Source organism: Meriones unguiculatus (genome assembly GCF_030254825.1).
Source record: "Meriones unguiculatus strain TT.TT164.6M chromosome 13 unlocalized genomic scaffold, Bangor_MerUng_6.1 Chr13_unordered_Scaffold_28, whole genome shotgun sequence".
Lineage (NCBI taxonomy): Eukaryota > Metazoa > Chordata > Mammalia > Rodentia > Muridae > Meriones > Meriones unguiculatus.
In genome coordinates, this window is record NW_026843644.1 from 9,012,719 (window position 1) to 9,301,076 (window position 288,358).

A 288,358-nucleotide genomic window follows, 5' to 3' on the forward strand; every position below is an offset into this window, starting at 1 on the left:
GACCCACTGATCCAACTATTGGTCACTTTGCAGTCTCTGCTACCCAGGTTATCATACACAGTGTGCAATCAGCCCAGCCATCTGGGATCTATTTTTAGTTTTTACTGAATTTTGATTGTATTCATGAATATGCACCTCTTGTGTGCCTAATCCTCACAGTAGTCTGAAGATGTCTTCAGAACTGATGAACATATAGCAATTGAAAGTAGCGGGTCCCAGGTAAACACTAACAATTGAGCCCAATTATTTGCAAGAGCAGTAAGAGCTCCTCACTGCTGAGCCATCTCTCCTATCTTATGTTGCTTTATGATCAGCATTTACACTGCTAATATTTTTGTCTTCTATTTTTATCTGTTTAGACATGCATTCCCTTTTAGTAAGATATCATTGAAGTTACAGTTTAAGCTGGGGCAGTGCAGATTTCTGGAAAATAAATAAACAACAGGAGTGAATGTATAATTCCTTGTAGAAGCTTCAGTAAAGACCTCTGAGTTCTTTCAATATTTTGTGTTTGTTTGATTGACTTTTAGGGGAGGCTCTGTCTTAATATATATGTCTAGCTGTCCTAGAACTCTTTGAATAGATAATGCTGACATCCAGTTCAATAAGATACACCTGCGTCTGCCTCCTGAGTGATGGAATTGAAGGCATGACAGAATACACCCAGCTTGTCCACCATTTTTTGTAGTTAGTAACTGTTAATAAATTTCTCTGATCTGTACTTAGTATTGTTCATCTGTTAATTTCTCTCTCTCTGTGTCTCTGTCTCTATGTCTCTGTCTCTCTATTTCACACTCTTCTCTCTGTTTGTCTTTGTCCACATTAATTGCCATGTCTATTCCAAAGCTATATCCTCTTCAAAAAGTTCAGATATGATAGTTAAAACTTGTTATTCCGTTTTCTTCTAAAATGACTTAGTGATAACATTAACACTTCTTTTTTAATAGAAAAGTTTTAATCTTTATTTTTAATCTATAGGCTACATTATTTAGTAAGGAGGATATACAAAACAATGATCAAAGAATAATCATGTGTTCTATTCCTTTTCCTTTGTTTGGTCACTCAGAAATATGATGTTATTGGCTATGATTGTTGTTGCTTGCCACTCACATTATTTTTATCCATCTATTCACAGTAGTCCACTTTCCCTTCCACAAATATATGAGCCCTCCTCTTCACATACTGAGATGCCACATCCCTGAGCCCTGTTCAAAACATATTCAGTACCATGTTGTCTTTTGATTGATGTTACCCATCTGTTCAGTGTCCCCTGATCAACACATCTCATTTGTTGCTATATAAAATATCATGACTGTGTTTTGTCCTTCCACCTGTCTCATGACAGGGTCCTGACCTACTCACCCAAGTAACTGAAGATGATTCATAGATTGCTCAAGAACCCCACTAAAGGCTACTTTATATTCATGTCTTACAAACTGATGAAACACAGGTTTTTGAAGCATGCCTTTGTTGTTTTTTTTCAATCTAACCTTTAGGCTTTTTCATCTCCCCTACTTCACTTCACGCACAGCACCCAACTGTATAACATTCACACTTCTGTGTCAGAAGATAAATTGAAGAAGCAGTAGAATTATATGATTATATTGACAGTGAAGTATAAATTTATATTGTTGCCACTGTTTCTGTTGTACAAATGTATGGCATATTATAGAATTCAGTGACCTTTGATGATGTGTATGTGAAATTCAGCCAAGAAGAGTGGGCCTTGCTGGAACCTTCCCAGAAGCAACTCTACAAAGATGTGATGCTAGAGACCTGTGAAAACCTCACTGCTATAGGTAAGACTGCAATTTTTCTTTCACTTTTAAAATAAAGAGACAACTCTTACTTTGTTATTGATCCTCTTCTGTAATTCCAATTGAGAATGAGGATGAATGAGGTAAATAAATCAGGCATGGTTCTAAGGGTCACAGAAGATAGTGATTTAAGTTTTGCCTTAATAATAACGTGATATTTCCAGTAATATATATTTTCTGGAACTATATTTTAGGCTACAATTGGGATGACCATAATATTGAAGAACAGTTTCAAAGTTCTACAAGTAATAAAAGGTAACTTTATGTGCATGTTGATACAGATATAAATCTTAAATTTTAATGTGTCCTGGAAGTCTGGTGTTTTGTTTGTTTGTTTGTTTGTTTATTGGCGGCTTTTTATTTTCTGTTTTTGAAATAGATGTTTTTTCTGGGTATCTGTGACTTTCTTAGACTTGCTTGTTAGACTAGCCTGACCTCAAAATCACACAGATCTGCCTGCTTCTCACTCCACAAGTGCTGGAATTGAAGGCATGTACCAGCACACATGGCTGTGTCCTGGAAGTTTTAAAGAAAAGCAACAGTGTAAAAACAGCACTGCTTTAAGTGTACTGATGATCATTAAAATCTCATAATTCCATGTACTTCAATGTCAGGTATCTGATGTGTGTTTACAAGGCACTCCCTTAAGATAGAAGAAAATAAAATAATATTGTAACAAAAATACCATTTGAATCATATGGACATTACAGCTACTGACTTGAACTGCCAATCTGTTTAGTCTCATTCTATCTACTCAGATATTGTAAGAGGTATACACACTGAATTGGTGATCAGTATGTGTCCAAAACCTTCTAATAAGCAAAAATTACATAGTAGAACCATGGTTACTAATTTTCGTGCAGTAACATTGTAAAGTTTAGTGAAAGGAGCAGCTTATGAGAGGCAAGAATATTGTGGAGAAACCTTAATCCCTGAATGACATGTCTATGATGAACAAAAACAAACTGTGTTAATTCAATGTGGGAATCTTTATTATTTTTGTAAATTAAACTGGTATATCATATGTCAAAATGATTCTAAGACACATGAGCATAGGAATATTGAAAGAAGCAGTGTACCTGTCTTTCTGCAAGAACAGTTGATTTTGTAGAAGTCCCCACTTTGAGTAGATTTCCTATATGTGATAAATGGTTACTGTTAATTGGTTTTTCAACTTCACTGAGACTTCTTCAGCAAACACATACTGATGAAAATACCTATGAATACAAGGATTTTGGAACTTCTTCTGCTTGTACTAGCTCACTTTGTAAATGAAGTGTCATTCATACAGTACAAAACTTTATTGAATGGGATTGCTGGGGTAAAACTCTGAATCCTTGCAATACACTTTATATATAGGAGAAAACTTCTTATAGAAAATGATGCTATAAAAGTGAATCACATAACAAATGCTCTTATCATCACAGGGATCTTCAAAAATACCCATAATGAAGGGGAATATCATGAATATAAATAAAGTGATAAAAGTTAAAAATTTGATTCTTTTTTACCATTAGGCCAAATTATAAAATTAATTCATATAGAAAAACATATTTATTAGTGTAATGAAATGACTGTGGTAAATCTTTCACATGTGCTAATTATCTTTACAGGCATGAAAGCAGTCATACTGGAGAGAAACCCTTTAAATGCACTCTATGTGGTAAAGCCTTCCCCTATACCACTGATCTCATAGGGCATACAGGAACACACGCAGGAGAGAAGCCTTACAAATGTAATCAATGTGGTAAAGCCTTTGCAAAAAACAGTCACCTCAGAAGCCATAGAAGAACACATACTGGAGAGAAACCTTATGAATGTCACCAGTGTGGTAAAACCTTTGCAGAAAACAGTCATCTCATAAGCCATAAAAGAACACACACTGGAGAGAAATCTTATGAATGTAACCAGTGTGGTAAAGCCTTTGCACAAAACAGTAATCTCTTAAGCCATAAAAGAACACACACTGGAGAGAAACCTTATGAATGTAACCAGTGTGGTAAAGCCTTTGCACAAAACAGTGCTCTCATAAGCCATAAAAGAATACATACTGGAGAGAAACCTTATGAATGTAACCAGTGTGGTAAAGCCTTTGCACAAAACAGTCATCTCATAAGCCATAAAAGAACACACACTGGAGAGAAACCTTATGAATGTAACCAGTGTGGTAAAGCCTTTGCACAAAACAGTGCTCTCATAAGCCATAAAAGAATACATACTGGAGAAAAACCTTATGAATGTAACCAGTGTGGTAAAGCCTTTGCACAAAACAGTCATCTCATAAGCCATAAAAGAACACACACTGGAGAGAAACCTTATGAATGTAACCAGTGTGGTAAAGCCTTTGCACAAAACAGTGCTTTCATAAGACATAAAAGAACACATACTGGAAAGAAACCTTATGAATGTACCCAATATGATAAAGCCTTTTCACAGCAGAGTAGTCTCCGAAAACAGGAAAAGACACACAGTGGAGAGAAGCCTGGTGAGGGTAATTAGTATGATAAAGCCTTTGCATGTAACAATCATCTCCTAAGACAACAACACATTCTGGAGGGAAACCATATGAATATAACTATGTGGCAAAGCCTTTGCACATAACATCTCACAATACATAAAATAACACATACTGGAAAGATGTCTGACTGTAACCAATGTGAAAAAACTTTTGGACTTCAGAATCATCTTCACACTCATGAAAGAAATCCTAGTGGATAGAAAGCCTGTGAGTGTTTTTACCATGGTGAAACCATTCCACATTTGTATAATCTTCATCATCTTGAAAGGATTCATAATGGAGGAAAAACTCATGAATGTGTTAAAATGGTGAGGCCTTGCACAAATATAGAGTCATCGTCATCATAAAAGTATCCTTACTGGAGAGGGATTCTGTGAGTATAAGCAATGTGGAAAGGTCTTTGTGTTCTTTGGTCCACTGAGATCTAACAGAACTGGAAAACTAACTCAATTGAAATGACCTCCCTTTTCTGAAGGGGAAAGGGAATAGGGGCAATAGGAATGGAGGGTAGTACAGGGGGAAGAGAAGGGAGGGGGACTAAAATTGGAATGTAAAGTAAATAAACTTATTTTTATATACAATGAATGGTAAATATCAATTACATGCAAAATTATTATATAATAAAGTCTTTTGGAAAGGCTTACTGATAATACTGGTTCTCAACATTTACTGTTTTCAGTTACTTCACTTTACACAAGAAACTTTTAGTCTAGTCGATGAATATATAGGGAATGGTGAACTAACACCAGCCAGGAAGTTCTCTGAGAGTATCACAACAGTGGTAGCCTGTAGAAGTTTCTTTGTTTACACATACCTTTTGTTCCAAGGGGTTCTACTGAAAACCATCACAACCCAGACTGAATTTTGAGATGTGAGAGAGGAGGCTTTTTCTTCCATGTATGACCATGCTGTTGGCCTAGCTGTATAATCATGGCAAGGGTGAGTTTTCCCTGCCTGACTTAATCTGGAGAATGCCTTTAGACATAGATGCCACCAACCAAATTTGATAGATGGCCTTTGACACAGATCCCTAATAACTCTTCCCTCCCTTCAAATATAGGATAATTAAGTTCCATGTTCTTGTTCATATGATAGGAATGTACTGTTTACTGCAAATCAAGCATCCTTGAAGTGCTCAGTTTTAAACAATTATCTACACCTATCCTTACAGCATCCCAGTCACTCCCTAAGGGGTATATACCCTCGGTTTTCTGGAATTAAATTTAAACTTACTTCCTGAGGTGGTTCCCAGAGTGTTCTGATCACTGTTATTCTTGTGGGTGTCTTCCAAGCTTTATACCTCATCTTCTGGCCCTCCTTCCTTCCTCGGCTTGTGGGAAACGGCCTCCAGGCAGCAAGAGAACCCCGTTCTCTGAAATGCTTGTGAAAAAATGTTTCACACTTCATAGCATTTAAAATGTCACATGTTTCTGGATGTGAGATGGTAAATCAAACACTGTCTTGGGAGTGGGACTCTTTAAAATGAGTTATACTTAGTGTTTATTTCACAGTAAGCTTGCAGGCAAGCTTCATAGTATGAAATCTTCTGAGTTGAGCACAGTGGCCTATGCAGAAGTAATAAGAGCAGAAATTTTATTTCCCTGTTTTTAATAGCTGAGTAGTCTTCTGATAATATGTGGATGGATGGCAGAGGAGGAGAACTCCTCTTTTGAGTGGACTATGGAAAAGGGTTTGGGGGAAGAGGGAAGGAGGGTGGGACCAGTAGGAGTTGAGAGAGTGGCCTTATATAGGGGTATACAATGAATAAATTGTGAAAAAATAAAAATAATTAATAAAATAAAAATGAATTAGAAAAACAAAACTTGACAGCAAAAATTTGAGTCCAGTCTGGGTACCCGCCCTCCTTCAAAGAAAAGAAAGAAGATATAAAGAAAGGAAAGAAAATTAGAATCTTTGTCTTTGCCATCTTTCTTCCTGGTGAGCTCATTTTTTAATCATTACCTAATGGAGACCATCCTGCTCTCTCTGAAGTTTATATTTCCATAGATGTAGGATTCATACCTGGAACAAATGGCAGAGGTTCGTATTTAATGTATCAAAACAGACCTAGCTGCCAATTTTCTCCCAACAATCCTTCAGTTCTTCCATGTTATATGGTCCTCAAGGCTTGCATAGCCCACCGAATACCATGAATTCTCCTTCCCAGGGCCTGAGGTAACCTCATTCCTTCTTCCCCCATATATAGGCAAAGTATTTTGGCTACCTGGTCCTGTTGAGAGCCATTCAGGAGCAATAGCAAAACATCTGTAGCACTCATTGAATTTGGCTCCCCTGTTAGCATGGTCATGATGATGAGTTTGTCTTGGAAAAGCATAACCCGAAGAGCTGTTTATACTGAGGACTTTGTGCTGTTTTGGAACATAACTCTGTTTGATGCCATTATGATGTCCATATTCCTCATAACACGAGTTGTATGAAAACTCTAAGAATGCTCCTAGCCCCCTCACTGGGCAGTATCCCTGGCATTTAAAGTTTTAACAATGCTTGATCTCTTTTCTCTTGATCTCTTTTCCCAGATCAAGCTGGAGCAGATTAATGAATTAACCACTGCCCTTGAAAGAAACCATAGATGTAGGTTGTATCAATGACCATTATACTTAGAAAGAATTTTTTTTAAAAGATTGTTTAACAATGTTGGAGAAGATGTTTTTGCTAATGTCTGTGATGTACAAAATCTTGGAGAATAATTTAAGGTTAAGAAAAGTACACTCTTAATAGTAAAGCCAGGGATGTTAAGGTTGATAAGCAGAAACAATAGCCAAGGTAGCATTGGCTGACTGCATACTTTCAAGCTGGGCCTGAAACTGAGACCACATTTGATTCCACTATATTTATTTTGTCCTCAACTTCTTAATATGATTTAATAAAAATTACTAATTGTCCTGACCCGCAGAAGTTCATCGGGGTCCTAAGGGGGGGGGTGAAAAGAATGGTGAGACAGAGAGACCTGAAGGAGGCCAAGTCTTCTTGTCTGATCAAAGCCTCATTTATTAGAAATTTTTACCCAACTTATATAGGGAGAAGGCAGGAAAGGGGGAAGGCTTAATTACTGTTGCAGGAGACAGCAAGAGTGTTTCCATGGCTTGAATATTGCACCTGCAAGATACCGTAAGGATGTTTTCTTAAGATTTCTCATGGATGCTCTAAAACTGACAGACGGATGTCCTCACAAATCTATCACCCATGACTTAGGATCCTAAATAACTCTTTCACTAAATAGCTTTAGGTTGCCACTAAATGACCTTTGCTCATTATTTGGCTTAGGCTTCAGTAAATAGCTTTGGCTCCAGCAACTAATAAGTAAATGCACATCCCTTAAAGATTTAAAGTACTGGTGCCATTACCATGCTGTTTTTATTACTATTGCTCTAAAGTACAGCTTTGAGATCTGGGATGAGGATAACCTCTAGAAAATCTTTTCCTGTACAGGCTTGTTTTATCAATTCTGCATTTATTGTTTTCCCATATGATATTGAGAATTGCCAAGTTTGCAGAGCCATCTCCCTCCGGGCTCCTTATAACATTTTCCCAATTATCTGTTAACTGATTAAACTTGCTGTTAACTTAATGGTGATGCCTAAATTGTAAACTAGACCACAAACGACTCACTTTTCACCAGACCAGGGACCCAATTCTTCATGCCTTTATCACCTTGAGCTCTGGACCAAATGTCTAGGGATATAAATTAAGGACCTTCGATTCCAGACCGAATATCTTGGAAAATTATTTAAGGCCTTGAGGTGAAATATGCTGGATTAGACCAAGCCTCCAACAGAAACTCCCGTGCTAAGCCAAAAATATTAAATATCAAAAATAGCTTACCCTTGGGAGAACTAGATGATCCTGAACTATATGATTCCCTGAGCTCAGAAAATAAGGCTTTGATTTTTAATCTTCTATTCCTGAAGTGAGATTTATCGGTTTCCATCCAGAACCCAATACAGTGAAAATATTCAAATGTCCCTGCTATGGTCATGGCTAGGACAAGTGATCCCTCCTCTGACTTCATGTAGGTTCCTAACCAGACTCTGGAAATACCCAATAAAGCAGGTCCTGCTCTTCAGCCTCCTGTTCCATAGGTTGGGGTCAGTATCCACAAACTCACCACAATGTGACTTTGGAACTCGCCTGAAATATCCTCACAGCACACAGAAGCCTCAAATGGACCACAGGACACCAGCTTTTAAAAGCTGCTCACCTACAGAGCATATGTGCAATATGGCACCAGGAAGAATCCACCTCTTCCTCTGAAGGGATGACCTCACAGTCCTGATTGGCCAGTCAGTATTGAGTGACATGAGCACCTTCTTTAAGGTTAGAGTGTACCCAAGAGACAAGGCTTTGTGATTCCTGGCCCATGCTTCCATTTTAGGATCAGACCTTTTCCAGATCTCAGAGATTTTTATTTCAGTATCATTTGTACCTGTCCTCTCTTACCTTCTCTCTACCTTCTGTCTTCTAGCACTCAGTAGGCACATTCCCTCTTCTACTGGAATCAAGGTGGATGGATGCACAGCACATTATTCAACCTCCAGGGGAGTGAGCAATCTGTTCCTCAAGTGGATGGGTCCCAAGTATATTACGAATTAAACAGAGATTTCAGAAAATGCAATGAGATTTTTGTTCTGTGATTTAACGCTACTGTCAAATATACTGCAGCTACTTTCCCCCTGGAAGGTCTGAGGCAACCAAGGGGAAAAAAGCAGGAAACACATGATATTTTTGAGCACCACGTTAGCAAGCACTTGTATCTCAATGGAAAAGTGGGGAAAAAACAAAGCTATATTAGAAAAGGCTCTCTACATGAAAAAATCTGATAGAATGTATTTCTCTGTGTATGTAGAAAGTTAATTTATAAGAATTGCTCAAAGACTATGCAGAGTTAAAGAATTCAGTAGCTGTTGAGACCGTTTGACTGGATAACTAAGCTTCATGATCATCAAAATACACCAGAATTCCAAAGACGTAAACTCTAATGGAAGTGAAAAAATGAACTTGCTAGCCAGAGCTAAGGCACATTGAACAAGAGAAAGATTAACCATCTTCAGTTTCCATTATATATTTAGGCTACCATGAGATATGTGGCTTAAGTTAAGGAGGGAGCTCATCACCTCAATAGGTCCAGATCAAAGAAAAGATAAATTAAATATCTTTAGTTTATCTTACTAAATATTTTTAATTTATCTTACTCCAAAAGATAAATTAAAAAGTTCCCTTATAATACCCAACTATTTGGGTTTTATTTACTTGAAATACAGTTATTTTATTTCATTTTTAAATCATTTTTGTTTTATTTTTGTTTTATTTTTTTTTTTTTTTTGTTATTCTAGACAGAGTTTCCCTGTGTAGCCTTAGCTGTACTGGACTGTTTTTTTTTTTGAGCAGGCTGGCCTTGAACTCACTGAGATCCACCTACCTCTGCCTCCCTGAGTGCTGGAATTACCTGTGTGAACCATCTCAGCACAGGGAATAATGACATTACCCCACTCTTCCAAAGTTGACCTCTATTATTATTCTACCGTTGTCTTCTATTATTGACTCTAAAGCCAGAACTACTTGGCTGAATCAGCTGAGTTCTGCTGCTTGCTGGGGCTGGAACTTGGGACCAATGTTCAATGAAATCTACATAAGCTTCCCTTATTCCAATGTTTTTCTTCACTGATTAAGCTTGGATCTGCAGGAACTTGCTCCATATATGACTTTGGGCTCAGAAACCTATATTCTGCTCTCTCCTGAGTGCTGATGTTGAGGGTATATACCACCATGCATGGCCTCTAAGCTTTACTTTTATATGATGGAAGCTTTGCCACTGGGAGTATTCCCCTGAGGTCACTACTCCCTTTATTCCACTTCAACTATTTTCCTAATCCAAACTTACAAAAATCCACATTCTTCCAAAGAAAAGCATGGAAAGGACTATTACAGCTATACCCCAGCTCCTGCTAGCAACTTCATTCATAGTTAGTTTCCATTGCTTTGAAGAGACACCATGACCACGGCATCTTTTATAAAATAAAACATTAATTTTGGCTGTCTTTTTTCTGAGGTTTACTGCTTTATTGTCATGGTGGGAAACCTGACAGAGTAAAGGCAGGTATAGTTCTGGAGAAGCTACGAGGTTTACATCTTGATCTGAAGCAGAAAAGACTGTGAAATGGACTTATTTGAGCATAGAAGACTTCAAAGTCTGCCTCCACAGTGACACACTGCTTCAAGTTAAAATTCCACAGATCCAGAGTGTTAGGTAAACAAGATGGTAGAAATTGGAGCTCTCTGGGAAGGAGAGAAAGAATAGATGCTGTGGGTATGCTGGAGCAGAAAACATCAGATAATGGAGGGAGAGAAAAGCTACAGGAAGACACAGCTGGAATCAGGAGAATTTTGCTGCTTAGAGTGGAAAAAAAAGTTTTGTGGCAACTTCATGGAGTCTATGATTGCATCCCTAGTAAAAAGTCCTAGTAACAAAGGATACAGAGTCTGAACTGACCATCTTTTATGGTCAGACAGGGTTTTCAGTGCTGGAATTGTGTTACAATCAATTGATGTCTTGGTTCATTGGCCCTGTAGATATCCCTAAACAAATCAAGCTGATGGTAGTAAAAAACTGAGAAAGGCCCCCATTGCTGAGGGCCATTTCCACAGAGCTTTGCTGAATATACAGAAGATGAGCATGTACAGGCTTGGAGTCTTCAACCCTATATTCCAGCCTCTTGGGGGAAAGAAAATTCTCTACACAATATGGGAAGAGAAACCTCACCACCAACTGAGCCAGAAAAGTTGTCCTGCGACTTGATGGTACAGAATATTTGGGAGTGCCAAGAGAATATCTGCTTTAAATTGAAGCTAAGGGGATGGGGGGAACCCATGTATTATACTGCCTAGATTTTCAGGAATATCACAGAGACATAATTATCAAACATGGGGTGAAGGAGTCTGGTAATTGGAATTCTGCCTCCTGGCCTTAGCAGATGCAGATCTTAACTAAGTTCCATTTTTCAGAGACAGTCTTGGCAGTCTCTGCAAGCAGGGTGTTCAGAGCCTGAGAAGTAGATAGCAAGCTCCCTACAACCCTGAGAACCAGACAGCAAACTCTGTGTAACCTTGAGTGAATTTCTTGGATGCCTTGCCAGGTGGTGCAGATGTGTGGCTACTGTGAAAAAAAAAAAATTTTCTTGTACCCTTGGCTTTATAAGTGTTGTTTGCACATTCAGTAAACTAAGACCTTGTTCAAAAAGCCTGTTTTGGTCACCATTCGCCTCTCTGTCCCCCCATTTCTACTCCCTCTTTCAGGTAGACCCTGTTTGACTAGACCGTCAAATGGGATGGGTCAATGGGGCTTTTCTAAGTCTGTGCCATGTCTTCTGTGGCTGTGTTATGAATATAACTGCGATGAGCATGAGAACTGTGACACTTCACAATACCAATTTCATGTGCATGGAAAAATCTAATGAATCCACAGCAATTCTGTCCTTTTATGAGAACTCTACGTAATGTAGTTGCTATGTGACCATGTTAATGTATGCTGTGTCACTGAACTCAACAGTAAAGTCGCTTTGTATTACTTTGTACCTTATATCAAATAATCTTCAGTGGCATGTATTTATGGTTTATGTCAAATTAATGATTATATAATGATATATTTTACCCTTTCAAACAAGTATAAACACCACCATTAAACATATTTTTTTCAAAAGAAAAAGATTTAAAAAATTAACTTTCAATTTGAAGATTGAATTAAAAGCAATCCAAAGAAAATTCCTAATGATTTATTACAGGAAAACTGATTCCAAAACCATGTACTATGTGAAAAACTCAGAATTCTCAATTCCTAGTCTTCCTCTGTGGCCTGGTAAGGCTGCCCCACCTCATTGGGAGGTGATCAAAGAGCCAGCCACTGAGTTCATGTTAAAGACAGCCCCTGTTCCCCTTACTATGAGGCCCATTTGGAGACTGAGCTGCCATGGGTTCCATCTGTACAGGGTTTCTAGGATCCATGCATGGATCTTGGTTGGAGAATCAGTTTCAGAAAAGTCCCCTGAGTGCAGATATTTTTGCTTCTGTTGTTCTCTTTGTAGAGCTCCAGACCTCTCTATGTCTTTCAATCTCCCCTTCTTTCACCAGATTCCCTGCAATCTGCCCAAAGTGGCTATGAGCCTCAGCATCTGCGTTAATATTCTTCTGGGTAGAGTCTTTTAGAGGCCCTCTGTGGTAGGCTCCTGTCTTGTTCCTTGTTTTCACCTTCTTCCGTTGTCTATCCCATTTGCCTTTCTGAATCAGGATTGACCATCTTTCCCTGGGTCCTTTTCCTTGCCTAGCTTCTTTAGGTGTACAGATTTTAGTATGTTTATCCTATATTACATGTCTAATAACCACTTAAAAGTGAGTATATACCATGTGTATCTTTCTGCTTCTGGGATACCTCATAATTTCCTTGTTTTTAATTGCTGAGTAGTATTCCTTGTGTAAAAGTAACACTTTAACATTCAAAGCTCCCTCCTTAATAATTCCTCCACTTTCCACAGGTCTTTATAAACACCTGATTTTTCCAGCCTTATAGTTTGACCCTCAGGTTCCTCTGACCACAACCTCTACAACTTATAGAGTCTCCATCTTGGGCTCCTAACTGAATGTTTTGCAGGCATCAGGGAAGCAGAATGCAATCTGTTTCAGAAAAGTTAGTCTTCATGTCTTCAAGTTTATTTTCTTTCTTTACAGTAGTCACAATCTCAAGCAGGGGTATGTGTCTTGACATGCGTTCTTGTGGGCTCCCATTGCTGCCTATTTAACACATGCAAGATAAACTCAGTCTTGTGGCTTTGGTCAAGTGGTCAGGCACTTTTTAATCATTTGGTATTATCAGTTCTGTCCTGATCATTTTTGGATACTTCCATATTTTTATGGAGATTTTGGCTTAGAAACTTCTTTAAAAACCAATCCTAAATTCCTTAAGCTATCAATCTTCTTCTTCTGGGTCATCTGGGCTGAGTTAAAGATGAACTGAAGATCAACTTTTCCTACCTTACTGCTATTAATGACATGTTTATGGAGCTAAATAGATGGCTCAGTCCCTAGGTACACTGGCTGCTCTTCCACATGACCTAGATTTGATGTCAGGCATCCAAGCCACAGCTCACAATTGCCAGTAACTCTAATCACATGGAGGAGACACGATCTTCTGCCTCAGCTCATACATTGCATGCACTTGGGATACACAGCAATAAAATTTATGTACCTAAATTACATGAATTTTAATAAAAATAACATATACATTAAGAAAACCTCTTTTACAATGTGGAGTCAAATATGCATGTGTGTTTTCACCATTTTCATAGCTGGTGCCCTAGGTGGCCAGAGGAATTCATCAGATACCCTAGACCTGGAAATATACATTATTCTCAGCCATCTGATGTGGGTTCTAGGAACCAAATTTGGGCATGCAAGAGGAGCAGAACTACTAACATTCTATCTCCCAAACATGTCATTACAATAGAGAGGATGAAGATGTTCCATTAATACTTTGGTCTCCTATCACTTGAAGGTTATGTATCCCTGCTAGATGGCTGCTGAAGGGCTCAATGGATTTCTTTCCCTCTGTGACTGGACTTAGGACAGTTTCCTATTTTCATTATTAACACAGGTCTCTTAATGTGAGTAAATGTAACAAGAATATTTATTAAAATCAATGTTCAGGAAGATTATATCAGAAACATTTCCATGCTTTGAGATATACTCTTTCATTTTAGGATCTTTTTGAGAGAGGATATCTCTACATAGCCATGGCTGTCTGAAATTCACTATGTAGACCACACTGGTATAAAACTCAGATTGGGTTGCCAATGTCTCTCAGGTGCTGGGATTACAGGCATGCACCAGTAAGCTAAATTGAGACATATTTTTTAAATGACCTGTCTTTGAACTGCAAAATGAATGAAAAAAAATCCACTCATTTTCCAAATCAAAACCAGGACATTAATTAAAAAAGGAACCATCATTGTTTCAATGAACAGAAATACATCTTGAAATCCAATAGCAATAATTTAGTCTGTCAAATCTTTTCATATGTTCTCTTGTGTTATTTTTCTTAGCTTTGTGAATTTCATCCTTTAAAATGTTTGCACTCTGTTAGCATGTAAGTACCTGTGTATGTGGCAGTGAGAGGACAGTGTATTGCAGACTATCATCTACATCTCCAATGTGGGTCCTAGAGATGAAACTCAGGCAATTATTTGGTTCAGGTGACCTCAATGGTCCTGACTTAGATTTACAAAGAATTTCTGTATACGCTGATGTGAGAGTGTGCATATGCCATAGCTTAAATGTAGAAATAAGTGAAAAATTTGGAATAATATGAATCTCCCAGAGATTGATGTCATGTTATCAGGCTTAGCAGCAACCAACTTTACCCACTGAGACAATTCTTTGACACTCACTTGTAGTTCTCATATATGTTATGAACAAGTGTTTACTCCTAGGAATAAATCAATACATTCCAAAATATAGAGCTCCAGATCATTTTCATTTACAAATAAAATTAATTCAAATCACCCTGATTTCCTCAATTATTACATGAAAATGTTTACAATGTGAAAAGACATTTTATTTATGTAATATCTCAACTAATCCTATTTGAGCATCATGAAAACAGTTCTGTAGGGAACATTTGTGGTGTCCAAACCTGGCAACTTGACCTCAGTCATCATATAAAGATAGACAAAGGAGACTGCACAAAGTTGTCTCCCAATTTCTACATATCTGTCATGACATAAAAACCCATAATTATGTTCCACACACACATCAGAAGTGGTTTTGAAATTAATATTCTTGCTGTAACATTATCTAGAATCTTCATATATTTCCTATAGAATGCAGTACTTTAGATGAAATCATAAATGGATAATTAAGAGGAACATGCAGAATCATGGAACATAAAATTATATATTCATATCACAGCAAGCTATGTAGTGAGATATACAATTGATTGCTGATTATATCACTTCATTACATCTCTATGGTAGATGAAAATGCAAAACTTTCATTTACCATATTAAATACATTCATAGGGTGTCTCTTCAATATGATTCATTCACAATAATAAAACCTATAGAAATGTACAAAGGTTTCATCATACTAAATATATTCATAAGGTTTTCTCTCAAGTATGATTTATTTATGGTTTGAGGGTCAATGCACCATGCAAAGGCTTTAATACACTGTTTATAGTCTTAGGGTTTCTCTCCAATATGAAAACTTACATGCCTTCGGAGATCACAGCAACATGCAAAGGCTTTATCACATGGATTACATTATAGGCTTTCTCTCCAGTGTGTTCTTTTATGCTTTTGGAGACTATTGGGATGTGAAAAGGCTTTATCACATTGATTACATTTGTAGGGTTTTTCTCCAGTATGAATTATTTCATGCCTTTGGAGGTTACTGCAATGTGCAAATGCTTTGCCACATTGATTACATTCATAGGGTTTCTCTGCACTATGAATTCTTTTATGCCGCTGGAGATCACAACATCGTGCAAAGGCTTTACCACATTGATTACATATGTAGGCTTTCTCTCCAGTATGAATTCTTTCATGCCTTCGAAGGTCACTGGAATGTGCAATGACTTTACCACATTGACTACATTCATAGGATTTCTTAGCAGCATGAATTCTTTCATGCCTCTTGAGATCACAGCAACGTGCAAAGGCTTTATCACATTGATTACATTCATAGGGCTGCTTTCCAGTATGTGTGCTTTTATGCCTTTGGAGACTACTGGGATGTGAAAAGGCTTTGCCACATTGATTACATTCATAGGGCTTCTCTCCAGTATGAATTCTTTCATGTCTCTGGAGATCACAGCAACGAGAAAATGCTTTATCACACTGATTACATCCATAGGGTTTCTCTCCAGTATGTGTTCTTTTATGCTTTTGGAGACTACTGAGTTGTGAAAAGGCTTTACCACATTGATGACATTCATAGGGTTTCTCTCCACTATGAATTCTTTTATGGCTCTGGCAGTTACTGCGATCTGCAAAGGCTTTACCACATTGATTACATTCAAAGGGTTTCTCTCCAGTATGTGTCCTTTTATGATTTTGGAGACTACTATGTCTTGAAAAGGCTTTTTCACATTGATTACATTTGTAGAGTTTCTTTCCATTCTGAATTCTTTCCTGTCTTTGAAGAGATCTATGACATGCAAAGGCTTTACCACACTGATTACATTCATAGGGGATCTCACTAGTATGTGGTTTTTCATGGCTGCAAAGATAATTGGTATATGTGTAAGCTTTTTCACATTCATTACAGTGATTCATTACAGTGAATTAAGTTTACAATTTGATCTAAATGTAAAAAGGACTTACATCTTACTGTTTTATCACTTTGTTTACATTTATAATTTCCCCCTTGATTGTGGAAATTTTGCATTTTGAAGATACCTTTGAGGTAAGAAACATATTACATGGATTGCTTATAGCATCCTTTTTCTTTCTTTCCTCTTTTAAAGAGCATATTTTTATTAATTACAGTTTATTCACCTTGTATCCCAACTGTAGCTCCCTAATAATCTCATCCCCCCTCCCTCTTCTCCAACCATGCTCCTCCACCAGTCCACTGGTAGGGGGGTACTTTTTCTATAAGTGTTTTTTCACATATTTGAAAAGAACTAGAACTCATCTATACAATAGTGACTGCATTCATAAATTTTCCTATAGTGGGAGTCACACTACATTTGGAAACTGAACTAGGGTAAACACAACAATTTCCACAGGGCTAGTAATCTCTAATGTGATTTCTGTGGCTATATTCCCAATTAGTTTCAAAAACTAATTAAGCATAGTAATTTAATTTATTAATTGTCCCCTGCTTTCATTAGAGTTTCTGTCATTAATAATGAATTAATACATGAATAATTATAAATTTAGTGTTGTCACTTTCATGGTTTCTGTTGTACATATGTATAGAATAGTTTAGAATGCAATAACCTATGATGGTGTGCATGTTAACTTCACTCAGGAAAAGTGGGCTTCGTTGGATCCATCCCAAAAGAATCTCTTCAAAGAAGTGATGCTGGAGACCTAAAGGAATCTCACTGCTATTGGGTAGATGGGGAATTTTCTTTAACTGTTTAAATAATAATCTGATTATTATTTATGATTATTATTTAATTATTATTAGTGATTATTAATAAATTAAATGTAAACTTGCATCACATTCACGAAGTCTATTCCAACTAAGGAATACTACATATTTTCTCCTTGTTCTGAGAGGTAAGTATGATTTTTCTTTTCATATCCTTATGGTCAAATGACTTGAGTAACAAATGGAAGATCCTCATATTCACAGTTTGTATTTTGTCTTCAAAGACATGTGCTATGGGAATCATTTTTCCTCCACAACAATTTTCTTGACTTTCATCCTTTCCATCTAACTAAACTTAGCAAGTTTACTTCAAGTATTTGAGTCACATCAGCTTTTCTATGGAATATTTGCTCTTGAGTAGGTTTTGTACATAAAATTATCACCTATTTAATGAGCTTGCTTTTTCCAATATCTGAATTGTATAAGACTTAAGAGATTAGAATTTCTATGGAGCATCTGTAATGTGGATATGAGTAATGATTTTTATAGAGGAATTTGATTTAGAGACTTGTTGCTCTGGCAAAAGATCACATCCGAAGACCCTCTATGTCTATGTGATCTGGCTGGAATATAACAATACATTAATCCAGTAGACAGAGGCAAGAAGATCTGCCTTCAGTGCCAGCCTGGTATAGAGCAATGTCCAGTAAAGAAAAGCTTAGTTTCAGGCATGGTGATACATGTGTTTAATCTCAAACAATGGGTGTAAAAATAGTTGGGAGAAGGAAGCACACATGTTTGAAAGCAATATCTAAGTGAGTGGCAGAAAAGGGGACAAATTCAGAAAAATATTTGACAGAATAGGATACATTCATCTCTCATGAAATAGAGAGGAAATGAAGCTCCTTAAGGGACACAGCATGGAGAGAGGAGGCAGTTTTTCTGGGACAGTAAAAGAAAGACAGGTTGGAGAGAACTAAGGTGAAGATCAAATGATCAGGAAAATAAGAGCCTGAAGATTAGAAAAGACTGCTGGAGTTAGTTTGAGGCCAAACAAAGCAATTCAGAGGATGGGAGAAAAGCCAGATTTAATAAGTTAGCTAGGAAAGGAGTTTGAGCCAGAACAGCTGAACTGAATCAGCCATCTATGTGCTCAGAAAGAAAGGGTGTGCATATTAAGCAGTAATTCACAGAGGCTGAAAATCTTCTATGCTTAAGACAGATTGTATGGAACCTAGAAGCTGCCCTGCCCAGGTCTAGGGCAGCAGACAGGGGCAGTAGTCTTCAGATACAGCAATGACTACATGTGAATTAAAGTCCTTTTCACAGCAATATCTGTTAAGCAAGTGTTTCATCATCTTCTTTCTTAGAGAAATGCCTTGAAAACATAAATCAGACACCTGACTGTGAGGAAAATGGGTTTGGGAGAATTTAATATTCCTTAATATACTTAAACTAGTGCTTTTTCTCTATTGTTTTTATTTAAAACTTCTGGGACACATTAAATTTTTTTTCACAGGAATATTTATACCAGTTTCCACAAGAAAATTACCTTCCATGTCTTCTAAAATGTTGACAATGTTCTTCAGTATGGTCTTCCCAATTGTAGCCTAAAATATATACCAGAAAGTGTATGGCATATTATTCAAAATTAGGCAAAATTTAAGTTACTATTTTCAGTGAATCTTAGAAACATGTGTGATTTATTCTTCCTCATTCCAATTGAAATTTCATAAGAGCATCAATAAGAAAAAACAAAAACAATAACAACAGATGTCCTCTTTTTCTTAATAGTGAAAGAAAATTCACTGTCTTACCTATAGCTGTAAGGTGTTTGTAGGTCTCCAGCATGACATCTTTGTAGAGACTCTTCTGGGAAGGATCTAGCAAAGCCCACTCTTCTGGAGTGAAATTAACATCCACTTCTTCATAGGTTATTGATTTCTAAAATATCCCATATGTGAGTATCACAGAAAGCATGGCAATGCATGTTGTATATGTATACTTAACAGACAATGTATTCCTATAATTCCAGTGCTTCTCTTACTTATCTCCTCACATAGACGTTGATGTAATGAATTAATGTAATTACCAAGTCATTTTAGAAGGAAACTAAATGATGAGGTTCACCTTGTCATCTCTGGACCCTTTGACTAAAATATAGCTTTTCAAAGGAAATGCCAATTAAAAGACATAAAGAGAGACAAGCAAATAGATGAACAGTACAGATGGCACATCACAGAAATGCTATGCTCAATTACTAACTACAAAAAATATGGGCAAGCAGGATGTATTGGCTCATGCCTTTAACGCTAGCACTCAGGCGGAGGTCTGTGTATCTCATTAAGATAGATGCCGGCCTTCCTTTCAAACAAGTTTCATGACTTCCAGAGGTACATTTAAGATCTGAATCCACTGCAAAAATCATTCAAAAAGAAAGATACAAAGAACTCAATGGTTTATATATTCACTACAGTTTTATATCTAACTTCCAGAAACCTGAAGTGTCCCAGGTTAAACTGTAACATTAATGAGAACTTATTAAAAGGGAATGCGTGTTCAAACAGGTACAAATGGACAGATGGAATAAGCAACATAAGGCAGTTGAAGTGGCTCAGCAATGAAAAGCTCTTGTTGGTCCTGTAAATAATTGGGCTCAATTGCCAGTGTTTAAATGGAAGCTCACATCTATCCATTACTCCAAATTCAGGAGTTCTGAGACCATCTGCTGACTATTGGGAAGACCTAGGACAAAAGAGGTGCATATTCATACATACAGGCAAAATACTACCCTTATTCGCCCGTTAAAACAAAACAAAACAAAACAAACACAGGAGGCAAGAAGAATGTCACACACCTACAATCCAATGACTCAGAAATACAGGCAGTGTTAATGTGATGAATACATGACAACCTGAGAAACAGAATATACACTCCGACAAATATCAAAATTCAAGTGTGGATGTGAAGACCAGCAAAATAGAATATGCTTGACATGTACTAGACCCTACATACCAGGCCCATCAGCCTATATATCAAAAATGTGCATATTGGACTACATTTGATCCCAGCCCTCTGCAGCCAGAGGGAGGTAGACCTCTAAGTGTGAAGCCTGGCTGAATTTCATACCTACATTCAGGACAGCCAACGCTACACAAAGAAACTTGGTCTCCAAAAACAACAAAATTAAACATGTAAAAACCTCAGGATACCAAAATAGCCTAGCACTGAATAGCAATTGCTTTGAGTCTTTCCTATATAATTTTGGGATAGAGTTGATAAAGGTGAAAGCATGAGAACATAACAAGGGGTCAGAATGATCAATTTCAATCACAACACAGTAGACACAAACACCAGGAACTGGGTTGAGATCATAGACACTCAAATCCAATCCCCAATCTAGACAGGTTCCTCCTCCAAAAGCTTTCCTAAGTTCCCCCAAAGAAACACACAAAGAAGAAACAAATGTTCAGTGATATTCTCCTACTTGTTTCTGTGGAGCTTTTCCCACTCTCTGTTACAGAAGACCCAATTCTCATGGTTGCCCCTAGCACTACAAAGAACACCAGTGGCAGCTTCCCCTTTCTTGTGTCCTGTAGATTACACACTCCCAATCTCTGTTCTGCTTCTGTAATCTCACCCCCAACTCCTCTGCTCAACCATAGGCCATACTTGCATGGAGACCAAGGTGGAATACCAGAAATCTTCCTCACTATCTTTGTTACCACAAACCCAATTCCAGGATCTTCCCTACTGTTCCAACTGAACACATGTTGCACCTCTCCCCCCATACCATCCCAGCAAACATAACACCGTGAATACATGCCAAGCAGGTCATTACAATATCAACACTCAGCCAACACACTTTCTGGAACTTCAGAGTGCTAGCAGAACCTCAAGCACAAAACTCCCACCCAAAAAACCAGCACTTAGACCTATAATCACCCCAAATCCAGATCTTTAGACACCAGCATAGGAATAGATTCAAGAACAGTCAGGCAATATGTCACCACCTTAGCTCAGCTATATTACCACAGCAGGACCTAAATCTATCTGAGAATTACAAAACATTCTACAGAAACACAAAAGAATATACCTTCTCGTCATTTCATGACACATCCTCTAAAACTGACTACATATTCACACACAATGTAAATCTTAATAGAAAATTAAAATAACATCTTATATCCTGTCAGACCACCATGGTTTAAAGCTGGATAAAAATAGCATCAGAAAGAATCATAAAAACATTACAAACTCATGGTAAGTGAATAATCTTCTACTGAATGAAAAATGGGTTAAAACAAATGAAAAAAATAAAGACTATAGAATCCAATAAAAATAAATACATACTGTATGCAAACTCATGGAATACAATGAGGAATGAAAGTGGTGCTAAGAGAAAACTTCATAGCACAAAGTGCCTACATAAAGATATTGGAGAGATCTCATACTATCAACTTAACACACCTGAAAAGTCTAGAACAAAAATATGTAAGCACACAAAAAAGGAGTAGACATCAAGAAACTATCAAATTGAGGGCAGAAATCAATAAAATAGAAAGAGAAGATAAAGAACCAATGAAACAAAAAGTTGGTTCTTTGAGAAAAATCAACAAGACAGACAAACCCTTATCTAAATTAAATAAGTACTTATCTAATCTAAGTAAAAGACAGAGAGAAAATAACCAAAGTAATAGAATCAGAAATTGTGTTACAAATGTATGTTCCTTTAAAATCCCACTCATGTTATGTGAATGTGTTTTTCTTTTAACCCCAGGTGTGGAGCACGAGGCTGCTTCAGTTTGTCCACAGCTGTTAATTCTGATTGTCTCGTGCTCTAGCAGGCATGTGTTTTTGCCAACTGCACATAGTTTAATTCTGAGTCTTCTGGAGAGGGTACACATGCGAGAGCCATAAGAGGGCCTGGGGTATTTGAAGAAGAAAGAATGCTGCTCTTCATGATGCTTTTCACCCACACTGCTACTGTGTTTGTCATTGCTGGTTTGTTGGACTGCTGAATATCCTCATGATTAAGAGGTATTGCCCCAAAGAACTTGACCACAATAAACCATAGGAGGCAGCTTTATTAAAGAGACCTATATCTCTTTTCCCTCTAGCCTTCTTTCTCTTTTACCTAGTGTTGGGGTGTTTGAAGGAATAATGGTTGTAAGGGAAGTAGAGGCATAATAACCCAAATAAAATATATTATAAAAAATCGTGCCAAGCTGTTTGCTGTTTGAGTAGACTTCTGGAATCCAGATGGCTGAGACTGGTATTGCCCTAAAGAAGCCAACAACCCTAACCAGCATTAAGTAGCTGGAGAGGTCTGAGTTCCTTGTCTGTACAAACCAGTTTTCTCTCCTAACTAGGGGTAGTGGGTGGAAGGGGGATAGAGGTATTTAAGAATCCTAAATTTATTAGGTTTTTCAAAAAGCAAAGCCTATAATTTTGCTCTCAGCAATGTGAAATATATATCCTCGAGGAAACATATTTAGGTCATCTTTTGTCTTATCTTTCACTTGCTTGGATTGTGGCATTACAGAGGTTCATGCTCATTTCTTTCCAAAACAATACTTTTGCTTTGCAAAAAAAAAAAGAGAGAAGAAAATAAACAAAAAGCTAAAATGGTACTCATGCCCTTTACCATTCAAAGAAATCCTTTCCAGTGCCTCACCCTTCAGGGCACTGTGCTTGTGCCCTTCCTTCAAAATACATATTCCTGCTTGGCTCCATCTGAAAATCCAGCACCCACTCGTGTTTCCCTGGACATCTCTTGTCATAAGGAAGAGTACTCAGACTCCAGAGATGAACTTCTGGAAGTATCTACATACCTGACTTCAAGATATATTACATACCCAAACTTATGGGACACAATAGCAGCAGTGCTAAGAGGAAAGTCCACAGCACTAAGTGCCTTCAAGAAGAAATTTAAAACATCTCATAAAAGCAACTTAACAGTTCACCTGAAATCCTGTAAAAGTAAAAGTAGACACTTCCAAGAGGAATAGAAGGCTAGAAATAATCAAAATCAGGGCTAAAATTAATAAATTAGAAACAAAACAATTGAAAGAATCAATTAAATCAAGAGCTGTGTTTTTTTTTTTTTTTTTGAGAAAATCAACAAGATAGACAAACCCTTCACCAGGCTAAGTAAAAGAGAGAGTCACTACCCAAATCAACAAAATAGGAAATGAAAAGGGGGACATAACTGACTTTGAGGAAATCCAAACAATTAGTAGGTCTTACTTCAAAACCTATATGCCACAAAATTTGAAAATAGAAATAAAATGTACAATTTTCTTTATCAATTCCACTTACCAAAGCTGAATCAAGACCAGGTAAATAAATTAAGTAGTCCTATGTCACCTAAGCTGTCATCAAAAGTCTCTCACCCAAAAAATTCCCAGGAACAAATGGTTTCAGTACAGAATTCTACCAGACCTTCAAAGAAGAGCTAACTCTAATTCTCTTCAAACTATTCCACACAATAGAAACAGAGGGAACATTTACAAACTCATTCTATGAAGCCACAGTCACCTTGATAACTAAAACACACGAAGACCCCACAAAGAAAGAGAATTTCTGGCCACTATTAGGAACATTGATGCAAAAATACTCAACAAAATGCTTGCATACCAAATCCAAGAGCACATCAAAGATATCATCCACTATGACCAAGTAGGTTTCATCCCAGGAATGCAGAGGTGGTTCAAGATACAGGACTCTATCAATGTAATCCACCATATAAACAAACTGAAAGAAAAAAAAAACAACACATGATACTCTCCTTAGATCCTGAAAAAGTATTTGAGGAAATTCAACATACATTTATGTTTAAGGTCCTGGAGTGATCAGGGATACAATGCACATATCTAAACATATAAAGTCAATGTACAGCAAGGCTATAGGCAACATTAAACTAAACACAGAGAAACCTAAATCAACCTCACTGAAATCAGGGACAAGACAAGGCTGCCCACTCTATCCATATCTCATCAACATACTTTTTGAAGTCCATGCTAGAGCAATATGACAATTAAAGGAGATCAAGGGGATTTGGTTTGGAAAGGAAGAAGTCAAAGCATCACTATTTGCAGATGTTATGATAGTGTAGATGAGTGACCACAAAAATTCTACAAGGGAAATCGTACAACTAATAAACACATTCAGCAAAGTGGCTGTATACAAAATAACTCAAATAAAAAATCAGTAGCTGTCTGTACACAAAAGACAAATGGGCTGAGAAAGAAATTAGGGAAACAACACCCTTCACAACAGCCACAAAGGACATAAAGTACCTTTGGTGTAACTCTAACTAAGCAAGTCAAAGACTTGTATGAAAAAAAAAACTTAAAGTCTCTAAAGAAAGAAATAGATGAAGATATCAGAAGATGGAAAGATCTCCCATGTTTATGGCTTGACAGAATTAGCATAGTAAAAATGGCCATCTGACCAAAAGCAATCTACAGATTCAATGCAATTCCCAACAGAAACCTTGAAAGAAACATTCTCAATTTCATATTGAATAACAAGAAACCCATAATCAGTAAAACAATCCCCTACAATAAAAGATATTCTATGGGTATCTCCATCCCTGATATCAAGCTGTATTATAGAGCAACAGTAATAAAAACTGCACAGTGGCATAGAAATAGAATTGTAGATCAATGGAATCAAATAGAAGACCCAGAAATAAACCCACACAATTATGGATACCTGATTTCTGACAAAGGAGCCAAAACCATACAATGGAAAAAAAAAGACAGCATCTTTAACCTATGGTGCTGATATAACTGTATATCTACATGTAAAAAAATGCAAATAAATCCATACTTATCACCTTACACAAAATTAAAGTCCAAGTAGATCAAAGACCTCAATATAAAACCAAACACACTAAATTTACCAGAAGAAAAAGTGGGGAAGAGCCTTGAACTCATTGGCACATGAAACAATTTCCTGAACAGAAAAACAGCACAGCCTCTAAGATCAACAATCAATAAATGGGACTTCATGAAACTGAAAAACTTCTGTAAAGCAAAGGCCAATATCATCAGAACAAAATACAGCTTATAGAATGGGAAAGTATCTTCACCAACCCTATATCTGATAGATAGCTAATATCCAGTATATATAAAGAACTCAAGAAGTTAAACAGCAATAAGCCAAGTAATCCAATTATAAAATGGGGTACAGAGACAAAGAGAGAATTCTCAATAGAGAATAAAACAAGAAATAAAATAAATATAAGATCAAAAAATCAAGTGACAACACATGCTGGAGAGGATGTGGAGAAAAAGGAACCCTCTTCTATTGCTGGTGGGAATATAAACTTCTACAACCACTTTGGAAATCAATCCAGCTCTTTCTCAGACAATTAGGAATATTGCTACATCAAGATTCAGCTATTCCAATAATAGGCATATATCCAAAATACCCTCAAGTACACAACAAGGACATTTGTTCAACCATGTTTTTAGCAGATTTATCCATAATATCCACAATCTGAAAACAACCCAGATGTCCCTCAGTTGAGGAATGGATACAGAAATTGTGGTGCATTTACACAATGAGCTAGTACTCAGCAATTAAAAACAAGGAATCATGAAATTTGTAGGCAAATGGTAGAAACTAGAAAGATGATCCTGAGTGAGGAATCCTAGAAGCAGAAAGAAACAAATAGTATATACTCACTTAAAACTGTATAATAGTCATATAATATAGAATAATCATACTAAAATATGTACACCTAAAGAAGCTAAGCAGGAAGGAGGACCTTTGGTAACATGCTCAATCCTCATTCAGACAAGCAAATGGGATGGACATTGGAAGAGGGTGAACACAAGGAACAAGATAGGAGCCTACCACAGAGGGCCTCTGAAAAACTCTACCCAGCAGGGTATTAAAGCAGACACTGACAATCATAGCCAAACTTTGGGTAGAGGGCAGTGAATCTTATGAAAGAAGGGGGAGATAGAAAGACCTAGAGGGGAGCTCCAGAAGAAGAGCAACAGAACCAAAAAGTCGGGGCACAAGGGTCTTTTCTGAAATTAAAACTCCAACCAAGGTCCATGTATGGAGATAACCTAGAACTCCTCCACAGAGGGAGCTCAGTCTCCAAGTGGGATCACTAGTAAGGGGAACAGGGACTGTCTCTGTCATGAACTCAGTGGCTGACTCTTTGATCATCTCCCCCGGAGGGCGAAGCAGCTTTGCCAGTCCACAGAGGAAGACAATGCAGACAGTCCAAATGAGAACTGATAGGCTAGGGTCAGATGGAAGGAAAGGAGGACAGGCCCCATCAGTGTACTGGGGAATAGGCATGGGAGGAGAAGAAGGAGGGAGGGCATATTGGGTGTGAATGAGGAAGGGGTTACCACTGGGATACAAAGTGAATAAATTGCAATAAATACAAAAAGAAGGAAAGATATATTATAGATAAATATTAATAAAATCTGGCATAGAAATAGGGTTATTGATCAATGGAATAAAATCAGAGACCCAGAAATAAACCCACATTCCTACACAATTGCTTTTTAACAAAGGAGCCAAAACCATACAATGGAAAATTATAGCAACTTAAACAAATGTTGCTATGTGAAATGGATGTCCACATGTAGAAAAATGCAAATAGATCCATATTTACTACCCTGCATAAAACTAAAGTCCAAGTGGGTCAAAGACCTCAACATAAACGCAGACACACTAAATCTCTTAGACAAAAAATTATGGAAGAGCCTTGAACTCATTGGCACAGGAAAGAACTGCCTGGAAAGGACACCAACAGCACAGGCTCTAAGAGCAACAATCAATAAATGGGACCTCATAAAACTGAAACGCTTCTGTAAAGCAAAGGACAGTGTCATCAGAACAAAATGACAGCCTACAGATTGGGAAAGGATCTTCACCAAACGTACACCTGACCGATGGATAACATCCAGAGTATATAAAGAACTCAAGAAGTTAAACACCCCAAAACCACATAATCAATTTTAACAATTGGGTACAGAGCTAAACAGAAAATAGTCAACAAAGGAATACTGAATGGCAGAGAAGCACTTAAAAAAATGCTCAACATCCTTAGTCATCAGGGAAATACAAATCAAAATTGACCTGAGTTTTTACCTTACACCCATCAGAATGGCTAAGTTCAAAAACTCTAGTGACAACACATGCTAGAGAGGTTGTTGAGAAAGGGGAACTCTACTCCATTGTTGGAGGGATGTCAACTTGTAAACCACTTTGAAAATCATTCTGGTGCTTTCCCAGAAAATTAGCAATAGTGCTACCTCAACATCCAGCTAGACCACTCCTGGGAATATATCTGAAAGGATGCTCAACCATACAACAAGGACATTTGCTCACCTATGATCATAGCCGCTTTATTCCAGAACCTGGAAAAAACCTAGTTGTCTGTCATCTGAGGAATGGATATGGAAACTGTGTTACATTTACACAATGGAATACTACTGAGCCATTAAAAACAAGGAAATCATAAAATTTGCAGGCAACTGGATGGCACTAGATAAGATGATCCTGAGTGAGGTAACCCAGAAGCAGAAAGCCTCACATGGTATATAATCATTTATAAGTGGATATTAGCCATATAATATAGTATAAACATACTAAAAGTCATAGTCCTAAAAAAGGTAAACAACAAGGAGAACCCTAGGGAAGAGGCTTAATCCTCATTCAGAAGGGCAAACAGGATAGATATCAGAAGTGGGAGAGGACAGTAGCCTTACTTACCTGTGCATACATTTCTTGCCTTCTATCCAAATATGCTATTACCCCAAGGATCAAATAACCTCTTTTTTTCACTGTTCCAACCCTTAAACTCCACTATCTTGCAACTATGAGAAATACTGTTTTTCTTTACCAATGAGTGTATTCTTTTTAATTTTATTTTTATTTAATTCATTTATTCACCTTTTATCCCAGCTGTAGCCCCCTCCTCCATCCATTCCCAATCCCACTCTCCCTCCCTTTTCTCATATGCCCTTCCTCAAGTCCACTGATAGGGGAGATCCTCCTCTCCTTCTGTCTGAAACTAGGTATTGGGTCTTGTCAGGACTGGTTGCATTGTCTTCCTCTGTAGCCTGGCAAGGTGATCAAAGAGCCAGCCACCAAGTTCATGTCAGAGACAGTCCCTGCTCCCTTACTAGGGAATCTGCTTGGAGACTGAGTTGCCATCAGCTACATCTGAGCAGAGGTTCTAGGTTATCTCCATGTATGGTCCTTGGTTGGCCTACCAGTCTCAGAAAAGACCCCTGTGACCAGATGTTTTTGGTACTGATGCTCTTCTTCTGGATCTCCTGTCCCCTCCAGGTCTTACTATCTCCCCCTTCCTTCATAAGATTCTCTGCACTCTGTCCAAAGTATGGTTATGAGTCTCAGCATCTGCTTTGATACCCTGCTGGGCAGAGACTTTCAGAGGCCCTCTGTGTCTCTCTTTCAGAGGCTCCTGTCCAGTTCACTGTTTTCTCCTTCTTCCAAGGTCGGTCTCCCATTTGCCTTTGTGAGTGAGGACTAATCATCTTACCCAGGGTGAAAATGTTACTTTTGCAGAAAGGTTCTATGCACAATACTGGATGAGAAAAGTAATATTCAGTCTTACCGAGATGTGAACTATGTAAGCTACAATAATGACCAGGCTGAAAGTTATGCCCACTGGTGAAATTGTGGCACAAATATTATGGAAGTATCCAACCACTTTTTAAATTGAATTTTATGTCCTTTCCATAAGATGGAACCCACGCCTGATACTGTCATTAAGGCCAAGAACCAGAGAGCAGATAAATCATGAGCCCTAGAAGAAAACCTACTAATATTAACCTATTAAATTGATATAGAGATAAAATGATTCCTAATGACACACAGTTGTATCAACTGTATCAACCCTCATCTGAGCAGCTTCTTCCCACAGTAGATAGTAATTAACAAGGAAATCTATGACTTGTCCAGGAAGAGTATCAGATACTTTGGAATTCTCAGCTCTCACTTTGGATGTCTATGTCACTAACTGAGGTGGCATCCTCAGAGGCCTGTTCCTGCACAGGTGTTAATTTCAAGTCAAAGGGCCCTTTATAACAACCCCTTGCAGTTTCGATTAGAAGCTGCTTTTTACATTTTCAGTCAGAGAAAAACATGTGTTTAGTTTTAGTTTTCCTCCTTAGCAGTAGTATATATAGCCAGTCCCTAATCCTGGAGAAAAAAACCTGGGCTCCCTCCCTATTTCTTTTCCTTTCAACCATCCTTCCTGGTCACTTGCCTGGCAACCCAAGAGATAAAGAAAACAGGGATTCTGCATCTGTCCCAGATCCAACATTGCACACAGGAACCCTGCCATAGCAGAAAGAGAGAGAGAGAGATTGACATGTGGATTTTAATAATGTATTATAGCTAAACCATTAGAAACAGAAAATTTTAAAAAATGGTATTAAAATTTGCATTGAGAAAGATCAAGTTACTAGCAAATGTGGCAAGCCCAATAGAATAATACAAAACTGTTTGACATAAACTTTAACCTCAGAAGCAAATCAGAAATATACTCTAACTCCTGAAACATTGTAATTTTTAGCCCAGATGATACAGTCAGCAAAGGAATGTATTAAAACTGCAGGAGGAATAAGCTTTTCTAGTAAAAAAAAAAAATTAAAAGAGCTTATATGTAGAAAAATAGCACTACAGAGAAAATTAAGAGAAATGCATCAGTCTGAAGAGAATAAACACATGCAAGATTTCACAATATGTTAAAAAACATTGCCCTTACAATGTTTATTTATCAAATAGATGCAAGAAAACAGCATGAAATCAAGAAAATGAGAAGAATCAATACACATCTTTAAAAAATAACTACGTTACTGGGCTCAATTTCTCAATAAAAACAGTCTATCAGACTGAATAAGAAACAGAATTCATCTGGTTGCTGCCTCTAAAATCCTCCCATCAACACTAAATGTAGACACTTATTTGTGGTAATAGGTTCAATAGGATTCTGAGGAAATGGAGCCAGAAAACTACCATGTATTCAGATATTCCATTGCCTGAGAAAACATACTAAAAGCCAAATGTAGTCAATATATTTAAGGGAGGAACACTTCATACTCATTAAAGAAAAACTGAGCAAAAGATATTACAATAAGCTGGAGGGTGGTTGCAGTGCATGCCTTTACATAATCCCAGCACACATGGAGTCAGAGGGAGGTTGATTGCTGTGAGTTCAAGACAATCCTGGTCTAAAAAGCAAGTCCAGGAAAGGATATATATATATGAAACAAGTGCACTCAATTTCATAAAAGAAACAAAATTAGATGTGAAACAACAGACAACAGATTTACCCCAAAAGGGTAATAATCAAAAATTCTTTCTGCCAATAAACTGGTTATCTGGAAATAAACTAATCTAAGGAACTGTGGAATTAAAAGACAACATAAGTCAAATGCAACTAACAAATACAAGTCAAACATTAAGTCACTAGAAAAGAAACCAGAAGATGGAAAGACTGCACACGCTTAGGGTTTTATAGGAATAACCTTGTGAAAATGTCCACTGTACCAAAAGCTATTTATATAGTCAATGCAATCTTGACACCAGTTTCAAACACAATGTAAATTTTTTCAGAAAAAAAATTGAATTTAGAAAGCAGTGTTAAAAACTACTAGAAATTTGACCTTCTACTAGAAATTAGACAGATTTTTTTCTACTAGAAAACTACTAGAAATTAGACAGATTTTTCCAATCTGTCTTCCCCATGCACACAAAAATTGAGCTCATTACCTGACTCAAATGATTAATTTTTAAAAGTCTGTGGTGGAACAGCCTTTAACTTAAGAATTTAGGAATTTTATCAAGGAGAAAAGCAAGGTCATTGTTCTGGGGAGCAACAGACTGGGATCAATATGAACTGATCCAACATAAATTCTCTCAGAAATATTTTCCCAAAAGGCTGAAGATACAGCTGTTCTAGAACTAATATGCATCCCCAGGGAGAATGTACTCCAAACACAATTAAATGGTTAAGTTAGGAAAAAAAATCTCTTTAAGAGTAGCATGTATCCAGCTCTAGATCATGCTAAAAGAGAAGACAGCTTAGAACAGATTTTTATTTCCCTACATGTAGTCATCCTTATGTCTCTTTTCAATTTAAGGCCCAGGTATATATTAAACAATTTCAATATGGACTAGAGATTTCAAGTCTAGCCACTAAGGCAGATGGAAGATTTGCACAGCAAAGATATTCCTAGAACTATATATGTCCTCTGCTACTATAATACAGCTGGTTATTTTTCAGTGCCAGGGCCATAAGTGGAAGGTCTCTGAGGTTTCAAATGAACGGAAAAGTATAAGGTATAAAAGTTGGAGTGGGAAGGTCTTGTACATGCTGTCTTATCATAACTAAGCTTTTTAAGAAAACTAGCATCTTGTACATTACTTCCAGGGAAGAAATGGAAGGAAACAGGAGACATCTATGAATTAATCTCTCATAGAAAGGGATAAAATCATGAGGAGTCTATTAAAAACAATATTGCACAATGGGAACATATTTACCAAGGCCATATTGACCTTTGAACTAAGAAATTCTGCTCCATATTTAGGAAGAGTTGAGTTCTCAGAATCTGAAGCAAATCCTCCTCAAATGCCCTGCCCCACATCTAACCCAGATATATATCTGCCTTTAGGAAAGGAGGGCAATTTTATTATACCTGACAATCATGGAGAAATCACCCAAGGCCTAGTCCCTAGGTCATACTGACACTGCCAATCATATCTGAGGAGTGTGAGAAGCTGTTATGCCATTTTCTATACATAAGGACCTCAGGGAAAGCCCTGTTTGGTCAGGCCAGCCCTCAAACAATAGTGATTACCCTGTTCAAATTGGTGTCAGTAGATATCTTGCCCAAGTGGCAGAACTGATTTTTCTCAAGAAGAAAACTGCAATGTAAAGGCACACCAGGCTTTAATGTTGGCTGACATTCTGCAATACCCCTACTGAGAAGGTTGTTAGATGCCTCTTCTTGAACATGGAGATGGTCCAGTAGTTGCTATGAATCAGGGCTGTCCCCTTGATTATGGTTAAAGAAAAAAATTGTATACAAACCTCGGGAACAAACGTATTCCCTAGCATCCTAATCTCTAACAGGCTTGGCTGGCATGCTACTTATCTCAGGGATATTTTAAAACAAACTCTTACCTGATTTATATTTGTAGTGACTTCCTATCTCCTAAACCTTGGTAAATCCTTCACATCAAGAATTCTACTCCTTTATATCACAGCTTTATGATGAAGTGCTACTCAACAAATATGTTATTTCCAAACTACACAAAATTAACTCCAAATGAATTTTATACCTAAATGTTAAATGCCAAGATCAGAACTTGGAGAAGGCACTAGAGGCCTCTCTGAGTTTGCATCCTACCAAGGACATTTCTACGTTCAAGCCCCTGCTGCAAATACTTTGCGAACATGCATCCCCATAATAGGTAAGGAGGTGGCCTCCAGAGTCCAGTCTTCTCCAAGCAACTTTTAAGTTTTGCTCTTACATTTTCTTAGCAAAGTTTAAATAACTTCACGTTCCCAAGCTTGCAGCACTATCTCCCACCAGACCCCCAGAAATATTTTCCTAATTATCTGTTAACTGCTTAAATTTACTGGTACCGGAAAAGAGGTGCCTAAATTGTAAAAATATATCACCTACAAAGCCCTCACTATGAACAGAAGTCTCATTTCTTTGGTCCCTTATCACATTGAACTCCGGACCAAACCTCTAGCGGGATAAATTCAGACCTTGGATTCCAGATCTAATGTTTTGGAAAATAGTTAAAGGCCTTGAGCCCGGTTGTCCTGGATCAGCACATCCTCCGACAAACTCCCTTGCTTAACTCACAATTTTAAATTTTGATTGGATGACCCCCACACTCACCAAGGGAGCCTAGCTTTGTGGATATTACCTTTTAAAAATACAATAAAGCTCACCCCCTTGGGGACCTTTCAGATCCAGAACTGGCCGCCTCCTTGAGCTCATAAAATAAAGCTTTCCTTTTAACTTTCTGTTCCTGAAGTGAGATTTCTCGGCTTCCACCCCTAACCCAATATAGTGAAGATGTTCAGATGCCCTCAGTGCATTCAAGATTAGGACAAGGGATCACTCCCCTGGCTTCTTAGGGATGTAGGTTCCCACCCAGCCCCAGAAAGGACCCTACATGCAGGTCCTGGTTTAGACCCTGCTCCACCATGTTGTGGGCAGCGGACACACACTCACCATGTTGCGACTTTGGAACTCGCCTGAAATCCCCTCACAGCACACAGCAACCACGCTCAGACCACAGCACAAAAACTATTCAACTCTGCTCAGCAACACTGCAAACAAGGAACATGGCGCCAGGAAGAACCTGTCTCTTCCGCTGACTAGAGGGATGTCCTCAGGGTCCTGATTGGCCAGTGAGTCTTGAGTGACATGAGCACCTCCCTTAGGGTTACAGTTTCCCGGAGCAAAAATGAAAAATGTACAGTGATTCCTGGCGCAGCTTCCCTTTCAGGAGCAGACTTTTTCCAGACCTGCAGATATTTGTATTTTATCATCATTTGTGCCTGTCCTCCCCTAGCCTGCCATATGTCTTACAGCACTCAGTAGGCAATTTCCCTCTTCCTCCTGGAATCAAGGTGGATATATGCCACACAATCCATTATTCAACCTGCCGCAGAGTGAACAGTCTGTCCTTCAGGTGGCAGGGTGACAAGAATATTAAGAATTAGAGAGAAGTTTTATAAAATGCAATGAGATTTTTGTTCTGTGATTTCACGCTAGAGTCAGGTAAACCGCAGCTACTTTTCTTTGGGAAGGTATGAGACAATCCAGGGGCAAAAAGCAGGGAACACGTGACACTTTGGAGTACTAGTGTCAGCTAGCACTTCTTCCTCAATGGGAAGGTCTGGAAAAAACAAATCTGTATTAGTAAAGGCTCTGTAGACGAACAGAACTGATAGAAAGAATTTCTCTGTGTATGTAGAAAACTATTTTATAAGAATGGCTCAAAGGCTGTGGAGAGTTGAATCCAGTAGCTCTTCAGAATGTTTGGCTGGATAACTAAGCTTCCTGATTATCAGAATATTCCAGAATTCCAAAGAAGTAGACCCTAATGTCAGTGAAAACAAAAAGTTACTAGCCAGAGCTTAGGCATGCAGGACAAGAGACAGATTGACCATCTTCAATGTCCATTATATATGCAGGCTGCCACCAGATATGTGGGTTAGCCTAAAGAGGGAATTTATCACCTCAAATAGTCCAGATTAAAGAAAGGTTTACTTATGTCAAAAGATATAAATAAAATAAATCTTTCACAGTACCTAACTATTTGGGTTTTTACTTACTTGAACTACACTATTGTGCTTTCATGGTAAGTTTGGGGTTTTTATTTGTTTGTTTCTTTTCTTTTGTTTTTTGTTTTGTTTTGTTTGTTTTTGTTTTTCTACAAAGGGTTTCTCTGTGTAGCCTTAGCTGTCGGGACTTGCTTTTGTAGACCAGGCTAGCCTTGAACTCACAGAGATCCACCTGCCTCTGCCTCCCTGAGTGCTGGAATTTCCTGGAATTTCCTGTGTGAGCCATCTTACATTGTGGAATATAATATAACCACATCTTCTATTCTCCAATCTAAAGCAAGAACCACTTGGCTGAGGCTTCTGAGTTCTGCTGCTTGCTGGGGCTGGAACATGGAATCATTGTTCAATGAATTCTGAACAAACTTCCTTTTTTCAATGCTTTTCTTCAATGATTAAGGTTGGCTCTGCTGGTACTTGCTCCGTAGACTGACACTGAACTCAGAGATGAACATGTTTCTATCTCATGAATACTAGTGTTGAAGGTGCATAGCACCATGCATGGCCTAAGTAGTACTTTCACAAAATGGAAGCTTGGCTGCATGGGGTCTTACACTGAGGTCACTATTCCCTTATTTCCATTTCTCTAGCTCTTTTCCTAGTCCACAGTTACCAAACTCACATTCCTCCAAGGAAAGCATGATAAGGTCTATTACAGCAATACTCCAGCTCCTGGTAACAACTTTAGTCTTAGTTACAGTTTCCATTGCTGTGAAGAGACACCAGGACCATGGCATCTCAACAAAAGAAAACATTTAATTTGGGATAGCCTATACTATACTTTCAGAGGTTTATGTCATGGTGTGGGACATGACAAAGGAAAGGCAGGCATAATTCTGGAGAAGGAGCTACAAGTGTTCCATCTTTTTTAATTAATTAATTTTTAAAAATAATTACAATTCATTCATTTTGTATCACAGCTGTAGCAAGTCATGATCAGCTTATGCTTTCAAACCACAGCAGCAGGATTAATTTGTTGTGTACATAGCAGAATGAATGGACAAAGCAATAAAGGAGAAAGAAGAGCAAAATAGTAATGACAGGAAAACCTTGGTTTTGACAAACAGAATTCTTGTTCTTTTTGTGTAGTGGCTGAACATCATATGGGAATTCATGACAAGTTCTGTCTCAGGCATATCTACATCTGTGAATTGAGAAGCATTGCTCTCAGTCAAGTGAAACAAAGAAAAAAATTGAGGGGCTGGAGTGATGGCTCAGAGGTTAAGAATACTTGCTGTTATTACAAAGTTTCTGAGTTCAATTCCCAGCAACCACATGGTGGCTCATAACCATGTATGGTAAGATCTGGTGTACAGGCAGTATGTTGTATAAATAATAAATAACTACTTAAAAAAAGAAAAGAAAACAAACTCAGGTCATTTTTTGGTGTTGGCTTTCACTAGTTTTTATTTAGGAATTACAGCAGTTCCTGCACATTTCATTCCAGAAGAATACTCTTCTTTCCTTCTAAAAAAAAAATAAGTGTTTGAATTCAAATAGAAATAAATATGAAATACAATCCAGTACAGCTATTTTTATTATATAATATGTTAAAAATAAAGAAAAGTGTGTATAAAAATGTTAAATGTTTAAACACATTATCGAAAGCAAAAGTGAAAATCTTTCCATCTATAGTGATTATTTAATCAGAAAAAAAGCGTCATTTTTCTGAGAAATCATATTTTTGTTCAACTGTAATTTATTGTCATTGTTTACATTCAACCATGTCAGTCTATTTCTTAAACTCATTTGTAGTTTTGCATGCAGTGTTATTTATTGGCAGAAATCTCTCATACCATCCAAGTTAAGCAACTTTCTGGATTTTTTTTTATAATCTACTGTAACAGCACATTTGCTTCTCCTTTTTATAACAACTCTTGCTACAAAAATCTTGATATTTAATTTTTCTTATCCACATACCATCTAAAAGAACATTAGAAAAACCTTTTGAAGGTGATTGTGTGAACTAGACTCTGTGCTTTTAGCCTGTCATTTACTATTGGCATCTGAAGTGTAGACAAAATTGATGGATCTCTCCTATCCATCTGAAAAAAAAAAACAAAAAACATGTGCACTAATAATTAAAATCAGGAGGGAGAAAAAGTGGGTTGATACTGCCTTTGCTGCTATTACATGGTGTCTCATGACTAATACAGCACTGACTGTGAGAGTCAGTTATAAGTGTATAATCCTTTAATGGTTGCTATTGTCTTCACTCTTTTATTATGATGTCCTCTTGAGGTACAAGATTATCCTGGGTAAACAAGCATAGGAGGAATTTTAATATGTAGGCAATGATGAGTATAACTGCAATGAAAATTAGAACTGTGATACTTGTCAATACCAGTTACATGTGACTAGAAAATCTAATGAGAAGATTGCTTTAACCCATAGCAATTATATCTTTTTATAAGAACTCTGCTCATTGTGGTTGTTATGTGACCATACTATATGAATATATTAGGTGTCACTGAACTTTGTCCAAAAGGACACTTTCTATAGCTTGAACATCATTTGACAAAAGTTTAAATGTCACACACTTACTGTTTTTTGCCAAATTAATGAATATAATAAAATTCACCCATTTCAAACACTTTACCTATGTTTTCAAAAGAAAAAGATAAAAGACTGAACTTTCAATTTGCAGCATGAATTAAAAACAATCCAAAGAGAATTCCTAACAATTTATTACAGAAAAGCTGATTCAAAAGCCATGTGCCATGTAAAAAACTCAGAATTCTCATTATGACTATGAAGACATTGTACACACACTGGTACAACATGACTTCTGTACTTCCTTAAAACTAAAATAATCAAAAGTTTATACAGTATAAGTGAAAGAATAAGTAGATGAAGACAAAAATACAGAAAACATAAGTCCCAAATTATATTCAAGTTTTCATTAAACAACCTAAGGAAACAGGAAGAATGTGAACCTGAACAATGTTACAATTGTATGTGCACAGAAATCAAGCAAACACAAATTTCACAACTCACACAAAATAATTTCTGACTCTCCAGCTACTACTTATTTCTCTTCCAGAGAGGTCCCATGTTCTATACATATCTCTGTATAGGGAAATGATCAGAAAGGTCAGTTATGGATCTGCAGCTCCTCAAGCCTATTTGTAAGTTCAGCAAACCCAGCCACAGTGATGCCCACGCAAAAATAATTTTGAACTATAATTTCATGTCAGCTTCCTGGACATATGGATAATGGCACAAGATGTGAAATCTGCTGTATCTACCTGCATAACACATGCACACTTGAGAAACCTCTTCAGCTCAGAAATTTCTTTTGTACCTGGAGTTGAATTTTCCTTAATCACACCACTGTGGCTGCTGGTAGTGGAATGGTAAGGAAATTCCAATTAAATGTTGCCTAACTGACACTGAAAAAGATCAGGCGGTTCCTTTGCAAAGGGAACTAGATTAATAAAATACTGTGTGAACTTAATCCTGAGTGCAATGTTACTTGTTTAGATCTGTGACCTGACACACACAGCTATAGTGAATGGCCTGTGTCTCAAGCCTCAGAGCTGACTTAAATGTGTCTGTGGACTGGACATATCTGCAAAGGACAGTTCCATGGTTGAATATTCAATATTCAATGGATCATGCTATAAGGGGAGTGTCAACATGAAACTATTGGAGGCCCAAAATGGAATGGCAAGTGATGTCAGTGACTCCTATGGATCCTCAAAAGATCCATGTATCCACTGCATACAGTGTTCATCTCCTAGGGACTCATAGCTCACTATTAAACTCTCAAAATAGATCTGAAACTAGGGTTGGGACGGCTTCCACCTTTTTTACAGAAGTTTCCTAAGGTGACCTTGCCACCACACACTTTTCCTTATAGTTGCACCAAACTTTGTTGGTGCTTGAGACCATAGGGTGGTCTCATTGGCTTTTCAGTCATTCAAAGACTTTTGCACTGGACAATAAAGTTAGACCTGCACCTTCAGTCTGATTTCCCAGGATTCTGGGTGGGATCTTTCACCACTCCCACACCTCCTTCACCTGAATCTTGATCCCCACAATGCTGTCCTCCCCAATTGTACACCCACCAATCTGGTCTGTCTTCATTCATCTGACATTAATTATTACTTTTTGGGAAATTACAAAAGCACTCACCCTGCCACAACAAGTTCATTTTCACAATAGTGAAATCAGCAGCTCTTTGAGTACCCTATTTTTCTTTGGGATCTACAAAAGTAACTAGTCCTTTTACTGTAGTCTAAAAGCAGATGCTGAGCATGACATGCAAGTCTTTTTCCTCTTACTGTAATTGAGAGTTGACTGTATGATTCAAGTGGGTAAATAAAACTGAGTGATGGTGCCACCCTTTAATTGAAGAAGTTATTTAAATTAATAAAAAGATGACAAGCTCATTTCCCTGGAGAGCAATAGAATGGTATCCTGGTGATAAAATTCAACATGGGAGCAACTCTTACTTCAGAGTAAGGCAGCTTTTGCCTCTGAGAAGGCAGGCTCAGAGAAAGAGATACAGCTGCTTCTATGCAGGACCAGAAGTTTATTTCAACCACCCTGGCTGCAGTCTATCTCAGGGCTATGACATCATCACAGGAAATTTTATTTCATAAGATTTATTTATATTTTATGTATGTATATATGGAAGTTTTTTTTCCATGTATCTGTGTACAGTACAGGTAGAGGCCAGAAGCAGGCATCAGATTCATTGGGAATGAAGTTAAGGAGCTGTTTAGCTAAGAACTTCTTTCTGAATTGGAACCTATGTCTTTTGTGACACCACACAGTGATCTTCACTGCTATGGTATCTTTTTAGGCACTTTTCATTTCAAATTTATTTTTGTACATGTTAATTAAAATACATACATCATTTCCTCCTTTACATGGCCTTTCTCCATCCCTTCCCATATTCTTCATTTCAATTTTTCCTATTAAATATGTAAGTGTTTTATAAATATATATACAATACTTGCTGAGTTTTTCTGTTGGGTGTATTTATTGTTGTACATTAATTAAAATATATTACATCAATTTCCCCTTTCCATATCCTTTCTTCATCCCTTCCCAAATTCATCCATTCCAAATTTTCCTTATAAGTATGTGAGCAATTATGTTTAAATATATCAATTAAACCTGAATCCATTTCTGTTGGTTCTGTTTATATGGTTTCAGGCCTGAAGACTTTCCATTGGATATGTAATGAGGGAGTTAATCCCTGTCTGAGGCTGATTTCTCCACCTGCAGGAGAATTCCATTCATTAATGACTAACAGGAGTCTGATCCTGAAGTGACCTAAGCTGCCTTGAAAAAGAAACATTAGAATAGAAAAGAGAAAGCAGTAAATATCTCAACAAACAATTGCTAGTGCCATGGCTCTGAATATCTGCAGCTGCAGGAAAGACTATGGACTTTGGCCTGGGCTACTAACTGCCTCTCTTTATTCTGACGGTCTCCCACTATACCACCGATCATTCACTCCTTGGGTGACCTTGAAACCCTGAAATTCCTGCCTATTCTTTCTAAGTACCTTATGTCACCATACCTGGCTGAGGTGGCTTCAACTTTATTTAGTGACATAATAGAATGATGTAATGAGTAAGATTAGCAGTTACACTTAACTATATTACAAAACCACATATTTCTTTGAGCCTCAGTTTGACTCTCTGTAGAATGAAAATAGAACTCTGTCCTACTCTTAGATGAGTTATAATACACTCGATGATAAAGGAAAGCAATATTGTTCAGAAATGGACTTTAACCAGGAGTGCTGCGTTAGATGGGAGCTTTCTTCTGTTACTGGAGTTAGGAACATAGCCCATGTTCTAATTATCATATAGTCAGGTTCAGCCACTCATCCTCAATAAGCCAATTAAAAAAAACCTGATTTGCCAAGCTGTGACATGTCTCCTATAATGCAGGCACTCTGGAGGGAAAGTGGGTATATCTAGGATATAGTGAGTTCCGGGGTAACCAGTGATACATACTGGGATTATCTTTTTAAATAAAAAAAGAGAGAAAACAATGACAGAAGGAAATTATTAATAAAAACTGAAAACATATTAACATATTTATTCAGTAGTTTTGACCAGAGATGAGGTTATAAGGAAACTATTACATCCTCTAGGTCCTAACAGTTTTAGATGGAAGGCAAAATACACACAACCAAGTATCTAACCAAGCCATATAATTATTTTTTTCTATCCTTAAATCTGTCTATCATTCTCAGCTCCTTTATCTCTCACAAAGTATTCAGACATTGAGTTAATGATTGTGTAGGAGAGAATTTCTCATGTGGAGGAATCAGCCTTTTCACAAAAAGAGATTCGAGGGGTAAATTAGAATTTCATGGAGCCCATGGTTTTACTAGATGTTCACCTTAGGGAGAGATATAAATGTCTTTAGAATATCCTCATTCCTATGAGACAGACAGGTCAAAGGGATGAAATAGTGGGGAATGAGGAGCTTTAAGATCCAATAAGATTTTTTTTTTTCATACAGGTCTTTCACTTATTTGTTTAGAGTACACCAAGTTACTTTTTGTTATTTGTGGTTATTGTAAAGGGTGTTGTTTCTTTCTCAGCCCTTTTGTATTTTGTATAGAAGTGGACTACTGATGTTTTTGAGTAACTTTTTTATCCAGCCACTTTGCTGAAGGTGTTTGTCAGCTGAAGGAGATTTCTAACAGGCAAATCATGGAAACTAGAAAAGATCATCTTGAGTGAGGTAACCCAGAAGCACAAAGACACACGTGGTATATCCTCACTCAGATGTGGTTATTAGACATAGAGGATAAACATACTGAGATCTATACTGCTGCAGTAGCTGGACAACAGGGAAGACCCTAGGGAAGATGATCAATACTCATTCAGAAGGGAAAATGCGGTAGATATCCAAAGCAATAGAAGACAGGGAATAGGACAGGAGCTTACCACAGGTGGACTCTGAAAGAATCCACTGATTGAGGTATCAAAGCAGAGGCTGAGACCCATAGTCAAACTTTAGGCAGACTACATGAAATTTTATGAAAGAAGGGGGAGATAGAAAGACCTGGAGGGGAAAGGAGATGTAAAAAGGGACCAATAGAACCCCAAAATAGTGGGCCTTGGGGCCCTTGTAGAGACAGATACCTCAACCAAGGACAATGCATCGAGAAGACCTGAAAAGCCTGCTCAGATGTAGCCAATAGGTTCTCTCTCTCTCTCTCTCTCTCTCTCTCTCACACACACACACACACACATGCACGCCACACTTATTCTTGAAGGTTAAGTAAGACAGACTCCAGCAGGTAGGTTCCAAAAAGCTTCTTTTTATTTAAGCCTCTCTTCATTTAGCTTCTCTTACAGGCTATTTTTTTTCTTTACACAATCACATACATACATATATACATACATACATACGTACATTCATGCCTGCATACATACATACATACATATATACACATTCACATACTGGGTAGATAGAGCAAACTCCAGAGAGCGAGTTTCAATCCATCTTACATATATACAACTTGGTGGATGGAATAAACTCCAAAGAGCCAGTATCAAACCACCTTACCTACATATACATACATCATGATGGATAGAACAAGCACAAAAGAGCAAGTTCCATCCCAACCTTACATACATACATATACATACATATTTGTGGATGAAACAAACTCCAAAATGTAAGGTTCAAACCACTCTATACAAATACACATCGGTGGATGGAAAAAGACCCAGAATGCTAGTTCATATCACACTTTCCTCTTTTTCCACAGCTTATCTATCCCAGCAAGATCTTTCAAGCAGTACTAAACACAGAATGTGGTTACACCCTATTTTCTTTAAGTGAATGATTACAAAGAATATACCTCCAAAAAAAAAAAAAAAAAAAAAAACCACACCACATATTCCGTAATACCTTCACATGACCAACTGTTTTATGTATTATGGGTAAAAAACAAATATGAAAAACAAGTTATTGCCAAGACCCCATATACACTTGTAATTAATGAACTTGTGATCAATTAACAAGATGAGCAAGCAACATAACTTCTCAGCCACCTTTTTTTTTACTGGTAAGCTGAAATTTGTGGTAATTAAGAAACCATTATATTAAAAAGTAATCTTACAACATTCTTAAAAGGATTTCAAATCTAAACTTTTATACATATAAGACAATCAGCCGCCTCTACATTAAATCTTAAAGGGATGTATATCTGCTCATTAACTTGTATTAAGTCATATCAAGAAGCTGAGGGCAAAACAAGTATAAGGAATCCAATTGCTGTCTCAGTTACAGGCACAGCTGGAGAGTGTCCAGTCAGCTAGTGCTACCTTGGGTTTTTGTTTCTGCTCACGAAACTTAAAGAGTCCCCAGCTTTACTGTTAAGAGTGTACTTTTCTTAACTCCACATGGTTCTCTAAGATTTTTTTTACATCAGACTCATTAGCAAAAACATCTTACCTAACCTTGTTAAACAATCTGCAAGTTGATATGGAGAAGGGAGGTTAGCCCAGAAAATGGGTTGATATGGGCAGGAAAAATCAGGGTAGGGAGTGCAGTTTTCCAGCCAAGAGAACCATACTAAGCTTTGGAAGGACTGAAAGATTTCTGAAAAAAAAATTGGCAGCTAGGTCTGTTTTAATATTTTTAAATAGATACCTCTGCCATTTATCCCAGGCTTAAAACCTACATCTATGGAAATATAAACTTTAGAGAGCACCATGATCTGCACAAGATAATGATTGTCAAATGAGCCCACATGGAAGAAAGGTAACAAAGAATATTATACTTTTTTTCTTTCTTAATATCTTCTTTCTTTTTAATGAAGGTTAGTTACCCAGGCTGGACTAAAATTTCTGCTCTTAATTTCTTCTCTGTCAGCCACTGTGCTTGGCTCAGAAGATTCCATACTCTGAATCTTGCCAGCAACATTCCTGTGAAATAAACATTAGGTATAACTCCTTTTACAGAGCCCCACCCCCAAGGCACTGGTTGATTGGGTATCTCACATCCAGAAACATCTAAAATATAAAATGCTATGATACCTGAAACTTTTGATCTGAAGCATTCCAGAGATAAGGTGGTTCTCTTCCTGCCTTGGGGGCTTTTTCTCACCAACCCAGGAAAGCAGGAGCAGGAGAAGATTGGGTGTAAAGCTTGGAAGACCAGCAAGCATGACAGAGATTTGCCATTCTGGGAAGCCCCACAAAGAGCAAGTTAAACTTTAATTTATAAAACAATGCTATATACTCCTTGGGATACTTCAAGGATAGGTGTGCATAATTGTTTAAAATTAGGCACATCTAAGATGCTTGATTTGCATTAAACAGCACACTCCTATCATATGAACAAGAACACAGTACCTAATTATCCTATAGGTGAAGGGAGGGGAGAGTTAGCTAGGAGTTGTGTCCAAGGCTATCCATCAAATGTGGTTGGTGGCATCTATATCTAAAGACATTCCTTATGAAGTCAGGCAGAGATCAGTAGGCTCTGGTGGGGAGAGGGACTCCTGCACCTTAATGTCCAGCTCAGAATGGCTATCCAGAATGGGAGGGCTGCAACCAGAAACAGCAGGGTACTTCCAACCAGAGAAGAGACATTCAGCCTTCAATTAGGGTGTAATTGAACAACTAAAAGTGGACATCTTTTGTTGGCAGAGCTCTTAGGCTTTTCATATTCAAACTCAGGGCCTCAAGAGCAACAAGTGTTCTGAACCAATCAATAAGCCTTTGGTCTAAAGTAAACAAGTTCATTTCCTACTATGCACATCAGTCAGGTCACAATCTCCTTTTACTTCACCTTCAGGGAGTCTGAAAATATCTTCTGGTCCCCAGAGACACCTGCACTCATGTGCACATACTCGCACACATACCCCTACAAACATACTTAATTAAAAATAAAATAAGCCTAAAAATAAATCTTTAAATATCAACATTCAGCCCTACAGAAGATACTACAAGGAAAACTGCAGCCCAAGGAGGAGAACTACACCCAGGAAAACACAGGAAATATATAACCCCACATTAGCAAAACCAAAGGAAAGGAAACACACGCAAAAAAAACACACACATAACCACCACCAACATCAAAATAACAGGAAGTAACAAAAACTGGAAATTAGTATCTCTCAACATCAATGGCAGCAACTCCCTTGTGAAAAGACACAGGTTAAAAGGATGGACATAAAAAAAAATTCCTCTCTTTCTGCTTCATAAAAGAAACACACCTCAGCACTAAAAATAGATATTACTTTTATTAATGATATGTTCCTAGCACTGAATAGAGGGCTTAGCACCTATGAGCGATGGATTGCTCAGCAACATGGCCTACCCAGGAGATAGCTTACAACTGTCTGTAACTCCAATCATGGGAGAACAGACATTCTCTTCTGGCCTCCACTGATATCGTGCATGTACTTAGTATACACACTGTCAAAACTTATGCACCTAAATTACAATCAATTTTAACTTTTCAAGAAATGAGTACATATCTGGGAAGAACATGTGTTTTACATTAGGGAATCACATGTGCATGCGTCTTTTCACCATTTTCATTGTCTTGTCCTCTTTGAGGCCAGAAGAATACACCCGATACCCTTGGCTTAGAAACACAGGTAGTTCTGGCCATTTGATGAGAGTGCTAGGAATTAAACTGCGTTTACAAAGGGCTCCATAGTTTACAACTATATACCGTTTGTAGTTCCCACTATCTGCTTCAGACTTCAGGTTGAGGATGTGAGCTCCAAGCTTCCTAATTCAGCTACCATGTGTGACACTTGTGATGACCATTTCACAATGATCCCAAAGCCCTCTACAACCATAAAGCAAATTAAACACATTTGGAAGTGCCTTAAGAGATTGTGTTTTGTCACTGAAAAGGAAGTAATACACACCCATAAATTTTACAACTGGATTATTTATTTATTGCTGAGACTCATAGACAAAATTTGGGCAGAGTGCAGGGAATCTTATGAACATACCTATCCAAGGGGAAGGGACAGAACTGCGGACCTCTGGACCTGCAGCCTATACTCTTATCCTCTGAACAAATCCTATACTCATATCCTCTGCAACAAATCCTCTTAACCTCTGTGCCACCCCTGCCTTAGGATTTTCTCTTTGCTGTTGCTCTTCTTTTAGGGCACATTCTCCTGTGTCTCCGCGCCCTCTAGTGGTGACGGGAGGCAACTTCTTCACTGCTTCTCTCCAGGACTGTCCCAGGTTTTATTGGCAGCATTTCCTGGCGCCATGGCAGGAGCACCCTCTTCTCCGGCAGAGTACCGCTGCGAGAGAGAAGCCAGAGGCTCGGCTACTGCCGGGCCAAGGGGCACAGGGCCTCAGGCACCCCATGGGGGAAAGAGAAGGGGCTAGAGAATTGCATGGCTGTTTTTTTGTTGTTGTTGTTGTTGTTGTTTGCTTGTTTTGTTTTTTGTTTTTAATTTTTATTTTCGGAAATGTGGCCATAGACCTTTGCCTTTAGCTCACGAAAAGGGATCTGACCCCAGGCAGTTAAGCAAACCTTCTGCCGTCCTCTCTCCATCACAGTGATGAAACTCCACCAGCAAAGCGACTCGGAGAGCAGAGGGTCTCTTTCCCCTATGTTTATGCCCTGTCCGGTGGTGTCCAGGGAACCATGAAGGAGCGGGGCAGACAGGGATGGTGGCCCTCAGGGAGAGCAGAGAGCCGGTGAGGGGGAGGCGTGGGCTGGGTAACTCCAGGAAGTGACCTCACTTCCTCAGATAGAACTTGGAACCCTGGTTACCAGGTAACCAGAGGCAAGCAGCAGCAGAGGCCTGGAGAGACCAAACCATCCGGAGGACATTGAGAGTTAAGCCCTTTCTCCTGCGTCCAGACCTCCAGAGGCTCAGGCCTCTGAGAAGACAGCCACGGTGGTCGCCTGGGCCGCTGCTGGACACCTCAGGAGCACTCCCTGACAAGCTCCTGGCCTGTTCCTTGCTGTAAGAGCAAGGTGAATGGCGCCTGCCTGCTGCAGGGGAGCTTTCTGCCTGCCCCCCCTCCCCCAGACCATATGATCAACAGTAATACCGGCTTGGGTGAGTGTTTCCCTGAAGACACCCAGGAACACTCTTCATGTCCCCTTCCAGCTTCGGTGTATGGAAAGGGGTCCTTGATGCCTCTCGGGGTTTGCACACTTCAAGCCTCCCTTCAGGCCTGATCCTTCCTCACAGTGAGAGGGAGCCCCTCCATGCCCTTCTCCCCCGCACTGCAAAAGGGAGAGAGAAGGCAGAAGGAAAGACCCCGCTCCAGGAAAATAAAGAATAGGGGAGGGGGGCGTTGAGGCAGAGGCCCGGCCTCTAAGAGCTCGGCCTCCGTGGTGAGGCTGTGCCTGGCAGCCCATTTCCCGAGCCGTGGGTCCGACCGGCCTGGGAGGAACGCGAAGGCCAAGCCCTCTGTGGGTGGGGCGGGGGAGGGGCAGGCGCAGAGCGCTCCTCCATTGTCAAGCGCCATCGCTATGGATACAGACGCTGAAGGGAAAACGCTGAGCTCGCCTGGTCCTGGTGGGCGGTGGCGGTGAGGGCGGTGATGGGAATCTGCTTCCTGGGCGCGGTGGCGGCGGTTGTGGCTCGGCTAGCGGACTACTTCATCGTGGTACGCTGAGACCGGAAGAAGCCAGGTAAGGGTGTGGGCGCCCCCTGAGCTCCGCTTCTGCCCCTGGGCTCCCCCTCCGCCCCCTCGGGCTCTGCCTCTACCCCAGAACTCTGCCTCCTTCGCCCCGAGCTCGGGCTCCGCCTCCGCCTCAGGCTCCGCCTCCGCCCCAAGCTCCGCCTCCTACACCGGGCTCCGCCTCCCTCCTTTCCCGGGCTCCACCCCCCGACCCGGGATCCTCCTTCCATCCCAGGGCTCCATCCACGCCCCGTCCCGGGCTCTGCCTCTGCCGCAGGCTCCGCCCCCAGGTTCAGCCTCTGCCTCCCGAGGCGCCGCCTCCATCCCCCGGGCTCCGCCTCTGCCCTACCAGGCTCTGCTTCTGCCCACCGGGCTCCGCGTACACACCGGTCTCCTCTCTCCGCACCGGGCTCCTCTCCCCGCCCAGCTCCAGTTTCTGCCTCCATCTCCCGGGCTCCGCCTCCGCCCCCACTAGGCTCCGCCTATGCTTCCTCGGGCTCCTCTCCCGTCCCCGCCCCGGGCTCCTCCTTCATCCCCGGGCTCCGCCTCTCTACGCCCCGGGCTATGTCTCCCACCGCCCTCGGGCTCCGCCTCCGTTCCCTGGGCTCCTCTGCCGCCGCCTCCTCTGAGCTTCGCCTCAGCCCCCAGCAGCCATCCAGTGGGCTAGGTGGTGCTAGGCCTAGCATCGCAGCTGGGAGGCGGGAAGGAGAGAGGGTTGGGTCCCGAGGTATAGGAGCGGCGGGTCCACAAGTATCAGCCATCCCAATGCAGCCAAGCTTGGCTGGCTGTGGGCTTGTGTGAGGCACCCGCTGGATGGCGGTCGCAGGGCAAGGTCTGGGCGGTGCAGCTGGGGGCTGGCGGGCTGGGCGGGTCGGGAGAGCCTGCCTGAGTTCTGCCAAGAGCTTCTGTGGAGGCTGCTGGTACCCGGGACCGTGCCCTCGGGCCGCTGGGGTTGGGAGGGCTGGAGCACAGTGTGTGGACTTCCTAGGATTACGCTTGTGCCCGGCATCCTGAGGAAGAGAGATGCTGGGGCCAGTCCTCCCGGAAAGAAAGTACAGAGTCGGGTGCTGCCTCCCGCCTGCCCTTGGGAGGGAGGGGTGGGGGAGTTTGGACATCCCAGTTGAACAAAAGCCAGGTACTTGGAAAGGCCACAGGATCCGTGCACATTTCTAGGAACATTGTTTCAGGATGTATGTGCCAGCATTCCAGAATAAAATGGCTCTTCTTAAGACAGCCATCCAACCACTGCAGGTGGTCTCTCTCACTTAGCTTTCAAGTGATTTGATTGTTCTCTTTATTCATCAGATACTTCTTCATAAGGAACAGTTTGGGAGATACACTGCTGTTTATACTTTGATGGACTTGCATAACCAAGAGTATACAGGGTTCACACAGACTTATTTTCTTATTTTTATATCTTTGTGTTGTTATATATAGATAAACGAGATGTAATAACAAGGTTACTGTAGAGCTGGGGAAACCTCATTCATTTCAGGTTAATTCTACCAGCCCTGCAGCCCCTTGTCTCCAGAGGTGCTTGGGCTGTGTTTTGCTGATTGTTAGTCATTTGTAGCACTAGGGTACTAATGTTCTTCTCATCACTTATTATTATTTATTCATCCCTAAGAATTTGTTTAAGAGAAGGGATCCTTCACATTTTTTCTCCCTACTACCTATTTGAGGTCACTTAAGAGAACTGCCTGCAGGTTGGTGAGATGGCTCAGCAGAAAAACACTCTTGCTGGCAATCCTGGAGACCTGAGTTTGATCCCTGAATTCATGAAAAGGTGGAAGGCAAGAATTGTCTTCTGACCTTCCTATGTGTTCCCTAGTATGCATGTTTCACCTTCATCATGAACACACAAACATACACACACACGGACTAAAAAGAAGACATTGAGCTGTATTTAGAGAATCTTCATGCTGCTCCATAATACCACGTCATTTCACTTTTTAGTTTCTTACAGACATAGTCTTACCCAGACTGCCAGTGTAGAGAATCAGTTTTGTTTTTAATCTTGTTTAGTTTTCAGTTACATTGTTTTTTTTCCCCTAAAACAACATTATTTAGGTTATTTTTTTTGACAGATTATCTCAACAAAGCCATGGCTATCCTGGGCTTCCCTAAGTAGATCAGATCAGGCTGGCCTTGAACCTACAGAGATCTGACTTCCTCTGCCCCCCAAGTACTGGTGTTAAAGAACATGCCCAGCTTCCCCCACAACAATTTTGAAACACTAACAAACTTGAAGATAGTTCCAAGTATGTACAGTTAATTGCTCTTTTACTTTGGACATTTTGAGAGGAAGCTGCTGACCTTATGCCCTGTCACTCGGAATGGTTTAGTGTTGATTTTATACAAACAGGAACTTTGTCTTACATAATGACAGTGCAGTTATCAAAACTGGTAATTCACACTGACACATTATTGCATTTAATTTGAGCTATGTTGACTATGTTATTACTCACATAATTGTTGAGGAAGTTGGTACATTTAAGTGTTGCATTGTTTCTTTATCTCTTTAATTTCTTTTAATATGGAACACTTCCCTCATCTTTTTCATGATCTTGTCACTTTTGATGACTACAGATCAGTTACATTTTTCTTCATTAAATTATTTGTTCATTTTACTCCGATTCACAACCTCACTCCTTCCTATCGTCCCAGTTCCACCCTACCAACCACTTTCCCTATAACCCCCACAACCCACCCACCCTGGGATATCAAGTTACATCAGTATTAAGTACCTCTTCTTTCACTGACGCAAGACAAGGCAGCCCTGCTAGGAAAATGTGATCCAGAGGGAGGCAACAGAGATAGGAGCCGAAATCAGAGACAGCCCCTGCTCTACTTGTTAGGGGACCTACTTCCAGACAAACAGCCCATCAGTTTCATATGTGGAGGGGTCCTAGGACTATTCCAGGCATGTACTTTTGTTGGTGGATCAGGCTCTATGAGGCCCCATGTTACCAAGTGAGCTGCCTATGTTGGTCTTCTTGTAGTGTCCTACCCCTCTAGATCCATTAATCCTTCCTCAAACTCTTCCACAAGAATCCCTGAGTTCTGCCTAATTGTTTGGCTGTGGGTCTCTGCATCTGCTTTCATTATCTGCCAGATGAAGCCTCTCAGATGGCAGTTATGTTAGTCTTCTGTCTACAAGCATACCAGAGTATTATAGTGCCAGAATTTGGGTCTCTCCCATGGGTTGGGTCTCAAGTTGTGCCAGTCTTTGGTTGGCCATTTCCTCAATCTCTCTTCTGTCTTTTATTCCTGCATATCTTGTAGTTGACAAATTTGTGTCAAGGGTTTTGCCAGTTGGTTGGTGTCTCCCTCCCTCCACTGGCTACAAGATGTGTCCACTTCAGTCTCAATATCCCTGCTGCTAGGCATCTCAGCCAGGCTCACACCCCCATATTTTCCTAGGTACCTCCAGAATTCCAGGTCTTCATTTTATTTCAGAGATGCTGCAACACCAATTTCCCTTCTCTCCTAGCCCTCTCACCCCATCCACACTTTTCCAACATATGATCCCCCATCATGTTCCTCTTTTCACCCCCTCTCCCACCCACTTCCTCTCTCCCTCCACTTCCCATGTCAGTCCCCTTCTTAGGGGGATTCAAGTATCCTCTCTTCTACCCTCCATGTTATTTAGTTTATTTAGGATTATACCGTGGTTATCCTGTAAGATATGGCTAATATCCCAGGTTTGTTATTTTTGTTGACTCTCTCTAAGCTCTCTGTGTTCTCATGGATCAATGCATAAACTGGGACCAAGGTATCACAAAAGTGTAACACACTGTGTCCTGTCAGGTGGTACATACTTTCACTTTCATTACTTGTAATCAGTGTTTTCCAGGCTTTTCTACTACAGTGTTAATACCTGTACCCCCATGAGTACCTTAACACTCTGTGTCTTGGTCCTCATCAGAATGTTAATGCATTTGACATACACTTACATCAATATGGATTCATGATTTATGTGCCTTCTGCAGCTGACTAGACTGTTATTGTTTGTTTTAGACTGCTGGGGCTAAGTGACAAATGATTAATAACAAAGGCTTTAGTTTTCACAATTGTAAACTCTGGAAAGTCTAAAGTTAAATTATAAGGTGTACTTGGGGGCATGCTTGTCTACAGTCATGTTCTCACTTTAAACTCAGTGTTCTAAAGGGCCACATGATTTCATAGGATCTCTTCAATAAGGTTCTGAACCTATTTATAAGGGCTTCACCACCCATACCTGAGTACCTCCCAAATATCTCCTGCAGTTCTGTTACTTTGAGTTTCAAGACTTCTACATAGGAATTTTGGGAGGACATAGATATGCAGATCATTTTGATGTTCAAATTGTTTTGTCATTTGACCAATGAGAGCTTATATATCCAGCTTCTGTGTCTTTTTTTTCTTTCCATTTTTTATATTATTTTTTATTAATTACACTTTATTAACTTTGAATCCCTCTGTGCCCCCTCCTTCCTCCTCTCCCAATCCCATCCTCCCTCATTCTTCTCCACACATGCACCTCCCCAAGTCCACTGATAGGGGAGGTCCTCCTCTCCCTCCCTCTGATCATTGTCTACAGGGCTCATCACGAATAGCTTCATTGTCTTCCTCTGTGGTCTGGTAAAGTTGCTTTCCCCTCAGGGGGAGGTGATCAAAGAGCAGGCCAATCAGCACATGTCAGAGACAGTCCCTGTTCCCATTACGATGGAACCCACTTGGACACTGAACTGCCATGGGCAACATCTGTGCTGGGTTCTAGTTTATCTCCATCAATGGTCCTTGGTTGGAGTATTAGTCTGAGAAAAGTCCCCTGTGCCCAGATTTTTTGGTTCTCTTGCTCTCCTTGTGGAGCAGCTGTCCTCTCCAGGTTTTATTATTTCCTACTTCTTTCATGAAGTGCTCTGCACTCAGCCCAAAATTTGGCTACAAGTCTCAGCATCTTCTCTGATACCCTGCAGGGTAGAGCCTTTCAGATTCCCTCTGTGGTAGGTTCCTGTCCTGTTCCCTGTTTTATCCCTCTTCTGATGTCCATCCTCTTTGCCTTTCTGAATGAGGATTCAGCATCTTAGCCAGAGTCCTCCTCCTTCGTAAGTTTCTCTGGTTGTACAGATTTTAGTATGTTTATCCTATATTATATATTTAATATCCACTTATGATTGAGTATATTCCCTGTGTGTCTTTCTGCTTCTGGGATACCTCACTCAGGATGATCTTTTCCAGTCCCCACCATTTGCCTGCAATTGTCATGATTTCCTTATTTTTTTATTGCTGAATAATATTCCATTATGTAGATTTACCAAAAATTTTGTATCCATTTTTCAGTTGAGGGGCATCTGGGTTGTTTGCAACTTCTGACTATTACAAATAAAGCTGTTACAAACATGGTTGGACAAATAAATGTCTTTGTTGTATTCCTGAGCAACTTTTGGATATATGCTTAAGAGTGGTATAGCTGAATCTTGAGAAAGCACTATTCCTAATTGTCTGAGAAAGTGACAGATTGATTTCCATAGTGATTGTACAAGTTTACATTCCCAACAGGAGTGGAGCAGGGTTCCTCTTTCTCAACATCCTCTTCAGCATGTATTGTTATTTGAGCTTTAGATCTTAGCTATTCTGATGGCTGTAAGGTGAAATCTCGTGATTGTTTTCATTTGCATTTCCCTGATGACTAAGGGCATTGAGCATTTTTTTAAGTGTTTCTCTGTCATTCGTCTATTGAGAATTCTCTGTTTAGCTCTGTGTCCCTTTTTTATTGGATTACTTGATTTGTTGCTGTTTAACTTCTTGATATATTCTAGATATTAGCCTTTTTGTCAGATATAAGGTTAGTGAACTTTATATTCTTTCCCATTCTGTAGACAGTGTCCTTTGCTTTACAGAAGCTTTTCAGCTTCGTGGGGTCCCATTTATTGATTGTTGCTTAGAGCCTGTGTTGTTGGTGTTTTGTTACACCAGCCAAGACACAAGACCTGAGAAAGATATTTTCCTGGCAAGAAGAACATAAGAGTCCTTTCCAAAGCAATGATTTTCTTCAACATAGCAAGCACTGGGATTTAACTTAGGGCATATGGATATGTTCATATATGGGTTCTCTATTCAGAACCATGCTAAATTAAGTCCTATTCTGAATGTGATCAAAATGTAAAATCTGAGCTCAAAAGGCACTCTTTGCTCAAAGCCAGGTGGAAATATGTGTAAAATTTTTAAAATGGACAGAAATTCCCCTGAGATTATGACCACAAGTTCTTAACTGAAAATGAAGTAAATGAGGCCATGAAACTAGATTGCTCAGGAGGCAATGCCATCTGGTAATCATGATGTCTGATCAATGAGGGGATAATTCAATGCTATATTTCTCACTTACACAAATGACAGAGAACACAAATTCAGAAAATTTCTAGCATCCCTGTGTACACTATACCTCAGGAAAAAAAACATCTATAACTTGAAATATAGTTTACATTTTGAAATCATTTTGATACATGACATTTCTACATAACCATGGCTGTTTTAGAACTGTCTGTGGAGCTGGGCATGGTGGCACACACTTGTAATCCCAGCATTCAACCAGGAAGAGGCAGACAGATTTATGTGATTATGAGGATGGCTGGGTCTACAAAGTGAGTCCAGAACAGCCAAAGCAACACAAGAAAATTGTGTCTCAAAAACAAACAAACACAGAACACACTCTGTGTAACAGTCTGGCCTCAGTCTCAGAGAGATCACCCTGCCATTGAAACCTAGGTTTAGGATGACAGACATGCACTTATGAGCCAACCTATGATTTTTAAGTGGTCTATACTTGAATCAAGGAATTAAAGGATAAAATAAGATGTACAAAGGAACCATTTTCCTTTTAATGAACAGTAATAAGACTTCAAATTCTACAAATAATTTCAGTCATCTATTAGTGGCTGCATTCCTTTGTTAATTTCATCATTTTTAACTGGATATTAGGCATATAATATAGAATAATCATCCTAAAATCTGCACAGCTAAAGAAGCAAATCAAGGAGGACCCTGGGTAAGATGTTCAATCTTCATTCAGAAAGGCAAAGGGGATGTATATCAGAAGATGTAGAAAACAGGGAACTGGACAGGAACCTACCACATAGGGCCTCTGAAAGACTCTATACAGCAGAATATCAAAACATATGCTGAGACTCATAACCAACCTTTGGGCAGAGTACAGGTAATCTAATGAAACAAGGGGGAAGATAGAAAGACCTGGAGGGGACAGGAGCTCCACAAGGAGAGAAATAGAATGAAAAAATCTGGGCACAGAGATTTTTGGAGACTCATAATCCAAATAAGGACCACAAATGGAGATAATGTAGTACCCGACAGATATAACCCATTGCAGCTTAGTGTCCAAGAGGGTACCCTAGTAATGGGAACAAGGACTGTCTCTGACATGAACTCAGTGCCTGGCTCTTTGATCACCTCTGCCTGCAGGGGGAACAGCCTTACCAGTCCACAGAGGAAGACAATGACAGTCCCCATGAAACCTGATAGACTAGGTTCAGATGGAAGGAGAGAAGTACCTCCTCTATCAGTGGACTGGGGGAGAAGCATAAGAGAAGAGGGAGATTTGGAGGGGAGAAAAAGGGGTCTATAGCATGGATACAAAGTGAATAAACTGTAATCAATAAAAATGAAATAAAAAAATTAAAAAATGCTGGAGTGTGTTTGTGTGCACATACATATGTTATGGTGTATACGTGCTAGTGAGAGTACAACTTATTGCTATTATGTACATCTTATATGTAAGTTCTTGACATGGAACACAAAGAATCTTTTGGCCAGTGACCATACTTGCATTTATTTAGTCTGAAAATATATTTACGTATCTGCTAGTGTGTGAATCTGCATATACAGCAAGACAACTATAGAAACATTAGAAAAATCTGTAGCAGTGATATGGACTACTCAGGGATTGATCTCAAATCATCAGGCTAAACTAAATTTACCCACTGAGACAATTCTCTGACATTCACTTGCAGTTTTGAGAAAGTCTTAAGAACAAGTCTTTACTCCTAAGAAATAACTAACATTCCAAAACAAAACAGGAGTGTATAATTTTCATTTGCAAGTAGCATTTATTATTCAAATAATTTCATTTTCTTCCATCCTCAGATGACAATATATTCATAATCAGAATAGAAGACAATATTGTACTGATGTAATTTTTCAAGTACGTTTTATGAGTCTCAATGAGCTTAGTGGGGAGTGCTTGTGGTATGCAAGAGACAACATAAACTTGAAAAATATATAACCATGACCAAAAGAGATCCCATAGAGTATCACACATTCTTCATATAGCTGTCATAGCCTAAGAATGAATAGTCCATTACACACACAAGATGCCCTTTTGAAATAAATCTTGTTGCTGTTACATTAACTATCACTTCTAGATAAATCTCTAAGAAGGCAAAACTTCAAGATGAAGTACCATATAGTAAATATGGGAAACATGCAGAAGCATGAAACTTCAAACAATATATACATACATATGTACACACATACTATTAAGCATCAATTAATTATTTATATTCAAGCAAGGCTTAAAAACCAACATCTTAAATGAACTTGTGAAAACATTTTAAAAAATTACAAGTTCTCATAGACACTTCCTTGAAAACTATGATCTCACACTGCCTGATATAAATAAGCAATGGACCACATAGAGGATGGGGATTCCATTCTATGCATTGCAGCAGTAAAATTCCTATAACCAAGTGGAAATGCATTAGAACATGAACAGCCACCACAGAATGAATATCAGAACCTAATAAAACTTCTGTGAATGGATTTGCTATACACATAGCAAATTCAATACCTACTCCAATGTTTCAAAATTTAGACCACAACCACAATTGGTGATCTCCTCCATTACAATGAAGTGAACATGGTAAATAATTATTTTCTTGGAAATAAATACATTTATTATGTCCAAAGTAATAAACGCTTTTGCATAAATAAGATTGCTCTCTTCTATGAATTATTTTCTACTTCCTGACATCAAGATGATATACTAAGATTTAAGATATTTACAGTACTATATACATGGCTTTGCAGTTAAGACAAATTCATTCCCAGGACCTACATCAGCTTTTTTACAACTTTCTATAATTCCTGGTATGAGAAAAATTAGTGTGTCTAGTCTACATGGAAACTAGAATGGACAGGCACATGTATAGACAAAGACACATTATTTCTTAGGAATAAAGACTTGTTCTTAAGACTTTCCCAAACCTGCAAGTGAATGTCAGAGAATTGTCTCAGTGGGTAAATTTAGTTTAGCCTGATGATTTGAGATCAATCCCTGAGTAGTCCATATCACTGCTACAGATTTTTCTAATGTTTCTATAGTTGTACTGCTGTATATACAGATTCACACACTAGCAGATACGTAAATATATTTTCAGGCTAAATAAGGGCCAGTATGAGATTCTTTGTGTTCCATGTTAAGAACTTACATATGAGATGTTGTACATAATAGCAATAAGTTGTACTCTCACTAGCACGTATACACCATAACATATCACATAAGGGAAATTAAAACAAATTCTTGAATATATGTTTACTCATGAATGTTTTACTTATATAAGCATTCATTACTGAACTCAGGTGTTGCGGCAACTACAGGCTTATCTACAAATGTTTTCTTCATCATGAATTCTTTCATGTAACAGAAATCAAACACGTAGGTTTGAAGTCAGAGAAATGAATCCTTCTCAGTTGGTGGTATCATTTGGGAATGTTTAAGAAATGTATCCCTGCTGGAGAAAGTATGTTATTTGGGGTGGGCTTGATAGTTTTCAGCTGCATACCTTCTGTAGTTCCCACTCTCTGCTTCATGCTGTAGGTGGAGGTTGTGAGCTCCAAGCTTCCTACTTTAGCTGCCATGTATGACACTTGTTGCCCAATTTAAAGTGATCACATATCCTCTACCATATCATAAGGCAAAGTCAACACATTTGGAAGTTGCCTTAGACATTGTGTTTGGTCACAGAAAATGCACTAATACGCACACATAAATGTTACAACTGGATGATTTATTTCATGTAATTGAAGTGAATTGTGAAATAAAAACATATTATCTTATTTTTTCAATTCATATGCCTTTGGTCCATGAGATTTCAATTGGAAACAAAATAAGGATGGATGTCATAAATGCATGCATACACTGTTGACACTTGTTAAAATTTTTCTCGAAAATAATCTAGTGTAATTGAATGCAACCTGGTGGGTCAAAGATCTTAACAAAATTTTTATTCTAATAGATGTTCATCCGAATGAGTTCTTTTAGGTTCTCAAAGACTACTGCGATATGCAAAGGCTTTAAGATGTAGCCCACACAGTAAGGCTTTTACTCTTATATAATGGTAGCATGAAGCAGAAAACCTTACCATACTGACTACATTCAGGGGGTTTCTCTGCAGCATGTCTTTTTCTAATGATTTCAAAGAAAACCCTATGAAAAGGATGTACCACATTGCTTATTGAGAGGGTTTCACTGCAGTGTGTGTTCTTTTATGTATTTGGGGATAACTGTATTAAGAAAAGGCTTTATCACATGAAGGCATGTGAAAGGTTTCTCTCTACTATCTGACCATTTGTATACTTGAACATGACTTTGATATGTACTACATGTAAAAGCAAATTGTATGTGGGAACATGAAAAAGCAATCTGTCCTAAGTATTTCCTTTTAGTTACCAGCCTTCATTGATTTATAAGGTGAAAATAAGTTTAAGTTCATAGTCCCTAAGAAACCTGTAGACTTCCCAATAGCTGACCGACTTTAATTCCTAAACTTTTGTTGCCCAAAACATGACTGTTCCATACCATGATTTTTGGTCCCCTAACTAAAATGACTGACCCAAACCACAGATTCTCTATCCTAAAACATAATAACTTTTTCTAACCACAAAAGAACAAATGGATATGAATGTTTTGACTGTTAAACCTACATTTTGCATCAGGTGACTTCCTCAAAGACATAAACAAATCCCATAGGCCTAAACCATGACTGATGGAAATAATTAAGTTGTAAAACGCTAAAGATGTTTATGATTTTCAAGCTCAGAACCTCTGTAACTTTCTGGCTCATTGGATGGGTAGGCATCACAGTTCAACATTATGTGTCCTTCATCAAACTGGATGACAATATTTTTTTTATCTGTATTGACCTGTTTGAGTTGTATTGGATTCAGTGAACAGAAGAACACAAAAGCCTTACCATATTGATTATATTCTCAGATTTTTCTCTCCATTTTGAAACTTTTATGAGGATGTAGAATATAGATATGTGTAAAGGTCTCCCATTTTAACACATTCATAAATTTTCTCTCTGTATGAATTCTTTCATGATGACAAAGATTATACAAATGTGGAGTAGCTTCACCATGTAAATACACTCATAGTCTTTCGTTCCAGTATGAATCCTTTCATGATGTTGAAGATGATTGAAAACAGCACGTTTTCATTAGATGACATTTATGTGAAAAGGCTTTACCACATAGGTTACATTAATAAGGTTTCTCTCAAGTGTGAGCTCCTTTATGTATTAGGAGATGACTGTTACATACAAAGGCTTTCACACATTGATTACATCCATAAGAGTTCTCTCCAGTGTTAGTTCTTTTTTGTATTAGGAGACTACTGTTACACACAATGGCTTCACCACCTTAGTTACATTCATAAGGTTTCTCTCTAGTATGTGTTCTTTATGTCATAGGAGATTACTATTACATCAAAATGCTTTATCACATTGATTTCATTCAAAAAGTTTCTATCCAGTGTGCTTCTTATATGTACATGGAGATTATTATGGCATGCAAACTTTTTCACACATTGGTCATATTCATAGGGTTTCACTTCAATAAGTGTTCTTGTTCAAGATAAGTCTTACATGAAAAGACTTCATGACATTAGTTATATTCATAAGGATTTCTGGAACATGGATTTTTATGTCTTCGGAGAACACTGTTATCTATGAAGGTTTTACCACATTGGTTATATTCATAAGGTTTCTCTCCAGTGTGAGTTCTTTTATGTATTAGGAATTGACTGTTCTGTGAAAAGGTTTTACCACATTGGTTACATTCATGAGGTTTTTCTCCAGTGTGAGTTCTTTTATGTACCAGGAGATTACTGTTCTGTGCAAAGGCTTTACCACATTGGTTACATTCATAAGGTTTCTCTCCGGTGTGAATTCTTTTATGTTTTTGGAGATCACTGTTCCATGCAAAGGCTTTCCCACATTGATTACATTCATAAGGTTTTTCTCCAGTGTGAGTTCGTTTATGTACTAAAAGCTTACTGTTATATGCAAAGTCTTTACCACATTGATTACATTCATAAGGTTTTTCTCCAGTGTGAGTTCCTTTATGTCTTAGGAGATCACTGTTAGATGCATAGGCTTTACCACATCGGTTACATTCATGACGTTTTTCTCCAGTGTGTGTTCTTTTATGTACTAGGAGATTACTGTTCTGTGCAAAGGCTTTACCACATTGGTTACATTCATAAGGTTTCTTTCCAGTGTGAATTATTTTATGTACTCGTAGATTACTGTTAGATGCAAAGGCTTTACCACATTGGTTACATTCATAAGGTTTCTCTCCAGTGTGAGTTCTTTTATGTCTTTGGAGACTACTGTTATCTGCAAAGGCTTTAGCACATTGGTTACATTCATAAGGTTTCTCTCCAGTGTGAGTTCTTTTATGTTTTTGGAGATCACTGTTCCATGAAAAGGATTTACCACATTGATTACATTCATAAGGTTTTTCTCCAGTGTGAGTTCCTTTATGTCTTAGGAGATCACTGTTAGATGCATAGGCTTTACGACATCGGTTACATTCATGAGGTTTTTCTCCAGTGTGAGTTCTTTTATGTACTAGGAGATGACTGTTACGTACAAAGGCTTTACCACATTGGTTACATTCATAAGGTTTCTCTCCGGTGTGAATTCTTTTATGTACTTGTAGATTACTGTTAGATGCAAAGGCTTTACCACATTGGTTACATTCATGAGGTTTTTCTCCAGTGTGAGTTCTTTTATGTCTTTGGAGACTACTGTTATCAGCAAAGGCTTTACCACATTGGTTACATTCATAAGGTTTCTCTCCAGTGTGAGTTCTTTTATGTTTTTGGAGATCACTGTTCCATGCAAAGGCTTTCCCACATTGATTACATTCATAAGGTTTTTCTCCAGTGTGAGTTCGTTTATGTACTAAAAGTCTACTGTTATATGCAAAGGCTTTACCACATTGGATACATTCATAAGGTTTCTCTCCAGTGTGAGTTCTTTTATGTATTAGATGTCTGTTACGTACAAAGGCTTTACCACATTGATTACATTCATAAGGTTTTTCTCCAGTGTGAGTTCCTTTATGTCTTAGGAGATCACTGTTAGATGCATAGGCTTTACCACATCGGTTACATTCATGAGGTTTCTCTCCTATATGTATCCTTTTATGTCTTAGGATATGACTTTTATTTGCAAAGGCATTACTATATAGGCTACATTCATAGTGGTCCGCACCAGTATGCATACTTTTACATGTGTGGGGACTACTGTGATGTGCAAAGACTTCATATTGAGTATCTTCAGGGAGTTTATCTGCACATTGATTGTTTTCATACCTGCAAAGTTAATTGGCACATATGACAGCTTTTCCACATTCATTACACTAATGGACGTTTTTGCCACATGACTTAATTTTGCAGTTTGAATTAAAAGTAAAGAATAATTACATTTTGAGTTTTCATCATTATTTTTACATTCACAGTGTTCTCCTCTACTGGTTGTTTTGCTGAGCCAGCAATCAGCTAAGTACTGATGAAATCATAGTGTTGTTAGTTCTATGGCTGATCACCTGTCATATATTTTGTAAACCTTTGCCCTTCCTTACTTATCTATTGGAAATAATAACGAGCTAACAAGTGATAGCAGGGCGCAAAATGCAGGACAGAACTTCTGAGTGAGAAAGTGTTGCTGGGAAGAAGAAAGCAAATGACACATCATTCACCAGCATGACAGTGAGGTTAACAGATGGACATGACCATGAACAAAGAAGTAGAGCTGGCCATACATTTGGACACTGTGCTAGGTTTGTGTTAGGGAAAAAAAGGTTCAGAATCTGCCCAGTAAATTGCCTAAGCTTTAAAATATTAAAAAGCCTCTGCATCATTATTTGTACTGCAGGAAGCTCTAAATAGCCCATATAAAGCATAATAGGTATCAATTTTTAAACATCTACTCAAAATGGGGACTTCTATACCTTTTAGTTGTTCTGGTTGGTACATGGTTTCTTTCAATATACACATATTAAAATGACTTGTACTCATTGTGATATATGATATAATTATTAAAAGAATAATAATAAATGACATGATTCCATGATGCATTCACACATTTGATTTTTGTTCATCACAGACATGTGATATAGTGATTATGGTTTTTCCACAACAACATTCCTGACTCTAAAAAAACTGCCCTTCTCACAAAACTTAGCAACATTACTACAAGTATATGAGTAACCCCATTTTACTATGGATGAGTTGATTAGTATAATCTTTTGGATATACTTTCATCACCTATTTACTGTGAATACATTTAGCAATATCTGAGTTGTAGGATACTAAACAAATTGCAGTTTTACCTCAGCGCTAATGAGTAAACAATTTAATCATTGATCTTGTGTGAGTATTATTCCTTGCATTCTTTCTTAGAGGAGTGCCTTGCAAACACACATCAAATACCTAACGTGGACGTACATAGTTTAGTAACAAGTTAGTCATCATCAATAAATACACTTAAAACTGATCATTTACACTGTCCCTTCTCTTTCAAACTTCCAGAAAATAATAAAATTTTTTTCAGAACCATATTCATATCAGCTTACAATGAAAATTACCTTGTATGTCTTCTAGAATTTTGACAGTGCTCTTCTATATTATGACTTTCCCAATTGTAGCCTAAAATACAGTAACAGAAAATGTATGCTTTATTATTGGAAATAATACAAAGTTTAAGTCGTGATCTATTTGTCAATCAAAGATCGATTCATCTAATTCTTCCTCATCCTCAAGAGAAATTACAGAAGCACATCAATAATGAATAGTGTTTCCCCATATTTTAAGAAGTAAAGAAAATTCATTGCCCTACCTATTGCAGTGAGGTTCCTGTAGGTCTCTAGCATCACATCTTTGTAGAGATTCCTTTGGGAAGGATCCAGCAAAGCCCACTCTTCTTGAGTGAAGTTCACATGCACATCATTGTAGGTCAATGCAGTCTAAAATATCCACACACATGTACAACAGAAAGTATGATACTTAGAATACTGGAAATGTATCCTTCTTTTACAATATTTTCAATGTATTCTGGTGGCTCTTCTACTTAGTTTCTGACACACAAGTTGTAATGTGATCACCAACTCTTTTTCGGAGTAAACTCAACAGTGAGGTTCACCTCTCTAATTTCTGCATCCTTTTAGTAGGATATAGGCTTACAAGAGAAATGTCAATTAACAGATAAAGAGAGAGAGAGAGTAAAGAGAAAAACAGTACAGAGCCCACATGAGAAAAATAGTATAAATGATTCCTGACTCTTATAAGAATGGGCAGGCTGGGCGTATTATCTGATGACTTTAATTCCAAAATCACTCAGGAAACAGAGGCTGGTGTATTTCACAGAGGTGGATGGTAGACGGCTCTTTGCAATAAATTCCAGGACACTAAGGGGTACATAATAAGATCCTGAACAATATGCAAAAATTAATCAAACAAACAAGATAAAAAACCTTAAAGATCTTTCTCAACTTTTTATAAAGAGTTACACATTCACTCCAGTTCTGCATACATGTCTAGAAACCTGAAGTACCTCATTTTAAACTGTAATATTAATATGATCTTCTTAAAAATGAAATGTATGTTTGAACAATTACAAAAGGAGAGATGAAAATATTAGCAATGTAAATGTTGATCATAAATAAGCAACATGGGGATGGAGGTATGGCTCAGTAGTTAAGAACACTGTCTGTTCTTCCAGAGGACATGGGTTAAATTCCCAGCACACATATGACAGCTAATAGCTGTCTGTAACACAAATATATTCAATAAAATACTCGTAAAACATATGCAAGAACACATCAAAGATATACATGATGAAAAAATTGGCTTAATCTCAGAAATATAGGGATAGTTCAGTATATGAAAATCCATCCGTAATCCACCATATAAACTGACTGAAAGACCAAGATCACATGATCATCTCATTAGATGAAAAAAAAAAGGCTTTGACAAAATTCAACAACCCTTCATGTTAAAAGACTTGGAGAAATCAAGCATACAAGGATTCAGGCACACACTTAACATAATAAAGGTAGTAAAAAGCGAACTGAGGGCCAACATCAAATTATTTGGAGAGAAACTTAAAGAAATTCCACTCATATGAGGTACATATCTCCATATCTCTTCAATATACTCCTTAAGTCCTAGCCAAAACAATAAGACAACTGAAGGTTATAAAGGAGATACAAATTGGAAAGGAAGAATTCAAAGTATCACTATTCGTAGATGATTTCTTAGTATACCTAGGTGACCCAAGAAATCCTACCAGGGAATTCCTACAGTTGAAATACACTTGTGTATTTGAAATACACAAAAGTGGCTGGGAGCACAACTAAAATTTTCATTATTCCTTCTGTATACAAATAAAAAATGGGCTGAGAATAAAATTTGGAAAACAACACCCTGAACAGTAGCCACAAACAAGATGAAGTGAAAGACCTCTATGACTAGAATTTGAAGTCTTTAAAGAAAGAAACTGAAGAAAATATCAAAAGATGGAAAGATCTCCCAAACTCATGGATATATAGGATTAACATAGAAAAACAGCATTCTTTTTTAAATATTTTATTAATTACAGTTTATTCACTTTGCATCCGTCCTCCTTCTCCCCTCCCAAATGCTCCCTTTATTCCCTTTCTCTAAAGCAGCATTCTTAAAAATGGAGTCTATAGATTCAATCCATTTCCCAACAACATTCCAACACAGTTCTTTACAGACCTTGAAAGAGCAAACATTAAATTTAAGTGGAAAAATAAAATACCCTTGATAACAGTACAATCCTATAAAATTGGAATAATGACACAGAAATAAACCCACACCCCTACTGGAACTTTACTTTCAACAAAGAAGCCAAAATTATACAATGGAAAAAAGACAGCATCTTAAACAAATTGTGGTAGATGTCTGCACATAGAAAAATGAAAATAGACCCTTTGTATGACCCTGCAGAAACTGAAGTCCAAGGGAATCAAAGACCGTCACATAAACCCAGAGACTCTAAATCATATAGAAGACAAGGTGGAGAAAATTCTGGAACTAATTAACACAGGAGAACAACATCAGCACAGGCTCTGAGATCAACAATAAATGGCATCTCAAACTGAAAAGCTTCTGTAAGTCAAAGGACACTATCAATAGAACAAAACAGCAGTCAACAGATTGGGAAAATATCTACACCAACCCTACATCAGACAGAAAAGTAATATCCAAAATATACAAAGAACTTAAGAAATTAAACACCAACAAATCAAAAAAACCAATTTAAAAATGGGGTTCAGAGCTAAACTGAGAAGTCATAAGAGAGAAAAGTGAAATGGCTGAGAAACACTTAAAGAAAAGATCAAAGTCCTTAGCCATTAGACAAATGGAAATCAAAATGACTCTAAGATTCCATCGTACACCAATAAAGTTGCTAAGATAAAAAAACTCAAGTGACAACACATTCTGGTGAGGATGTAGAGAAAAGGGAACTTTCCTCCAGGTCTGATGGGAGTGCAAACTTGTACTACTTCTCTGGTAATCAAACTAGTGCATTCTCAGAAAATTGGGCATATTTCTACCTCAATACCCATCTATACCACTCCAGGGAATATATCCCAAAGATGTTTCATTATAGAACAAGGACATTTGTTCTACTATGTTCATAGCTGTTTTATTCATAACATCCAGAAAGTGAAGAATGGATAAAGAACTACTAATACATTTACACAATGGAATACACCTCAGTTATTAAAAATAAATCATGGAAATTGCAGGCAAATGGATCAAACTAGAAAAGATCATCCTGAGAGAGGTAACCCAGACACAGAAAGAAACACATTGCTTATAAGCAGATATTAGACCTATAGTACAGCATACACATTCTACAATCCACACACCCAAAGAAGCTAAGTAAGAAGGGTCCATGGGAGGTTGGCAGAATATCACTCAGAATAAAAAAAAAAAGAGAACAGACAGCAGAAGTAGATGAATAGTGGGAACTGTGCAGAAGTTAGAATGGGGAGGGAAACAAATGTGGGTAGCAGATGTGGGGAGAATTGTAGTAGGACGTGAGAGGCATGAGAACAAGAAGGGTAACTGAGGGGGCTTCTCCTTGGAGTCATTTGACAGGGAAGTTTCATGAGAGGACCTGGGTGTGACTGGGCGTGACTCTAGCTGAGAATCCTAATGGAGGGGCAGGAGAAGAGAGACATGGAAAATTAAGTATGAAGTGACCACCTCTTAGCCAGTCAGGACTAGTGGAGAGAGGGAACAACAACTGGACAACAAAACCCACTATCCAAAAATTACCCTGACTGCAATAAGTTTAGGGATAATGATGGAACAAAGATTGAGGGAATGTCCAACCAATAATTGGGCCAACCTGAGACCCACACTACACTAGAGAGCCAGCCAATGAAACTGTAAATGTTGCATTGCTGAGCTTGTAGAAAAGAGCCTAATTATGCCTGTTACCTCAGAGGCTCCACCCAATAGCCAATGGAGAGAGATGCTGGAACTTGCAACTAAGCATGGGGAGGATCTCTGGGCGTCTTATGGAAGTACTGGGGGAAACATGGAAGAACCCGAAAGGGATAGAAAGCCACAAGAAGACCAACAGAGAAAAGTAACCCAGACCTGGGGGGGGGGGTTAAGAAAATGAGACATCAGCTAAGGAGCATGCATGTTCTAGACCTAGGCTTCTTGAACTTATCTGTACTAAGGGTGGTTGGGTCCATGTGGGTTGAGTGGTAAGTTGAGGGGACTGTTTCTAAAAGGAACTCTACTGCCCGCTTTTAGAAAATCTCCCCCTGTCAAGTGTGCCTTGAATGGCCTTAGTAGATGAGAATATGCTCAGTCCTGATGTGACTTGATGTGCTGCAATGGGGTGATACAGGAAGACTAAGGCTCTATTTTTGTGAGAGGGGAGGAAAAGGGTGAGGGTGGACTGAGAGTAGAGGAAGGAAGGATCACTCTTTGGATGTAAAGTCAAAAAACAAACTAATCTCTCTAAAAATTTTAATACACTCAGAGAGAGAGACAATGGAATTGAAAGGTGATAACGGAGGGGGCTGTAGGTGGGACATGAAATAAACATAATAAATAAAAATGAAAAAGAATAATATTAATACATTCTCTGAAATATCCAGAGGGAAAACTGGCAACATGACCTTGCCCATCAAATTAGAATTCGTCCAAATAAACCTCCAAAACTGTCATCAAATCTTCATATATCTGTCATAGTCTAAGAACACAGTCATATTATACATCTATAACATGCTTTTTTGAAATTAATTTAATTATTGTGTCATTATATAGAATCTGTAGGAAATTCTCTTACAAGGCAGAACTTCAGCACGATGTGACATAAAGAAGTATGTAACTTCAAACAATACATATATACATACATACATACATTTTATTAAACATTTTAATGTTAATGTCCAGGAGAAAAGTCACTTTTAGCATACTTTTTTTTCTTCTAACCTGCTACTGTGCTGCTGTAATTGAATCCCCTAACCACCAACATCTCAGGTCATGAATGGGTTTACTTTTTTGGCCCATCATTTTGAAAACCTAGGATAGAAACTCAAATTTCAAGAAAACTAAGGAAAAAAATCAGGGCAAATATTGTTTCCTGTCTTGCTCTCATTTCTTCATTGTCTCAGGCTCAGCTAGCTTTTTTATGCAGCCCAGGGCCACTTAATTAGGGATACTGCCATCCTCAATTGAAGAACCTTCTATAGAAATCATCAGTCAATGCAATCTCTCGTTTACATAGAAACCAGCCATTTTCTCATTAGTTTACTTACTTTTTCACCTTATAGCCTGCTCAAAGCTCTGTACCTCCTCTCCTGCTGTTATCATCCCCACCGTCATCCTTCACTCCTCCTCCCCTTCTTCTCAGGAAAGGGGAGACTCCCCATAACAAATCTCAGCACATCAAGTTGCATACAGACTAAGTGCATCTTCTTCCACTGAGGCCAGAGAAGGCTTCCAAGCTAGGGCAAAATGATTCATAAGCAGTCAACTGTGTCCATGTCACAGACAGCCCCCATTTCAGATTCTAGGTGACCAACATGAAGACAAAGCTGACCATCAACTAGACATGTGTAAGTGCCTAGGTCCATTCCATGCATGTTCTTTGAATGGTGGCAACCAGCAATTTTAGGCTGGCATGCTGTGAACTGAATTTATCATGTAAAAAACCCACAGTATTATGAAACGCAGGATTATGAAGATATATTACGGACACAAAAATATGACTTCTGTACTTACTGTTCAGCAAAAGTAATGACGATTGTATACAATATGTGTGAAGGAATATAGCAAAAATTCCAAAACATAAGCCCAACAATATACTCAAGTTTTCATCAAGACACCTAAGGAAACTCAACCAAGAAAAAAAGGTAGACCAATGTTTCCTATGATTATATACATATAGAAATTAAATAAACACAAACATCACAACTCCCACAAAAATAACTCAAAGTAACTCCTACACTGTTCAAATTATGCTCTAGGTACTACTGACCTTATTTTCAAACAGAGTCCCCATGACCTGTCTCTCTAAATGGAGGTCACCAAAATGACAGACTATGGCACTGTAGCCCTGCATGGCCCCCTAGTGACTGCAGGCAAATCCAGTCCCACTGATGCCCCTAAACAAAACAATGTTAAATAATAATTTTATAACTGTTTCCTGCCACGTCTATTATGTCACAAGCTGTGAAATCTGCCCTAGTTAACTATATAACACAATGTGCATCTGTGACACCACTGCAGCTCAGAAACTCCTTTTAACCCTGGAATTGAGTTCCTTAAGTCCCAGAAATTTGACCTTCATTTTTTTCAAGTTGTCTTCCCACTTCGCACACATAAATAGGCAGCTCATTACATGACTCAAATGAGTAATTTTTAGAACTCAGCTGTGGTACAGGCTTTACCTTAAAATTTTGGGAATTTTAACCAAGAGGAAAGCAAAGTCATGCTGCTGGGAAGCAATAGACTGGGATCTAAGAGACCTGTACCAATAAAGCTTGCCTTAGAAATATTTTTCCAAAAGGCTGAAGATGCAGCTGTTCTAGAATTAATATCCACCCCCACAGTGAAAGTACACCATACATAATTAAATGGTTAACTAAAAAATAATCTCTTTAATAGTAGCACGTATCTAGCTCTACTTAATGCTATAAGTGAAGTCATCCTAAAACTGATTTTGTATTCCATACACACAGTCTTTCTTAAGTCTCTTAATTTTAGGCTTCAGTTTATACATTAAACAATTTTAATATGGACCAGAGATTTCAAGTCTAGCCACTGAAACAAATGGGAGATTTACACAGCAAAGATATTCCTTGAATGATTTAAGTACTCCACTTCCATAATACAGCAGGTCATTATTCAGTGTCAAGGTAGAAGAGAGAGGACTCAGTGGTTTCAAATGTTAAGAAAAGTAGAAGGTAGAAAAAGTGCCAAAACCATACAATGAAAAAAAAAAAGACATCTTATCAAATGGTGTTGGACTAACTGGATGTGTACACGTACAAAAATGCAAACAGACAAATACTTATCATCCTGCACAAAACTAAAATACATATGGATCAAAGACCTCAATATAAAAACGGACACACTAAACCTGTTAGAAGAAAAAGTGGGGAAGAGCCTAGAACACATTGGCACAGGAGACAACTTCCTGAACAGAACACCAACAGCACAGGCTCTAAAATCAACAATCAATAAATGGGACCTCATGAAACTGAAAGGCTTCTGTAAAACAAAGGACACTGTCATCAGAACAAAACAGTTTACAGACGATCTACAGGTTGGGAAAGGATCTTCACCAACTCTATATCTGACAGAGGGCTGATATCTAGAATATATAAAGAAATTAAGAAGCAACAAATCAAGTAATCCAATTTAAAAAATGGGATACAGAGCTAAACAGAATTCTCAATAAAGGAACATCAAATCACAAAGAAACACGTAAAGAAAGGTCCAACATCTTTAGTCTCATGGAAATGCAAACCAACACGACCCTGAGATTTCACCTTACACCCATAAGAATGGCTAACATCAAAAACTCAAGTGACAACACATGCTGGAGATTATGTGAAGCGGAACCCTTCTCCATTGCTGGTGGAAAAGTAAACTTGTGCAACCACCTTGGAAATCAATCTGGTCCTTTCTCAGACACTTAGGAATAGTGCTAACTCAAGATCCAGCTATACCACTCCTAGGCATATATCCAAAAGTTACTCAAGTATACAACAAGGACATTTGCTCAACCATGTTCATAGAAGCTATATTTGTAATAGTCAGAAGCTGGAAACAACCCAGATGTCCCTCATCGGAGAAATGGATACAGAAATTATGGTACATTTACACAATGGAATACTACTCAGCAAAGAAAGCATGAAATCAGCAAGCAAAAGGTGGGATCTAGAAATGATCATCCTGAGTGAGGTATCCCAGAAGCAGAAAGAGGCACATGGTATATACTCACTTATAAGTGGATATTAGACATATAATATAGGATAATCATACTAAAATCTGTACACCTAAGGAAGCTGATCAAGAGGGAGGACCCTGGTACGATACTCAATCTTCATTGAGAAAGGCAAACAAGACAGACATCGGAAGAGGGAGAAAACAGAAAACAGGACAGGAGCCTATCACAGAGGGCTTCTGAAAGACTTTACTCAGCAGGATATCAAAAAAATATGCTGAGACTCATAGCCCACCTTTTTGCAGAGTGCAGGGAATTTGGGGGAGGAAGGGGGAGATAGAGGGACCTGGAAGGAAAAAAAGCCCCACAAGAGCAACAGAACCAAGAACTCTGGGCACAGGGGTCATTTCTGAGACTGATACTCCAAGGAAGGATCATGCATGGAGATAACTTGGAACTCCTGCATAGAAGTGCCCCATGGCAGTTCAGTGTCCAAGGGGGTTCCCTGGTAGAGGGAACAGGGACTGTCTCTGACATGAACTCAATGACTGGCTCTTTGATCACCTCCACCTGAGGGGGGAACAGCCTTGTCAGTCCACAGAGGAAGACAGAGAAGCTGGTCCTGATGAAACCTGATGGACTAGGATTAGATGGAAGTGGGAAGGACCTACCCTGTTATTGGAATGGGGGAGGGGCATGGGAGAGAAGGAGAAAGGGAATTTGGGATTAGGAGAGGAAACGGGAAGGGGATGCAGCTGGGATGGAAAGTGAATAAACTAATAAAATAAAAATTAATAAAAATAAAATTAAAAAATACAACAACAGCAAAAAGCTAGGGTGGGAAGGTCTTGCACAAGCTACATCTTATCCTAACTAAGCTTCTTGAGAAGAATAGCATCTTGTACACTACTTCCTTGAAAGAAATGGAAGGAAACAGGAAAAGTCTATGAATTGATCAGAAATTCTCATACAATGGGATAAAATCATGAGGAGTCTAAAAAAACAATACTGCATGAGGGAAACACAAGATCTCAATAACATTATTTACCAACACCACAGTGACTTTGGAACTGATGAGGGTATCTCCATGTGTTTGAAAGAGGTGGGTTCTCAAAATGAGAAGCAAGCACTCCTCAAATGTCCTTACCCTGCTGCTCACCCTATTTCTGGTTTTAGAAAAGGAACAGTGCTTTATTTTAAATAACTCAGAATCTTGGGGAAATCTCCCAAGGCCTAGGCCACAGGATATACTGGCTCTGCAAAGCATATTTGAGGAGTGTGAGAAGTTAGATTATTCTCCATCATGAGGACCTCAAGGAAGGTTTTGTTTGGTCAGGGCAGCCCTCAACACAACAGTGTTTTCTCTGTTCAACTGTTTTCATCAGATGTCTTGCCCGTGTGGCTGAACTATGCTTTTCTTAAGAAGAAAACTGCAACTTTATGGCACATCAGGCTTTAATGTTGGCTCTGATTCTGTAATGGCCCACTAAGCAGCTTGTTAGATGTCTCTTTTTTGACATGGAGATGGGCCAATGGTTGGTATGAATCAGGGGCTTTCTCCTTGGTTATGGCTGGAGACAAATTTGTTGACTATCCTCTTGAGAAAATGGGTTTCCTAGCATCCCAATGTCTAACAGGCTGGGTTGGCATGCTACTTATCTGTTTTAAAACAGCTCTTAGCTATTCTACTTGGTGTGATGTCCTGTCACCTAAGCACTGAAAATTTCTGTACATCAACTGTTCTATGAATTTACATCACAGCTTTACACTGAAGTGCTACTCAATACATGTTACCTACAACTTCCATTAAACATGCATACACATAGTGTGTAAGAGGTGGCCTCCGGAGCCCAACCTTCCTCAAACAGCTCTTCCATTTTACTAGCAAGATAAATCTAACTTTAAAGTCCCAATGTTGCAGCGCCATTTTCCACTGAACACATTGAAACATTTTCCTAATTATCAGTTAACTGGTTAAACTTGCTGTTACTTTAACCAGGTGCCTTAAATTGTATAAGTAAGCCCTCACTTACTAACAGTCAGAGGACACACTTCTCTGTTGCCTTATCACCTTGAGCTCTGGAACAAATGTCAAGTGATAAAAATTAGAGGCCTTAGGTTCCAGGCCGAATGTCTTAGAAAACATTTAAAAGTGTTGAGCCCAGGTGTACTGGATCAGCATAGCCTCCAACATAAACTCCCTTGCTTAACCCACATTTGATTGGATGACCCCGACTCTCTCCAAGGGGCCCTCACCTTGTGAATTTAAACCTTTAAATATACAATAAAGCATACCCTGGGGCACCATTCAGATCTGAACTGGCCACTTCCCTGAGCTCAGAAAATAAAGCATTCATTCTAACCTCCTGTTCCAGAAGTGAGTTCTCTCTGTTCGGGACCAAAAGTCAATATACTCAAGATATTCAGATGCCCGGCTATGTTCAGGGCTAGGAAAGGGGGCCTCTCTGGTGGCTGTTTCTGGTTGCCAGCTCCCACCCAGCCTCAGGAAGGACCCTAAACAGCTTCTACTGCTGTTCAGTCTCCTGCTCCACCAGGCTGGGGGCAGTGGACACACACCATGTTGCAACTTCGGAACTTGGCTGAAATCCCCTCACAGTACACAGCAGCAGCGCTTATACCAGAGCAGACCAACCATTCAACCCTGCTCAGCTAAAGAGCGAACTTGCAGCAAGGCGCCAGGAAGAACCTGCCTCTCCCTCTGACTGCAGGAATGAAAGCATCTGATTGGCCAATGAGTCTTAAGTGACATGAGCACCTCCCTTAGGATTACAGTGTACTGAAAGGACAAGGCTTAGTGATTCCTGGTCCAGGCTTCTCTTTTAGGACCAAACTTTCTTCAGATCTGCACATGTTTGCATTTCATCATCATTTGTGCCTGTTCTCCCATAGCCTACCCTGTGTCTTTCAGCACTCAGGATACAATTACCCTCTTCCTCCTCGAATCAGCTTGCATAGCTGCACAAACATTATTCAACCTGTAGCAGAGTGAACACTCTGTCCAACAGGTGGAAGAAGGCCAAGAATTTTAAGAATTAAAGAGAGATTTAAGAAAATGCAAAGAGTTTTTTGTTCTGTGACTTCAGGTAAACTGGAGCCACTTTTCTCCTGGAAGAGACCCAGGAGAAAAAAAAGCAGGGAAAACATGACACTTTGGAGTACTATCATCAGGTAAAACTTCTTCCTCAATAGGAAGATGAAGAACACAGAAACCTGCACTAGTGAAGGCTTTCTGCATGAAATGACCTGACAGAATAAATTTTTCTGTGTATGTATACAGCTAATACATATATATTTATGTATACACACACACACACACACACACACACACACACACACACACACACGATTTGGTATTTTGAGACAGGGCCTCTTCTTTTAGCCCTGGTTGTCTTGAACTAGATCTGTAGACCAGGCTGACCTTGGACTCGCTGAGACTGGCCTGCTTCTTCCTGCCAGAAGGCTGGGATTCAAGCCCTGTGCCACTAAATCCATCTTAGATTTTCTGTTTTATTTTATTTTATTTTTTTAAGACCGGGTTTCATCATGTAGGCCCGTTTGTGCTGGACTCTTTGTCAACGAGGCCAACACTGAACTCACAGAGCACAGCCTGTGTCTGCCTTTCAGGTGCCTGGATTAAAGGCTTGTGCAAGCATGGCTGGCAAGACCTTAGACTTTTAAGAATATGTTTAAAGGAGGGTTTCTTATCTAACTAATTTTTTTTAAGATTTTTGGGTAGGTGGATGAGGAGACCTCTGACTATTATTATCTGTATGTGTCTGTGTGTGCATTAAATCAGACATTGTTAGATGTCTGATTTAATGCTCACAGACCTTCTTAGATCAGAGCTTTTACTCTTATGCCTAAGAAATTTTTATTTTATTTTATTTTATTTTATTTTATTAGAAAAACATCTCCCCAGGCAGTGAGTTCTGTGCTAAGCATCACTTGCACTGTGGTTCTGATCCTCTGAGGGCAAGGAATCATATGAAAGAAGAGAGACTTAGTATCATCTGGAGAGGACAGGAGCTCTACAAGGACCAAATATATCTGGGCACAGGGGTCTTTTATGAGACTGTATCTCCAATCAAGGACCATGCATGGATATAACCTAGAACCCCTGCTCGGATGGAACCCATGGTAGCTTAGTAGCCAAGTGTGTTCTATAGTAATGGGAACAGGGACTGTTTATGACATGAATTCAATGACTGGCTCTTTGATCTACCCCCCACCTCCAGGGAGGAGCAGCCTTCCTAGAACACAAAGGTGGATATTGCAGTCAGTCCTGAAGATACCTGATAAGCTAAGGTGAGGTGGACCTCTCTTATCAGTGGCCTTGGAAAGGGGCATGGAGGAAATGAGGGAGAGAGGGTGGGATTGGAAGGGAGTGAGGGAGTGGGCTACAGCGGGAATAAAAAGTTAATAAACTGTAACTAATATTAAAAAAATAAAATAAATAAAATAAAAAACAGAGAACAGATCTCAATGTAGAATTCTCAACAGGAGAATCTCAGATGGCTGAGAAACACTGTTCAGGTTCAGCATCCTTAGCCTTTAAGGTAATGCAAATGGAAACTACTTTGAGTTTTAATTTTACACATGTTAGATGGTGAAGTTTAACAGGACAAGTGACAGCTCACTCACACTGACAAAGGTGTTGGGGAAGGGGGACACTCCTCCATTGCTGGTTGGAGGTCAAACAAATACAGCCAACATTGTATTTTCTCACACAACTGAGTTGTTGTCCCAGGAGGTTGTATGAGGATGCCCAAAAGCCCAGGCTGATGTTACGAGAGAGCATTGCTCTCTGAAAAACAACAGCAGGGCCACACTCTGGAGGAAAGCTTATACACAGTGCACTGAAAGTGGAGAGGTGGACGAAGTGCAGGTTAAAAGATTTCACCCCTATGTTCTAGTCTCTTTGGGGTAAGACAGTACTGTACAGGCTATCAAAAGAGAAACCCGGACATAAACCCAGAATAAAAACCACTCCACCTAAAATCTGTACTGCTTACAAGATGTAAAGGGGGCATGATTATACCAAACTTGCTTGAGTGGTGAGCTAATGTTTGGTTTACCTTGCAGCACAATCCATTAGATGGAACCCACTCCCTTGATGGCCAAGAATGTCTCCAAGACATAAACAGCAAGGACTGTGTTTGTATGTGTCCGCTCCAGGTCCACTGCAGAGATGTCATGGCTGTTAGTTCTATATTTTTGTGAGACTCCTAACATTAAGAACAGGTATAACTTTGACTCTCTCACCTGCTCTTGAGACTCTTTTTCCCCTATTTAGGGTTCCTTGTCCATCCTCACTGTGAGGTCTGTTGGCCTTATCTTTTTTGTATTTTGTTTGGCAGTCCTATCTTAGAGGCCTGTTCTTTTCTGAAATGGATACAGAGGAAGGAAGTAGATATGGGGAAAGAAGGGAGGTATGCTGGATATGAGAGAAGTGGAGGGAGGGAAAACAGTGGTCAGAATATATTGTATGAGGGAAGAATCCTTTTCAATTAAAAAGCATTAATTTAATTTTCCTACCTAAAAATGCAAAGAAGAGAAGCAATCAAAGAGAAGTGAAATAGTGAAGACAAGGAAAAAAAAATCATGATGTACAGTTATTATTCGGTGTGCAAAGAGGGGAAACATCACTCAGGAGTTTAACAAGCTTATTCTTTAGTCTTATCTAGATCTATGAAATCAGATGTTTTGCTCTCACCAATATGAAATATATATCACACAGGTAAAATGAGGTAATTTTCTGCTATTGTGTGGAATTACAGGGGTCCCTGCTCACTTAATTCCAAAACAGTACTCTTTCTTCTCTATAATAAAAACTAAAGTTTGGAGCTAGAGAGGTGGCTCAGCAGATAAGAACACCCTCTGTTCCTTCAGATGTCCTGAGTTCAATTCTCAGAAACCACATGGTAGCTCACAATCATCTATACTGAGATATGTTGCCCTCTTCTGGCATGCAGGTACAAATGCCGATAGAACATTAATTAAATATATAGTCTTTAAAAAACAAAAAAATAATTTGAATAATATTCACAATAATGGAAATAAGCATGTAATGTTATACACTATTTATGCATTAACTATGTAATACATTAAGTATATACAAACTGATATTTTAAAATGCTAAGTGTTTAAACATGTTTTCCCAGTAAAAATAAACATGTCATCATCTAAGGTGGGTTAGCTGATCAAAACAAAACTAAGTGTTACTTGTCTAAGACTATTACATTTTTATTCAACTGTAATTTGTCATTATTTCAATACAAACAAAACAAGTCAGTCTGTTTCTTAACTCATTTTCACTTCATGCAGCATGACTCATTGGCAGAAAACTCTTACGCCATCAAAATAAACCAACATTCTGCATTTTTATAGTATATTATATTGTAAAAGTACATTTGCTTTTTATTTCTATAACAACATTTGCTCTAAAAAGCCTGACATTTGATTTTCCTTCTCCACATACCAAATAAAAATATATTAAAAAAATTCTTTGAAAGTGATTGCTTCTGCTAGGTTGTGTTGTTTCTGCCCTTCATTTTCTATTGTGAACTATAAGGTAGACAAGTTGACTAAAGTTCTCCTACCCAATGGACAAATGGGAATGTAGCAAGATTGGAATCAGAGAGAGAGAAGTTTGTTGATTTGACACTGCTTATGCTGTAATTATACACTGTTTCATGACCAATAAAGCAATGACTGTGAAAGTCTTTTATAAGTGTGTAATCCCTTTACCATTGCTATTGTTGTCATTCATTTATCATACTGTCCTTCTGAGTCACAAACCATGACCTCAACAAATAAGGAATTAGGTTACTTTAAAAGTTATCCACCACAAACATAAACACAATAAACATGAGAATTCAGATACATTTTATAACTAATCAAAAGTACATGAAACTTTACTGAGAAGACTGCTGGTATCAATAGCCATTTTGTCATTTTATGAGGGCTACGTGCAATGTAGGCACAAGTAAACATGGATACAATGAGAATGTGTGAAAAACATGGTTTATTGTAGGTTTTTTGTTTGGGTAATGAGGAGGTGTGGGTGTAGGTAACACCAACAAATGCATCAGATTACAAATAATAAATCCTTGCAGTTTTACATGAACTATAAGAACACAACCTGATGTTCCTTAATTTTAGTACGAATCTGTGGGAATTCCTAAATTCTGCTATCAAGAGATTATTTTGTATGCTAACACATGATCCCATACCACATTCAAATTTATTGTTCAATTGAGAACCATGTTTTATTTTCACTTTTTTTCTTCTTAAATTATACATGGGGGGATAGCTTTTGTGACCATAGCAGTGTATTTTGTGTCAGTAAACTCTATACTGAAGTCTTCTTTCTATGGCTGTGTAAATTATTTCATTACTTTCAATTTTATATACTAACTATAGTTTGCTAAACAAATGATTATGTAGGATATCATTTACACTTTTATACTAGAGTAAACAAAACCAATGGAATGATGTATTTTTAAAAAAGATGTTGGCTATTTTCTATTTCAATATGAATTCACCAGAATCCAAAAAAAATTTCTATGAATTTCTAAGAGGAAAGCTGATTCCAAAGCTATGTCCCATGAAAAACGACACAGAATTCCAAATAGAATAATGAAGTAAGAGTACACACATATGCAGCTGTGACCTCAGAACGTGTCTCAGAGCTACAACTATCAAGAATGTGTACAACAGTTGCGACCAAATTAGGAGACAAAGAGAAAAAGCCAAAATCATAAGCCTAAAAATATATTCAAGTTTTCCTCAAAAGGCCCAAGGAAACTCTGCCAGGAAAAATGTGACTTGTCCAAGGTTACTTATGTTTATATGTGTATAAAAATTAAATAAGCACAGACTGCAAAACTCTTACAAAAGCAACTCAAGCTGACCCCTAAAGTATATTTCTGACAAACCAGCTACTGTAGATCGCTCTTCTAAAAGGAGAGACCACATGCTCAATGGTCTGGAGCTCACTGTGGAAAAAAAGTGATCAAAAAAGAGGGCTACGATTCTAAAGCCCCTCATGCCTTCTTGTGGTTTCAGGCAAATCCAGCACCACTAAAAGCAATACACAAACCAATGTGGTGAGTGTTTTCATGTTTGCTTACTCCCACATGGATTGTGCCATAAGATATGGAATCTGCCTTATCCACCTCCCCAACACTAGCACATCTTAAAAACCTCTGCATCTCAGAAATTCCTATTGTGTCCTGAAATTAAATTTTCCTGAATCACACCACTATGGCTGAAAGAAAGAAAAAGATAAAAAGATTCCAAACAAAAATTGATAGAGGATTCACATCACCCACTTTTTCCAGCTTCAAAACTATTTATAAAATTTGCCACACAAACCTGAATGTGGAATGCAAAGTTAAGAACTTCTAGAGAGCAGACCATCAGTTTTCCAATTTCTCTTCTTACCACACACCAAAAACAACGTGTGTGTGTGTGCACACTGGACAGTGATATTTTAACTATCACAGCTTTAAGCTGCCAGGGATGCAGAGGAATTCTCCCAGCCCCCACCCACTGCCCCCAAGGAATCTACACTCAAGGAAGAGTCAGAGACCAGGGACCAATCCCCAAGTCACCACATAGATCAACAGAATGACAGTTAACCCACAGTCTCAGCATCACAATATCAGACTCTGAGAGCTTAGCAGACCTTTTCCTCCTGGTTTTGGTACAGTGGCCCACACACTCACCATTGCATAGTTTGAAGTCCCCCTCACAGTTCTCTTCAGCTGCATCAGAAAAGAATCCTGGAAAGAAAATATGAGCTACCTCCCATTGGTGCTGCTGACTGATAGGTCTGCCTAGAGTCCCTCATTTCCTTTGACCACCCAGCTGGGCTTAAGGACACTAACAGCTACTCTACTGGGGGATGAGATCAAATAGCTCAGAGAGCTGAGACCTTCCCAACTGGGTCCACACCTTAGGCACACACAGAGCCCTACTCTAAGAAATTTGTATTTTAGTATGACTTTCCCATCTCCAAGACACAAGGAGATAGTTCCTCTTCTACTTCACAGGGTCCTTTGTGTGCACATTCCAACACACAATAATTGTTCAGTGTCACTATCTCTACATTATAGCTGAGAAATCCTGAAGCCAAACAAGTAAAAGTCAAACAGTAACAATTAAAACAAAAATTGATGAAGAATATGAAAGGAGTGGTAAATGGGAAATGAATGAAAAAAAAGAAATAAAAAGGAAAGGTCATAATTGATTCTAGGTATGGTGGGGTAGAAAGTTTATTATAGAGAAAAGGGACAGAATAGCCAGATGCAGGGACATCTGGGAGAGTCCAGAGGAAACATGACTGAGCATTATGAGGAAAAGTAGGAGGGGAGAAGGGAAAGCTAGACCAAGAGGCCTGGATAGTAAATGATAGATGAAAAAGCCCAGGTAACCAAAATGGTTGGATTACATAAGGAAGACCACCCAGGGGAAGGGGAACTCAGACCCTGGGCTAGAAGGCTGGGGATGCCAACCATTACCCTATCACAGGTAGAAACAGAGGGATTCTAGGAGAACCAGAAGCTGGGCCTCCTTTGATTTGTTAAATAGGTACCTCAGATATTTGTCCCAGCATTTGAGACTTAACAGTAGGGAAGAATGAGGGGGTTGAAATTATTTAACTATAATCTCAAAAATTGTAAAAAGTTAAAACACGCTTCATGCTCCAATAGTTTTTTGGGACTAGACATGCGTAGCAGAGCACACCAAGAATTATAAACTCCTTTTTTCTAGGGGTGCACCATTGTTAGAATAATAACATTCCATTTATGCTTGGCCACACCAGATTATCCAGTTCTTCTTTGTTTGTTGAACCAGTGTAACTACAGATATTTGGTTTCTAGAAATAAGTTTAGTTGCTTTTCCAGAATCTTGATTGCCTTGGTCTGTGAACTCCAAGTATTGCCAGTTTGGACATTTCCTAATCATCTAAAATTGAATAACTGACACTTCTGTCCAAGCAGGAAAGCTCTCACCATCCTTCTTCTCCATTCCTTTCTGTGCTATGATGACACCAGCTTCAAATTTAGTCACTTAACTCAATTCATACACTGGTGCTTCTTTATTTGTAATTACCCACCCTATGAAAGCCAGAGATGTTTGAGGAACCTCATTCACTGGTCCCTTTTCCATTTCACTGAGCAGGTTAAGGTCCAGCCTGAAATGAGTTGCAAGACACTGGGCCACAAAGGCAGGATTAGGTGGTTCAAAGCAAGTCTTAACTATATAGCATGAAGGCTGAGTTTTGGAAGACATTGCTCTAAACAAAAACTAATGAAAAATCCATTTTTAATTAGGAATGAAATTCTTTTTAAAAGATATTTAATTTTATTTTCTGTGCATTAGTGTGTAGGTGTCAGATTGTTTGGAATTGGCATTACAGACAGTTGTGAGCTGTTACATGGGTGCTAGGAATTGAATCTGGGTCCTTTAGAAGAGGAGGCAGTGCTCTTAACCACTGAGCCATCTCTACAGTCCCAGGAATGAAATCCTTAATGACTGATAAATGTTGGAGAAGAGAAAGAAATAAGAGATTAGAGCAGTGATGCATAAAGAAAATAAAACTTACTAATTAATACCAACAATTGACTTTTTTAGAAAGATAAATATAATTGAAAAACTACATAGGTATATTTACTGAGTTTGAACAAAAGCAGCCCCTTCTCTGGTAGAGCTAATAGCATTAATCAGATACTGATTGACCTTGATTCTACCTGCAGTGTTAGCTGCTGAGATTGGTAACCTGACATACAAAGCTACCGCAAATAGCTGAGTCTCAAATTTCTGAGCAGACTTAGCCCTATCTATGAAGACGGCACATAAATGCATAGGATAGACCTACTTGCAAATTCAATATTCACTGGTTCAACCTAACCTGCCCAAATTGAATACCCACCAATCTGGTCTGTTTTCACTCACATGCAAGAGTTAATGTGTGCTAGATATTGAAAAATCACTAACTCTGTGGGGATCATATCCTTCTTTGTAGCCTGATCCCTGCAGCTGACTGCCTTAAAGTTTAGTTTTTGATCTAGCTATTGCCTACCCTGTTTCACCTAGCAATTGTACATAAAGAATTGTTCTTACTGTTCTGAACAGAAGGCAGAAACCATGCTCCACATGCAAATCCTTTCACTGTAACTACAATGGACAGTATTACACTCCCAAACATGTTCCTGGCTTTTGAGAGGGAACTCCATTTTATTCTCAATGCATGGAGAACTTAGTGAAAGCTCTCAAGGCCTAGGCCCCAGTCTGTTACTGGCTATGATAAGAATGATAATGGGTTTGAGAAACAACTATGCCATTTCCCTCATATGAAGGCCTCACGGAATGCCTTCATTGATCAGGTCAGCCAAGAACACAAACAAGTTTTGTTTTGTTTTGTTTGTTTGTTTTTTTCCCCTTTTCAAAGAGATATCAACCAGTATAGACTTGCCCCTGTGGAAAAATTATTCTTTTCTCAAAAAGAAAACTGGATCTTTAGGTAAATGAATTTTAATTCAGAACATGTCTGTTCTGGAAAAAGATCACATCCAAAGGCTATAAGATCTAGTTGGAATTCAGGCACACCTTTAATACCAGAAGAAAGAGATAAGCAGATCTTTGTGGTCAAGGCCAGGCAGGTATAGAGCAAGCTTCAGGTATGGAAAAGTTTAGGTCTGGGTGTGGTGGTGCAAACCTTTAATCCTAGCCCTAAGGAAACAGAGAGATGCAGATGTTTGAGTTCTAGCCATTTCTGCTCAGGCTGTTCAGCTGAGTCAGTGAGTTGAGAGGCAATGCTGTCAAGTTGAGTTTTCAGAATTCAGAAAAAGTTTTACTGGGAGACTTTTACAGACACAAGTTGAAGACAGAAACTAGACACAGGTGAAGACAGACAGATCCAGAAAATGAGAACCATCCAGAAGATTATAACATATTGCCAAAGTTAGTATGAGGCCAAGCAGAGCAATTCAGTCATAAACTAGGAAAAGCCAGATTGATTCTGTCACCTTGGAGGGGAGTCTGATCCAGAAAAGCTGAGTTGAACAGGCCAGCAAGAGTTCAGAAAGAACTAGAAAGGGTGAGCTTATTTAGCACTAAGTCTCAAAGGATGAAAACATTCTAGATTACATTGTACGGAGGCTAGAATCTTGCAGGACTAGGCCTAGGTTAGCAGATGAAGGCACTAAGCTCCTGGAGGACAATTACATCAGGGGAATAAATGTTACTTTAATACCTTTATGTCATCACAGGCTGTAATGATGGTAGTGACCCTGTAGGATCGCCTTGAGCAGCTTAGTTCTTTGATATGAGGATCTGCCCAGTAGCTGGTTGTAAATCAGTTTTCTCTCTCCTTTGCTAGGATTGGATCCAAATGTCTAGACAAGCCCAGTCAACATGTGTATGCTAGCATGGTAATCTCTAACAGGCCTGGTTAGCATACTATTTACCTGTGGGGTGATTTAGAGGCAGTCCTCCCTCTGCTAAATTCTGTTTAGTGTCACTTACTATTTCCCAAGCATTGGAAATCCTTTACATCATCAATTCTACTCTTCTTCATCACAGCTTAATATTGGAGTGCTACCCAACACACGAGATGCCGTTTACAACCCCCACAAAACTACCTCCGAATGGATCTCACACCTAAAGGTTAAATGCTAAGAGCAGAACTTGTAGAAGACACGAAAGAAACTGGAACACTGAAGAAAAACTGAAGTACTCCGAGTTTGGTGTCCAGCCACGAGGATGATTCTGCACAAGAACCCCTGCTGCAAACGCTCTGCGCGGATGCGATCCCCTCAGTGAAGTGACTCAGATGCCACCACTGGTTCCAGCGAGAGCCCAGGACCACAAGGCTCCTCCCCAGTGGCCGCCGCTGACTAGCCAGTCCCGGAAGAGACCCCGCACACCAGCTCCCGACGCTCAGCCGCCTTCTCCTTCCTGCACTCACCATGTTGCGACTTCGGAGCTTGCCTCAGTTTCCCTCGGAGCACCCAAGCAGCGGGGGCAGCACTCAGAGCTCTTCACCCGGAACCACGTGAGCATGCTCAGCAGCAGGAGCTGAACATGCAGCTAGGCACCCGGAAGGACACGCCCACTCTCTTGACTGGCGGGCCCGGGCGGGGCCCTGATTGGCTGGAGAGTCTTGAATGACAGGAGCCCCTCCCTTAGGGTTAGGGTGTCTCCCTTAGGGTTAGAATGTGTGGAAGGGACACAGCCCCTTAGTCCCTGACCCTGGTTTCCAGTCCAGGACTACGCCTTCTCCAGATCTATGGAGATTCGCATTTCAGCAGCACTAATGCCTGTCTTCTGATAGCCTATGCCTGTCTGCACACCCAGCCTTGGGACTGCCCAGCCCTCCCACCCTGGCCGCTCAGCCACTTGCTGAACCCCCCTGTGGGAAAGGACCCTAGGCTCCCCAACTCAATATCTCAGGGCATGTCTGAGCTCCCCCACAGCACTCAGTAGGCAGTTCTGCTTCTTCCTCCTGGTGGATCAGGCTTCCATAGACCATTACTCAACTGCAGCAGAGTTGTTTAAATGCTTTAGTAGTAATATATATATTTTATATAAAACTAAGGAATCATATACTCCAAGAAGCCCATTCCTGTGAGATGATTAACATGTCTAGAGAACATATTCAGTACAATCAAACAATGCTGACAAAATGATTGCAGGATTCTTAAGTTATGCTAAGTCATATTCATCTCTGGTGGAATGTCGAATTTATAGTGACTTACAAGTACTACAAAGGAGTTTATTAGATTTTATAAATGACTCTCACAGGAGTTATATAGTCTTCTCAGAGAACAATATGCATTGTGTTTTGTAATAAATGCAAAATGCACTCTTGGCAAAAAGTATAAAAGCTGCTAACAGAATTTTGGTTGTGACTGTGAATTCCTTATACATTTCATTTCTAAATATTATGAATTTTTAAATTTTTATTTTTTATAATAATCAAAGTTTATTCACTCTGTATCTCAGCTATTAGCCTCCTTCCTCAGTCTCTCCCAATCTCACCCTGAACTCCTCATTTCCATCCATGTTCCACTCCGACTTTTCTAAAAATGATTCTCCAACCAAGGACCATACATGGAGATAACCTAGAACTCCTGCTCAGATGTAGCCCATGGCAGCTCAGTATTCATGTTGAAACACTAGTAAGGGGAGTTTATAATATTTATTTTTAATATATTTTATATAAATATATTAGTATATTTATATGGATATACATTATATGTTATATATTATATGTATTTATATAACATATATATTTATATATAATTATATATTTTATGTATTTATGGATTGGTATTTATATAAATACATTAATATATTTATAATGATATATTTAATATATATTTTATATTATATAATATGTATATTTATATATACTTTTATACATTATATATTTCATATATTTATGGATTTTTATATAAATATGTTGTTTTTTACAAATATATATTTTATATACTATAATATATATTTTATATATAATATATTTTATAAATATATTTTTATAAATATATTTATATAGATATATTTTATATGTTTATGGATTGGTTTGTTCTCACAGTACCCTAATAGTGCAGGACACCAGACTTATATTACTAAAAAACAAGCCTTTAATCGTCAGATGAGAGTGCCTATAGAGTTGACACAGCCTTACACTCGTGTATGAACATCTTGAAAAAGTGGCAAAATCACAAGTCTCTTCTTTATACATTCCAAAGAACCACTGGATAATGTAGTCCATGGTTATGGTTTCTCATTGCTGGTGGGAAGACTACAGAGAGGAGTAGGTTGTTGGCCCATGACCTCATTCTAATGAGCTCATCATCGAAGGGCAGAGACATGATTCATTGGGGTACAGGTAGCAGGGAGGGAAAACAAGGGAAGAGAAATAATGGAACCTTTTGATGCCACATCAGATCAGAATTGAAACCCAAGCCAGGGATGAATCCAAGGCTGCTTGTCTCATGGCCGAATTGTTTCTCTTGCCTCTGATGCAACTGCTCTGTAGTGAATCCTATCTACAAAGAGGTTCAGTCGCTGCCCTTTCCAGCCTGTCCTTATATGATTCAACTGTGAAATTGTTGCTGAAGAAATAGAAGGGAAATAGTACTCACTAGGACCTCAGCAGTTATTTCCCTCAGTAGGAGGCACTGGGGAACAGAGAGAAAAGTGAGTGTGGATGTGAAGGTTGAGTTAAGGCCATGACAAGATAGAAGCTGGGTTTATTTCCTAAATTTTATATAGTAAAATACATACAATTTCAACTTCCCATAGCAGCTGTTTGTGTTTGTCTGTTTCGATTTGTTTTGGATGGTTGGATTTTGTTTGTTTGCTTGTTTTTGTTTTTCTAGGCTGTCCAGGACTCTGTAGACCAGGCTGGCCTTGAACTCACAGGCCAGGCTTCAGTCAGATCTTACTGAAGAAAGGAAAAAGAGGCTCTATGTCAACAGTCTTTCACTACAGTGGCAGTTTCCCAAACTTGGCTCATGGGAAAGAAATATCATTTCCATTGTCATATTCTAATGTTCTCTGTGTTTGTTTGTGTCAATCATTCTTCAAATACAAGAATAGGAAACAGAGGGACTTAAACAGAACTCGAGAAAGACCCATGAAGGAGGCCACAGCATCTCAGCCCATGTGGAAGTCAGGCAGTGGCTTCAAATTTTTTCTCAAGAAATTGGCATAGTGAATTTAGGTGGCACTAACCGCTCTGGTGACTGCAGGGAATTCAAAACTCCTCCAGAACTCCTCTCATCCAAGGGTTTGGATGAATTCCTCTGAGAAGGTTCCTACGTGTGTCTGAGCTTGGAGAGCATCACTGAAGATGAGGAGGGGGTCTTCCTCCCCTCACCCTTAAATGTCTTTCATCATCTACCTGTGCAGGCTTGACCCAGGTGCATTTACCATTTATAAAACCATGAGGGTGTGCATTTGCAGCCTGTGGTCTCCTTAAATGTCATAATCACTATGACACAATTCTATCCTATTCTATTCTGATTACTGTAATCCTAGAGAAACTTCTTTTTCTCAGGGGTCCCGACCCGATCGTGAAGTTATTGTCATATGCTGCCAGTATGGGAGGAGGGGATGGGGTGGAGTGGGTAAGGTGTGTCTATGCATGCTCAGAGTAAGATTTCTTTCTCTGATAAGGAACAGAGAATTCAGATAATCTCACAGATGGCTGGGGAAAGCAGTGGAAGTTGATTGCTTTGTTTTTAATGGCTGAGTATATTCTTTTGTGTAAATGTGCCACGGTTTCTTTATCCATTCTTCAGTTGTGGGACATCTAAGTGGTTTCCAGATTCTGACTATTAAAAATAAAACTGCTATGAATGTAGTTGATTAGGTGTTCTTCTTGTAGAGCTTCTTTTCTGAGAAAGAGCTAGATTGATTTCAAAAGTGCTTGTAAAAGTTTCCACTCACACCAGCAAGGAAGGCGTGTTACCCTTTGTCCTCATCCTCACCAGGATGTGCTACAACTTGAGATTTTTGATCTTAGCCTTTCAGACTGATATGAGATAGAATCTCAGAGTAATTTTGATTTGCATTTCTCTGATCATGAGGGAAGGTGAGCATTTCTTTAAGTACTTCTAAGCCATTCAAGATTTCCCTGTTGAAAATTCTTTGTTTAGTTCTGTGACAATTATTTAATTGGGTCATTTTTTTGGAGTTTGATTTCTTGAGTCCATTGTATAGTTTGGATATTAGCACTTTGTTGAAGACAGGATTGATGTGTTCTTTTCCTAATGTGTAGACTGACATTTAGTTTCATTGATAGTGTTTACTCCTTACAGAAGTTTTCAGTTTCATGAGGTCTCATTTGTTAACTTTTGATTCTAGAGCCTGATCTGTTGGTGTTCTGTTCAGGAAGTTGTCTCCTGTACCAATGAGTTGAAGGCTCTTTCCAGCTTTCTCTTCTAACAAATTTAGTGTGTCTGCAGTTATATTGAGGTCTCTGACCAACTTGGATTTGAGATTTTTTTTCAGGGAGAAAAATATGTATCTATTTGCATTTTTCTATATGCAGAGAGATACAGTTAGACCAGCATGGTTTGTTGAAGAGGCTGTCTTTTTTCCATTGTATGGTTCTGGCTTCCTTGTCAAAAAATCAATTGACCAAAGGTATGTGGGTTTATTTCTGTGTCTTTGATTTAATACCATTGATCAACCAACCAGTCTATCTCGATGCCAGTACCAGACATTTTTTATTACTATTGCTGTGTGTTGTAGCTTGAAGTCAGGGATGGAGATAACTCCAGAAGTTCTTTTCTTGTGTAGGATTGTTTAAGCTGTTCTGGATTTTTTTTAAATTTAATTTTTCTTTTTAGTTTCATTTTGTTAACTCTGTGTCCCAGCTGTATCCCGCTCCCTCATTCCCTCCCCAACCCCACACTCCCTCCCTGGTCTCCTCCCTGTCCCTTTCCAAGTACACTGATAGGGGAGGACCTCCTCCCCTTTCATTTGACCCTGTTTTATCAGGTATCTTCAGGGCTGGCTGCAAAGTCCTCCTCTGTGGCCTAACAGGACTGCTCCTCCCCTGGGGGGGGAGGTCAAAGAGCCTGCCCTTGAGATCCTGTTAGAAATAGTCCTTGTTACCCTTACTTTGGAAAACTACTTGGTTACTGAGCTACCACGGGCCAAATCCGAGCAGAAGTTCTAGGTTATATCCATAGATGGTCCTTGGTTACGTTTCAGTCTCAGAAAAGACCCTGTGCCTGTATATATTTGGTCCTCCATGTGAAGTTTAGAATTGTTCTTTCAAAGTCTGAAAAGGACTGTGTTGGTATTTTGATGTGACTGCATTGAATCTGTAGATTGCCTTTGGTTAGATGGCCATTTTCACTATGTTAATCCTATGGATCCAGGAAATTGGGAGATCTTTCCATTTCTGACATCTTCTTCATTTTCTTTCTTCAGACCATTGAAGTCCTTTTCATGCAGGTCTTTCACTTATTTGGTTAGAGTCACACCAAGACACATTATAGCATTTGTTGATATTATGAATGGTGTAGTTTCCTTATTTTCTTTCTCAACACATATGTCCCTTATGTACAGGAGAGCTACGGATATTTTTAAAAAAATAATCCTGTATCCAGTTACTTTGCTGAGGCTGTTTATCATCTGTAGGAGTTCTCTGGTGGAATATTTGGGGTTGCTTACATACACTATCACCTCATCCGCAAATAGCAATATTTTGACTTCTTCCTTGTTGATTTGTATGCCTTGATCTCCCTTAGTTGTCTTATTGCTCTAGCTAGAACTTAAAGTACTATCTTGAAGAGGAACAGAGAGAGTGGACATTCTTCTACTGTCCCTAATTTTAGTGGAATTGCTTTAAATTTTTCTACATTTATTTATTTTCTACAATATTTCTTCATTTATTTATTTTGATACTTGCAATAAGCTTGCTGTATATAGCCTTTATTATGTTTAAATATAGACTTTGTATCTTTGATCTCTCTAAGATTTTCATCATGATGGGATGTTGGATTTGGTCAACCATATTTTCTCCATCTAATGAGATGACCATGTGATTTTTTTTCTTTAAATTTTTTTATGTGGTGGATTACATTTATGACATTTTGTATGTTGAACCACCCCTGCATCCCCGTGATGATGTATATGATGTGTTCTTGGATTCAGTCTCTATTTTATTGATATTTTTTTTGCATGGAAGTTCATGCATGAAATTAGTCTGGAATTATCTTTCTTTGTTGGGTCTTTCTGCTGTTTAGTTGTCAGCATGACTGTGGCCTCATAGAATGAATTTGGCAATGTTTCTTCTGCTTCTATTTTGTGGAATAATTTGAAGAATATCTGTATTAGTTCTTTTTTGAATGTCTTACAGAATTCTGCACTAAAACCATCTGGATCTGATTTTTTTTTTTTTTTTGGTTGGGAGATTTTTGATGAGACCTTCTATTTTCTTAGTGGTTATTGGACTATTTAAAGTTTTTCCTGATCTTGATTCATCTTTGGTAGGTGAAATATATACAGAAAATCATTTGTTTACTTTATATTTTTTAATTTTGTAGAATACAGGCTTTTGAAGTAAGTCCTAATGATTTTTTTGGATTTCTTCATTGTCTGTAGTTATGTCCCCCTTTTTGTTTCTGATGTTGTTTATCTGGATACTCTCCCTCTGCCTTTCAGTTAGTTTGTCTAAGGGTTTGTTTATCTTGTTGATATTTTCAAAGAACCAGCTTTTGGTTTTATTGATTCTTTGTATCAGACTCTTTGTTTCCAATGTATTGATTCCAGCCACAAGTTTGAATATTTCCTGTCAACTGCTCCATGTTGGTGTGTTTGCTTTCTTCTGTTAGAGAGCTTTCAAGTGTGCTGCTAAATTATGAGTACGGGATCTCTCCAATTTCTTCATGAAGGTACTTCATTTTTCAAAATGCTGTCAGCTTTTCTCTTAGCACTGCTTTCATTGTGTCTCATAAGTTTGGTATGCTTTTTTCTCTTTTTTATTAATTACACTTTATTCATTTTGTATCCCCCCATGAGCCCCTCCCTCCTCCCCTTCCAGTCCCCCCTCCCCCCTTTCTGCATGCATGCCCCCCAAGTCCACTGATAGGGGAGGTCCTCCTCTCCTTCTTTCTGATCTTAGTCTATCAGTTCTCATCAGAAGTGGCTGCATTGTCAGGGTTCTAGGTTATCTCCATGAATAGTCCTTGGTTGGAGTATGAGTCTCTGGGAAGTTCCTTGTGTTCAAATTTTCTTGTTCTGTTGCTCTCCTTGTGGAGTTCCTTTCCACTCCAGCTCTTACTATTTCCCACTTCTTACATAAAATTGTGCCTTCATTTTCATTGAAAACTAGAATGTCTTTTATTTCTTCCATGATCAAGTGGTGTTTCTCTTGTTGAAGTCTAGCTTTAATCCATGGATGTCTGATAAGATTCACAGAGTTATTTCAATGTTTTTATATCTGCTGAAGCTTGCTTTATAACTGATTATATGGTAAAATTTGGAGAAGGTTTCATGAGGTGCTGAGAAATGTTCTGTAGATATCTGTTAGGCCCATTTGATTCAAGATGTCTGTTAGTTTCTTTATTTCCCCATTTACTTTCAGTCTTGATCTGTCCTTTGGAGAAAGTCAGTGCTGAAGTCTCCGAATATTATTGTGTGAGATTCAATGTGTGATTTAAGCTTTAGTAGTATTTCTTTTATGAATGATGCCACCCTTACATTTGCATCAGAGATGTTCATTATTGAGTGGTTGTAGTGGTGGATTTTTCCTTCGGTGAGTATAAAGTGTTCTTCCCCATATCTTTTGATTAATTTTGACTGAAAACTTATTTTTTGAGACATGAAAATGGCTACTTCATCTTTTTTTTCTTGTTCAATTTACTTTCAAAACCTTTTCCAGTCCTATATTCTGAGGTAATTTCTATGTTTATTCATCATTATTTTTTAGTGTAATCACCCATTCCTAAAAAAAGTCTCTGTCTAGTATCCCTAATGACCTATCAAGGCACACACTCAGAATAATTCTCTATAAGACAATACACAGCCAACACCCTTTCCTACGATCCAGAGAGGGAATCAGAAGAGAAGAAATTAAACATCATAAACCTAAAATAGACTAGTCCAGATAGCAACAGTTAGAATCACAATCATCCCAAACCCAGATAACTAGTCACCAGAGTGAAACCAAAATCATTAACACCCAAGACACCAAGGCAATACAACCCTACTAGAGGAGACCCTGAGAAATTCAATATAGGCACAGAACAAGACAATGACTTAAAAACATAGATAACTCAAGGGTATAACAGAGGATATTGATAAAACCTCAATGATGTCTGTGAAAACAAAGAAAAAGTGAAATAAAACACTGAAGATAGTTGAAGACATTTTATTACAAAAGGAACAGATAAAATTAAAAACAGAGATGTATCTAGAAATTAAAAAAAAAAAACAGAAGAAATCTAACAAAAAATCAAGTGATAAGGCTCACCAACACAGTCCAAAACATGAAAAAGACATTCTCATTACTAGAGAAAATGCTATTCCTTAATTTCTCATCCATCAGGTTCTCTGTTTCTTGAATTTACTGAGCTCTTTAATCTATTTTTAGTGAGATTTGTGCAGAGTGATACATGAGGATCTTTTGAATTAACTTATGTGCATACTTCTAGTTTGACCACAACAATGTGTTGAAGATGCTGTCTGTTTTTCCAGTGTTTATTTCAAGATTTCTTATTTTAAAAATATCAAGTTTCCATAGGTATTTGGATTTCTGCATGGGTCTTCGATCTCATCATCGACCAAAGTGTTTATTACTCTGCCAATACCATGCTGTTACTACTATAGTTTTTAGTTCAATTTAATCTTTGGATGGGGATCCCTCTCGCAGTTTTTATTTAAGATTGTTTTAGGTTTCATGGTTTGTTTGTGCTTCTATTTGAAGCTGAAAATTGTCCTTTCAACATCTGGTAAGAATTGTCTGGAATTTTGATGAGGATTACACTGAATGTTGACTTCGATTTTTTTTTTTTTTTGGATGGAGAGTTTTACTCCATTAATCTTACTTATCAATGAGCAGGGAAGATCTTCCTAGCCCTTGCCCAGGCATAAAAATAAAGCATCTTCAAAAATACAGCAGATTAATAGATCCATACTTATCACCCTGCACAAAACTGAAGTCCAAGTGGATCAAAGACCTCAAAATAAAACCAGACACATCAAATCGGCTTGAAAAAAAAGTGGGAAATACCCTAGAACTCATTGGTACAGGAGAAAACTTCCAAAACAGAACACCAACAGCATAGGCTCTAAGAGCAACAATCAATAAATGGGACCTCATGAAACTGAAGAGCTTCTGCAAAGCAAAAGACACCGTCATCAAAATAAAGCGACAGCCTACAGATTGGGAAAGAATCTTCACCAACCCTTTATCTGACAGAGGACTCATATCCAGTATATATAAAGAACTAAAGAAGCTGAAAAGCAGCAAACCAAGTAATCCACTTAAAGAATGGGCAACAGAGCTAAACAGAGAATTCTCTGTAGAGGAATACCGATTGGCAGAGAAGCACTTAAAGAAATGCTCAACATCACTAGCCATTAGGGAAATGCAAATCAAAACAACCCTGAGATTTCACCTTACACCCAAGAGAATGGCCAAGATCAAAAACTCAAGTGACAACACATGCTGGAGAGGTTGTGGAGAAAGGGGAACCCTTCTCCACTGCTGGCGGGAATGTAAACTTGTACAACCACTCTGGAAATCAATCTGGCGCTTTCTCAGACAACTAGGAATAACGCTTCCTCAAGATCCAGCCATACCACTCCTGGGCATATATCCAAAAGAGGCTCAAGTACACAAAAAGGAAATTTGCTCAACCATGTTTGTAGCAGCTTTATTTGTAATAGCCAGAAGCTGGAAACAACCCAGATGTCCCTCACATGAAGAATGGATGTAGAAATGGTGGTACATTTATACAATGGAATATTACTCAGCAATGAAAAATAAGGAAATCATGAAATTTGCAGGTAAATGGTGGGACCTGGAAAGGATCATCCTGAATGAGTTGTCCCAGAAGCATAAAGACACACATGGTATATACTCACTCATATAGACATACAACATAGGACAAACCCACTAAAATCTGTGCATCTAAAGAAACTAAGAGAGAGGGCCCTACCTAAAACAGTCAATCCCCATCCTGAAAGGCAAAGAGGATGGACATCAGAAAAAGAAGAAAACAGGAAACAACCTAGGAACCTACCACAGAGGGCCTCTGAAAGCCTCTGCCCTACAGACTATCAAAGCAGATGCTGAGCCTGATGGGCAATTGTTGGGCAGAGTGAATGGAATTTTATGTAAGAACTGGGAAATAGTAGGAGCTAGAGAGTACAGGGCCTCCACAAAGAGAGCAACAGAACAAGAAAATTTGAACACAGGAAACTTCCCAGAGACTCATACTCCAACCAAGGACTATTCATGGAGATAACCCAGAACCCCTGCACAGATGTAGCCCAGGGCAGTTCAGAGTCCAATTGGGCTACATAGTGATGTGAAGAGGGACTGCCTCTGACATAATCTGATTGGCCTGCTCTTTGATAACCTCCCCCTGGGGGGGGAGCAGCCTTACCAGGCCATAGTAGAGGATAATGCAAACACTTTTGATGTGAACTGATAGACTAAGATCAGAAAGGAGAGGAGAACCTCCCCTATCAGTGGACTTGGGGAGTGGCATGCATGCAGAGGGAGGAGGGAGGGTGGGATCGGGAGGGGAGGAGGGAGGGGCTTATGGGGGAATACAGAATGAATAAAGTGTAATTGATGAAAAATTAAAAAAAAAAACTTGAATGAAAAAAAAAAAACAATAGGCAGACTGGGTGTATTTTATCATGCCTTTAATTCCAACAACCCTCAGGAGGCAGAGGCAGAGGCAGGTATATCTCATAGAGCTGGATGGTAGCCTGGTCTATGCAATGAGTTCCAGAATAGTCAGGGGCACAGAATACTCTGCAAAAATTAAACAATTGATAGAAAGAACTGACAGCTCTATGCTCAAGTTTCTACACAGAGCTATTCATTCCCTCTAGTTATGTACATATCTTCTAGAAACTTGAAGTGCCTCACTTTAAATTGTAACATTGATATGATCTTCCTAAAATGAAATCTATATTTAAACAGTTACAAATAACAGATGAAAGCATCAGCAATGTAAATGTTGATCAAAAATAGGCAACATAGGGTGTGAGGGTTGGCTCAGCAGTGAAGCGGTTTTGCTGGTCTTGCAAATAACTAGTCCTGATTGCCAGTACTTACATAAATATGGGAATCAGGAACCATGGATAACTGGAATGAGTGGCAACAGAGCCCACGCAGAATCCTGGGAATCAAACACCAGAAACAAGACTAAAAGGGGCAGATCTAACTTTATTATCCATTGTAATAGCTGGTAAATGACTGAAAGCCCAATCAGAACCTCCTATGCTATCCTCAAGTACCAGGAAGAATCAATGCAGTTGGTTCACCTATAAGGAAAAGTGGGAGTTGAGTGGAGAGGCAAGGTCATGTTAGGAAACACATTGGGAAAGAATCTTCACCAACCCTTTATCTGACAGAGGGCTAACATCCAGTATGTATAAAGAACTAAAGAAGCTGAAAAGCAGCAAACCAAGTAATCCAATTAAAAAAATGGGGAACAGAGCTAAACAAAGAATTCTCTGTAGAGGAATACTGAATGGCAGAAAAACACTTAAAGAAATGTTCAACATCATTATCCATTAAGGAAATGCAAATCAAAACGACACTGAGATTTCACCTTACACCCATCAGAATGTCAAAGATGAAAAACTAAAGTGACAACACATGCTGGAGAAGTTGTGGAGAAAGGGGAACCCTCCTCCACTGCTGGTACGAATGTAAACTTGTACAACCACTCTGGAAATCCAGCTGGCACTTTCTGAGACAAATAGGAAAAGTGCTTCCTCAAGATCCAGCCATACCACTACTAGGCATATATCCAAAAGAGGCTCACGTACACAATAAGGACATTTGCTCAACCATGTTTGTAGCAGCTTTATTTGTAATAGCTAGAAGCTGGAAACAGCCCAGCTGCCCCTCAACTGAAGAATGGATGCAGAAATTGTGGTACATGTACACAGTGGAGTATTACTCTGAAATGAAAAATAAGGAAATCTTGAAATTTGCAGGTAAATGGTGGGACTTGGAAAGGATCATCCTGAGTGAGCTGTCCCAGAAGTAGAAAGACACACATGGTATATACTCACTCATATAGACTTATAACATAGGATAAACCTACTAAAACCTATACATCTAAAGAAACTAATTAAGAGAGAGGATCCTGACTAAAATGCCCAATCCCCATCCCGAAAGGCAAACAGATGGACATCAGAAGAAAACATGAAACAACCTACAAACCTGCCACAGAGGGCCTCTGAAAGGCTCTGTCCTGCAGACTATCAAAGCAGATGCTGAGACTTATGGCCAACTGTTGGGAAGAGTGCATGGAATCTTATGTAAGAAGTGGGAAATAGTAAGACCTGGAGAGGACAGGAACCCCACAAGGAGAGCAACAGAACCAGAAAATTTGAACACACGGGTCTCCCCAGAGACTCATACTCCAACCAAGTACCAGGCACGGAGATAACCTAGAACCCCTGCGCAGATGTAGCCCACGGGCAGTTTAGTGTCCAAGTGGGTTACATAGTAATGGGAAGAGGGACTGCCTCTGACATAATATGATTGGCCTGCTCTTTGATCACCTCCCCCTGAGGGGGAAGCAGCCTTACCAGGCCACAGAAGATGACAATGCAGCCACTTCTGATGTGATTTGATAGACTAATATCAGAAGGAAGGAGGACCTCCCTTATCAGTGGACTTGGGGAGGGGCATGGGTGAAGAAGGAGGAGTGAGGGCGGGACTGAGAGGGGAGGAGGGAGAGACTTATGGGGGGATACAAAGTGAATAAAGTGTAATTAATAAAATAAAATTTAATTAAAAAATCAGGCTTGGCATGAACACTCACTTTCTGTGTTTTTACCCATTCTGATTGAATAAAATTCTTATGGGATCTTTAGGAAGATGGTCCGCTATTCAGATGAATTAATTCCTGATTATATAATTCCTGATTTGATTCAAACAATTTTAGAAGTTAACTTGCTTAGAAGTTCTAAAACAATTTTACAGTTTTATGGCTGCAATAAATACTGTTGTGGTTCTCCATAAGCCTCAGTAAGAGAAGGGTTTGAGACAGATTGTGGCTTCAGATAAGCTCTCACTTTAGGGATAGCTCCATTCATTCTTGTATACAGCAAAAATATAGGCAAGTTTACACTTCTAAAAATGCAAATTATAATGGGGCAACCAAGAAATGACTAAATTAAATACAAAACTTGATGTCACTATGTACAAATTGTTTCACTGTAATTCCTTATGCCTTGTCAGTTTATGGCATAAAATACTGTCAGTCTAAATTCACTTTGTATCTTGGAATGAAAGACAGATAAAATTTTGGTCTTGAACTCACTACAAACTAAGAGATAGCTGGAGAATATGTAGCCAGGTCAGTCCTAATTGAGCAGACATATATCTTCTTGTAATCTCTTGGACCCTGTTAACCTTTAACCCCCGTCAACCTTGGTCATTCTGAACTCGCCATGAATTCTATAATGGATACACAAATACAAAATATTTAGTTTTAATGAAAATACATGTAACCTGTTACATTTTTTTAATTCCTCTTTATCTGTAATCAATTACCTTTTTGACTATTAATTTACTCCTTTGTCTCAGAAATAAAAAAAAAGCTAAGACCAGGCCATAAGCAGGACTGAAGCCCCATGCAAGTTGCTTCATCCATGAGTTGTAAATATGTAAATATGTGTATTGATGTGTTTGCATGAAATGTCTTTTTGTACATGTTACATGAGTGTATGTTAATTGCTGCCTGTAAGGCGCTCCTTTTGCATCATCCATGGAATATGTGCATAAATATGTGCAGGATTACATATCTGATCATTTGTCTATGTGATTGTATGTGGGAACCAGCCATAACCAGTGGACCAGGAAGATGTTCTCCCAAAGGCAGCCTGAATTTGCTGCAGTTTATGCAGAGGAAATGCTAGCTAAAACCAACATCATCATAGGTAAGCTTGTGGGAATTTGTCTGAAAAATTTCTTGTTTCAGTGAGTGTGTATGTCTGAGACCTCTTTCTTTTCTCTCCATTTCTCATTCATCATTCACAGAGGGCAATGGGACCCTAAACCTCTACCAGCCCTGGGAGCCTGCCTCAGAGAGGACAGAGGATGGACAGTGAGCCCATAGTGTACTGATTAAAGTGTCTGAGTAAACAAGCCTGAAGCACTTTGTCAGTCTAATTAAGACCACCTGTTGTTAAGCAATAACAATATCAGGGAAAGAGTAATTTTGGTGGGAGGGAGACCAAAAAGCCTTAAGTGGCTCAAATGGTAAAGCACCAGGCTCCAAGTAAGGAGACTAGGGGTTAATACTTAAATAAAACTACTTTTGACTTCCTCATCAAGATGTGCAAACTAAGTTTAGGTATACAGAAAGATACAAATATCAGTCTCTGACCCTGAATTCATGTGCCACAGTCTTTTCACCCTCAGTATTCACTTCTGGATATTAAAATTTATCAATTATTTTGAGTCTATAGTTTCATCACAAAATTTCTTCCTTCTTTTTTTCTCCCTCCAGGCCTTCCCACATACGCCCCCCCCACACATACTCACCTTCAGATCAAAGGCTTCTTTCTTCATTGTTACTTCATGTGTGATATATACACGTATTTTGAAATATAAACTGCTTCTTTTTTACAATGCTAACTATATGTATGTTTTCAAGGATCAACAACATTTCTTTATATAAGAAAACTAAATGTTCTAAGTAATTGTATTTAATTTATAGTTAAATACAGGAATGAAACTAACCAATAATAATCAATTTTAAAAAAAACTAAGGAAACACCAAAATGAACAAAATTATGGGAATTTATAAACATCTTTCAGTAAAACCTCAGTAGTAAGAGACCCAATCCTACAACAAAGTGGCAAAATTCTTAGACAAAACATTTAGACAAAACAATTAGAATTTTTGCTGCATTCAAACAAGTTTAATACATCAATGACAGTGATTTTATTTGTTGTTTTTATTATTTTTTATTTTTTCAACTACAATGTTATTTCAAACATAATGTAATTTTATCACTACCCCCATATTCTTCCTTTGAAACACTCTCATACACTCCTCTTTGCTCTTTCACAAAATTGTGGTGTCTTTTTCCATTGTTATTACACACACACACAAACAAACAAACAAACACAATTTTTGAGCATAGCATTAGAAACAATAACAAAGAAGCTGGAAAATGCTTGCTTAAAAACTACCCCATGCTCAAGAACAACTCCTAGCATTCACAATTCCTGAATGAAACCTCAGGGGCAGAACTAAGTTCCAAAACTTATACACTGAAACCCCACGGTATGTTCTCCAGCATATCAAGCCACTTAAAATCTCCAGCTCCTAGTACTACAGCAAAGATTCTCACTTCTTCCCTCAAAAGACTGGCACATCAGTGTTCTGACTGTGAGAAAAATCCTGCTTCTGGAAATGCCTGTCTTCTCTCTATTAATTCCATGTCAACTTCATCAATTTTGATATAACAGACAATACAGCATGCACTGAGGAAAGCAGAGAATCATAGGTTCATATTTTAACTCTTCATTCAACTAAACATTCAAATATAAATATAAAATATAAACTGGTAGACTTCTACATGTATAAAATCTAACAAGATTAAATCAAGATGAAGTAGATTATTTAAACAGAAACATAACAACCAAAATAGAAAAAGTAATTTAAATCTTTCAATTAAAAGGGGCAGGGAGGAGACCAGGGAGGGAGTGTCGGGTTGGGGAGGGATAGGGATACAGCTGGGACACAGAGTTAACAAAATGTAACTAAAAAGAAAAATTAAAATTAAAAAAAATCAAAAACAAAAAACAAATAAATTAGAGACTAAAAAAAAGAAAAGAAAAGAAATCAGGGACAAGGCCAGTCTGCCTACTCTCTCCATAAAAAAAAATAAAAGCGAGCAAGCATAGGTTCAGATTCAACATGAATTCTACAAAATTCTCAAAGAACTCACTGCAATACTCCTTAAGGTATTCCACAGAAGGGAAAAGGAAGAAACACTTCTATATTTTGGTAAGACACCAGTATTATCTTGATAACAAAAAGTCAACTCCTGAAAATTAATAACTCAACCTAATACTGTGATAACTAATAACTCATGTTATTAAAGAACTTCTATATAGGTATACAGTTATCTGAACAAGAGACATACTAACTTACCGGACATATTATGACTAGAAGCCATGATTATAGACTATGTCAATATCTATGTCAAATATTACTTATTCCCATAACACTAACTTACATAGTACACTAAAGATTCATAATTCATCTTGTATTTACCTATCATTGACTGAATGAAGAGATCTTGAAGAGATTTGCTCAACAATGTTCTTGATGATACTCTATTTGAAGGTGATCTCCAAGTCTTGTTAACTGTAAATTAGTTCTAAGTTTATATATTGTTTGTTTAAAACCCTCACATTACATTTATCACCAATGCATTGAGACATGTCCCAGGCTCAAGAGCACTGTCTGTACTCTAAAATTTCATAATGGAAGCAGTTTTGGTTTCACCTTCATTTTACTTTACTAATACTAAATAATACTAAATACGGAATTAAAATTTGAAAGCAAATTACTTTTCAGTTACTGTTGACTCTAGGACAGGGTATTTATTGTCCACAAAGGGATCTTCTTATGGTCTTGTTTCATAAATATAGATTGTAATTTTGGTGAAATGGCTACTTTGGATATGATCCCCTTGTTTATATCTTATGATGCTGGACGTATTCCATGAATTATAAAAATAAATTTGTTACTGAACTTGCTATATTTTTGCAATGATTACACTTACAACTTACAGAATTTTATCTCACATTGGGAAAACATTTGTTGAAATATATTCAAATTTAATGTCTTCAAATTGGTGCTTTCAGTCTCAAAATCGTGTAAGATAATTATAGACATATATGCATACATTGTAATAGTTCCCTTTTCCATTTGAACTTATACTTTTAATTATAAGATGAAAATGTTTTCTTGGCTTGACCACACTAAATAACTTACCAATAATGTAAGATCCTGGTGCTTCCCTTGCTTCTGAGTGAGGCTTACCTGCCCTGGTAGAAGTCCACCCTTTTTTTGTCTTATTTAGATCCCATTTTTTTTATTTCCTCAACAGCATTTCATGGACGGTATAGGCCTCTGCATACACTACATTCCATATAGAATGGCTGGGCTCAGAATTGATCATTACAGCCATTTCTTCTAGATTAATCTTCAGAGAAATATGTTCTAGGTTTGGCTTACAATTTGTACAAAGCAAAACTGGATGGGAGCAATCAAAATTGTCAATCCAAGATTTATGGAAGTAAGAATCTCCTGGGTACTGGGTAAGTCTAAGTGCCTTGAGAAAATGCTTTAAGCAAGGGATGGTTCTTGTCTTTGAATATGAGAAGCTTCCTCTGAAAGTTCATCAAATCATTCTCATTTGATACAGACTCTAAATATAATGTGCTGCTTTGCCATGTTCAACAACTTCCTTCTAGTTGAAAATATGCCGTTTGCCATGAGGAAAAACATCAATTATTAATATCACTATAGAATACCTGTACATTTTCCTGTGTATGTTGGTTGAAGTTCAGCAAATCAACACCAAAAGCCTTATCTGAGGGCTTTTCTGTAAAACTCATACAGACATTTGTCTTTCTTTCCTTCCTTTCATCTTCTTCCTTCTCCTCCACCTCTTACTTTTTCTCTTTACCCAAATGTGTATGGTTCAGGCCAGCAAATGTGGCCAGATCCTTGTGTACTTAGTCTCCAGCACCCTAGCCACTAAGCACAGAGCACCTTAACTACTCAGCCCCCAGCACCCTAAACATTATGTATAGTGTCCTGCCTGCTCGTGCAACTTCAAGCCAGCAGAGGGCGCCAGAACACCATGTACATGGTCGTGCATAACCTCACACCCAGGAGGGGTAAACCCATCTCCCCAGGATGCAAGCTGGAGGGTTGGGAGCGGAGACTTGTGCCTCTCTCTTCCAGCCATCTCCCTGCCTGCAGTCGGCTCCACTCACAAGCCGCTAGGGGACTCCAGGCAGGCGGACGGTGGCTAGGGAACCCAGCAGCCTCCTTGCCCGCGGAGTTCTGGTGAAGAGCTTGAATAGGAAGGATGCTGTCCTGGGAAAACCCGCTAAGATACTCGCGTACCTATTGCGGAAGTCCTGCCATTCCAGCTTTGATTCCGAATCTGCCCTGCAGGGCAGAGACTTCAGGGCTTGAAGGCTATGAGTCCTCCTCCCCAGTCTCCCTTCTACTTTCTGCCATCTCTGGCCTCCCACACGGGTTCGAAAACACAAAGCTTATAATCACAGACCGACCATTAACCTTCGTTTCCCACTTGAGAGCGCTCACTCGTCAGTGAAATACCAACAGTCCCAAGATGCATCGCAGCAGAGACCCACCTGCCTGAGAACTACAAACATGGCTTCGGAGCAAGGACTTCTGGGATTGAATCTGAGAAGTACCAAAATGGCGTACAGGCAACGCAATACCTACGGGGATTGCTTGCAGTCAAGCACTGGCCTCTCTCCCCTTCTACCACATACACCGTTGCCAAGGTAACGCCTACAAATGCCAGAAAACCCCATGTGCTGTACCCACCATCACATGTTGGTGTTCCTGGGCTTAACTCTCGGGTGGTTAGGCGAGTAGCTTGGCAGTAGGCCAAGATCCTCTTCATTATGCTGATGGCTGCTGGGTCATAACGTCAGCCTTTCCGAGCCCACACAGCCTTTCCCCTGGTCCTGGTGTATGTAAATCTCCCTGCCACGGCATACAGACCCTGGCATCATGATTGGTCAGAAGCTTTGTGATGTCATCGCCCCGCCCCTGTCCCGGAAGTTAACACACTTAGCTGCTGTTTCTGCTTCTTCTGCTGCTGCTACTACATACAGTAATAAAGGCCCAGGCCCTGGTAGCTGGAGAAGGAGTCCTTGGGTCTCCTTTAATTACGTCATTGGGAGTCAGACACAGATATTAATTCTCTTTCAAATATTAAAAAAAAGATGGATGAGGCAGCACACGCCTGTCTTCCCAGCATTCCTACAGACAGTGGGAGGAGCGTCTCTGAATTTTATTCACTGCAAAAATTTCACTATCTGATGAATTGTACCATTTTGTTTGACGGTGATTGTACTATATTTTTAAAATTACATAATGAACAGTGGATAAAGCAGTGTCTACTCTTCGAGGTGAACCTAGGTTCAATCCCTAACACCTACCACTCTCTGTGAATCCAGATCCAGGGTATATCACACCCTCACACAAACAGGAAGGCTGAGAGATATTTTTTTCTAAAAATATAAAATAAAATTTCTTAGTCATGAGAATAAAAGCTCTGCTCTGAGAAGGACTGTGAGAAAGGCAGCAATGACTGATTTAACATCTATGCACCCACAGACACACACACTGATAATAATAATCAGAGGTCCCCTCATTCACACACTCAGAAACCTTATAAAAAAGATTAGGATATATGAATCCCTCCCTTAAACAAATTCTTAAAAGTCTAAGGTCCTGCCAGGTGTGCTTGCACAAGCTTTTAATACAGGCACATGAGAGGCAGACACAGACCAATCTCTGTGAGTTCAATGTCTGTCTGGTTGGCAAAGAGAGTCCAGGATAGACAGGCCTACACAATGAAACCCAGTCTTAAAGAAAAAAAAGATTAAAACAAAAAATCTGAGCCAGGCATGTTGGCACATGTCTCTAATCCCATCTCTCCAGGAGACACAAACATGCTGCTGTGTGAGTTCAGTGTCACTGGGGTCCACAAAACAAGTCCAGGACATCATGGCTACAGAGAGAAACCTTGTCTAAAAAAAAACAGGTTCCTTTGCACCCACACGACTAGATATGTCTGAAATCACATAGTGTGCCTTGGCTATAAGAAAGTCTTGCTAGGCATGGTGGTACACATCCTTAGTCTCAGCACTTTGGAGGCAGATGAAGGTGGGTCTCTGTGAGTTCAAGGTCAGCCTGGTTTACAAAGAGAATCCTGGACTGGCAACGATGCACTGAGACGCCATGCCTCAAAATTAAAACACATTAAACTAAATTAAATAAAATATTAAACTAAAAGAAAAATCAAAGCCTGGACTGTTGGCAAATGCCTCTAATACCAGCATTATGACTGGCAGAGGGAGATGGATCTGTGTTAGTTCAAGGCCTGCTTGGTCTACAAAGCACAACAGGTCAGTCAAGGCCATTCAGAGAATCTCTTTAAAAAAAAATCCTGGGATGTAAACAAAAACATTCTAATGATGAAAGATAATTTCCTTTTTTCACTTTTTAAAAATTTATTTATGATTTTATAAATTACAGTTTATTCACTGTGTATCCATGTGTTAGCCCCATCCCTCTTCCTCTCTTTAACCATCCTTCCAAACCTCCCATTCCCACCCCCAAGTCCACTGAGAGGGAGGTCCTTCTCCACTTTCATTTGGCCGTAGCCTATCAGGTCTCATCAGGACTGGCTGCATTGTCTTACTCTGTGGCCTGGTAAGGCTGCACCCCCCTGAGGGGGAGGTGATCAAAAAGCCAGACACTGAGTTCATGTCAGAGACAGTTCCTGTTCACATTACTAGAGATCTCAGTTGGAGACTGAGCTGCCATTCAATACATCTGGGCAGGGGTTGTAGGGGTTCTAGGTTATTTCCGTGCATGTTCCTCAGTTGGAGTATCAGGCTCAGAAAAGACCCCTGTGCTCAGTAGTTTTTCATCTGTTGCTTTCCTTGTGGAACTCCTGTCCCCTCAAAAGTCTTTCTTAGTTATCAGAAGAAAATGAAAATCAAAATGACCCCAAGATTTCACATTACACCCATCAGAATGAATAAGATAAAAAACTCAAGTGACAACACATGCTGGAGAGGACATGCAGAAAGGAGAACCCTCCTCCACTGCTGGTGGGAATGTAAACTTGTACAACCACTTTGGAAAGGAATCTGGCACTTTCTCGGAAAATTAGGAATAGTGCTACCTCAAGATCCAGCACATGTCCAAAATATGCTCAAGTATACAACAAGGACATTTGTTCAACCATGTTTGTAGCTGCTTTATTTGTAATAGCCAGAATCTGGAAACAACCCAGATGCTCCTCAGTTGAGGAATAGTTACAGAAATTGTGGTACATTTACACAATGGAATACTACTCAGCATTTAAAAATAAGGAAGTCATGAAATTGGCAAGCAAATGGTGGGATCTAGAAAATATCATCCTGAGTGAGTTACCCCAGGAGCATAAAGACACACAGGGTATACACTCACTCATAAGTGGGTATTAGACATATAATACAGGATAAACATACTAAAATCTGTACACCCTAAGAATTTAATCACGAAAAGAAACATTTTTTGATCTGTTTTTCATCATAGCTTTGGAGGAAGTAAATTATTTACCATGTTCACTTATAATGTAATGGAGGAGGTCACCAATTGTGGTTTGTGTGCTATATTTTGAAACATTGGTGTAGGTATTGAAGTTTGCTGTATGTGTATCAAATCCAATCACAGAAGCTTATTAGATCTTTCTGATATTCTTTCTGTGGCTGTTGTTGATCTAATGCATTTCTACTTCGTGATAGGTATTTTTCTGCTGCAAAGTATAGAATGGGATTCCCATCATCTATGTGATCCATTGCTTATTAATATCAGGTAGAGTGTGGTCATGCTTTCAATGAAGGGTCTCTGAGAAAGTGTGGTAATTTTTTTTTCAAACATAGCTACCCTTTTATTTATTTACCATTTGTAAATAAAACATATTTATTTATTTACCATTTGTAAATAAAACATATTTATTTATTTACCATTTGTAAATAAAAAAAAATAGTAACTCAGAGTATTGAGCACATCACTACAAGTTCCATACAGCTAGATCCAGACTACCATCCTTTATCTGTCTCAGCCTAGACAAAGCCCTGACCACCACACCACACTCTTTGAATACAAGTCTGCTGTGCTGAAGCTACAAGGCCATTTCCTTCATGCAAACAAAATGCTATATAATAGAAATGAGAGTTCAAATGGCCTTTCTTACTTCCAGAATCATACCATTATTTCTTTTTTTTGGGGGGGGGTTAATTGCAATTTATTTATTTATTTATTTATTTATTTATTTATTTTCAATGCAGTTTATTCAGGAACCTTGAACAATCCTCGGACCCTGGGGAAAGCCAGCCCACAGCTTAAATAGCCTCTGGGTAGCCAACCCAGGCGTGCCACGTGGGCAATGCAGATAGGTCCACATACATGGAAGCAAGCCAGATCCTCAGCCTTAGCCAAATGTGGAGTTGTTCGTGACAGAGAGCACTCACCATCGGGAAGGTGGAAGGCAGAAACCAGCTCCATCTTTAAGGCATAGCATTCCGCAGCTCTCTACAGTTCCCCCTTTTTGTTTTAGACGCATCAGGCAAGAGTAGAGGTCTGATCTCTGATATTAGAAATAAATTGGGACTTTGTACCGATGTTCATTTAGGTGTCATCCACCCAAAGAGCATCAGACCCGTCCGATACCTTTTTCTCAGAGGCGGGACCTGGGGCATCAACCCGCATGCAATCAGACATGCTCTTCTCTGGGTCCAAAGCGGCTGACCCTGAGTGCAGTGCTTAGCCTCGCATCCTGAGCGTAACATTTTAGCTTTTTATGGTATCCAACCATGCTTGGGGAGAATGTCCTGCTTCAATGGTTGTAAAGGCCTGAATGATCATGGCTGCATCACACTGTTGTGAGACTCTAATCTTGCATATATACCACAGGCAAACCAAGGAGAACAACACCAGAAGGCCTGCTAACGCTCCCATGCCCGCCCATTCCTTCAGATGATTCATGGCTGCAGCAATCCATGTTGATAATCCTGTGGCTAGTCCTGCGTCCACTCCGGTAGAATTTACTGTGACAATGGCCACTCTCAGCTGTTCCATCATAGTATCAAATTCTCCAGTCCAATTACCTAAAATATAGCTAGACAATTGTTTAGACAGATTTGCAGCATGGGAAAAATTCTCATGTTGTATGCTAGTGACTCAAAGTCCAGCATACTTTCATTGACAGCCAGGTTGAGCGATTTGCCATAGGGTATCAATTTGCTCCTGCACGAGGTCAATCCTCTGATTGAACACCATCAAGCCTCCTTTTAGTTGAGCATTAATTCCTTTATGTACAACTAAGGCATGAGCTACATTGGCTAAATGATTATTCAGGGTCTGAGCAGTCTGCACAGTATGACTCATGGCTAATGCCCCGGTGGTAGCTCCAACAGCCGCCAATGAGATGGTAGTAACAATGGTGGCTGTAGTTCCAAGATCCCTTTTCTGTCTGAAGAGAGTCATAGCATGAGGGGCATCAATGGGCACAGGCACCCAGTGAGGCATGCGAGTAACCAGGGCATACCTAAATTTACTAGCATTCCAGCATTGGGCAAAAAAGCAGGTATCATTACCACAATTACTTGGCTCTATCTGGCTAATAATGAATAAAAATGGGGGATATAAACAAACAGGTGTGGATTCAGTTTTATTTTATTGAGTTTTATTGCATCAAAGTTCATGCATGAAATTGGTCTGGAATTCTCTTTCTTTGTTGGGTCTTTGTGTGGTTTAGGTGTCAAGGTGACTGTGGCCTCATAGAATGAATTTGGCAATGTTCCTTCTGTTTCTATTTTGTGGAAGAGTTTGAAGAATGTTCACATTAGCTCTTCTTTGAATGTCTGGCAGAACTCTGTACTAAAACCATCCAGACCAGCGCAGTCTTCACCTATCTATCTATCTATCTATCTATCTATCTATCTATCTATCTATCTATCTATCTGTTTATGTTGGGAGATTTTTGATGATTCCTTCTATTTTCTTAGTGGTTATTGGACTGTTTAAACTTTTTTCGGATCTTGATTTATCTTCGGTAGGTGAAATCTATCTAGAAAATCATTTGTTTACTTTAGATTTTTGAATTTTGTGGAATACAGGCTTTTGAAGTAAGACCTAATAATTTTTTTTAATTCCACATTGTCTGCAGTTATGTCACCCTTTTTGTTTCTGTTGTTGATCTAAATAATCTCCCTCTGCCTTTCATTTAGTGTTTCTAAGTGTTTGTTTATCTTGTTGAGTTTCTCAAAGAACCAGTTTTTTGTTTCATTGATTCTTTGTATCAGTCTCTTTGTTTCCAATATATTGATTTGAGACCCAAGTTTAAATATTTGCTGTCATCTACTCCATATTGGTGTATTTACCTCTATCTGTTAGAGCTTTCACGTGTGCTGCTAAATTACTATTATGGGACCTCTCCAATTTCTTTATGAAGGCACTTCATTTTTTTTTAAATGCTGTGAGCTTTTCTCTTAGCACTGCTTTCATTGTGCTTCGTAATTTTGTGTATGTTGTGCCTTCATTTTCATTAAAAACTAGAAATTATTTAATTTCTTTCTTTGTTTCTTCCCTGCCCCAGTGGTGTTTCTCTTGTTGACAGGAAAACCTCAAGGAGACCAACAAAAACAGAAAATTTGAACACATGGGTCTTTCCAGAGATTCATACTCCAACCAAGGAGTATGAGTTTTGGGTTATAAAGATAACCTAGAACCCCTGCACAGATGTAGCCCATGGCACTTCAGTGTTCAAGTGGGTTACATAGTAATGGGAAGAGGAACTGCCTGTGACATAAACAGATTAGCCTGCTCTTTGATCACTTCCTCCTGAAAGGGGAGCAGCCTTACGAGGCCACAGGATATGACAATGCAGCCACTCCTGATGAGATCTGATAGACTAAGATCAGAAGGAAGGAGAGGGGGACCTCCACTATCAGTGGACTTTGGGAAGGACATGAGTGAAGAAGAGGAAGGGAAGGTGGGATTAAGAGGGGGAAATAGAGGGGTTTATGGGGGGATACAAAGTGAATAAAGTGTAATTGATAAAATTAAAAATAAATTAATTAAGCTATGTAAAAACTAGAAATAAAAAAAAAACTGAAGAGGTCAAGCAAAAACTCAAGTGATAAGCCTCACCAATACAGTCCAAAACATGAAAAAAACATTCTCAAGACTATAAAAAATGCTATTGTGTTTAGAAAGTCTTTTTTTTTCAGGGAGTGAGTTCAAGGCTGTTCTTAATTTCTCATCCATTCTCTGTTTATTGAGTTTACTGAGGTCTTCAACCTATTTTCGGTGAGTTTTCTGCAGAGTGATAAGTAGGGATCTATTTGAATTATTTTACATGCATACTTCCAGTTTGACCACAACAATGTGTTGAAGATGCTGTCTTTATTCCACTGTTTATTTCAAGATTTCTTATTTTAAAAATATCAGGTGTTCATAAGTATGTGAATTTCTACCTGGGTCTTCAATGTCATAATTGAGCAAAGTGTTTGTATCTCTTCCAATACCATGCTGTTTCTACTATAGTTTTGAGTTCAATTCAATCTTGGATGGGTGATCCCTCTAGCCATTCTTTTTAGGATTGTTTTAGCTGTCATAGTTTATTTGTGCTTTTATTTGAAGCTGAAAATTGTCCTTTGTTTGGAATTTTGATGAAGATTGCACTGAATGTTGATGTTGAATGTTTTTCTTGGGATGGAGAGTTTTACTCTATAAATCTTATCTATGAGCAGTGGAGAGCTTCCTAGCCCTTGCCCAGGCATAAAGATAAACAGTCTTCAGAAATACAGCAGAAAGCTGAAAATCTTCTGCATAACAAAGGACTGCCATCATTCTGAAAATGTAGCAGTGTACAGAAAACTAAAATACTTTTACTATCTACACACCCAAATAAAGGCTAATATTGAAATGCATAAATAAGTCAAAAGAAAATTTAGATATTAAGAAAATTTACAATCTAAATAAAACACACCTACAATTCTAAATAAATAATTTTTTTTATTTTTATTAATTACAGTTTATTCACTTTGGTTCCCAGCTGTAGACTCCTCCTCCAACCCCTCCCAATCCTACCCCCTCCTTCTTATTCTCCTATGACCCTCCCCCAGTCCAATGATAGGGTAGGACCCCCCTCCCCTTCACTTTGACCCTAGACTATCAGGTCTCATCAAGACTGGCTTCTTTGTATTCCTCTCTTGACTGGTAAGGCTGCTATCCCCTCAGGTGGAGGTGATCAAAGGGCCAGTCCATGAATTCATGTCAGGTCACTATTTGCAGTTGTTATGATAGTATACATGAGTGACCCCAAAAATTCTACCAGGGAACTCCTACAGCTGATAAACTCCTTCAGCCAAGTGGCTAGATACAAAATCAACTCACAAAAAATAGCAGCATTCCTGTATACAAAAGACGAAAGGGCTGAGAAAGAAATTAGGGAAACAACACCCTTCACAATAGCCACAAAGGACATAAAATACCTTGGTGTAACTAACCAGGCAAGTCAAAGACTTGCATGGAAAACAAAAACTTTCAGTCTCTGAAGAAAGAAATAGAACAAGATATCAGAAGAGAATTCTTAAAAAAATAATTCAAATGGCTGAGAAACATTTAAAGATATGTGCAAGGTCCATAGTCATCAGGGAAATGAAAACCATTTGTGATGTGGTGTGGTTTGCGATATGGTCTAAAGAAAGTCATAGGGCTAAGAATGTTCAGACATTACTAGTAGGAGTACAAACATGTTTAGCCACTAAGGACATCTCTGTGGCTCTTCCTCAGCAATAAGGGAATTGTTCTGCCTCAAGAACTAACTATAGTACTCTTGGTCATATATCCAAAAAATGTTTCATCTTTCCATGGAGACATTTTTACAAAGATGTTTATGACTGCTCTACTCAACACTTCCCAAAATTGGATATAACCCTGACATCCATCAACAGAAGAATAGATAAAGAAAATGTGGACATTTACACAACAAAATATTACTCAGTCATTTAAAAAAGTAAATCATGAAATTTCAATGGAAATGCATATCTATAGGTAAACTAGAAAAAATCAGTCTGAGTATATAGTAACACAAGTTCAAAAATACAAATATGGCATGCATCTACTTACATGATATTATTACTTGTAAAGGGAATAATAAGCAACCTACAGTACATAAAACCATGTAGGATACACAAAGAATAAGGGACTAGTGTTTGAGAAGAAGTAAATAGATCTCCCTAGGATAGGGTAATAAAATAGTTATTTATAGATTGAAGAAGGGCTCATAAAGAAGACTTGGTTGGAAGTGGGGAAGAAAGAAGACATTAAGGAAAGTACTATGAAGAGAGACAGCCAAAATTAAATGTCAGTTGAATGTCACTGTAGCAAACTAACACAGTAGAAGCTTGCTGCAATATATACATAGCTGAAGGTGATCCAAATGAAATAATATGAGAGTCCCAACAGGATGTCACTTGTCATCAAATGAAGACTGGGTTATATCTACTTGAGGTGGTGGCCAAAGGAGTCTCATTGGAATCCCCAAACAATGCACACCTTTGTCAATATTATAATTTGCCCTCCATAAATTCACTGCAAGTCTCCATTGCTGAATACAACACTTACTTAACTCACTGAATATAGAGAAATTAAGCTTGTGCCTATATAGAAATTTCACTATATAGTTATATTTATAGATAGATAGATAGATAGATAGATAGATAGATAGATGATAGGTAGATAGACAGACAGATGATAGATAGATAGGTAGATAGATTTGTTTGTGTATAATTAATCTGTATATATTTTTTAAATTCCATTAACCAAAATTTTGTAATATTATACATAGGAGACATCAATTAATTATTTCATTTGCTTATATATAAGAATTAACATTACACCTTTTTTTCACTTTTCTTCCTTCAAAGCCTCTTGCAGGTTTAGCTCTTTTGAAATTTCATGCCTGCGTTTTCATGAATGAATTTTACCTAAGTTAGATATCAAAATTTGATTTGCATTATATTGTATATATTATAACAATAATATATAATAATACCATGACATTTTATCAGCAGTAATTATGATAAACAGTGTTACACTAAACTAGAAAAAAGTATAGAGATGAAGTATTTTCCTTTTTGGTTGTTGTTCTGAATCCAGCCATCTCAGGACTTCTGCTGCCAGGTTCAAAACTGAATTCATATTCACAGGTCCTAAAGCCTATTCCTATCCTGATTCAGGAACCACAAAAGTAAGCATCACCAACAGAATACAAGAGATGGAAGAGAGAATCTCTGGAGCTGAAGACACACTTGCAGAAATGGATACTTCTCTCAAAGAAAAAGTAAAATCAGAAAAGTTCCAATCACAAAATATCCAAGAAATCAAGGATGCTATGAAAAGACAAAATCTAAGAATAATAGGAATTCACGAAAAAGAAGACTCCAGACTCCAAGGTCCAGAAAATATTTTCAGGAAAATCATAGAAGAAAATTTTCCCAACTTAAAGAAAGAGATGTCCATAAATATACAAGAGGCCTACAGAACTCCAAATAGACTAGACCAGAAAAGAAACACATCACGTCACATCATAGTCAAAACATTAAATCTACAGAACAAAGAAAAGATATTAAAAGCAGCAAGGGAAAAAGGCCAAGTAACATATGAAGGTAGACCTATCAGAATCACACCAGACTTCTCATCAGAAACTATGAAAGCCAGAAGGGCCTGGGCAAGTATCATGGAGGCTCTAAGAGATCACAAATGTCAACCCAGACTACTATACCCTGCAAAGCTTTCAATCAACATAGATGGAGAAAACAAAATATTCCATGACAAAACTAAATTTACACAATATCTACACAGCAAACCATCCCTACAGAAGATACTAGAAGGAAAACTCCAATCCAATGAAAACAAATTCACCCAAGAAAACAGGGCATACAGATAATATCCCAACAAAAATGAAAAGACAACAAGCAATGAAACAGGGTTAGATCACCGACTCCATTACAAAAGGAACTAACATGCATTGGTCACTATTATCTATCAATATCAATGGACTCAACTCACCAATAAAAAGACACAGGCTAACAGAATGGTTACGGAAACAGGATCCAACATTCTGTTGCATCCAAGAAACACACCTATGCAACAAAGATAAACACTACCTCAGAGTAAAAGGCTGGAAAACTGTTTTTCAAGCAAATGGTTCCAGTAAACAAGCTGGAGTAGCCATCCTAATATCTAATAAAATAGACTTTCAACCCAAGTTAATCAAAAGAGATAAGGAGGGCCACTATATTCTCATCAAAGGAAAAATCCACCAAGAGGACATCACAATCTTGAATATCTATGCCCCAAATACAAGAGCACCGACATTCGTAAATGAAACATTATTAAAGCTTAAATCATACATTGATCCTAATACCTTAATAGTGGGAGACTTCAACACTCCACTCTCACCAAGGGAGAGATCAACTAGACAGACAGCAAATAGGGAAATAAAAGCACTCACAGAATCCCTAAATCAAATGGACCTACTAGACATCTACAGATCGTTTTACCCAAACTCAAAAGAGTACACCTTCTTTTCAGCACTGCATGGAACCTTCTCCAAAATAGACCATATAGTGGGTCACAAAGCAAGCCTCAACAGATACAAAAGGATTGAAACAATCCCTTGTATAATATCTGACCACCATGGACTAAAGCTAGACATCAACAACAACAGAAACAACAAAAAGCCAACACGTACATGGAAACTGAACAACTTACTACTCAATGACAGCTGGGTTAAGGAAGAAATAAAGAAATTAAATACTTCCTAGAATTCAATGAAAAGGAAGGCACAACATACCCAAATTTATGGGACACATTGAAAGCAGTGCTCAGAGGAAAATTTATAGCACTAAGTGCTTGCAAGAAGAAATTCATAACATCACATACAAACAACTTAATGGCCCAACTGAAAAACCTAGAAAAAAAAGAAGCAGATACACCCAAGAGGAGCAGACGGCTGGAAATAATCAAACTAAGGGCTGAAATGACCAAACCTTTGGCAGAGTACAGGGAATCATAAGAAAGAATGGGAGTTAGTCTGATGGGGAAAGGATAGGAGCTCCACAAGGACCAAATATATCTGGGCACAGGGTCTTTTCTGAGACTGACATTCAACCAAGGACCATGTATGGATATAACCTAGAACTTCCACTCAGATGTAGCCTGTGGTAGCTCAGTAACCAATTGGTTTCCCAAAGTGAGGGGAACAGGGACTATTTCTAACAGGAACTCAATGACTGGCTCTTTGGTCTCCCCACCCCTGAAGGGAGGAGCAGTCCTGTTAGGCCACAGAGGAGGGCTTTGCAGCCAGTCCTGAAGATACCTGATAAAACAGGATCAGATGAATGGGGAGGAGGTCCCCCCTATCAGTGGACTTGGAAAGGGGCACGGTGGAGATGAGGGAGGGAGGGAGGGAGGGACTGGGAGGGAATGAGGGATCGGGACATGGCTGGGATACAGAGTTAATAAAATGTAACTGATAAAAATAAAATAAAAAAAAAACTATCCCAAGAATCAATGAAACAAAAAGCTGGTTCTTTGAGAAAATCAACAAGATAGGCAAACCCTTAGCAAAACTAACTAAAAAGCAGAGAGAAACTATCCAGATCAGCAAAATCAGAAATGAAAATGGGGACATAACCACAGACACTGAGGAAATCCAAACAATTATTAGGTCATACTACAAAAGCCTATATGCAACAAAATTTGAAAATCTAAATGAAATGGATAATTTTCTTGAAAGATTCCATCTACCAAAACTAAGTCAATATCAGGTAGAAAGACTGAATAGCCCTATATCTCCCAAGGAAATTGAAGCAGTCATTAACAGTCTCCCCTCCAAAAAAAGCCCTGCACCAGATGACTTCAGCGCAGAATTCTACAAGACCTTCAAGGAAGTGCTAACTCCAATTCTCCTCAAGCTATTCCACAAAATAGAAACAGAAGGAACACTACCAAACTCATTCTATGAAGCCACAGTCACTTTGATACCTAAACCACACAAAGACCCAACAAAAAAAGAGAACTTCAGGCCTATCTCTGTTATGAACATTGATGCAAAAATACTCAATAAAATATTTGCAAACTGAATCCAAGAACATATCAAAGATATCATCCACCATGACCAAATAGGCTTCATCCCAGGCATGCAAGGGTGGTTCAACATACGGAAATCCATCAATGTAATGCACTACATAAACAAACTGAAGGAGAAAAACCACATGATCATCTCCTTAGATGCCGAAAACGCATTTGACAAAGTCCAACACCCATTCATGTTTAAAGTCTTGGAGAGATCAGGGATACAAGGCACATACCTAAAGATAGTAAAGGCAATATACAGCAAGCCTATAGCTAACATCAAACTCAATGGAGAGAAACTTAAATCAATCCCACTGAAATCAGGGACAAGACAAGGTTGCCCATTGTCTCCATATCTCTTCAACATAGTACTTGAAGTCCTAGCCAGAGTAATAAGACAACTAAAGGAGATCAAGGAGATACAGATCAGAAAGGAAGAGGTCAAAGTGTCACTATTCACAGATGATATGATAGTATACATGAGCGACCCCAAAAATTCAACCAGAGAACTCTTCAGCTGATAAGCACCTTCAGCAAAGTGGCAGGATACAAAATCAACTCAAAAAAAATTAGAAGCCCTCCTGTATACCAAAGAAAAAAAGGCTGAGAAAGAAATTAGGGAAACAACACCCTTCACAATAGCCACTAATAACATAAAGTACCTTGGTGTGACTCTAATCAAGCAAGTGAAAGACCTGTTTGAGAAAAACTTCAAGTCTCTGAAGAAAGAAATCGAAGAAGATATCAGAAGATGGAAAGATCTCCAGTGCTCATGGATTGGTAGGATTAACATTGTGAAAATGGCCATCCTGACAAAAGCAATCTACAGATTCAATGCAATTCCCATCAAAATACCAACTCAATTCTTTACAGACCTTGAAAAAAAGATTCTCAACTTCATATGGAGAAACAAAAAACCCAGAATCTCCAAAACGATCCTGTACAACAACAGATCATCTGGAGGTATCTCCATCCCTGATCTCAAGCTGTACTACAGGGCAACAGTAATAAAAACTGCATGGTATTGGCATAGAAACAGAAAGGAGGATCAATGGAACCACATAGAAGACCTAGAAATGAACCCACACATCTATGAATACTCGATATTTGACAAAGAAGCCAAATCCATTCAATGGAAAAAAGACAGCATCTTCAACAAATGGTGCTGGACCAACTGGATGTCTACATGCAGAAAAATGAAAATAGATCCATATTTATCACCCTGCACAAAACTAAAGTCAAAGTGGATCAAGGACCTCAACACAAAACCAGATACTCTAAATCAATTGGAAAAAAAAAGTGGGGAACAGCCTAGAAATCATTGGCACAGGAGACAACTTCCTGAACAGAACACCAACAGCACAGGCTCTAAGAGCAACAATCAATAAATGGGACCTCATGAAACTGAAAAATTTCTGTAAAGCAAAGGACACTGTCATCAAAACAAAACAACTGCCTACAGATTGGGAAATAATCTTCACTAACCCTTTATCTGACAGAGGACTAATATCTAGTATATACAAAGAACTAAAGAAGCTGAAAAGCAGCAAACCAAGTAATCCAAGTAAAAAATGGGGAACAGAGCTAAACAGAGAATTCTTGACAGAGGAATATCGAATGGCAGAGAAACACTTAAAGAAATGCTCATCCTCATTAGCCATCAGGGAAATGCAAATCAAAACGACCCTGAGATATCACCTTACACCCATCAGAATGGCCAAGATGAAAAGCTCAAGTGACAACACATGCTGGAGAGGTTGTGGAGAAAGGAGAACCCTCCTCCACTGCTGGTGGGAATGTAAACTGGTACAACCACTCTGGAAAGCTATCTGGCGCTTTCTAAGACAATTAGGAATAGTGCTTCCTCAAGACCCAGCTATACCACTCCTAGGTATATACCCAAAGTTCACTCAAGTAAACAGAAGGGATACTTGCTTAACCATGTTTATAGCAGCTTTATTTGTAATAGCCAGAACCTGGAACCAACACAGATGTCCATCAATAGAGGAATGGGTACAGAAATTATGGTATTTTTATACAATGGAATACTACTCAACAATCAAAAAGGAGGAAATCATGAAATTTGCAGTCAAGTGGTGGGATCTAGAAAAGATCAGTCTGAGTGAAATATCCCAGAAGGAGAAAGACAAACATGGGATATACTCACTTATATAGACCTATAAGATATGATAAATATAATGAAATCTATACACCTAAAAAAGATAATCAATTGAGCGGACATGGGGTAAGATGATCAATCCTCGTTTAGACAGATGGGATGTGCATTGAACATATGACAGGAGTCTACTGAGCGCATCTGAAAGACTCTAACTAGCAGTGTTTTCAAAGCAAAGACTCATGACCAAACCTTTGGCAGAGTACAGGTAATCATAAGAAAGAAGGGGAGTTAGTCTGATGGGGAAAGGATAGGAGCTCTACAAGGACCAAATATATCTGGGCACAGGGTCTTTTCTGAGACTGACATTCAACCAAGGACCATGTATGGATATAACCTAGAACCTCCGCTCAGATGTAGCCTGTGGTAGCTCAGTAACCAATTGGTTTCCCAAAGTGAGGGGAACAAGGACTATTTCTAACAGGAACTCAATGACTGGCTCTCTGGTCTCCCCACCCCCGAAGGGAGGAGCAGTCCTGTTAGGCCACAGAGGAGGGCTTTGCAGCCAGTCCTGAAGATACCTGATAAAACAGGATTAGATGAATGGGGAGGAGGGCCCCCCATCAGTGGACTTGGAACGGGGACGGTGGAGATGAGGGAGGGAGGGAGGGAATGGGAGGGAATGAGGGATCGGGACACGGCTGGGATACAGAGTTAATAAAATGTAACTGATAAAAAAATAATAATAAAATCAAAAAGAAAAAGAAAAAAATTCTGCAATTCAAAATGCTTCATTTAGAACATCAATTTTTATTTCATCTACCATTTCTGGGTTAATTCTGTCAAATCACAGACTGAATGTTTAAAATGCAGAAATAATAAAGGTCACAAAATTCAAAAAATATTCAATTCTGTGCTTTTTAAGAAGCAGACTGGTAATATCAGTTTCTAGTGTCTGCCATTCAGAAGCACTCCCTTGCAGCTATAATAATAAAGTTGTAAAAAAAAGTAAATATATTATAGCCAAGTACAGATGATGATTTTCTTCCTCACCCTTTTACAGTATTATGAGTCTTAAGCCTTCGTCTCACAATTTGTGTTCTGCTATTAGTATACTCTTGCACCAGCCATTCCACATTCTCAATAATACACAATAATACACAATGTTGGGGTCTGAAACACCAAAACAATTTAAGAAGTTGCAAAAGCCCATCAAAGCAAGAACTTTATTTGAACTAGGGGGCAAAAACTGACCAGTCATGGGCAGTAACACAGATTTGGGCACTGACTAATTCTCTGAATATTTATCTTAGTAAATGTTTATGCAAAGACAAAATCTTATTGTACTCAGGCTGCTAGGGATTGGACAGGTCCTCAGAACAGATTTGAGAGCTGAAATACGACCTTAAAGTGAAATTCTACAATTTTTTTATAGGATGGAACCACAAGTCAAGGGGAAGCAGAGCTGGTGGTAGCATTTTCCAATAATACTTTGACACGAGGTTTTGACTGAGAAAGTAAACACTGGTGACTCAGCCTTATCCAGGACACCTGGGCTTAAGGTTTTAACTCAGCTTTTGTATAAAATCTCCTCCTGGACATCTGGCACCAAATTTAGAATTACACAGGAACAAAAGGGGGGAAAGGTGATCAGAGTGAATTTAAGTCATGATAGGAAACACATTCACAACTTCTGTGCTTTAGTTTAGATGATCAGCAACTTCGTTCTTTACATTTTTTCCTGATTAACAGCAAATATGAAACACATGAAAAATCAGGATAGGAGAAGGTTCCGGGGACTGTGAGTATGAAATTAGTTTTGAACATGGCAGCAGAAGTCCTGAGATGGCGGGACTCAGGCAGATGTCTCCTAACAACAACAACAGAATAATACTTCATCTATATGCTTTTTCTCCTCTCATGTAATACTATTTCTTATTAATACAATTGATATATATAATATAATTTATATAATTATGGTATTATAAATTATTGTTATTATTATACAAGATATACAGTATAATGCAAATTAAATTTTGATAACTTGCTTTTGAAAAAGCCATTCATGAAAACATGGCCATGAATTTCCAAAACAGCAAAAAGTTCAAGAGGCTTTGAAGGGAGGAACATGAGAAAAAATGATGTCATGATTGTGTACTACATAAACAAACAAATGAAATGAAAAAATTGACATGTTCTATGTATTATCTTGCAAAATTTTGGTTAATGGAGTTTTTAAAATATATACAGATTACACACAAAAACATATCTATCTCTCTATTTATCTATATGTCTCTATACATATATATGTATATATATAATTTCAAACATAAATATGTATATATAATTCATATTATAAATATTATGTAACATATATTATTATTTTATAAATTATTGTTTTATATAAATCATTATTTTATAAAGTACTATTATTTATAGATTATTATTATATTTTTATAAATTATATTATATAAAAATATATATATGCACACACTGAAATTTCTATGTATGCTCGATTTCTCTATGTTCAGTGTGTTGCATAAGTGTTGTATTCAGCAATAAGGCCTTGCAGTGGAGAGCGACCTAAAATCTTGACAAAACCTGCATTGTTTGGGCATTGTAATAATACTCCTTTAGCCAAAACCTCAAGTACATATAACCCATTCCCAGTATTGAAATCTTCATTTGATTAAAAGTAAAATCCTGTTGGGACTCTCATATTATTTCATCAAATGACTTTCAGAAATGTAAATATTTTAGGAAGCTTCTACTGTATTGTTACTACAGTAACATTCAAATGACATTTAATTTTACCTGTGTTTCCTTGTATTACATTCAACATTGCCCTTTTCCCTCCCCACTTCCAACTGATTCTTCTTTTTGAGCCCAGCATCCATCTATAAATATATATTTTTTATTGTCTTATCCTAGGGAAAGCCATTTGCTTCTTTTTCTTGGATCCCAGTTGTTTGGAATACTACATGGTTTTATGTACTGTAGCATGCTTATCATTCACTTTACAAGTAATGTTAACATGTAAGTAGATACAAGCCATATTTGTATTTTTGAACTCAGACTGATTTTTTTTTCTAGTTTACCTGTAAATACACATTTGCTTTGAAATTACATGATTTACTTTTTAAAATGACTAAGTACTATTTTATTGTGTAAAAGTACCACATTTTCTTTATCTAGTCTTCTGTTGATGGGTGTCTGGATTATATCCAATTTCTGGTTATGTGGATTAGAGCAGATATAAAGATGTTTGAACAAATGTCTCTGTGGTAGGATGAAGCATCATTTGTATATATTCCCAAGAGTTGTATAGCTAGTTCTTGATGCAGAACAAATCCCATCCTGGTGAAGAGCTGACCCAAGCATATCCTTAGTGGCTAGACATATTTGTACTCCTATTAGCAGTGTATGACTATTCTTGGTCATTGTGACTCTTTCTAGACTATATCTCAAACTACTTTTGATTTCAATTTTCTTGATATCTAAGGATAATGAACATATCCTTATGTTAAATGGACGGATTGTTAAGACAGAAACTAAATGTGGAAATAAAGAAACTAAGATATATCATGAATCAAATGGACCTAAGAGATAGCTACAGAACATTTCTCAGCAGCTCATGGATCCTTCTCCAAAATTGAACATATATTCATTCACAAAGCAAGCCTCAGCAGATATAAGAAGATTGAAATAAACTCTGAATCTTATCAGACCTCCGTGGATTAAAGCTGGACTTCAACAACAAGGGAAACAATAGAAAGCCTACAAAATCATGGAAACTGAACAACCCTACTGGTTCAGGGAAGAAACAAAGAAAGAAAATAGAGACATTCTAGTGTTCAATGAAAACGAAGACACAACATACCAAAACTTATGAGACACAATGAGTGCAGTAGTAAGAGAAAAGCTTAAGGATTTAGTGCCTTCATAAAAAAATTGGAGAGATCCCATATGAGTAATGTAGCAGCACTGTTGAAAGCTCTCAAACACATGGAAGTGAACACACAAAGAAGGAGTAGTGGACAGAAAATATTCAAACTCAGGATTGCAATCAATAAAATGGAAACAAAGAGACTGATACAAAGAATCAATAAAACCAATAACTGGTTCTTGGAGAAAATCAGCAAGATAGACAAATTCTTAGCCAAACTAACTGAAAGGCAGAGGGAGAGTATCCTAATTAACAAAATCAGAAACAAAAAGGGTGACATAACAGACGATGAGGCAATACAAAAAATAATTAGGTTCTACTTCAAAAGCCTGTATTCCACAAATTGGGATAAAGAAACAGATGATTTTTGATAGATTTCACATACCAAAACTATATCAAGATCAGGAAACAGTATAAAAGGTCTTATAACAGCTGTGGAAATAGAAGGAGTCATCAAAATCTCCCCCTCCCCCCAAAAAAGCCCAGGTCCAGACAGTTTTAGAGCAGAATTCTACCAGACATTCAAAAAAGAGCTAATACCAACACTCTTCAAAGTATTCTGCAAAATAGAAACAGAAGCAAAATTGACAAATTCCTTCTAAGAAGCCACAGTCACCCTGTTACCTAAACCACACAGACTCAACAAAGAATGAAATTTTCAGACCAATTTCATGCATGAACAGCAAAGGAAAATACTCATTAAAATACTCACAAGCTGAACCCAAGAACACATCCTATACATCATCAACATGACCAAGTAGGCATCATCCGACGTATGCAGGGATGGTTCATTATACAAAACTTCATCAGTGTAATCCACCATGTAAACAAACTCAAAGAAAAAAAAATCACATGAACATCTCACTAGATGCATAAAATGCCTTTAACAAAAATCCAACATCCCTTCATGATGAAAGTTTTAGAGAGATCAGGGACACAAGGTCCGTATTTAAACTTAACAAAGGCCATATACAGCAAGCTGATTGCAAGCATCAAACTAAATGCAGAAAAACTCAAAAGTGATTTCAGTAAGATCAAGGACAAGAGGATATCCACTTTCTAGATACCTCTTCAAAATAGTAGTTGAAGTTCTAGCTAGAGCAACAAGACAACTAAGAGAGGTCAAGGGCATACAAATCAGCAAGGCAGAAGTCAAAATATTGCTATTTGCAGGTGAGATGGTAATGCATGTAAGTGACCTCAAACACTCCACCAGAGAACTCCTGCATCTGATAAACAGCTTCAGCAAAGTAGCTGATATAGGATTGATTAAAAAACTTCAGTAGCCCTCCTGTACACAAGCGAGAAATGAGCTGATGAAGAAATTAGGGAACCTACACCATTCACAATAGTCACAAATACTATAAATTATCTTGGTATGACTGCAACCAAACAAGTGAAAGATCTGTTTGAACAGAACTTCAAGTGTCTGAAGAAACTAAATAAGATATCAGAAAATAGAAAAATCTCCCATGCTCCTGGATCCAGAGGATTAACACAGTAAAAATGGCCATGTCACCAAAGTCATTCTACAGATTCAATGCAATCACCATCAAAATGCCAACAGAATAGCTTAAACAATCCTATACAATAATAGAACCCCTAGAGTTATCTCCATCCCTGACTTCAAGCTATAGTACAAAGCAATAGTAATAAAAACTGTGTGGTACTGCAATAGAGATAGAATGATTGATCATTGGAATTGAATCAAAGATGCAGGAATAAACACACATACCTTTGGTCAATTGATTTTTGACAGAAGCCAAAACCACACAATTAAAAAAAAAAAAGACAGCATCTTCAACAAATGGTGCTGGTCTAACTGTTTTTCTGCATGTAGAAAAATGAAATAGATCATCTTTATTTCCCTGCAAAAAATCTGAAGCCCAAGTAGATCAAAGACCTCACTATAATGGCAGATACACTAAATATGTTAGATTAGAAAGTGGGGAGGAGCCTGAATTCATTAGCACAAGAGACAAATTCCTAAACAGAATATCCACTGCTCAGTCTCTAAGATCAACAACTATTAAATAGGACCTCATGAAACTAAAGTAGGTCAACTAAAGGTGATCAAGGGCATACAAATCAGCGAGGAAGAAGTCAAAATATTGCTATTTCAGACTCATAAAAATTTTCATGATATTGGCACTATCATGAATCAGAATATGTAAGGCTATACATATCATAGAAAATCACACTGATGAATTAAATGTTCAATTAGTAAATAAGAACACAAGCTGAAATGTTGATTGTCTTCCTCCCCGGTGATCAGCGGGATTGCATCAACCCTAACCCTAACCCTGGCCCAAGTCAAGAGTATCCAAACCCTGAGAGAAACCACTGCCTGCCCATGTCAGCGACTTTCCTGTCATTTGAGGATCCTTTGGGCATGGCTCTTTCATTTATTCATATACTATTTATATATTAAATTATAAATAATTTTTCTTTCACTTTCCTCCTTTCAAAGCCTCCTGAACACACATTTTGGTCTTTTAAAAATTCATGGCCACTTTTTCATAAACTGTTTTTATATAAGTAACATTTCAAAATTTTGTTTATATTATAGTAACAGTAATATATAACCATGAAATTAGATCCAGCATATTTATGATAAACAGTATTAAAGAATAGCAGAAAAAGTATAGAAGTAAAGTATTATTCTTTTTAGTTGTTAGTAGATGGTTGCCAGAGTCAAGCCATCTCAGGAACAACCTGCTTCTTACTGGCAGGGTGAAAATTGAGTTCATGTTCCCAGGCCCCAGACCCAACTCTTAACCTTCTTCTTCAGGTGTTACCTGTTAATAGGTAAAGAAAGTAAAGAGGGAAGTTGCTGATCATCTAAACTGAGGCACACAAGTTGTAAATGTGTGCCTGTCATGACTTAAATTGATTATGAACAGCTTTTCCCCTCGTACTTCCTGTAAGGCCAGGAGGGAATGTGACTGCAAAAGCTGAGTCAAGAACCCAGAAATCATGTGTCCTGGATAGGGCTCAGTCTCCAATGTTTACTTCTTTGATCAAAGCTCTCTGTTAAAATATGATTGGAAAATGCTACAGCCTTCCCTGCTCACCCTTGATTTGTAGTTCCATCCTATAAAAATTCTGTACAATTTCACTTTAGCATTGCAGTTCAGCTACAAAGTCTGTTCTGAGGCCCTAATTGATCAGTGGCCTGAATGAAGTAAGATTTTTGTCATCTGCTTACATATTTACTATGAGGAATGTTCAGAAAATCAGTCAGTACCCAAATTTGTGCTTTTGTCCCAGACTGGTCAGTTTTTGATGCATAATTCAAATAAAGATCATGCTTTCCTGGATTTTGTGACTTTTTGGACTGTTTTGGTGCTTCAAAATTCAATATTGGATTTATTTCAAAAATGTAATTGTGGAGTACATGAGTGTGCTATTAGCAGAGCACAGATTGTGAGATTAATGCTTGAGTATCTTAATATTATGAATGGGTGGTATAGGAAATGATCATGTAATATCTTTACTTAATGTAATATCTTTAATTTTTAAAAAAAAAAAACTTTATAATTATTGGTGAAAAGAGAAGACAACAGATAAGGGAGTCAAGATAGATACAAGGCTATTTTGTTTTTGAATGGCAGACACAAGAGACTGACACCACCAGTTGCCAATCTTGAAATATTTTAAGTGCAGTTTTGTGGAATACAGCTATATTTTAAAATCCCTGTTCAAACTACCTTTAACAACAGCAATCCAAAACAAACAAGCTAGTTTTAGATGAGCTACAATTCTGTTTCAGACTATGGGACTCTACAAAGTCACTGTGGACCATGATGAAATCATGCAGGTTGGGGAAGAAAGAAAAAACCAAACATGTTTTTCACCCACATTGAGGATGCAGCTGCAGAGCCCCAGGGCTATGGGATCCCCAGAACACAGGTATGAGAGGAAAATAGAATAATGAAAAGCCAGGAAATTCAGAGTGACTCTGGTTACAGTTAAAGAAATATCTCAGCACTGTGACCCACATTCTAATGTCTGGACTTTGCTTCAGTTTGTGAGTGGGTTTGTCATGAGAACCATTGGTTGTGCACAGACTAAGAACCTGAAGTAACAGTAGGAAGCAGCTGTAGCATACAAAGACTTCTTGGACAAGGTTGAGGTCTGAGCCTGCTGCATGACCCTGACATGCAAATAATCTCCTTGGATCAACATAGATGCAGTGCATTGTCTCTGTGTTGTGAAGACCCTGACATGTCCTTTCCTTTGCTATGTCTCTTACTACTCCTGCAATCTCCATTTACGTCAATGAAGGGGACTCACCACAGTTGTTTTGATTACTGGCAGCAGCCCAACACATACATGAAGGCAGACATAATCCTAGATGCATTTATCCCAATTTACACCACAGTAGAAGCACACATCAACTTCATGAATAATTTTGACAGCGAACCAAGTCTGCTATGGAAAGTCTTTCTGTGAGTATTTGTGTGAATGTGCATTGGGTGTTGTGGCCTGAAGACAGTGCCTGCTCTTCTGTGAACATATAATTTCTTTGACAATATTGAACTACTTCCAGAAAAATGTAAAAGAAAGTTTCAAACTGTCCTCCTTCATTACACATCTACAAATATTTATATTTCTCTTCCTTCTATGTCAAGAGAGGAAGAAATCAATGAGAGAATCCACCACCTTTTATGTTTGCTTCATTGTAGAATTCCATGATCAGGCTTATATATTTTTGACGCATTGACTCTAATATGTCAAGGTAATTTTCCACTCTGTGCACCTTTATTTGGGCATTTAAGTATCTTTTGCTTGAATGTTTTTTCCCCAGATTTGGAGATTTCAGCTAAAATGAAGTTGAGTATCTCCACCTCCTTAATACAAATCTCAGCATCTACTGTTTCACATTTTCTGGCATTAGTTTCTTTAAAGTGTCTCAGAGTTTGGACACTGCAGTCATAGTTATGGCTTATTTATTTCTCACTGATACTTTAATGAAATGCTCTGAAAGTCATGTCCTTCATGCATGATATTCTGTTGTCTACTTAGTTCTGCTAGAAACGGTGCCTTGTGGTGTAATTGGGGGCTTACTAGTTTTCATTTCAATATTAACATTTGTCCTTCTCCTGCTCTAGAAATTGAATTTTGTCTTAGGATTTCTCTTTTTTGGTACTGAATGTTTTATTTGTATTATTCTTTTTGATCCCTCATCCAAATTCTCCTGTGCACTGTTGATTCTTGTCTCAATGCCCAGTCAAATTCACTGTTTGATTTCATCTTCCTTTGGGTTATTCACCTCTTTACTTTCTGAAGTATTCATTGGCCACTTTATCTCTCTGAGTACATTTGTGTTCATTTGTTGGTTATGTATGATATTATGGAAGAGTCATTTGGGTTTTCCATATTTCCTGTTTTTCCATTCATGGTATACTTGGCATATTTGTTCACTTGAGTAATGATTCTGGCTTAGGATGATACTTTACCGAGAAGTATCTTCTGGAAGGCTCATTCTATGCAACTCTCTGTGAGGAGGAAACAAACCTATAAGCCTGTTGATCTTGTAGTTGTATTGTTATGGAGTATGTGAAAAGAAAAATCCTAGGTTGCCTGATTTATTTTGCAAGTTAAGTACTCTTACGAATGCTTTCAAAAGAGGGAGAAACTATAGTTCATTAGCCCCCTACAGCAGGAGGTAGAAATAGTCCCAAGACCAGAGAAAGAAAAGAATCCCTCCTCAGAGATAGGAAAGAGACAGAAAGAATGAATTATTAATTGTCAGAAGTCTTAATCTAGAATCTGTTTGACCTGTGTTAGGGGGATTAAGTCTCAATTCCCTTGAAGTTTAAAATATGTTTTAAAACTTTACTTAAGGAGATGAACATTTCAAATATATTAATATGAACACCATCCAGAACACACACTGTAATCCTCACTGTAGGAAAAGCAAGTGTCTGTAAACAGCTGGGATAGATTCATGATTTACAGATATACCTAAAGCTTGGAGATCAAAAAAGGATGGTTCTGGATTAAAGTCATGAAAAATGAACAGACTTACCTCTGTCTATATATATGTAATGACAGATAAGATTTCTGCATAATGGGAAGTACTGTGTCTTTAAAACAATGATAGGACATTAAAATGAGATTCTGTAACTATGAAAACAGGAACCACATCTTTCATCAGGTGGTTTCCATAGGATATCAGAACTCCACTGATTAATATTTTAAAACTTTGACATTTTGAAATCATAAAGTCTCATTTTCTCATACCTTAAACCACTGTCTCAGATATTTACAACTTGCATTTAGGTACCACCATTCACTGTCTTAGACAGTAAAAATTTGTATCAAGTTTTTGATTATTATATTTATTTATTTTTTATTATTAGTTTAATTTTATTAACTTTGTGTCCCAGCTGTACCCCGCTCTCTCTTTCCCTTCCAATTCCACTCTCCCTCCCTTATCTCCTCTCTGTCCCTTTCCAAGTCCACTGATAAGGAAGGACTCCTCTTTCATCTGACCCTTTTTTATCAGGTATCTTCAGGACTGGCTCCAAAGTCCTCCTCTGTGGCCTAGCAGGGCTGCTCCTCCCTTTGGAGATGGGGAGGTCAAAGAGCCCACCATTAATTTCATGTCAGTTTTAAAGACTTTGTTCCCCCCCAAACCTTTACCAGGAGACTCTGTTAATTAAGCAGTGCTTGAAAAGCACGTTGTTTTAAATACAATTCTAACAATTAAATTGATGGATATTAATTACATAATAGCTTTAGTTTGACTTTCATATGTATCTATTTTTGTGTGATTATGTTGTTCACTGTGATGCCTGTCAGTAAGGCAAACCTTTCTGGCATAATGCTTCCTTCAGCAGGTGACCTACTAGCTGTAGAAAGAACAAGGATTGATTGTCACATATAGTATGGACTGACCATGCATTTGCAGCCTCATTTTGAAGATCTGCCTAGGGTTTCCTGGTTGCTGTTCAACTTCTATAGTGACAACTTGCTGTCAACACCACCAGAGATCTGAGAGGGTTAAATTGAGTAAGTAGTATAAAACCAAATGGCCTCTGTATCAGTCAAAAAGAACCCAGTCTAGGTTCCTCCATGGTGTTCAAATACTTTGTGGTGAGCAGAGGTTCTTTGGATGTCACCCAAACAACATTAAGACTTCAGCTGCAACATAGGGAATCAACAGCTTTCAAGCACCAGACTCGTAAAGTCTGAGAGATGTCTTATGGAAGAGGAACTTGAGAAAACTAACCTGTCTTGGCCAGGGAGATTAGGGTATTCATCTCAACAGTGTTCAGAGGTTGGTCAGAGATATAATGAAGCATATGTCAATTCTTGGTTCAATTGTCAGCATTACTACAGTTCAAATATGATCAAGACAAAGGCCATTTCTGTCCATAGTATTTGTGAATTGCCTTAGCTTATGACTGGAAGTGTATATTTTTGTCTACTAGAGGGAGACTTTTTCTTTAGGTTTCTTAAATCCGTATTTAGAAGAACTCTCTGAAGGGTTTGGGGAACAACATCTAATTTATTAACCATATTTTATATTAAATAAACTTCATGGATATTTAGTTACTTGTGTAAGGTTTGTCCTTGATTGGACACACAGACACTTTTATCTCTGTGTAGGCATTATGTTTATACTGTGCATGATGACAGGCCTACCTTTGAACATATTAAAGTATTTGGTCATCTGTAAGGTGTCTGACCATTATCCCTAATATTAATTATCTTTTACAGTTTTCAACAAGCTCACAGCTTTTAAGATTAGACTTTTGCACTTTTGCCCATGGTAAGTTTGAGCCTTAACATTTTGATATGAAGATTTAGGTAAAGATTTTTTACAACAAAAAAGAACCTTAAAACATAGAGTTCACAGAAAGACTAGGAATGTCACTTTCCAGATCCATTTGTAGTGTATCGTACAGAATATTAGTTTCTTATATGACTCAGTTTGTCCAGATAGTTAAACGCTAACATACTAAGAAAAGACAGAGAGGTTATATTTACATCTTCATGTAAAATTCTGGTATCCTAGATAGAACTTAGGAATTTATAGACCTTTGTTGCAGAAAATTAAAAAAATGATTGTTGGGCTCTATACTATTTATTATTATTTGCAATAACACTATCACTGTGGTATTATTTAACCCAGTATCACAAATAAGACTCAGATACTGGTTAGATTTTATATTTGCCTTATTTCTTTTGGGCCAGACAGATATTTCACATATGCTGCCTCAATAACCTCACCATTCATCTCCCAGCCCTCATCCAATGCCTTCCACCTTAATCCTCCTCATCTGGTCCACCTTCAATCTATAATTCCATGGTACATAGTAGCATTCTACATATGAGCCTTTTCGTGCCATTATTAGAGTCCTTCCTCAGCCCACATGTTCTTTTCTTCACAACAACCCATCATGGCATCCTTCTTCCTCCTCACTTCCCGACCATCTGTCTTATGATTCTCCTTTCCCAAAAGCCCCAGAATCTTTGCCATGCCTAACCCATTCTGCCCTGCCCAGATATAGGACATTTAATCAAACAATCAGGTATGTCTTAGGCAGGTTTTCAAAACTAAGATAGTTGTAACAGACCTTGAGTGCCAGTAACACACATCAGAACAACCTCCAATAGACCTTATTTATAAAACATAACTTAGTTATTTAACATCTGTTTTTCCTTACCTAGGTTTTTACAAGCCTCATTTTGAACACAGTTAGTAGAGATATATGTGTGTTTTTAGACACTTAAAAACTTAGACATACATCTCTAAGTCAGTCTCTGTTAACCTGAATAGATATTTATGACCTTAGAAATTTATAAACCATTGTCAAACATTTGATGTTAGTAAGTTCTATTTTCCAGAAATAGAAATTGTATTCCTGTAACATATACACTATGTTCTCACACGTTTATTTTTATAAATATTAATTGAATGCACATCATACACAAGCATGTTGTATTTTTTAGCTATTAATCTTTTTTCTTACAATTTTTAACCTGACATTTTGTTGATGACTTTACAGAGTTTTAAACCACACCCAAGAATTTACAAATCCTGAGTTATAGAATGTATAAAAAATATTCTTAGAAATCTTAAAATTTATATAAATCTTATATATAGCTTATATATAAGCTACAAGTTTTTCTCCATTAATTTATATATTTATTAATTTTACATTCTGATAGAAGCCCTCCCATTATCCTCCAGTCCCTCCTCTCACACACACTTTCCCCCATTTTCCCTTCTCCTCTACACAGCAGCAGAAGGTTCCACATAGGCATCAGCCAGCCCTGGGACATTAAGTCTCTACAAGACCAGGATCATCCTCTCCCACTGAGGCCAGACAATGCAGCCTGGCTAAAGGACTAGGATCCAAAGTCAGACCTCAGGTAGCCAAAGGTTAAAATCATCAATGAAGTTTTTATAGCCAGTCTTTGCAGACATAGCTCTTTCCAGGAGTTATCATTCATACATGTACATATTCACACAGTTGAATATTTGGTTTTGAGTAATTCCTGGGGAAGAGTAGTCCTCCCTCTGTCAATGGTTGCTAATTTCATGGTTTAGAACAATAGATTCTCTTTACAGCATCTAGCCATAGACCTCAATTTAATATATTGCAACCACATGGAATTTCTACTTGGTGATGGCTGGAATGAAGGCAGAATCTTTCCTTCAGTAGAAACCAGTGGACTTCATGCTAATGATTTCTGTTACTCTGCCTCTATTAGTGCCAGGCAGCCTCTCACCTACCTGGAGTTTGGAAAGAAGGATCTGAAGACCCTTCCCCAAACATGGAAGTCTATGAGTGAGACAGTTCAGCCCAACTACCTGCACCAAAATTACATTTCCTCCTATAATGAGTAATTTATTACTGCCTGATAGGACTTGTGTTTTCCTCCTTTTTTTATGCTAGTTTAACTTCTTTTCCTTCACTGCCTTACCTTACCCAGGAAACTCAAATTAACTATTTAGTCTGAAAACTTATAGAAGCACTTTTCTATAAGTTATTACTTTTTACATTTTTATAAAAAATTTTTGTATTTTTATTTTGTGTTTATGAGTGTTTTGCCTACTTGTTTTTTTGTGTACCACAGGTATGCTTGGTGTGTGCAGAGGGGAGAGGAGGACCCCTAGAATTGGTGTTAAATGGTATGGTAATCCAAAAAGTGGCTACTATGACTGAATCAGAGTCCTCCATAAGTGTATCAAGTACTCATAACATCTCAGTCATTTCTGAAGTCATTCCCCAAACACTATTTTACACAGGTGTATTCATTTTTATTTCATGTACTTGAGTGTTTGCCTTCTTGTGTGAATACAACATGTGTGCCTGGTGGTCTTAAATTCCAAAAGGGATCTCATGTCCTAGAGCTACAGATGGTTCCAGGACATCCTGTGGGCACTGAGACTGATGCTCTTCTTTGTACAAAAGGGGTCAGTGTGCCTAGATGCCTGGACGTCTATCCATCCTTCAGTGCAACACTTTAACACTAAGAGTGCATACAAAGTTGTTACAATTTTTGTAAGTGAGTACAAAAATGAATAATTGCAAAACAAAAGAATATGAAGCTCTTATTCACATTCCTAGTGAACACCTTAGTGACTCTTCCGTATCCCAATGCTTCCATAAAGGAAAACATCATAAGCACCTATATAGTCAGCAGTCACAGGACATAAAAATTGACACTTTATCCACAAAATCTACAGCAAGGAAACCATTATTAGTTATAGTTCAATTTCTGAGAGTTTAGGAGCCATTCCATGGTGTTCCTGATTCATCAGGGGCTTATTCACAAAAGCTGTACATGTCACAGTAAAAGTCAAGGTTTAACACTTCTAGGTTCCTGAATTTGATAAAGAGTTTCTGAAAAAAAATGGACTGACTACACTCATCATTCTGTTCTTCTGTTTAGACCAAAATGGAGAAACTATCTATATTTGCTGACCTTATACTTTGCCATTGGTCAGATCAATAAGGACACACAACTGCTTCCCAATGTGACCTTGGGTTTTCATGTCTACAATGCCTTTAATTCTAACAAAAGAACCTTAGAGGGCCTTTTGATGTTGATGTCTGGAATAAGAGAGTATGTTCCTAACTACAAATGCAAAACACAACACAAAGCTCTAGAAATCATTTCAGGAACCAAGTCAGAATTTTCTGCTGCAATTGGAACACTTTCAGAGCTCTACAAAGTCCCACAAGTAAGTTAGGGAAGTATTTTTTTTGTGCACAATCACAGGTCAAACCTGACAAAACAACACAAACAAAAGAAAACAGAGAAGTGTTTTATGTTTAGGATAGGCAGATTTAAAAGAGAAGTGAATATATTACTTTCATATGGCAATGGTTAACAGTAGAAAGAGTGTGGTAAAAATCATGCTCAGTACATTCTGAAAATTTCTAAGCAGATCACTTAGTGGAAACCATGACTCTATTGTCAAACACTGGAAGATATACTGTGGATACTCAGGCTGCATTTTGTCATAAGTCAAATTGTACAACAAAGATACCTAAGTACCAAAGAAAGCATATAACCATCTCAGAATTCCTGCAGTTGTCAATACTGATGTATGAAAAAAAGAAAGTCTGGGACATGTAACTAAATTTAGAACAATCTTCAAGGTCATCACTGATGAAAATCTGATGTTAAATCAAGGAATTAACGATCTCATGCAGGAAAGTAGATCTCAGAATAGCACCCACAGAGACCAAACACTTAAATAGATTGCCACAATTGACTCTTTCCAGGATACACTGAATAAAGGCATCCATCAGCAGGCATTACTACATGCAAAGAAAATACTCTGTGAGCACAAGGGTCAGGAATAATCAAGATTATAAAACCCATAGTGTAACTCTGATTGTTATCACTCAGTTAAATAATTTGTAAATGTATTTTATCCTAATGTTAAAAAAAATGAAACACACAATAGTTTACATCTGTTTCAGAGTTTTGTCTCAGTCAAATCTATCATTAGACAGGGATGATGCAATAACCCCTGGCAATGTGATTTAGATCTTCACAACCTGCACCATTTTAACTTAGGTAAATGAATCTCTAAAAACTTTGTTAGTCTCTTTCTGTATTTGCTTTCCTAAAGCTGATGGTTCTGAGAAATATGGTGTTATGTGACCAGAAAGTACATGGTAATGTTTTCTGCAGTCTTTCACTACATCAGATACTCAGTTTCATTGTATTGCAACAAGGGAGATCTATCAGGTCTTTCAAAGACAGTGAACAGAATATTGTTTACTTCAGATATCTGAGTAATGTTGGAGATCATAGTATTAGGAAAAAAAGACATATTCCATCATGTGATCAGAGAGACAAGCTAATCTCAGAGAAGACATCCTCTTCACCAATAAGCAGTTCTTTGATTCTCATATGCAAAGTACGAACTCACTTCCTCCCTCCAGGTGATGATGATTCCAAATACATAAAACTTATAATCACCTTTTTTTCCCTTTTCTTCTTCAGGTCACATATGGTCCCTTTGATTCCATGCTAAGTGACAAAGATACATTCCCAACCCTTTATCAGATGTCTCCTAAAGACAGAGCTCTAACCCAAGGGTTGATCTCTTTATTGCTCCACTTTGGCTGGAAGTGGCTGGGGGTCATTGTGTCTGATGATGGGAGAGGAAGGGAGTTTCTCTCAGACCTGACAGTAAAGATTGGATCAGAAGATATCTGTGTGGCTTTTACAGAAAAACTGTCTGATAACTCAAAATATAGAATAATATATGATTATGGATTGCTGAACTTGTACCAACATATACAAGTAAATGTGATTTTATTCTATGGTAATATAGATGACTTGGTGATCTCTCTCCCATACATTAAAAAATTTTTAAGAAGAAAGGTGTGGATCATGGCAAAGCAACACCTGACATATTTAGAATCTACATTCAATGACAGGAATTTTTGGATATATGCTTTCAGAGGAAGCTTCTCGTTTTCAAAGAGGAGAAGTATCCCTGGCTTCAAGCACTTTCTTGAGGCACTTACACCCTCCCAGTACCCAGGAGATTCTTACTTCTCTAAATTCTGGGTTGACAATTTTGATTGTTCACCTCTTGGTTTTCTATGTGAAAAATTTAAACCCTGTCCAGCAAATATTTCCCTAAAGACTGGGGATGAAATAAATGATGTGATGACTACTTCTGAGCCCAGCTATTCTATATGGAATGCAGTATATGCAGTGGCCCATGCCCTCCATAAAATGCTGTTGACCAAAACTGAAATGGGACCTATGGATGACAGAAACAAGGGTGAGATTCTACCATGGCAGGTAAGCCTCATTCATAAGCAAGGGAATCACCAGGATCACATATTATTGGTAAGCAATTTATTGTGGTTAACCAAGAAAGCATTTTCTTCTTATAATTAAAAGAATATTTTAAAATGCAAAAGGGTTTGTCATAGTATATCTATATATGTCTACAATTATCTGACATGATTTTGGAACTGAAAGCACAGATTTGAAGACATTAAATTAGAATGTGTTTAAACAAATGTTTCCTAACCTAACATGAAATTCTGAATATAAATATGTGATTAATGTCAAAATATAGCAAGTTCAATAATCAAAATTTGTATTTTCTTGGAATATACCCATTGAAATAAGCTTTAGATATAATGACCATATCCAAAGCTGCTATTTCACGTAAAATTCAATCTATATTTAATGACAGAAGACCATAAAATTAATAGCCTGTGCAAGTGACATAAGTAACTGAAAAGTAATGGCTTTTATAGTTTCTTCATTCTTAATTACTTAAAATGAAGGAAAAACCAAGACTGTGTTTCTATTATTAAATGTTAGAACACAGTGCTCATAAGCTTAGGCACTATCTCTGTGTATTAGTGGTAGATGGATGTATTTGGGTTTTAAACCGACAAGATATAAACATGGGATTCATTTATATATATGAGCCTTGATGGTCACATTCAAATAGGGTGCCATGAAGAAGTTTGTTGGACAAGTCAATTGGACTTTAAATCCATTCAAAAATAAATAAAATGAATTCTGAACATAGAGTGCACTGTGTAATTTAGAGTATCATGTAAAACAATAATATTTGGCATAAACACTGACACAGTTTGTGAATATAGCTTTCTAGAGATGTGATATTATCTAAGTTAGTATGTCCTGTGTACAAATAACTTAGCACCTAAGCAACCTTTATAACACACATTGTTAATTAGGTAACACAATATCATGTCTCAGTAGCTGAACTGTTTACCCATTGTATTAAGTTAGATATGTAATTGAATCATACTGGAGGATGACTCAGTGTTACATGTACTTGCTGCACATGCAGAGGACCCAAGTGTCGTTGTTAACACATACATGGCTACTCACAACTTACTAAGGTACAACTGCTCAACTTACTAAGAAGATCCAACATCCCACATGAAGATCCAACATCCCATCATTTACATATATGTATTGCACCTAGTTCCATTCCAAGTATAAAGCCCCGGTGGATGTAGGTCACTTTACTCTGTATTCTTGCAGCATTCTAGTCCACTTGGGTTCCTTCTATCCTTCCCAACCACTCTTACATGAGACTCTTCAAGCTCTGTGAGATGCTGGACTGTGAGTCTCAGCATGTGATTCGATTAACTGCTAAGGGTGAGGAGGCTCTTAGAGAAATGTTAAGTTAGGCTCCTGTCCCTAAACATAGCACATATCATTAATGTTGTCAAGGATTGGCTATCTCCCATGGGGTGGGTGTCACATTGGGGCAGGTATTAATTTTTCATTCCATCAGACCTACTGTATCTTTGTCTTTGTCCATCATGGAGTTAAGATAAATTTTGTTTGGGAGGTTTTTAGGTAAATTGGTATTTCCTTCCCACCACTATAGGTCCTTCCTGGCTAGAAGGGGGCTTTCTACACTCTCAACTCCCACACTGATGGCAGGCTCAGCTAGAGACATCCCCATATCCTCCCTGTAGCCTGTAGCCTGTAGCCTGACCCATCTCAACAGTTTGTCTCAATGATTTCCCCAACCTTCTTTCACCCTTTGTCTCCAGGCCCTTAAACCTTGCCTCCCAATTCTCCTCATATCTGCTTTCCCTCATCTCACTCCACACAACCTCTCCTGTCCAATTCCCTCTATATTTCCTTTTTCACTGTCCATTTAATTTCCCCATCTGAGTGAGATTTAAGAAGGTCCTACCTTGAGCCCTTCTTGTTACTTAGTTTCTTTAGGTCCATGATTAGTAGTGTGGTTATTATACGGCTAATATCCACTTATAAGGGAATACATAGCATATGTGTCTTTCTGTCCATGGGTTACCTCACTCAGGATGATCATTCCTATTTCCACCCAATTGCCTACAAATTTCATGATTTGTTTGATTTTAATAGCTGAGTAGTGTAAATGTACCATATTTTCTTTACCCATTCTTTGGTAGAGGAACACCTATTTGTTCCCAGATTCTTTCTATTACAAATAAAGCTTAATATATACAGTTGAGCAAATGTCCATTTATGGTGAAGTATCTTTGTTATATGTCCAGGAAGATTATAGATGGTTCTTGAGGTAGAACTGTTCCCAATTTTCTGAGAAAGCACCAGATTGATTTGCAAAATAGTGGTCCAAATTTGTACTCCCATGAAAAATAGAGGAGGGTTATTTTTCTCCACGTCCTTGTCAGCATGTGTTGTCACAGCACCACACTCCCTCCCTCATCTCCTCTTATGTCCCTCCTCAAGCCCACTGATGGGGGGTCATTTTTCCCTTCCCTTTGTCCCTAGCATATCAGGTCTCATCGAGACTGACTGCATTGTCTTCCTCTGTGGCCTGAAGTTCTTTTATTGCACAGAAATGCTGGGTTATTATTATTATTTTTTATTTTCAATATAATATTGTGAATTGTTCTTTCAAGGTCTGTGATGAATTGTGTTGTTTTTTGGATAGGAATTATATTAAATATATAGATTGCTTTTGCTAATATGGTCATTTTTGCTATGTTAATTTTACTGAGCCATGAGCATGGGAGCTCTTTCCATCTTTTGATATCTTTTCAGTTTCTTTTTTCAGAGACTTGAAGTTCCTGTAACAGAAGTCTTTCTCTTGCTTGGGGAGAGTTCCACCAAGATATTATTTCTGGCTGTTCTGAAGGATGCTATTTCCCCAATTTTCTTATCAGCCAATTTCTCATTTGTATTCAGGCCACTAGTGATCTTTTGAGTTAATTTTAAAGCAACCACTTTTCTGAAGTGGTTTATCAGCTGTATAAGTTTTCTGGTAGAACTTTTGGGGTCACTTATATATAATAGTACATCATCTGTAAATAGGGATGTTTTTACTTCTTCCTTTCCAATTTGGACCCCCTGATCTCTTTTAGTTATACTACTGTTCTAGCTATAACTTCAAGTACTACATTGAAGATACATAGAGAGAGTGGGCAGCCTTGTCTTGTCCCTGATTTTAGTATAATTGCTTTGAATTTTTCCCCATTTAATTTGATTTTGGCTATCTGCTTGCTGTATATTACCTTTATTATGTCTATGTATGGGCCTTGTAACCCTGATCTTTACAGAACTTTTATCATGAAGTGGTGCTTGTTTTTATCAAAGGCATTTTTTTTGCATCTAATGAGATAAACATGTTTATTTTTTTCTTCCAGTGAATTACAGAGATGGATTTAAATATGTTGAATCATCCCCACATTCCTGCGATGATGTTTACTTGATCATGGTGGATGATGTATTTGATGTGATCCTGGTTTGGTTTTCTAGTATTTTATTGAGTACTTTTCCATATAAGTCTGTAAGGGAAATGGCTCTGAAATTTTCTTTTTTGTTGGGTCTTTGTGTGGTTTAAGGTATTAGAGTGACTGTAGCCTCATAGAATGAATTTGGCAATATCCCTTCTGTTATATTTTGTGGAATAGTTTCAGGAGTGTTGGAATGAGGTCCTCTTTGGAAGTCTGGTAGAATTCCATGCTACAACCATCTGGCTCTGGGATTTTTTGGTTGGGAGACCTCTGATGACAGCTTCTATTTTCTTAGAGGTTATAGGACTGTTTAAACTGCTTACCTTATCTTAATTTAATGTTGGCAAGTGACATATATCAGGAAAATCTTCCATTTCCTTTTGATTTTCCAAACTTGTAGAATACAGTCTTTTGAAATAAGACCTAATGATTCTTTGGAGTTACACTCCCTTTTCATAACTGATTTTGTTTATTGGGATACTATCTCTCTCCCTTTTTGTTAGCTTCTCTAGAGCTTTGTCTATCTTGTTGATGTTCAAAAAAACAGCTCTTGGTTTCACTGATTCTTTGTATTGTTCCCATTTTTTTTTCTTTGACACTAACTTCAGCTATGAGTTTGATTATTTCCTCCTGTCTACTCCTCTTAGATGTTTACTTCAGTCTGTTCTAGAGCTTTTACATGTACTTTTAAATTGCTGCTATGAGAATTCCGTAATTCTTTTTAGAAAGGCACTTAATGCTATGAACCTTCCTTCTCCTTAGCACTGCTTTCATTGTGTCCCAGAAGTTTAGGTATGTTGTCTCTTCATTTTCACTGAATTCTAGAAGATCTATATTTTCTTTCTTTATTTCTTCCCTGACCCAATGATTACTGAGTCATTCAGTTTCCATTAGTTTTATAGGTTTTCTATTGTTTCCATTGTTATTGAACTCTAGCTTTAATCCATGGTGGTCTGATAAAATACAAGGTGTTATTACAAATTTCTTATACTTGTTGAGGCTTGCTTTCTGACCAAGTTAATGGGCAATCTTGAAGAAGTTTCTGTGATGTGCTGAGAAGATGGTATATCCTTTTTTGTCTGGGTGAAAATTCTGTAAATATCTGTTGAATCCATTTGATTTGATCATTAGTTAGTTTGATTGTTTCTCTATCTAGTTTCTGTTTTCATGATTTGTCCTTTGGTTAGTGTGGTGTTTTGGAGTCTCCCACTATTACTGTGGACATATAAGTGTATTATTTAAGCTTTAGTAATGCTTCTTCTACAAATGTAGGTGCACTTGTGTTTGAAGCAAAATATTCAGAATTGAAACATCATCTTGGTGGATTTTTGATATGATATGTATCCTTTTACTATGATATGCATCCTTTCCCATATCTTTTGAGTAAATTCAGTTAAAAGTTTATTTTTATTAGATATCAGGATGGCTTCTTTCAATTTGCTTCTTGGGTCCATTTCCTTGAAAAAGCTATTTCCAGCCCTTCACTCTGAGGTAATGTCCTCTTTTTTTGTTAAGATGTGTTTCTTGTTTGCAGCAGTCCTACTTATGCATCTATTCTGTTAGTCTGTGTTTGTTTTTTTTTTTTTTGAGGAATTGAATCCATTAATGTTGAGTGATATTAATAACTAATGTTTGCTAGTGCTGGTAATTTTGATTTTTATGGTTGTAGTGAGTTTCTGTGTTTCTCTCCTTTTGGTTTTGCAGCAATGGTGTTTTTTATATCTTATTTGTTTTCTTGGGTGTGGTTAACTTTATTTGCTTGGAGTTTTCCTTCTAGTGTACGTTAAAGCTGAGAAGCATAGACATTGGTGTTTTGGGGTCCACAGCACAGCCTCTTACTTGCTGTGGAGTCACTAGAGTCCTAGCACTCAGAAACCATGTGGACTGGGCACCACCATTTTGAATCCTCTTCAAATATCCATCTTTTAAATGGAAATATTTTTTTTCTGGTGCTGGAGAAAGACACAGGACCTTTTTCCAACTAAGGACACGTTACACACTATACTATCTTCTCTCTCATAAATGATATTTCTACTTGTGTTTAGTAACTCTAGCATTACTTCAAAGGGGAATAATTTTAATCTTGCTATACAACTGGGGAGACTCCTAAACAAACTAAGCACCTTTAAAAAGAAACCCATATCAGAGAGAGGGAAAATGAATTTCTCTTAAAGGTCAACCAGTAATCTGTGTGGGCCACTCATATAAAATTTTGTCTCTCTTCAGCTGCATCCATTTTTGAGGAAAATTAAAGTGACAAATGCTGCTGGAGATGAAATAAGCTTTGATGAGAACAAGAATGTCATGGAAACATATGATATACAAAACTTTATTGCATATAATAAGCAAAATTCATTAATACTTAAAGTGGGAGAATTTGTCTTCAAGAGTCCACAAGACCAAGGCTTTTTCATCAATGAAGTTCTGATTCAATGGCCAAGCAATTTTAATCAGGTTGGAAAAATTTTCAGCATTTAATATAAAGGGGATTATTTGTAAAGAATTATAAACTTGATTGTGTAATATATATTGTGAAATTTCTTTTTTTATTATTATTATTTTTTATCAGTTACATTTTATTAACTCTGTATCCCAGCCGTGTCCCAATCCCTCATTTCCTCCCAGTCCCTCCCTCCCTCCCTCATCTCCACCGTGCCCCTTTCCAAGTCCACTGATAGGGGGGACCTCCTCCCCATTCATCTGATCCTGTTTTATCAGGTATCTTCAGGACTGGCTGCAAAGCCCTCCTCTGTGGCCTAACAGGACTGCTCCTCCCTTCGGGGGTGGGGAGACCAAAGAGCCAGTCATTGAGTTCCTGTTGTGAAATTTCAAGCTCTTAGCTCTGTTGTGACTGTGAGTTTGTTTGTGGGTATTCATGCATATGAACACATGTGCTGGTTAAGGCCACAGTTAACTGTGATTATCTTCCTCAGTTGCTGTCCACTTTCTTTTTAAATAGGATATCTTTCTGAAACCCTTACTTTCTGATTTTGCTCTGCTCAGTGGACAGTATTACCTATGTACTCTCTCTGTCTTCATGATCATAAAGCTTGGATTACAGGCATATTTTTTGCACCCAAACTTTCTTTTCATCCCTTCATCATGATTAAATTCAGACTTTCATGCTTATGTGGCAAGAGCATTATATACTTAGTAATCCCTTTATTTCTGTATGATGACTTTAAATCTGAAATAAACCAGTATTTCAAATATATATAATGTCTACATACACAAATAAGTACACCTACAGACGCACACATAATGTCAGCTAATTCCTTAGCTAGAATTAGATGAATTGAACCTGAATGCTTGTGTTCATTGATGATGCAATGAATGAATGAATGAGTGTTCATGGTTATATATAGGCATGTTTGTGGGTGTTACCACATGTAAACACACACACATGATAACACACACATGGATACAAACTTATCTATATAGTCACATATGTTAATTATACAGGCAAGCTGAAGCTCAATGCATCCTTCCATTCACACAACTCCAACACAAGCATATCAATAGTTTTACAAGATTTTGAGGTAGCATAAACAAGAAATAATTATGGATTTTGATAAAAGACATTTCTGGAACCAATGTATATGAGCTGCCCAATACGTATGTTTGGAACTGAACTCATATTTCTATGCAAGAGCGGTGTGCACTCTTAACTGCTGAGCCAGTTATCTACAAGCATAATACTGTTAATATAGACATATTTATGAGACAGAAACTGAATCCAAATCAAGGCAGATGAGATGTCTAAGGAAAGATAGAAATATTTCCTGTCCTACACAATTTCTAAAATATAATGAACTAAAACTGTATTAGTTTAGTAGTTATTGTGATTAACTAAGAATGCAATTGGTAAAAATCCTATGTGATGATGTCTCTAACGTTTGAAAGGAAAGGTACAGTATAATTCCTACCACTGGGAGTCATGGGTAAACATCACAGAAATATATTATAATTCACCAATGGCCAAACAATCTTTCATGAGAAAATTGAGCTTCCTTTTTCAGCTGAATCAGAGTGTGTGGGTTTTAATACATGACTGGAAATGTAAAGGTAGAAACAGATGAGGCGAGAGTGTTGGGTTTTCTGTCTGACAATCAAACCCTTCCATAATTCATACAATAAATGAGTTCTGAGTTGCTGCCTCAGAGGCGAGAATATGTGGATGCCTTATACATTTCACATAGGTAAGGCAGAAGTGAGTCACAGTTTGATCACTATAAATGGTTGTTGAACACTTAATAATAGGAAGTGAGCTAACTTCAAATCTCCATTCTACACTCACATATGATAACCTCGGAGTTCCCCTTAAATACATATAATTTACTTTGTATCACAGTCATAAACCCTCCCTCATTCCCTCTCAATCCCACTGTCCCTCCCTCATCTCCTCTTTGCCCCTTTCCAAGTCCACTGATAGGAGAAGTCCTCTTCCACTTCCATCTGACCTTAGCTTTTCAGGTATCTTCAGGACTGGCTGCAATGTCCTCGTCTGTCACCTACCAAGGCTGCTCCTCCCTCAGAGGGAAGGGGGAGGTCAAAAAGCCAGTCATTGAGTTCATGTCAGAGATAGTCACTGTTCCCTTTGCTAGGGTAACCCACTTGGATACTGAGCTTGTGATTAATATAAAAAAATAAAAAATTATAAAAAACTTAAACACACACAAAAAATACATACACTTTACATAGAGTATGTACATTTAAGTTGTTTAGCCTAAAGTATTTTAAATTAATGTTCAATATTATGACCAGTTTTTCTGTGTTGCCTTCAGACTCCTCAATCTGTATGTACACAGAGCTGTGGCCCAGGATTCTGGAAAGTTCTACAAGAAGAAAGACCCATTTGCTGTTTTTCTTGTGTATTTTGTCCGGAGTGGCACATTTCCAACCAGACAGGTAGAAAAATAACACCTATCCTCAACTGCTTGGGAATGTAGAAGGGGAAAGTTACAAACTGACTATGGTGTCATAATGCAATGCTGTTCTCCATGTCTCTTTCCCTCATCCCTGAATCCATTAGTAATCACTGCTGATGCCACAAAATGTGTGAAGATTTGAGTGGCAATTCTCTTGCTATTGTGTCATATGAAAACTACTAAAAAAAAACCTGCCTTTTGGTGCATGACATGGCTATCTCCATGGTATAGGTTCCCCATTAATTGTGAGATCTCCACTGGTCCAGAATTGATTTTTATTTCTGCAATAAACAAACCTAATGATGTTTGCCTGAAGATAACTCCAGGAAAAGTACATGTGTGATTGTTTCTTGAATGCATGAGAAATTGAACTGCATTTACAACACTTACATTTGTTATCTTCAGTATCAACAATAGTAGAAAAAGAAAGTTGATGTAAATAAAAATATGGTTGCCTGTTTAGGGTTATGGTCAAATGTGTGTTAACATAGACAAGTAACTTCATATGGCATGTGCATGTTTTATTTTTAATACAAACAAACACACACACAACTAAACATATAATAAACAAGAGGCCATGAATTTGAGAGAGAATAGATATAAAGTGGCTCAAGAAGATGTTCTTGGCAAAGAACAAGAAGAGGTATAGTGAGATAATTATGTTCTTTTTAAAATGAAAATTTTCATAAGAAAGTAAAAAGTCAAAATGAAAATACATTAATATAACGATGAGAATCTACTATTTTTTTATCATATTCAAAAAGGCCAACCGTTAGACAACTGGATAACAAACAAAACATTTTATGATTTATTGAAAACACTAAAATGTTGAAAGATTAAATATTCGTTATATTCTGAGATCTAGTGCTACCATAGGTTAAATTCCTTGCAGTGTGATATATGACTTCACATACTATGTTGAAGAGATATCAAGAGAGCAGGCAGTCGTGCCTCGTGCCTGATTTCAGTGGGATAGATTTAAGTTCCTCTCTGTTTAGTTTGATGTTGGCTATAGGCTTGCTGCATATTGTTTTTACTATGTTTAGGTATGTGCCTTCTATTCTTGATCTCTCCTAAATTTTTAACATTAATGGGTGTTGGATTTTGTCAGATGTTTTTTGGCATGTAGGGAAATGATCATGTCTTTTTTTTTCTCTTCAGTTTGTTTATGTGGTGGATTACATTGATAGATTTCTGTAGACTGAACCACCCCAGCATGTCTGGGATGAAGCCTATTTGGTTATGGTGGATAATATTTTTGTTGTATTCTTGGATTCAGTTTTCAAGAATTTTACTGAGTAGTTTTGCACCAATGATCATAAGCAATATTGGTCTGAAGTTCATTTCTTTGTAGGATCTTTGTGTGGTTTAGGTATCAATGTGACTGTGGCCTCATACAATGAGGTTGGTGATGTTCCTTCTGTTTCTATTTTGTGGAATAGTTTGAAGAATATTGGTATTTCCTCTTCTTTGAATGTCTGGTAGAATTCTTTGCCGAAACCATCTGGACCTGGGCTTTTTTGATGGGGATTTTTTTATTACAGCGTCTATTATCTTAGTAGAGATAGGACTATTTAATTTATTTACCTGATCTTGATTTAACTTTGGCAAGTGGACTCTATTAAGAAAATTGTGTATTCCATATAGATTTAAAATTTTTGTGACATATAGACTTTTGAGGTAAGACTTTTCTTTTAATTTTCTTGGTGTGTGTCCTTACATACATGTTTCATTTTTTATGTTGTTCATTTCGATAGTGTCTTTCTACCTTTTAGTTACTTTAGCTAAGAGATTGTCTATTTTGATGATTTTCTCTAAGAACCAGCTCATGGTTTTGTTGATTCTTTGAATCATTTTGTTTTTAGTATATTGATTTCAGCACTGAGGTTGATTATTTAAAGCCATCTACTCCTCTTGGGTGTATCTGTATCTTTTGTATTTTTTCTGGATCTTTCAGGTGTGTCATTAAATTGCATGTATGAGATGTCTCAAGTTCCTTTATGAAGAACTATGAACTTTCCTCTTAGCACAGCATTCATTTTGTCATAGGAGTTTCGGTATGTTGCACCTTCATTTTCAATTAATTCTTGAACATCTTTAATTTCTTTCTTTATTTCTTCCACGACACACCTGTCATTGAGTAGAGAGTTGTTCAGGTTTGATATATGTGCAGGTATTTTGCTCTTTTTGTCATAGCTGAGGTCCAGCTCTAGAACATGGTAGTGTGATTGGATTCAAGGGTTATGTCAGTCTTCTTGTATCTTTTGAGATTTGCTTTGTTCCTGACTTTGTGGTCAGTTTTGGAGAAGGATCCGTGATGTGCAGAGAAGAAAGCATATTTGTTTGTGTCTAGGTGAAAATTTCTGTAGAAATCCCTTAGATCCATTTGATTCATGACCTCTGTAATCTTCACTATCACTATTTAGCTTCTGTTTCAATGATATGTCAATTGGTGAGAGTGTGGTGGTGAAGTCTCCCACTATTACTAAGTTGGGACTCATGTGTGATTTCAGCTTGAATGTTTCTTTTACAGTGCAGGTGCCCTTGTATGTGGGGCATAGTTTTTCAAGATATTGATGTCCTAATGGTGGATTTTTCTTCGATGAATTTGAAGTATCCTTCCCAATCTTTTTTAATTAATATTTTTTAAAAACCTATTTGATTAGATATTAGGATGCTACTGCCACTTGCTCCTTCAGCCTATTTGATTGGAAAATCTTTTTCTAGCACTTTACTTCAAGTTAGTGTCTATCTTTATGGCTGAAGTGTTTCATGTTTGCAGCAGAATGTTGAATCCTGTTTCTGTAACCATTCTGTTAGAATATGTCTTTTTCTTGTAGTGTTTAGTCTATTGATGTTGGTAGATATTAAAATCCAATGAATGTTAGTTCTTGTTATTGTGGAATTGGTGCTGATGGTATGTTTGTGTACTTGTGTTTTCTTGATTTTTTTTGTTGTGATGTCATCTATATCCTGTGCTTCTTGGGTTTAGATTATCTCATTGGTTGGTGTTTTCTTTCTAGTAGCTTCTCTAGGTCTGGATGCTGCAAAGATATTGTTTAAATTTAGTTTTGTCATGGAACATCTTGTTTACTCCATTTGTGTTGACTGTAACTTTTGCTGGGTCACTTTTGCTGGGTCACTTTTGCTGGCATCTGTGGTCTCCTAGTGTCTGCATGACATCCACTGAGGCCCTTCTGGCTTTCATAGTCTCTTTTGGGAAGTCTGGTGTGATTCTGATCGGTCTGCCTTTATATCTTATTTGGCTTTTTTCCTTGCTGCTTTTATTTTTTTTCATTGGGTAGATTTAGTGTTTTGATTATTATGTTGCACAAGTATTTTCTTGTCTGGTCTAGAATATGTGGTGTTCTGTAAGCCGCTCTTATGTTTAAAGCTATCTCTTTCTTAAGGTTGGTGAAACTTCTATGATTTTATTGAAAATAGCTTCTGCACCTTGGAGCCTGGAATCATCTGTTTATTTTATTGCTATTATTCTTAGGTTTCATCTTTTCACGGTGTCCTGGATGTCTTGAATGTTTTGCATCAGAAACTATACTTTTTCTTTCCTTTGAGAGATTTACCAGTTACTTCAACTACATCTTCAACGCCTGAGATTCTTTCCCCAATTTCTTGTATTCTGTTGGTGATGCTTATCTCTATGGTACTCGATCACTTTTCTAAGTGTTCCATCCCCAGTTTTCTTTGTTTGTGGTTTCTTAATTAATTCTAATTTTCTAAGGTCATGGATAATTGTATTTCCTTCACCTGTTTGATTGTGGTTTCCTGTCTATGATGGCCTTTCTTTTGTTGTATTTGCCTGTATTTCTGGGAGATTAGTTGTTTTCCTCTTCATATGCCACAAATATTTGAATAAGCATAGATTTAAGGTCATTTTCTTGTGTTACAGCTACATTAGTATATACATTGTTTTTTTTGGGGGGGGTTGGTGGAGCCATGGTGTCCTGATTTTTGTTGACTGTTATTTTATGCTAGACTTTTGCCATGTGGTTTTCTGTAGCCTTAGCTGTTTGTTCCTGGAACCTGCACCAAAGACTGGACCAGCCTGTCTTTGGAGTCTAGTATAGTGTTCAGGAAGATGAGGAATGTGCAGTGGCTCAAGAATGGGTGCTGGCAATTCAGATGCCAGTGTCTTCAAGGGCAGTGAACAGGCCATGTAATGAGCAAAAAAAAACAGATGGGGGCATGTGAATTGAAGGTCAGGGAGTGTGCATGCATGGGAGCCCTGATGTTTGGGGTGCAGGTACTGCTACTGGTCATGAACACTGAGCATATGCAGATGCCCCAAAGGGCTCCAGGCCAAGGTGACAACAGTGGGGGCTAATCAGAAGAAAGCTGGGCTGCAGCTTATAGGCCTGCCTAAAACTGTGTTCCTTGTATGCAGATTCCTCTCTGCTCTGCCATATTGGATCTGGGATCCCTGTGTTTCTCTTGTTTCCCTGAGGTCCACAGGTTGACCAAAGGAACTGTGGCTTGGTGGATGGGATGCTGTTCCAGTAATCCTGATGTTGACCTCAGGGGAGCAGGAGGAATCTGAGGTCTGGTTGCTACAGCTGAGAGACCCTGGGGGTCCAAACTCACTGGAGTATGTAGAAGGGCCGACTGCACCATAGTTTGCTATCCCTGGACCTGCTCGATGGTCTTTGAGACTCCGATCCTCTACCCTTCAGTTATGGTGCTTTCTGGTCTCCAACATATTGGAGTCTCCTTTTGTAATCTTTCAGCCTTCCTTAATTTCTTTTTTGGTAAGATGCTTTTGTGAGCGTTGAATTTCCTCATGAGTCTGTTTAGGTCTATTTAGGCTGTTGAATAAAAGTTGAATTCATGTTTGAATCATGGTTGCTTGGGCATAAAACTTACCCATTTCATGTGCATTTTAAGCATTCTGATATATATATATATATATATATCAGAATATATATATATAAATTATAAATATATATAAATATATAAATATATATAAATATAAATATAAATATATATAAATATATATATATTTAAATGTTCCCGTAGAATATTCTGAATTTCTTTGGATTCTATAGCAATGTTTTTCCGTCACTTCTGATTCTACTAATTTGAGTCCTCTATTTCTTCCTTTGATTTACTTGAGACAAGGGTCTGTCACTTTTGTTTATCTTCAGAATGAACCAACTCTTCCTTTAGTTAACACTTGCATTTTCTTTGTTTCTGTTTCATTCATTTCTATTACAATCTTACTATTTCTTTTTAATGGATTATTAATTAATTTGTTTATGTACTACTGCAGCATCTAATCACACTTTTCCTCCTAGTCCCTCTCTGTCACCTCACCTGCCAACCCATGTGCCCTTCCTCTCTTTCTTTTCAGAAAAAAAGAAGCCTCCCTTGGATATAAAACCAGCCTTGCCATATAAATTTGCAATAAGACTATGCACAACTTCTGCTATTGAGACTAAACAAGGCAGTCTAATTATGGAAAAAGAATCCAATGGCAGGCAAAAGAGTCAGAGACAGCTTTGATCTTGCTGATAGGTACCCCCATGAAGACCAATCTGCACAATGGTTACACATGTGCTCTTAGAAGTCCCACATGAGGACCAAGTTGCACAACTACTACATATGTGCAGAGAGCACATATCTGTCCCATGACTACTTTCTTGTAGGCAGTTCATTCTCTGTGAGCCTGTACCAGGAACCTTTCTGTGAGGCCATCCTCAGCATGGAAAAGAGAATTGGAGTATGTTTGCAAGCAGGGTGTTCCACAGAGTATATACTATATGAGGGGTCAGTAAGTGAAGGGAGTGAGTCAGGTGCAGTGGTCAGGGGAATCTCTCAGTTGACATTTAAAATTCAGACATTTCTGTAGCTCTGATTTACTATCAACAAGGTCCTTCTGTATACAAGTTTCACAGTTCAAACGCAGACTAATGATTATACAAGTGGTACAGAGTGGGTGTTTGATTTTTTTTTCATTACTTATCCAGGGTTACAAGTTCAGAAACAATTAAAAAAATACAAACAGAAAAGATAGTATTATAAGCCCATGACTCTACTTTAAGAAATCAAAAAAAAAAAAAATCTCCTGCAAAGAAAACATATTTAATGTATGACAGTTTGCTTTTATACTGGCAGTGTTTGTAGTTTGAGTGCAGTCCAGAAAAACAGAAAATACTTTAACAGGTCTTTGTATGAATAGCAAATACTAATAAATAACTCCTTTTACTATATGCATCATCATCATGCTATAAAGTAGAAAAAGTTTATTTTAGTCAATCTGTCCTATTTACTGAGTTTTATTCCATCAGGAGTGTATCCTCTATGACCTCCTATCTTTAAACTACATTTTCAGAGAGCTCTTAACTTATAATGAAAGGACGTCTTAAATCTATAACTGAATCTCCTGGCCTCTCAGGGTTTGCACAATGCCTTGTTTACTCTGCACCAAAATACTGTTTAGGGGAAGATACCCCAAGAAAACTTCTGAAATAATGGCCTCATATCTAATATGTTTATCTGTGCTTAATGATGTCCCAGACAGAAAGAAGATTTATAAACAGTTTTGGATTTTCATAAAAAGACTCAGACATAAATTTTTGTAGAAAAAAACAAATGGAATCATAGCGCAGAAATCCACTAGTAAGGAAACACACAGAAAAAATATCCAAAAAGTTAGAAGAACAGTGATTTTAACAATCTGCTCAGCTTTGCTGGCATTACACCAAGCAAAGTAAATGACTTTCACCAACTCCAGTGAATATTACTGTGCCATTTTCCCCTTTCTGATGTAATGATTTAAATATTTATAGACCTCTTGTGTGACATATATGGCTTTTTCTAGTCTTCAGAAGATGACCAGAAAAACAAGTGTTGAAATTAGAATAATTCCTAGGATTACGCTGGAATTATAATGAAAAGACAGAGTCCTGTACTGAGTCAAAGAATGCCAAAGAATGTAGAAATGTATTTGCAACTTCTACAGCTGAGATAGGTACTGGTTGATCTGAGCTTAGAGCTGCAATTTCTTGATGCAAGTGTTGTATGCTTACCACCAAATCAGAATTGTTTCATAGGCCATGGATGTGGGCTCTAATTTCTTCACATGGTACCTTGGAAAAATATGTAAAAGCAGGGTAATAAATATCTACTGAAACTGTGACTAACAAGAAAAATGAGAAGAACCCACAATGGTGTAATCAGGAAAGTGCATTTGGATACACTGATGTGATCAAAATACTATACTTAGTAATTTAAATCACTTAATTTAAAAAGCAACTGAAGGGTTGCTTGACAGTTTTACTTTTTCTGAATATGAGTAATATAGATTTCACTTTAATTGCCTTAGACAAACAGTAATAAATTCTTTAAACAAAACTTATTATTAAGTATCAAGGAAAACAAAAGATTGGGATTCATAAAGCGTTCATGATTTTGGCACTATCATGAAGCCGAATATGCCAGGCTATACAAATCATTGAAAAGAACTCTTACCAATTAAATGTGCAATGTGTAAATACATGTGTAAACTGAAATGTTGATTCACTTACTCCGCACAGATCAGCAAGAGTGTAGTGCTTGCCTAAGTCAAGACTACCCAAACCCTGAGAGAAACCAGTGTTTACCCAAGGCAGTGACATTCCTATCCTTTGAGGATCCTCTGGGCATGGCTCTGGCCTGCACAGCTCTGTTCTTCTCTGTAAGCACAGTTATAGTTTTGGGGATCTTCCTTAAACACCGAGAATCAGCCATTGTTAAGGCCAATAACAAGACTCTCAGCTATATCCTGCTCATCTCCATCCTCTTCTGCTTCCTCTGCTCCTTTTTCTTCATTGGACGCCCAAACACTGTCTCCTGCATACTGCAACAAATAACATTTGCACTTGTATTCACGTTGGCTATTTCCACTGTTTTGGCAAAAACTATAACTGTAATTCTGGCCTTTAGGATCGTGAAACCTGGGAGAACAATGAGAAGGTTGTTTGTCTCAGGCATCTATAATGCTGTCATCCCCATCTGTGTCCTGATTCAACTTATTCTCTCTGGAGTCTGGCTGGGAACCTCTCCTCCCTATATTGACACAGATATACACTCTGAACATGCTCATGTCATCATTTTATGCAACAAGGGCTCAGCTACTGCTTTCTACTGTGTGCTGGCATACTTAGGAACCCTGGCCCTAGGGAGCTTCACTGTGGCTTTCCTAGTGAGGAACCTGCCTGACACATTCAATGAGGCCAAGTTCCTGACATTCAGCATGCTGGTGTTCCTTAGTGTCTGGGTCACTTTCATCCCTGTCTACCAGAGCACCAAGGGCAAGGCCATGGTGGCTGTGGAGGTCTTCTCCATCCTGGCCTCCAGTGCAGGGCTGTTGGTGTGCATCTTTTTCCCAAAGTGCTACATTATTTTCCTAAGACCTAATAAAAACTCTTTGAGACATTTGAAAAACAAAAACTAGCAAATAAAAATTGATCATTTTGATGTATTAGTTCTCTAATGAAGCCCATTAGCATACTAAAATTAAATCATTTACCTACTTTAAAGTAACTTTTTCTGAAATGTGTATTGAAAGAAAAATAAGAGCCCCTCACTTTGTCTCTCAATCACAGACATTTATTTCAGAATAGAAGCTGCTGTTAAAAACATATTTTAGTAAGTTATGCATGTTACTTATTAATGTGTGGACAGTATACATATTCAAAATGTAATTATATGATAGTAATTGATATAAATAGTACATGAACTAAATACTTGTTCTCTTTGTTATTTTTGGGAGTTTAAGAAGATTTGGGTTGTATATGAGATTCTTCTACAGAACAGGCATGAAAATCAATCTCTATAAAGGGGTGGGATGTCTATTAAACAGCTTGAACCATCCCAGAAATCAGAGTAGAGAATTTTCTAAACAGAAAAATGAATCTGATGCCTGACCCTGCTCTCTTTTCCTTGACATACATAAAAATGACTTGACATCCCACTCTACAAATACTTGCTCAGTTGCCTTCATTGTGGAAGACCTCCACAGCCACCATGGCCTTGCCCTTGGTGCTCTGCTATTCTGTTCACAATAGGTAGGATATGGAAACTCATAAGTATTTTTAACATGATAAATGTCATACATATAAATAGATGTAAGTAAAAAAATATAATTTAGGTAACCCATATCCAGAAGACAAATATCTTTCATTCTCTACTCTGTGGCATCTAGCTCCAAATGTTGGTTTGTGAGTATTCATCATGGAATAACTGTAGAAACAAGAAAGCATGGTAGGGAAGCAATACAATGGCAGGTACAATTGATCCTATTGAAATAAATCAGGGGAGGTACTCTAATTATGAAGGAGGATAAACATAAAAAAGGAAGTGGGTTAAATAACAGTAAATTTTTGAAAGAGTTTTAAGCAATCATACTGTGAATTATCTACATAAAATCACTATAATACATGTAAGTCCATTCATGAATATAAACATGTTACAATCTAGATATTTTTAATAATGCACACAGATGAGTATAGTTCATCACTGACCAAATTTTATGCTACTGGTATATCTAACCTGAATACTACAGTCCATTTCCAGCCTGAAAAGATGCTTTTTGTTCAGTCTGAAATACCTGAAAATAACAGGATACAGAATGAGGAACTAGAAAAATGAAGAGGTGCCTTGCTAACTCCTGAAAGTTGAATTTCCACCAAGTGTCAGGTTCTTGGAACATAACTTTATAGTTGTTCTCAAGTGCTTGCTTGTCAACAATACATAAGACATTGAAGACATGGCATGCATGCTTGTGGATGCTCGTGTTCCACTTAACATTCACCAAAGTCCACCTAAAGAGTAAAGTACACACCAACCCAGCCATACACCCTTCACTATTCAATGGTAACCTGCCTATAAGATTTGCTGGTGTGCTTGTGGCACAAATTTCATGGAAGTGACCAATTAACATCTGGTTGAGTTTCAGGAGGCCCACTCCATGATAAGGAACCTTGATCCAACATGGCTTGGGTGGCCAGGAGCCTGAACCTACACAGACCATGGACATCAGAGAAATGTAAATGCTACAGTTGTGCTAAAGGAGCACAGCCATACTCACAGATCAGTGCCTTGCTTGGCCATCATAGAAAACTTCCTCCTGCAGCAGATGGGAACAAATACAGAGATCCACATCCAGTAGATTCTCAGACAGTGAGGGGCCTTGGACCATTCCACCCTAAATGAAATGTCTCCAGCAATTCCCTACCCCAAGGGCTCAAGAAACTCTGTGTGCAGAGTGTAAGCAACAGAGGGGATGAAGGACACGAGGGTAACAAGGTCTTGTAAACACATCAGGACCAACACACATATGAATTCACCCTGACCCACAAGCTAGCTTTTCTATCACACTCCCTTGTTGGGGCTACCTTGCCATGCCACAGGGGAAGAGGATGCACTGAGTCCTGATGTGACTTGATATGGTGGTGTGGGTGAGTGGGCACAGGGGAGGGGATGATACCCTTCTCTGAGGGGCCAGTTGAGGGGTAATAGGGGAATCAGGGAGAGTAGGACCAGGAGGAGAGGAAGGAGGGGTCTATGACCGGGATGTAAAATGAATCAATAAAAAATAAAATAATAATAAATGGTGGGGCTGGAGAGACGTCACAGAGTTTAAGAGCACAGGCTTCTTGTCCAAAGGTCCTGATTTCGATTTCCAGCACCCACGTGGTGGCTCACAACCATCTATAGCAAGATCTGGAGCCTTTTTCTGGTATGCAGGCAGAATACTCTATAAATAATAAATTTTCAAAGAAAAAGTTCCCCTCCCTCCAAAAAGAACACTCACTACCTCTTTAAATAATAATAATAAAATTTAAAGTTAGTTTTCTCCAAGGGGCCACAAACCAGACTAACCGGTTAGCCCCATGAGCAGCAACACATGGCAACAGAAAAAACTCAAGGGCATATTTGTGAGTTGTCAAGGCTACAATATATATTCAGTTCTTTTGTATGCATATGGCTTCTGGTTTCATGCTTTCATGGTATTTCTGTGTGAGGGAATATCTGTATCTCTGCACCCATGTTTCCCTCATGTTTTTTCTCTCCTCTTTTTATTAATAACATTAGACACCTCAACCGTTTTATTGATTTCTGGAAGATTGGAGCCTGACAATTTCCTCTTTATGAAATCCCAAAGTGTGTGCTTGTGACATAAATCCACCTCCCCAAACTAATGATCTGGCCTACCATTTAGGGTTTTCTGGTTATGGGTTTGGTGCAACTCTGTGCTTCTTTGCTATCACTGCTGTGGTTTTGGGTCAATTCTTGAAGTACTAAGCCTTTCCTGGCCATTGTCAAGAGCAATCCCAGAATTATAAGCCATCTCTTGATTATCTGCTGCTACTGCTTCCTCTATTTATTCTCCATTGGCCACCACAGCACAGTCATCTGCATCACCCAGCAAACCACTCTGAGGCTCTGTTCATGAGTCATTTGGGGTGTATATGTTTGAGAGAGAGAAAAAGAGAGGCAGAGAGATAGTGACAGACAGAAAGACAAAGACAGAGAGAGAATATTGCTATGTGTGTGTGTATTGCTATAATTCAGGAACACTGGGGCGGTTGCTGGTATCAGTCGCCTGTCTGTCTTCTTTATTTGCTCTTGGATTCGACTCTTGTCTGTGGTGTTTAGTGGGAATATCTCCCCTGTGTTGACAGAGTTGCACACCCTGAACCTGACCACCCACCTCATCATAGGAATGAGAATTCCCACAGAAGAAACATGTGGACAGATCTGACTGACCAATCAGAACTGGAGTGAGGTGGAGATGGTGTGTTCAGAGCCTAATAACAATTTGTCTTGGCCATCTTTAGCCCCTATTAGCCATTCTTTGTCAGCTTCTTTGTTGGACCTAGTATCCTAGGACTGATGAATACCTGTAGGGTGGTGCTAACTAGAACACAAGCGTCTGGCAGGCCCAATGTTAAGAATTTCACCTGATGGCATTGGAGTCCATAGCTGAGTTTTCTATGCTTTGCCATAACCTGCTTTTTCTAAGGTCTAACTGAAGAGCATGTATGCCTGTTCTGATAGTATAAATACTTCATGGGACTGCCTCCACATTGGAACCTGGAATTTGGGATGACCCGAATCTATGTTGCTGGTCCATGACAATAGTCATATTTAACAAAGACACAACTTCTGCTTTCTACTATGTCCTGGGATACCCAGCCGTTCCGTCACTGAGGAGTGTTCACTGTGACTTTTTTGGCTAGAGCTTTCCTGACTGATCTACGGAAGCCAGGCTCCTGACACCCAGCATGCTAGTGTTCTGCAGTGTCTTAGCCACTTTCCTGACTGACCCCCCCTAGCAACAGGGGCAAGGTCAAGGTAGCTGCAGTTTTCATGGGAACCCAGAAATGTCGGTGACCGCCTTCTAGACTTACAGTCAATATTGTGAGAGGATTTCTACCAATATGACACAACACTGAGGACAAGATCATGGATGCCTTTCAGAGTTCTGGGGCTACAAAATGGCTCGGGAGTTAAAAGCACTTGTCCTTGCAAAGTACCAGATGTGTTTCCCACCTGGTAGCTCACCCCATCTGTAACTCCAGTTCCAGGGGATTCAGCTCCATCTTCTGGCCTCTTCAGGCACCAGGCATCCACCTGGTACAAACAGGTACACCTGTTCACCTTGGCAAAGCACTCATATATGTAAAAATAAACAAACAGATGGGATTTACAGTTCTTAGGAGAGGACAAAAAAGCAGAAGTGTCCATTAGTAAGTACAGCTAGTTTATTGGCCACACAGCCACAATGTAAATTTATATAATCCCAGTTTAAATGTGTCCAGTTTAAATTCTCCTGCTCAGCCAGGGCCCAGCAAGTCCCTGCTTCCTAAAAAAGAAATCCTGGGATCCCTGCCACACTTTCTTTTAGTGAGTGCCGACTGAGTAAAAAACAGGGCTGCTCTCAGGAAGGCCGACAGAGACTATAAATCATTTTTTAAGATAATAACAAAAAGCCAAGTGTGGTGTCAGACACCTGTGACAATCAGTGGGGCAAGCAGAGGTAGGCAGGTATGTGTGAGTTCCAAGTCATCTGGGTTTGTAAACCATTTCAGAACATGCAAGGCCACACAGAGAAACCCTGTCTTTCAAAAACAGGGGCATGTACCTGCTGTCAGCTCCTCACACTCACATGTCTGGACAACCAGGCTATAAGAAAGTCCTTCCAAGCATTGTGGTGCAGATATTTAATCCCAGCACTGGAGAGGCAGAGGCAGGAAGATCTCTGTGAGTTTGAGGTCAGCCTGGCTACAGAGCAAGTCCGAGACAGGCAGAGCTACACAGAGAAACCCCATCTCAAAAAATCCAAAATGATGATGATGATGATGATGATAATAATAATAATAATAACAATAATAATAATAAACCAAACATCAGAGCCATGTCTGCTGGCATTTTGCCAGGTTCCTTTCACAAGGAAAGCACACAGTAGAGTTTACAGAAAAAAATGGTGGATGAAAGAAAGATTTAAATCTTTATTTATTTAATTTTTAAATTTCTGTTACAAGAAATTCTTAATGTGTTGAAAACAAAAGAAGTCAAAGAAGGCAGGAGAAACTACAGAAGTCCCATGGGGTTGTAGGAAGACACAGCGTTCTATTTTTGTTTTGTATAGGGAACATATGAACACCTTCTACTGAATAAGAATGCTGTGAAACACTTGAGGAAATATTCTGTGAGTCAAGGCCACATTATCACGGTACTTCTCAGCTGCATTTCTTCAAAATATGCTTTTCTGGTTCTGATGCCAATTGCTTACTTACTTTTTAAAAGACACACATGTTCATGTGTGTGTGAGTGTGTGTGTGCTTCCGCGGAGGATAGAAGAGGACAGTGGTTCCCCTGAAGTTGGAATTACAGTTGGTTAGGGGTTGCATGACATGGAAGAGGGATACATTTTAATAATTATTAAATGTGTGAGATACATTAACCATATCAAGTTTGGAAATCTTAAAAGATGATAATCTTTGCAAACAGATAAATGTACCATCTGCTTCAGTATTCTCACTTAAGTGGCCAAAGCTTTGAACTTCAGCATTCAGAAGGCTGACACAGGAGGATCACAAGTTCAAGGCTGGCCTCTCCACCTCCCCATGAAAAGGTGCAATTTACTCATCCATCCAGTTAGCTCAGCTAAGGCAGCATACAGCCTCCCAGTGGACATGAGTAAGAAACATCATCCTGAAAGCACAATGATAAATTTAATTCACCATATGGTGACATTTGAGATGAACTTGACAGTATTCATTCAAACTTATGTGTGCCCATAGTAAAGAATCATTAAGACATTTGTTAATAATCTTCTCATTTTCTTCCTTGAAAAACAATGCTTCCTTCTACAGATGTTCATAACACATTCATTTATATTTTAGAAAATTTATGTAACATGAAGTAAAGAAAAGTGGGACCAGGGCTAGAGAGGTAGCTCAGATGTTAAGAGCATTGGCTGTTCTTGTAAAAGTCCTAAGTTTAATTCCCAGTAACCACATGGTGGTTCACAACCATCTATAGTAAGATCTCATGCCCTCGTATGACTTGCAGTGGTACATGCAGGCAGACCACTGTAAAATAAATAAATAAATAAACCAATAAATCAATAAATTAGAAGAAAGAAAGAAGGAAAGAAAAGATCACGAACAAATTAATACCTTAAATTCCTTCTTAATGTTCTTGGATGAGGCTGAAGTGGTGGCTCCGAGGTTAAGGGCACTACTCGCTATCTTTCCAAAGGTCATGAGTTCAATTTCCAGCAACCGCATGGTGGCTCACCACCATCTATACTGAGATCCAATGTGCAGGCAGAATGTTGTATAAATAATAAATAATTCTTTGAAAAGTTTTGGAAACATGATCCTCCTGCCTCTGCCTCCTGAGTGCTTACCTGCAGGTGTGTTCCCCACACCTAGCCTTTTCAGGCCACAGAGGAAGACAATACAGCCAATCCTGATGAGTCCTTATAGACTAGGATCAAAGGGAATGGGAGGAGGACCTCCTTTATCAGTGGAGTTGGGGAAGGTTACTGGTAGGGAAAGAGGGAGGGAGGGTGGGATTGGGAAGGAAGGTAGGAGGGAGCTACAAGGGGGATACAAAGTCAGTAAACTGAAATTAATAAAAATAAAAAATTAAAAAAAAAAAACATGTACTGTTGGTGTTCTGTTCAGGAAGTTTTCTCCTGTACCAATGAGTTCTAGGGTAGAAAAAGGTATCGGATGGGTCTGATGCTCTTTGGGTGGATGACACCTAAATGAACATCGGTACAAAGTCCCAATTTATTTCTAATATCAGAGATCAGACCTCTACTCTTGCCTGATGCGTCTAAAACAAAAAGGAGGAACTGTAGAGAGCTGTGTAATGCCGCGCCTTTAAGATGGAGCTGGTTTCCACCTTCCACCTTCCCAATGGTGAGTGCTCTCTATCACGAACAACTCCACATTTGGCTAAGGCCGAGGATCTGGCTTGTTTCCATGTATGTGGACCTATCTGCATTGCCCACGTGGCATGCTGGGGTTGGCTACCCAGAGGCTACTAAATCTGTGGGCTGGCTTTCCCCAGGGTCAGATGATTTTTCAAGGTTCCTGAATAAACTGCATTGAAAAAAAAAGCCACAAATAAATAAATAATAAAGTTCTTAAATTAAAAACAAACAAACAAACAAAAAAACATGTAGCCTTGTAAGATAAATGCTACTTAACAGACATAAAGAGGGGGAGACAAGTAAACAGATCAACTGTGCTTATCCCACCTCAGAGAAATTGTATGAACAGTTCATAAATATAAAAATAATGGGCAAGCTGGGTGTATTTTATCATGCCTTTAATTCCAACAACACTCAGGAGGCAGAGGCTCCACGTAAGGAGACTGGGGGTTAATACTGAAATAAAACTACTTTTGACTTCCTCATCAAGATGCTCAAACTAAGTTTAGGTATACAGAAAGATACAAATATCAGTCTCTGACCCTGAATTCATGTGCCACAGTCTTTTCACCCTCAGTATTCACTTCTGGATAGTAAAATTTATCAATCATTTTGAGTCTATAGTTTCATCACAAAATTTCTTCCTTCCTTTTTTCTCCCTCCAGGCCTTCCCACATACCCCTCCCACACACACACACATACTCACCTTCAAATCAAAAGCTTCTTTCTTCATCATTACTTCATGTGTGATATATACATGGATTTTGAAATATAAACTGCTTATTTCTTACAATGCTAACTATATGTATGTTTTCAAGGATGAACAACATTTCTTTATATAAGAAAACTAAATGTTCTAAGTGATTGTATTTAATTTATAGTTAAATATAGAAATGAAAGTAACCAATGATAATCAATTTTTAAAAACTAAGGAAACACCAAAATGAACAAAATAATGGGAATTTATAAACATCTTTCAGTAAAACCTCAGTATTAAGAAACCCAATCCCACAACAAAGTGACAAAGATTGTTAGACAAAACATTTAGACAAAACAATTAGAATTTTTGCTGCATGGTCCTTGGTTGAATGTCAGTCTCAGAAAAGACCCTGTGCCCAGATATATTTGGTCCTTGTGGAGCTCCTCATAACCTAGAACCTCCACTCAGATGTAGCCTGTGGTAGCTCAGTAACCAATTGGTTTCCCAAAGTGAGGGGAACAGGGACTATTTCTAACAGGAACTCGATGACTGGCTCTTTGGTCTCCCCACCCCCGAAGGGAGGAGCAGTCCTGTTAGGCCACAGAGGAGGGCTTTGCAGCCAGTCCTGAAGATACCTGATAAAACAGGATCAGATGAATGGGGAGGAGGTCCCCCCCATCAGTGGACTTGGAAAGGGGCACGGTGGAGATGAGGGAGGGAGGGAGGGAGGGACTGGGAGGGAATGAGGGATCGGGACACGGCTGGGATACAGAGTTAATAAAATGTAACTGATAAAAAAAAAATAAAATAAAATAAAAAAAAAGAATTTTTGCTGCATTCAAAAAAGTTTAATACATCAATGACAGTGATTTTATTTGTTGTTTTTATTATTTCTTTATTTTTTCAATTATAATGTTATTTCAAGCATAACGTAATTTCATCATTACCCCCCTCATTCCTCCTTTGAAATACTCTCATACACTCCTCATTGCTCTTTTGCAAAATTGTGGTGTCTTTTTTCATTGTCATTACACACACACACATACACACACACACATACACACACACACCATTTTTGAACATAGCATTACAAACAATAACAAAGAACTAATATCAGGCTGAAAAAATGCTTGCTTAAAAACTACCCTACGCTCAAGAATAACTGCCAGCACTCACAATTCCTGAATGAAAACTCAGAGGCAGAACTAAGTCCAGAAATTTATACATTGAAATCCCACAATATGTCCTCCAGCATATCAAGCCACTTAAAATCTCCAGCCCCTAGTACTATAGCACAGAATCTCCACTTCCCCCCTCAAAAGACTAGCACATCAGTGTTCTGACTGAGAGAAAAATCCTGCTTCTGGAAATGCCTGTCTTCTCTCTATTAATTCCATGTCAACTGCATCATTTCTGATCTAATTCTAATTCCCCAGCATGCATTGAGGAAAGCAAAGAATAATGAGTTCATATTTTAACTCTTCATTCAACTAAACATTCAAATATAAAATATAAATTGGTAGACTTCTCCATGTATAAGATCTAAAAAGATTAAATCAAGATGAAGTAAATTATTTAAGCAGACACATAACAACCAAGACAGAAAAAAGTAATTTAAATCTTTCAATTAAAAGAAAAAAATAAAAGAAAGCAAGCATAGGTTTAGATTCAGCATGAATTCTACAGAAGTCTCAAAGAACTCACTGCAATACTCCTTAAAGTATTCCACAGAAGGGAAAAGGAAGAAACACTTCTAGATTTTGTTAAGACAACAATATTATCTTGACAACAAAAAAAAATCAACTCCTGAAAAGTAATAACTCAACCTAATACTGTGATAACTAATTAATAACTCATGTTTTTAAGAACTTCTGTATAGGTATACAGTTATCTGAACAAGAGACATACTAACTTACCTAACATATTATGACCAGAAGCCATGATTATAGACTATGTCAATATCTATGTCAAATATTACTTATTCCCATAACACTAACTTACATAGTACACTAACCATTCAGAGTTTATCTTGTATTTTCCAATCATTGACTGAATGAAGAGATCAATTGACTTGCTCAACAATATTCTTGATGCTACCCTATTTGAAGGTGATCTCCAAGGCTTATAAGTGTAAATGAGTCCTAAGTTTATATCGTTTGTTTAAAACCCTCACATTGCATGTATCACCAATACATTGAGATATGTTCCAGGCTAAGTGCACTGTCTGTGTTCTAAAATTTCATAATGGAAGCAGTTTTGGTTTCACCTTCATCTTACTTTATTAATACTAAATAATACTAAATTAAAAATTGAAAGCAAATTACTTTTCAGCTACTGTTGACTCTAGGACAGGGTATTTATTGTCCACAAAGGGATCTTCTTATGTTCTTGTGTCATAAATATAGATTGTAATTTTGGTGAAATGGCTACTTTGGATATGATCCCCTTGTCTATATCTTATGGTGTTGGACATATTCCATGAATTATAAAAATAAATTGTTACTGAACTTGCTATATTTTTGCACTGATTAAACTTAAAACTTACAGAATTTTACCTCACATTAGGAAAACATTTGTTGAAATATATTAAAATTTAATGTCTTCAAATCGGTGCTTTCAGTCCCAAAATCATGTAATTATAGACGTATATGCATATGTTGTAATAGTTCCCTTTTCCATTTTAACTTATACTTTTTATTATAAGATGAAAATGTTTTATTGGCTTGACCACAGTAAATTACTTACCAATAATGTTAGATCCTGGTGCTTCTCTTGCTTATAAGTGAGGCTTACCGGCCATGCTAGAAGTACACCCTTGTTTTTGTCTTGTTTAGATCCCTTTTCAGTTTTCCTCAACAGCATTTTATGGACGGTATAGGCCACTGCATACTCTGCATTTGAGATAGAATAATTGGTCATTACAGCAATTCCTTCTGGGTTAATCTTCATAGAAGTATATGCTAGGTATGGCTTAAAATTTCTACATAGCAAAGCAGGATGCCAGCAATCGGACACACATGGTATATACTCACTCATATAGACAAAAGACAAACCCACCAAAATCTATGCATCTAAAGAAACCAAGCAAGAGAGAGGACCCTAACTAAAATGTTCAATCCCCACCTGAAAGGTAAAGAGGATGGACATAAGAAGAAGAAGAAAATAGGAAACAAACTAGGAACATACCACAGAGGGCCTCTGAAAGCCTCTGCCCTGCAGACTATCAAAGCAGATGCTGAGCCTGGTGGCCAACTGTCGGACAGAGTGAATGGAATTTTATGTAAGAAGTGGGAAATAGTAAGAGCAGGAGAGGACAGGAACTCCACAAGGAGAGCAACAGAACAAGAAAATTTGAACACAGGGAATTACCCAGAGACTCATACTCCAACCAAGGACTATTCATGGAGATAACCTAGAACCCCTGCACAGATGTAGCCCATGGCAGGACAGTGTCCAAGTGGGTTACCTAGTAATGGGAAGAGGGACTGCCTCTGACATAATCTGATTGGCCTGCTCTTTGATCACCTCCCCGAGGGGGAGCAGCCTTACCAGGCCACAGAAAAGGACAATGCAGCCACTTTTGACGAGAACTGATAGACTAAGATCAGAAAGGAGAGGAGAACCTCCTCTATCAGTGGACTTGGGTAGGGGCATACATGCAGAAACGGGAGGGAGGGTGGGATCGGGAGGGGAGGAGGGAGGAGCTTATGGGGGGATACAAAATTAATAAAGTGTAATTAATAAAAAAATAAAAAAGATAAAAAAAATGTCAACCCAGGATTTATGGAAGTAAGAATCTCCTGGGTACAGGGTGAATCTAGGTGCCTTGAGAAAATGCTTTAAGCAAGGGATGGTTCTTGACTTTGAATAGAGAAGCTTCCTCCAAAAAAGTTCATCAAATCATTCTAATTTGATACAGACTCTAAATATAATGTGCTGCTTTGCCATGTGTCACACTTCCTTCTAGTTGAAAATATGTTATTTGCCAAGTGGAAAAACATAAATTATTAATATCACTATAGAATACCTGTACATTTTCCTGTGTATGTTGGTTGAAGTTCAGCAAATCAACACCAAATAGTACCCACATTTTAATTAACTGAGAGTTTTTCTGTAAAACCCACACAGACATTTGTCTTTCTTTCCTTCCTTTCCTCTTCTTCCTTCTCCTCCACTTCTTACTTTTTCTCTTTGCACAAATGTGTATGGTTCAGCCCAGCAAATGTGGCCAGATCCTTGTGTACTTAGTCCCCAGCACTCTAGCCACTAAGCACAGAGCACCTTAACTACTCAGCCCCCAGCACCCTAAACATTATGTATAGTGTCCTGCCTGCTCGTGCAACTGCAAGACAGCAGAGGGCGCCAGAACACCCTTTACAAGGTCGTGTACAACCTCAGCCCTGGCAGGGGTAAACCCATCTCCCCAGGATGCGCGCAGGCTGAGTGGGCGAGGAGGCTTGTGCCTCTCTCTTCCCGCCATCCCCCTGCCTGCGGGCGGGCGGGCGGTGGACAGGCAACCCCCGCAGCCTCCCAGCGGATGATCAATAATGAGGAGTTCTGGCGAAGAGCTTGAATAGGAAGGATGCTGACCTGGGAAAACCCACAAAGGTACTGGCGCAACTATTGCGGAAGTCCCGCCCCTTCCAGCTTTGATTCCTAATTTGCCCTGCAGGGAGCAGAGACTTCGGGGCTTGGAGGCTCTCAGCCCTCTCCCCCACCTGCCTTTCCACTTCCCGCCATCTCCCAGGCCTCGGACACGGGTACGTAAATACAAAGCTTCTAGTCACAGACCGACCATTATCATTGGTTTCCCACTTGGGAGCGCTCGCTGGTCAGTGAAGTACCAACAGTCCCGAGATGCATGTGGCAAAGGCTCACCAGCCTGAGAACTACAAACATGGCTTCGGAGCAGGGTCTTCTGGGATTGTATCTGAGAACTACAAAAATGGCGTCCGGTACGCGCGATGCCTACCGGGATTGCTTGCAGTCAAGCATCAGCCTCTCTCCCCTTCTCCCCATACACCGTTGCCAGGGTACCGCCTACAAATCCCAGAATACCCCAAGTGCTATACCCACCATCACATGTTGGCGTTTCTAGGCTTAACTCACGGGTGGTTAGGCGAGTAGCCTGGCAGTAGGTCTAGTAAGCCTTTTCACCATGCTGGTGGCCGCTGTGGCATAAAGTCATCCTCAGAGCCCACACAGCCTTTCCCCTGGTCGGGATGTATGTAAATCTCCCTGCCAAACCATACTGACCTTGGCATCACAATTGGTCAGAAACTTTGTGATGTCTTCGCCCCGCCCCCTGTCCCAGAAGTTAACACACACTTAGCTGCTGTTTCTGCTGCTCCTGCTACTACAGTAAAAAAGGCCCAGGCTCTGGTAGCTGGAGAAGGAGTCCTTGGGTCTCCTTTAATTACGTCATTGGGAGTCAGACACAGATAATAATTCTCTTTCAAATATTAAAAAAATAACTAAATAAAAGATGTATGAGGCGTCACACGCCTCTCGTCCCAGCATTCTTAACAGGCAGTGGGAGGAGCGTCTCTTTGAGTTTTCTCCCCCTCCCCCCACAAATTTCACTATCTGATGAATTGTACCATTTTGTTTGATAGTGATTAATACTATAGTTTTAAAATTACATAACGAACAGTGGATAAAGCAGTGTCTACTCTTCAAGATGGACCTAGATTCAATCCCTAACACCTACCACTATCTGTGAATCCAGATCCAGGGTATATCACATCCTCACACACACAGGAAGGCTAAGAGATATTTTTCTAAAAATATAAAATAAAATTTCTTAGTCATGAGAATAAAAGCTCTGCTCTGAGAAGGACTGTGAGAAAGACAGCAATGACTGATTTAATATCTATGCACCCACCCACCCACCCACACACACACACTGATAGTATTAATCAGAGGTACCCTCATCCACCAACTCAGAAACCTTATAAAAAGATTAGGATATATGAATCCCTCCCTTAAACAAATCTTTAAAAGTCTAAGGTCCTGCCAGGTGTGCTTGTACAAGCCTTTAATCCAGGCACAAGAGAGGCAGACACAGACCAGTCTCTGTGAATTCAATGTTTATCTTGTTGACAAAGAAGAATCGAGGATAGACAGGCCTACACAATGAAAACCGGTCTTAAAAAAACAAAACAAAAATAAGATTAAAACAAAAAATCTGAGCCAGGCATGTTGGCACATGTCTCTAATCCCATCTCTCCAGGAGATATATGCATACTGCTGTGTGAGTTCAATGTCACCCTGGTCCACAAAACATGTCCAGGACATGCATGGCTACAGAGAGAAATCTTGCCTAAAAAAAACAGGCTCCTTCACACCTGCATGACTAGATATGTCTGAAATCACATAGTGTGCCTTGGCTATAAGAAAGTCTTGTTAGGCATGGTGGTACACATCCTTTGTCCCAGCACTTTGGAGACAGATGAAGGTGGGTCTCTGTGAGTTCAAGGTCAGCCTGGTTTACAAAGAGAATCGTGGACTGGCAACGATGCACCGAGACACCATGCCTCAAAATTAAAACACATTAAATTAAATTAAATATTAAATTAAAAGAAAAATCAAAGCCTGGACTGGTAGCAAATGCTTCTAACACCAGCATTATGACTGGCAGAGGGAGATGGATCTGTGTTAGTTCAAGGCTTGCTTGGTCTAGAAAGCACGACAGGTCAGTCAAAGCCATTCAGAGAATCTCTTTCAAAAAAAAAAAAACATCCTAGGATGTAAACAAAAACATTCTAATGATGAAAGATAATTTCCTTTCTTCACTTTTTAAAAAATTTATTTATGATTTTATAAATTACAGTTTATTCACTTTGTATCCATGTGGTAACCCCATCCTTCTTCCTCTCTTCCTCTCTTTAACCATCCTTCCAAACTTCCTCCCATTCCCACCCCCAAGTCCACTGATAGGGAGGTCCTCCTCCACTTCCATTTGATCCTAGCCTATCAGGTCTCATCAGGACTGGCTGCATTGTCTTACTCTGTGGCCTGGTAAGGTTGTACCCCCTGAGGGGGAGGTGATCAAAGAGCCAGACACTGAGTTCATGTCAGAGACAGTTCCTGTTCACATTACTAGGGATCTCAGTTGGAGACTGAGCTGCCATGGAATACATCTGGGCAGGGGTTGTAGGGGTTCTAGGTTATTTCCATGCATGTTCCTCAGTTGGAGTACCAGGCTCAGAAAAGATCCCTGTGCTCAGAGTTTTTCATCTGTTGCTTTCCTTGTGGAACTCCTGTCCCCTCAAAAGTCTTTCTTAGTTATCAGAAGAAAATGCAAATCAAAATGACCCAGAGATTTCACATTACACCCATCAGAATGAATAAGATAAAAAACTCAAGTGACAACACATGCTGGAGAGGACGTGCAGAAAGCAGAACCCTCCTCCACTGCTGGTGGGAATGTAAACTTGCACAACCACTTTGGAAATCAACCTGGCACTTTCTCAGAAAATTAGGAATAGTGCTACCTCAAGATCCAGCACATGTCCAAAATATGCTCAAGTATAAAACAAGGACATTTGCTCAACCATGTTTGTAGCTGCTTTATTTGTAATAGCCAGAATCTGGAAACAACCCAGATGCTCCTCAGTTGAGGAATAGTTACAGAAATTGTGGTACATTTACACAATGGAATACTACTCAGCATTTAAAAATAAGGAAGTCATGAAATTGGCAGGCAAATGGTGGGATCTAGAAAATATCATCCTGAGTGACTTATCCCAGGAGCATAAAGACACACAGGGTATACACTCACTCATAAGTGGGTATTAGACATATAATACAAGATAAACATACTAAAATCTGTACACCCTAAGAATTTAATCACGAAAAGAAACATTTTTTGATCTGTTTTTCATCATAGCTTTGGAGGAAGTAAATTATTTACCATGTTCACTTATAATGTAATGGAGGAGGTCACCAATTGTGGTTTGTGTGCTATATTTTGAAACATTGGTGTAGGTATTGAAGTTTGCTGTATGCGTATCAAATCCAATCACAGAAGCTTATTAGGTCTTTCTGATATTATTTCTGTGGCTGTTGTTGATCTAATGCATTTCTACTTGGTGATAGGTATTTTTCTCCTGCAAAGTATAGAATGGAATTCCCATCATCTATATAATCCATTGCTTATTAATATTAGGTAGAGTGTGATCATGCTTTTCAATGAAGGGTCTCTGAGAAAGTGTGGTGATTTTTTTTCATTTTCACAAATTCCTCTAAGATGTTTGTTTTCAAGCCTGATTTGGATGTCAGTAATTAGGCAAAGCTACATTTGAAATCTTGATTATCATGTGTCAGCCATCTGAGTACACATCCAAGGGTGGAAGATGTTCCCCAATGTGTTCTATTTTTACCAACATTAATGTTAAAATGCTTAATAGTGTGTATGAATGTATGACTGTATATATATATATGTGTGTGTGTGTGTGTGTGTGTGTGTGTGTGTGTACAGTTTGAAGTTCCATTCTTCTTCATGTTCCCTTTAGTTACTATATGGCACCTAATGTTGAAGTACTGCCTTCTGAATGAATTAGCTAGAGGTGCTAAATAATGTAACAGCAATTATATTTATTTCAAAAAAGGATGTTGTGGTGTGTAATGTTATTATGGGTTCTTAGGCCATGACAGATGTGTGAAGACCTGGTGACAGCTTTGTGGGGCTTATTTTGGTCATTGTTATATGATGTTCAAAGTCATGTTGCCAGTTTTGCTTACCACAGACATTCTCCACTGATTTCATTGATACTCAAATAACCTTAAATGAAATATTACATCAGTAAAATATTGTCTTCTATCCAGATTATAAACGTATTGTTATATAAGGATGGAATAACATGAAATAATTTGAATAATAAATGCTATTTCCAAATTAAAATTATATAATCCTTTCGTGTTTTGGAAAATGTTTGTTCAGTCTTAGGAGTAAAGACTTGCTCATGACACTGTCTCAGTTCTATAAGTGAATGTCAGAGAACTGTCTCAGTGGGAATGGTTGGTTGTTTCTGAGCCTGATAATTTGAACTCAATTTCTGGGTAGCCCATATTACTCCTATAGATTTTTCTAATATTTCTATACTTGGTCACTTGTATATACAAATTCACACACCAGCACATACATAAATCATTTTTAAACCTAAATAAGGGCCAGTTTTTTCACTGGTCAAAAGACTCTTTGGGTTTCTTGTTGAAAACTCATATGGGATGCAAACAGATAGCAAACAGCAATAAGTTGTCCTCTCACTGGCAGATACGTACTCAAACATTTTTCAATGTATGAAATTAAAGCAAAGGAGAAAACTCACCTATTGACAACATCAGAAATGATTTGCAGTTGTAAATAAATGTAGATAGTGAAGACTTATTACTGTTCATTAAAAGAAAAATGGTAGCTTTGTACATCTTATTTTATCCTTTCATTCCTTGATTCAAGAATAGGTCATTAAAAATATCTTAGCTTGGCTCAGAGGTGCATCCCTGTCATCCTAGACCTGGGAGTCCATGGTAAGCTAATCTTTCTGAGACTGTGGTCAGCTTGGTCCACAGAGTGAGTTCTCTTTTGTATTTGTTCGTTCATTCATTCATTTGTTTGTTTTTTAGACAGAATTTTCTTGTGTAGCCTTGGCTGTCCTAGACTCACTTTGTAGACCTGGCTCAAATTCAGGTCTCTTCTTCCATGAGTGCTGGGATTACAGATGTGTGCTACCATGCCCGGCTCCAAATATTGAGTTCTAAATCAGGCATGACTATGTAGAAATATCATGTATTTAAATGATCCCCAAAAATGTACTCTATATCTCAAATTATAGGGTTTCTCCCCTTCAGGTATAGTGCCCAAGGAGCTGGGTCCTGGTACTGTTCCTGGTCCTGGCCCTCAGAGCCTAGCCCTCAGCCCAGCTGTGGCCCCAAAAGTCCGCTGTCAAGTGCTGGCCTTTCTCTCTGGGGCTCAATCTATCCCAGTAGACCCCTTGGGCACCAACTACACACCTGGCAACATCTTCTATAGATGGATGCACATGCCCAACTCACGGGAAACTCTTGACAAAAATAGGCTTCATACCCCTTGTCTCAGCCCAGATCACAGCCCAGGAATTTGGGCCCACTGTGGGCTGATGGGGAGGCCCCATCTCCGAATACATCACTTAAGATAAGTAAGCAACACCTTTCTAATAATAATATGAAACCAACAACAATATCGCAAGAGTAAAAAACAGCAATTTAAAAATACACAAAATTAAGGGAACCTTTTCTCTAAGGGGAGCAGGCGCTGGGTGCAGCCCAGCCGGCGATTGTACCAACTATATGTCCACCTCGGGCAGCTAGTACATGGGCTCAGGTGCCCCCAAGTGTGCCACAGTGGAGAGAAACAGTAGCTCATCCACCAAGTGCACAATGGACTGCATGTCCTCTGATGCTAAAGCCAGAGGTTGCACTGGTTCAGCTTTTGGCAAGATTGGAGGACCCGCAGCCATGGGATCCAGGAGCTCAGTATCCTCTTGGGGCATAGCTCCTGCCCTTGAAGCCAGTCTCAGTGTCTCCTGTATCCCCAAGGACTCCTGCATGTGCAGGCTGCAGTCAAGGACCCAAGGATCTGAACACAGAAGAGGGTGAGCCATCAGCCGGGATAGGGGGACTGCCTGAAGGCACCCAAAAAGGTGTGAACTCTCCCAAGATGGTGTCTACTTGCCAGGGAAGGCTCAATCCGCTCTCCTGCCTGCAGGACGGTCAAGCTGACTGGCGTCCAGCTCTACTCTCCTGGCAAGAGCTTCAGGACACATTCCCAGTGAGACCCAGGGATGGAACCAGCTGCAGGTTCTCCAGACACCTCCCCGAGCTCTTCCTCCTCCTGCTCTTCCTCCTCCTCCTTCTCTTCCTTCTCCTCCTCTTCCTCCTCTTCATCTTCTTCCTCCTCCTCCTCCTCGGGCTTCATCCTCCTGACCTTCTCCTCCATTGCCAGAAGAATCTCCCCGGCCTGGCGGTCCAACTCTGCAGTGAGCACATGGATCCTGGCATTGTCCAGCAGCCGCCTCATGATGGTCAGGTCCGGAGCCCCACAGATATCCTGTGGGAATCTCTGTAGCCACTGGGACAGGAACGAGAAGATAACCCTGCGGGCAAGAGCAGGACAGAGGGACTTGGGGTCGGGAGCCTGGCCTTGCTTCTGGGCTACGGGGGTGGAGGACATGGGTGTCCACCAGGGCCCTTCCTCTCCTGTTCCTCCCTCTGCTGCTCAAAACCCAGGAGCCCGGTGGGAGACCTCTGTACTCCACCAGCCGGCGAGGTTGCGGGGACAGTTCCTAGGGCGAGAACCCCAAAGGCGAGGCTTCTGGCCATTATTGGTCCTCCATCCTGGCCATCCCAAATGCTCCTCCCCACTTACCTCCCCCTCCAAACAAGCTCACTCACATCCTTGTTTTCTGGTCCTCCTCACATTCGAGCCTGAAGGATCTATACCTGTGACAGTCCACAGGGATGCCACCCCTAAGGCCCATGTCCCCAACCCACCCATATGTCTAGAGGGAGATATTCGAATCTTCCTAGGAAGGGGTTTGGGGGTGCTGGGGGCTCCATTTATCCCAAACACCACAGATGGGGTCCAGAATCCTTTACCCAAAGGATGCTCAGGGCTTGAGAAAGGGTGGTGTGTGACACTCCCTGGGGAAGGTGAATGGCACCTGCTAGAGCCCCACCCCTGCCCCAATCGCCCATGTATGGCTATGTCACTTTAAAGGGCCAGGCCCGGAACCTAGGCTGCTGCGACACAGTCATCTGGTTCTGTGAGGGCACAGGCCCTAGAAAACAGCAGGAGGAGGTCTGAGGGCTGGATCCCTGGTGGAGCCGCTCGACTGCCTTTTCAGGATCAGGTCCAGAAAACCATTCCAGTGGTCGCAAACTTTGGATAAAGGGCCAGGAATAGTGGTGGGCAAATAGGGGATCATCTGCTCCACGAAGTTCACGCCATCATTGCTGAGAAATGGGGATACCATGCAGGAAGGCTAGCTTCCTTTCGCTCTGAGGAAGGACCACAGCAGGAGGAAGGCTTGAAGTTTGCAAACCCCGAGGGGCACCAACGACCCCTTTCCCTACACTGAAGAGGGAAGCGGGCATGAAACGTGTTCCTCAGTGACCCAACAGGAACATTCGCCCAGGTCGCAACCACGGTGGATGGGGTTGGGAGTGGACCAGAAACCTCCCCCACCACACAGCGGCCCTGATTACCTTGGTCTCACGGTGGGGAACAGGCCAGAAACGTGTCAGTGAGCACACCATATGTCTCCAGCAGTGGCCCAGGCGACCACTGTTGGCTTCTAAGACACCTAAGCCTTTGGAGGTCTGGAAGCAGAACAACAGACTCCTCTCTCCAGCTCCTCTGGACGAGCTGGTCTGTCCAGGCAGCTGTTGCTGCTACTGGCGTCTGGTTACCTGGCAACCAGTGTTCCGAGTTCCAACAGGAACAATGCTGAGGGAGCATGGTCACTTCCGGGAGTCATCTGCCCAAGCCTCGCCCTCATGGGCTCTCCCTGGGGGCCACCAGCCCTGCAGGCTCTGCTGATTAAACCATCAACAATTCCAGAGAGAAATGATGGAGAAGTTGCCCCCCATCACCACTAGAGGGCACAGAAGCACATGCGAGGGTGCAAGGATGAAAAGAACAGCAGCGGCAGAGAGGGATGGCTATCATCCCTCTTTATTCTTTTATTAATATTATCATCATCATCATCATCATCATCATCATCATCATCATCTTTCCTTTCTTCTTCCCTAGGATACTGCAAACAAATTCACCTTCTTTCATTTACCCTACTGAACTAAAATGTTCTCACGTCTCAGCCTTTGAATATGTATGTTCTTTATCCTTTCTGGGATGTTAGGTCCCTCTTGCTTTCCTTTAGGTTTCATAGTGGAATTTATGTGATGTATACATTTCTATGCATGGTCTATGGGTTTGTTTATGGTGGATTACCCCACAAGACTGTAAGCTTATAGAGAAAGAGTAGTGTTTACATCAATCATTTTTGTGTGTTCAGGACTTAGCACAGTATTGTGTACATAATTCACAGTAACTATCTGTGGAAGGACAATTAACCTTTTAAACAGTAAATTCCTTTAACAAAGTCTTCATAATCTGATAGTAATACAGAATTCCCACCTAAAGGATGGAAGCATGTAGCAATTTATTTGTTAATGCCAGCCATTGTGCCATCTGTAAAAAACATTTCCTGAAGTCTTTTTATGTTGTTCTGTTACTGATGTTACTAAGACAGCCTCCTCTATGCCTGTTGCCTTCTCTGTGTTCTCTTTAATTTATCCCATAACAAGTTACTTCCTTTAAGCTTTAGTGAGGTTTAGCATCTGGCTTTATTATATCCAAAGACTATCTGTTTCTGCCTGTTTTGTACAGAAGGTAAGAATACAACTCAGAGGTAGAAAATTTGCTTCACATATAGGGAGTAAGGAAGGAGGAGAAAGGGGAGGAGAAAAAAAGGAACAGGAGAAGTGAAACATTGCTTTTCTTTATGCAGATGCCCTGCCTTAAATACAGGGGTTAACAGTCTTCCTGTCTCTGCCTTCCAAACAAGATAGAAATTCCAGATACAGCAACAGTGATACTTATTTGGTGTTAGTTTTTTTAACCTGGTCCCTCTCCTGACATTTACTCTGTACCTGTTTTATATGTGGTTGGTTTTATGTACATGTTCATTTTCTGGGAAAAATCTATATTTTCATTAGGTTTTATGAGAAGTCATATCCTCAGAAAAAGTCATATCTTCAGAAATTTTCCTGGGCTTTGCATCCTACCATACTTATCCCTAGGAGCCCATATCTGCAAAGGTGATTATGTCCTCTCTGTACATCATTTGATGTTATGACTTCAGGATGCATCTTGAACCTTGTTTTCAAGAGAATGTTGTAAACAAGCCTTAAGCTTAGCAGGCATTTTGTGCCTCATGAAAAAAATTTCATCATAAAATGTCCTGTCTGAAAAGAGCATCTGAAATCATTGTACAATGCACTCAGTTATTTTCATTTTAGTCGTTAACATTATTAGTACTATTTACTGTTTTTCATTACTTTGTTAGAGACCCAAATATGATGACTCTGGTGTAAGAGACTGTGTACACACTGTTAACTAAGAAAATAAAACCACACATTCAAAACAAGTAAAGCCTCCAAATATTGATAAGAATTAGATTTAGATTTAGTGTCGAAAAATAATTCAGTTGAAATGTGGGAAAGACATTGAAACACCATTATTCAGCAAACGTTTAGAGTATATATATGCATATATATATATATATATATATATTCATAGATATACACACACATATATATGTATATATTTGTAAATATGATGAAAGGAATGTACACATAAACACAACTTAAAAATTATTGGCACTCATGTATATATATATAATCACTCATGTAAACATATAATATAGGATAAACCTACTAAAATCTGTACATATAAAGAAACTAATCAAGAGGGAGGATCCTGACTAAAATGCTCAATCCCTATCCTGTAAGGCAAAGAGGACAGACATCAGAAGAAGAAGAAAACAGGAAACAAGTTAGGAACCTGCCACAGAGGCCCTCTAAAAGGCTGTGCCCTGTAGACTATCAAAGCAGATACTGAGACTTATGGCCAACTGTTGGGCAGAGTGCATGGAATCTTATGAAAGAAATGGGAAATAGTAAGATCTGGAGAGGAGAGGAACTCCACAAGGAGAGCAACAGAATGAGAAAATTTGAACACTGGGGTCTTTCCAGAGACTCATACTCCAACCAAGTACCATCCATGGAGATAACCTAGAACCCCTGCACAGATGTACCCCGTGACAGTTAGTGTCCAAGTGGGTTACATAGCAATGGGAAGAGGGACTGCCTCTAACATAAACTGATTAGCCTGCTCTTTGATCACCACCCCATGTGGGGGGAGTAGTCTTACCAGGCCACAAAGGAAGACAATGAAGCCACTCCTGATGAGATCTGATAGACTAAGATCAGAAGGAAGGAGGGGGGACGTCCCCTATCAGTGGACTTGGGGAGGGGCATGAGTGAAGAAAGGGAAAGGTAGGTGGGGTTAGGAGGGGAGGAGGGAGGAGCTTATGGGGGGATACAAAGTGAATAAAGTGTAATTAATAAAACTTAAAAAAATTAAAAATATTTAACACAAAAATTAAATAATAATAATAATAAAAGAGAATTCTTGGGCACACACACAAAAGTTGGAAATTCATTAAGCAGGATTTTTTTTTCCTTTTTGTTTTCTTGCCAGGAAAAGTTTGAACATGTCCCTCCCCTGCCCTCTTTTTATTCCCCTCCCCTCCCTTTCCCTTCTCTGCTTTCCTTGCTCAGTGTGAATTTACAAACATTGCACTTTCATGGATGCAATTCTGCGAAAGCATTGCCAAAAGGACCCCTGCAGCCTCACTTCTAAACCTTGAACCCCAAATGCATTCTAGCTATTTTTTTCTTGCACTGGTGATTAAGTAAAGCAACTCATTTTCTGGGGGTGGAGGGATAGATACCCAGACATGGTGAATTCCTCATCTACCCCTCCTCTTTCCCTATGCTTATGTCCTTTAGCACTTTGGGGAACACATTGACAGAGGTTCCCCACCCATGCACACCACAATCATACATGTGTTTTCTAAGTTTTCTAACAAAATTCTTTTAGTTGCCAGTATGAGACCTCGACTAAAAAAGAATTGGATTCATTCTCAGGTGACAATCTCATAAGTGCAGCCAGGCTAATAAGTGAGATGTCAAGGTACTCAGGTGGGTATTCTTGGCACAGTGCCAGGCTCAGACCCAGGAGCTCGGTGAAGCCAAGCCTTCCCTATTTGAGTTCGGTTCACTTCCTTGTTGAAGCCACCTATGGCTCAAAAAAAGAAGTTTGTGGGATTGGGAGTGTATATCAGTTGATAAGAGGTGGAGCAGAAGGATCAGAAATTCAAGGTCATTTTATAGCTGTTTAGTTTAAGGCCGGGCTGGGCTACAGGGGATCCTAACCAAATAATAAGAATAGTAATAACTACAATACCTTTCATCTAAGAGCATTATTTGGTGGTCATTGTTCCAAGCCAGAGCTAACCTCAGGTCACCGACCTTCCTCATAGAGATAGCAAGGAGGCAACAAGGTCAAGCCCAGCAGGATTTTCTGCATATAGACCCCTCTCCAACCGAGCCTTCCTAGCCAAACCTGTGGAAATATGTGTTCCCCCTGGTGACCAGCTTGTAGTGTTGGGATCATGAGGAAGGCCAAGTCACAATGGAGCACAGCTGTTTGATCACTGGCCCACTGAGACCATCACAAGCAAACAAAACCACAAAGGAAAAAAAATGTACTGGGTAAAATGTGCTCAAAGAGAATGGAAAAAGGAGAAAATACCAAAACTCAGAACAGTGGCCTATCTTTCTATGTGCCCTCTATCCTGTTCCATTAGTGATGGCCTACCCGAAATCAGGATCAGCCCAACTACACCAAAGTTTAGAATGGTGACCTGCATTCAACCAGACCAGAGAATGGAGCAGCAACATATCTGTTGATCTCTGCCAGACCAGAGGCCAAAGCACCAGGCAAACTCTGCCAGACCAGAGACCACAGCAGCAGCTATTCTCTGTCAGATTAGAGTCCAGAGAAGTAGCCAACCTCTGCCAGACTTAAGGCCAGAGCAGTGGCTAATCTCTGCTAAACCAGAGACCAGAGAACATTGGCAGAGGTGCCAAGCCTGGGGCTCCACATACTGTATCCATCCCTTGGCACCTCCTCGCCACTCTCACTGGTACCTGTGGAGCATGACTCAAGCTTCCCTGAAATGGGAAAGAATCAAGTCTAGAGGGATAAAAGGATTCCGCCCTATGTCAGTCCCAGAGACAAAAATTTGGCAGCGAGAGACAAAACAGTTAAGACAAGACACAAACAGCTAGATCCCATTGCTTGTGCAACAGAAAAATACACAGAGCCAGACAGCAGATTCCACCACTCTTACAGTGGAAAAAATGAAAGTAGGATATCAGCAAATCTCTGATGCAGGAGCTACCTGCATTGTCCTTGCCCAAAGATTCAGAGATCACAGAAAACAGGGTACTCTACCACCCTTTATAGATAGGGGCACATTCATCCTCTCTGAGGTCCAGAGATCACAGAAAACTCAGTGCTCGACTCCCTTTACAGATGTCCCCCTTCTTTCAAGGCCCGCTCTGGCCCACAGCTGTCCAGAGCATCAGCTCTAACCTTTCTGACCACATAGATTATACATTTTGCCTCAAGGTCAAAAAAAAAAAAAAAAAAAAACTAGAGAAACACGGAGACAGACACAGACAGATACAGACAGAGTACTCACTTGCTGGCTGTTGATCAGTTCCATATGCCTGGGGTGCTTGGGAGCCTTAAGGATCCAATATGAGACCCCACATGTTATGCCCAGGTCTTAAGGTCCCCAAAGATCATCAGGATCTAGACCATATATGCAACAGCAAAGAGTTTTATTTGGGATTAAGCTGGGTCTCTCCAACATCATTAACACAGTGGATCAGTGGATCACAGAGGAGAGCCTTGAGCAGCTGCATGCCAGGGTTTTGACTGGGGATTTAGGAAGGACCAGGAAGTTCTGGTTTAACAGTTACAGGATTGGGTGACATTCAGCAAGGGTAAGCTTTTTACAAAGTGATTGGCTAGCTAACATAACTAACATTGAGAGCAGCTATCTCTAGGCCTCAGGAATGTTAGGTATTTTCTGTGTCATTGAATGTTCCACTACAAGGTTGGTGGGCTGCTCAGGACAAATGCCCCACTTTGAGATAAGATACCTTCCCATCCTTGTGGTTATCCTCAGGCTGTTCCTTGGGTAGGGAATCTTATGAATGACCTTGTTTTGGGAAATGGTGACCCGTGGCCTAGTTCCTGCTGACCTTATGGTAGAGTCACTATTCTGTGACCTTTAGGTGACCCTTTTTAGGCCTAGTTTATGGAGATGTTTGGGGGTGTCATGTAGGTTCTCTCAGTTCTAAAAGATCCATTTGGATTTTGTGGGGGTTGTAAATGGCATGTCCTATGTCAGAGAGCACTCCAATATTAAGCTGTGATATAGAAGAGTAGAACTGATGATGTAAAGGATTTACTATTGCTGAGAAACTAGTGGTCCCAGTTAGAATTTAGCTGAGGAAAGACTGTCTGTAAAACACTCCACAGATAAGTAGTTTCTAACCAGGCTCATTAGAGATTAGGATCCTGGGATACACATGTTTGCTCACCAGGATTATATAGAAATGTGGCAGGGTGAGGTTTTTTTTTTAATTTGTAATTTCCCAATGTGTATTTATCAATTCATGAGTGGGAATGAAAACAGACCAGATTGGTGGGTGTACAATTTGGGTCAGGTAGCTTGATCCAGTGAATATTGAATTTCAAATTAAGGGACTGTCCTATGCCCATATATACAATCCTCATTGACACAGTTCTGTCAGTTCAAATTTGAGACACAGGCTATGGGCTAAAGCTGTGTCTGTCACGTTACAGTCTCAGCTGCTAATATTGTACACAGGGATAACATCAAACAGTATCTTATTAATGGCTTTCCTTCTACAAGAGAATGGCCTGTTTTTCAAAGTCAGTATGCCTATGTGTTTTTTTTTTCAACTCTGAGTTTAAGTTTAAGAGCACTAGCTGTTAATTGTTCAGGAGTTCACTTCCCACCAACCACATGGTGGCTTACAACACCTATAATGAGATCTGGTGCTCTCTTCTGGCATGCAAGTGTACATGCATGCAAAACACTGCATCCATAATAAATAAATAACTAATAAATAAATAAATAAGTCAGTTGTTGTTATTATTAAATTTTATTTTGTTAATGCATCACTGCTCTAGTCTCTTATTAGTTAATATTATTTGATAATCCAGTCATTAAGAATTTCATTCCTTTTTTCCTAGTGCTTTGATATTTGTTTTTGTTTAAAGCAATGTCTCCTGTAGATCAGCTTTTCACATGTTATGTAGTTTACACTTTATTGGAACACTGAATGCTTGCCCCTACTGCCCAGTGCCTAGAACATAGTCCTGCAACTCTTTTCAGGCGGGCCCTGACTGGTCAATGTGAAGTAAAACAGATCAGTGAATGAGTGTCCACTGACCTCCCCGGGTTTTGATTGTTTGTTTGTTTGTTTGTTTGTTTGTTTGGAGGTTGGTGATTACAAATAAAGAGGGACCTGTGTAAGAATTGAGTTCATTGACCTACTTTGAAGCTGGTGTTGTCACAACACAGAAAGGGAGAGGGAGGAGTGAAGATGGCACTGAGTCAGGTAATCAATTTTAGATGGTCAGTAAAAGTGAAAGGTGTACACTTAGAGCTGGGAGTCATATACAAAGAGAATCAAGAATATTGATTAGTTGCTGAACTTGTTTCTGGAAAGCAAATTTCTACACTTACACTAGTTCAAACACACAGAAAATCTGGACAAAGTGGTGTGGTAGTGCCTAACAGGAATGCTTTCCCCTCCCCCCCATTTGAAAATGCACAACCTGAGAGAAAAGGTATGAGTAATACTTTGTGGTCTCTAATATATGCTTGGATTCCCTGAAGAATATTGGACCATAAAGCAATTTTCAAGTTTTAAAAATAATTTTTGAGATTATAATGAAATTGTTTCAACCTTCTCATTCCTCTCTACTCTTACGTCTCAAATGATGGGATGAATCCTTAAGGTGGCTGCTTAACAATCAAAGCACGATTGGCTGTCAGGTTCTCCCAGCATCCCTCAGTCCTTACCTGTTACAAGGTATGGGTGTCAAACACAGTTCTCTAGCCCAGGAGTTGAGCTGCCCTCCTCCCAGCTGTCCTTCCTTATGTATTCTAACCGTTTTGGTTACCTGGTCTTTTTCATTTATCATTTTTCCTTTATGATAAATTTTTCATTTAAATTTATCATTTAATTTAAATGATAAATTAAATGATATTTAAATTTAAATTTAATTTAAATTTTTATTTAAATTTAAAATGATAAATTTTTCATTTATCATTTATCCTCCTGGCCCTTTGTTCTGGCTCTCTACTTCCCTCTGTCCTCTCTTCTCACATAGTTCAGGGTCATGTCAACTCTAGACTGTCCCACATTTCCCTGTGTCTATGTTCTCTCTTCTATCTATAATAAACTTTCTACTCCAACATACCTAGGAACAGCCACATCCTTTTTGTTTTATATCTCATTTTTGATGAGCTTAACTACTCCTTGCTTTCAAATTCATGGCCATTTGTTTCTTTAATGGTTGTTACTGTTTGGCTTTGACCGAAGTTTGGCTGAAGGACTTCCTAACTATGAGGTAGAGATGAATTCACTGGATCCTGAGTGTGTAACATAAATTACCTGTATCTTGGAAAATGAACAGGTGCCCTGGGAGAGTGGAAGATTGAATTTTAAATCATTTCCAAGATGAGGGTGTTGCAGGATATTTGATCCCAGGGTGATCCCTTGGGTTGTGAACTGTAAAAACCTGTGCTTTGTTTGGTATGGTTGAGCCCTAACACAAACCTTAATTCCAAGAATTCTCTATTTATTCTAAAAAGGTGATTATGGGATGATTCTGTCAGCCCTGGAACATACCTTTAATTAAAAAGCTCTCTGTGCACAGGATGAAATAATGTTAACCCTAGGTCAAGAGGCAAAGCAAGAAACCAGCTGACAGGGATTAAAGAGTAAGTGGAAGTTTCAGCTGAAATGTATTTAAGACAGAGTGTAAAAGTGGAAGGAGTTTTAGCTTGGTAAATTTTGGGATTTTTGAACTTTGAGCTAGAAGGCTTTGGCCTTGGGTTCCTTTGGCCTATCCCCCCTGAGCTGTTATCTGAACTGGTGAGCTTTTGGGGATTTTTCCTCTTGGAGTAGAGGTGAGTAGCAGAGTCAGATGGGTGCTTTCTTCGCCTCTCTGCGCTAGCAGGTTTGAAAATCGAATAATTGGGATTTTCATTCTTTTAGAACAAAACTAGGGTTCTGTGTGCCCATAGGGGTTAGGACAAAGCTAGAATGCCTCTGCTATCTGCATTATTTGATCTTTGATCCACTGGTAGAGGAACTACTACTATCCTGAGACTCAGCTCTATTGTTCAAGCTAATGTGGGACTCTGGGCAGGCCTAGCAGTCAGGAAAAACATTGGGAAGTAGTTTATGGGTTTGTTCTGGGACTTTCCTCTGATGTAGCTCTAAAGAGCTGTGAGAGAGATCCAGAGGCCATGTCATGCTGAGTGTGGGGCCATTGGTCCCAGGCCAGGAAGAGCAGGCTGCTGAGCTCTCACAGCCTGATCTGCTTTGAAAGAGATGGACTGTGGTTCAGGCTGTGGTTCTGTTGGTCTCCATGTGGTGATCTCGGAAGAGACCCTTGGCCTCCAACCCTTCCTGAGTGTTTATTGACCAGAGAAGTGAGGATTTTGTTGCCTGAGAAGTAGAAAGTTGTGGTGCTTATAATTTGACTACCTAGTGTGCACACACAGGCATTGGTATTGCAGTGGACAAATTGGAAAACTGAAGGTCTCATTTCTAGAAATGATGAACGTTGTATTCCACATACAGTTTTGTGTAACAAATTTTACAAATAATTTGAAACTGGAAGAAAAGAGGTGGTGGTGGTCATCTTTCAGCAATACTTGAATATGTTTTGTTGTTGTCGTTTTTTACCTTTCAACTACCACTAGTCACAATGGTGTGATTTAGGGAAATTCAATTTGAGGGTACAAAAGGAATTTCTGAGATGCAGAATTTTGTCAGGTGTGCCTGGTTTTAGGTAAGTGGATAGGGCAGATTCCACATCTTGTGACATAATTCATGCAGCAGGAAACAGATACTAAATTTTTCTCCAACATTTTTTTTGTGTGTGTGAGTGTCCAAAAGGGCTGGGATCTGCCTGGACCCACAAGGGGATATGAGGGACTGCAAGCCATAGCCCATCTTTATGATCACCTCCATTTTCCAAGAGACTTCCAGAGCAAAAGGACTCTCTGTAAAGGAGGTTATTAGTAGCTGGAGGGTCAGAAATATAAGAGTTTAGGTGTCACTTTGTGTTTGTCTTATAACAGTTGGGAAATCTGTGTTTATTTAATTTGTATTAATTAGAAAATCAAAGGTATCTCTGGTCCAGTGCACATTTTTCATGTTAGATTTTCCTTACGTCTTTTCATGTAAACCTGACTATATTTTATGTTTTTGGCTTTTTCTCCCACGTCCTCATTCTTTCACAAACACTGTACACATTCTTGATTATTGAAGTTTGTGGTAAGTACAGAAGTCACATCATGCCAAAAGATTATGAGATTCATGACAATAGAATCATCCCTTATTTTTCTGTTTTCCTCTGCTTCTTACCAGGTGGCTTTTCTTATATGAGATAGAGATTTTGGATTGTTCTTTAGCAGTCACATAAAGACAATTTGCACTTATGTCTGTAGAAGGCAAAAAAGATAACATGAAGGTGAGTGATACCAGTTGGATAGTTTACTCCTTCTCTTTTGACATTTTCTTTTGGTGATCTGTCATTTTCTTCAGCAATTTCATGTGTCCAATGGTCTCCATATTCTTTAGTTGGATGATTTTATTCTCCTGAAAAGATTAAATCAAAACCCTGCCCCATCCCTAATTCTGGGATGAGGGTTGTGCCTTTTTAGGCATGTTATATCTTTTATAGGACAAAATAGTTTTTTTTGAAATAGAAAAAGTATAATATCTCAGTTAAAGTTTAAAAATCTTTGAAAGTTTACAAATATACTTTAAAGTGTATTTATTTCTAGATAATAAAGGGCATTCACTTTGATTTTCAGCCTGCCTTTTACAAGCAGCTTTTAAATAAAATCACTGTAAATCTTATGTGCCTGCCTCTGCCTCCCAGGTGGTATGTAAAAGGCATGTGCCTCCCAAATGCTGGGAATAAGGCTATGAGCCACCAACACCCTGTGATTGTAACTGCTGAATTTAAAAAAAAAAAACTAATTAATAGAGTACTGCTTGTCTCTACTGGGATTAAATGCATGGTCTATCACTATGCTGCTCAAATATGTTATATTCACTCCAAATTATTCAAACTCAAAAAATTTATACCTTTGAATTTACTTAAAACATTTAAACCTCTTAACTGTTTTTAATATGAAACAACAAAAGTATCCTTTTTTTTATTTAAGAAGAAAACACTAGCCTTTATAAGCTTGTTTGGGCTCAATGACCAAGCTGTCTGATGAACAGTTACATCTGCTTATTCAGGAAATCTCTACTATTCAAATCTAATCATTATCAATTTTGATAGGATCCACCTTTCTATTCCTGTGGAAAGATTCAGTTTTACCAGTGAAGAGACAGTTCAACAGTTTCTCAGTGTCTACTCCTTTTAGTTATGTTTACTTCTTTTTGTTGTACAGTATTAGGTGTGCTGTTACATTGCTAGTAAGAGATCTTGCTGATATTTTTTTCTAAATGTACTTAGTACTATGAACTGTCTTCTGTTCATAACACTTCCATTGTATACTATGAGTTTTGATATGTTGTGTATTCATTACATTGACTTCTAGAAAGTCTTTAATTTCTTTCTTTACTTCAGTTTTAATCCATTTTTTATTCAGTGGAGAGTTGTTCAATTTCTATGAGTTTGTAAGCTTTCTATTGTTTTTGTTATTGGTGATGTGCTGCTTTAAATGTTAGTGGTCTGATAGGATGCAGGAGGTTATTGCAAGTTTCTTATATCTTTTGAGACTTCCACTGTTCATCAATTTTGGAGAACAATATATGAGTTGCTGAGAAGAGGGAACAATCTTTTGTGCTTGTGTGGATGTTCTGTAAACATCATTTGGGTATATTTAGTTTTTTGATGTTAGTTAGCTGGAGCAGTTCTCTGTTCAGTTTGGTCAGGAGGACCTGTCCATTGGTGAGAGTGATATTTTGAAGTCTTCCCCTATCAATTTATGAGGGCCAGGGTGTGATGCAAGCTGCAGAAGGGTTTCTTTTAAAACTTTGGTTCTCTTATGTTTGGAGCATAAATGTTAAGTATTGAAATGTTATATTGCTGCATGTTTTTTTTTATAAGTCATGTCCTTTGCCATCTTTTGATTATTTGTTTTTGAAGTCTGTTTTGTTAGATATTAAAATTGTTATACGAGCTTGATACCCTAGTTCTTTTTTGGAATTTCTTTTCCAACCATTTACCTTGAGATGATGTCTATCTTGATGTGAAGCTGTATTTGATGTATTTAGAAGGGTGGATTCTGTTTTATCATCCATTTTGTGAGCCTGTGTCTTTTTATTGGTGAATTGGGGTCAATGGTATTAAGAGATATCAACAAACAGTGACTGTAAATCCTGGTATTTTGGTGGTGGTGGCGGTTGTTTTAGCACCCTGTGTTGGGCTATATTTATAGATACATATTGTTGAAATTTGACCTTATCATGAAACATTTTATTTTCTCTATTTTCTGACTGAAAGTTTCTGGGCATGGTTAGTAATTTGTCTTGGCTTCTGTAGTTTTTTAGAGTCAGAAGCACTCTGTCTAAGCCATTCAACATCTAGCATTTTTACTGAGAATACAGGATTAATTCCAATAGATCTGCCTTTTTTGGTTTTTTGTTTGTTTGTTTGTTTTTTATTTGTTTGTCTGATTGGTTGGCTAGTTTGGTTTGGGTTTTTTGTTTGTTTGTTTGTTTTCAGTTGCAGGTTTTCATATTCTTTCTTTGTTCTGCATGTTCAGTATTTTGATTATTCTGTGCTAGGAGTAATTTCTTTTCTGGTCCAGACTCTTTGGTATTTGGTATGCTTCTTGTGCCTTGACTTGATAGACATCTTCTTTAGGTTAAGAAATTTTTCTTATATGATTTTGTTGAAAATATCTTCTGGACCTTTGGTCTCACCCTTCTTCTGCTAATCGGAATATCAGCATGTTTTGTGTTATCATATTGTCCCAGAGTTCCTGGATGTTTTGTGGTAAGGAATTTTTAGATTTAACATTTTCTTTGACACATGTATCTATTTCATCTTTTTTTTCTGTTCTTTTTTGTTTTTGTTTTGTTTTGTTTTGTTTTAATTTTCAGACAGGGTTGCTTTTTTGCCTTTGCTGTCCTGGAATCACTTTGTAGACCAGGCTGGCTTTGAACTTGTAACAATCCAGCTGTTTCTGCCTCCCTGAGTTCTGGTATTAAAAGAATGTGCAAACACACCTGTCTTCCATTTCTTCTATTTTGTATTCAGTGCATAAATTTATCTCTTTGATCTCTGTTTTCTGTGTGAACCTTACTTCTGTATTTCCTTGTTGTTGTCTTTAAATTTTTCATTTCCAGGATTCCCTGAGTTTCTCCATTTAAAAAAATTAAATTTCTTTTTTTTAAGGCTAGGATTCTCTGTGTAGCATTGGCTGTCCTGGACTTGTTTTGTAGACCAGGCTGGCCTCAAAGTCACAGAGATCTCTCTGCCTCTGCCCACCCCAAGTGCTGGGATCACAGGCATGCACCACCATGGCTAGCTTGTTTATGCTTTCTTTATTGTTTCTATTTACGTATTTCCAGAATGTGTTTCATTCTGTTATTCTCCATTTGGGAGAGGCCTGGAGCTCTGCTTCCAGATGGAGAATGGTGGTTCTATTTCTCTCAGGGGTAGCTAGAACACTTTAGGGCAACACCCATGTTCACTAGGCCGGGGTGTGGAAAGAATTTTCTATTGACGGTCACAGGTAGCTAGTTCTTTTAGATCTCCTAATGGTAGTGGAAATTTGGGCGTTCCAGGGCATATGATCATACCATTTTCAGTTAAGCTGCTGTGCCTTGCTCTGAAGTCTTTCACCTCAGAGGTGCAGGTGAAAGTCCATGCTTGGTTGACTTGCAACCAAGACATAGGCCTGGTGAGACCCAGATCCAGTGAGGCCTAGGCCCAGTGGGTCAAAGAGCAGGCCCAGAGAGGGATAAATGATGAATATCAGGGGCAATGATGGAAGGCTGATGGTATCAGGTGGCATATAACCAGCCAGCATGCATGTGCCCACAACTTGTTTATTTGAAGTCAGGGACTTATAAAACTTGTGCAGAGGGAAGGATTTTGAGGATAAATTTCTGATTTGCTGGGGTCTAGAGGTCAAGGATACTTGGCTTACATATAGCGCTACCATGCCTCATTTTCCATGCAATAACATGGTCCTATCTCAAGAAGGAGGACATAGTACTTAATTATCCTATATGTGTGGGGAAATCTCTGAGTACAGTTGAAAGTCACTGCTGAAGACTAAGATCCTTAGCAGGGTGATCCATTTCTAGGAATTTCCATTTGCTTGTTGGAGTAATTTCCTTATCAGGAAAGGGTTTGGCTAATAATCTGCCCGGAGGGCTATGTGAGGCTCTTTACAAGACTTGGGGTCATACAGATCAGGAGGCAGATTTTTAGGCCATTCACTGAGAAAAGAGAATTCACCATCTAAGACCGAGTGGAAATAAATGGTTATCCAGAAATGTCAGATTTCATACTAATCAAGCAAAGCCTCACATCCCTCAAATGTTTCTTTGTTATTTCATGGCTTTATTTGAGGAATTTGATGGTTAACTCCAATTGTGTGATTATATTTTGCCTTGATTTCTTTATGGAATTTATTCATACCACATACCACAGCACATCCTGAATATATAAACATAGCTGAAAGCACAAGAAAAAGATTTTGACACAAATTACATGAAGATGATATTGGTCATTAAAGCATTTGTTACAAAAGGGGATATTTACGTGTATAACACAAACACACTGTTTCTTTGAAAATCTGCTTTCTTCTACTTGGCTTTTAAAAGGTTACATATTCTCACACTGATGCAGACATATACCCAATCATCAGCCAAAGAAAACAATATGGTTTCCAAGTGATCCTAGCAGACATCATTTTCTTTATCATAAGAGTATGGGATAATTTTAGTAATCAAAATTAGTTTTTCTAATGTTGAAATATTTGTCTGCTTTAATGGAGTCTCTTCAATTGGAACATCCCTCCACCTCCAATGCATTTTTATTGTTGGCAAAGTAAAGAACAGGAATGCACAAGTTGAGTGATGGCCACTGAGTTCTTTGAATTTGGTTTTGACTATAATCCTATTGTATTTGCTTATAGGACTGTGTTATATTTATAGGCCTCTCTTTGTGTTTCCTTTTGTCAAGGGTGCTATGTATACTGTATGATTTGATTAGTTATAATCTAGCTATATTGTTTCTCTTGAAAGTGATAGACCACATATTTTTGCCTTCTGAAATTTTATTATGTTATAATTCCTTGATTTTTTGTTTATTTGGAAACTTGATTTAGAGAAACAGTTTTACTTTTCTCTTCTTGATCCTAAAGACTCACCTCTCCTCATTTCTTGGTATATCTGTGTTTTCAATTTGTAGCAATAATCAATGTCTCGGTTTTTGCTACTTAAGTGATTGATAGAGTTAATGCATTGTTTTGGCTGTTTTAAAAACTTTCTCATATATTGTCTCTGTGTCCTAATTCACTTCAGTTGGCAACAGTTCAAAGCCTACAGTCATCTGAGGGAGCCTCAGTTAAGGGCATGCCCTCATCAGAGAAGCTGGTTGCTCTATCTGTGAGAGATTGTGTTGACAGATGATTGATGTGGAAAGGGTCTTCCACTGAGAGATGCAATATCCCTAAGCAAGTGAGCCTGGGCTGCATAAGAGAACAACCTGAGCATGAGACACTGATGAAGCAAGAGACCAACCTAGGAAACATTTGTCCATGGCTTTTGCCTTAATTTTCTTCAAGCTTGACTTTCTATGCTAAGCTCCCAAAGTGATGGACTGTGATCTAACAGTACCAAACTAAATGTGTAAATCCATTCATGATCTGAGATGGTTTTAGTTAGGGTATTTAGTCACAACAACAAAGAAACAAATTAGAACAAAAAGTTATATGCAAAGAGTGATTTTACTGCTGGACAGAATCTTGGAATGTTCTCTTTTTAAGGACTGTGGAATACATCAGGATTTAAGATAACAAAAGCATTACAAAGCTGTACACAGAGCTTCATCGGCTGTTCTGGTAGGACCTAGAAGATCAGAGTATTGAGAGTAATGCAGACAGAGGAAGTCCATGTCTTAAGATTTCGGTGGACAATAGACTCTATGGAAAATAAACTAGAGGTCATTTGTGTGATATTTTGGCTGCAAATCATACTTATTCTGCCCATGCCTTGAAATTGAGTAAGGCAGAATTAAAAATTGATGGACAGGATCTTAGATGGAATATTGAATCTGTTGAATGGTTATTATAACAGAGACATCCAGGACCACAGTGAAAGAAAGAGACAAGTGGAGCAGAAATAAATGTAAAGTCTTTGGTTTGTAGAGAAAAACAGTACTAGGTAGTTTCAGATGGCAGTCACATGATGAAATAGAGGCAGAATTTTTCAAGGAGATTATCACTATCAAAGAAGAGGTCCTAGCCCTGGATTTGAAGCCTAAAATGATATTCCTAGAGTAAATGCCTTCCTGCTAATTCTTCTGTTAATAGAAGGAGGACTCAAAGTGATTCCTAGTGCCAGGAATGAACTTCATATAAAGCCTGCTCCAAATGGTCCATGTGTGTCAAGGTCCATCCCAATTTTGAATCCAAATTGACCCACGTTGTGCTTTTCCTGAAAAAAAGAAAGTTACAAAATTTAACATAATAGATTCTTTGTGGTTTCTATTCAACACTGGGCCAACCTTCTGTGTTTGGCAGAGTCAGATCACCAGTGATGATATTGTAAAGGTTCATTGCATGAAGCAGTGAGGGTGAAGCCTGAGTTGCATCTTGATGCTACAAGCTGTTGAGATACCTAAGTTATGAGATACCTGTCATGGAGTGCTGCCTATAGGGAGTGGAAGTAACAAATCTGAGAGATGTATGAGACGTTGCATAGATAGGACCCTCTAAGCCTTTTGAAACAGCAACAGGATTTGCTGTTTTCTTTGCTGGTCTTCTTTCCTTGGTACAGTCTTCCCTCACTATGTATACATTCCTCTCTACTGGAATGGGAAGGGGTATTCTGTGCATCTATGTAGGATTGATGTAACTTGCTTCTGATGTGGCAGTCAAGAGATTTTCTTATATGTCAGAAGAGACTTTGGACATTTTAACAGTGTATGAGTTATTGCCAAATTTTAGGATGACTGTACTTCAGTGATTTTCATCATGGGATGGCCATAAGCCAATAGTGAATTTGTTCAGCAATTATTTGATTGAATGAAAAGAGCTCCCAGAGAAGATGATGTTTCTCGTTTTGACATTGAATGAAAAAGTTCTGTGTATCCCAGGCTGCCCTGAAAGTCAGTATGTACACCAGGCAGGTTTTGCACTTACAGGTCTAAGTCCAGTTGAGTGTTGGGGTGAAATTTAGGCCAACATTCCTGGCATCAACATCATCATCATTGGCTGCTGAGTCTGGAATGTAGGGTTTTGGGTTTTTATTTAGTTTACTTTTGTTTTGTCTAGGTAAGCATAGGTTTTGTGGTGATCTTCATCCACATCTTGCATTTGAAATTTGTCAGAGAGTATATTTAAATTTTTAGGGGGCATGTATTCATGGCATTAACACTGTCTGAGCTTTCTGAGTCATTGAATTGCAGGGGTGTATTGTTTGTTTTTTAAAACTTTATTCATGCATTTTTTCACATTTAATTTATTTTTTATTTAAAATTGTTTTTTATAATTTATTCTCTGACATGAACTTGGCTCTTTAATCACTCTTCTTCGTGGGTCCAGCCTTGCAAGGCCACAGAGAATGATGATGCAGCCATCCTTGATGAGACCTGATAAGCTAGTGTCAGATAGAAGGGGAGGAGTTCCTCCCTTATCAGATTAGGGAAAGGGCATAGGAGAAAAGAGAGAGGGTTGGTGGGATTTGGACTAGATGACGCAGGGGGCTATAGTGGGTATACAAAGTGAATAAATTATAATAAATAAAATTTAAAAATAATTTAACATCTCAATTGTAGCTTCCTCCCTTGTCTCTTCCTTGTCTCATCCTCCATTCCTCTTTCCCCTTTTTCCAATTTTGTCAGATAGGAGGAGCCCTCCTCTCCTACCAGCTGACCCCAACTTATCAAATCTCACTAGGACTGCCTATATCCTCTTCCTTTGTGGTATACCAATGCCTCCTCCACCATGGGGAAATGATCAAAGAGCAGGCAACAGAGTACATGTCAGAGCCAGCCCCTACTATCCTTACTATGGATCCAACATGGAGACTGAGCTGCCTCTCAGCTACATCTGAGCACGGGTATGGGTCCTCTTCATGAATGGCTTTGATGGGTGCATCAGTCTCTGCATGTCCCCTCAGTCCCAGATTTGTTGGCCTTGTTGGTCTTCTTATGGAGCTCCTGTCAGCTCTGAGACTTTATATTCCCCCACTCTTTCCTATGACTCGCTGTGCTCTGCTCAAAGTTTGGTTGTGAGTCTTAGCATCTGCTTTGATCCCCTACTGGGTTGAGTCTTTCAGAGGACATGTATGTTAGGCTCTCATCCTGTTCCCTCTCTTCAGTCACATCTGGTATCGATTCTATTTGCCCTTTTAAATGAGAATTGAGCATCCTCCATAGGGTCCTCCTTTTTAATTAGCTTCTTTAGATCTGTGGATTGTAATATGTATGTCCTGTATTATGGCTATTATCCACTTATAAATGAGTATATACCATGCATATCTTTCTGGTTCTGGGATACCTCACTCGGGATGATCTTTTCTAGTTCCATCCATTCCCTGAAAATTTCACGATTTCCCTCTTTTTAATACGTGACTAGCATTCCACTGTGTAAATGTACCACAATTTCTGTAACTGTTGTTCCATTGAGAGACATGTAGGTTGTTTCCAGATTCTGGCTGTTATGAATATAGATGCTGTGAACATAAGTGAGCAAATGTATTTGTTGAATTGTGGAGCATCTTTTGGAAATATGCCCAGGAATAATATATCTGATACTTGATGTAGCAGTATTTCCAATTGTATGAGAAAGCATCAAAATGATTTCTAATGTGGTCATATAAGTTTGTACTCTCACCAGCAATGGAGGAGTGTTTCCCTTTCTCCACATCCTCACTACCATGTGCTGTCTGTCTCTTCAGGTTTTGATCTTAACCATTCTGAAGGAATATCAAAGTCATTTTGATTTGTTTTTCCATGATGACTATTGATATTTAGCATTTATTTAAATGTTTTCCCACTATCTGATATACATCTGTGGAGAATTCTCTGTTTAGTTCTGTACCCTAGTTTTAAAGTGGTTTGTTGGAGTTTAATTTCTTGAGCTCTTTATATATTTTGTTTATTAGCCCTCTCTGCTGTATATAGGGTTGGTGAGGATCTTTTCCCATGCTGTTGGTTGTTGATTTGTTCTATTGACAGAATTCTTTGATTCATAGAAGGTTTTAGTTTCATGAAATCCTATTTATTAATTGTTGATCTTAGAGCCAGTGTTCTTGGTGTTCTGTTCAGGAAGTTATCTTCTATGCCAATGTGATCAAGGCTTTTCCCCACTTTTTCTTCTAACTGATTTAGTGTGTCTGGTTTTATTTTGGAAGTCTTTGATCACCTTGGACTTTAGTATAGTGCGGGATGGTAAATATGGATTTATTTTCATTTTTCTACATGTAGACTTCCAGTTATACCAGCACCATTTGTTAAAAAGGTTGCCATTTTTTTCATTACATGGTTTTGGCTTCTTTGTCAAAAATCAAGTTTCCCTAGGTTTGTGGGTTTATTTATGAGCCTTTGCTTCAATTCCATTGATTCACCAGTCTGTTTCTGTAATAGTACCATTCTGTTTTTATTACTGTTGCTTTATAGTATAGTTTGAGATAAGGGATGGTGAAACCTCCTGAAGATCTGTTTTTGTGCAGGATTGTTTTAGCTTTTCTAGTGTTTGTTTGTTTGGTTGGTTGGTTGGTTGGTTGGTTGGTTTTCACGTGAAGCTGAGAATTGTTCTTTCAAGGTCTGTAAGAATTTGTGTTGATATTTTGATGGGGATATCATTGAATCTATAGATTGTTTTGGTAATACGGCAATTTTTACTATGTTGATCCTACTGACACATGAGCATGAGAGCTCTTTCTATCTTTTGTTATCTTCTTCAATTTCTTTTTTTTTCAGAAGGCTTGAACTTTTTTTTTTTCCATATAGGTTTTTCACTTGCTTGGTTAGGGTAACAACAAGATACTTTATGGTTTTTTTTTTTTCTGGCTATTTTGAGAGGTGTTGTTTCCCTAATTCTTTCTCAGGCAGTTTGTCTTTTGTATACAGGAGTGCTACTGATTTTTTGGTAAGTTTGTATCCAGCCACTTCACTGAAGTGTTTTTCAATTGTAGGCATTCCCTGGTAGAATTTTGGGGACACATATGTATACTGTCATTTCATCTGTGAATAGTGATACTTTGACTTCTTCCTTTTCAATTTTTAATCCTTTTAAACTCCTTTAGTTGTGTTATTGCTCTAGATAGGACTTCAGATAATATATTGAAGAAATTTGGTAGCCTTGCCTTGTCCCTGAGTTCAGTGGGATTGATTTAACTTTCTTTCTATTTAGTTTAATGTTAGCTATAGGATTGCTGTGTATTGCCTTCACTGTTTGCAGATATGTGCCTTATAGCCTCGGTCTTCGAGATTTTAAACAAGAATAAGCATTGGATATTGTCAAATCCTTTTGCAGAGTCTAAGGAAATGATTGTGTGGTTGTTTTTTTTTTCAATTTATTTATATGATGGATTACATTGATGGATTCCATGTATTTAACCACCGCTGCATGCATGGGATGGAGGCTACTTGGTCATGGTGGAGGATATCTTTAAAATGTTCTTGGATTTGATTTGTGAGTATTTTATTTGAGTATTTTAAGAGGGATTGGTCTGAAGTTCTCTTTCTTTTTTGGGTCTTTGAGGATTTATCAAGGTGACTGCAGTCTTACAAAAAAAGTTTGGTCATGTTGCTTCCATTTATATGTTATCAAATAGTTTGAAAAATATTGGTATCTTCTCTTCTTTGAAGCTCTGGTAGAATTCTGCTCTGAAATCATTTGTCCCTTGGTTGGGAGTCTTTTGATGTTTGCTTCTATTCACTGAGAGGATGTAAGATTTTAAATTTCTTTACCTGATATTGATTCTAATGTGCTAAGTGGAAACAATACAAAAATTGTATATTTCATTTTGATTTTCAAATTTTGTGGCATATAGGCTTTTGACATAAGAGCTAATGGTTCTTTGGATTTTCTTAGTGTCTGTTATATCTCTCTTTTTATCAGACGTGGTTGATTTGGTTAGTGTCTCTCTGCCATTTTCTTAGTTTGGCTAAGAATTTGTCTGTTTTTTATTTTCTCAACAAACTAGCTCCTGGTTTTGTTGATTCTTTGAACTGTTCTCTTTGTTCCCAATTTATTGATTTCAGCCCTGAGTTTGGTTATCTAGTGGTCTACTCCTGTTGAGTGTGTCTGCTTCTTTTTTTCCTAGAGTATTCAGGTGTGCCATTAAGTTGCTTGTATGGGAAGTCTCTAATAGCTTATGGAGGCACTTAGTGCTATTAAATCTCTTCTTAAGACTGCTTTCATTGCATCTCATAAGTTTGGGTATGATGTGCCTTCATTTTCATTGAACTATAGGAAGTTCTTTATTTCTTCCCTGACCCAGATTTTATTGAGTAGAGAGTTGTTCAGTTTCCACATATGTGTAGGCTTTTTGCTATCTCTGTTATTGTCAAGATCCACCTTTAGTCCATCATGGTCTGATAGGATGCAAGATATTACTTCAATCTTGTATCTGCTGAGGCCTGGTTTGTGACCTACTGTATGGTCATTTTTAGAGAAGGGTTCATGAGGTACTGAAAAGAAGATGTATTCTTTTCTCTTTGGGTAAACATTTCTCTAGATATCTGGTAGGTCCATTTAATTCATGACATCCATTAGTGTCATTATATATCATTTTAGGTTCTGTTTCACTGCTCTGTCCTTTGATGATAATGAGTTGTTGAGGTCTCTCACTATTAATGTGTAGAGATTGAAATGTTCTTTAAACTTTATTAATGTTTCTTTTACAAATGTGGGTACCCTTGAATTTAGAGCATAGTTGCCCAGAATTGAGACACCATCTTGGTAGAATTTTCCTTTTATGAGTTTAAAGTATTCTTCCTTATCTCTTTCAATTAATTTTGGTTGCATGTCTGTTTTATTAGATATTAGAATTGCAACTTCTGCTTGTTTCTTGGGTCCATTTGCTTGAAAACCTCATTCCTGTTTCAACATCCCAGGAATTTTTCCAGAGATAAGCTCAATGCTCTGAGGTTGGAACCAATTTTTCCCTCACCACTGGGTTTCCTTTCACCTGGGAAACACAGTTAGTGGTGTTTTGTGGCCTACTATTCCAACTATTGGTCACTGTGTAGTCTCTGCTATCCTGCTGATCAGACACAGTGTTCAATCAGCTCTGCCATCTGGGATCTGCTTTTTTAATTATTAAATATGAGTATTTTGTTTGTATGCATGACTATGCACCTCTTGTGTGCCTGCTCCTCACAGTAGTCAGAAGATTGCGTTAGAACTCATGAACCTAGAATAAAGGATAGTAGTGGGATCCATGTAAACACTGACAATTGAGCCCAATTATTTGCAAGAAGAGCAAGAAATCACTGCTGAGCCATCTGACCTGCCTTATGTTGCTTATTTATCATCAGCACTTACATTGCTAATATTTTTTTGACTTTTTAAACATGCATTTTCTTTTAGTAAATTCTTATTAATGTTACAGTTTAAGCTGTGGCCCTACTGGTTTCTGGAAGATTAATACAGAATTGGATTCCTTGTTGGAGCTTCAGCAAAGACCTCTGAGTTTTTTCTACCTATTATATTTGTTTGATTGACTTTTAGGGGAGGCTTTGTTTTACAATATAGGTTGGGCTGTCCTGGAACTTTTTTCATAGATCATGGTGGCATCCAACTCAATGAGATTCACCTGCCTCTGCCTCCTGAGTGATGGAATTAGAGGCATAACTGAATACACCCAGCTTCTCCATCATTTTTGTAGTTAATAAATGTTCATAAATTTCTCTGATATGTAATCAGTACTGTTCAAATTTTCACTTCTCTCTGTATCTCTGTCTCTATCTTTCTCTTTCTATTTCACTCTCTTCTCTTTTTGTCTTTGTCCACATTAATTGGCATGTCTATTTCAAGGATATATCCTATTCAAAGAGTTCAGATATGACAGAGTTATTCAGTTTTCTTCTAAGAATGACTTATTGATAACAGTAGCAGTTCCCTTTTAATATAAAAGCTTTATTCTTTATTTTTCAACTATAGACTATACATGATTTGGAAAGGAGAATATACAAAACAATTATCAAAGAATAATCATGTGTTCTATGCCTTTTCTTTTGTCTGGTCACTCACAAATATGATCTTATTAGCTATGATTGTTGTTGTTTGCCAACTCACATTATTTTTATCCACGAATTCACCATAGTCCACTATCCTGTCCACAAACATACAAGCCCCCCTTTTTGCATACTGATATGTCATATCGCTGAGGCCTGGTCAAAACACAATATTCAATGCCACATTGTCTTTGGACTGATGCCAGTGTCCCCTGATCACAACATCTCATTTGCTGCTAGACAAAATATCGTGGCTATGTTTTTTTTTTCCTTCCACCTCTTTCATCACTGGGTTCTGACCAACTCACCCAAGTAACTGAACCCAATTCATAGGTTGCTCAAGGATCCAACTGCTGGCTACTTGAGATTCATGTTTCACAAACTGATAAAACTTCTATAACATAGGTCTTCAAAGCATGGCTTTGTTTTTTCTTACAATCTAATATTTAGGCTTTTCCTTCTCCCCTCCTTCACCTGATGCACAACACCTAACTGTCTTTCATTAGTACTTCTGTGTCAGAAAATAAATGAAAGAAGTACCAGAAATATGTGAATATATTTCCAATGAGGCATAAATTTATATTGTTGCTACTGTTTCTGTTGTACACATGTATCACATATTTTAGAATTCAGTGACCTTCAATGATGTGCATGTGAAATTCAGCCAAGAAGAGTGGGCTTTGCTGGAACCTTCCCAGAAGCAACTCTACAAAGATGTGATGCTAGAGACCTGTAAAAACCTCACTGCTATAGGTAAGACTGCAAATTTTCTTTCCCTTTTAAAATAAGACGACAACTCTTACTTTATTATTGATCCTCTTCTATAATTCCAATTGAGAATGAGGTAGAATGAGGTGAATAAATCAGACATGGTTCTAAGAGTCAAAGAAGATAGTGATTTAAGTTTTTCCTTAATAATAATATGATATTTCCAATAATATATATTTTCTGGTACTATATTTTAGGCTACAATATGGAAGATCATAATATTGAAGAACATTTTCAAAGTTCTACAAGTAATAAAAGGTAAATTTATGCGCACAATGAAACAGATATGAATCTTAAGAAATTGTAATGTGTCCTGGTACAGATATGAATCTTAAGAAATTTTAATGTATCCTGGAAGTTTGTTTTTTTGGTTTGTTGTTTGTTTGTTGGCTTCTTTTTATTTTCTGTTTTTTAAAAGTTTTTTTTCTGTGTAGCTGTGGCTTAACTTAGAATTGCTTGTTAGACCAGCCTGACCTCAAAAATCACACAGATCTGCCTGATTCTGCCACCACAAGTGCTGGGATTAAGGGCATGTACCAGCATACCTGGCTGTGTCCTGGAAGTTTTAAAGAAAAGCAACAGTGTATAAACAGCACTGCTTTAAGTGTACTGATGATCATTAAAATCTCACATTTTCTTGTACTTCAATGTCAGGTATCTGATTTGTGTTTGCAAGGTACTCCCCTAAGATAGAAGAAAACAAAATAATGTTGTAACAGAAAATACCATTTGAATATTATGAACATTATGGACTACTGAGTTGAACTGGCAATTTATTTAGTCTCATTCTATCTACTCAGATATTGTAAAAGGCATATACATTGAATAGGTGATCAGTATGTGTCCAAAACCTTTTAATAAGCATATATGTCATAGTACAACCAGTGTTGTTCATATTCATACAGTAATATTGTAAAGTTTACTGAAAAAAGCATCTTATGAGAATCAAGAATATTGTTGTGGAGAAACCTTAATCCCTATATGACATGTCTATGATGAACAAAAAACAAACTCTGTTAATTCAATGTGGGAATCTTTTATTATTATTATTGTAAATTAAACTGGTATATCATATGTCACAATGTTTGTAAGACACATGAGCATAGGGATATTGAAAGAAGCAGTGTCCCTGTCTTTCTCCAAGAAAAACTGATTTTGTAGTACTCCCCACTTTGAGTAGATTTGCTGAATGTGATAAATGGATACTGTTAATTGGATTTGTAACTTCACTGAGAATTCATCAGCAAACTCATAATGCTGAAAAAAAACCTATGAATACTAGGAATTTTGATCTTCTTCTGCATGTCCTGCTCACTTTTTAAATGAAGTGTAATTCATACAGTACAAAAATTTGTGAATGGGATTGTTGTGGTAAAGTTCTGAATTCTTACAAAACTCTTCATATATACAAAACGAAAACCTCGTATACAAAAATGATGGTATAAAAGTGAACCACGTAACAAATATTTTTACCATCACAGGGATCTTCAAAAATACCCATAATGAAGAGAAAAACCATGAATGTGAATAAAGTGATAAAACTTTAAAATTCGATTCTCCTTTACCATTAGACCAAAATATGACATTAATTCATATAAATAAATATCTTTATTAGTGTAATGCAATGACTGTTGTAAATCTTTCACATGTGCTAATTATCTTTGCAGGCATGAAAGCAGTCATACTGAAGAGAAACCTTCTAAATGCACTCTATGTGGTAAAGTCTTCCCCTATGCCACTGATCTCATACAGCATAAAAGAACACACACTGGAGAGAAACCTCATAAATGTAACCTATGTGGTAAAGCCTTTGCACAAAACAGTCATCTCATAACCCATAAAAGAACACACACTGGAGAGAAACCTTATGAATGTAACCAGTGTGGTATAGCCTTTGCAAATAACAGTACTCTCTTAAGCCATAAAAGAACACACACTGGAGAGAAACCTTATGAATGTAACCAGTGTGGTAAAGCCTTTGCACAAAACAGTCATCTCATAAGACATAAAAGAACACACACTGGAGAGAAAAAATATGAATGTAACCAGTGTGGTAAAGCCTTTGCAGAAAACAGTCATCTGGTAAGCCATAAAAGAACACACACTGGAGAGAAACCTTATGAATGTAATCAGTGTGGTAAAGCCTTTGCACAAAACAGTCATCTCATAAGACATAAAAAAACACACACTGGAGAGAAACCTTATGAATGTAACCGGTGTGGTAAATCCTTTGCAGAAAACAGTACTCTATTAAGCCACAAAAGAACACATACTGGAGAGAAACCTTATGAATGTAACCAGTGTGGTAAAGCCTTTGCACAAAACGGTGCTCTCATAAACCATAAAAGAACACACACTGGAGAGAAACCTTATGAATGTAACCAGTGTGGTAAATCCTTTGCACAAAACAGTACTCTCTTAAGCCATAAAAGAACACATACTGGAGAGAAACCTTATGAATGTAACCAGTGAGGTAAAGCCTTTACAGAAAATAGTAAACTCATACAGCATAAAAGAACACATACTGGAAAGAAACCTTATACGTGTACTCAACATAATAAAACCCTTGCACAACAAAGTAGTCTCCAAAAACATGAAAAAACACACAGTGGAGAGAAGCCTGGTGAGGGTAATTAGTGTGATAAAACCTTTGCATGTAACAGTTATCTCCTAAGACAACAACACATTTTGGAGGGAAACCATATGAATATAATTATGTGGCACAGCCTTTGCATATAACATCTCTTAATAAATAAAAGAACACATACTGGAAAGAAGCTGTCTGACTGCATCCAATGTGAATAAACTTTTGCACTTTAGAATCATCTTCAAACTCTTGAAAGAAATCCTAATGGACAGAAAGCCTATGAGTGCTTTTAACATGGTGAAATCATTCTATATTTGTACAATCTTCATCATCATGAAAGGATTCATACTTGAGAGAACTTATGAATGTATTCAAATGGTGAGGCCTTGCACAAATCTAGAGTCGTCATCATCATCATAAAAGTATCCTTACTGGAGAGGAATTCTGTGACTATAAGCAAGGTGGAAAGCCCTTTGTGTACTTTGGTCCACTGAGATGCAACAGAACTGTAAAACTAGCTCAATGGAAATGACCTCCCTTTTCTGAAGGGGAAAAGGAATAGAGGCAATAGGAATGGAGGGTAGTAATGGGGGAGTAAAAGGGGGGAGACTTAGATTGGAATGTAAAGTAAATAAACTCATTTTTTAAAATAATACAATGAATAGTGAATATCAATTACACACAACAGTATTATATAATAAGGTGTTTATGGAAGACTTATTGATAATCCTGATTCTCAACATTTAATGTTTTCAATTGCCTCACTTTACACAAGAATCTTTTAGTTCAGTGGATGAATATGTAGGAAATGAACTAACACCAGCCAGGAAGTTCTCTGAGAGTATCACAACAGTGGCAGTCTGAAGAAGTTTCTTTATGTACACATACCTATTGTTCCAGGGGTACTATTAAAAAACATCACAACCCACACTGAATTTTGAGATATGAGGGAGGAGGCTTTCTTTTCCATGTATGACTCTGCTTCTGGCCTAGATGGGTAACCATGTCAAGGGTGCGTTTTCTCTGCCTGACTTCATCTGGAGAGTATCTTTAGACATGGACACCACCAATCAATTTTGATAGATGGCCTTTGACACAGATTCCTGATAACTCTCCCCTCCCTTCAAATATAGGATAATTTGGTTCTGTGTTCTTGTTCTTCTTATTCATATAATAGGAATGTGCTGTTTAATGCAAATCGAGCATCCTTGAATTGCCTAGTATTAAACAATTATCTACACCTATACTTCGAGCATCGCAGGCACTCCCCAAGGCATATAAGCTTCTGTTTTCTGTTTTCTAGAATTAAAGTTGAACTTACTTTCTGAGGTGGTTGCCAGATAACAGATAAAGTAAGATAACCACCTTACTTTCTGAGGTGGTTGCCAAGTATAACAGATAAAGCTCTGTTATCCTTGCAGGCTTTCCAAGCTTTATACTACTCATCTTCTACCACTCATGCCTTCCTGGGCTGGTGGAAAACAGCCCTCCAGGCAGCAAGACAATCACATTCTCTGAAATGCCTGTGATAAAATATTTCAGACTTCAGAGCATTTCAAATTTCACATGTTTCTGGATATGAGATGGTAAATAAAACAGTGTATTGGGGTGGGACTCTTTAAAATGAGTTATACCTAGTGTTTATGTCACAGTAAGTTTGCAGGCAAGCTTCATTGTATGAAATCTTCTGAGGTGAGTACAGTGGCCTATGGAAAAGAAATAAGAGTGGAAATTTCCCTGTTTTTAATAGCTGAGAAGTGTTCCACTAAGGTATGGTTGGATTGCAGAGGGCAACTCCCCTTTTGAATGGACTAGGGATGGGGGTTGGGGAGAAGAAAAACAGAATCTTTGTCTTTGCCACCTTTCTTCCTTGTGGGCTCACTTGATAATCATAACCCAATGGAGAACATGATGCTCTTTCTGAAGTTTATGTTACCATAGAAGTAGGATTCAAACTTGGAACTAACGGCAGAGGTTCCTACTCAACATATCAAATCAAAGCTACCTGCCATTTTCTCCCAGCAATCCTTCTGGTCTTCCATGTTATCTGATCCTCCAGGCTGGTATAACCCATGCAATATCCTGAATTCTCCTTCTCAGGCCCTCACCAATATAAAGACACCCATATATAGGCAAACTATTTTGGCTACCTGGTCCTGTCAAGAGTCATGCAGGAGCAACAGCAAAACAGCAGTAGAACTCATTGAATGTGGTTCCCCTGTTAGCATAGTCACAATGAGTTTCTCTTGGAGAAGAATAATCCCAAGAACTGCTTGTCCTGAATACTTTGGGCTCTTATGTAGCATAGCTCTGCTTGTTGCCCTTATGATGCCCATATAACTCATAACATGAGTTGTATGAAAACTCTAAGAAGTCTTTTAGCTTGTCACTGGGCAATATCACTGGCATTTAAAATTAACAATGCTTGATCTCTTTTCACATGTTTACTGGAGCAGATTAATGAATGAACCACTGCCCTTGAAAGGAGCCATAGATGTAGATTGTTAGCAATGAGCATTATACTTAGAAAGAATTTGGTAAAAGAGATTGTTTAACAAGGTCAGGAAGATGTTTTTGCTGATGGCTGTGGTGTAAAAATCTTAGAGAACAATTTAAAGTTAATAAAAGTACACTATTAATAGTAAAGCCAGGGATGTTTTAAGGTTGATGAGCTGAAACAATAGCCCAAGGTAGCATTGGCTGTCTGGGCACCCGCAAACTGGGTCTAAAACTGAGACAACAGTTGATTCCCCTATATTTGTTTTTCTCCTCAGCTTCTTGATGTGATTTAATAAAAACGATTAATGAGTAGATGCACACCCCTTCAAGATTTAAAGTACAGGTGCCAGCACCATGCCATTTTTATTACTGTTGCTCTATAGTACTACTTGAGATCTCGGATGAAGATACCTCCAGAAAATATTTATTGTGCAGGCATTTTTTTTAAATCAATGCTGGTTTTTTTGTTTTTCCATATGAAACTGAAAATTGTTCTTTCAAGGTCTGTAATGAGTTGTGCTGCTATTTTGATTGGAATTGCATTGAGTCTTTAGATTTCTTTTGGTAGAGTGGCCATTTTTACTATGTTAATCCTCCAATCCTGGAGTATGGGAGATCTTCTGATATCTTCCTGAAGTTCTTTTTTTTTTCATACAAGTCATTCACTTGCTTGATTAGAGTCACACCAAGGTTCTTTATGTTATTTGTGGCTTTTGTAAAGGGGATTTGTTTCCCTATTTTTTTTCTGAGCCCATTTGTCTTCTTTATACAGGAGGGCTTCAGATTTTTTAAATTTAATTTTGAGTCCAGCCATTTTGTTGAAGGTGTTTATTAGTTGTAGGAGTTATCTGGTTGAATTTTTAAGGTCATTTATGTGTACTATCATATCATCTGCAACACAAGCTGGACTGGATGTGGAGAAAGGGGAACCCTTCTCCATTGCTGGTGGGAAAGTAAACTTGTACAACCACTTTAGAAATCAATCTGGTGCTTTCTCAGAAAGTTGTGAATGGTGCTACTAGAATATTCAGTTAAACCAACCCTGGGCATATATTCAGAAGAGTATCAACCATACAACAAAGACATTTGCTCAACTCTACTCATAACAGCTTTATTGACAACACCCAGAATCTGCAAACAACTTAGATGTCCCCAAACCAAGAAATGGACACAGAAATTGTGGCACATTTATACAATGCAATACTATTCAGCAATTAAAAGCAAGGAAAATAGCAGGAAAATGGATGCAACTAGAAAAGATCACTCTGAGTGAGGTATCACTCAGAAAGACACTCATGGTATATACTCACTTATATGTGGATATTAGCCATATAATTTAAGGTTTAAAAATACTAAAATCTATACTCCTAAAGGATCTAAACAACAGGAAAAAACCTTAAGGAAGATGCTTAATCCTCATTCAGAAGGGCAAATAGGATAGACATTGGTAATGGGGGAAGATAGGGAGCAGGGCAGGAAACTACCACAGAGGGCCTCTGAAAGAACCAACATAGCAGGGTATTGAAGCAGATGGTTAGACTCATAGCTAAATTTTGTGCAGAAAGCATGGATTAATATGGAAGATTCAGAAGCTAAAAAGACCTGGATGTGAGAGGCCCTCCACAAGGAGGCCAATTGAGCCAAAAAATATATGCCCAGGGAGTCCTGTTGCAACCAAGGACCATGCATGAAGAACACCTAGAACCCCTTCTCAGATGTAGCTCATAAGTATCTCAGTTTCCTTGTGAGTTCCATATTAAGGGTAACAGGGGCTGTCTCTGACATGAATTCAGTGGAAGGCTCCTTGATCACCTACTCCTGGAAGATGCAGGCTTGCCAGGCCGCAGAGGAAGAGGGTGCAGTCATTCTTGGTAAAACTTGATAAGATAGACTAGGATAAGATAGTAGGGAAGTAGGACTTCCCCTATCAGTGGACTAGGAGAGAGGCACAGGGGTAGAAGAGGGAGGTAGGTTGTAACTGGTGGAAGATAAAGGAAGGGCTTACAGCCAGAAAACAAAGTGAATAAATTGTAATAATCAATAAAAAGAAAAAAAAATGAGTTTTTTTTTTTCCTGAAATGGCTGGACTCAGGCAACTGTCCCTTAAAAACAACTACAAAGAATAGCACTTCATCTCTTCACATTTTCCTTTTTCCTGTAATACTGTATATAATAAATACCCTTGATAAAATTCAGTGGTTTGTTATATATTCCTAGTAATATAATATTGTAAAATATTTTACAAATCAAATTTTGATATGTTAAGTGTGTAAAAATAGTTTATGAAAAAGTGGCTTCAATTTTCAAAAGAGCAAAGAATGATTGTTCAAAACTCAGGAGGGTGAAAATGGAAGGAAAATTGATGAAAAAATAAATAATATATAAATAAATTAATATTTCTTACACAGTAACTATAACATTTTGGTTATTGAGATTTAAAAAATATACACAGAATATTTCTCAAGTGAACAATGTAATATATTAATAGCTCTTATGCACACACCCTGAAGTATTACTTTATATTATTCCTCTTATCACTGAAATGTGTTATTTGACAAGTCACTCTGATGTTCAGGTTCTAATACTGACTATTCAATTCTTATTTCACAGCACTGACTGCTTTTGGCCCAGTTAGGACTGAAGTCAGACAACATTTCATTTCTGTGTCTAGTTCAGGTCATAACTTTTGATGATACATTTTGAGTTCATCCATAATTTCAAAGTAAAATGATTGCCTTTCTTGAAATGTTAAATGTTCTCTCTCACTCTTGCATACACACACACACACACACACATGCATGATACATGTAATAGCTGTTATTGGCAACCCAAGACTTGAAATTGAAAGAGCCAAAAGAGGGATATATGAGAGATTTTGTAGGGAGAACAGAGAAATGAGAAATAATATGATTGTATTAAAAATCTCAAAAAACAAAAGTACATGTTTTCCATGAATAAAAAAAATTGAATAATATTATATTTTGCACTCGTGATTCAGGATAATCATGTCCATTCTATCTTAGCACACAGTAAGCTTTGCTTCAGTAAACATGAGTGTAGATGTGTGCTGGAGCAGCCCAAGTCATCTGTTTCATATGGATAATGGTGGAACTCCTCATTCAGTGTGTACAGTAATACTCTCTTTTAAATTGACTCAAGAATTTTAATATTTGTTTGTGTGAACTATATAAAAAAAAGTTCCCCTAAACTTCTTTTTTGGCCCACCTTCTTCTACGGTCTCCTTTCATCCTTTTACACAGAGATGCTGTCCAACCTGGATGATAAAGAGTGTTCAGTAGATGCAGCAGAAGAATGGACTTGTTGTCTAGTCCATTCTGTTAGTTCCTGTCTTTCTATTGGAGAATTGAACATCCAAGTTGAGAGATTTCAATGAGCAATGTTTATTATTTCCCTTTATTTTGTAGTTATGGTGGGGGTTTTTGCCTTCTGATTTGATGCTTGGGATGATTCATTCTTTGTGTTGTCTTGGGTGTGGTTAACACTTTAGATTGGAGTATTTCATCGATTGGCTTCTGTAGTGAAGTTTTACAGAGATACTGCTCATATTTGGTTTTATTATGCAATATATTTTTATTCCTCATTTATTATTGAAAGTTTACTGGATATAGGAATAAGGGTCCCTCAAAGATTATATATAATCTGACTCAGCCATTCTAGGTTTAGAATCTCTCTTGAGAGATCAGGAGTTATTCTAAAGAGCCTGAATTGATATGCAACTTAGGATTTTCAACTTGTAGCTTTTCATATCCCTTCTTTGTTTAATATACTCTTCTTTACATTTAATGTTTTGATTTTATGTGCTGAGCACAATTTCTTTTCGGTACACTTTAATTGTTGCTCTATATATATTTTGTACTTTTATAGGCTACCCCTTCTTCATTAGGTTAAGGATACATTCTTCTATTATTTTGCTGAAAATATTTTCTAGGATTTTGATGTGAGGTTTTTCTTCTTTTTCTATTTCTATTATTCATAAATTACTTTTTTTTTTACTTTTTAGATTTTCTGGATCTTTTGTGCATGGCTCTTTAACATTTCTTTTGACACAATTTTTGTTTTCTTCTTCTTCTTCTTCTTCTTCTTCTTCTTCTTCTTCTTCTTCTTCTTCTTCTTCTTCCTCCAACTCTTCCTTCTTCTTTTTCTTTCTTTTCATCCTCCTCCTTTATTTCTTTTAAAAATAGTCACTTTATTTATATATTCACCTAGATTAAAGTTTTTCCTTTCTCTAATCTCCTCCTGCTTTTCTTCTTTCTCCAATTCTTCCTTCTTTTTTTTCTCTTCATCCTCCTCCTTCTCCTTTTTTTCTTTTAAAAATAGTCACTTTACTTATATATTCATCCGGATTAAACTTTTCCCTTCCTCTAATCCTGGCAACTCTTTCCCATCTCCCCTTCTATCCTGTCTAAATTTACCTTCATATTAAACAAGGAGGTCCATAATGTAGAATAAGAAAATAAAATAACAAAAAGAAAAAAGCAAACACATCTGAGTAGGAAAAAAAAAGTAAAAGAGCCCAAGTTGGGAAATGATGCAGACTTGTTCATATATGAATCTCATAAAATATTAAACTTGAAACAATGGTATACACACAGAGGACATGTAGCTTTAAAAATAGAAAAAAAATCTTCAGCAAATTAAAATGAGAACTATGATAAAAAAATTTTTAAATGCATGCCAGAATTCTAGGACATGAGAATCCAAACTTGCCAGTGAGGGAAATTTTTGGCCATCTATCTTTTGGAATGTACTCTTAAAAATAAAATTAAAAGTAGTCCCTTGGATAAAATGAGTGTCCCTTGGAGAAAAGTACATTTTCATTTGGAAGCACTTATCAATTAGAGATAGGGCTAGGGACAGAACACTAAAGGCCTTGTGCATGCTGCCTCAGTCTCTCACAGTTTATCTATTCTTCAGTCCTCTTAATTTGTAGTGCTTTGTTCTTTGATATCCTCTATCTTTTCTAGCTCTTACCCTCTTCTGGCTGAATTACTGAAGAGCCTGAAGAGCATATTCTGAGGTCTCTCACTCACTGTCTATTTTCTCTATGGGCCTCTGAATTTGTCTCCAGCAGATGCAGGATGACACTTTTTTGATGATGGCTGAACAAGATACTGGTCTATGAGTATAGCAGAATGATGGCAAGGGTCATTTTAATACTTTTAGTAGAACATAGTATTTGCTTTTTCCCTAGAACCATGGGCTATGTAATTTCTTTTTCTTGATCAATAAACCAGTGTCAGGTGTGGATTCTATCATGTGAAGTGGGCCTTAAGTCAAACTATAGATTGGTTATCTACTCCTACAACTGTTGCACTAATATTGTCATACAGGTAGGACATGTTATAGTTCACAAGTTTGGTAGCTGGGTTAGCATTTATATTTCTTCTCTTGTAGTTGCAGAGTACTTCCCATACAAAAGTTGCTAGAATGCAGACGTGATGGTTCTATGTAGTCACAAGCTCTATTTATCTATGTTCCATGTAAGTGTAAGTGTTGTCTCCAGCAAGAGGGCACTGCATTCAATTTGTGGAGAGCAGCCTATAGTCTTGGCAAAAGCCTGTATTGTTTTGGCATTACAATCACACCACTTTGGCCAATACCTCAGTTAAATATAACCCATTACCAGTACTGGATGCTTACTTTAGTTACCAGAGATTTCCAGTTGGGACTTTCTTCTTGTGTGGTGATTTCATATTTATTGTCTTCTTATATGTATATATTTTAGAAAGTTTCTATTGCATTAGGTTTCCACTGTACCAAACAAATGACCCTTAATTTTACCTGTCTTTCCTCATGTTACCTTTTATTCCCCTCTTCCTTGCCCAATCCCCTTCAATTCTATCTTTTTAGCCCACCTTCCATTTGTACCAAGTATTTTATTTCCTTTTCCTGTGGAGAAATCTCTACCTCCCCTAACCTCCAGTTCTTAATCTGTATGTATCCCCTGTGGTATTATGTTCAGTTGCTTGCATATCATACATCTTGCAACTAATATATATGTAAAAGCAAATACATACCCTATTTGTCTTTTGGGGTCTAGGTTCTCTTACTCTCAGTTACCTGCAAATGTGCATTTACCTTCATGTTTCATGATTTGATTTTTTAAATATCTGAGTAATATTTGATTATGTAAATGCACTAGCACTATAACAAAAATAGAAATACACACTGGAAAGCTAGAAATACACACTGGAAAAACAGATAAAAATCTTCATAAATGGTACTGACCAAACTAGATGTATATATGTAGAAACATAGAAATAGGAGCTTATTTTCACATAAAATCACCTCCAAATGGATTAAAACCTCACCAAAGTTCATATACAGTTAAAGCCATGAAATCAGCACAGCTATTTGACAAAGATCCAGCATAGCTGAGCTGCATGTTACAATATGCAGCTCATGCTATCTTTCAGGCTTGGTCTTGATCTCTGCTTGCTACATGCTTAAAGGGCTTTCAGTACTTGTACAACCTGGGGCCTTTGGAGCAATGGGAAATTTTTTAATGAATCATTTATGTCTTCACTCTGTGGTACTGCTTCTAAGCTTCCCCAGAAAAATTCTGAGCAGACTGCCCCTCTCACTTTTAGAGGAAATATCAATTATCTGGCCTACATGAATGTCTTCCTCGTGGAAGTTGTAACTCACATAAAAATGGCAGAAAACTCCTTATGGGACTTCAGCTCCAAGATAGTCTTGCAAAACCTACCCCTGTGCTTCCTCAAGAAGAAAATAATCAGAACAACATACTCTTAAAAAGGCAAACAAAGTTTCTAGAGCTTGGAGAGTTGATAGTATTTGAGATTAAATACCTTGTACTTCTGTATCCTCTGATGATTACTTGGCATATAAGATTAGGAGCTACATATGGTATGCCCCTCAATGACTTTACAGAACTGTCAATGAATGGCTGGAGACATCTTCACCTACACTAGGGTCTATAATGATGGACAAAGAATGTTTTGTAAAAATTATTTTAAAAGTGAGGTATTAGGACCTCATTTTCCTAGAAATATCAGCTTGCACAGTATCACTATGATGTTGTATGACCAAAATAATTAAAGAATACTTAATTTAGCACATAAATAAATTCTAAAAGATATGAGGTATAGACATTACATTATCCCAGGAACTGAATAATGATTGTTGCTGCTTTGGCCTAAATTATTTCTCTTGAGGCTGTCCATTAAAATTTGATAATATATTTCTTGGGACAAAGCAATATGCCCACGCCGGTTTAAAGATTTTCTATCTATTGCCATTGAATCTGAGAATGCTTCCAACCTGAGAATGGGCTTTCAGGCCGTGGCAAATTTGCCTCCAGATTCTCAAAAATGTCAGATTAGGGGTTGATGAGGAAAAATGATAGTAAAAGATACGGTTTATCAATGATAACTAAATTTATGACCAAGAGACAGTTAAAACACCTGTCTGGGGACAAAAAGGGATATAATCTATATTTTATCATAATGTGAATCTATCTTTATTACTAAGTTCTGTCTAAATAAAGAAGTACTCTGACTGCTAGTCAATCAAGACTCTCAGTTTCTTTAGACAACCATGTCTGACTCATTTCTGCCCTGCCTTATCCTTCCCTCTTCTCTGGATACTATCAACTGCTGGGGCTGGTCCCCAGTCTTTTGCCACACTCTTTTCTTTCACACTAGCGTGAATACTCACAACTGAAGATCTAGAGCTATATGCTTCAGAGTAGATAAGATATGTGATATCTGTTTTCTGGATTTGAGTTACCTAAATCAATATCGTCATTTATATTTCTATCTACTTATGTGCATACCATTTCACTTATCTATATCAGTTGAAAGATATTTAGGTGTTCCCATTTTGTACCTATTGTGAACAGAATAGCAATTAGTATGGTTGAGAAAATATTTTTGAAGGAGTATGTTGAGTCCATTGTGCATATGTCAAGGAAAGTTATAAGTGGTTCATATGGTAGATTGATTTTCATCATTTTGAGATTTCTGCACACTGATTTCCACTGTGGATGTACAATTTTGCAAGCTCCCTTTGCCAGAGATCAAGGTTTTGCCTGTCCAACAGAAGATGTCAACTGTCAACTTAATTCCTGTTTCCTCCAGAAAAATAAAATACTAAGGGAAAAGTATATAGTACCTGTATTATTTATCACAATTACTGTTATGTAATTAAAATTTGAATACTTATATGTCCACGAATTAAAAAGTAACAGGTATACCTTACTAAAATGTTTTTTTCAGAAGTGGTTTCTATTCTGAAATAGGGTGTATCTATATAACATTGCTTAAATGAAGGTCTCTTTTAGTTATGGTTAGATATACATTTTATATAAACTTACTAAAAGTAGGGGTAAATAATTTTATTTGAAGACACTAAGGTATTTTATTATAGTGTGGTTATTGGACTTAATGATGGGTGAGTCATGGTGCTTGAGAAAGATCCCCAAAACTATAGCTGTGCTGACAGATTAGCACAAAGCCATGCAGGTCATGGCCAACACCAGAAGATCCTCAAAGGACAGGAAGGTCACTGCCATGGGCAGGGACTGGTTTCTCTCAAGGTTTGGGTACTCTTAAATTCAGCAAGGGATACATTCCTGCTGATCTGTGGGGAGAAAGTAAATCAACATCTCAACTCCTACAAGTCACTCCATGTTCATTCCATGAAGAAAGATTTCCAATGATATTGTATGCATCCTATCACATTCTCTTTTACTATAGTGCCAAGAAGGACACTAAACATACAATATTTGTCATTTGAGGTATTGGTTGCCTAAGTTCTTTTTTCTAGCTAGATCTATGATTAAAGATGATGAGTATTTTTTGTGTTTCTCAGCCAATTGTGTTGTATTTTTTATTCCTTCTGTCACCCATGTTCATCATTAATTTTTACAATTTATTTACTTTCTATCCAAATTGTAGCCCCCTCCGTCATCTCTAGGTCCCACCCACTCTCCCTCCCTTGACCCTATCCCTCTTCTCTAGTCCTCTGATAGGCAAAGTCCACCTCCCCCTACTGTCTAACTGAAGCCTATCAGGTCCTATTAGGTCTCCGTGTATCCTATTCCTGTGAGGGCTGGCTAAGTTGTCCCACCAGGGAGAAGTGATCAAAAAGCAGGCAATTAAGTTTATGGTAGAGACTCCCTCTTCTCCCCTTGCTAGGGAACCCATATGTTAATTGAGCTGTCTATGAGCTACCTCTGAGCAGGGTATCTAGGTCCTCTCATGGTCTTTGTTTGATGCATCAGTCCCTGCAGCCCCCCCTGGACCCAGATTTTTTGGCTTTGTTGGTCTCCTTGTATGGCTTTTCCCCCCTTTGGGTTCTTCTAGTTCCCACTTCTTGCTCTATCCAAAGTTTGTGTGTAGCTCTCTGCATCTATTTTGATTGCCTGCTGAGTGGAGTCAATTAGAATACATTTGTGAAGGCTCCCATCCTGTTATTTCTCTTCTATGGGTTCTGGTGTCTATCCTGTTTCCTTTTCTGAATGAAAATTAAGCATCTTCCCTGGGGTCTTCCTTATAGTTTACCATTTTAAGGTCTGTAGATTTTAGTATGTTTATTCCATATTATATGGATAATATCCACTTATGAGTAAGTATATACCATACCTGTATTTCTGCTTCTGGGATACCTCACTCCACATGCTCTGTTTTAGTTCCATCCATTTGCCTGCAAATTTCATGATTTTCTTGTTTTTAATACCTGAGTAGTATTTCATTGTGTAAATGTACCACAATTTCTGTATCCATTGCTCCATTTTGAAGGACATCTAGGTTGCTTCCAGATTCTGGCTATTATGAATAAAGCTGCTACAAACATGGTTAAGCAAATGTCTTTGTTGCATGGTTGAACATCTTTCTGATAATGTCCTCAGGAGCTATCTAGCTGAGTCTTGGGGTAGCACTGTTCCCAGTTTTCTGAGAAAGCACTAGATCAATTTCCAATGTGGTTGTACAAGTTTACAATCCCACCAACAATTGAGGAGGGTTCCCCTTTCTTGACATCCTCTTGAACATGTGTTGTCACATAAGCATTTGATCTTAGCCATTCTGATGGGTGTAAGGGGACATCTCAGGGTCATTTTGATTTGCATTGCCCTGATGACTAAGGATACTTAACATTTCTTTAAGTGTTTCTCTGTCATTCAATATTCCTCTATTGAGAATTCTCTGTTTAGCTCTATACCCATTGTTTGATTGGATCACTTATTCCAACTCAGAGCTGAAATCAACGAATTAGAAACAAAGAAAACAATTCAAAGAATCAATGTGACCAAGAGCTGGTTCTTTGAGAAAATCAACAAGATAGACAAACCTTTAGTGAAACTAACTAAAAGGCTAATAGAAACTATCCAAATCAGCAAAATCAGAAATGAAAATGGGGGCATAACAACAGTCACTGAGGAAATCCAAACAACCATTAGGTCATCCTACAAAAGCCTATATGCCACAAAATTTGAAAATCTAAATGAAATGGACAATTTTCTTGATAGATTTCATCTACCAAAATTAAATCAAGATTAGGCAGAAAGATTGAATAGTCCTATATCCCCCAAGGAAATAGAAGCAGTCACATAAGTCTCTCTTCCAAAAAAATGCCCAGGACCATATGATTCCAGCACAGAATTCTACCAGACCTTCAAAGAAGTGCTAACTCCAATTCAACCTAAATTATTCCACAAAATAGAAACAGAAGGAACATTACCAAATTCATTCTAGGTAGCCACAGTCACCTTGAAACCTAAAGTACACAAAGACCCAACCAAAAAGGAGAAATTCAAACCTATCTCTCTTATGAGAATTGATGGAAAAATACTAAATAAAATACTGGCAAACCGAATCCAAGAACATATAAAAGATATCATCCACCATTACCAAGTAGGCTTCATATCAGGCATCCAGAGGTGGTTCAATATATGGAAATCCATCATTTAAACAAACTGAAGGAGAAAAATGACATGATCATCTCCCTAGGCATTTGACAAAACCCAACACCCATTCATGTTTAAAGTCTTGGAGAGATCAGGTATACAAGGCACATACCTAAACTTAGTGAAGACAATATATAGCAAGCCTATAGCAAACATCAAACTAAACAGAAAAAAAAACTTACATCAATCCCTCTGAAATTAGGGACAAGGGAAGGCTGCCCACTCTTTCCATATCTCTTCAACATAGTACTGGAAGTCTTCGCTAGACCAATAAGAGAACTAAAGGAGATCAAGGGGATACAAATTGGAATGGAAGAAATCAAAGTATCACTATTTGCAGAAGATATGAGAGTCTACATGAATGACACCAAAAATTCATCCAGAGAACACCTTCAGCTGATAAACACCTTCAGCAAAGTGGCTGGTTAAAAAAATCACAAAAAAATCATAAGCGCTCATGTATACCAAAGAAAAAAAGGGCCGATAAAGAAATTAGGGAAACAACACCCTTCACAGTAGCCACTAATAATATAAAATACCTTGGTGTTACTCTAACCAAGCAAGTGAAAGATCTTTTCAAATAAAAGTCTCTGTAGTAAGAAATTGAAGAAAATATTAGAAGATGGAAAAATCTCCCCTGCTCATGGATCAATAATATTAAAATTGTTAAAATGGCCATCCTGTGAAAAGCAATCTACATATTCAATGTAATTCCCATGAAAATACCAACACAATTCTTTACAGAAATTGAAAGAAAATTCTCAACTTTATTTGGAAAAACAAAAAAAGCAGAACTGTCAAAATGATCCTGTGCAACAACAGATCATCTGGAGGAATCTCCATTCCTGATCTCAACCTGTACTACAGAGCAATAGTAATAAAACCCAAATGGTACTTTTATAGAAACAGAATGGTGGATCAATGGAATCGAACAGAAGATCCAGTGATAAACCCACAAACTTATGCATATTTAATTTTTGACAAAGAAGCCAAAACCATACAGTGGAAAAAAGACAGAATCTTCAACAAATGCTGATGGTCTAATTGGATGTTTACATGTAAAAAAATGCAAATAGATCCATATTTCTCACCCTGCACAAATCTAAAGTGCACGTGGATCAAAGAGCTCAACAGAAAATCAGTCACAATAAATCAGTTAGAAGAAAAATTGGGGAAGAGCCTAGAATTCATTGGTACAGGAGACAACTTCCTGAACAGAACACCAACAGCACAGGCTCTAAGAGCAACAATCAATAAATGGGATCTCATGAAAATGAAAAGCTTCTGTGAAGCAAAGGACACTGTCATCAGAATAAAATGACAGCCTACCGACTGGGAAAGGATCTTCACTAACCTTATGTCTGACAGAGAGCTGATATCCAGAATATATAAAGAACTAAAGAAGTTAAAAAGCTACAAATCAAGTAATCCAATTAAAAATGGGGTACAGAGCTAAACAGAGAATTCTCCATAGAGAAACATAGAATGCCAGAGAAACACTTAGAGAAATTCTCAGTGTCCTTAGTCATCAGAGAAATGCAAACCAAAATGACCCTAAGATTTCCTTTACACCCATCAGAATAGCTAGGATTAAAAAAAATCAAGTCAAAGTACAAGCTGGAGTGGATGTGGGGAAAGGGGAACCCTCCTCCATTGCTGGTGGGAATGTAGACTTGAAAAACATTTTGGAAATCGATTTGGTGCTTTCTCACACAACTAGGAATAGCACTTCCTGAAGATCCAGCGATACCACTCCTAGGCATATATCCAAAATATACTCAAGTACACAACAAGGACATTTGTTCAACCATGTTCATAGCAGCTTTATTCACAATACCCAGAACCTGCAAACATCCGAGATGTCCCTAAATTAAAGAATGGATACAGAAATTGTTGTATATTTACACTATGGAATACTACTCAGCAATTAAAAACAAGGAAATCATGGAATTTTCAGGCAAATGGTGGGACATAGAAAAAATCATATTGAGTGAGGTATCCCACAAACAGAAAGACACACATGAAACATACTCATTTATAAGTGGATACTAGACCTATGAGATAGGATAAACCTACAAAAATCAGAACACCTAAAAAAGGTGAGCTAGAAGGAGGACCCTATGTAAGATGATCAATCCTCACTCAGAAAGGCAGACGGGATGGACTTTGGAAGAAGGATAAAAACAGGAAACAGGACAGGAGCCTGTTTCGAAAGAGGGTCTCTGAAAGAGTCTAACCATCATTGTATAAAAGTAGATAATGAGACTCATAAACAAAATTTGGGCAGACTGCAGGGAATCTTAGGAAAGAAGGGGGAGATAACAAGACCTGGAGAAGACAGGAGCTCCACAATGATAGCAGCAGAACAAACATATCTGGGCATAGGGTCTTCTCTGAGACTGATACTCCAACTAAGCCCTATTCATGGATATAACATAGAACTCTTGCTAAGATGTAGCCCATGGAAGCTCAGTATCCAAGTGGATATCATAGTAAGGGGAACATGGACATCTCTGACATGAACTCACTGGCTCGCTCTTTGACTGCCTCCCCTTGATAGGGGAGCAGCCTTGCCAGGCCACAGAGGAGGACAATGAAGTCAGTTTGGATGAGATCAGATAAGCTAGGGTCAGATGAAAGGGGAAGAGGACCTCCCCTATCTCTGGACTTGGAGAGGCACATAGGAGAAGATGAGGAAGAGTAGGTAGGATTGGGAGAGGAGGAAGGAGGGGGCTACAGCTGGGAATCAAAGTGAATAAGCTCTAATTAGTATAAAAAAATAAAAATTTAATTTAAAAAACTGAACAGCAAAAAGCTTAAAGAACAAAAGTTGCACTTAGCACCTTTGGAACTGAATACAGCTGGCAGCCTTCAAGAAAGATAGTGGTAAAACCATGGCTCCACCTTCTTTATCCATGAACCAACATGGTAGCTAGCCGTGTGTTGCTGTATGCTGTGGCCGTCAATGTAAAACAGCCATTAGGTGTCATTGATGGCGTTACTACAGCCTACAGTATAGCACTGTGGAGCATTTACAGTTCCCCATAACTAAAATTTCTAAAATTGTAATCAAATACGTTTTAGAACCAACTGCATAAAAGAACAGTACTTTAACTATTCTGGCCATACCAAACCTGTCAGCCAAAAAGAAACAGCATTAATCCATGCACTCAGGAGCTGGTAGTAGGTATATAATGGTTAACAATTACCTGAATACAACCCCATATAATCCTATGGTAACATGGAGCTACAGTCTTATTCTCCCATTAAAGAGCATAAGCAGACATTTTGCATTGGAGAATCTCCAGCCTTTTAAGTGAAAACCAACATATTTTACAGTTCTTTCTCAAATCATATTTGCAGGTTTACAAAAACAAATCAAATACAGTTCATATGTCCTCTGGCTTTCTATATATACTCTGACCTTCCATAAAATTCTATATAACTTCAGGTTACTTTGGACAAGCTTTTCTTTTCTTTCTTTTCTTTTTTCTTTTCTTTCTTTTTTTCTTTTCTTTTCTTTATTGTCCTAATCTCTTGCCTTCTCTCTTGCTTTTCAGACAACATAACAACATAAAAACCTTCATCAAAATCCTCCTCAACATTTCTTTACTAAGCCATGTTTTTTTTTTTTTTTTTTTTTTTTTACCATCTTGAGATGATATACTGTAGAAACTGCACTTTTCTTAATTGCCTCAAACAATATGGCTTGGTTTCATTTGGTAAAATGAATAAAATAAATACCAAGATCTTTTGACCTCTCCAAAGGGTTGAGAAACTGTTCCATGTTCTTTGTTAGATAGCCCAAGGTCATCATTTTAAATGCCTGATAAACTTTAAAATGTGCCATAGTCTTAAAAAATTTAAACATTCTCCAAAACTTGTTTTTGCTATATGAAAATAAATTACCCTTTTTAGGAGTAAAATCACAAAGCATAACCATAATTTTGAAAGTCAGAATCAAAATTTAAAACTAAATTTTACCAATGCAAACAATCCAATCTCTAAATTCAATACCAATTTAGAATGAGTCTTGTTTTCTTAGTCTAAAAGGAAACGGGATAAACAAAATTCATTTTGACTAAGAGGTTCTGTAACCACTCTTTTCCTTTGTTCTACCCCACGTGGCAATTTCAAAATGGTGAAGTCACATCACAATGCATGACAAGCCACATGGTTGCTATTTAAAAACATCTGTGATTCTACAGATCTAATAAACACATATGCACACATTTATGTTCTAAACAAGAGTTTGAATTTAATCTTTAGACATATTCAATAACTGTTAAGCTATAAACAAGACATACAGAGCATATTAACCATTTAAGATCAGTCAAAAATATGAAGTGGTGATATATACATTTAAACTGAGAAAACTTCTCTTACTCCATCCAGCTGTAATTGTCCTATCAGTCTGGGCAAGCTCTCACAGCCCACCCTGCTCTTGGGAGTCCTCTATCTGTCCCGCCCTGAGGCATGCCCCCACCAAAGACCAAAGGCTTCCCAGCTTATAGTGCTAGGAGCATGGGGCAAGCAAAGTCACCATAGTGCACAGCTGTTTGGTCACCTGCCTACTGAGACCATCATAAACAAACAAACCCATAAAAGAACACAAGAAAATAATGTACCAATACAATGTGTACAAAAAAAAGGGAGAAGAAGGAAAACCTGAAGGTGTAGTGGTCCATCTCTCAATGGCCCTCTTCCCTGTTCCATTAGGGAGTGGCCTTCCCCCAAATTGCACTCCATACAATTATACTAGCCTGAAATGGCAGCCTGTTATTATACCAGACCAGTTGATCTGAAATCTCAGTTCCCTCAGCCCACTCCTGCCATGGGGCATTGCTGCTGCTGCCCCCGCCATGATGAAAATGCACTCAGCAACCATAGCTTCTAGCTGGGCAGGAGCAGTCCTGACAATTTCATCCCCAGACCCACCCTTGCATTCTCTCCCTCCGGCTGCCAGAGCACCTGATTCTGCCACAGCTGATTCTGCCACAGCAGGACGTGGGGAAGGTGAACAGCATGAGGGTGGAGGGGCTGAAAGGAACAAGGAGGGATTATAGCTATTCTGTCCCATAGCATCCGTCACAGTCCCATACTCCAATACAAACAAACATTCATAAACACAAGGAACAAAATAGACAGATAAATGTATGCATACTTGCTGCTACACTACTGAAAACAAAACCAGAACCAAGTGTTTGGCTTTTGTTCATGGTTGGAAAGGCAAAAGAGGAAACAGGTTCTTCCTCTGGGAAAGGCACATCTGTCCCAAAGAAGTTTCTAAACACAAGGAATAAAATAGGACAGGTGCAGACTGAGTGGCCGTGTAGCCAGATCATAAAGTAAGCATAGATCCATGGAACTTCAGATCACTGCTCTGGTTTCCCTGCCACAAAAGCTCCAGAGCAGTGGGTGATTCTGAATCACCTCCCAACCTCAGAACTCTACCCAAGTGCCCACCAAAAAAAAAAAGAAAGAAAAGAAAAACAACAAAAACAAACAAACAAACAAAAAAAAACCAATGAAGCCAGGGGTAATCCCCTGACTTTGGCAGCTGTGATTACCCAGAAGTCTTCCTCTGATCACATCCTGCTGCCATCACAAATATGAACACCTGAGGATTTTTCAGAATAGAGGACAGAAAGTAATCACACACATGCACACTTACCAGCCACAATAAGACCATCTAGGTCAGGGTCCTGGAGTCTTGGGGATCCCGATGAGCCCCCCAAATGTTATTCTCAGTTCGTGTGACCCCAAAAGGCCACCAGGAATTGACTCCACTGAAAACATATGAGGGTTTATTTAATACAAGCTCAAGTCCAGGTCACAAACAACCTCCTTGGTGAAGAGGAGGAGTACGGCAGGGTGGTCTAGGGCAACAAGGTTTTTAAAGGGAAAAGCCATAAGCAGTGAGTTACATGCCTTGGAGTTACATGACTGTTTAAGGGAAATTTACTTTTGAAATGATTGGTTTACTTTACATGCTAAGACACTAAATGGTTCTGGCCTGAACATCTGGTCCAGTAACCTAGCAACTATATCTCTACTGGGCAAGAAAAGAATGTGGTAGGGCTAGTTCACCCCTGAAGGTGGCTGAACATGTATACACCTGTCTGGTCTTTCTTCAGGCTTATGCTTTAAACTTTAAACCAAAGCCCCTCCCCAAAAATTAAAAACTAAAGCTTAAATTTTGATTCTTTGGTCTCTCACTATGTACTAATTCCTTTGTCTCAGAAATGTAAAAACTATGAAGCCCACTGGAATTTTCTTCACCCATGTGATGTAAATATGTATATTGATGTGTTTGCATGAACTAGGTCAGTCTGTTTTTTTTGGTATATTTTACATGATTGTATGTCAGTTATCTGGCTATTATGAGTTCCTTTTTCATCGTCCATGGAATATGTGCAAATATGTACAGGTTTATATATCTGATCATTTGTCTATGTGTATGTATGGGAGAACAGGCCATAACAGCTGGTCATGGAAGATGTTTTCCTAAAGGGCAACCTGAACTTGCTACAGTTTCTGCAGAGGACATGCTAGCTGAAATCAGCATCATCATCATATGTAAGCTTGTAGGACTTTGTTAGTAAAATTTCTTGTTTCACCGACTTTTTTCAGTGAGTGTGTGTGCCTGTGACCTCTATCTTTTCTATCCATTTATCTTTAGATCATGGAGGGTTAATGGGACCCTAAAACTCTACCATACCTCTGAGCCTGCCTCAGAGACAGGAAAGATGACTGCCACTGAGCCTATAGTGGCCTGAAGAGTATCTCAGAGTAAACAAGCCTGGAAATCTTTGTCAGTCTAATTAAGACCACCTGTTTTTGAGCAATAAAAACATTAGGGAAAGAGTGACTTTGTTGTCAGAGTGACCAGAAAGCCTTAAGTGGCTCAATTGGTAAAGCACCAGGCTCCAAGTAAGGAGGCTGGGATAAAACTGCTTTTGACTTCATTAAGATGCCCAAATCAAGTTTAGGTATACAGAAAGAGACAAATATCAGTCCCTGACCCTGAATTCACCTGCTTCAGTCTTTCCAAGCTGGGTATTCACTTCTGGATATTAACAATTATCAATTATTTTCAGGCTAAAATTTCATCGTGAAATTTCTTTCTTCTCTTTTCTTTCTCCAGGCCTTCCCACACACTGCCCCATGCTCACCTTCAAATTCATGGCTTCTTTCTTCATTGTTACTTCATATGTTATATATACATGTATTTCGAAATATAAACTGTTTTTTACAATGCTTTCTGTATGTATGTTTTGGGCGCAGAACAACATATTTCTTTTTATAAGAAAACTAAATTACTAAGTGGTTGAAGTTAAGTTATAGTTAAATATAGGAATGAAAGTAACCAATAATAACCAATTAAAAAAAAACTAAGGAAACACCAAAATCAACAAAATAATGGGAATTTATAAACACCTTTTAGTAAAGCCTCAGTAGTTAGAGACCCAATACTAAAACAAACTGTCAAAAATAGACAAAATTTTCAACTAGAATTTTTTTTTTTAGATTTTATAATTGTCTTATTTACTTTGGGCCAGACAGATATTTCACCTACACTGGCTCAATAACCTTACCATCCATCTCCTAGTCTGCACCCAATGCCATCCACCTTAATCCTCCTCATCTGGTCTAGCTTCCAGACATAATTACAGGGTACTTGCTTGTATCTTTTATCTGGGCCTTTTCACACCATTATTTGAGTCCTTCCTCCAGGCCTATGTGACTCCTCTGTGCTAACCTATCGTGGCTTCCTTCTTCCTCTTTTCAGTACCAATTAGAATTTTTGCTGCATTCAAAAAAGTTTAATACATCAATGATAGTGATGTTATTTATTATATTTATTATTTTATTTTTCAATTATAATGCAATTTCAAGCATAATATAGTTTCATCATAACCCCCCTCATTCATTTTAAACACTCCATACACTCCTTATTGCTTTTTTGCAAAATCATGGTGTCTTTTTTCATTATTTACACACACACACACACACACACACACACACACACAGTGTTTGATCATAGCAATAGAAACACTAACAAAGAAAAAAATCTCAGGCTGGAAAATGCTTGCTCAAAAATTATCCCATGCTCAAGAATAACTGCCAGCACACACAATTACTGAATGAAACCTCACAGGCAGCTCTAAGGCCAGAAATTTATACACTGAACCTCTAGAATATATCCTTAGCCCCATTAAGCCATTTAAAATCTCCAGGCCCTGATACTACACTACAGAATCTCCACTTTCTTCCTCAAAAGACTAGCACATTTGTGTTTTGTCTGAGAGAAAAATCCTGCTTCAAGAAACACGTCTTCTCTCTTTTAATTCCATGTCAACTGCATCAATCCTGATCTAACCAACATTAAAACATGTACCAAGGAAAAGAGAGAATCATAGGTTCATATTGTAAGTCTTCATTCAATTAAACATTGAAATGTAAAAAATAAATGGGTAGACATCTACATGTATAAAATTTAACAAGATTTAATCAAGATGAAGTAAATTACTTAAACAGACATATAACAACAAAGAAGATAGAAATGATAATTTAAATCTTTCAATTAAAAGAATAAAAATGAAAGAAACCATGTCTAGGTCTAGAGATTCAGCATGAATTCTACAAGAGTCTCAATGAACTAACTGTAATACTCCTCAAAGTATTCCACAGAAGGGAAAAAAAGAGATGCTTCTATATTTTGTTAAGACACCACTATTATCTTGGTAACAAAAACTCAACTTGTTATTTCATAATGCAACCTAATATTGTGATGACTTATTAATATCCCCAAAAGAATTTCTATATAGTTACACAGTTATCTGTATAAGAGACATAACTTACCTAATATATTATGACTGGAAGCCATGATTACAGACTATGTCAATATCTATGTCAAATATTACTGATTCCCATAATACTAAATTACATAGTATACTAAGCACTCAGATTTCATCTTTTATTTACCTATCATTGGCTGAATGAAGAGATCCATTGACTTGCTCACCAATCTTCTAGATGATACACTATTTCAAAGTGATCTCCAAGGCTCCTAACTGTAAATGAGTCCTAAGTTTATATCTTGTTGGTTTAAAACCCTCACATGACATTTATCACTAACACGTTGAAATATGGTCCAGGCTTATAAGCACCGCCTGTGTTCTAAAATGTAATATTAGTAGCACAGTTTTCATGTTACCTTCATCTTACCTTATTAATACTAAATAATCTATGAGAGCAATTACTTTTCAGTCACTGTTAATTCTAGGACAGGCTATTACTGTCCACAAAAGGAACTTCTTATTGCATTATGCCATAAATATAGATTGTATTTTAGGTTAAATGGCTGCTTTGGATATGATCCCTTCTCTCTATCTTATAGTGTTGGACATAGTCAATGAAATTTTTTAAAAAATTTGGTTACGGAACTTGCTATATATTTACAATTATATCTAACAGAATTTTCTCTCATATTAAGAAAACATTTGTTGAAGTATATTCAAATTTAATGTCTTTAATCAGTGCTTTCAGTTCCAAAATCATGTAAGATAATAACAGACATATATACATAAAAACGCTGACAGAACACTTTTCCATTTTAACTCATATGTTTAATTCTAAGATAAAAATGTTTTATTGTCTTGACCACAGTAAATTACTTCCAAATGATGTAAGATTGTGAAGCTTCTCTTGCTGATGAATGAGGCTTACCTGCCATGGTAGACTCTTACCCTTGTTTGTGTCTTCTTTTTTTTTTAATTTTATTTTTTCTTATCAGTTACATTTTATTAACTCTATTTCCCAGCTGTATCCCATTCCCTCATTCCCTCCTAATCCCACCCTCCCTCCCTCATCTCCACCCTGCTCCTTTCCAAGTCCAATGATAGGGGGGACCTCCTCCCCATTCATCTGACCCTGTTTTATCAAATATCTTCAGGACTGGCTGCAAAGTCCTCCTCTGTGGCCTAACAGAACTGCTCCTCCCTTGGGGGGTGGGGAGGTCAAAGAGCCAGCCATTGAGTTTCTGTTAGAAATAGTCCTTGTTCCCCTTACTATGGGAAACCAATTGGTTACTGAGCTACCACGGGCTACATCCAAGCAGAGGTTCTAGGTTATATCCATATATGTGTCTTCTTTATATCCCATTTCACTTTTGCTCAACAGCATTTTCTGGAGGGCATGGGCCACTGCCTACACTACATTTCATATGGAATAGCTGGGCTCAGACTTGGTCATCCCATCATTTTCTTCTGGTTTAATCTGTATTGAAATGTTTGCTGGGTATGGTTTATGATTTCTACATAGCAAAGCAGGTGAGCAATCAAAGTTGTCAATCCAGAATTTATGGAAGAATCTCCTGGGTACTGGGGGATGTAGGTGCCTCAAGAAAATGCTTTAAGCCAGGGATGGTGCTTTTCTTTTAACATGAAAAGATTCCTCTGAAAAAGTTTATAAAATCATTCTTATTTGATAGACTCTAAATATAATGTGTTGCTTGGCCACTTTCCACACTTTCCTTCTGGTTGAAAATATTTTGCCATAAGGAAAACACATCAATTATTTATATCACTATAGACTACCTGTATAGTTGCCTGTGTATTTTGGTTCAAGTTCAGCAAATCAACACCAACTAGTACCCAAGTATCTATTAGCTGGGAATTTTTCCGAAAACAGACACACACATAGATTGATCTTTCTTCCTTCTTTCTTCCTCCTCCACCTCTTCCTTTATTTCTTGGCTCATGTATATATGCCTTCATGTCAGCAGAGGGAGCCTTATGCACAGAGCTTACCACTGAGCACAGAGCACCTTACCTACTAAGCCTTCAGCACACCAAGCATTATTTAGTGTCCAGCCTGCTCACACACCACTGGCCAGCAGAGGGCGCCAGAACACCCTAAACAAGGTCATGCCCAACCTGAACTCAGGCGGGGTGGACCAATCTCCCCCAGGATGCAGGCAGCAGGGTGGGAGTGCAGGATTGTGCATCTCTCTTTAGTCATCCCCCCGTCTGTGGTTCTGCCCCACGCGCGAAGCGTTAGGGGACTCCAGGCAGATGGACTGACAGATGGTGGTGGACAGGGGAGGGATTGCTTTCAGTCAAATATCTGAGTCCCCCTATGTCTCCCTCATGAATCCTGTCCCTTGTGCTGCCTATAAAGCTCCTGCAGGCTAGTCCCTAAAACACGTGCTGGGGTCCCTCAGCTTTGCTCATGGGTGGCATGGCAAAAAGCCTGGAAGTAGGCTGGGGAAGCCTCTTCACGCTACTGCAGGCCTCAGTGGCATACAGCCAACACAGCCTTTCCCCTGGTCCCTGTGTCGTTAATCTAAGGTCTTGCCAGGCAAGCTTGCAATAGCCTTTAATCCAGGCACATGAGATGCAGACACAAGATGATCCCTGTGATTTCAATGTAGGCCTGGCTGACAAAGACAGTCCAGGACAGTCAGGCCTATACAGAGAAACCCAGTCTTAAAAATCAAATCAGAAAATAAGATTAAAACAGAAAATTTGAGCTGGGTTTGGTGGCACAGGCCTTTATTCCCAGCAGTCTAGCAGGCAGAAGCAGGCCAATCTCAGTGAGATTCAATATCAGCCTGGTCTACAAATTTAGTCCAAGTTAGCTAGGACTAACAGAGAAACTCTGTCTCAAAATACCAAATCATTCATGTATATAAATTCATCCATATAAATTTTAATATATATTTAAATACATCTTTAATATATTTATTAAATATAAAGTTATTGAATGTATTAATATGAGTTAATGTTTGATAAATATATAATGTAGTTAATATATTATATATTTAATATATATCAATACATATTTTGTTTTAATCATATATATAAAATCTGAGCCAGGCATGGTGGCATATGTCTGTAATGCCAGCTCTCTGGGAGGCACAACTATGCTGATCTGCATGAGTTCAATGTCACCCTGGTCTACAAAGCAATTCCAGGACATGCAAGGGAACAGAGTCTAATAAAACAGGGTCCTTCACACCCACATATCTAGAGTTGTCTGAAATAACAGAGTGTGACTTAAACTATGTTATAAGAAAGTCTTGCCAGGCATGGTGGCACACATCCTTAGTCTTGGCACTTAAGAGGCTGAAGAACATGGGTCTCTGTGAGTTTAAGGTTAAACTGGTTTACAGAGAGAGTCCTGGACAGGCAACAATGCACAGAGACACCATGTCTCAAAAAAAGCACATTAAGTTAAATGAAATGAAACTAAAAGAAAATATCAAATCCTGGCATATTGGCACATGCCTTTAATACCAGCACTCTGGATGGCAAAGGGGGTGGATCTATGTGAATTTAAGGCCTGCTTGGTCTAGAAAGCATGTCCAGATCAGTCAAAGCCATACAGAAAAAAACTGTGTCTCAAAAAACAGCTTCCTGAGATGTAAACAAAAAAGGTTAATTTCTTTACTCATTTCTGAGGGCTCAGGTTGGAGCTGAGGACAGAGATCTACTTGAGTGGGAAAATGACCTCAGGCATGTGTCTTTCTTTCTTTGTTTCTTTGTGTGTTTTTATTTTTAAATTATTCACATGGCCCAGGGTCATGTCCACTTTGGATTTTCCCAGGTGTCCCTGCTCTGTCTACACTCTTTCTCAGATCTGAAATAACTTACTCCTCCCCCATACCTAGTACCCATCAGGTTCATTTCTTTTATATTTCTTTTTTATTCACTGAACACTTCTAGTCTCTCACTCAAGGGGGAAGAAACTTTTCATTTTCCTGTAGAGACATTGAACCCTCCTAAGCTGACCAGGCTGGAAACCCAGTCCCCAGCAAGCAGCCGGAAAGAAGAAATGTTAATATTTACAAGAAATTGTGAACATCATGATTTATTGTACATAAAAAACATTTTCTGGTCCTGGAATTACCATGATTAGATGAATTTTTAATGCTGTGACAGTTCAGGCAGACTGTTGGGTGAATGTTTTGAAAGGCAAATGTTGTTATAAACAAAAATAAAAATTCCAAACATTCTATTTTACCAATAAAGATTCAGGAGCCAGATGCTGCAGAGAAAAGCTTCTAGCTCAGAGATGCAGATAAAGCACCCAGCTGGCCTTCCTTCTCAGCTTCAGTCCAAATGGAGAAAAAAAAATGTTCACTAGCTCAACTCATGCCCAGGAGAAAAAAAGCCAAAAATCTTGAGGCCAAAGGCTTCCTAGAAATTCCAGGGTGCTAAGGAGCTGAAGCTTAAGCTAAAACTAAAGCAAAAGTCTGAGATAAGCCTTTGCACACTGTCTTAAATACCCCTCAACTCAAAGTCCCTCCTGGTCTTTAATGTCTGTAAGCATGTTTCTGGCTTCAATTCTTGACCTAGGGTTCACTTTAGTAAATCCTGTGTCCAGAAAGCTCTTGGATTAAAGGTGTTTGCTAGGGCTGAACAACACCATGATCACCTGTTTGCAATAGACAGAAATTTCTTGGATTGAAAGTGTGTGTAGGGCTCAACCATACTGATCAAAAAACAGTGTTTTACCATTCACAATTTTGGGGTTCATAATGGGATCAAATATCCTGCAACATTTCCCCTTTTGGCTAAATGAAAGACTTCTCCCTCTAACATCAATAAACTATCTACTATCAGGTATAAATGACATTAACAATGTCTAGTCTGTATGTAATTAGCAAACTTGAAAAAAGTATTCTACTCTCTATCTTGATGAATCAAAAGTTCTGTACCAATTTTAGTAGGTTTGTCCTCTTTTATATGTCTATATGAGTGAGTATATACAGTGTGCATCTTTCTGCTTCTGAGATAGCTCACTCGGGATGATCCTTTCCAGGTTCCACCATTTACCTGCAAATTTCATGATTTCCTTGTTTTTTTTATTGCTGAGTAATATTCCATTGTGTAGATATACCACAATTTGTGCATCCATTCCTCCACTGAGGGGCATCTGGGCTGTTTCCAGCTTCTGGCTATTACAAATAAGGCTGCTGCAAACATGGTTGAGCAAATGTCTTTATTGTGTACTTGAGCCCCTTTTGGGTATATGCCTAGGAGTGGTATAATTGGATCTTGAGGAAGTGCTATTCCTAGTTGTCTGAGAAAGCGCCAGATTGCTTTCCAGAGTGGTTGTACAAGTTTAAAATCTGTACACCTAAAGAAACTAATCAAGAGGGAGGACTCTTGCTAAAATGCTCAATTCCTATCCAGAAAGGCAAAGAGGCTGGACATCAGAAGAAGGAGAAAAGAGGGATCAATTCAGGAGCCTGACACAGAGGACCTCTGAAAGGCTCTGCCCTGCAGAATATCAATGCAGATCCTGAGACTTATGGGCAACCTTTGGGCAGAGCGCAGGGAATCTTATCAAAGAAACAGGAAACAGTAAGATCTGGAGAGGACAGGAACCCCACAAGGAGAGCAACAGAACCAAAAAATCTGAGCACAGGGGTCTTTCCTGAGACTGATACTCCAACCAAGGTGTATGCATGGAGATAACCTAGAACCTCTGCACAGATGTAGCCCATGGCAGTTCAGTATCCAAGTGGGTTCCATTGTGATAGGAACAGGGACTATCTCTGACATGAACTGATTGTCCTGCTCTTTAATTACCTCTGTCTGAGGGGGAAGCAGCATTACCAGCCACAGAAGACAATGCAGCCACTCCTGATGAGACCTAATTGACTAGGATCAGAAGGACAAAAAGACCTCCCCTATCAGTGGACTTGAGGTGGTGCATGCATGCAGAGGGTGGAGGAGGGGAGGGACTGGGACAGGAGGAGGGAGTGAACCACAGGGGGGATACAAAGTGAATAAAGTGTAATTAATAAAGAAAAAAAATTTTAAAAAAGAGTTGAGAAAAAAAGTCCAATAATAGTCGATAACAGAAATGGAGAAACTTGAAAGTATATATAAGTGTAGTATGAAAGGGTTGGTGGATACCAAGAAAATACCCAAATCCCTAAATTATGATCATAGAAAGAGGAGAAGAAAACATTAGCAGAGGCATAGAAATTATCTCCAGTAAAAGCGGTGAAGAAAATTTCCAAAAGCTCCTGAAAGTGATGCCTACCAACTATAACAGAACTACCTAACACCAATTACATGAGACTTAGAACTCAAATTCTCCAGGGTGTATTGTCACCATTCGTTTCGTGAAAGTAGCTCTTTAGGCAAAGGGTCCTTCTTGAAGGTGATCTGTGATGCACCCCAGAATTGCTTCCAACCCCTGACAGCACCATCATGCGCCTGCTGCTGCAACTCACTAAAATCTGGCGTGGTGTGAACTGTCACTCTCTGGGCATTTACCCACTCTGATTGATAAATTTCCTACAGGATCTTCTCGAACATGGATTGATTCCTGAGTCGGAATTCCTGATGCAAGTTCAATTGCTTTAGAACTTCTAAAACAACCTTAGCAAATATACGGCTGCAATAAATACCTTTGTGGTCCTCCGGGGGCCTCAGTAGGAGACGGGTATGAGGCACATTTGTGACCTTGGATAACCTCCGTTGCAGATGGCGCCATGAATCCTGGTATACACCATGAATATGGGCAAGTTGGTTTAAACTTCCCACGAACCCAAAATATCATGGGGCTACCAATAAATGTGTAAATTAAGTACGAGTCTTGAAATCGTTAAATTCAAAACATTTCATTGTAATTCCTTATAACAAGTCAGCTAATGGCATCATATACTGTCCTTTTAAATTAATCTTGTTCCTTAGAATGAGAGAGAGAGAGATAAAATTATTGTCCTGAGCTCACTATAAACTTAGAGATAGCTGAAACATGAGTAGCCAGGTCAGTCCTGATTGAAAAGACATATATACTTGTAACTTTGAGACCTTGGTTGAGCTTCGTCTTTCTCAACTCATCATGAATGCATGTCATGGATGCATAGATAAAAAAAAGTTTACTTTTAAAATATGTAACCTGTTGTAGTTTAGACTTCAGTTGTTTTTGTGACTAACTGCCTTTTTTTTTACTGTGATGTAATTCCTTTGTCTCCAAAGCATTAAAGTATAAACAGATAATACATGAGGTTTGGAGATTCATGATTTTATATGGGTGCATGTCAATTGTTTTTATGTAGGGAGCGACAGTTATATCATCCATGGAATGTGTGTAGGACTATGAACAGGTCTGTATGTCTGATTGTGTTTCTGTGTGTGCATGGTCGGATACTGTCAAACCGGCAGGCTAAAACTGCAAGTTAGTTTTAGTTTCTAAAAGAAATATCATCGTCATATACAAACTTGTTAAAATGTGTCAAAGTCGAACTTTGAGGTTTTCATTTCATCACCCTTTCCCTTGAGTGTGTATGAACCGTCTTTGCTGGCTTCTCTCTTTTTCTTTTCCTGTTAATCCACGAATAAGTGAGTTTATTCAGTAGGACTCTGCAGAGGTCTTCTCCTTCACAGGAGCTAATCTCAGATCAAACCTGTTTACAAACCTTTGCAGTTTAGTCCAGAAGCTGATTTTTACTTATTCCTAGAGAAGAATCCTAAGCTCCTTCCAATATCCCTTTTTTTTTCCTGGTGATACTTCTTAACCAGTTTCTGGTGACCCGAGAGCTAACGTCCTGTCCTTAGTATTATCTAGAACCCTGGAATCCTCCCAAAGCAGATGGAGAGAGAGAGAGAGAGAGAGAGAGAGAGAGAGAGAGAGAGAGATTGTTACATGAATTTTAACAATGGATTATAGTTAAAACATTAGACACACAAAATTAAAAATGTTATCAAAACTTGAATGGAAAAAGATGAATGAGCTTACAAAGGTGGTGAGCCTGCTAGAATAATACATCAAATTTAAACTCAGAAGGAAATCAAAACACAGAGCCTATTAGCCAAGAGGTTATCATCTGCAATGGTATGTATTAAAACCGAGAGAGGGGAAAACATTTGATGTGTCCAGAGATGGGTCTGTAGAGAAAATGAGGAGGAATGCCTCCACCTAAGGAGAAGAATTAACACATCCGAGATGTCACAAGGTGCTTAAAGATGTTCCTCTGCAACGTTAGGTGGTCGAATCAGCCCAAGAAAACAGCATGAGGTCATGAACATGACAGGAATCAGCATACATCTTTCGACAATAACTCAATAAGTGGTCTAAAATTCTCAATAAAAAACACACGAACTACCAGACAGTCTAAGAGACAGGATCTGCCTGTGTCTACATTAGACACAGAAACTGACTTGTGGTCACAGGCTTGAAAGAATCACAGGGAGGTGGAACCGGAAAACAACCATATTCTATCATCTGAGAATATTTTTATAAAAATATTTATATTTTTATTTTTTGGTCTGATAACATGCACTTTGAGTCAAAAGTAGTCAACAGGGGAGATCCAAAATGGAGGTGTGAGTGTGCAGGGAGTTGTGAGCATGAAGGGAGGTGTGAGCATGCATGTAGGTGAGAGAATGCAGGGAGGTGAGAGCCTACAGGGAGGAGTGAACATGCAGGGATGTGTGAATGTGCAGTGAGGTGTGAGCATGCAGTGAGGTGTGAACATGTTAGGAAGTGTGAACTTGCAGAGAGGTGTGAGGATGGTATGAGGTGTGAACTTGCAGGGAGTTTTGAACATGTAGGGATGGGTGAACATGCAAGGAGATGTGAACATGTAGACAGGTGTGAATGTGCACGGAGGTGTGAATGCGCAATGAAGTGTGATCATGCAGGGAGGTGTGAGCATGGTATGAGGTATGAACTTGCAGGGAGGTGTGAACATGTAGGGAGATGTAAAGATGCAAGGAGGTGTGAATGTGCAGGGAAGAGTGAGCATGCAGGGAGGTTAGAGAATGCAAGGAGGTGTGAGCATGGTAGGAGGTATGAGGGTCCAGGGAAGTGTGAACCAGCAGGGAGGTGGAAGCAGGAAGGTGAGAGCCTATAGGGAGGTGTGAAAGTGCAGGGAGATGTGAGCCTGGTAAGAGTTCTGAACATTGTAAAAGTTGTGATAGTTTTAGGAGGTGTGAATGTACAGGGAGGTGTGAGCATGCAGGGAGGTGAGGGTGTGGAAGATGGTGTGAGCATGGTAGGAGGTATGAGGGTCCAGGGAGGTGTTAGCATGCAGGGAGGTGTGAGCATGCAGGGAGGTGTGAGGAGGCAAGTAGGTGTGAGCCTCATAGGAGGTGTGAGAATGCAGGGTGGTATGAGCATGGTATGATGTGTGAACTTGCAGGGAGTTGTGAGCATGGCATGAAGTGTGAACCTGCAGGGAGGTGTGAACATGTAGGGATGGGTGAACATTCAAGGAGGTGTGAAAATGCACAGAGGTATGAGCATGCAGGAAGTGTGAGCATACAGGAAGTGTGAGTGTGCAAGGAGGTGTGTGCATGCAGGGAGCCGTGAGTGTGGTAGGTGTGAGCGTCCAGAGAGGTGTGAGCCTTGTAGGAGGAGTGAGTGTGCACTGAGGTGTGAGCATGGTAGGAGGAGTGAACTTGCAGGGAGGTGTGAGCTTGTAGGGAGGTGTGAGCATGCAGGGATGTGTGAACGTGCAGGGAGGTGTGAACATGTAGATAGCTGTGAACATGCATGGAGCTGTGAATGTGCAGGCAGGTGTGTGCATGCAGGGAGGTGTGAAGGTGCAAGGAGGTGTGAATGTTAAGGGAGTTGTGAGCGTGCAGGGAGGTGAGAGCATGGTAGGAGGTGTGAACTTGAAGGGAGGTGTGAGGGGAAGAAGGTGTGAAGTTTTAGGGAGGTGTGAACATGTAGGAAGGTATGAATATGCAAGGAGGTGTACGTGTGCAGAGAGCTGTGAGCATGATATTTGTGAGCATCCAGAGAGGTGTGAGCCTTGTAAGAGGAGTGGGCGTGCAGTGAGGTGTGAGCATGGTAGGAGGTGTGAACTTGCAGGGAGGTGTGAGCTTATAGGGAGGAGCGAACATGCAGGGATGTGTGAGCATGCAGGGAGGTGTGAACATGTAGAGAGGTATGAATGTGCAGGTAGGTGTGTGCATGCAAGGAGGTGTCAGCATAGTAGAAGGTGTGAACTTGCAGGGAGGTGTGAGCATACAGGGAAGTGTGAATGTGCAAGGATGTGTGAATGTGCAGGGAGCTGTGAGCATGGTAGGTGTGAGTGTCCAGAGAGGTGTGAGCATGGCAGGAGGTGTGAACTTGTAGGGAGGTGTGAGCATGCAGGGAGATGTGAGCATGGCAGGAGGTGTGAACTTGCAGGGAGGTGTGAGCATGTGGAGATGTGTCAGTGTGTGGGGATGTGTGAACATGTAGGGAGGTGTGAGAGTGCAAGGAGATGTGAGCGGGCAAGAAGGTGTGAGCCTTGTAGGAGGTATGAGCATGCAGGGAGGTGGGAGCATGGTAGGAGGTGTGAACTTACAGGGAGGTGTGAATTCAGGGTATTGGGTGGGCTATGCAAGCCTTGAGGACCGTATAACATGGAAGAACTGAAGGATTGCTGGGAAAAAAATTGGCAGCTAGTTCTGTATTGATATGTTAAATATGAACCTCTGCCTTTTGTTCCAGGTATGAAACCTACATCTATGGAAATATAAACTTCAGACCGAGCACTTGGTCTCCATTAGGTAATGATTAAAAAATGAGCTCACAAAGAAGAAAGATGGCAAAGACAAAGATTCTATTTTTCTTTGCTTTCTTTATATCATCTTTCTTTTCTTTGAGGGAGGGCGGGTACCCAGACTGGACTCAAATTTTTGATGTCAAGTTTTGCTTTTCTAATTAATTCGTATTTTATTAATCATTTTTATTTTTTCACAATTTATTCATTGTATACCCCTTTTAAAGGCCACTCCCTCAACTCCTACTGGTCCCATACTCCTTCCCTCTTTCCCCCAAACTCTTTCCCCTAATCCTCTCAAAGGGGGAGTTCCCCTCCTCTCCCATCCATCCACACATTATCAGAACACTACTCAGCTATTAAAATCAGGAAAATAAAATTTCTGCTCTTATTACTTCTGCATAGGCCACTGTGCTCACCTCAGAAGATTTCATACTATGAAGCTTGCCTGAAAGCTTACTGTGAAATCAACACTAGGTATAACTCATTTTAGAGAGTCCCACCCCCAAGACACTGTTTGATTTACCATCTCACATCAAGAAACATGTGAAATTTGAAATGCTATGAAGTGTGAAACATTTTTTTCCACAAGCATTTCAGAGAACGTGGTTCTCTTGCTGCCTGGAGGCTGTTTCCCACCAGCTCAGGAAGGAAGGAGCCCCAGAAGATGAGGTATAAAACTTGGAAGTCACCTAAGCATAACAGTGATCAGAACACTCGGGGAACCACCTCAGAAAGTAAGTTCAACTTTAATTCTAGAAAACAGAGGGTATGTACCCCTTGGGGAGTAACTGGGATGCTCTAAGGATAGGTGTAGATAATTGTTTAAAACAGGGCACTTCAAGGATGCTTGATTTGCATTAAACAGCACATTCCTATCATGTGAAAAAGAACATGGAACCTGATTATCCTATATTTGAAGGGAGGGGAGTTATCAGAGATCTGTGTCAAAGGCCATGTATGAATTTTGGTTGGTGGCATCTATGTCTAAAGACACTCTCCAGATGAAGTCAGGCAGAGAAAACTCACCCTTGCCATGGTTATACAACTAGGCCAGCAGCAGGGTCATACATGAAAGAGAAAGCCTCCTCCCTCACATCTCAAAATTCAGTCTGGGTTGTGATGGTTTTCAATAGAACCCCTGGAATAATAGGTATGTGTACACAAAGAAACTTCTACAGGCTGCCACTGTTGTGATACTCTCAGAGAACTTCCTGGCTGGTGTTAGTTCACCATTCCCTACATATTCATCCACTGGACTAAAAGTTTCTTGTTTAACCTGACGCAATTGAAAATAGTAAAGGTTGAGAAACAGGACTATCAAAAAGTCTTCCGTAAACACCTTATTATATAGTACTGTTGCATGTAATTGATATTCACCATTCATTGTATTCTTTTTAAAAATAAGATTATTTACTTTAAATTCCAATTGTAATCCCCCTCCTTTCTCTGCCCCATGACTACCCTCTGTTCCTATTGTCCCCTATTACCTTTCCCCTTCAGAAAAGGGAGGTCTTTCCATTGAGCTAGTTTTACAGTTCTGTTGCATCTCAGTGGACCAAAGTACATAAAGGTCTTTCCACCTTGCTTATACTCACAGAATTGCTCTCCAGTAAGAATACTTTTATGATGATGATGACTCTAGATTTGTGCAAGGCATCACCCTTTTAGCACATTCATAAGTTTTTCCTCTATTATGAATCCTTTCATGATGATGAAGATTATACAAATGTGGAATGGTTTCACCATGTTAAAAGCACTCACAGGCTTTCTGTCCATTAGGATTTCATTCATAAGTGTGGAGATTATTCTGAAGTCCAAAAGTTTTTTCACATTGGTTACAGTCAGACATCTTTCCAGTATGTGTTATTTTATATATTAAGAGATGTTATGTGCAAAGGCTTTGCCACATAGTTATATTCATATGTGTTGTTGTCTTAGGAGATGATTGTTACATGCAAAGGCTTTATCACACTAATTACCCTCACAAGGCTTCTCTCCACTGTGTGTCTTTTCCTATTTTCGGAGACTACTCTGCTGTGCAAAGGCTTTGTCACGTTAGGTATATTCGTTAGGTTTCTTTCCAGTATGTGTTCTTTTATGTCTTATGAGATTACTGTTTTCTGCAAAGGCTTTACCACACTGGTTACATTCATAAGGTTTCTCTCCAGTGTGTGTTCTTTTATGGCTTAAGAGAGTACTGTTTTGTGCAAAGGCTTTACCACACTGGTTACATTCATAAGGTTTCTCTCCAGTGTGTGTTCTTTTATGTCTTATGAGATGACTGTTTTCTGCAAACGCTTTACCACACTCATTACATTCATAAGGTTTCTCTCCAGTGTGTGTTCTTTTATGACTTAAGAGAGTACTGTTTTGTGCAAAGGCTTTGCCACACTGGTTACATTCATAAGGTTTCTCTCCAGTGTGTGTTCTTTTATGGCTTATGAGATGACTGTTTTCTGCAAAGGCTTTACCACACTGGTTACATTCATAAGGTTTCTCTCCAGTGTGTGTTCTTTTATGGCTTATGAGATGACTGTTTTCTGCAAAGGCTTTGCCACACTGGTTACATTCATAAGGTTTCTCTCCAGTGTGTGTTCTTTTATGGCTTATGAGATGACTGTTTTCTGCAAAGGCTTTACCACACTGGTTACATTCATAAGGTTTCTCGCCAGTATGTGTTCTTTTATGCCGTATGAGCTGACTGCTTTTTGCAAAGGCTTTACCACATTGATTACATTTGTAAGGCTTCTCTCCAGTGTGTGTTCTTTTATGCCATAGGAGAACAGTGATATAGGGGAAGGCTTCCCCACATAGAGTGCATTTAAAGGGTTTCTCTCCAGTATGACTGCTTTCATGCCTGCAAAGAAAATTGGCACATGTGAAAGATTTACCACAGTCATTTCATTACACTAATAAATATATTTATCTACATGAATTAATTTCATAATTTGGTCTAATGGTAAAGAAGAATCAAATTTTAAAGTTTTATCACTTTATTTACATTCACGGTATTCCCCTTCATTATGGGTATTTTTGAAGATCCCTGTGATGGTAAGAGCATTTGTTATGTGGATCTCTTTTATAGCATCATTTTTCTGTAAGAGGTTTTCTCCTATATATGAAGAGTATTGTAAGTATTCAGAGTTTCACCACACCAATCCCATTCACAAATTTTTGTACTGTATGAATGATACTTCATTTTCAAAGTGAGCCAAGAGAAGCAGAAGTTCCAAATTCCTAGTATTCATAGGTATTTTCAGCAATATGAGTTTGCTGATGAATTCTCAGTGAAGTTGCAAAACCAATTAACAGTAACCATTTATCACATTCAGAAAATTTACTCACAGTGGCGACCACTACCAAATCAATTGTTCTTGGAGAAAGACAGGGACACTGCTTCTTTCAATATCCCTATGCTCATGTCTTAGAATCATTTTGACATATGATATACCAGTTTAATTTACAAATATAATAAAGATTCCCATATTGAATTAACACAGTTTGTTTTTTGTTCATCATAGACATGTCATATAGGGATTATGGTTTCTCCAAAACAATATTCTTGAGTCTCATAAGCTGCTCCTTTCACTAAACTTTACAATGTTACTGCATGAAAATAAGTAACACTGGTTCTAATATGAAATTTTTGCTTATTAGAAGGTTTTGGACACATACTGATCACCAATTCAGTGTGTATACCTTTACAATATCTGAGTAGATAGAATGAGACTAAACAGATTGGCAGTTCAAGTCAGTAGCTGTAATGTCCATATGATTCAAATGGTATTTTTGTTACAATATTATTTTATTTTCTTCTATGTTAGAGGAGTGCCTTGTAAACACAAATCAGATGCCTGACATTGAAGTACATGGAATTATGAGATTTTAATGATCATCAGTACACTTAAAGCAGTGCTGTCTTTATACTGTTGCCTTTCTTTAAAACTTCCAGGACACAGCCATGTGTGCTGGTACATGCCTTCAATCCCGGCACTTGTGGAGGCAGAATCTGGCAGATCTGTGTGATTTTGAGGTCAGGCTGGTATAACAAGTAAGTCTAAGAAAGTCACAGATACTCAGAAAAAATCTATTTCAAAAACAGAAAATAAAAAGCAGCCAATAAACAAAAAAACAAACAAAAACAAACAAAAAACACCAAACTTCCAGGTCACATTAAAATTTAAGATTTATATCTGTATCAACATGCACATAAAGTTACCTTTTATTACTTGTAGAACTTTGAAAATGTTCTTCAATATTATGGTCATCCCAATTGTAGCCTAAAATATAGTACGAGAAAATATATATTATTGGAAATATCATGTTATTATTAAGGCAAAACTTAAATCACTATCTTCTGTGACCCTTAGAACCATGCCTGATTTATTTACCTCATTCCTCCTCATTCTCAATTGGAATTACAGAAGATGATCAATAACAAAGTAAGAGTTGTCTCTTTATTTTTAAAGTGAAAGAAAAATTGCAATCTTACCTATAGCAGTGAGGTTTTCACAGGTCTCTAGCATCACATCTTTGTAGAGTTGCTTCTGGGAAGGTTCCAGCAAGGCCCACTCTTCTTGGCTGAATTTCACATGCACATCATTGAAGGTCACTGAATTCTAAAATATGCCATACATTTGTACAACAGAAACAGTGGCAACAATATAAATTTATACTTCATTGTCAATATAATCATATAATTTTACTGCATCTTCAATTCATTTTCTGACACAGAAGTGTGAATGTTTTATAGTTGGGTGCTCTGCGTGATGTGAAGTAGGGGATATGAAAAAGCCTAAAGGTTAGATTGAAAAATAAAAATAAAAACCAAAGGCGTGCTTCAAAAACTTGTGTTTCATCAGTTTGTAAGACATGAATATAAAGTAGCCATTAGTTGGGTTCTTGAGCAATCTATGAATCCTCTTCAGTTACTTGGGTGAGTAGGTCAGGACCCTGTCATGAGACAGGTGGAAGGACAAAACACAGTCATTATATTTTATCTAGCAACAAATGATATGTGTTGATCAGGGGACACTGAACGGATGGGTAACATCAGTCAAAAGACAACATGGTACTGAATATTATGTTTTGACCAGGGCTCAGGGATGTGACATATCAGTATGTGAAGAGGGGGCCTCATATATTTGTGGAAGGGAAAGTGGACAACAGTGAATACATGAATAAAAATAATGTGAGTGGCAAGAAACAACAATCATAGCCAATAACATGCTATTTCTGAGTGACCAGACAAAAGCAAAGGAATAGAACACATGGTTGTTTTTTGATCATTGTTTTGTATATCCTCCTTACTAAATAATGTAGTCTATAGATTAAAAATAAAGATTAAAACTTTTCTATTAAAAATAAGTGTTATTGTTATCACTAAGTCATTTTAGAAGAAAACAGAATAACAAGTTTTAACTGTATCATATCTGAACTTCTTGAAGAGGATATAGCTTTGGAATAGACGTGGCAATTTATGTGGACAAAGACAAACAGAGAGAAGAGTGTAAAACAGAGAGACAGAGACATAGAGACAGAGACACAGAGAGCGAGAAATTAACAGATGAACAATACTAATTACAGATCAGAGAAATTTATTAGCAGTTACTAACTACAAAAAATGGTGGACAAGCTGGGTGTATTCTGTCATGCCTTCAATTCCATCACTCAGGAGGCAGACACAGGTGTATCTTATTGAACTGGATGTCAGTATTATCTATTCAAAGAGTTCTAGGACAGCCAGACCTATATATTAAGACAGAGCCTCCCCTAAAAGTCAATCAAACAAACAAAATATTGAAGGAACTCAGAGCTCTTTACTGAAGATTCTACGAGGAATTATACATTCACTCCTGTTGTATATTTATTTTCCAGAAATCTGCACTACCTCAGCTTAAACTGTAACTTCAATGATATCTTACTAAAAGGGAATGGATGTTTAAACAGGTAAAAAGACAAAAATATTAGCAGTGTAAATGTTGATCATAAATGAGCAACATAAGATAGGAGAGATGGCTCAGCAGTGAGGAGCTCTTACTGCTCTTGGAAATAATTGGGCTCAATTGTTAGTGTTTACATGGGACCCGCTACTTTCAATTGTTATAAGTTCATCAGTTCTGAAGACATCTTCAGACTACTGTGAGGATTAGGCACACAAGAGGTGCATATTCATGCATACAATCAAAATACTTATATTCAGTAAAAAGTAAAAATAGATCCCAGATGGCTGGGCTGATTGCACACTGTTCTGATAAGCTGGGTAGCAGAGACTGCACAGTGACCAATAGTTGGATCTGTGGGCCCCCAAACACCACTGACTGTGTTTCCTAGGTAAGAAGAAAACGAATGATGAGGGAAACTATTGGGTCCAACCTCAGAGCACCCAGCTAATCTCTGGAAAAATTTCTTGGATATTGCAGCAGGAATAAGATTGTCAAGCAAATGGATCCAAGAAGCAAGCTATTCTAATATCTAATAAAACAGACTTTCAACCAAAATTAATTGAAAGGGATGAGGAAGAGGGAATCCAAGATGGCATTGCCAGGAGGACCACGACAGGAACAGGACAGCAATGTTGGTACAGCAACTAAAAGACTGAACTCTGGGCCCTAAAACAACAGCAATCGTGTTTCCTAGGTGAGAGGAAACTCCGTGGTGTGGGGATCACTCAGTCCCACTCTCAGGTCACTCAGTGAGAGCCGGGAAAATATCCCAGGTGCAGGATACACCTGTTTGTCCTGATCACCTTCCCAGGCCTAACTGTGTGCTCCAGGGCACCAGAGACTGGGAGCTCCAGGCCCAAAAAAAAAAAAAAAAAAAAAAAAAAAAAAAAAAAAAAAACAGGGAAGAAGAAAGTGGGACTGACCTCAGGTCACCCAGTCTATCCCTGCAAAAGGTCCTGCAGACTGGTGGGTACACAACTGTCAGCCTTGAGTGGGCCTCCAGTCACTAGACCTCCATGCCCTACTCTCCATCACAGACAGAACTGTGTGCCCCAGGACACTAGAAGATGGGTTTCCCTGTCTGGAGAAAACCCCACAGGCAGGGAAAGAGCAGGTCCCAGCTTAGAGCACTCAGCCAACTCCCCCACACACTACCACCACCACACATGGGAACATTCTTGGAAATGTTTTCAGGTTCTTTCCCAGTCACCAGCTTGGTAGCCATCTGGCAAGTGCCTACCCATTCTACACACCACGTCAAACACCACAGATTAGGTCTTCATGTTGGGAGAAAACCCAAAGGTGGGGAAAACATCTGGCCCTACCTCAGGACACCTAGCTCTGGAAAAGTTTCTGGTTATTCACAGGCTCCAGACACTAGCCTCCTGCTGCACATGTGAGAGCAGTGCTCAGCTGCTATGGATTACTGCTTGGTACTGGGGCACAGAGCTCTAACCTCAGACCTACAGAAGCCTGGGATACCCAAGATCAACCCCCAGATACTGCTCCAAGGGACAACCAGTTATCCCTAACTAAACTGACCAAACCATGGGGTACCCAGGTTACAGCTGCAGCTTACTAAATTTACAGCAAGAAAGCCAGAAGCAGGACAACTGTCTCCAGCACTTCTCTGGGTGAGAGGAGCGCCCCCTTGACTAACAAAGACCACAATTACCGCTCAGGTCTCTATGCCTGTGGTGAGTTTTGGCAATTCCTGAAAAATACCTGCTATTCAGTGACCATAACCCCAAAAGCTGAGGAAGCCTCCTTCAGGAAAAATCATCTTCCTGTCAAGGGGATTATCCCCACCACAGGATTCCAAGAAGCACCAGAAACTAACACCCAACACCTAATATAGCCAAATGGGTAGAGGCAAGTGTAAAAGCTCAAAAAGACAGAGAAATATAGCATCTCCATAAACCATTTATTCAGGGGCAAGCAGCCCTGGACACACCAGGGTAAATGAAATTCAAGAAGATGACCTTACATCTGTGCTTATGAACAGGATAATAGAGGAAAAAAAATAAACTGCGTAAAGACCTAGATGAAGATAAAGTCAAACAGATTATTGCCATTTGCAAAGAAATGGAGGAAGATAAAGTCAAACAGATTATGGCCATCCTTAAAGAAATACAGGAAGTTGCAGCCAAACAATTTGTGGCCTTTAGAGAGGAAATACTTAAATCACCGAAAGATATTAAAGAAACAGAGGATTGTTTGAACAAACAGCTGAAGGAATTGAAGAAAAATACAGTCAGAGAAGTGAAGGAAATCAATGAAATGGCTCAAGACCAGATAAGAGAATTGGAAAAAAATTAAAGAAAACACAAGTGAAGGAAACTGTGGAGAGAAAGAACTTAAGGAGGAAAAGAGGAACTACAGAGGTAAGCATAAGCAATAGACTACGAGAGATGGAAGAAAGAATCTTAGGTGTGGAAGACACAATGGAAGAAATAGATGTAGCTATCAAAGAAAATGTTTAATCTAAAAAATTCCTGACACAGACCATCCAAGAAATCCAAGACAACATGAAAAGCAAAACCTAAAAATAATAGGAATAGAGGAAAAATAAGATTCCCTCCTCCAAGGCCCAGAAAATATTTTCAACAAAATCATAGAAGAAAATTTCCCCAACTTAAAAGAGAGGTCTATAAGACTACAAGAGGCCTACAGAACACCCAATAAATTAGAGCAGAATAGAAAATCCTCCCACCACATAATAAACAGTAAGTATACAGAACCAAGAAAAAATACTAAAAGCTGCAAAGGAAAAAGGCAAAGTAACATATAATGACAAAACAATCAGAATCACACCTGACTTCTCAACAGAGACTATGAAAGCCAGTAGGTACTGAACAGATATCATGCAGACCCTAAGAGAACATAGATGTCCACCCAGGCTACTATACCCAGCAAAAGTTTCAGTCATCATAGATGGAGCAAACAAGATATTTAATGACAAAAACAAATTTAAACAATACCTACCCACAAATCCAGAGGTATAAAAGCTCCTAGAAGGAAAACTACAACCCAGGAAAGCTAACTGCATTCAGGAAAACACAGGAAATAAATAATGTCACTACAGCAAAACTAAAAGTAACCAAGCACACAAACACTACCACAAGCAACATCAAAATAAAAGGAACTAACAGCCACTGGTCATTAATTTCCCTCAACATCAATGGACTTAACTCTCCAATAAAGACACAGACTAACAGAATGGACACTTAAACAAGACCCAACAAACTGTTGCATACAAGAAACACATCTAAGTCACAAAGATAGACATTACCTGAGAGTAAAGAGCTGGATGGGTCCAAGCAAATGGACCCAAGAAACATGCAGAAGTAGCCATTCTAATATCTAATAAAATAGATTTTCAACCAAAATTAATCAAAAGATATGAGGAAGGTCATTTCATACTCATCAAAGGAAAATTCCACCAAGAAAAAAATCAAAATTCTGAACATTTATGCCCAAAATACAAAGGTACCCACGTTTGTAAAAGAAACATTAATAAAACCTAAAACACACACAAATCCCCATACATTACTACTGGGAGACTTCAACACTCCACTCTCAACAAAGTACAGGTAACCAACAGAAATTACACAAAGAATATCTCTAATAGATGTCATGTATCAAATGGACCTAACAGATATCTACAGAATCTTACACCCAAAGAAAAAAGAAATTACCTTCTCTCAGCACCTCATGGAAACTTCTCCAAAACAGACCATATCATTGGTCACAAAGTGAGCCTCAACCTATACAAGAAGATTGAAATAATCCCTTGTATCCTATCTATTACCGTGGTCTAAACCTGGACCTTAACAACAACAGAAATAGCAAAAAGCCTACAAACACATGGAAAGAGAAGAACTCACTACTAAATGACAGCTGGGTCAGGGAAGAAATAAATAAAGAAATTAAAGTCTTCCTAGAATTCAATGGAAATGAAGACACAGCATAACAAAACTTCTGGGACACAATGAAAGCAATGCTAAGACGAAAGTTCATAGCACTAAGTGCCTTCAAAAAGAAATTTATAACACCTCATACAGTCAACTTAATGGCTCACCTAAAATCCCTAGAAAAAAGAAGCAGACACACCAAAGAGGAGTAGAATAATCAAACTCAGGGCTGAAATCAATAAATTAGAAACAAATAAAACAATTCAAAGAATCAATGAAACCAAGAGCTGTTTATTTGAGAAAATCAAGATAGACAAACCCTTAGCCAAAATAACTAAAAGGCAGAGAGACACTATCCAAATTAACAAAATCAGAAATGAAAAGGAGGAGAAAACAATAGACACTGAAGAACTCCAAACAATCATTAGGACTTACATCAACAGTCTATATGCCAAAAAAATTGAAAAGTCTAAATAAAATGGACAATTTTCTTGATCAATTCCACTTACCAAAGCTTAATCAAGACCAGGTAAATCAATAAAATAGTCCTGTATCCACTAAGGAAATAGAAGCATTCATCAAAAATCTCTAATCCACCAAAAGCTCAGAGCCAGATGGTTTCAGGGCAGAAATCTAACAGACTTTCAAAGAAGAGGTAACTCCAGCTCTCTTCATTCTATTCCACAAAAGAGAAACAGAAGGAACACTACAAAACTCATTCATTGAAGCCACAGTTACCTTGGAACCTAAACCCAGAAAGACCCAACGAAGAAAGGTAATTTCAGGCCAATCTCCCTTATGAACATTGATGCAAAAATACTCAACAAAATACTTTGCAAACCCAATACAAGAACATATCAAAGATATCATCCACTATGACCAAGTAGGCTTCATGCTAGGTATGCAGGGGTGGTTCAATAAACAAAAATCCATCGATATGATCCACCATATTAACAAATTGAAAGAAAAAAAAAGCACATGATAATCTCCTTAGATGCTGTAAAAGCATTTGAAAAAAAATCGAGCATCCATTCTTGTTTAAAGTATTGGAGAGATCAGGGATACAGGGCACATACCTAAACATAGTAAAGGCAATACACTGCAAGCCTATAGCCAACATCAAGCTAAACGGAGAGAAACTTACAGCAATCCCACTGAATTCAGGGACAAGGCAAGACTGCCCATTCTCTCCATATCTCTTCAACATAGTTCTTGAGGTCCTTGCTAGAGCAATAAGACAATTAAAGGAGATCAAAAGGATACAAATTGGAAAGGAAGAAGTCAAAGTATCACTATTTGCAGATGATATGATAGTATACCTGAGTAACTCCAACATTTCTACCAGGAAACTCCTACAGCTGATAAACACCTTCAGCAAAGTAGCTGGATACAAAATTAACTTGAAAAAAAATCAGTAGTCTTTCTGTATACAAAAGATAAAAGGACTGAGAAAGAAATTAGGGAAACAACACCCTTCACAATAACAAAAAAGACATAAAGTACCTTGCTGTGACCATAACCAAGCAAGTCAAAGACAAGTATGAAAAAAATTTCAAGTCTCTAAAGAAAGAATTAGAAGAAAATATGAGAAGATGGAACTATCTCCCATGCTCATGGCTTAGCAGGATTAACATAATAAAAATGGACATCTTACCAAAAGCAATCTACAGTTTCAATGCAATTTCCATTAAAATACAACAGAAAAAAAACATAATGTATCCTGATGTTATCCTCAACAAGCCAGTGAAAAACATATATATATGTTAAAAAAAAAAAACAACTTCAAACCTTGAAACAACTACAAACCTTGAAAGAAAAATTCTGAACTTCATATGGGATGCAATGAAAGCAGTCCTAAGAGGAGTTTTAATAGCACTAAAGGCCTTCATACACTATTGGAGACATCCCATACAAGCAACTTATTGGCACACCTGAAAGCCCCAGGAAAAAAGAATCAGACACACCCAGCAGGAATAGACCACTAGGAATAACCAAACTCAGGGCTGAAATCAATAAATTAGAAACAAAGAGATTAATTCAAAGAATCGATGAAACCAAGAGCTAGTTCTTTGAGAAAATAAAAAAAAAACATAGACAAACTCTTAGCCAAACTAAGTAAATGGCAGAAAGACACTATCCAAATCAACAAAATCTGAAAGAAAGAAATATAACAGATACTGAGAAAATCCAAAGAACCACTAACTCTTATGTCAAAAGACTATATGCCACAAAGTTTGAAAATCTAAATGAAATATACAATTATCTTTAGATTCCACTCAGCAAAGTTGAATCAACATCAGGTAAAGCTATTAAATAGTCTTATACTGCCTAAGGGAATAGAAGGAACCATCAAAATACTCCCAACCAAAAGAAGGGCCAGATGATTGCAGAGCAGAATTCTACAAGACCTTCAAAGAAGAGCGAATACTGATATTCTTCAAATTATAATACAAAACAGAAATGGATGCAACATGACCAAACTCCTTTCATAAGACAACAGTCACCTTGATAAATCCTCAAAGATCCCCCAAAAGAAAGAGAACTTCAGACGAATCTCTTTTATGAACAATGATGCAGAAATATTCAATAAATACTCACAAACCAAATCCAAGAACATATCAAAGATATCATCCACCATGACCAAGTAGGCTTCATCCCAGGCATGCAGGGGTGGTTAAGTATATGGAATCCCTCAATGTAATCCACCATATAAACAAATTGAAAAAAAAAAAAACAGGATCATTTTCTTAGATGCTGAAAAAGCATTTGACAACATGCAACAGTTATTCTTGTTTAAAGTCTTGGAGGGACTGGGGACAAAGACACAGTCCTAAAAATTGTAAAGACAGTGTAAAGAAACTTCATAGCTATCATCAAACTAAATGAAAAGAAAGTTAAAGCAATTCCACGGAATTCGGGGACAAGACAAGGCTACACACTCTCTCCCAATCTCTTCAATACAGTACTCAAAGTCCTATCTAGGGCAATAAGACAACTAAAGGAGATCAAGGGGACACAACTTGATAAGGAAGTAGTCAAATATCACTATTCACAGAAGATATGACAGTATACAAAAATGACCCCAAAATTCTACTGTAGGGGATTCCTATAGTTGAAAAACACTTCAGCAAAATGGCTGGATATGAAGTTAACTAAAAAAAAAAAATTAGTAGCACTCCTGTATACAAAAGACAAATAGACTAACAAAGAATTAGGAAAATAACACCCTTCACAATAGCCAGGAAAAATAACATAATTTTATCCTCAACAAGCCAGTGAAAAACATATATATATATTTTTTATATATATAAACTGCAGTCCAAGTTCTTCAAAGACCTCAACATAAAACCAGATACACTAAATCTGTTAGAAAAAATATGAAAAACATATATATATATATATATATATATATATATATATATATATATATATATCTTCAAGTCTCTGAAGAAATAAATTGAAAAAGATACCAGAAGATAGAAATATTTCTCATGCTCATGGATCAGTAGGATCAACATAGGAAAAATTGCCATTGTATCAAAAACAATCTACAGATTCAATGATATTCCCATCAAAATATCAACACAATTCCTTAAGGAACTTGAAAAAACAATTTTTAGCTTCATATGGAAAAATTAAAAAAGCCAGAATAACTAAACCATCCTGTACAATAGCAGATATTTAGTAGGTATCACCATTTTTCATCTCAAGCTCTATTATAAATAAATAGTAATAAAAACTGCATGGTACTGTAAAAAAATAATCAGTGAATCAGTGGAATTGAAGTGAAGACCCATAAATAAACCCACACACCTATGGCCAGTTGATTTTTGACAAAAAAGTCAAAATTATGCAATGGAAAAAGGACAGCATCTTCAACAAATGGTGCTGGTCTAACCTGAAGTTTACATGTAGAAAAATGAAAATAGATACATATTTATCACCCTGCACTAAACTGCAGTCCAAGTTCTTCAAAGACCTCAACATAAAACCAGATACACTAAATCTGTTAGAAAAAAAGTGGGAAAGATCCTCGATCTCATTTGCATAGAAGGTAACTTCCTCAACAGAACACCAAGAGCACTTGCTCTAAGATCAAGAATTAATGAATAGGATCTCATGAAACAAAAAGCTTCTATGAAACAAAGAACTCTGTCAATAGAACAAAATGACAGCCTACAGCCTGACAAAAGTTCTTCACCAACCCTTCATACAACAGAGAGGGCTAATAAACAAGATATACAAAGAGTTCAAGAAATTAAACTCCGGCAATCCAAATAATCCACTTTAAAACTGGGGTACAGAACTAAACAGAGATTTCTCAACAGAGGAATATCAAATGGTGGACATTAAATGCTCCATATCTGTAGTCATCATGGAAATGCAAATGACATTCCATCTTAAACCCATCATGGCTACGGTGAAAACCTGATGTGACAGCAAGCTAGTGAGAATGTGGAGAAAGAGGAACACTCCTCCATTGCTGGTGGGAGTGAAAATTTATACAACCACTTTAAAAATCAATCTGATGCTTTCTCAGACAGTTGGAAATAGTGTTACTTCAAGACCCAGCTGTATCATTCCTGGCAATATATCAAAAAGATGCTCCACTATTCAACAAAAACATTTGCTCAACTATGTAATAGCCTGAATTGGGACACAAACTACAGTCTCTCAACTGAACCATTGTTTTACAGAAATTCTGGTACATTTACCCAATGGAATGCTACTCGGGTATTTAAATACAAAAAGTAAACCATGAAATTTTCAGGCAAGTCGATGAAACTAGAAATGACCATCCTATGTGAGTTATTCCAAAACCAGAAAGACATGCATGGTATTTACTCATTTGTAAGTGGATAAGGGCCGTAATATAAGATAAACATACTACAATCCACAGATCTAAATGAGCTAAATAAAAAGGAAGACCCTATGGAGGATGGTCAATTCTTATTCAAAAGGGAAAATAGAATCAACACCAGAAGTGACTGAGGAGAGGGAACAGGATGAAAGCCTAATCTTTCCTCCAAAAGATTCTACCCAGCAGGGGTTCAAAGCAGATGCTAAGACTCACAGCCAAACTTTGGGTAGAGCACAAAGAATCATAGGGAAGAGTAGGGGGATAGAAAGTAGAAAGACCCAGACCTGGCAGGACCTCCATAAGAAGACCAACAAGGACAACAAATCTGGGCCCATGAGGACTTGCAGAGATTGATGCACCCACCAAAGGCCATTCATGAAGAGGAACCAGACGCCTGCTCAGATGGAGCTGATAGGCATCTCAGTCTCATGTGGGATCCATATTAAGAAGAGTAGGGGCTGGCTCTGACATGGACTCTGTTGCCTGATCTTTGATCACTTCCCCCTGGCAGAGGGGGCATTGCCATGCCACAAAGGAAGAAAATGCAGGTAGTCCTAGTGAGCCTTGATAGTCTGGATTCAGATGGTAGGAGAGGAAGGCTCTCCTTATCTGAGAATTGGAAATGGGATAAGGATGAAAGAGGAACAGAGGGGTGAAACCAGGAAGAGACAAGGGAGGGGGTTAAAATTGGGATCTTAAGTGGATAAATTATTTTTAAATTTTATTTATTTATTTATTAGAATTTATTCACTTTGTATACCCACTGTAGCCCCCTCTACCATCTCCTCCCAGTCCCACCCACTCTCCTTCTTCTTCCCCTATTCCCTTTTCATATTCTCCTGATAGTGGAGGAACTCATCCTCTTCTATCTGACCCTTGCTTATCAGGTCTCATTAAGGATAGCTGCACCATATTCTTCTGCAGCTTCACAAGGCTGCACCCACCCAGGAGGAGGTGTTCAAAGAGCCGAATTCATGTCAGAGAATAAATTATAGAAAAACAAATTTAAATTAAAACAAATAAAGTTTGAATAAAATAAATAGATAAATAAAGTCTAAAAAAAATAAAAACAAATACAACAGGTAGAAAGAATGTCACACACCCACAATTCAAAAAGCTCAGAAAGCTCAGGCACTGTTAGTGTCATGAATGCATGCCACCCTAAGAAATTAAATATACTCTCTGCCAAATTTCAAATGTAAGATGCTGATGAAGATCAGCACAATAACCTATGCTTACATATACAAAACAAAACAGAATGAATACCTAAAACCCTATATTCCAGGCTCAGCAGCCAATGATGGTGATGTTGATGCCAGGCACGTTGGCCTAGATTTAAGCCCAACACTCAACTGGAGTTAGAGCTGTAAGTTCAAAACTAGCCTGGTCTACATCCTGACTTTTAGAACAGGCAACGCTACACAGAAACTTTTTCTTCAATGTCAAAACAGAAACATCATTTTCTCTGGGAGCTTTTTTGATTCAATCAAATAAGTTCTGACCAAATTCACTAAAGGCTTATTGTTATCCAATGATGAAAATGTAGTCTAACTTCAACCATCCTAAGATTCTGCAATAGCTCATACACTATTCAAATGTCCAAAGTCTCTTCTGACACACAAGGAAATCTCTTGACTGCCACATCTTGTAACATCAGAAACAATTTACATCATTCCAACATAGATGCACAGAATACCCCTCCTCATTCCAATATAGAAGATTGTATAAATAGTGAGGGAAAACTGGGCCAAGGAAATAAGATTAGCAAGGAAAACAACAAATCCTGTTGCTGTTTCAAAAGGCTTAGATGGTCCTATACTGGCAATGTCTTGTACATCTCCAAGTTTGGTTATTCCCACTCCCTACAGGCAGCACTCTATAGGAGGTGTCTCATAACTTAGGTATCTCGACATATTGTGGTGTCAAGATGCAACTCAGACTTCACCCTCACTGTTACATGCAGTGAACCTTTACAGTATCTTCACTGGGGATCAGACTCTGCCAAACAGATGGCTGGCACAGTGCTGAAATGAAACCACAAAGAAAGACTCTATTACTTTAAATTTTACATCTTTATTGTTTCCAGAACCAGCAGAACATAGGTGAGCCAGTCAAGTTGGATTCTAAATCTGGATAGACAAATTGGGATGGACTGTGCCACAGTTGGACCACATTTGGAACAGCTTTTATATGAAATTCCTTCCTGGCACTAGGAATCACTTTGCTTACTCCTTCCATTAATAGAAGAATTAGCCGGAGGGAGTATTACTCTATGGACAACATCTTAGGCTTCAAATCCAGAGCTAGAACCATCTCTTGGATAATCTCCTTGAAAACTCCTGCCTCTCTTTCAGCATGTGACTGCCATCTGAAACTACCTAGTTCTGCTTTTCTCTACAAACCAAAGAATTTACATTTAGTTATACTCCACTTGTCTCTTTCTTTGACTCTGGTCCTGAACATCTCACTAATAACCATTCAACAGATTCAATATTCCATCTAAGACATCCAGCCCACTATTTTTAAATTCTGCCTTACTCAATTTCAAGGCATGGACAAAATAAGTATGATTTGCAACTAAAATATCACACAAATAATCTCTAGCTTAATTTTCCATGGGGTCGATTGCCCACTTAAATCCTTTGACATACTGTCTGCAATACTCTCATCACTCTATCTTCTAGGTCATACCAGAAAATATAATGAAGCTTTCTATACAACTTTCTAATGCTTTTACCATCTTAAATCTTAATGTTTTGCACATTCCTTAAAAAGAGAACATTCCAAGGTTCTTTCCAGCAACAAAATCATTCTGTGTATATAATTTTTTGTTCTAATTTGTTACTTTGTTACTGTGACTAAATCCCCTAACCAAAAGCATCTCAGGTCATGAATGGGATTTCTTGTTTAGTTTGGTACTGTCAGATCATAGTCCACTGTTTTGGGAGCTCAGCATAGAAAATTAAGCTTGAAGAAAATTAAGACAAAAGCCATGGGTAAATGTTTCCTAGGTTGGTTTCTTGCTTCATCACTGTCTCATGCTCAGGTAGTTGTCTTATGCAGCTCAGGCTCACTTGCTTAGGGATATTGCATCTCTCAGTGGAAGAGCCTTCCCACATCAATCATCTATCATCACAATCTCTCACAGATATAGCAAACAACTTCAATGATGAGGGCATGCCATTTATTGAGGCTCCCTCAGATAACTGCAGGCTTTGAAATGTTGACAACTGAAGTTAATAAGGACAAAGAGACAACAATATAGGAGAAAGTTTTAAAAACCCCAAAACAGTGTGTTAATTTTATCAGTCACTTAAGAAGCAAAAACCAAGACATTGATGATTGCAACAACTTGAAAACACAGATATACCAAGAAATGAGAAGAGGCAAGCCTTTAAGATCAAGAAGAGAAAAGTAAAACTGTTTCTCTAAATCAAGTCTCCAAATCAACAAAAACTAAGGAATTATAGCTAATATAATAAATTTTCAGAAGGCAAAAATATGTAAAGGTATATGACTTTCAAGAGAAACAATATAGTTAGATTATAACTGATTAAATCACACAATATACCTAGCATCCTTGCCAAAAGCAAACACAAAGATAGGCCTATAAATATAACATAGTCCTATAAGCAAATACAATAGGATTATATTCAAAATCAAAATAAAAGAAATCGCTGGACATTACTCAACTTGTGCAATCTGGTTATTTCCTTTGGCAACAATAAAATATGTATTGGAGGTGGAGGGCTATTCCAATTGAAGAGCTTCCATTAAAGCATACAAATATTTCAATATTAGATAAATGATTTTGCCTACTAAAATTATCTCATATTCTTATGATAAATCAAAAGATATCTGTTAGAATCACTTGGAATCCATATTATTTTCTATGACTGGATATATGTCTGCATCAGTGTAAGAAAATGGACACTTCTCAAGCCAAGTGGAAGGAAGCAGAATTTTAAAGAAACTGTGTTTGTTTTATATGCTTAAACATCTTTTTTGCACTAATTGCTTTAACAATCAATATCATGTTCATGTAGTTTGTTTTAATATCTTTTTCTTGTTCTCTCAGCTATGTATGTATATTCAATATGTGCTGTGGTATGTGGTATGAATAAATTCCATATAGAAATCCAGGCAAAACATAATCAAAAAATTGGAGGAAACCAATAATTTCCTTAAATAAAGCCATGAAACAACAAACATTTGAGGGATATGAGGCTTTGCAGGATTAGGGTGAAGTCTGACATCTCTGGATAGCCACTTATTTACATTCAGTCTGTGATGGTGAACTCTGTTTTCTCAGTGAAGGGCCTAAAAATCTGCCTCCTGATCTATATGACCCTGGGTCATATAAAGAGCCTCACATAGCCCTCAGGGTAGATTATTAGGCAAACCCTTTCCTGTGAAGACAACTGCTTGAACAAGCATCTGGGAATTCCTAGAAATGGATTACCCTGCTAAGGATCTTTGTCTTCAGCAGTGACTTTCAACTATACTCAGAGATTTTTTTCCCCACATATAGGATAATTGAGTACTGTGTTCTCCTTCTTGTGATAGAACTATTCTACTGCATGGAAAATGAGGCATGGTAGTACTATATGTAAGTCAAGTATCCTTGAACCCTAGACCCCAGCAAATCAGACATTTATCCTCAAAATCCTTTCCTCTGCACAAGGTTTATAAGTCCCTGACTTCAAATAAACAAGTTGTGGGTGCATGCATGCTGGCTGGTTGTATGCTACCTGATACAAGCAGACTTCCATCATTGTCCCTGAGATTCATCATTCATCCCTCTCTGGGCCTGCTCAGTGACCCACTGGGCCTAGGCCTCACTGGATCTGGATCTCACCAGTCAACCAAGTCAACCAAGCATGGACTTTCACCTGCACATCTGAGGTGAAAGTCTTCAGAGCAAGGCACAGCAGCCTAACTGAGAATAGTAAGACTTTGCTATTATCATAGGCTCTGGAACACCAGAATTTCCACTACCACTGGTGATTTCATTGTAACAGTCAATAGAAAATTCTTTCCTCACTCCAGCCTAGTGAACATGGGTGTTGCCCTAAAGTGGTCTAGCTGCCCTTGAGAGAAATGGAACCACCATTCTCCATCTAGAATCTGATCTCCAGGCCTCTCCCGAATGGAGAATGGCAGAATGAAACACGTTCTGGAAATATGGAAATAGAAGTAATAAAGAAAGCACAAACAAGCTGGCCATGGTGGTGCACACCATTGATCCCAGAACTTGTGTAGGCAGAGGCAGATAGATCTCTGTGACATTGAGGCGGGCCTGGTCTAAAAACAAAGTCCAAGAGAGCCAATGCTACACAGAGAATTCCAGCCTCAAAAAACCAAAAGAAAATTATTTAAAAAAATAACCAAACAAACAACAACAAAAAAAGAAAGTTAGGGAATCCTGGAAATGAAAAATTTAAAGACTATAACAAGGAACTACAGAGGCAAGGTTCACACTCAAAACAGAGATCAAGAGAAATATATATGCAGTGAAAACAAATAGAAGAAATGGAAGACAGGTGTGTGTATACACTCCTTTAATACCAGAACTCAGGGAGGCAGAAACCAATGGACTGTTGGGAGTTCAAGGCCAGCCTGGTCTACAAAGTGACAGCAAAGGCTATAAAAAGCAAAGCTGTCTGAAAATAAAATAAAAAAACAGTAAAAAGAACAGAAAAAAGACGAAATAGATACATGTGTCAAAGAAAATGTTAAATCTAAAAGTTCTCTATCACAAAACATCCAGGAACTCTGGGATATTATGAAAAGACAAAACATGCTAATGATCTGATTAGCAGAAGAAGGATAAGATCAAAGGTCCAGAAGATATTTTCAGCAAAATCATACAAAAAAAATTGATAAAACAGGGTCAAATGAAAGGGGAGGAGGTCCTTCCCTATCAGTGGACTTGGAAAGGGGCAGGAAGGAGACCAGGGAGGGAGTGTGGGGTTGGGGAGGGAATGAGGGAGCGGGATACAATGGGGACACAGAGTTAACAAAATGTAACTAAAAAGAAAAAAAAAAAAGAAAATGCCTATCAAGGCACAAAGAGCATACAAAACACCAAAGAGACAAGAAAAGAAAGTCCTCTTACCAGAATAATCAAAACTTTAAACATACAGCACAAGGAAAGAATATGAAAAGATGCAACAGAAAAAATAAAAAATAAAACAGACCACACTAACCAAACAATCAAACTACAAAACAGAACAAAACAAAAAACAAAAAACAAACAAACAAAACCAAAAAACAACCAAGAATTAAATAAAGGCAGATCTTTGAAATTAATTTTGTGTTCTCAGTAAAGATGCTGGAAGTTGAAGGGCTTAGACAGTGTGCTTCTGACTCTTAAAATAGTACAGAAGTGAAGACAAATTACTAACCATGCCCAGAAACTTTCAATCAGCAAATGGAGAAAATAAGATGTTTCATGATAAAGTCAAATTTAAACAATATGTATCTATGAATGTAGCCCAACACAGGGTGCTAAAACAACCACCACCACCACCACCAAAATACCAGGATTTACCATCACTGTTTGTTGATATCTCTTAACACCATTGACCCAAATTCACCAATAAAAAGACACGGGCTCACAAAATGGATGAAAAAACAGAATCCAACCTTCTTCTAAACACATCAAACACAGCTTCACATCAAGATAGATATTATCTCATGGTAAAGTGTTGGAAAAGATATTCCAAATAAATAGACTAGAGTATCAAGCTCATATAGCAATTTTAATATCTAACAAACAGACTTCAAAAACAACTAAACAAAAATATGGCAAAAGACATGATATATTAAAATAAAACATCCAGCAATATAACATATCAATACTTAACATCTATGCCCCAAACACAAGAGTACCCAACTTATAAAAGAAACCCTTCTGTTGCTTGCATCACATCCTGCCCCTCATAAACTGATAGGGGAAGGCTTCAATATATGACTCTCACCAAAATGAGCAGAGAAATGCTCCAGTTAACTAACATCAAAAAACTAAATATACCCAAATGATGTTTACAGAACATCCACACAAGCAGAAAAGATTATTCCCTCTTCTCATCAACTCATATACTATTCTCCAAAATTGATATACTTGAACAGTGGAAGTCTCAAAATATATAAGAAACTTGCAATAAGTTTTTGAAATGAATACATAACATATCAAAACTCATAGTCCACAATCGAAGTGTTGACCAGAAGACAATTCATAGCACTTACATTCAGAAAAAAATCAGAAAGATCTCTTAGTAGCAACTTAACAGCACACATAAATACTGTAGAACAAAAAGAAGTAAACATAACTAAAAGGAGTAGATAGTGAGAAACTGTTGAACTGTGTCTTCACTGGTTAAACTGAATGTTTCCACAGGAAAAGAATGGTGGATCCTATCAAAATTGATAATGATTAAATTTGAATAGTAGAGACCTCCTGAATAAGCAGTGGTAACTGTTTCTCAGGCAGCTTGGTCATTGAGTCCACACAAACTTATAAAGACTAGTGTTTTCTTTTTAAATAAAAAGGATACTTTTTTTGTTTCATATTAAAAACAGTTAAGACGTTTAAAAGTTTTAAGTAAATTCAAAGGTATAAACTTGTTTGAGTTGGAATAATTTGGAGTGAATATAAAATTTTTGAGCAGTGTGGTGATAGACAGTGCCTTTAATCCCAGCAGAGACAAGCAGTTATCTATTAATTAGTTGTTTTCTAAATTCAGGTGTTACAATGACAGGGTGTTGGTGGTTCATAGCCTTAATCCCAGCATTTGGGAGGTACATGCCTTTTACATACCACCTGGGAGGCAGAGGCAGGCACATAGGATTTACGTTGATTCCACTTAAAAGCTACTTGTAAAAGACAGGCTGAAAATCAAAGTAAATGTCCTTTGTTATCTAGAAATAAATACAGTTGAAGGTATATTTGTAAACTTTCAAAGATTTTTTTAAACTTATATGGAGAGATTATACTTTTTCTATTTCCAAAAACCATTTTGTCCTATAAAAGATATAACTGCCTGAAAAGGAACTATCCTCACCCCAGAATTAGGTATGGGGCAGGGTTTTGATGTAATTTTTTCAGGAGAATAAAAACATCCAAATAAAGAATATAGAGTCCACTGGAAACTTGGAACTTCTAAAGAAAAAGGACAAATCACTGAAAGATTATGCCCAAAGAAAAGGAGTAAACTGGCCAAGTGGTATCACCCACCTTCATGTTGTCTCCTCTGCCTTCTACAGACATAAGTGCAAATTGTTGTTATATGCTTGTTAAAGGACAACACGAAATCTCTATCTCATATCAGAAAAGCCACCTGGTAAGAAACAGAGGAAAACAGAAAAATAAGTGACAATTCTATTGCCACTAATCTCATAATCTTCTGGCATGATGTGACTTCTATACTTAGCACAAACTTCAACAGTCAAGAATGCACAGTATTTGTGAAAGAATGAGGGGATAAGAGAAAAAGCCAAAAGCATAAGCCTAAAATATAGCCAAGTTTACATGAAAAGGCCTAAAGAAACTCTAACATGAAAAAATGTGCACTGGATCAGAGATACCTTTGATTTTTTTAATTTAATACAAATTAAATAAACACAGATTTCACAACTCCTACAAGACAAACTCAAAGTGACACCTAAACTGCTATATTTATGACCCTCCTTCTACTACTAATCTCCTTTCCAGAGAGTCCTTTTTTCTCTGGAAGTCTCTTGGAAAATGCAGACGATAATAAAGATGGGTTATGGCTTGCAGTCCCTCATGTTCCCTTGTGGGTTCAAGCATAGCCCTGCCCTCACCAACACTCACACACAAAACAATGTTGGAGAATAATTTAATATCTGTTTCTTGCTGCTTGGATTATGTCACAAGATGTGGAATCTTCCCTTCCCACTTACCTAAATCCAGGCACACCTGACACTGACAAAATTTTGCATCTCAGAAAATCCATTTGAACCCAGGAATTGAATTTCCTTGAATCACACCATTGTGCCCGGTGGTAGTTGAAAGGTAAAAAATATTTTTTTTAAAAAGTAAGCAATTATTGCTTAATGATGACCACCACCACTTTTTTTTTACTAGTTTCAAAACTATTTGTAAAATTTGTTACACAAAACCATGTGTGGAATATAACATGAGGCATTGAGATTTTCAGTTTTCCAATCTATCTATCTAATGCACAGCAAAAGCAATGCCTGGGTGTGCACACTAGATAGTGATACTATAAGCACCACAACATTCTACTGCCTATCCACAGGGTCCCCTCCTCCTTGGACAGTCAACACTCAAGAAGGGTCAGAGGACAAGGATCTCTGCTGAAGTCACCACATGGAGAACAACAGAAACAGAATTTGAACCACAGCCCATCTTGGTCAAAGCAGATCAGGCTGTCATAGCTCAAAAGACCTGCTCTGCCTGGCCTGGGAACAATGACCCCTCACTCACCATGGCATGGGCTCTGGTCTCATTCACAGCTCCCTACAGCTACATCAGAGGACAATCCCAGAATAAACTCATAAGCTACCTCCCTTGTTCCTGACTGCTAGGCCCATGCAGACTCCCTCATTAGCTTGGACAATACAGCTGAGTCTCAGGAGAGTAATAACTCTTCTACCAGTGGATCAAAGATTAAATAATGCAGATATCAGAGGCATTCTAGCTTTGCCCCAACCCCTATGGGCACACAGAACTCTAGTGTTGTTATAAATTAAGAATGAAAAATGCCAATTGTTCAATTTTACCAAAACAAACCCAGGAGCCATATACTTGGGTGAAAACTTGCTAGTTCAGAAAGGCAGAGAAAGCACCCAGCTGACCATCCTACTCACCTCACCGCTAAGAGGGAAAAGCCCCAAAAGCTCACCAGTTCAGATGACAGTTCAGGGGGGATAGGCCAAAACAAACAAAAAACAAACAAAAACACCCAAGGCCAAAGGCATTCTAGCTCAAATCTCAAAAAGCCCAAAAGCTACCAAGCTAAAACTCCTTCTACTTTTACACTCTGTCATAAATACATTTCAGCTGAAAGTTCCTCTTACTCTTTAATCCATGTCAGCTGGTTTCTTGCTTTGCTTCTTGACCTAGGGTTAACATTATTAAATCCTGTGCACAGAGAGCTTTTGAATTAAAGGTATATTCTAGGGCTGACAGAACTACACCATAATCACCTGTTTATGATAAACAGAAAGTTCTTGGAATTAAGGTTTGTGTTAGGGCTCAACCACACCAAACAAAGCACAGGCTTTTACAGTTCACAGTCTAAGGGATCACACTGGGATCAAATATCCTGCAACACTCTCATCTTGGAAATGTTTTAAAATACAATCTTCCATTCTCCCAGGGCACCTGTTCATCTTCCAAGATACAGGTCATTTATGTTGCACATCCCATTACAAAATCAGTGTCCAGTGCAGTCATCTCTACCTCATAGTTGGGAAGTCCTTCAGCCAAACTTCAGTCAAAGCCAAACAGTAACAACCATTAAAGAAACAAATGGCCATGAATTTGAAAACAAGGAGTAGTTAATGGGAGCTAAATGAAAATGATAAATAAAACAAAAAGGATGTGGCAGTTCCTAAGTATGTTGGAGCAGAAAGTTTATTATAGATAGATGAGAGAACATACTCAGACACAGGAACATCTGGGACAGTCTAGAGTTGACATGATCATGTGAGATGAGAGGAGAGAGGAAAGTGGAGAGCCAGAACAAAAGGCCAGGAGGGTAAATGATAAATGAAAAAGACCAGGTAACCAAAATGGTTGGAATACAGGAGGAAGGACAGCTGGGAGAAGGGCGGCTCAACTCCTGGGCTAGAGATCTGTGTTTGACACTCATACCTTGTAACAGGTAAGGACTGAGGGATGCTGAGAGAACTTGACAACCACGTCTGCTTTGATTGTTAAGTAGCCACCTTAAGAATTCATCCCAGCATTTGAGACGTAAGAGTAAAGAGGAATGAGGAGGTTGAAATGATTTCATTGAAATCTCAAAAATTATTTTTAAAGGTTGAAAATGACTTTATAGTCCAATATTCTTCAGGGAATTCTAATATGTATTAGAGCACACCAAGTATTACTCACAACTTTTCTCTCAGGTTGTGCATTTTCAGATGGGGGGGGGAGGAAACATGCCTGTTAGTCACTACCACAGAAGTTTATCCAGAACTTCTGTATTGTTTGAACTTGTGCAACTATAGAAATTTGCTTTCCAGAAACAAATTCAGCAACTAATCTATATTCTTGATTCCCTTTGTGTATTACTCCCCCAAATGTACAGTTTTCACTTTTATTGACCATCTAAAATTGATTACCTGACTCATTGCCATCTTCCCTCCTCCCCCATCCTTTCTGTGTTGTGACTACACACTCTTCAAAGTAGGTCAGTGAACTCAATTCTTACACAGTTCCCTCTTTATTTGTAATTGCTCACCTCCAAAAATTCAGGGTGTTCAGTGGACACCCATTCACTGGTCTCTTTTACTTCACACTCACAAGTCAGGGCCCACCAAAAAAACTGCAGGACTATGTTCTAGGCAGTGGGCAGTAGGGGCAGCATTCCATGTTCAAAGACAGTCTCAGTTACATAACATGTGAAAGGTAGATCTACAGGAGACATTACTTTAAACATAAATATCAAAGCACTAAAGAAAAAGGAATGAAATTCTTAATGACTAGGGATTATCAGAGAATATTAACTAATAAGAGACTAGAGCAGTGATGCATCAACAAAATAAAATTTAATCATACCAACAACTGACTTTTTAAAGATTTCTTTATTTAGTATGTATACAGTGTTCTGCATGCATGTACACTTGCACACCAGAAGAGAGCACCAGATCTCATTATAGATGGTTGTGAGCCACCATGTGGTTGTTGGGATTTGAACTTGTGACCTCTGAAAGTCCAGCCAGTGCTCTTAATCTCTTAGTTGAAAAATACACATAGGTATACTGACTTTGAAAAACAAGGCCATTCTCTTGTAGAGGGAAAGCCATTAATAAGATACTGTTTAAGGTTGTCCCTGTGTACCATATTAGCTGATGAGACCTGTAATCTGACAGACACAGCTTTAACCAATAGCCTGTGTCTCAAAGTTGAACTGACAGAACTGTGTTAATGAGGATTGTACATATGGGCATAGGACAGTCCCTTAAATCAAAATTCAATATTCACTGGATCAAGCTACCTGACCCAAACTGTACACCCACCAATCTGGTCTGTTTTCATTCTCATTCATGAATTAATAAATACACATTGGAAAACTACAAATTAAAAAACCTCATCCTGCCACATTCCTAGATAATCCTGGTGAGCAAACATGTATCCCCAGATCCTAATCTCTAACAGGCCTGGTTAGCATACTACTTATCTGTGGAGTGTTTTACAGGCAGGCTTCCCTCAGCTAAATTCTAATTGGTGCCACTAGTTTCTCAGCAATAGGAAATCTTTTATATCATCAGTTCTACTCTTCTATATCACAGTTTAATATTGGAGTGCTCTCTGACACATGACATACAATTGACAACCCCCACAAAATCCAAATGGATTTTTTGAACTTAAAGAACCAGACCTGACACCCCTCAAGGTCACCAGGAACTAGGCCTAAAAATCAACACCCAAAGGTCACCAGACTACTGACTCTACTGCAAGGTCACCAGGAGAGATGATGAATGTGCCCCTATCTGGAAAGGGTGGGAGAGAACCCAGTTTTCTGTGATCTCTGAATCTTTGGATAAGGACAAGACAGGTAGCTCCTGCAGCACTGATTCACTGATGTCCTACTTCCAGTTTTTCTGCTGCATGAGTAGTGGTATTTGTTGTCTGGCCCTCTGTTTTCTGCTGTGCAAGCAGTGGGTTGTGGCTGTTTGTGTCTTTTTGTTTGACTGTATTGTCTGTTGCTGCCAGCTGCCTTTTTTTATTAATTGGGACTGACTGAGTATATGTAACAGAATCCTTCTACCCCCCCCTTGACTTGATTCTTTCCCATTTCAGGAGGCTTGAGCCATGCTCCACAGGCTTCAGTGACAGTGGCAAGGAGGCACCAAGGGATGGATAAGGTATACGGAGCCCCAGTTTTGGCACCTCTGCAAATGTCCTCTGGTCTCTGGTCTGTCAGAACTTAGCCTCTGCTCTGGCCTCTGGTCTGGAAAAGGTTGGCTGCTGCTATGGTCTCTGGTTTGGTAGAGATTGGCTGCTGCTTTGGCCTCTGATCTGGTAGAGATCAAAAGATATGTTGCTGCTCTATTCTATGGTCTGTCTGAATGCGGTCTCCATTCCAAACTCTGGTGTACTTGGGTGGAGCCTGATTTGGTGGTAGACCACCACTAATGGAACAGGATAGATGGCCGGTAGAGTGACAGGCCACTGTTCTGAGTTTTGGTATTTTCTTCTTCCATTCTCTTTGTGCACATTGTACCTGGTACATTCTTTTCTTGTGTTGTTCTTTTGTGGTTTTGTTTGTTTTTGATGGTCTCAGTAGGCCAGTGACCAAACAGCTGTGTTTCTTTGTGACTTTGCCTGCCCCATGTTTCCAGCACTACAAGTAGGGGCACCTCTGGTCACTAGTAGGAGCACACATTTCTACATGGTTGGCTAGGAAGGCTCAGTTGCAGAGGGGTCTGTGTGCAGAAAATCTTGCTGGGCTGGACCTCTTTGCCTCCTTGCTTCCTCTCTGAGGAAAGTTGGTGACCTGAGGTTAGCTCTGACTTGGAATAATGATTTGCCAAATATGCTCACAGCCAAAATGTATTGTGGTTATTACTATTATTATTTGGTTAGGGTTCCCTGTAGCCCAGCCTGGCCTGAAATTAAACAGCTATAAGATGACCTTAAATTTATGATCCTTCTTCTCCACCTCTTAACAACTGAGCTACCCCCCAATTCCTCAAGCTTCTTGTATTGAACCACAGGTGGCTTCCACAAGGAAATGGACCAAACCCAAAAGGAGAAGGCTTGGTTTCATTGAGCTCCTGGGTCTGTGCCAGTGTACTGGAACTGTGCCAAGAATGCCCACCTGCACACCTTGGCACAAGGTTTATTAGCCTGACTGCACTTATGAAATTGTCACCTCAGAACTAAGCCAATTCTTTTCCTTTTTATTTTTAGATTTATTTTTTATACAGTGTGCTGCCTGCATGTGTAATAGCAGGCCAGAAGAGGGCACCAGATTTCATTATAGATGGTCATGAGCCACCATGTGGTTGCTGGGAATTGAACTCAAGACCTTTGGAAAAGCAGTCATTGCTTTTTAACCTCTGAGCTATCTCTCCAACCCAGCCAATTCTTTTTTAGGTGAGGTCTCAGACTGGCAACTACAAGAATTTTGTTAGAAAATCTTAGAAAGCACATGTATGATTGTGGTTTCCTTAGGTGGGGATGTAATACCAGGAACACAAAACCCTCAGAGACCACCAGGAGATGAATTGATGCAAGAGCAAGAGAGCTTTATTACAAGAGTGACTGAACTTGGGGCCCAAGTCTCACTGACACAGCAGTAGAGAACTAGGACCTTGAGCCCTGAGTGAGCAGGGTTTTTAAAGGGAAAGACTCTAAGCAGGTGGGTTTCCATAACAGCAAGCAGGAGGATACGTATTTCCATGAGAGAAAGCAGGAAGGTTCGTGCCTTGATGTTACAGAATTGGGTAGAAGCCATAAGGGAGAGGTGACCGTTTACATGATCACAATTCCCCGGGAGATTGTCTCAATTTTTCACTAAACATTTATTCTGTCATATTTCCTGGAGGCCGTTGCTTGGAGAGCTAACTTTGTATTCTGTCAGGTGCACATTCTGTGATATTTCCTGGTACCTGAGTTCAGCTCCTGGTCAAGATGGTGCCTTATTTCAAAATGGAGTCACACATGCTAACTTAAACTCCTCAGGGAACTTCTGTCAATGTGCTCTTCAAAGAGCAAAAGGACTTAAGTGGAGGGTGCAGTAGAGGGTGGGGAGATGGATAGATGAGGAATTCACCATGTCTGGGTATCTACCCCTCCCCCCAGAAAATAAGTTAATTTACTTAATCACTAGTGCAAGAAAAAAATAGCTAGAATGTATTAGTTCAAGGTCTAAAAGTGAGGCTGGAGGGGTCCTTTTGGCAATGCTTTTGCAGAATTGCATTCATTCACTTGCAATGTTTGTAAATTCACACTGAGCAATGAAGGAAAGGAATGGGAGGAAAGTGAAGGGGAGGAGAGAGTAGGGGAATGGAGGGAGCGGGAAGGAACATGTTCAAAATCTTCCTGGCAAGAAAACGAAAAGGAAAAAACATCCTGCTTAATGAATTTCCACCTTTTGTGTGTCCAGGAATTCTTAAGTTGTGTTTATGTGTACATCCTTTCATCATATTTACATATATGATGAAAAAGCTTGCTGAATAATGATGTTTCAATGTCTTCCTTACATTTCAACTGAATTATTTTTGGGCCCTAAATCTAGACCCAATTCTTATCAATATTTGGAGGTTTTGCTTGTTTTGAATGTGTTGTTTTATTTTCCTAGTTAATAGTGTGTCCACAGTCCATTACACCAGAGTCATCATACTTGGGTCTCTAGAAAAGTAATGAAAAACAATAAACAGTACTTGTAATGTTAGTGACTAAAATGAAAGTAACTGAATGCATTGTACAATGATCTCAGATGATCTTTTCACACAGGTCATTTTATGATGAAATCTTCTCATGAGGAACAAAATGCCTGTTAAGCTTAGGGTTTGTTTACAGCATGCTCTTAAAAACAAAGTTCAAGATGCATCCTGAAGTCATAACATCTAATGATGTACAGAGAGGACACGATCAGCTTTGTGGATATGGTCTCCTAGGGATAAGTATGGCAGGATGCAAAGCCCAGGACATTTTCTGAGGACCTGACCTCTCATAAAACCTAATGAAAACATAGACTCTTTTCAGAAAATGAACATGTACATAAAACCAATTATGTATAAAACATGTATACAGCGAATGTCAGGAGAAGGACCAGGATAAAACTAACAGAAAATAAGTAGCACTGTTGTTGTACCTGTAATTTCTACTTATCTGGAAGGCAGAGACAGGAAGACTGTTAATCCCTGTATTTAAGGCAGAGCATCTGCATAAAGAAAAGCAATGCTTTGCTTCTTCTGTTTCTTTTTTTCCTCTTCCTCTTCCTCTTCTTTCTTTACCTCATATATGTGAAGGAAATGTTCTACCCCCAAGCTGTATTTCTAGCTTCTGTACAAAACAGACAGATAGACATAGTCTTTGCATATGATAAAGCCAGATGCTAAAACTCACTAAAGCTTAAAGAAAGTAACTTGTTATGGGATAAATGAAAGAGAACACAGAGAAGGCAACAGACATAGAGGCTGTCCTACTAACAGCAGAAACAGAGGAAAGATAAAAAATATTTTAGGAGAAGTTTATTACAGATGGCATAATGGCTGGCATTAAGAAATAAAGTGCTCTGTGCTCCCATCCTCTAGGTGGGAATTCTGTACTACTATCAGATTATGAAAACTTTGTTAATAACATTTACTGTTTAACATGTTATTTGTCCTTCTGCAGATAGTTACTGTTTGTGAATTAGGTATTCAGTACTGTGCTAAGTCCTGAACACACGAAAATGAATCATACAAACACCATTTTTTCTCTATAAGCTTACAGTCTTGTGGGGGAATCCACCATAAACAAACCTATAGACCATGCATAGAAATGCGTACATCACTATAAATTGCACTGTGAAACCTAAAGAAAAGCAATAGGTACCTAACACCCCAAAAGGGATAAAGAATATACATATTCAAAGGCCTCGAGGTGAGAAAGTTTTAGTTCAGTAGGGGAAATCAAAGAAGGTGAATTTGTTTGAAATATACTAGGGAAGAAGAAAGGAACAATAATAATGATGATAATTAAAGAGGAAGCCAGAGGGACTGAAGAGATGGCCTAGTGATGAAAAATACTTTCTGTGGGGCTGTAGAGATGGTTCAGAGGTTAAGAGCTCTGGATGCTCCTCCAGAGGTCATGAGTTCAACTCCCAGCAACCACATGGTGGCTCGCAACCATCTATAATAAAATATAGTGCCCTCTTTCGGCATGCAGGTGTACATGCAAACACAACATTGTATACATAATAAATAAAAATCTTAAAACTAAACCAAACAAAACATTCTCTGCTTTTTTTTTTTTTTTTTGCCAAGTTCCTAGCATGTCCATGGTGGCTGTCAATCTTCTATAATTCCTGTTTTTGGGAATTTGATGACATATGACTTCCTGAGATATAAGACACACATGTGGTACACTTATATTCATACAAGGAAAATACTCTTAACACTGATCTATGTAAAATTTAAAAATACCCCCCCTTCAAAAAAGAAGATCAGCAGGCATAGTGGCACCCACCAGATCTGTGTGTTTGAGGCCATCCTTGTCTACAGAGTGAGTCCAGACCAGCCAAAGCTAAACAGGAAACCCTGTCTTGAAAAGCAAAACAACAACAAAATAAAGCAAAACAATACAAAAATAAACAAGATCATAAAGCAAGTGTGTTGACACATGCCTGTAAATGGAGCATTAGGAAGTTCAGGAATGAAGGTCAACCTGGACTATATGAAACTCTGTCTAATAACAAACAGCAGCAACAACAAAACAGCACAAGAATCTGAGTGCCTGGGATGCTTTGGGACATTCAAATATTTTATCTTAATTCCTGGCTACATAGGAAGCTATTGAGGAGTGTAGTTGTTTGAATGATATGTTTGAAAATCTGGTCCCCATTTGGAGGAACTGTTTTGTAAAAATTAGGAAGTGTGATTTTGTTGAAGAGGTGTGTCACTGTGGTTGGGCTTTGAGGTTTTAAAATCCCACACGATTCTCAGTTAGCTCTTTGCCTCATACTTGTAGATCAGGATGTAGGCTCACAGCCACTGTTCTCTCTGGTGCTCTGCCTGCCATTCCTGTCTGCTACCATGGTCCCTGCCATGATATTCATGGACTTAACATCTGAAACTCTAAGTACCCAAACAACTGTTTCTTCTATTAGCTGCTTTGGTCATGATATCTTAGCATAGTGATAGAAAAGTAATTAAGACAAGTGGTTTGAAAATAGGATAGAATTGATTTGGTGTACACTTATCTCAAAGATCTTTTTGTCCTGTAAAATTAATAGTAAGATTTCAAAAATTTAAGCATACACACACTTTTATGCACTACCTGGGGATGGGTCCATATGGTCTTGTTCTTGATTCCCAGAATAATTTAAAGGGGAAACTTACACAATGTTCTGAGCCCTTGATGTCCTGCAGATGAAGTAGGAGGATGTCCTCAAATGCCTTGCCACAGGAACCCAGTTATGTGGCACCAACCTTGACTTTCAGATGGAGCAATGCATCTACAAAAGAAAGAGTGATGGTATCTACATCATAAATCTGAAGAGGACCTGATGCTTGCAGCTCAGGCTATTGTTGCCATTGAGAACCTTGCTGATGTCAGTGTCATCTCCTCCAGGGACCCTGGTGAGCAAGCTATGCTGAAGTTTGCCACTACTCCAATTGCTGCCCCTTTCACACCTGGAACATTCACTAACTAGATGCAAGCAGCTTTCAGGGAGCCATGGCTTCTAGTGGTAACTGATCCCAGGGCTGAAACCAGCCCCTCACAGAGGTTGCTTAGGTCAACCTGCCCACCATCGCTCAGTGCAACACAGATTCTCTTCTGCTCTATGTGGACATTGCCATCCATGCAACAACAAGGGAGTTCACTCAGTGGGCCAGATGTGGTGGATGTTGGCCCAGGAAGTACTGCTCATACATGGCACTATCTCCCATGAGCAGTCATGGGAGGTTATGCTTGATCTTTACTTCTACATAGACTCAGAGGAGACTGAGAAAGAGTAGCAGGCTGTTGCTGAGAAGGCCATGAGCAAGGAGGAATTCCAGGGTGAATGGACTGTGCCAGTTCCTGAGTTCACTGTCGCTCATCCCAAGGTGGCAGACTGGTCTGAGGGTAAGCAGGTGCCCTCTGTACCCACCCAGCAGTTACCTACTGAAGACTGGAGTACCCAGCCAGCCACTGATGACTGGTCAGTTCTCCCACAGCACAGGGTACTGAGTGGGTTGGAGCCACCACTGAATGGTCCTGAGCAACTCTGCAGACACCTGAGCAAAGGGAAAATAGGTGGAAGGAAAATCAAGTTCCTAAAAGCTAAACACACACACACACATTTTACAAACAATAATTTTGAATATTGGGTGTAATGATGCACTTTGAGGAGGTTGGGGCATAAGGATTTTAGCTTGGGGTATATAGTGAGATTATCTCAACAATGATGACAACACAACAGCAACCAGAGATCGTTTTGAGGCTGGGGTGTGTAGCTCAGTGGTAAATCATGTACTAAGCATGCACAAGGTAGTTCTAGGCCCCATTGTCAGCTCCAAAATACCAACAACAAAAGCAGAGTATCAGGGCTCAGAGGTTAAAACGTCTGGCTGGTCTTCTAGTGGTCCTGAGTTCAATTCCTAGCAACCACATGGTGGTTCACAACCATATATACTGGGTTATGATGCCCTCTTCTGGCATGCAGGTGTATATGCAGGTAGAGCACTCATAAAAGAAAAACAATAACAACAACAACAACAACAACAAAATAACCCAGGCTGGAGAGATGTGTCCGAGGTTAAGAATACAAGCCAGTCTTTTAGAGGTCCTGTGTTCAATTCACAGCAACCATATGATGGCTCCCAACCATCTATAATGAGACCTAGTGCTCTCTTCTGCGGTGTATGTAGAATAAACAAATAAATCTAAGAAAGACCCAAATTTTGAAATCCTTAACTTTTGAACAAGGGGTCTTTCACTTTCGTTTTGCACTGTTGCCAAGGCCTCTTTACCAAACATGCAAATAAGTAAGAGCAACCTGCTAAGCTACACAGTACCTATTCATACTGTAGCCACTAGAGTCATGGGTACTTCAGAAAAATATGTCAAGACTAAAAGGCCTAGGACACAGTCCATCAACCATCTCTGAATTTCTCTTTCCTGCATCCAAAACATAGTTTAACCTGAAAATGGTGTGCTTTGTACACAAACATTTTTTTTCTCAAGACAGGACTTTTCTGTGTAGCCTTGTCTGTCTTGGCTTTGTAGACCAGGCTGGCCTTTGTAGACCTACCTGCTTCTGCCACTCTGAGTGCTGGACTCGCAGGTATGCGCCACTGCACCTGGCTTGCAGATTTAATTTTAAGAGAGGCTCAATAGACTGCTTTTTGTCTTTAGGTTTTCTATGTAAGGGCTTGGAATGTAGCTCAGTTGGTAAAGTCTTGCGTTGCATCCATGAAACCTTGCATTTGTTACACAGCTGTAATCCCAATAAGAAGGTGCAATTAGGAGGATCAGAAGTTCAACTTCATCTTTGTGTACTTGGCAAGTTTGAGACTAGCCTGATACATGTAAAACCTGATCTTAAGAAATAAGTTTTACATATATAAAATCATTTTACATACATCGAAGAAATGAACAAGGAAACAGGTGAGGAAGCTATTATAAACTATCAAGATTAGAGATGACAATGATGTGAGGGTGATGTGGATATGTTGGAAGTAAGAGCAACAGGACTGAATGATGAATATGGGGCTGAGAGAAAGACCAGTATCAAGGGTAGCAGCCATTAAGATTCTTTCTTAGGCAACTGAATGGTCTGAGATGTGGTGACATATCAGGGAAATTTCCAACACATCTCTCAGTCTCCTTTGTTATGGGTTGGAGAAGCAATCTAAAGGAGCCCTGGTTGTGTCTGCTGGATATATGGTCAAATCCAACTCTCAGACTGCCTGCCTGAACTGTAGTGGCTAACCACAAGAATCACTTGCAATGACTGTACAGTGAAACCACTTACTCCTCTGTAGCTCACTGGGGGAGTACCAGGGTGAGAAATCCTCCCACTAGCAATCAGCTCCATTTTGTCTTCTAAGGCAAAAAAGGCTCTAGTCTCCTTTATGCAGCTTCATCACTATGCTGTATAGCCTTCCTCCCTGGTGGCTCCCAGCTTTCAGAAAAACAAATCTGAACTTGCTTTGTTCTTGCCCTTGTTAGTGAAAGGTGATGATAGCTATCTTAGGAGGTGGGATGGCCTTCAGCCAACCTCAGCAATCAGGCTCCCCTGTCCAGGCTTATCAGTTTCAGCAGCCTGGCAGTTGTTGGGTGAGAAATCAAAGTATAGTTTTAGTGGATGCTAACGTGTTCATGTGTAGATAGGAACACACAGTACTTTTAGGCCTTTACCTAATGTCATGGGAAAACTTTATTTACAAAACAGCAATTTACATATCCACTAGTCTATTTAAGACCTTAATAAAATAAGTATACTCAAGAAGGTAGTGCTCAATTCTAGGTTTGGAAAACAACTTGGATAAAGAAAAAGAAAGAAATCAAAATAAACTTGCAGGTTGGGAATGTAGTTTAGTATTAGTAGGAAGAACAATGATTACCTCGGGTTAATGTCAATATTTGCAAATATAATTTAAATAATATGCATTTAAAGAGTAAATGGGGGCTAGAAAGACGGCTCAGTGTTTAAGAGAACTTGATTCTCATCCAAAGAACTAAGTTCAGTTCCTAGCATCATGCTGGGTAGATCACAGTTGCCTCTAACTCCAGCTCTGGGGACTCTGACACCCTCTTTTGGTCATCACAAGCAGACCCATACATATGTACACACATAGAGTTACACACACACACACATACACACACACACAGAAAATAAACTTAGATCTTAAAAAAAGGTAAAATGAAAATCCTACCATTACAAAGTCAATCCCAAATGGATCAAAGGCCCAAATATAAGAGCTATAATTATGTGTGGCTTACATAGAAGTGGATCTTCATGATGTTAAATTCAATAATTAATTCTTAGATATAAAAATAATATAAAACCAATAAAAGTTTTTACTTCATCAAAGTAAAATATTTTTGTCAACCAAAGGGCAATATCAAGAAGATAACATAACAGTCTGCAGGAAGAGCAACTGCAGAGTTTATATTTAATAGAAATCTTATTTTTAGAGTAAACAAACACATACATACACATAAAACCCAAGCATGGCTGGGTTAGGGGTATGGCTCAGTAAAACAGAGCCTACCTAGCATGGGAGAAGCCAAGGTTTGGAGCCTCATCAGGGTGGGGTAAGGGTGTGGTTAGGCAAAGGACTTGACTAGACATTTCTCCAAGGAAGATTTAGAAATGGCAGACATACACAAGAAAAAATGGTGAACACTGTGAGTCATTAAAGAAATATAAATCAGAAGGACAGTAAGACATCTCCTCAGCTAGACCTGGTGGTCAATTCCATGTTGTTAACCTCAGTATTGGGGGCGAAAATTAAGCAGGATTATCCAGAGTTTAAGAGTAAACTAGGAAAAAAAAAAGAGTAAACTAGGTTACAGATTAGTTAGGTCTCTAGTGAGACCCTGTCTTAAAAGCAACAGCAAAAGTTAATAATTCATACTTATTTGGCCAGGCAGTTGTGGGGCACTCCATTAATCCCAGCACTCACTCAGGAGTATGAGGCAGACAGATCGATGGGTTTGAGGCCAGCCTGGTCTACAGAGTGAGTGCCAGTGCTACACAGAGAAACCCTGTCTTAAAAAGCAAGCAAACAAAAACTAAACCAAAACAACAAAAACCCCAAACCAACAAACAAAAAGTAATCCATACCTCTTAAGATGCTTATAATATTAAGAAAAACAAACAAACAAACAAACAAGAAATCAAGTGTTGACAAAGATATAAAGTTTGAAATAAAGTTAGAATCCTTGTTCAGTGCTGGTAGGTAAAGTCATTACCATATGTAATTCACCACTGCCCAGCAGTGCTACTCCTAAGGATATACCAAGAGAATTCCAAATTGGTACTCAGAGACATTTTTTTTTCTTTTAAGATTTATTTTCTGTATGAGTGCTCTATCTGCATATACACCTGCATGCCAGAAGAGGGCATCACATTCTAGTATAGATGGTTATGAACTATGATGTGGGTGCTGAGAATTGAACTCAGGACCTCTGAAAGAGCAACCAGTGCTCTTAGCCACTGAGACATCTCTTTAGACCCACTCACATATTTTCTATACATGGTCATGGTGATAGAAAGAATGTCCCAAACTACCAGTAGATAAGCAAATCATTGTTGTGTACGTACAGTAGAGGGTTATTCAGTAGTAAGGGAAATGCAGTACTGTAATGCTCTAATGTAGTACAAGGCAGCCCTAATGATACATCAGGGATAAAACTAGGAATCAAGCCAGGTGCTGGTGTGATGGGTCATGCCTTTAATCCAAGCACTCAGGAGGCAGAGGCAAGGAGATCTCTGTGAGTTCAAGGCCAGCCTTGTTTACAAAGAGAATTCCAGGACATCCAAGGCTACATAGAGAAACCCTCTCTCCAAATATCAACTAACCAACCAACCAAAAAGCAAAAACCAAAAACCTAGGAAACAATATTAGAGACAAAATTAATTAAAGTTATGGGAAACAGGCAAACCCATAGAATCATAAAGTGAGTGGTTATTGCCAGGGCCTAGAGAGAGAAATGGTAGTGTATATTTAATGGATTTTGGGTGGGTGATGAAAATGGCTTGAAACAAAAAAGACAGCTGTATTCATTGTCCAATGGTGAATATATTAAATGCCACTGGAGTGTATATTTACTTTCATGATATATAAATTTATTCCAAGTATAAAAAGATTGTTTATTTTATGTGTATGGATTTTGCATGTTCATGTGCCACATGCATGCCTGTTTCTGGAGAAGATCAGGGGAGGATACCATGTACCTGGTGTTATGGTTTTGAATTGTCAAGCGAATGCTTGGAGTCAAATCTGGTCTTCTGGATGTGGTCTTCTGGATGTGGTCTTCTGGATGAGCAATACAATACTCTGAACTGCGTAGTCATCACTTCAGTCCCTTACCCCAAATTAAAAAAAAATAGGTAAAACTGAGAGAAAAAACCCGACAATAATAATTTTTAAAAATCAGACACAGTCATGTGGTGTCCCTCCCCTTGCGGTAGCTTCAGAGAACACAAGGGCAGTTACAGGGGGCCAACCCTGACTTCATAAGGAAGCTCTTTCTAACATTGCTCTTAAGCCTTGGAACAGGCTGTCTCTGGAGTAAGTGAGATTCTCTTTACTGAAAAGGTGGAGGAAGAGCTCCCAAGGACATGATTTGGGAAAATGTCTATATGAGGTGTGGTTGGCTGTTTTGTTTGCTTTAATTATTTTGAAAAACAACCTACTCTTTTTTTTAACAACCTACTCTTCATCACTTCAGTTATGGTGACTCCTCTGTCTGACTAGCAGCCATTTACAAAGGAGGCCCTGAGTTAAAGTACCCCTCGGTTTCAATTCTTACAGCATGGCCCAGCCCAACCCACTCAGACCCCTGCTGGAAAAGTCTGCCCTGTCACTGGGAATATAGCTTAACGGTAGAAGGCTTTCCTACACTGTATGAGACCATAAGTTCAATTCCCAGCATGGAATCGGGAAGGGAAACGCTGGCCCATAAAAGAGAACTAGTCAATCAGAGCAACTGAGGTGATGACCCTTTGGACTCTTTGAGTTCACAGCTCTAGTCACTAGCTTCCTGCTAGTCATTGGCAGAAGGTGTATGTGTTGCACTAAGCTCATTGGCATCTACTACATACAATATATTAAGGATCAAACCCCTCAATGAATGATATCCTCACAAAGATAATTTCTAAACCACAGGTTCTGAAAACTTCAGTCTTAATTTGGGTACATATTCTACTACTAAAACTTCATGATCATTAAGAAAAAGTGACAAAGTAAACTCATCCAACTGTTGTGCCAGCCAAATTTGAAAACATAACTAGTGGATATTTTGGGAACAGAGACTGTCTCTGACATGAACTGATTGGCCCGCTCTTTGATCACCTCCCCTTGAGCGGGGAGCAGCGTTACCAGGCCACAGAGGAAGAAAATGCAGCCAGTCCTTAAGAGACCTGATAGACTAGGATCAGAAGGAAGGGGAGGAAAACCACCCCTATCAGTGGACTGTCGGAGGGGCATGGGCGGAGAAGGGAGAGGGTGAGTGGGATTGGGAGAGGAGGAAGGAGGGAGCTACAGGAGGGATACAAAGTGGATAAATTTTAACTAATGAAAATTAAAAAAAAAGAAATAAAAAATAAACTCAATCGACTAGGATGATCTCTAGACTGGACAAAGAGCCCCATGAATTTATCTGACTGCACGTTTGCAATAAAGCAACTTGGAAGTTAATACCTGCTTCAGCTACCAGAACTTTGAGACAACAAAAGCAGTGATATTCAGGTGGGCAGGGCTCCCGGAGGAAAGACAGGACCATTTCAGGAGGATCCCTGGGATGCCCTGATGCCCTGCTCCTAGGAGGAACCCAACTCTCTTGGGCACTCAGAGGAAAGCCCAAGGTGAGCGCCCCCAACCCAGGAATCCCAGAAACCATAGGCGCCTCTGAAGATTACACAAGTCTTTTCCTCCCCCCGCCAGCTCGGTGGCATGTTTCTAAAATTCCCATCAGCATAACATAAACAGGGAACGGGCAGCTAAACGCCTCAGCGGTGCAAATTCCAAGCTTCCAGCCGAGGGCGGGGGAATCTCCTCCGTGCTGCCAGTGGCAAGCAGGCAGCAGAGAAGAGCAAACTTTCCAACTGATCCCGCGCCCCTCCACGCCTTTCTCCCCACACTGCAAAAGGGAGAGAGAAGGAAGGAAAGACCCCGCTCCAGGAGAATAAAGAATGGGGGGTGGGGGTTGAAGCAGAGGCCTGGCCTCTAAGGGCTCGGCCTCCGTGGCAAGAATGCGTCGGGCCGCCCACTTCCCAAACAGCGTGTCCAAGCGTCCTCGGAGGAACCCAAAGGCTGAGCCCTCTCGGGTGGGGCGGGGGAGGAGCTTTCGCGAGGCGCAGCGCAGGCGCAGTGCGCGCCTCCATTGTCTATCGTGACAGCAGCGCCATTGCTATGGCTACAGCCGCCAAAGGGAAACCGCTGAGGTGGGCAGCGGCGGCCTCGAGGGCGGCGACGGGAATCCGCTTCCCGGGCGCAGTGGCAGCGGTCTTGGCTTGGTTAGCGGACTACTTCATCGTGGAAGGCAGAGACCGGGAGAAGCCAGGTAAGGGTGTGGGGCGGGCGCAGCCTGGGCTCTGCCTCCGCCAACCCGGGCTCCGCCTCCTGCCGCCCCCGGGCTCCGCCTCCGCCTGACCCGGGCTCCGCCTCCGACCCAACCCTGGCTCCACCCCAGCCCCCGGGCTCCTCTCTCCGCCTGAGGGCTCTGCCCCCAGTAGGCTCCGCCTCTGCTACCAGGGCTCCGCCTCTCTCTGTCCCCGGGCTCCCTCCCCCCGGCTCTGCCCCCACCCGCGGGCTCCTCCCCCGCCTCCGCCTCTGGGCTCCGCCTTCGCCCCCAGCAGCCATCCAGTGTCCTAGACAGTGCTGGGCCTGGCATCGCGGCTGGGAGTCGTGGAGGAAAGAGGGTTGGGCCCCAAGGTGGAGGAGCGGTGGGTCCACGGTTGTTGGCCATCGCGGAGCAGCCGAGCCTGGCTGGCTGTGGGCGTGTGTGAGGGACCCGCTAGACCCGCGGTCTAGGGACCCGCGGTCGCGAGGCAAGGCCGGGACTGTGCACTTGGGGGCTGGCGGGCTGGGCGGGTCAGGAGAGCCTGCCCAGGTTCTGCCAAGAGCTTCTGTGGAGGCTGTTGGTACCCGGGACCACGCCCTTGGGCCGCAGGGGTTGGGAAGGCAGGAGCACACTTTGAGGATTTCCTAGGGATACACTTGTGCCCTGCATCCTGAGGAAGAGTGATGCTGTGGCCAGGCCTCCTGGAAAGGAAGTGCAGAGTCCTGTGCTACCTCCTGCTTGCCTTGGGGGAGGCTTTGTGGGGGAGCTTGGACATTCCGGTCGAACTAAGGCGGGGTAATTGGAAAGGCCACAGGATACGTGCAGATTCCTAGGAACATTTTTTCAGGGCCTATGTGCAGGCATTCCAGAATGAAATGACTCTTCCTAAGACAGCCAGCCAACCACTGCAGGTGCTCTTTCTCACTTAGCTTTCACGTGATTTGATTGTTATCTTTATTTGTCAAAGAATTGTTCAGAAGGAACAGTTTGGCAGTTAAATTGCTGTTTATACTTTGATGGATTTGCACAATCAGGAGTATACAGGGTTCAGGCAGGCTTATTTTGCTATTTTTATCTCTTTGTGTTGTTATGTATAGATAAACAGGATGTAATTACAAGTTTACTGTAGAGCCTGGAAAGCTTTTATGCCAGGGTAATTCCAGTTTCACACTTGCAAGGAATTTTAGCTACCAGCCCTGCAGCCCTTTGTCTCAGGAGGTGCTTAGGTTGTGTTTGGATGATTGTTATTCATTTGTAGCATTAGAGTACTGCTGTTCTACTCATCTCTTTATTGTTTATTTATTCCTACGAATTTGTTTAAGAGAAGGAATCGTTCACATTTTTTCTCACTACTGCCTAATTGAGGTCACTTAAGAGAATCGCTTGCAGGTCGGTGAGATGGCTCAGCAGATAAAGGCTCTTGCTGGGCAAGCCTGGAGACCTGAGTTCGATCCCTGAATTTATGAAAAGGTGGAAGGCAAGAAGTGATTGCACAGAGTTGTCTTCTAACCTTCCTATATCTTCCCTAGTATGCATGCTTCACCGGCATCATGAACACATATACACACACACACACACATACACACACACTAAAAAAAGAAGACATTGTGCTGTATTTAGAGAATATTTTTGCTGCTTCAAAATGTCTTTGTCAGTCTCTTAAAGACTTAGTCTTACCCAGACTGCTAGTGTGGAGAATCAGTTTTGTATTTAATTTTGTTCAATTTTCAGTTACATTGTTCTTCCCCCTACAACAATTTTTTTTTATTTTATTTTTTTTATCAGTTACATTTTATTAACTCTGTATCCCAGCCATGTCCCGATCCCTCATTCCCTCCCAGTCCCTCCCTCCCTCCCTCCCTCCCTCATCTCCACCGTGCCCCTTTCCAAGTCCACTGATGGGGGGGACCTCCTCCCCATTCATCTGATCCTGTTTTATCAGGTATCTTCAGGACTGGCTGCAAAGCCCTCCTCTGTGGCCTAACAGGACTGCTCCTCCCTTCGGGGGTGGGGAGACCAAAGAGCCAGTCATCGAGTTCCTGTTAGAAATAGTCCCTGTTCCCCTCACTTTGGGAAACCAATTGGTTACTGAGCTACCACAGGCTACATCTGAGTGGAGGTTCTAGGTTGTATCCATACATGGTCCTTGGTTGAATGTCAGTCTCAGAAAAGACCCTGTGCCCAGATATATTTGGTCCTTGTGGAGCTCCTATCCTTTCCCCATCAGACTAACTCCCCTTCTTTCTTATGATTCCCTGTACTCTGCCAAAGGTTTGGTCATGAGTCTTTGCTTTGAAAACACTGCTAGTTAGAGTCTTTCAGATGCGCTCAGTAGACTCCTGTCATACGTTCAATGCACATCCCATCTGTCTTTCTAAACGAGGATTGATCATCTTACCCGATGTCCGCTCAATTGATTATCTTTTTTAGGTGTATAGATTTCATTATGTTTATCATATCTTATAGGTCTATATAAGTGAGTATATCCCATGTTTGTCTTTCTCCTTCTGGGATATTTCACTCAGAATGATCTTTTCTAGATCCCACCATTTGCCTGCAAATTTCATGATTTCCTCCTTTTTGATTGCTGAGTAGTATTCCATTGTATAAAAATACCACAATTTCTGTACCCATTCCACCGTTGATGGACATCTGGGTTGTTTCCAGGTTCTGGCTATTACAAATAGAGCTGCTATAAACATGGTTGAGCAAGTGTCCTTTTTGTGTACTTGAACAAACTTTGGGTATATACCTAGCAGTGGTATAGCTGGGTCTGGAGGAAGCACTATTCCTATTTGTCTTAGAAAGCGCCAGATAGCTTTCCAGAGTGGTTGTACCAGTTTACATTCCCACCAGCAGTGGAGCAGGGTTCCCCTTTCTCCACAACCTCTCCAGCATGTGTTATCGCTTGAGTTTTTCATCTTGGCCATTCTGATGGGTGTAAGGTGATATCTCAGGGTCGTTTTGATTTGCATTTCCCTGATGGCTAATGAGGATGAGCATTTCTTTAAGTGTTTTTCTGCCATTCGATATTCCTCTGTCGAGAATTCTCTGTTTAGCTCTGTTCCCCATTTTTTAATTGGATTACTTGGATTGCTGCTTTTCAGCTTCTTTAGTTCTTTGTATATACTGGATATTAGTCCTCTGTCAGATAAAGGGTTAGTGAAGATTCTTTCCCAATCTGTAGGCAGTCGTTTTGTTTTGATGACGGTATCCTTTGCTTTACAGAAACTTTTCAGTTTCATGAGGTCCCATTTATTGATTGTTGCTCTTAGAGCCTGTGCTGTTGATGTTCTGTTCAGGAAGTTGTCTCCTGTGCCAATGAGTTCTAGGCTGTTCCCCACTTTTTTTTTCCAATTGATTTAGGGTATCTGGTTTTATGTTGAGGTCCTTGATCCACTTTGACTTTAGTTTTGTGCAGGGTGATAAATATGGATCTATTTTCATTTTTCTGCATGTAGACATCCAGTTGGTCCAGCACCATTTGTTGAAGATGCTGTCTTTTTTCCATTGAATGGAATTGGCTTCTTTGTCGAATATCGAGTATTCATAGGTGTGTGGATTTATTTCTGGGTCTTCTATGCGGTTCCATTGATCCTCCTTTCTGTTTCTATGCCAATACCATGCAGTTTTTATTACTGTTGCCCTGTAGTACAGCCTGAGATCAGGGATGGAGATACCTCCAGATGATCTGTTGTTGTACAGGATCGTTTTGGAGATTCTGGGTTTTTTGTTTCTCCATATGAAGCTGAGAATCTTTTTTTCAAGGTCTGTAAAGAATTGAGTTGGTATTTTGATGGGAATTGCATTGAATCTGTAGATTGCTTTTGGCAGTATGGCCATTTTCACAATGTTAATCCTACCAATCCATGAGCACGGGAGATCTTTCTATCTTCTGATATCTTCTTTGATTTCTTTCTTCAGAGACTTGAAGTTTTTCTCAAACAGGTCTTTCACTTGCTTGGTTAGAGTCACACCAAGGTACTTTATGTTATTAGTGGCTATTGTGAAGGGTGTTGTTTCCCTAATTTCTTTCTCAGCCTTTTTGTCTTTGGTATATAGGAGGGCTTCTGATTTTTTTCAGTTGATTTTGTATCCTGCCACTTTGCTGAAGGTGTTTATCAGCTGAAGGAGTTCTCTGGTTGAATTTTTGGGGTCGCTCATGTATACTATCATATCATCTGCAAATAGTGACACTTTGACCTCTTCCTTTCCGATTTGTATCCCCTTGATCTCCTTTAGTTGTCTTATTGCTCTGGCTAGGACTTCAAGTACTATGTTGAAGAGATATGGGGACAATGGACAGCCTTGTCTTGTCCCTGATTTCAGTGGGATTGATTTAAGTTTCTCTCCATTGAGTTTGATGTTAGCTATAGGCTTGCTGTATATTGCCTTTACTATGTTTAGGTATGTGCCTTGTATCCCTGATGTCTCCAAGACTTTAAACATGAATGGGTGTTGGACTTTGTCAAATGCTTTTTCGGCGTCTAAGGAGATGATCATGTGGTTTTTCTTCTTCAGTTTGTTTATGTAGTGGATTACATTGATGGATTTCCGTATGTTGAACCACCCTTGCATGCCTGGGATGAAGCCTACTTGGTCATGGTGGATGATATCTTTGATGTGTTCTTGAATTCAGTTTGCAAGTATTTTATTGAGTATTTTTGCGTCAATGTTCATAAGAGAGATAGGCCTAAAGTTCTCTTTTTTTGTTGGGTCTTTGTGTGGTTTAGGTATTAAGGTGACTGTGGCTTCATAGAATGAGTTTGGTAGTGTTCCTTCTGTTTCTATTTTGTGGAATAGCTTGAGGAGAATTGGAGTTAGCACTTCTTTGAAGGTCTTGTAGAATTCTGCACTGAAGCCATCTGGTCCAGGGCTTTTTTTGGAGGGGAGACTGTTAATGACTGCTTCGATTTCCTTGGGAGATATAGGGCTATTCAGTCTTTCTACCTGATCTTGACTTAGTTTTGGTAGATGGAATCTTTCAAGAAAATTATCCATTTCATTTAGATTCTCAAATTTTGTGGCATATAGGCTTTTATAGTATGACCTAATAATTGTTTGGATTTCCGCAATGTCTGTGGTTATGTCCCCATTTTCATTTCTGATTTTGCTGATCTGGATAGTTTCTCTCTGCTTTTTAGTTAGTTTGGCTAAGGGTTTGTCTATCTTGTTGATTTTCTCAAAGAACCAGCTTTTTGTTTCATTGATTCTTTGGATAGTTTTATTTGTTTCTAGTTGATTGATTTCAGCCCTTAGTTTGATTATTTCCAGCCGTCTGCTCCTTTTGGGTGTATCTGCTTCTTTTTGTTCTAGGGTTTTCAGTTGGGCCATTAAGTTGTTTGTATGTGATGTTACGAATTTCTTCTTGCAGGCACTTAGTGCTATAAATTTTCCTCTGAGCACTGCTTTCAGTGTGTCCCGTAAATTTGGGTATGTTGTGCCTTCCTTTTCATTGAATTCTAGGAAGTCTTTAATTTCTTTCTTTATTTCTTCCTTAACCCAGCTGTCATTGAGTAGTAAGTTGTTTAGTTTCCATGTGCGTGTCGGCTTTTTGTTGTTTCTGTTGTTGTTGAGGTCGAGCTTTAGTCCATGGTGGTCAGATAGTATACAAGGGATTATTTCAATCCTTTTGTATCTGTTGAGGCTTGCTTTGTGGCCCACTATATGGTCTATTTTGGAAAAGGTTCCATGGGGTGCTGAAAAGAAGGTGTACTCTTTTGAGTTTGGGTGAAATGATCTGTAGACGTCTATTAGGTCCATTTGATTTAGGGATTCTGTGAGTGCTTTTATTTCCCTATTTGGTGTCTGTCTAGTTGATCTGTCCCTTGGTGAGAGTGGAGTGTTGAAGTCTCCCACTATTAAGGTATTAGGATCAATGTATGATTTAAGCTTTAATAATGTTTCATTTACGAATGTCGGTGCTCTTGTATTTGGGACATAGATATTCAAGATTGTGATGTCCTCTTGGTGGATTTTTCCTTTGATGAGAATATAGTGGCCCTCCTTATCTTTTTTGATTAACTTGGGTTGAAAGTCTATTTTATTAGATATTAGGATGGCTACTCCAGCTTGTTTTCTGGAACCGTTTGCTTGAAAAACAGTTTTCCAGCCCTTTACTCTGAGGTAGTGTTTGTCTTTGTTGCATAGGTGTGTTTCTTGGATGCAACAGAATGTTGGATCCTGTTTCCTTAACCATTCTGTTAGCCTGTGTCTTTTTATTGGTGAGTTGAGTCCATTGATATTGATAGATAATAGTGACCAATGCATGTTAGTTCCTTTTGTAATGTAGTCGATGATCTAACCCTCATTCATTGCTTGTTTTCTTTTCATTTTTGTAGGGATATTATCTGTATGCCCTGTTTTCTTGGGTGAATTTGTTTTCATTGGATTGGAGTTTTCCTTCTAGTATCTTCTGTAGGGATGGTTTGCTGTGTAGATATTGTATAAATTTAGTTTTGTCATGGAATATTTTGTTTTCTCCATCTATGTTGATTGAAAGCTTTGCAGGGTATAGTAGTCTGGGTTGACATTTGTGATCTCTTAGAGTCTCCATGATACTTGCCCAGGCCCTTCTGGCTTTCATAGTTTCTGATGAGAAGTCCGGCGTGATTCTGATAGGTCTACCTTCATATGTTACTTGGCCTTTTTCCCTTGCTGCTTTTAATATCTTTTCTTTGTTCTGTAGATTTAGTGTTTTGACTATGATGTGACGTGATGTGTTTCTTTTCTGGTCTAGTCTATTTGGAGTTCTGTAGGCCTCTTGTATATTTATGGACATCTCTTTCTTTAAGTTGGGAAAATTTTCTTCTATGATTTTCTTGAAAATATTTTCTGGACCTTGGAGTCTGGAGTCTTCTTTTTCGTGAATTCCTATTATTCTTAGATTTTGTCTTTTCATAGCATCCTTGATTTCTTGGATATTTTGTGATTGGAACTTTTCTGATTTTACTTTTTCTTTGAGAGAAGTATCCATTTCTGCAAGTGTGTCTTCAGCTCCAGAGATTCTCTCTTCTATCTCTTGTATTCTGTTGGTGATGCTTACTTTTGTGGTTCCTGAATCAGGATAGGAATAGGCTTTAGGACCTGTGAATATGAATTCAGTTTTGAACCTGGCAGCAGAAGTCTTGAGATGGCTGGATTCAGAACAACAACCAAAAAGAAAAATACTTCATCTCTATACTTTTTTCTAGTTTAGTGTAACACTATTTATCATAATTACTGCTGATAAAATGTCATGGTATTATTATATATTATTGTTATAATATATACAATATAATGCAAATCAAATTTTGATATCTAACTTAGGTAAAATTCATTCATGAAAACGCAGGCATGAAATTTCAAAAGAGCTAAACCTGCAAGAGGCTTTGAAGGAAGAAAAGTGAAAAAAAAAGGTGTAATGTTAATTCTTTTTTTTTTTTCAATGCAGTTTATTCAGGAACATTGAACAATCCTCGGACCCCGGGGAAAGCCAGCCCACAGCTTAAATAGCCTCTGGGTAGCCAACCCAGGTGTGCCACGGGGGCAATGCAGATAGGTCCACATACATGGAAGCAAGCCAGATCCTCAGCCTTAGCCAAATGTGGAGTTGTTCGTGACAGAGAGCACTCTTATATATAAGCAAATGAAATAATTAATTGATGTCTCCTATGTATAATCTTACAAAATTTTGGTTAATGGAATTTAAAAAATATATACAGATTAATTATACACAAATAAATCTATCTACCTATCTATCTATCATCTGTCTGTCTATCTACCTATCATCTATCTATCTATCTATCTATCTATCTATAAATATAACTATATAGTGAAATTTCTATATAGGCACAAGCTTAATTTCTCTATATTCAGTGAGTTAAGTAAGTGTTGTATTCAGCAATGGAGACTTGCAGTGAATTTATGGAGGGCAAATTATAATATTGACAAAAGTGTGCATTGTTTGGGGATTCCAATGAGACTCCTTTGGCCACCACCTCAAGTAGATATAACCCAGTCTTCATTTGATGACAAGTGACATCCTGTTGGGACTCTCATATTATTTCATTTGGATCACCTTCAGCTATGTATATATTGCAGCAAGCTTCTACTGTGTTAGTTTGCTACAGTGACATTCAACTGACATTTAATTTTGGCTGTCTCTCTTCATAGTACTTTCCTTAATGTCTTCTTTCTTCCCCACTTCCAACCAAGTCTTCTTTATAAGCCCTTCTTCAATCTATAAATAACTATTTTATTACCCTATCCTAGGGAGATCTATTTACTTCTTCTCAAACACTAGTCCCTTATTCTTTGTGTATCCTACATGGTTTTATGTACTGTAGGTTGCTTATTATTCCCTTTACAAGTAATAATATCATGTAAGTAGATGCATGCCATATTTGTATTTTTGAACTTGTGTTACTATATACTCAGTCTGATTTTTTCTAGTTTACCTGTAGATATGCATTTCCATTGAAATTTCATGATTTACTTTTTTAAATGACTGAGTAATATTTTGTTGTGTAAATGTCCACATTTTCTTTATCTATTCTTCTGTTGATGGATGTCAGGGTTATATCCAATTTTGGGAAGTGTTGAGTAGAGCAGTCATAAACATCTTTGCAAAAATGTCTCCATGGAAAGATGAAACATTTTTTGGATATATGACCAAGAGTACTATAGTTAGTTCTTGAGGCAGAACAATTCCCTTCTTGCTGAGGAAGAGCCACAGAAATGTCCTTAGTGGCTAAACATGTTTGTACTCCTACTAGTAATATCTGAACATTCTTAGCCCTATGACTCTCTTTAGACCATATCGCAAACCACACCACATCGCAAATGGTTTTCATTTCCCTGATGACTATGGACCTTGCACATATCTTTAAATGTTTCTCAGCCATTTGAATTATTTTTTTTAAGAATTCTCTTCTGATATCTTGTTCTATTTCTTTCTTTAGAGACTGAAAGTTTTTGTTTTCCATGCAAGTCTTTGACTTGCCTGGTTAGTTACACCAAGGTATTTTATGTCCTTTGTGGCTATTGTGAAGGGTGTTGTTTCCCTAATTTCTTTCTCAGCCCTTTTGTCTTTTGTATACAGGAGTGCTGCTATTTTTTGTGAGTTGATTTTGTATCTAGCCACTTGGCTGAAGGAGTTTATCAGCTGTAGGAGTTCCCTGGTAGAATTTTTGGGGTCACTCATGTATACTATCATAACTGCAAATAGTGACCTGACATGAATTCATGGACTGGCCCTTTGATCACCTCCACCTGAGGGGATAGCAGCCTTACCAGTCAAGAGAGGAATACAAAGAAGCCAGTCTTGATGAGACCTGATAGTCTAGGGTCAAAGTGAAGGGGAGGGGGGTCCTACCCTATCATTGGACTGGGGGAGGGTCATAGGAGAATAAGAAGGAGAGGGTAGGATTGGGAGGGGTTGGAGGAGGAGTCTACAGCTGGGAACCAAAGTGAATAAACTGTAATTAATAAAAATAAAAAAATTCTTTATTTAGAATTGTAGGTGTGTTTTATTTAGATTGTAAATTTTCTTAATATCTAAATTTTCTTTTGACTTATTTATGCATTTCAATATTAGCCTTTATTTGGGTGTGTAGATAGTAAAAGTATTTTAGTTTTCTGTACACTGCTACATTTTCAGAATGATGGCAGTCCTTTGTTATGCAGAAGATTTTCAGTTTTCTGCTGTATTTCTGAAGACTGTTTATCTTTATGCCTGGGCAAGGGCTAGGAAGCTCTCCACTGCTCATAGATAAGATTTATAGAGTAAAACTCTCCATCCCAAGAAAAACATTCAACATCAACATTCAGTGCAATCTTCATCAAAATTCCAAACAAAGGACAATTTTCAGCTTCAAATAAAAGCACAAATAAACTATGACAGCTAAAACAATCCTAAAAAGAACTGCTAGAGGGATCACCCATCCAAGATTGAATTGAAGTAAAAACTATAGTAGAAACAGCATGGTATTGGAAGAGATACAAACACTTTGCTCAATTATGACATTGAAGACCCAGGTAGAAATTCACATACTTATGAACACCTGATATTTTTAAAATAAGCAATCTTGAAATAAACAGTGGAATAAAGACAGCATCTTCAACACATTGTTGTGGTCAAACTGGAAGTATGCATGTAAAATAATTCAAATAGATCCCTACTTATCACTCTGCACAAAACTCACCGAAAATAGGTTGAAGACCTCAGTAAACTCAATAAACAGAGAATGGATGAGAAATTAAGAACAGCCTTGAACTCACTCCCTGAAAAAAAAAAAGACTTTCTAAACACAATAGCATTTGTTATAGTCTTGAGAATGTTTTTTTAATGTTTTGGACTGTATTGGTGAGGCTTATCACTTGAGTTTTTGCTTGACCTCTTCAGTTTTTTTTTATTTCTAGTTTTTACATAGCTTAATTAATTTATTTTTAATTTTATCAATTACACTTTATTCACTTTGTATCCCCCCATAAACCCCTCTCTTTCCCCCTCTTAATCCCACCTTCCCTTCCTCTTCTTCACTCATGTCCTTCCCAAAGTCCACTGATAGTGGAGGTCCCCCTCTCCTTCCTTCTGATCTTAGTCTATCAGATCTCATCAGGAGTGGCTGCATTGTCATATTCTGTGGCCTCGTAAGGCTGCTCCCCTTTCAGGAGGAAGTGATCAAAGAGCAGGCTAATCAGTTTATGTCACAGGCAGTTCCTCTTCCCATTACTATGTAACCCACTTGAACACTGAAGTGCCATGGGCTACATCTGTGCAGGGGTTCTAGGTTATCTTCATAACCTAAAACTCATACTGCTTGGTTGGAGTATGAATCTCTGGAAAGACCCCTGTGTTGAAATTTTCTGTTTTTGTTGGTCTCCTTGAGGTTTTCCTGTCAACAACAAGAGAAACACCACTGGGGCAGGGAAGAAACAAAGAAAGAAATTAAATAATTTCTAGTTTTTAATGAAAATGAAGGCACAACATACACAAAATTACGAAGCACAATGAAAGCAGTGCTAAGAGAAAAGCTCACAGCATTTAAAAAAAAATGAAGTGCCTTCATAAAGAAATTGGAGAGGTCCCATAATAGTAATTTAGCAGCACACGTGAAAGCTCTAACAGATAGAGGTAAATACACCAATATGGAGTAGATGACAGCAAATATTTAAACTTGGGTCTCAAATCAATATATTGGAAACAAAGAGATTGATACAAAGAATCAATGAAACAAAAAACTGGTTCTTTGAGAAACTCAACAAGATAAACAAACACTTAGAAACACTAAATGAAAGGCAGAGGGAGATTATTTAGATCAACAACAGAAACAAAAAGGGTGACATAACTGCAGACAATGTGGAATTAAAAAAAATTATTAGGTCTTACTTCAAAAGCCTGTATTCCACAAAATTCAAAAATCTAAAGTAAACAAATGATTTTCTAGATAGATTTCACCTACCGAAGATAAATCAAGATCCGAAAAAAGTTTAAACAGTCCAATAACCACTAAGAAAATAGAAGGAATCATCAAAAATCTCCCAACATAAACAGATAGATAGATAGATAGATAGATAGATAGATAGATAGATAGATAGATAGATAGGTGAAGACTGCGCTGGTCTGGATGGTTTTAGTACAGAGTTCTGCCAGACATTCAAAGAAGAGCTAATGTGAACATTCTTCAAACTCTTCCACAAAATAGAAACAGAAGGAACATTGCCAAATTCATTCTATGAGGCCACAGTCACCTTGACACCTAAACCACACAAAGACCCAACAAAGAAAGAGAATTCCAGACCAATTTCATGCATGAACTTTGATGCAATAAAACTCAATAAAATAAAACTGAATCCACACCTGTTTGTTTATATCCCCCATTTTTATTCATTATTAGCCAGATAGAGCCAAGTAATTGTGGTAATGATACCTGCTTTTTTGCCCAATGCTGGAATGCTAGTAAATTTAGGTATGCCCTGGTTACTCGCATGCCTCACTGGGTGCCTGTGCCCATTGATGCCCCTCATGCTATGACTCTCTTCAGACAGAAAAGGGATCTTGGAACTACAGCCACCATTGTTACTACCATCTCATTGGCGGCTGTTGGAGCTACCACCGGGGCATTAGCCATGAGTCATACTGTGCAGACTGCTCAGACCCTGAATAATCATTTAGCCAATGTAGCTCATGCCTTAGTTGTACATAAAGGAATTAATGCTCAACTAAAAGGAGGCTTGATGGTGTTCAATCAGAGGATTGACCTCGTGCAGGAGCAAATTGATACCCTATGGCAAATCGCTCAACCTGGCTGTCAATGAAAGTATGCTGGACTTTGAGTCACTAGCATACAACATGAGAATTTTTCCCATGCTGCAAATCTGTCTAAACAATTGTCTAGCTATATTTTAGGTAATTGGACTGGAGAATTTGATACTATGATGGAACAGCTGAGAGTGGCCATTGTCACAGTAAATTCTACCGGAGTGGACGCAGGACTAGCCACAGGATTATCAACATGGATTGCTGCAGCCATGAATCATCTGAAGGAATGGGCAGGCATGGGAGCGTTAGCAGGCCTTCTGGTGTTGTTCTCCTTGGTTTGCCTGTGGTATATATGCAAGATTAGAGTCTCACAACAGTGTGATGCAGCCATGATCATTCAGGCCTTTACAACCATTGAAGCAGGACATTCTCCCCAAGCATGGTTGGATACCATAAAAAGCTAAAATGTTACGCTCAGGATGCGAGGCTAAGCACTGCACTCAGGGTCAGCCGCTTTGGACCCAGAGAAGAACATGTCTGATTGCATGCGGGTTGATGCCCCAGGTCCCGCCTCTGAGAAAAAGGTATCGGACGGGTCTGATGCTCTTTGGGTGGATGACACCTAAATGAACATCGGTACAAAGTCCCAATTTATTTCTAATATCAGAGATCAGACCTCTACTCTTGCCTGATGCGTCTAAAACAAAAAGGGGGAACTGTAGAGAGCTGCGGAATGCTATGCCTTAAAGATGGAGCTGGTTTCTGCCTTCCACCTTCCCGATGGTGAGTGCTCTCTGTCACGAACAATTCCACATTTGGCTAAGGCTGAGGATCTGGCTTGCTTCCATGTATGTGGACCTATCTGCATTGCCCACGTGGCACGCCTGTGTTGGCTACCCAGAGGCTATTTAAGCTGTGGGCTGACTTTCCCCAGGGTCCGAGGATTGTTCAAGGTTCCTGAATAAACTGCATTGAAAATAAATAAATAAATAAATAAATAAATAAATAAATAAATTGCAATTAACCCCCCCCAAAAAAAAAGAAATAATGGTATGATTCTGGAAGTAAGAAAGGCCATTTGAACTCTCATTTCTATTATATAGCATTTTGTTTGCATGAAGGAAATGGCCTTGTAGCTTCAGCAGAGCAGACTTGTATTCAAAGAGTGTGGTGTGGTGGTCAGGGCTTTGTCTAGGCTGAGACAGATAAAGGATGGTAGTCTGGATCTAGCTGTATGGAACTTGTAGTGATGTGCTCAATACTCTGAGTTACTATTTTTTTTATTTACAAATGGTAAATAAATAAATATGTTTTATTTACAAATGGTAAATAAATAAATATGTTTTATTTACAAATGGTAAATAAATAAAAGGGTAGCTGTGTTTGAAAAAAAAATTACCACACTTTCTCAGAGACCCTTCATTGAAAGCATGACCACACTCTACCTGATATTAATAAGCAATGGATCACATAGATGATGGGAATCCCATTCTATACTTTGCAGCAGAAAAATACCTATCACGAAGTAGAAATGCATTAGATCAACAACAGCCACAGAAAGAATATCAGAAAGATCTAATAAGCTTCTGTGATTGGATTTGATACACATACAGCAAACTTCAATACCTACACCAATGTTTCAAAATATAGCACACAAACCACAATTGGTGACCTCCTCCATTACATTATAAGTGAACATGGTAAATAATTTACTTCCTCCAAAGCTATGATGAAAAACAGATCAAAAAATGTTTCTTTTCGTGATTAAATTCTTAGGGTGTACAGATTTTAGTATGTTTATCCTGTATTATATGTCTAATACCCACTTATGAGTGAGTGTATACCCTGTGTGTCTTTATGCTCCTGGGGTAACTCACTCAGGATGATATTTTCTAGATCCCACCATTTGCTTGCCAATTTCATGACTTCCTTATTTTTAAATGCTGAGTAGTATTCCATTGTGTAAATGTACCACAATTTCTGTAACTATTCCTCAACTGAGGAGCATCTGGGTTGTTTCCAGATTCTGGCTATTACAAATAAAGCAGCTACAAACATGGTTGAACAAATGTCCTTGTTGTATACTTGAGCATATTTTGGACATGTGCTGGATCTTGAGGTAGCACTATTCCTAATTTTCTGAGAAAGTGCCAGATTGATTTCCAAAGTGGTTGTGCAAGTTTACATTCCCACCAGCAGTGGAGGAGGGTTCTGCTTTCTGCACGTCCTCTCCAGCATGTGTTGTCACTTGAGTTTTTTATCTTATTCATTCTGATGGGTGTAATGTGAAATCTCTGGGTCATTTTGATTTGCATTTTCTTCTGATAACTAAGAAAGACTTTTGAGGGGACAGGAGTTCCACAAGGAAAGCAACAGATGAAAAACTACTGAGCACAGGGGTCTTTTCTGAGCCTGATACTCCAACTGAGGAACATGCACGGAAATAACCTAGAACCCCTACAACCCCTGCCCAGATGTATTGAATGGCAGCTCAGTCTCCAACTGAGATCCCTAGTAATGTGAACAGGAACTGTCTCTGACATGAACTCAGTGTCTGGCTCTTTGATCACCTCCCCCTCAGGGGGGAGCAGCCTTACCAGGCCACAGAGTAAGACAATGCAGCCAGTCCTGATGAGACCTGATAGGCTAGGGTCAAATGGAAGTGGAGGAGGACCTCCCTATCAGTGGACGTGTGGGTGGGAATGGGAGGAAGTTTGGAAGGATGGTTGAAGAGAGGAAGAGAGGAAGAAGGATGGGGTTACCACATGGATACAAAGTGAATAAACTGTAATTTATAAAATCATAAATAAATTTTTAAAAAGTGAAAAAAGGAAATTATCTTTCATCATTAGAATGTTTTTGTTTGCATCCTAGGATTTTTTTTTTTTTTGAAAGAGATTCTCTGAATGGCTTTGACTGACCTGTCGTGCTTTCTAGACCAAGCAGGCCTTGAACTAACACAGATCCATCTCTCTCTGCCAGTCATAATGTTGGTGTTAGAAGCATTTGCTACCAGTCCAGGCTTTGATTTTTCTTTTAATTTAATATTTAATTTAATGTGTTTTAATTTTGAGGCATGGTGTCTCAGTGCATCGTTGCCAGTCCACGATTCTCTTTGTAAACCAGGCTGACCTTGAACTCACAGAGACCCACCTTCATCTGCCTCCAAAGTGCTGGGATAAAGGTTGTGTACCACCATGCCTAGCAAGACTTTCTTATAGCCTAGGCACACTATGTGATTTCAGACATACCTAGTCGTGCGGGTGCAAAGGAACCTATTTTTGTAGACAAAGATTCTCTTGGTAGCCGTGATGTCCTGGGCTTGTTTTGTGGACCCCAGTGACATTGAACTCACACAGCAGCATGCTTGTGTTTCCTGGAGAGATGGGATTAGAGACATGTGCCACCATGCCTGGCTCAGATTTTTTGTTTTAATTTTATTTTTGCTTTGTTTTTTAAGACCGAGTTTCATTGTGTAGGCCTGTCTATCCTGGATTCTCTTTGTCAACCAGACAGACATCGAAGTCACAGAGATTGGTCTGTGTCTGCCTCTCATGTGCCTGGATTAAAGGCTTATGCAAGCACACCTGGCAGGACTTTAGACATTTAAGCATTTGTTTAAGGGAGGGATTCATATATCCTAATCTTTTTTATAAGGTTTCTGAGTGTGTGAATGAGGGGACCTCTGATTATTATTATCAGTGTGTGTGTCTGTGGGTGCATAGATGTTAAATCAGTCATTGCTGCCTTCCTCACAGACCTTCTCTGAGCAGAGCTTTTATTCTCATGACTAAGAAATTTTATTTTATATTTTTAGAAAAAAATATCTCTTAGCCTTCTTGTTTGTGTGAAGGTGTGATATACCCTGGATCTGGATTCACAGATAGTGGTAGGTGTTAGGGATTGAACCTAGGTTCACCTCGAAGAGTAGACACTGCTTTATCCACTGTTCATTACGTAATTTTAAAAATATAGTATAATCACTGTCAAACAAAATGGTACAATTCATCAGATAGTGAAATTTTTGCAGTGCATAAAATTCAGAGATGCTCCCCCCACTGCCTGTAGGAATGCTGGGAAGACAGGCGTGTGCGGCCTCATCCATTTTTTTTTTTTAATATTTGAAAGAGAATTCATATCTGTGTCTGACTCCCAATGACGTAATTAAAGGAGACCCAAGGACTCCTTCTCCAGCTACCAGGGCCTGGGCCTTTATTACTTATGTAGTAGCAGGAGCAGCAGAAGCAGAAACAGCAGCTAAGTGTGTTAACTTCCGGGACAGGGGGCGGGGCGATGACATCACAAAGCTTCTAACCAATTATGATGCCAGGGTCAGTACAGCGTGGCAGGGAGATTTACATACACCCTGATCAGGGGAAAGGCTGTGTGGGCTCTGAGAACGACTTTGTGACAAAGCGGCCAGCGGCACGGTGAAGGGACTTACTAGGCCTACTGCGAGGAACGCCAACATTTAATGGTGGGTACAGCACGCGTGGTATTCTGGGATTTGTGGGCGGTACCTTGGTAACGGTGTATGCCGGGAGAAGGGGAGAGAGGCCAATGCTTGACTGCAAGCAATCCCAGGGGGCATCGCGCGGACTGGACGCCATTTTGGTAGTTCTCAGATGCAATCCCAGAAGACCTTGCTGCGAAGACATGTTTGTAGTTCTCAGGCAGGTGGGTCTCTGCCGCGATGCATCTTGGGACTGTTGGTACTTCACTGACCAGCAAGCGCTCCCCAGTGGGAAACCAATGATAATGGTCGGTCTGTGACTAGAAGCTTTGTAGTTATGAACCCTTGTCCAAGGCCTGGGAGATGGCGGGAAGTGGAAAGGGGGTGGGGGAGGGGACTCAGAGCCTCCAAGCCCTGAAGTCTCTGCTCCTTGCAGGGCAGATTCGGGATCAAAGCCGGAAGGGGCGGGACTTCCGCAATAGGTACGCTAGTGTCTTAGCGGGTTTTCCCAGGTCAGCGTCCTTCCTATTCAAGCTCTTCGCCATAACATCCGCGGGGAGGCCATGGGGGGTTCTCCGTCCACCGCCTGACTGCCTGCCGCGGCTCGTGCGTGGGGCCGACCACAGGCAGGGAGATGGCGGGAAGAGAGAGGCACAAGCCTCCTCGCCCACTCAGCCTGTGCGCATCCTGGGGAGATGGGTTTACCCCTCCGGGAGGTGAGGTTATGCACGACCCTGTACAGGGTGTTCTGGCGCCCTCTGCTGGCCTCTGCGGGTGCACAAGCAGGCAGGACACTAAATAATGCTTAGGGTGCTGGAGGCTGAGTAGTTAAGGTACTCTGTGCCTAGTGGCTAGGGTGCTGGGGACTAAGTACACAAGGATCTGGCCACATTTGCTGGGCTGAACCATACACATTTGGGCAAAGAGAAAAAGTAAGAAGTGGAGGAGAAGGAAGAAGAGGAAAGGAAGGAAAGAAAGACAAATGTCTGTGTGAGTTTTACAGAAAACCTCTCAGCTAATTAAATCGTGTGTACTATTTGGTGTTGATTTGCTGAACGTCAACCAACATACACAGGAAAATGTACAGGCATTCTATAGTGATATTAATAATTTATGTTTTTCCACTTGGCAAATAACATATTTTCAACTAGAAGGAAGTTGTGACACATGGCAAAGCAGCACATTA

The 288,358-nt window shown here is 38.7% G+C and overlaps 2 protein-coding genes, 1 long non-coding RNA gene and 2 pseudogenes across 3 annotated transcripts; 2 read left to right on the forward strand and 3 right to left on the reverse strand.

Annotated features, from left to right (window-relative positions):
- Positions 1 to 1,036: 1,036 nt before the first annotated feature.
- Positions 1,037 to 1,463, reverse strand: LOC132650622 (single-stranded DNA-binding protein, mitochondrial-like; annotated as a pseudogene).
- A 14,810-nt stretch (positions 1,464 to 16,273) lies between these two features.
- On the reverse strand, positions 16,274 to 47,271 carry LOC132650733 (zinc finger protein 442-like; the record flags this gene model as incomplete). The annotated part of the gene is made up of 3 exons (XM_060376069.1): positions 47,116 to 47,271; positions 19,256 to 19,383; positions 16,274 to 16,448 (listed from the first exon to the last, which is right to left on the reverse strand). Coding segments are annotated over exons 1-3 (459 nt in total), but the record flags the coding sequence as incomplete, so codon positions are not given.
- A 12,174-nt stretch (positions 47,272 to 59,445) lies between these two features.
- On the reverse strand, positions 59,446 to 232,375 carry LOC132650621 (zinc finger protein 850-like; the record flags this gene model as incomplete). The annotated part of the gene is made up of 3 exons (XM_060375965.1): positions 59,446 to 60,931; positions 68,530 to 68,540; positions 231,725 to 232,375. Coding segments are annotated over 3 exons (2,148 nt in total), but the record flags the coding sequence as incomplete, so codon positions are not given.
- On the forward strand, positions 136,282 to 142,029 carry LOC132650636 (uncharacterized). Its single transcript, XR_009588880.1, has 2 exons — positions 136,282 to 139,235; positions 141,566 to 142,029. It is a non-coding gene; the product is annotated as an uncharacterized LOC132650636 (long non-coding RNA).
- A 2,090-nt stretch (positions 232,376 to 234,465) lies between the features above and the next one.
- On the forward strand, positions 234,466 to 234,865 carry LOC132650619 (single-stranded DNA-binding protein, mitochondrial-like; annotated as a pseudogene).
- Positions 234,866 to 288,358: the final 53,493 nt, after the last annotated feature.